Below are 253,565 nucleotides of genomic sequence, written 5' to 3' on the forward strand. Positions count from 1 at the left end.
AACTGCCAGGCATCTGGGAGACTTCAGGGGCGAGGAGCCAAGTTCCAGGGAGATGGGGGACATTTTCGAAGAAACAATAGCAACCCCGACACAAGGCCAGACTATAAATTCGAGGGTCACAAAGCTGGTCCACTGCCAAGAGAAGCAGTGTTTTTTTCACCTTCTCTTTGCCTTTTTCCATTACTACCAAGGCTGTTTTGAAGCTCGGCAGTCGCCGCAGTGCCTAGTCCACTGGCTCCACAAGGCCGAGAAATCTAATTTTTTATTCTACACCCTTAGCCCCCTACGCCTGTACGTCTCTTTTCACCTTCTCTCTCACATGTTTTTCACTCCATCTTCACCCCGGCGGATAATCTATACATGAGCGTTTTCGTTTTATTCTATCGCCATATGGACTAGGTTGCTTTATGGCGACCTTGACAAACATCTAGGTGGGAGGCTCGCGGGAGGAGGGGAAACCCGTCAGCGTTGAGGGCGAAACCTTCTGATAGCCGTTGGGAGGCGCCACGAGGGGGCGGTGACCACCGTGCTCCACTCAGCGGTGAGTTTTCTAGAAGATTGACAGGAAACGTACCAACTGTCTTTGCGCTAGCAACTTGCGCGATCTCGCGAGATGTGGACGCCAATCTGGAGGGGGGAGTCAAAAGCGCCTCTCTGAGTGGGGGATGGGAATATCCGTGGCGCAATTATTGCGCGAGATTAGGCCACGGTCGCTGGGCCCTATGCCTAGATCTCGCGATATTTCCACTGCTCCGGACTGAAACTAAGAGCAGCTTCTCGCGAGAGCCCGTGCTGAGGGCTCTGTGAGGCCCCGTGTGTTTGTGTGTGTGTATGTGTGTTGGTGAATGTGAGTACGGGGAAGTCGCGGCCGCCATTTCAGAGAGCTTGCCGACGCTGCCGCAGGGGTGGATCCTCCGCTGCCGAAGCCGCCGTCCTGAACTCCCGCGCGGGCTCCTCTAATCCCATTGTTTCTTTTAGATTCGCTTGGGCCTATCCGCCCTCGGAGCTCGAAATTCGGGCTGGGGGGTACTGCGGCCTGGGCCTAGCGGCTTAACAGTAGCAACAGCGGCGGCAGTAGCAACCCCCCTTATTCCGAATACGAGCACCGCAGGGGCCCCGAAAGCCCGCACAGGTAAGGAGGCGTCACGGACCCCCGTATTTGCAGGGCTTTTCTGAGGTGTGGTTCTTTTCTGGGTTGAGGGGCACTCGTTAGGCGGTCTTAAGCGACGGGGTTGGGGGGGCAGGTTTTCGAGAAATGGGCTTCATTTCGAAGACCGCGCCCTTCTTTTCCGGTTGGGTAGATTTCAGGGTTTTCGGGTGGCATGGGCTCCAGAGAGGCCTCGGGCAGATGGCTACCTGTCCCTTCGAGGCCTGGGCAGACCGCGACCTCCCAACATGGCGCCAGCCGAACGCTGCCTTGGCACCGAACTCCTCCCAACCGAGGGAGTTTCCCTTTGCCCCTAAAATGGCAGCGCGGGTTTTTGCGCGGAAAGAGGCGCTTTCGTTAGATGCTCTCGGGTGGTTTTTTGAGGCATTACAGGCTTTTTTAAAATCGGATACTTAATTTGTTTTAGTGTGTTCGGTCTTGGGGACATTTCAGGTTTAATTGTCAAGCCTACTAAAGTGCGTCGTCCCACCTTAGTCGTTTTGTGGGGCGTCTCGGAAGTTTTGGAGTATGTCCGGTAAGAAGGAAATTTAGCAAAATTTAAAATTGTTTACTCACTGAATTTTTCATTCTTATTCTTTACCTAGGCGTTCAGAGAAAATGGCAGACGATATTGATATTGAAGCAATGCTTGAGGCTCCTTACAAGAAGGTGAGAAAAAACAAGTCGGTGAGGTTTATCTGTTTCTTAATTTAGCATTATTCACGAAACTACTGCTGAAATGTAAACTAACCTCCCCGGAGCCCTCTTGATTTATCTTATCAGAGATGCATTAAGTGTAACTTACAAAAGTAAATATATGCTATTGATGTAATAATATTGTGCAGTAGTTTCACTTCAGCGTGATGAATAAATGCCCATCTATCTCTCTTTGTAGACTTGCCTAACGATATCTCACCTCTACTCCCATGAATTCACCTTTGATTCCAGTGTGAACTGTCAATCATAAGGTAGTAATTGAGTGACTTATCGCTGTACCGTGGTCCCCTAGGTAAAATGACTCAACTAAGAATTACCAGCTCCAGTTTGGTATAGCAAAAAGGTGAATGTAGTGGTTTGGGAAAGCAGCAGGGGTCCAAGAATAACACAGCATAACCAGTCTGTGGCAAGCAAATCTTTAAATAAGACAAGTCTTACAAGAAGAAATGGGTGAGATTTAAAAATTTATCCTATACATAAGACTGGTAATAGTCAATATTAAAACAGGCAGGTGATGATCTGCTCAGTTAAAAATTACTAAAATTCTTGGATCCCTGAATAAAAAAAAATTCTTAAATCAAAAGAGGCAATATCACAACTTGAGTCACTTGATGACTGTTTAACTGTTCTCCATATTGTTTTATTTTTAATTAGTCCCTGCCATAATATTTCACACAAAAAACTACAAAGGAGTTATTTTGACTAATAATACAGTCTTTGACCCATTTCAGTATCACAGTAAAAGTGTCTTTTCATTCTTTCACCAGTTGGTGGTGAAAATAGCAGTATGCATGCGTTATCACTGATGTCACGAACTGTAAGCTTTGTAAGTTAGCACTTATACTCCTATAACTGATGTGATCAAACTTTAAAATAAACATTGCGCTAAACCTTTTAAAAATAATACATTTGTTTTGGAGTGTATAGCTCGACCATGTGGTACCAATTTGGATGAATTCTTTAAAGCTTTAATAGTGTATGTAGTTTTGTAATGCTTAGACTCTTGAAGCGCTACTTTCTATTTTAATGTTAAGATTCTGTCTTAGTTTAACATGGATGTAATTCCATGTAAACAGGTATGGAAGTAGGACTGGTCGATTATTAATTGACTTTCTTGGGTTCTTGGGAGTCAACATTACTAAAGCAGTGTGAATCCCTGTTTGCTTCAGGGCGAGATGTGTGACAGAGGTGGCATCAAGCTCTTACAGTCCCAACCCTCCAACGGAAATGGGCGAAGATCTCAGGAATGGCATCGGTCACAGGAAATCGATAGTGGCTGGCTGCTAGCATGGCCACATGGGGCTTAGGCAGAAATAGAGCCATGGTACTGACCAAAGGGGCCATAGCACATGGAATAAAACTCAAAACAGGACTTCATTCATGTTATACAGAAATTCTATTTAACCACTTCAACACTGTAAATCTGGATAACTTACTATCTAACTATGTAAGAAAATAAAATTTAACGTGTTAATAATGCATTTTTATTTTTGTATCTTGATGACTTAATTTGTAAGCAACAAAGTGGTTAAACACATACCCATCTAAATTTTTTTATAGCCTTCCATGTTAAACTATAAATAAGTAATTAGTTTTAAAATTGTTTTGTATTTTCTTATTCCTATTCCCTTTACCCTTTGACAACTTGAAATGTTACCACTTCGTCCTCATGATGTTCTTCTATCAACCCTGCTTAGGATGAGAACAAGTTGAGCAGTGCCAACGGCCATGAAGAACGTAGCAAAAAGTAAGTTTTAAGAAGGGACCTGGGTTGGGGGGAGCTATATGTGGTTGAGATTTTAAGTTGTATTCCTGTGGCTAAAGCATCAAACCCAAGGTTCTCTCCTGAAGGGTTTCTTTGCCTTTTTTAGAAAAGTAGGTTCTTTACCTTTTGGGATGAGACACTATTTGAGGATGTAAAACTATGGACTCTTTCCTTAATTTCAGGAATTGGTGTCAGGGACATTTTGGACACCTTCCCCTCCAGGTCCATCCATGACAATCTGGATAAGAGTTCTGGTGTTAGAGCTTGTCTTTTGTCTTAAATTTATTAACTTTGGCTTAATATTTATTATGTGATGTTATCAATAAAACTATTATATCCACTGAAGATGGTTAGAAAGAAGAAGGTAATAACCAGGCTGTGGAAAAGTTTTGTTTGCCCTAAATTACTGAAAGAGTCAGAGCTGTAAATTATCTATGCTCCTTGATGCTCCTAAAGGTTCTTTTTGTAGTAATGTTATAGCACACTTAAGTACTTCTTAATGTTCCTCTTACATGACTTTCGTCTTCTTAAGCTTTTTAAACTCTGATAGACTTAATAGTGAGAATGGAGTTTAAAAAAACTGAATATTTATGCGTGTCATTTGGGTTAAAGAAGTAATCTTTAATAGGAACTCTGATACAGACTGGTACAGAGTATAGTATGCAAGAAGTCTAAATAGATGCACTTTATAAAATTTGATCCTGTTCTTGGGGTTTTCCTTCAGCTCTAAAATCATTGAGTCTTAACATCACATGGTCTGTATTATAAGCATTAGGACATTTTATTAGCCTTCGTGATGTCATATTCAAACGTTCTGTCATGTTCATGACCCCATAATACATAATGAAAAATGATGTAGAATAAGCCACTTATTTGGTTCTTTTTGGCGCTTCCTTCTAAGAGTTCCTAAGTGCTTCATAATATACTACCTCAATATCCTCACAAGTTTGTAAGGTAGGTTAATATAATTTCATAAAATAGATTAGGACGTAGACTGGATTGTCCAGGTTTTGCTACACCGATATTCTTACCCCTAGAATCTTATAGTGATGGATCAAAATGATACAATTTGTAGGACATGTCCTATATTTTTTCTGTTTGGGTGGGAGTCTGTTATAGTTCCTCACTAATCACGTTAAGGGTATTGGGTTGGGTTTAGTCTTGAATTGTTATGATTTGAGGCGGTCAACCAATCTTTGGGTGGTATCATGTCCTCTGATTTTAGACCTTTTACCAAAGTAAGTTTCCTAATTAATCGTTGTGATTTGCAATTATGTAATCAAAACCCAGGAAGTGGTAACCATATAAATTGAAATTATCCAATCTCTAGATATCAGACCAAGTGGATGGATAAAGATCTCACTCTAAGTGCCAAAAGAATGAGGACCTACACGATAGGGCACATGCCTTCTTTGTTGTACCATTCTTACATGTCATTCCTTGCTACTAATACCATCTCCAGTTTATATTTGTTAACCATCCTACAACTAAGCTCATTAAGACTACCAGTCTTTTACAAGGAAATTTAGCATCAAGCTCTCAATGACTGGTGCTTACTTAGTGGTGTTTATAATGTAAAGAGTCCAGTGGGACTAAATGGAAGAACGGACAGCTTAATTGGCCATAGGATTCTTTGTTTAAGGGAAGAACCTTTTCAAAACTTAAGCGATCATCTAGTTTCTTTTTAAATGTACAAATTATTTCTCTGTCAGACTTCTCATTCTTCTCATTCTCAGTGAAAGCTGATTAAATAAATGACTCCCTTGGTCAGCCAGTAACTGTTCACCCGTTTTTTTTCTGAAGGGAATTAATCTTTCGAATTAATGTGAAAGTTATCTAGAAAAAAATTTTTGTATTTAGGGATAAATTACAAAACAAGCAGAATGTTCTTGTGTATTAGTTTTTAGTATAAATTAGGTCTCTTAACCAAAGGAATGTGCCATGTGCATTTCTCATCCTAAAACTTCATTGTTTTTTAAAAACCATTGAGTATTGGGGATGTAGTTTTAAGGTAGTAAGAAAATGCACATTATGAGAAATTGAGAGTTGACTGACTAGTAAATGTTTTCTTTTAAAAGTAATTCTCAGTACATACACTCAATTGATTTCAGGTAATAGTAAAAGGAACTAAGTTTAATATTAACGCAAATTGGTTATCTATTAGCCTTCTTTCTGAAAAGCTATACCCCTGAGCTTGGCAAGACCTCAAAGTATGCCTTTTTAAGTACCTGAGCTTGCCTTCATGGGAGTATTATTTGTTAGTATAACCAGTTTTGCAAAGTCTCAACCAGCATCCATTCAGTTAAGCTCTTTTGGAATTTCTCAAAAAGGATAAAAAACAATAAATGACACAGTTAAAATATATTGGCTACTGTGGTGTGGATTATCTATAAATTTTGGAATAAATGACTTTTCTATTTTTTTTCTTATTTTCCAGAGTACTTTGCATTTAAAATTTAGATCTTCTTACATGGAAGAGGTCAAATCCAGTTATAGCAAAACACCTTTACAGCAGAGGCCATATAACCAAAAAGTCCAAAGGCCCAGCCCAGTGGACCATTTACTTCAATGATGTTCAGTACAAAATTCCACTGCCACTAAAGACTTTGGAAAGTCCCTTTTAAGTTGTAACAGGATTTGACTATTAGTGTGGACTTTGATAACCCTTCTTTAGTTAACTTAATAAATGTTCTTTGAAGCTTCATTTTGTTATAAAGAAGTACACTGCTTTCTTGCACCCTTAAATTTTTGTCTGGGCTTTATAAAGAGGATTATATTTCTGAATCTCTTAGTATGTTGCTGTCTTTTTACCTGTCTGGGGTTGCCTTCAGATGTGGGTGGGGACTCATTTATAAAAAGTCCTAGGAAGACCTTAAGTTGAAATTAGCTCTCCAATTTTCGAGTCCTTTCCTTTGGCGCAATAAATTTTGGGCCTAAAAAGAGGTAATTTGGGAGGTTGGCTGCCTCTCTGCAATGGACCATTTATGAGCAGAGCAAAACTTTATTTGTCCTTTTTGTGGGGGATGGAGTTTTTACTTTACCCTAATTGATAATATTTAGGATTTTTGATTATAGCTATCTCAGAGAATTCTTTAGTCTAAGAGATAGTTTCAGGTTTTTAGGCAGCAAAGTTGGAATGTTATCTGTTGCCCTTCTGGGCATTGCTTTGATGACGTCTGTATAAGTAATGAGTGTAGCCTAATTTTCTGTCATGTGCTGCCTAGCATATACATTTCTGACAGTCAGGTGGATTATCTTGAAATTTTAGACAAAGTTTCTGCCTCCTTGGAAAGCTCTACATCTCCTTGTGATTGGAGTGTGGGTTTCAAGATTCCAGAAGGTGGGTGTCTTCATTTTCTATTTTCAATGCACTCTAAGATGACCTGCTTACAGGTTGTCTGAGGCAGACTTCAATTGCTCTTGTGCTAACTTTGCTTTGATAAGGACTAAACGGTTAATTCAATTTCCAAATGATGTGGTTGTCAAAATGTTTCATAATCTTCTAGCCACTAGAAAATGACATTTAAGTGGATAAGTTTAATTTGAAATGTCTGTCAATTTATATTGAAATATCTGAAGGCACCTCTAAAATTTGGGTGATGACAGAGGTACAGATTATAAAAATTATGGAATGAGTGGGTGTATGCTGTGAGGAATACAGAAATGAACAGGAAGATACACGACTGACTGGCTTTTTTACCTTTCAGAGCTTGAGAATTTATAAAGATTTATAAAGGTGTTGATTCTTCCTTTTGGTTGTACCCCACAGGCTTGTATAAACTGGCATAAAAATGGCATATTTCAATATCTGGTGTACTCATTGTAACTTGAAAAAGAAAGTATCTGAAGTGGTCACATTGAAGTCTAGGAGTGTCAGATTGCATTTTACTGCATTCGTTTTATTGTCCTTTGTCATTATTTGTAATAATTTTGCCCATAAAAACTGAATTAGTGAGGCCTGTATGGCCCTTTGAAAGTATATAATCATATGTGCAAATTGGGTCAAAATTGGCTTAAGAGAAATAAGTGTATTTAATGGCAATTTTTATATATGATCCAACACTAATACTTAAAGTATTGTAACTTTGATTTTATTACTGTATGTTTTGGATTACAGTTATACTTAGTTGGCCAGATATGATAGACTTTATTTAAAAGTTCACGGGACTTCCCTGGTACTCCAGTGGTTGGGACTCTGTGCTCCCACTGCAGGGGGCATGGGGTTCGATCCCTGGTCAGGGTAAGATATATCCTGCATGCTGTGCAGCATGGCCAAAGGAAAAAAAAAACATTTCAAAGTTCAGGTTTTGATTTATACCTACCAATAAGTCCTCTCCTTGTTAAAGCTCTAGCTGACTCTCAAGAAAGATCATTATAGTCCCTCTCACTCAAATGATTCATTGTCAACGGGCTGCTGATTTTCCGTAGTAGAAGGCAAAGGTGGGGTGTTGTTTGCCTTACCTAGGAATTATTTTTCCATAAGTGATTATTATGTATCATTGTATGATAGTAAAAATAGCAAAATATATCTGACCATAAAAGGAAGTAAATTTTTGCAGATTCTTATATCAGCAAGATAATGGTGACTTTTTTCTTCTCAGGAGGAAAAAAAGCAAGAGCAGAAGTCGTAGTCATGAACGAAAAAGAAGCAAAAGTAAGGAACGGAAGCGAAGTAGAGATAGAGAAAGGAAAAAGAGCAAAAGCCGTGAAAGGAAGCGAAGTAGAAGCAAAGAAAGGAGACGGAGCCGTTCAAGAAGTCGAGATCGCAGATTCAGAGGCCGCTACAGAAGTCCTTAGTATGTAACTATAATTATGATGATATTGGTTTGAGAGATTTTTCTGGGTATCCAGATAGCGTAACTGGAGTGACTTGAATTGTGGAATTTTATTTTTCAATATGATCAGTTAAAAAGTATTAAATAAGGATTTTGGCATTGAAAAGTCCAGTAGAAATGCAGTGTGTGGACAGATACATAATGTTTGTTTTACTAGGCATGCAGAACATTTTCTGTTACTCCATCTAGAAATATTATTACTGTGTGCCAATTAAAACTAAAGCACTAAAGTGCTTTTTTAAAAAAGGTTTGATATTGTAGTGCCAAATACGTGAAAGCTTAAAGGTTTGTGAGCTATCACAGTATCCTTTACTGAACGTAAAGTTATTTAAAATTTTAAAGCTCAAATGGATACATATTGCAAATATGTATAGTTAGTCAAATACATAGTTAACAGTCTTGTCTGTGTGGCTGTTTTCAGCTGAAATGACAGACCAGTTGTGAATTTAGTGCATGCTTCTTGATAATGATTATTTAGGGGGCTCATCACACATCTTTGTATTTAAGGTCTTTTAATAGTAAGAACGCACTAAAACTGCTTTTGAAGGTTGAATCACTATGGAAATTCTGATGTGGTTAAACAAATTGGAAATGGTTCGTTAATAGTAATTTTTAAAAAGCTAAAATATATTAATGACTTTGGAAAGAGCCTTCTTGCAACTCTTTAAGCAGTTCAGTCTAACAGTTCCTAGTGATTTATGATGTTCTTTCCTGTTAGTAAATACACTTGTAAACTGGGGGATATGTTAAAATTAACAGTTTTAACGTTAAAACTTGAATGGTTTAAGATTGAATTCAAAGACAACAGTCCTGAATTCAGAGCCTTGGCTCTTTAAATTGGTTAAACACTCTAAGAAACATTCTTAAGCTTTAGTTTTCTCATCTCTTAAGTAGGAGGTAACCACTGACAGGCTATTTAGTCTTGAATGAGAAGAGAATGTAAATTAGAGCACCCACAATACTGCTTTTGATGAAATGTTTTGGTATTATTTGAACCCAGTAAAGCTGGTAATACTTGGAGTTCTGATTCAGGTTTTTCAATAAAAAGGATTCCACTCCTTGTTCTCTAAGGTCCTCTTAGCTGATTATTTTATAAACTTTTTAACAGCTTAAAAAGGACCACAATGTTATTTTAATTCTGAGTGCTTTATTAGAAAATACTTTGCTTTTTGTCCAATTTATCAAAATTTACTGCATTCTTTTTTACCAGAATGAACTTAATAGGGGGGAAGGATTACTTTAATAAATTCTGAATACTATTATCTCTGATCAGTGATGAATACTTGAAGTCAGCCTGTGATTCTGGTCTGACTTAAACTCACTTGGTTCTTATGTTTGGTTTCAGGTGATTTTTAACTACCAAGGCAGTAAACTGAAACTTTTATAATTGAAGGGGAAAGAAAATAGCTTATAGACTCTTATTTATCCAGTAAATATATATTCTTTATGATCACTTTTAGTGTGCTTTGCAAAGGACCCATTTAATACAATTTTATTTGGAACTGCTTGGGTGTTATACGTGCATGTAGAGTCCATGAAAACAAATCCAAATGTGGATTGAAGACCACCATATATTTTCATTTTGCTACCCATCTGGTAAAGGATAGCAGGATGAGCACTAAGGGACATCTGATCTGACCTTTTAACTTAGTTTGGTCTTTCAAAATAAAAGGGCCATAAACTACTGGGCCTTTTTAGAATATTCTAGACTACAGAATAAAGCTTTTTTAAAAAGTTACTTTTGTGATCTTTTTTGAAAACACTCCTTTAATATGTCAAGTCCCGAAAAAAGAATTTTCCTGAGGGATTGATGAACTTCCTTCACATCTTTACTACGGACTATTTTGTCAAAAAGAACTGAAGTGTATGACATACTACATATGCTTATATGCGGTCTTGGAGACTTACTGTTAAATGAAAAAGTTGGAGTTTCATGATTATGGAAAGAATTAGTTCCTTTATTTTTTAAAAGAAACTCCTCAAGGGAATTCCCTGGCGGTCCAGTGGTTAGGACTCTGCGCTTTCACTGCCTGGGGCCTGGGTTCGATCCCTGGTTGAGGAACTAAGATCCCACAAGCCATGCGGTGTGGCCTCAAAAAAAAAAAAAAAAAAAGAGTTCCTCAAACAAGAAGACATACCTGAATATTGTATATGTATGTATATATGAGCACATGTGTATTCCTTAGGAAGGATCTGCAAAGATGCACACCAAATTATTAACTATAGTTAGTCCTGGTGTGAGGGAAGTTCAGGGTAATTTTCACTTTGTATCTTTTTTTTTTCCCCCCTAAATTCAGGAATGTATTCACAAATATGTAGTTAAAGAGAACTAGACTGAAAATTGAGCATTTTCAGAATATTAAAAATTTTGAGGCTGTAACCTTTGGTCTTGGCACCTCTCAGTGGTCCAGGATGGATAACTGTAAGAGCAGTTTGCCTGGGATAGAGTTAAGAGAAGAAAAAGTCTCTTTATTTCCTCTTCATAATTGAGGTGGAAAACAAGCAGCCTAAACAATGTTAAACTTGCTGGAGAGCACATGAACGCGATCTTAGCAAGACCCTAACCCTGTAACTAGTGTAATTTTGTGTTTCCTTTTTAGCTCCGGACCAAAATTTAACAGTGCCATCCGAGGAAAGATTGGGTTGCCTCATAGCATCAAATTAAGGTTTTTAAACATACTTCTGAATTGTTTAAATTGTTTTTCAAGGAACTAATGTGGTGTACTTGTTTGGGTAACTTTTGAAACTTTTTAACTTTGCAGCAGACGACGCTCCCGAAGCAAAAGTCCATTCAGAAAAGACAAGAGCCCAGTGAGGTAACTGTTGTCCCTATTTCCTTTGTTTTGTACTTCTAGCTTTTATAAAGTGTTTACAACTTAGGTTACTGCTAAATTTAATGACATATAGTAATTTGGATCATATTAAATCTTGATTCATTTTGCAATTCTAGTATTAATTTTTAAAAGATTTATTTATTTATGGCTGAGTTGGGTCTTTTTTGCTGCACGCGGGCTTTCTCTAGTCGCGGCGAGCGGGGGCTACTCTTCGTTGTGGTGCGCGGGCTTCTCATCATGGTGGCCTCTCGTTGCAGAGCACGGCCTCTAGGCGCGAGGGCTTCAGTAGTTGTGGCTCACGGGCTCTAGAGCGCAGGCTCAGTAGTTGTGATGCACGAGCTTAGTTGCTCTGCGGCATGTGGGATCTTCCCAGACCAGGGCTGGAACCCATGTCCCCTGCATTGGCAGGCAGATTCTTAACCACTGCGCCACGAGGGAAGTCCAATTCTACTATTATTAATGTGAATTTCTAAGTTTTCAATAACTTGCATGTGAGAAGAACGGAGCAGAAATTACCACTTTAATGTGTAGATGTTACATGTGCTTTTATTTCCCTTTTATAGTAGCTAAAATTTTTTAATGGTAGCTGTAGAAAACTTTAGACGTGACTCACTTTTGGAGTTAATAAATTTTAAGTTATTGAAATAACTTCTTGTGGGAAAGTAGTTGAAATAGTCATGAGTTTATCATTTGGCTCCCTTACTTGAGAAGAGTATTTAATTTCCAAAATCGTAACCGAATTGACTTGTTTTCAAGTAGTAATATTATGATTTTGAGTGATTCTGTGAGATATTTTCCTCTTAAAAGAAGGTAAGACTTATCTATCCAGTCTACCATTTTGGTTCAAGGAACGTTTTGTTAACTTGAGAGCATTGTTTTTTACTGATGTTCTGGCTTCCCTTAAAAGGGTACCTTTTAACTTTTGAGTCTATCTTCTTGTTTGACGTATTCTAATCCTAGGATTTAGTGATTGCCTTAATGTTCTTAAAGGCGCTCTTTGTAACAGATACTGAGTTTTTATTTAATATTTAGTTCTCTTTCATGGGAAAACTCCCGTTTAGTTCTCATTCTTTGGATATATAGTCAGCTTTGTACCTCTGTTCTACGGTAATAGGTTTAAAATTACTTGCAGATTTCTCAAGGGGATGTAACGTGAGTTTTGTAAAGTTCTTCCAGAGAATGTCCAGAACATGGTTAAGAAAGAGCATGTTTATGCTTACATTTTTAAGGATTTACTTAGAACCTTAATCTTAGTAGAATTATTTATAATAATGTCAGTAGACATTGTTATTTTTCCTTGACATTCATTAAGTTAAATTTATCTATTGTGCTCTTTTACTTTTCTCACATATTTGGGCACTTTTAGTTTCCTCTGTAAATTTAGAAGTGTACACCATCTATTTGTAAGCATGAGTAAATTAAATCCCGCTATTGTTATTTGTCTAGATAATCTCATTTCATTTTTGACTTGCTAATTGTTACTGTCTCTCTATTCTATAACCATCAAGAAGTATTTTTTCGGGTATTGAATTTGTAGAGTCTTAGTAAGACTGATCTAATTCTGATAAACAGCTGCCTCACTATTCCGTATACCTATCTCAGTTTGTGAAAAAAAATTCTTAGAGTCAAATAGTTCTCATCATTTGGGGTTTTACTCTCAAGTTTGTTATTTGTGATTATGAAACTTAATTTTACTTTATGATTTCCTTTTGGGGAAACATCCTTTCTACTAATTTGGACCAGTCCAACATTACTGTGGACTCAGGGGTTATTACTTGTGACTATCATTAAACTCTCAGGCTTCTGATTGGCCCTTTATTATCCTGGAGAGAGTACCATTTGTAAGATTGAGAGGCCAGTGGACTTTGGTTCTGATAATGTAAGATACTATCAGAAGAAACATTTAGAGGTTATCATTATATTGAAGGCATTGAGTCACATTGAATTATTTTACGGACATTTTATATACATCATAGTTAAAATGGGCTTGGGAGTAGTGACAAACTGGTTTCAGGAAAGTTTATTCTGTTTACTGAAAATGTGCATTAAAAGTTATTTTAAAAGAATAAGTTATAAAGTTAATTCTATATTCTTTACCCCTGTTAGGGAGCCTATTGATAATCTGACTCCTGAGGAAAGAGATGCAAGGACCGTTTTCTGCATGCAGCTGGCAGCAAGAATTCGGCCAAGGGATTTGGAAGAGTTTTTCTCCACAGTAGGAAAGGTAATCTAAGCCTACTTACAGAGCTAATTTAAGTAGAAACTGCAAACAACATTTTAGTGATTGTCAGTGTGACAGATAAAATGAGAAAACATCTAAATACATTTTGTTTGGTGGAATTTAGTTAGGGAATTTTTTTTTTTTTTTTAATATTTATTTATTTGGCTGCATCGGGTCTTAATTGCGGCAAGCAAACTCTTAGTTGTGGCATGTGGGATCTAGTTCCCTGACCAGGGATCGAACCCGGCCCCGTGCATTGGGAGTGGAGAATCTTAGCCACTGGACGAAGTCCAGGGAATTTATTTTTGATACCATTTCTTTTTGCCTCACTTGGAAGTTAATAGTGTTGGAATTGATGTATGTTGATAAATGAATTGGGCCTACAAATTTACCTATTTAAAAAAATCTTTTTAGTGGCTTGCTTTGCAATATCATTAATATGCCTCTTGTCTCTTGAAATTATTATACTTATGTGAATGGTTGCACAAACAGAACCTAAAGTGTGTGTTTTCTTTTTAGGTTCGAGATGTGAGGATGATTTCTGATAGAAATTCAAGACGTTCCAAAGGAATTGCTTATGTGGAATTTGTCGATGTTAGCTCAGTGCCTCTAGCAATAGGATTAACTGGCCAGCGGGTTTTAGGAGTGCCAATCATAGTACAGGCGTCACAGGTAACTTTTTTCTTGGTTAAGAATTTGATCATTGGTAGTGTTAGAAACCTGCTGTTGCTTAGTGTTGTGTTGTAATGCCTTGAGCCTTACACAATCACCACTTCCTACCATAAGTCAGATGTTCTCAGGGTAGCTTTTTAAAAAAAAATTTGCCTTGATTTCTTTGATAATTGTGTATTCTTAATAACATCCTTTTCCATTTTAATGTAAGTTGTAAATACCTATTTCATGGAAGAGACTTGAGAACTTGTTCTAGAATTTTACTGATTTGTGATGACTTCTTACTTGGGGATAGAAGCATCTAAGAACATGTTTTCCCCTTCCTATCTTTTAAATGGAATGGTTTTGACATTTTTAGTAAATTTAATATTTTCACTGTTTTAAAATACATACTTGTGAAAGATTTTATATAATGTTAAGAATAGTTTGAACAGCTAACTATTCTAGCATTTTTTTTTTTTTTTTTTTTTTTTATTTACTTTTGGCTGCCTTGGGTCTTTCTTGCTGCACGCAGCCCTTCTCTAGTTGCGGCGAGCAGGGGCTACTCTTTGTTGTGGTGCACGGGCTTCTCATTGCGGTGGCCTCTCCCGTTGCAGAGCGGGCTCTAGGCACGCGGGCCTCAGTAGTTGCAGCTCGCGGGCTCAGTAGTTGTGGCTCGCGGGCTCCAGAGCACAGGCTCGGCAGTTGTGGCACACGGGCTTAGTTTCTCCGTGGCATGTGGGATCCTCCCGGACCAGGGCTCGAACCCATGTCCTCTGCATTGGCAGGCGTATTCCCAACCACTGCGCCACCAGGGAAGTCTCTCTAGCATTTCTTGAAAGTAAGATGTTTCAGACTAATTTGGAGAATGTTTTTTGTTTAAGATAATCCAAATTATGATTTAATTCCTCTTTGCTGATGCTACACAATAAATGAGTGTTGCCTTTGTAAAAATGAAATTAGTGTTAATATTTTAGTTCATTTAGGTGTAGAAAAATTGGGATATATCATTCTCTTGGAGTATATTAATGTGAAAGTATTTTTTTGATTTTTCATCAGTACCTTTTTGTACTAAGAAACAAGTTGATTTCTGTGACTACCTGATAACTTAGATTTTTAAATTGGAGAATATAGGATTTAAAGAATTTTTTTTTGGCCTTGCCGAGCGGCTTGTGGGATCTTAGTTCCCCCACGAGGGGTTGAACCGGGCCGTGGCAGTGGCAAAAGTGCCGAGTTCTAACCACTGGACCGCCAGGGAATTCCTAAGGATTTAAAGAACATTTTTTGAGCGATACAAAATAACAGTAGTTATGTTCGTTCCTTTTCATACCCCTGAAACAAATACTCCTCATAACTCCTGAAAAATCTGGTTACTCATCAAGCTTTTACATCATTTTATAGTTAGGCACAAAATTTGTAACCAGATCTTAAGTGAAATTCCAGTTTCACTGTTAAGCTGTAACTGTGGTCAGATTACTACCTTCTATCTCTAAAAGATGATGGTAGGTCCTACATAGTGTTTTAGCAGTATGTAATATTGGGTATTTATCATTTGATTATACGTCACAATAAGAAAATAATTGTTAGGAAGCAGGCTGGGGAGCATCATTGCTCAATTCATTTCCCGTGATGGAGGGCAAACCTAATAGTGTGTATCTTGGCCTGGCAAAGGGCTCAGAAGAATCACATTGATAAATGAGATTGTGAATTCATTTAACTTTAATCTCCTGTTATGCCCCAGTTTGTTAAAATAAAGGAGTTTGTGTTAGAATATAAATTGAGAACTATTTCCTTTGAGAAGTACTTGGTATGGGAAAAAATGACTGCTGAACTGAATGGTTTACTTGGTTTGATTTATATTGACCTAAGTCCTTTTACGATGGACAGCCAGTTGTTGTACTGTACATTGAGTAACAGTGATATTGAGAGCACATGAATAATGAGTGTATTTAACACTTCCAGGAGATAATCTTATATTTCCACATTTGGCATATCTGTTACCAGGATGCTGCTTTAGATTGGCATAATGTAGGGTTTTTTTTAATTTTAAAAAAATTTTAATTTATTTTTGGCTGCATTGGGTCTTTGTTGCTGTGTGCGGGCTTTCTCTAGTGCGGTGAGCAGAGGCTACTCTTGGTTGTGGTGCGCAGGCTTCTCATTGCGGTGGGTTCTCTTGTTGCGGCATGGGCTCTAGGTGCTCCAGCTTCAGTAGTTGTGGCACATGGGCTCAGTAGTTATGGCTCTCAGGCTCTAGAGCCCAGGCTAAGTAGTTGTGGTGCACGGGCTTAGTTGCTCCGCGGCATGTGGCATCCTGCCAGACCGGGGCTCAAACCCGTGTCCCCTGCGTTGGCAGGCGGGTTCTCAACCACTGTGCCACCAGGGATAGTAATGTAGTTTTGATTGATCACATTTTATATATGAAATACCTTGCATAGTTGCTTTATATGAGTTTTGTATATGCTCTTAAAACTTAATCTAAAATTTTTTTATTGTGGTAAAATGTCATAGTAAAATCTAAAATTTTTGTTTAAGAATTTGGCATTGTAACCATTTTAAGTGTACTGTTCAGTGCCATTAATTAGTCACATGTAAGTGGAATCGTACAATATTCTTTTTTTAAATATATATGTATCTTAATTTATTTTTATTTTTTGACTGCATTGGGTCTTCGTTGTGGTGCGTGGGCTTCTCATTGTGGTGGCTTCTCTTGTTGTGGAGCACAGGCTCTAGGCACGTGGGCTTCAGCAGTTGTGGGTCACGGGCTCTAGAGCGCAGGCTCAGTAGTTGTGGCTCATGGGCTTAGCTGCTCTGTGGCACGTGGGATCTTCCTGGACCAGGGCTCAAACCCGTGTCCCCTGCATTGGCAGGCGTATTCTTAACCACTGCGCCACCAGGGAAGTCCCCCAATATTCTTTTATGTATGACTTAACACTTAGCATAGTTTGATGTCGGTTGTCATTAAGCAAAGCTAAGGTATGAGTGGGATTTACTACTCTGCTCAAAATGGTATTTATTCATTCTAAATGGATGTGTGTGATGTGCCTTATGTGTTGTCTTAACTAACTTGTAGGCAGAAAAAAACAGAGCTGCAGCGATGGCAAACAATCTACAAAAGGGAAGTGCTGGACCTATGAGGCTCTATGTGGGCTCGTTACACTTTAACATAACTGAAGATATGCTTCGGGGGATCTTTGAACCTTTTGGAAGGGTAAGTCCCAAGTTTTTCAGTGGATCCTAAATCTTGAAACAAGTGTAACTGCACAATAATTTATTTGCTTTGTCATGTTTCTAAGAGATTAGTGTTAGGATTGGAGTGGTTCTATAAAGTTTTTGAGACCACTTAGATCAAGATAGTTTCCCTGAAGATAGCATTTGAAGACAGAATCGATCAACATTTGTAATGCTACAGTGAAATGCATGGTATTAGCTTCAAATCAACCTGAATGATAAAATGTACTGTGCATTGGAGCAAGAGATTTTTTTTTCTTGGTTTGTTTCTTGGGATAGTTTTTCTTACTGAAAATTTAGGGGTATATAAGCGTCTCTGTACTTAATGTGTAAGGAATTAGACTGTTTATGCCCATTTAGTCCTCATTTTTTTTCTTTTTTTATTGAGATAAAATTGACACAGCACTGTCTAAGCTTAAGGTGTACAACATAGTGAGTTAACTTACATACATCATGAAATTATTACAGTAGGTTTAGTGAACATCTGTCATCTCATACAGATGCAACATTAAAGAATAGGTAACAAATTTTTTTTCCTTGTGACGAGAATGTTTAGGATTTACTCTTGAGTCTTAATTTATGGTATACAGCAGTGTTAATAATACATTACATTCCTAGTACTGATTTATCGTATAACTGGAAGTTTGTATCTTTAGACTACTTTCATCTAACTCTTCCCTCTGCCCTCCACCCCTCACCCCTCTGGTAGCCACAAATCTGATCTTTTTTTCCATGAGTCTGTTTTTGAAGTACAGTTGAATTGCAACACTAACAGTTTCTGGTACACAACATAGTAATTTGATATTTTTATGCATTTTTTTCAAAAGAATCACCAGGGTAAGTCTAGTTCTCATCATTTTAGAGGAGATGGTTAGAATAAATGTTACTAGTAGGCTGTGCTCTGGTTTAAAAAATTCATTGTGTGGCCATGAATAAAAATCTTGGTTCCTGTCATACCTTGTCCACTACTTAATCTTTATGGCCCTTGGATATACATTTCGTTGTTTTCTTTCACTACCCCACTCAACCCCTTTGTTAAACTGTTTTATGTGTCAATAATGATAAAGTTGGGGTGTTTAATTTTGTGGGTGCTTTATATTTATTGGAAATATACACATATTAATGGTGCACAAATCATAATTGTATGAGTTGGTCAGTCATTACAAAATGAATACGTTCCTGAAACAACCAGAACATGAAATATAATATGTGGGTGCTGTATTTTAATTTTTCATGCTTCCTTTGTATGGCCGAGTTTGTTGGGATATTGTGATGTAGTAAATACAGTTCCCTCATTTAAGGTGAACACTCATTGCTTTGTAGCATATTCATAGTGTTGTGCAACCATCAACCACATCCAATTGTTATTTTTAGTTATTCCAACATTTCAGGCAATTTATTGTGTCTGGCATAATTGATAATTAACATTTGGTGTATTTTAGCAAAGGGGAAGAAAAAAGGTTGATTTCGTTTTTAACATTGTATTCTGCAAAGGATTTCAGATTTTTAGTGGTTTTTGATGCAGAAGACTCCCCAGTGCATAACTTCCTGTTTAGGAAGTTCCTCGGCCTCTAGAAAGAAGATTTTTTGGGCATGAGGGATTGTGATATGTTTTCTATGTTTTAGGGGGAGCCATTTTAAAATAGTGTTTCAAGGGGTAAAATATTTTTGCCCCTCCCTTTTTCACTTATATAAATAATAATTGTGGTTTTCATTTTTAGATTGAAAGTATCCAGCTCATGATGGATAGTGAAACAGGTCGATCCAAGGGGTACGGATTTATTACGGTAAGCAATTGACCATGATTAACATTATGACTTAAAAGGTTTTGATTTTGAGTAGCGTAGTGTAAAGCTTTATTGGTTATTGATAGTGGGGAAGGAGGTAAGGTTAATATTTTCAAGTGGTTTAACTTATTTTGCTGTTAGTAGCCAATTCTTAGTAGCTAAAGGTGTCCACCAAATGTGAAACTTAAAGCAGTTTGCTATCATTCTGTTTATGGTCAATTTGCTTAGCCAACTCTTCATGTAATTGAAGTCATTCACTCCTTTAGGATTTCTTCAGTCTGACTCTTTTTGTGACACAAGATGTTAGTTGCATAAAGGTCTCTTGGAATTCTCTTACTTTTTATATGGACACGTCGGACAACCATGACCAGGATTGCCTTATTAAAAGTGTTTGTAGCTGACCATTGAAGCCCAGTGCCTGAATAGGGTATGACGTGGCAGCTTGGAATAATTGTGAATGGAGGTGCCCTTTTAAAAATAAACTCTTTATGTATTAATGTTCATGATGCAATCCAGTTACATGAGAACAGTTTTTCAAATTATTTTTTAGCCTTGGAAAGTGCTGGAAACACATTTTTAGTTTAAAATACAGATAGTTGTCACCACTGCTGCTATTGTACACACAAAATTTTTAAAATACAGAGATCCCAGATTTTATCAAGAAATTACAATTGTGTCATAACCAAATTTAAATAAAATTGAAACCTATTCTGTAGTGATGAGAATATGTTCCACTGTTCAGTGGGATTTTATCTACCTCATTGTGTGTTGGTGAAAAGGAAAAAGTTATAAAACACCAACATGCTATTTTGTTACTAGTAACATTAGCATGATCTCCCCCCTCCCAAAAAAAAAGGTGTTCAAGGGATTTTACATGCAACTTACAAATATTTCATTCTATTATTATTTAAAGTATTTAGTGTTCTATGTGCTAGATTTAGTGCTTGAATATTTGCTCACTGGCCAGATTTTCACTAGAACACTACTAAACGTCATGTAAACAATGAAGACATTTTGCAAAGCATTTTAATTTTTTAACATAAATCAAGTATGAACTATTTCCTATGACTTACTGATCTGTATGCAAAGCTAGATTATGTAGGGACTTTCCTGGTGGTCCAGTGGCTAAGACTCCGAGCTCCCAATGCAGGGGCCCCGGGGTTCGATCCCTGGTCAGGGAACTAGATCCCACATGCCACAACTAAGAGTTTGCATACCACAACGAAGCTCCTGCATGTGGCAACGAAGATCCCGCCTACCACAACTAAGGCTTGGTGTAGTCAAATAAATAAATATTTTTTTTAAAGCAAGATTATGTAAATCTACATGGTTCTGTTGTGTGTGTAAATGTGTTTATATTTTGTAACTACTATCTGTAATTGTTCCCATCTCAATAATGGAAAAAAATTATTTTTAAACAATTCAACATTCTGATGAAAGATGAAGCTGTGGAATTAGAATATAGCCCGTTCTTCCATTATATTAAAACCAGATTGTGTGAATTAAAGTTTTATTATGTCTGCATCCTGAAATTAAGACTAATAGTTAACTGGCAATAAAACAATGACCCAGAATTTTGTATTAAAAATTAAGTTTTGTATTAAAAACCTGAGTTGAACTTTTAATTTTCCTGAATAGTGTACTTTTATGAGAGAAAAGATGCAACATTTTAATTTATTCCAGCATATTAAAAAGGGTTTTGATGTTTGAAAAACTACTTTTCACATTTTGTTACTGAGATTCTTTATTCCCAAAGACAGGTGTCATTACTTGATAATGTCTTGCCATTTAAACCACCACATTAATAAATCTAATATGCGTAAACTTTGGTGGTCTGATAATTTAGGTTATACTACTTATAGCTTGAACTTGTTACTTTATCATCCTTGCATATGTAATTATTGAATATACTAGCTTTAATAAGTAAGGGTTTCTTTACCTTGCGTATATGAGTAATTACTGGACTTTTTATCCCCCTCTCAATTGTATAGTTTTCTGATTCAGAATGTGCCAAGAAAGCTTTGGAACAACTTAATGGATTTGAGCTAGCAGGAAGGCCAATGAAAGTTGGTCATGTTACTGAACGTACTGATGCTTCCAGTGCTAGCTCATTTTTGGACAGTGATGAACTGGAAAGGACTGGAATTGACTTGGGAACAACTGGTCGTCTCCAGTTAATGGCTAGACTCGCAGAGGGTAAGTTTATCCTAGTGTTGTGAATGATGTGTTGATACCGTAATGAGAAAGGTAACCATGCAGACAAATAAACAGAAAATTATTTTTTCTTACTTTGGTGTTGACTGTTATCCTTGGGCAGCACATGTGGTTTCATAAGTGAAATTCATTGCCTTAATTGTAATAGAATCTACTTTATGATGGTGCTTTTTGAGTACCACAGCATATGTTATACGATTTCTTTTGCTTTCTATAATAATTATATCCTCATACTTCAGAGTAAATTTAGTTGCAGTGCTTAATACTATGTCCTCCTGCCTGTACAGTTGGCCTCCCATATCTGTGAGTTCTACATCTGTGAGTACGGAGGGCAGACTGTATCACGCCACTTTATATGAGGGACTTGAGCATTTGTGGATTTTGATATCCAAGGAGATCCTGGAAATAATCTCACCTGCCCTGCTACCAAAGACCACTGTAATTTGTTTTAATGAAGTGACTTTGGTATTACGCAACCAGAAAATGAGGATATTCCCGCTCTTAACAAAGCAGGGACGTTAAGACCTATTCTTTTACAGGTACAGGCTTGCAGATCCCACCAGCAGCACAGCAGGCTTTGCAAATGAGTGGCTCTCTGGCATTTGGTGCTGTGGCAGGTAGGAATTGAATCTTTTCTATTTGAAATCATTGTTTTTTCACCTAATTCGAAAATTTGCCAAATTTTTGCATTTAAAAGGACTTACTGAGAATTCAATTCATCAAGTACTTTTAACTTACAAATTTCAAGAGTTCATGTAAGGAAGTGGTGATATAGGACATAATTATCCACTCATAATAAACTGTCAGGGTATTTTTGAACCCTGCATACCAATTTTTAGTTGAAATTGCTGTTGTTTTTTGTTTTTGTTTTGATTTATTTTTTTATTATTTTTGGCTGCATCCAAGTCTTAGTTGCGACATACGGGATCTTTTGTTGCAGCGCACGGGCTCCTCTCTAGTTGTGGCATGCGGGTTTTCTCTCTAGTTGTGGTGCGCAGGTGTCAGGGTGTGTGGGCTCTGTAGGTTGCAGCACGCGAGCTCGGTAGTTGAGGCGCATGCGCTTAGTTGCCACGTGGCATGTGGGATCTTAGTTCCCTGACTAGGGAATCGAACCTGCGTCCCCTGCACTCTAAGGCGGATTCTTTTATCATTGGACCACCAGGGAAGTTCCTGTAAGTTGTTAAATCTTTTTAAATGTGTCACTTTTATTGAAGACCAAAAAGTTTATATTGTTTCAAAGGAAAAATGGTTTTTGTAATGTTTTTGTTTGGAAAGCTACCAGAGGCCTTTGAATCAAGCTTTATTTAAAATAATTACAGTATTAAGAGTGCAGAGAAAACTGCTTTCCTAATTAGAACATACAGCAGTTGATCCTTGAACAACATGGGTTTGAACTGCAAGGGTTTACTTAACACATGGATTTTTTTTTCAGTTGTAAATACCACACAATTCATGGTTCGTTAAATCCATGAATTTGGAAGGACTAAGGATATGGAGGGTCTACTATAAGTTACATACGGGTTTTCAGCTGCTGAGATGGTTGGTGTACCTAATCCCCAACTTATTCAAAGGTCAGCTGTATTTTGAGATTTAGAGTTGTAGAATGAAGTGCCTGGAGAGGTGAGGAAAAGAGGGAGAGAACTGATAGTTTCTTACAATTATGTAACAGTGGGTTTAGTTTATGAATCACATTGTTTTCTTCTCTTTTGTGGCTCAGGTACTTGAAATTAACCCAAATCTATGAGCTAGGATAGCATTAAATTTTGAGATGTTGAAGCCTTGCTTTTAGAATATCTGAGAAGAACCGTTTGTAGTTTGTACTTTAGATGACAAGAAACACTAACCCAAGAAAGTATGGCAATATAAGATCATGGTACTGCATCTGGATATATAAAAAGTTCTGTGTGGTTGCTTGATGATTTCCTTTTCAATTGAAAAGCCATTAACAGAGAGGATCATTTCTGCATCTGCATTAGTCTTTATAGGGGGCGCTTCTGTGTTTTCCTCTTTTTAGTGAATATTCGAAAGTTTGTGAGTACTTCTAGGGTCTTGTGCTTCCTTTCAAACTGTGATAGATTTTGAAATCTGATAGGTAGTTCTTTAAAATTACTGACAATCATGTTAGTATATTCATATGAGAAGAACAGTTATAACGATTAATCATTTCTGTATTTATGAATCATTTAATGACTCCAGGTTTCTCTAAATTATTGTTTTGTTTGTTTTGACTTTCTAAACAAGTATTACACATTTAATTTCTTTGCAGTGAACACGTAGTCATAGAATGTCACGTACTGTAATTGAAGATACTAAAGGAAACCCATCACTTCAGAAATATATCCTAGCCTCTGGTTTGACAGTTACTATTTTACCTGAAAACTGTATCTGTGTATTGATTCCCATTGTTCAGGTCATTCTTTCAACAATTTAGAAAAATGCTAGTGTTTACCATATTCTAGGTATTTCACTAGAGGCTGGTGCCTTTAGGGATTTAATAGAAATACATACGATTCATTTCTAAACAGTCTTCTGTTACATCCTGGCTGCTGTATCAAATATGTTGATTTGGTTTATAAACAATATCTTCGCCTAATTATAGTTTTTCAGTGTTAGACGTTATTATTTCCCTAAGCCATTATTTCTCTTATGATGAATGAAGAATGTGACTATACTTCCCTGGGCACACTTACTGGGTAGTTTATATTAAGGCTGAAAATTCTAAATGTCCATGTGGATTGCTTAAAATAGCCATTTAGTTAACTATTTGTTATATTCCCCCTTTTTAGTGTTGATAGATGATTTTAAAGTTTCGTTCTGTTTTCTTAATACTTCTGGTAAATTGCTATTACTACTGGATTAATAACCAACACTCTATTTTAAGGTAAATATTTACATAACTGGGTATTTTTCTCCTGTCGTTAAAACCTTACACATTCCTTGTTAAAATTAGATAAATTGCTGAGTGTTGATGTCAATATTTGAGGCCCTTGTTGCCTAAGTTCTTAAAAGTTGTTTTTTGAAACCAAGAGTGGCCTATCACTATATCCACGTGTCTTTATTCTGGAAGTTTAATGGGTCTTTTCTAAGATAAGTTAGTTCTTATCTTTATGAAACCCATGCTTTGTTTCCTAACTTGTTACAAATGACCTGAAGAACCATTTTTGAGATTTTGATTTATATACACTTAATGTAGCATGGATTTCTGATACCTAAACATTTTTTCCCATTTTAGGGAAAAAAAAGACAAATTGTTTTATAATTCAAAGTTTAGTGACAGTGTTCCTATGGTCATATCTTCAAGTTCCTTCAGTATACACCAGTTACATTTCTTCAACTCCCTGGGATGCCAATTTTGAGCACCCAGGTATTCTTACATCCCCATGTGACTTGGGCTGCAGATCCCTTTTCATTTTTGCCCATGTTTTATGATCATTTTGTATACTCAACAAGAAGCCCAAATGATAATAAAATATTGCAGTTGCATCACATGTTACTGAAAATTAGGTTACTGAATTCAAACAATTTCTATGTTGTATATTTCTAGAATTTTTAAACTTCAAGATACCTTTGGATACTGTGACATTTTCTTTACTTTTCGCACTTGCTGCTTTCACTTGATGGCAGCTTTCTCTTAATTGGCCTTCTCATGTAGAATTTTAATGATTATATGAGAAAATATATTGGTAGAAATCACCATTCTGTTTATTTTTAATACAGACTAGATGTTTAGATTTTTCTTGTACTACATATATTATAGTAAATCTGATTAGATTTCATTCCTGCCTCATTAAATTTCCAGAATAGGCCAGGAAATCAGACCTAATAAAACTACCACCTTCTGGGCTGGACAGGACAACTTAAAACTTAAAAGAACTTAATATATACATGTGGTTAGAATGGGGTCTCTCACTACTTAATCGGTTAGTTATTAAAAGTGTTTGACGTGTACTGCTGCAGTATTTACTCTTTCACCATAAACTTCTAAAGTTTAAAATGCTTACTGACACTGATAGAAAAATAAATAGTTGATATCCCAAGTACTTGGAATTGAATTCTCAAGATCAGGGTTTTCATGCATTTTCTGACCGGTGTGCTTCCCTTTCCCCATTTCCCATTATTCCCATGTGAAGAGTAGTATTGTGGAATGCCTTTGAGATGTGGAAGAGTTCTAGGAATAGGAATAGAGAGGCATAAGTTTCCTAGGATAGGAGGAAAGAAAAAGGCCCCAAAGCCTTGTCAATGAGGAATGGGGAAGGAGGTTTGGCTGCCAGGTTTTACTATAAGTTCATTTTGATAAACCCTGCTACCATAGTCCTCTTTTATTAATGCTTTCCTGACATTTACCCTGTTAGTTGAGGCTCTTCATTGTTCCTGCACTGAGCTGTAGAATTCTCTTTTGTTATAGATTTGCAAACAAGACTTTCCCAACAGACTGAAGGTGAGTTGAGTTTTTTATTTGTTTTTGAAGTGGATGTTAATGTAGCAGGACATAGTTGTGTATATATATTATATCATAATTATTACTGTAGTTTGTATTTTGGGCCCAGTTTTGTCAGAATGACATACAGTGTCATTAACAGTAAGCCAGAAGGCCTAATCCAAGTCATTACAATTACATGAATAAAGATGATAAATGTCCATGCTTTTTCTTGCTATAGCTAGCTTAGAATTATTTTCAGCTTTGTATGCCTATCTTTGTGTTCTGATTGTACGTTTTTATATAGATGTCAGAAAATGAAACTTGTCATTTTAGTAGACAAATCTTTCAGAACATGGAGTCTGTGAACTTAATATAAGGGTAGGAAAAACTAACTCCAGTGATTTGTGTAAGCAGTACCAAGCAATGAGATTATCCAGAACTAAATTGCATGCAGATTTCAGAGATTGTGAAACAATTTATAAAATAGGCTATTGTTTTCTTAGTTTTCAATTATCAAGTAAATCTCTGCCATTTAATATAGCATTTTGTTGCGGTAATTTGGTATCTTACAGGATATACTTAAAGTCGTTTAGGTAAATGATTCTGTATGAAAAAGGTCTTTCCTTGTTCCTTGATAGTCAGGAATTAAATGTGTATCTTAATTTTTTCAGCAAAAGAGACAATTGTACTCAATCTTTTTTTTTTTTCCTAACAGATTTTTAAAAGTAGAACTGGTGGATTTTCCTCTTAGTTATATTTCTATGCTGAATTCATTGTGTTCTGCATTCATCTAGGTTGAGCTGGAATATTTCCATCATACACTGTCTAATATTTTTCAGTATTCATAGCATACAGTGACCTTCTAGTGTTTTTTCCAAGCATACTTCCATTTGTTTATGATAAAGGTACACAGTGGGCTTCGTTTTCTTATTGTAATATAAGCACACTTGGCATCTTTAACTTTCTTCAGTAGAATTTGACTTTAGTTATCTTAGCATTTTTACTTTCATACAAAGTTTTATGAAAGACAAATACTTGTTTATTGAAGTAAACTATAAAGAAGCAAAAAGCACTTGTTACTCTCTCAGAAACTATCTTTTTCATGATGTATTTCATGCACAGCCCTAGTTTTTATTCAGTGGAATGTTTCTTATACTTCCTCAGGTTATTGTTCATTTTAATTACCATAATTTCTAATGCACTGTTTTATCCATAGCTTTGTTTATTATTGTTATGTTTTGGAATGAAATTTGGTCAAATATTATGATTACGGTGAGTTCTGTAACAGCTACTGGTAATGTTTTCTAAGTCACGTAAAAGCAGTGGAGCAACTGTCTTGGAAAATGCACTTCAAACTTAAAACCAACATTGGTTTAAATTTGCTCCTAAGTATTAGTGTCCAGTAGTTTTTTATTTTTAACAATGACTATTATAGATACATATTACTCTTTTTAGTGTTTCTCCTGCTGGAACAGACCTAATCATTTTAAAAATATTAATTTGATGTTGTAGTAGGTTTTATAGTCCTGAGATGTTAAATCTTAAATACTTGGATGGTTTTATGTATATTATTTTTAAAACTTCATCCTTTTATAATGTTTATATATTTAAAAGAAAATATGTAACTATATATTCATGGGCAGAAACATAAGAAATAAAACATGGTATAGATTTAGTTGGCATTTTAAGATTGTATTTGCATCATCCCCTGCTTCTCAGGGTATAAACTCCAGCAGTCCTGCGAAATCAGTCTTGTTTTTATTTTCTTGTTTGTATTATTGATATTTGTCTAATTGAATGAATTTTCACTACACTTAAGGTTTAATTTCCCTTCTAAAAACAAAAGTCCCACCTTAGGATCAGCTGTCTCACATACTAAGTTGCCTTAGCTTTCCGGCAGCTAAAATGGGGTATTGTTATATACACTGATGTTTGAAAGCATTATTGAATATGGTGAATTAGTGAAGTGACTGACTTTACCCTAGTTTCACCCTGTGGGTCCAGTGGTTATATTGGGCTTTGTTTTATTCATAGGGATATTCTGATGCATTTTCCATGAAACTGATTTCTCCCTTTTTTTTTTTTTTTTTTTTTAGCTTCAGCATTAGCTGCAGCTGCCTCTGTTCAACCTCTTGCAACACAGTGTTTCCAACTCTCTAACATGTTTAACCCTCAAACGTAAGTAATATACTTTGGTCAAGTTCAAAAGGGTATGCTGTGAAATCTTTAATGTTTAACTTGTCTAAGTTAACATTTAGCATGTTTTCAACATATTTCATAGTTCAAACACTGCCACAATTTTGATCCTTTTAGTATAATTATTTTTATGCACATTATGAATGGTTTCCCTTGAATGTGTTTGTAAGATTGGAATTCATTTGAAAGCTTTGTAGATTTTATGTTTTCCCTTTATATCTAGTAGTTTTCTGTGAAGTTAGTATCAGTATTTATTTGTATCACCAGTATACTCTTTTCCTAGTCCTATGAAATGGGGATAAACTTGGTATAAGTATCTTTGAAAGATGTCAATTAACCACTTAAATGTTAAACAGAAATGATTTTTAAAATAAAAGAACACACTTAAGATTTTTTATACAGATTGGAGTATGTGTCTATCATAAGTTTGAGTAGTGTCTCATAGATTTAATACTTTGTTACAGAGAAGAAGAAGTTGGATGGGATACAGAGATTAAAGATGATGTGATTGAAGAATGTAATAAACATGGAGGAGTTATTCATATTTATGTTGACAAAAATTCAGCTCAGGTATTTTGATTGTTACTTTCTTGTGTCTTAATTTTCATACATACTTGGGGCATATTATGATCACTGGTTTTCCTTAGAGCGTATTGGGGTTTTTTGTTTTTTCCTGAGAGAAGCTTTAGCATACTGACTAAATACACCCCCTACAAAATAAAGACACTTTTAAAATAGTTCAGGTCATCATGTAGCATTATTGTTGCTGTTTAGTGTTCAGAGGTTGCCATGAAATTCTGGCACCTTGATTTCATTCTTCGGCAGCTTTCACATCATGGAAGATAGTAACAAGGCCAGTTTTGGGGATGATGAACTATTTTCAATAAATTTCTAGGTTATATATATTAGCTAGTGAAACAATTATGCAGTTATAGAGCAGTTTTTCTATAGGTAACTTGAATAAACCTGTTGGAATCCATGTTGTATATCACACCTTTAACCTTTTTTGTTGTATTTTAGGGCAATGTGTATGTGAAGTGCCCATCAATTGCTGCAGCCATTGCTGCTGTCAATGCATTGCACGGCAGGTGGTTTGCTGGTGAGTTTGACTTTTTTTCTGAGTGATTGTTTTTAACGGTCTAATCTAAGTGAAGAAGCTAAACGACCATATGTGTTTCTTTCAACAGGTAAAATGATAACAGCAGCGTATGTACCTCTTCCAACTTACCACAACCTCTTTCCTGATTCCATGACAGCAACACAACTACTGGTTCCAAGTAGACGATGAAGGAAAATATAGTCCCTTATGTACATAGCTTTTTTTTCTTTCTTGAGAATTCATCTTGAGTTATCTTTTATTTAGATAAAAATAAAGAGGCAAGGGTCTACTGTCATTTGTATACAGTTCCTGTTACCTTGAAAAAATAAAAATGTTAACAGGAATGCAGTGTGCTCATTCTCCCTAACTAGCAAATCCCACTGTATACAAAGCTGTTCTCTTGTTCTGCCTTTTAAATGTACATGTAGAAAATTACATTAAGGATCTATAGGAATAGCTCTAGGGGAACAAATGTGCTTAACATAAAAAGGCAGACAGGGATGTAATGATGTTTTTAATGTTTCAGAAGCCTAACTTTTTACACAGCAGTTACATTTCACTAATGTTGATATTTGGTTAATGGTTTAGCAGAGGTTTCTGGAATACATAGTTTATGGAAATTCAAGACAGCTAAAAGGGCTGTTTGATTAACATCTCATCTTGCATTCTGATCAACTGGCAAGAAAAGGAGATTTCAAAATTACATTTCTGGATGGTATCTTTTCAATTAATGTATCTGTAAAAGTTTCTTTGTAAATATTATGTGTTCTGGTGTGTCTAAGATTCCAAACAAAATGATCCCTGCATTTCCTCAAGATGTTTAGTGACAGTCTGGTAAGCAAAGCAGTCTGAGCAAGAAATAGGAAATGCAGAAATAGGTTTTGTCTGGTTGCATATAATCTTTGCTCTTTTTAAGCTCTGTGAGCTCTGAAATATATTTTTGGGTTACTTCAGTGTGTTTGACAAGACAGCTTGATATTTCTATCAAACAAATGACTTTCATATTGCAACAATCTTTGTAAGAACCACTCAAATAAAATTCTCTTAAAAAGGCCACAAGAAATCTTCATTTTTGAAATGTTTTAAAGTCACAGAAACTTGGAAATAGAATATTAGTTTCTTTGACTTTTTAGTTGCCTCTTTGGGAAAATTCTTAAACTGTTGCCCTCAAGTTGTCCCTCTACATTCCTCTGTATCAGTCTTAGTACCGTACTACTTATTTAGGGTATTATATCAAAACTGAGGAATTTACCAAAAAGAAAACCAAACTGATTTGACCAGGCCTCAAACCTGGGCATACTTAAGTCTCTCTTAGGTTTTCTGGACATCTTTGTGGGGAGGAAAAATGCCTCGTTATTTAAAAGTAAATACTGGAGAAAATGGTGGAAGTTCAAACTGGTTTCCCAAATTGATTTAACTGCATTTTTGAGCTTTAACTTTACTTGGGCAGCAACCCTTCGTGATTTATACTCTGAACTCTGCTTCAAGTTTTTGTGTCTAGGTTGAATCTTGAGTAGGGGATGTTGCTCCTAATTGCTCCTTCCAATACTGATTTCCTCACCTGCCTGAATTTCTTTTACTACTGTATTGATTTGTTAGGGCTGAATCATAAGTGTTACAGGTTTATTCAGATATCAGGATAACTCAGTTTGAATTTGGAGGCGTCACAGTTTTCTACCAACACTTTTGAGGGATGTTTGTAATTCCCTTACTTGCTTCAGTTATTAACCTAAAGAAAAATTTCAAGATTCAAGTTAACTTTATTTTTGAACACCAGGCAGCAGTGTTACTGGGTGGCAGAGACGTACATAATGCCAACTTTTTTCTTTCCAAATTATCTCCTAGTGATTAAAAATTTCTTCTTGGATCAAGTACTATCAGGTTTGTTCTGTCATTCCTTTCTAGGGAACTGGGCCAGCAAAGGTGCCTTCAGGTGTTTATTTAATCTCATCTGTTAAGAGGTGGCAAAAATTTGCCCACTACCAAAGAATGAAATTTGGGCTGTAGGGCTTCCCTGGTGCGCAGTGGGTGGTTAAGAATCCGCCTGCCAATGCAGGGGACACAGGTTTGAGCCCTGGTCCGGGAAGATCCCACATGCCTCAGAGCAGCTAAGCCCGTGTGCCACAACTACTGAAGCCTGTGCCCCTAGAGCCCGTGCTCCACCAGAGAAGCCACAATGAGAAGCCCGCACACTACAAGGAAGAGTATCCCTTGTTCACCGCAACTAGAGAAAGCCCGTGCACAGCAACGAAGACCCAACACAGCCAAAGAAAAGAAATTTGGGTTGTAAATGATGTTCAAAGCAAATTTGTTAAAAAAGAGTTTAGTCAAATGGAAAATAGCTCAAACGGCTATTCTGAGTGAGATCCTTCAGGATCTGAGACAACATACAATTTGGTTGTGAATTTTTTAGGTGCTGTAACTTATGGGAGTGTCCTTGACTGCAGTTAGATCTGAGTGTCTTTATGCCCCCCAAATATTCCAGTGTAGTTTATTATAACATTTATTATCTTCTTCTTAGTTAATGATTGAGAAATTTTTTTTTGAGGGGGTTTTTTTGGTTTTTTAAATTTTTATTTATTGATGGCTGTGTTGGGTCTTCGTTTCTGTGCGAGGGCTTTCTCTAGTTGTGGCAAGCGGGGGCCACTCTTCATCGCAGTGCACGGGCCTCTCACTATCACGGCCTCTCTTGTTGCGGAGCACAGGCTCCAGATGCGCAAGCTCAGTAATTGTGGCTCATGGGCCCAGCTGCTCCGCGGCATGTGGGATCTTCCCAGACCAGGGCTCGAACCCGTGTCCCCTGTATTGGCAGGCAGATTCTCAACCACTGTGCCACCAGGGAAGCCTGAGAAATATTTGAGGGGAACTCAGTTTAGAGCAATATCAAGGAATATGTTGCTTGTACAGGTGAGGGAAACTACCTTAAGCCAATTAATAGAATGGGGGGAGGTCAGTTGGTAAAGTTTACATCTTCACTGATGGCTGGTTAGAAAATCATTTGGGATTCATGAAGCTGAGAGGCTACAAAATTGGTTTGAATTTGTTCTTTTTCTGATCAAGTCATATCTGAAGGACAATTTTTGGGTGAAAAATGTAATAGCTAACCTTGTGACCTTGAGGAAAATCTAGACTTAACATTTTAAAGGTGAAAAACTAATAGCATCAACCTTAAAGTGTTGAATAATAAGGATTTACTAGAATCTATGAGAAGTCCCAGGCATGCAGAATCATTCTAAACTTTTTTAAAGTACTTATTTGGCTGCGCTGGGTCTTCGTTGTGGCATGTGGGATCTAGTTCCCTGAGCAGGGATCAAACCCGGGTCCCCTGCATTGGGAGCACCTAGTCTTCGCCGCTGCACCGTCAGGGAAGTCCCTCCAACTTTGGATTAACAGAGAAAGGTCTTGTGAAACGACACCAAACCTCATTAGCTCACCTCCAAAGATCTCTAACCAAGCTGGGTAACAGGCTGAGAGAAAAAATGCTTCTAACAGAAACTCGGAATACTCAGACTTGTTTTATTATAGTACATGGGCTGGGAATGATGGGAGGGGGTGGATGTTGTGGGCAACCACTGCCCTGATTAGCACCGGATGCCCATCCCAATGGCCATGAATGTGCCAAAGGTGCCGCCACTCTGCATCATGGTTTTCCCGATGCCGCCCATCAGCTCCCGACCCCGCATTCCGATCCTGAGAGGAGGAAACCAAGATGGGGCCAATTGGGAACAAAAATACAGGGAGGAACATTAACTGCCCTTTTCCAATTTGTGTTGATAATGGGCACTGCTGAAGTCTGGCAGGACATTATCTCTTCCCACATGGGTTGTGTAATGCCAAGGAAAAGGGTCCATTAGGGTCTCTAGGTGGATTCTGATGAATGTATCAACTGACTTCTGTTTGTGGGAGGCAGCAGAAGCAGTATAAAGTACGTGGACAGGGAAACCATTTTTTTGTGCTGGTTTATGATCCAATAAAACATCTGTCTTTTAGACGGTTTCCTAGTGTTAAAACAATGATAGGGGTGTCAGACCTGGGTTCAAGAACTAAGAATGCAATTTACAGGCTGTGTCAAGTGTAAAATGAGGATCACAGCATTCATGGCACTGTTGTGATAACGGCATTTAGCACCGTGACTGACAGTAAGTGCTCAGTAAATGATAATTTACAATCTGGAAAAATGGGAATAGTCTCTTTTACGTGTGAAAATGACAGGATGTAGAGTTTATCTGCTTAGTTTCTACATCCTGTTCCCAGTAAATTTAATCAAGTTTGTTTCACTATGCGCAATTGGAAATAAATGTAACAGCAGTAAGACAGTAAGAATAGCCTTTTATTGAGCACTTAATATGTGCCAGATTGTGTGCTAAGTGTGGTCTGATTTGAGCCTTATAACTCTATATGATGTAGAGGTTACTGACCTCATTTTACACTTGAAACCCAGGCTCCAACTTGCCTAAGGTTACAAAATGAGTAAGGGGCCAGAGAGCGGTTTGAGTCAGAGCTCATATTCTCAACCATTTAGGCTTCCAACCTGTCCTCCCAGACTTAAGGTGGTTAGGAAATCAGTCTCGCTTGTTAGAGGGCAGCGAGGGAATTGGAAAGAAGTAGGCTCTATTCCAGCGGCAGGCCGAGTGGTGTGGGGAGGGAAAGTCCGGTAGTCCCGCCCAGAGATCACGGCCCGCGCCCCTCACCTGAGACAGGAAAAGGTGCCGAAGAGCGCCCCAGCTGCCATGCCCACGGCGCAACCCATCACAAAGCCCATCTTCACGCGGTCGAAGCAGCTTGGCTGTGACTGTCCATAGGGGCCCACGGCCACCGGCATCTGCGGGGTTCGAAGGTTTGCGGAGTGCGGGCCTAGTCGCCAGCCCGAGTCGGGCAGGGGGCGTAGGAGGTGGGGTAGGGAGCGGGCCCAGGGGTTCGGAGAAATCCGGGCCCAGGGGTTCGGAGAAATCCGGGAAGGAAAAGAAGGGCGTAGCCCGGCTCCATCACCCTCTGAGCGTTCGAGTCCCCGCGCCGCGGTGCCCCCACCTTACCTTGCTCGCGGCCTCGGTCGCTCAGCTCTACGTCTCACACGGAACGCGAGGCGGAGCGCACTCGCGGCCAGAGGAACCGCTTCCGGGGCGCGGAGTAGTACTTCCGGGAGCCTGTGGCAGGGGACAGCAGCCATTTCGGGCGCAGGGCTGCCACCGAGATGATGCTACTGAGAACCTCTTGGAGGCTGGTGGCCGCGGCCGCCCCCGCCGCTCCGTGGCCGAGGGCGAAGGCACCCACTCGGGGGCTGCGCCTGCGCGGTACGCTCCGGGGCCCGCTCGCTGCCACCTCCGCGGAAGCGAGGATCTTTCCCTTGGGCGCGGGGACGCACCTGCATATTCAGGAGCCTCCCTCTTCCGCCCGCTGCCCAGACCCTCTGACCCTTCCTCTTGGCTGCACCCCTCAAACTTTCTCATGCCTGCCCTCCGAACGGTTGACTTCGCCGCGCGCCCCGCTGCCGCACTTCAGATCCTTCCCCGCAGGCCCTCAGAGCCCTTGATGCTCGGCCTTTGGACCTCTCCTGGCCAAATTTTAGAGATGCCAGTCGTCCAGCCAGTAACCTTTGAAGGAGATCTTACATACCGTCTCCACATTCCTTCTCAGTGGCTTTGCCCTTTCAGAGGTCTCCTCACTCCCAATGATGCAATTTGAATGTTGTCTCCGCAACCCCCTCCAAGAACCCTGTCTCTCTCCCTTACCTCTTTTTACAGTTGGCTCAAGTTTTCTGATGTTTAATTTCCTTTTCCACTGAAATTCGACCTCAGTATCCCTTAAATTTATCTCACCTCCATCCAGCTTTTACCTGCTGCTGTCTTGGATGCCCTGTGTGCAGAGTTGCATCCTCTCACGTGGCCACTCCGTTCTATTTTTTGTCAGTTGTAGACCATGCTCCCCAGTCTGCTGTTCCCTCAGATGCAGCCACTGCTCCGGAGGCGGAATCAGTGCTGCGACCTCTGTATATGGATGTGCAAGCTACAACTCCTCTGGTAAGGATCGAGGGGCAGCTTTCCCCAAGCTGTTTTTAGGAATTATATTGTAGAAGTGGCAATGCACAGAAATGCCTGAATCCCTGTAGAAGTAAGAGCCATTGAGAACTGTGTGTTGGGAAAAGCAATGAGCCAGGAGTCAGGAGGCTTAAGTTGTAATCCTCTAGAAATGGCTTTACTACTTACTAGCTATTGATCTTGGACACATCACTCAGTGCAGGCACTCTGGTAGTAGTTAAAAGCATAGGCTCTGGAATTAGCCGGACTGCTACTTACTACGTGAATTTGGGCAAGAATTAAATAGGTTAAAAGACATAAAGCAGCCCTTAGGACAGCGCCTGGCGCATGATAAACACTTGAATATTAATGCACGTTTTCATCAACATGTGGACTCTGTCATGTCCTGTGCTCTCGTAGATCACATTTCTTGGCAGGAGTGGAAACACCTGCAGACACAGCTCTCAGGACAGGGCAATATTTGTAAATTATCTGAGCAGATGGTAGGATAATCTGATTTAAGATGGGTTGGTAGGGGAGTATATTAGGCTAACATTTGGTTAGTACCTGAGGGGATGGAAGAATGTTTGAGGCCTAATCTAGGCAGGGTCTGAAGGGTTGGGAGTGTGCTGAGGCAGGTTGGGCAGGTCTCGGGATGGAGTGGGGCCCGAGTTAACTATGGGCTCAAGGAGACTGATCTATTCTGTTATGCTCAGGACCCTCGGGTGCTTGATGCCATGCTCCCTTACCTAGTCAACTACTATGGGAACCCACACTCCCGGACACATGCTTATGGCTGGGAGAGTGAGGCAGCCATGGAACGTGCTCGCCAGGTTAGTACAGAGTACTCTAGGAGGTTCTGATGTCAGAGGGTCAGTGGCCTGTGGGAGGCATTTCTTTTTTTGTAGCTGTGGGTGGAGGTGGAAATGGCTTGGGGCTCTCTCAGGAAGAGGTTCAAAGAACAAGCCTTTGGAGTCCCTCTGAAGGCATTTGATTAGTTCCCACATTTCCTAGCTAAATGACCTTTGGCAAGTTATCTGATTTCTCGAAGCCTCAGTTTCCTCACATTGAAAATGGAGATTGGGAAGGGCCTGGGTTCGATCCCTGGTTGGGGAACTAAGATCCTGCAAGCCGCCCAACATGGCCAAAAAAAGAAAGAAAGAAAGAAAAAGAAAATAGAGATTGTAGTAGTTCCTACTTCTTAGGGTTATTGGGTGTATTAAATCAGACAATTCTGGTAATGTGTTTATTAACATGATGCCTATACATACTAGGAACTCAGTAAGTGCTTTTTCAAAAACACCAAAGTTATTATTTTGTATTGGGCTGGAAAAGAGCCTGGGATCTGGGATGTAGCTGAATATATCCCCTTGTCTGATTCTAGTGGGTACAGAGCTGCTTCTTGAGCAGTTGATAGAATGCAGTGGAGCTCTTCTTGCTCCAGACCTTTGTCTTAGTTGTCTCTGCAGCTGCATTCCTGCCTAGGGAACTGATGCTACTTATTTTTGTTTCTTGGCTTGCAGCAAGTAGCATCTCTGATTGGGGCTGATCCTCGTGAGATTATCTTCACTAGTGGCGCTACTGAATCCAACAACATAGCAATTAAGGTAAGAGAAGGGAACCAAAGGGCATATCTGGGCTTTCCTGACCTGGGAGGTGGTGTCCTGCCATCATTTAGGCTCATATATATTTCCCAGCCACCCACTTTCACCCTGTTGTGAAGAAAAGACAGACACATACTCTTTCTGATTTGTTGCTTCCTTCAGCCCTTTGCAGTCTACTCTATCTTAAGTCTTTGCTCCTGTTGAACTGAGTTCAGTGAGCTAGTTGGATAGGAAAGGAGGTGGCTCTTGGACCATCAACCATGTGGTGTTTTGGATGGCAGCTACTTCAAAGAGTAAATAATGGTGACTCAACCCTTTTCCCCATCCTTTTGATCTAGTCACAGTGAAGTCCAGAATACACTTGTAATTGGATATATTTCTCTGCTTCTTGTTACCAGCTTCACACTTATATCTGTGATTTCAGGGCTGCCTTCCTCTCAGCCTTCCCTTTCTTTCTGATGAGATCTGTTTGCAGCAAGTTCCTCCTGTTTTGTTTAGATGTCCCCGTTTTGTACTGGTTGCTGTGGTGCCTTCTGCAGACATTCACTTGATCACCCATTCTGAGATTAGTCACTCTATCCTTAGGACCTACAGATCTTCGGTGCTATCAAAAGTAAAATTCCAGTCTCAGTAGTCATGTCGGTGTTTCACAGAACATAATCACGTCTGACTGGGTCTGGTTGCCAGGGTCACTTGTTTAAATACCAAGGCTCTGGTAAATTGTGGGCTGCTGTAAGTTCAACTCTGGCTCTACCCCCTCCCACCACTGTCTGTCACCTGTGTTGCTAGTATTGCTTTTTCTGACCTTGGACTGAGTGAAGGAGGCCTAGACCTGGGCCAGGTTCCAGAGTCGTCAGTACTCTGCCCGATCCCTTTAGAAGGAAGGTATCCTTCCTTGGGACTGCAGAGGCCACAGAGCCAGGGGTGTGGTCTCTCCAAAGATGAGAATGGTTTCTGGAATGGGGAGCATTTTCAGAACTTTGAAAATGTTTGCTTTGAAGGTTTCCGCAGATTCCCAAACCTAGAGGCCAACGATTGCTAGAGTAGTTGCGACAGCTTTCCCCTAGTCTCCTGGACGGGTAGAGTAAATATCTGTCTGCTATTAGAGGATTCAACACTTTGGGTGAGATAGGAGGTGGGGAGGGAACTTCTAATGTTTTCGTTTTTGTGTTCCTTGTCCTCAAGAACATACAGTTTTTATGTAGTTATAATTTTGGTATTATAATTTTGTAGTTATAATTAGTTTCATGTTCTGCTTTTAAAGTAGTATTCTTATAAGCTCTGGGATGGACTGGGTTGCACATTTTTTTTATTTTAATTTTTTTAAAGGAATTCATGCATATGTGGTGAGATTTTTTTTTTAACCCTGTGGAAAGGTTTAAAATAAAGTGTAGGTCTTCCACTTCTTCCTCCCCTATTCTGACCTCAAGTCTGTTTAGTATTGTCCTAGAAAACAAATTATACATACATATGAATTTGCTTTTAATATTTTCACATATTGTAGCATGCCACATTTATTCTTCTTAACCGTTAATAACATATCCTATGTTTTTCCATTTCAAACTCCATAGTTTTTAATATAACTATATTCTTTTTCATGGAGTTGTGTTACTGCAGTTTACTGTTCATTTCTCTGTTGTTGGATGTGTTTAATCTTTCTATTTTTTTAAGGATTGTAAATATAACTAAAGCATATTTTGTCTCTAAAGCTTCATCTATCCTTTGAAATATTTCCCTAAGGCAGGGGTCCCCAACCCCCGGGCCATGGACCGCTACCAGTCTATGAACCAGGCCGCACAGCAGGAGGTGAGCGGCAGACGGGCGAGCGAGTGAAGCTTCATCTGCCGCTCCCCATCGCTCGCATTACTGCCTGAACCCCGCCCCCCACCCCCTCCATTCATGGAAGAACTGTCTTCCATGAAACCGGTCCCTGGTGCCAAAAAGGTTGGGGACCGCTGCCCTAAGGTAAATTCCCAAAAGAGGAATCACAGTAAAGAGTGTGAATTCAGCTTTTAAAACATCTTTATAAATGATTTCTGAAGAGATTATAGTGTAAATAATGCCATCAGCAAGGAATGCGTCTATGGGTTTCACTTCTGCACTGCCAGCTTTGGGTATCACCATATTTGCATGTTTTGTATTTAAATAGAAATAAAAGAGACAGACTTTTCCTGGGATGCAAGGATAGCAATGTTCCCCATTTTCCACCTATGGTACAATAAAAAATATATTTGGTCTTTGTCCTGTGTTCCTGGCACAGGGCTTCTAAAACCTTGCAGTTTCCTGAATGCTAGGAATGTGTTTTGTTATTCATAACAAGCCCCTTTGTACCATACCTGACTTTCTGGTGATGAAGTGATTCATGGTGGGCCCTTAGATAGTTTCAAGGGACATGCTGGCCACTCCAGAAGGACCAAGAATGGGATTAGAGAGTTGTAACTTTCATCTGGGGAAGAGAGGGGGGCTGGAGATTGAGTCCAGTCATATGACCAGTGATTTAATCAGTTGTGCCTGTGTTATGAAAACCCCATAAAAACTCTGGAAAACAAAACTCAGAGGAGCTTCCAGGTTGGCAAACTCATAGATGTACTGGAAGGTGGCATTCTTAGATTCACAGGGAGAGGGCATGGAAACTCTGTGCCCCTCCCTGCCCCAGAACTCACCCTGTGCATCTCTTCCATTTGGCTGTTCCTGGGTTGTTTCCTTTGTGATAAAGCTATGATAGTAATATAGTGTTTTCATTGAGTTCTGTGAATCATAGAGAATTATTGAACTTTAGGGGACTGTGGGAAGCCCGGTATTTGTAGCCAGCTGGGGAAGTATGGGTGGGTGACTTGTGACACCTAGGCTAAGGCCTAGGCTGGCATCTGAAGTGGAGGCAGTCTTGTGGGACTGAGGCCCTTAACCTGTGGGATTTGCGCTAATTTGGGATAGTTAGTGTCAGAATTAAATTGAATTATAGGACATGCAGTTGGTGTCAGAGAATTGATATTGGAGCATACTGCCTTTGTCCACTTACTCCTTACAACTAGGATGGAACTCATTGCTGTCTCTCTGAGTATATTCTTCTTCCTTTCACCACTACCAATTTCTAGGGGGTGACCAGGTTCTACAGATCACGGAAAAAGCACTTGATCACCACGCAGACAGAACACAAATGTGTCTTGGACTCCTGCCGTTCACTGGAAGCTGAGGGCTTTCAGGTCACCTACCTCCCAGTGAAGAAGAGTGGGATCATCGACCTGAAGGTAAGAGGGACAAAATAGGAGGAGCCTGGCTTCAGCCTATAAATCTATCTCTTCAGCCTCAGCTGGAGCTTGAAGGACTAGATCTAATGGTGAGGGAGGAGTTTAGAGAAATAAGCCTTGCAGTGTGACTCAGAGTATGTTCCCCTTGAGTGTGTACCATCCTCCTTTTCTGTGGAAGATTTGTTTCTCAGCTTTGTTGGTGCTTCCTGGTCTGCGTGAGAGCCACCATGGGAAAGCTCTGGCCTCCTTCTCCCTGCACTGATGTTTCTCATCCTTCAAAAGAGTAGGTGTAGTTTTTGTGAAGAATATTTCCCTTTTTGGCCCATATCTTTATATGTCAATTATGGGTCCAAGTATCTTCTCCACCAAATTTTGGATATCAGCATCCCTAGACAAATCCTAATATATAATTTGTGGACAGATCCCTGTGATGTGCAAATAGAGATAATTTTACTATTTTCTTTGCAACCTGGAGGGCTTTTATTTCTTTTTCTTGCCCAGTTGCCCAGGCAAGAACTTCTAGTACAAAGTTGAATAAAAGTGGTGAGAGCAGATACCCTTGTTTTCTTCCTGATCTTAGATGAAAGCTTTCACCATTAAGTAGGATGTTAGTCCCTGCCTTCAAGGAGCTTATATTCTAGTGAAGGGGACAGTTAACATGTAAACAAACACATAAATGAAATAATTATGAATTGGGATATATGCAATAAAGGAAGTAAACAAGAAGCTGAGAGAAACATAACATTGAGAACCTACATTAGACCAGTGTCAGGGAAAGCATAATAGATGTTGGGAGGTTGATTACTAGTTTCTTTAAGATAAATATTTTAGTCAAATGTGGTCCCTACCTCAGTGTTGAAAATAGTAGCCTTGTTTTTTACTACTTACTTTGTTCTTTGCTGCTTTTTACTCTGACAATCTTATGTAGGAAAGGCTCCCCCTCTTTTTTTTATTAAACTTTTAATTTTTAAATAATTATAGATTCTCATGCAGTTGTCAGAAGTAATACAGAGAGATCTCATATCCCCTCTATCAGTTTCCCTTAATGATAACATCTTACAGAAGTATAGTATAATATTACAACCAGAATATTGATGTTGATAGAATCTATCCATCTTGCTCTGATTTCCCCAGTTTTACTTGTACTCACTTGTGTGTGTGTTTAGCTCTATGCAGTTTCATCACATGTGTAGTTTCATGTAACTATCACCACAATGATGCTTCATGGTCTTTTTTTTTTAAGATTTATTTATTATTTTTTTATTTATTTAATTTTATTTTGGGCTGCGTCGGGCCTTAGTTGTGGCACGCAGGATCTTTGTTGAGGCATGCAGGATCTTTTGTTGCAGTGCGCAGGCTGTTCATTGTGGTGCGCGGGCTTCTCTTTAGTTGCGGCCTGCGGGTTTTCTCTTCTCTAGTTGTGGCATGCAGGCTCCAGGGTGCACGAGCTCAGTAGTTGTGGCACATGGGCTTAGTTGCCCTGCGGCATGTGGGATCTTAGTTCCCTGACCAGGGATCAAACCCAGATCAGATCCGCCTGCATTGTAAGGTGGATTCTTTACCACTGGACCACCAGGGAAGTCCCATGGTCTTCTTTTAAAACCACTAATTTGATCTCCATTTCTTTAATTTTGTCTTTTCAATAATGTTATGTAAATGGAATAATATAGTATGTAACCTTTTGGGATTGGCTCTTTTAATTTAGCATAAGTCTTTGGCAAGTCATTTAAGTTGTTGCACGTCTCAGTAGTCTGTACCTTTTTATTAATGAATAGTATTCCATGTAATGGAAGTACACAGTTTCTTTAACCATTTACCTGTTGAGGGACATCTGGGTTGTTTTTAGGTTTTCGCTATTATGAATAAAGCTACCATGAACATTTATGTATCGGTTTTTTGGTGTGAATTTAAGTTTACATTTCCCTGAGGTAATGCCCAAGAGTGCAATTACTGGGTCATATAGTAATTTCATGTTTAGTTTTATAAGAAACAAAAACTACCAAACTGTTTTTCAGTGTGGTTGTACCATTTTAGGTTCCCACCAGTAGTATATGAGTGATCCAGTTTCTTTGCATCCTCGCCAGCATTTTGTGTTGTCACTATTTTAATTTTACCCACTCCGGTAGGTGTGTAGTGAAAGGCCCCTTTTCAAGACTAAGCTTGCGTACATTCTGAGTTAGGGAGGACTTTGTTGGTACTATATAGTTTCCTTACTCCTGATATTCTTAGGAACTAGAGGCTGCCATCCAGCCGGATACCAGTCTGGTCTCAGTCATGACTGTGAACAATGAGATTGGAGTGAAGCAGCCCATTGCAGAAATAGGTGAGTATCGTGGGTGGACCCTGACGCTTGCCCACCCCTGGGATCCATCTAAGGAGCAGGACTGGACTAGGAGCTGTAACACTTTATAAAATTAGGTAAGGAAACTAAGAGAAAGAGAGCTTCAGTTCCTTGTTCAAGGACATATTGTAAATGGCATAGCTAGTATTTGAATCCAGGTGTAGTACCCTTTATGTTGTTTTCATTTCACTGCACTTGGTGCAGAAAACAAAACAAAAAACCTCCACCTTTTTTCTCTTCCTCTTTTACCTTTTTTGTTTTAGAACATCTCTTTACTATGCTCATAGAGCCAGAGACACTCACCCTGTAACTTCTTAGCTACATTAGCAAATAGATCTGTTAATCTTTGCTTCTTTTAAATCAAAAGGATCTAAAAGTTAATCTGATATATTGAAAGGCCAGTGTTAATGAGGTAGGAAGAGTCTTATGAATCAGAATATCGGGAGTGTTTTGATTGGGTGTTTTGCACTTGCTCTTGTTTATTCTAGTCAAGGACACTAGAGCTGAGAATGAGAGAGAGACAGAGACAGAAAGAGAGAAGGACAGAGAAGTGATTTACTATGTGGCTAGTGGCCAATGCCATGTATAATTTTGCCTTAGAACTCATGGTACATTGTGGGACCACTGCCAGGTTACTTCCTAACATTGTGCTGTGGTTCTTCCCCTTTGTTGTTTTCTCAGGGCACATTTGCAGTTCCAGAAAAGTGTATTTTCATACTGATGCAGCCCAGGCTGTTGGAAAAATCCCACTCGACGTCAACGACATGAAAATTGATCTCATGAGCATCAGTGGTCACAAAATCTATGGTCCGAAAGGTACTAGCCCCTCCTAGAGTTCCTCCTCTCTGGACCTCCTGGCAAATTCTTTGACAGGTGTTCCTGGGACTCATTTGGGACTATCACTGCTTTCAGAGGAAATTGTATATTCAGAGTGCCCTGCAGAATGCAAGTGTCATTTAGCAACAGCTAGGAACATGTGCTTATTAATAGATTCTAGGAGTTACTATATAGCAGACCATTCTTCACTGGTCTCTTTAGAAAATACTTTCATGTAGATGTTAATTTGGTTGAGGAACAAAGGTTTTGTCATATCAAATTAGCTGGATAAGTCCAGTTATCTTGTCTACCCCATTGTGATTTGCAGATCAATATTCTTTGAGTTCTTCATTCCCTCGTGTCTTGCTTTAGCCTTAGGGGAAGATTGTATGGGCTTTTATGGTTCTTGGTGTTTGTTCCTAGTTTTAGTAGTCTTTGCTCCTATTAATCTCTCAAGGATACTTGTCTGTTTCCTATGGTCCTATTGGCCTAGGAATGTTTTCTAGCTTGAATTCTGTCTCTGCACCCCAATCTTTGGGAAGAGACTATTGTCCTCTATTTTATGGAGGTAGCCATCCAAAATGAACAACTCCTCCTCTGTCTCTTGGGTGAGGGCCTGTGGTGGTTGGTTATGCCAGTACGCTTGCTGTGTCTGCGGGGTGTGTCGTCTGGATGTACACCCTGTGGAAAAAGGTGTGATAACTCCTGGAAGTATATAAGAGGGGCTTCTTCTAAAGGCTCCCAGAGGTTGTAAAGAGTGTTTTTGGGGGCTTCCCTGGTGGCGCAGTGGTTGAGAATCTGCCTGCTAATGCAGGGGACACGGGTTCGAGCCCTGGTCTGGGAGGATCCCACATGCCACGGAGCGGCTGGGCCCGTGAGCCACAACTACTGAGCCTGCGTGTCTGGAGCCTGTGCCCCGCAACGGGAGGGGCCGCGATGGTGAAACGCCCGCGCACCTTGATGAAGAGCGGTCCCCGCACCGCGATGAAGAGTGGCCCCCACTTGCCGCAGCTGGAGAAAGCCCTCGCACGAACCGAAGACCCAGCACAGCCCAAAAAAAAAAAAAAAAAAAAAAAAGTCTTTAAAAAAAAAAAGAGTGTTTTTGTAAGCCCAACAGGTGTTCTATCTTTAACTAAAATTGGCTTATTGGCTTTTTTTGTAGATAAATCTGTTTTGATAAAATTAACTCATATTGAGCAGAAGCTCTGATCAGCACTTAAATGTGTACAGGTATCCCTCACTATCCAAACTCTTGCTTTTTGAACTCAGGATCTAAATAGATTTAGATAACATGGTATCCTTCACTATCCAGATGTAGTATCTGAGCACTGACTCTCTGAACTTGGGAACTGCAGAGATTCAGACAGTGTAGGATACTTGAATTTGATTTTATTTTAATGGGGAAATGAAATATTTCTTTTTTTTTAAAATAAATTTATTTATTTATTATTTATTTTTGGCTGCGTTGGGTCTTCCTTGTTGGCACGTGGGCTTTCTCTAGTTGAGGCGAGCGGGGGCTGCTCTTCATTGCAGCGCATGGGTTTCTCATTGCAGTGGCTTCTCTTGTTGCGGAGCACGGGCTCCAGGCGCGCAGGCTTCAGTAGTTGTGGCGCAGGGGCTAGTCGGTCCGCGGCATGTGGGATCTTCCCGGACCAGGGCTCGAACCTGTGTCCCCTGCCTTGGCAGGCGGATTCTTAACCACTGTGCCACCAGGGAAGCCCTGAAATATTTCTTAATAAATGCAGTGTGGCACATAAATATTTTAAAACTAGGGTCCTTCATAATAAATTTGGGAGCCATTGCCTCACTTGCTATGGTATCTGTAGTCTCTGCCTCAATAGTCAGTAGTTGTTCTGTGAGGGAGAAGGTGACCTTCAGCAAGTGCTCACTCTATTCAAAACCCTTGGCTACTTAGTGAATATCTTTGTACATTCATGCTCATATTTTGGTATGAAATTCCTATAAACAGATGTGCTGAGTCACAAGTTGTATACATTTTTAAGTTTTGATAGACCCTAGGAGATTATGCTAATTTTTACTTCCATTCTGACTTCTCCCCTTTTTTTCCCTCAAGGTTTTAATTTTTTTAAAAATTAAAAATTTTCATTCTATTTAGACAAGGTAATATGGTTCAAAATTCAAAAGCTGCAAAAAAGTACACTGTGGAAAGTCTCTCACCTCTGTCTCTAAGCCATGCAGTTCCCCCTAGGGAGACAGTTTCTTGAGTATTTTTCTAGAACTATTTTATGCATTTATAATCACATATATGGGACTTCCCTGGTGGCACAGTGTTTAGGAATCTGCCTGCCAGTGCAGGGGACACAGGTTCGAGCCCTGGTCTGGGAAGATCCCACATGCCGCGGAGCAACTAAGCCCGTGCACTGCAACTACTGAGCCTGCACTCTAGAGCCCACGAACCACAACTGCTGAGCCCACGTGCCACAACTACTGAAGCCTGCGCCGCCTAGAGCCTGTGCTCCGCAACAAGAGAAGCCACCGCAATGAGAAGCCCGTGCACCACAACGAAGAGTAGGCCCCACTCACCGCAACTAGAGAAAGCCCATGCGCAGCAACCAAGACCCAACGTATCCAAAAATAAATAAATAAATACATTTATAATCACATATATACTTCCCCCCCTTCCCCTTTTTTACTCAAACAGTAGCATACTACACTCATTGCATCTTCACCTAGCAATGCATCTTTTATTTTTTTTAACTAAAGTACAGACATTATTCACATTTCACCAGTGTTCTAACAATGTATCTTGGAGATTTTATAGTGGTAGTACAGAAGGAGCTTCCTCATTCTTTTATACATCTCCTTTGAATTTCAGGCATGGATGTACCATAATTTATTTGCCCATTTTCCTGATTGTGGACATCTAAGTTGTTTCCAATTTTTTGCTATTATGAATAATGCTGCGTTGCATGATGTCATTTTATACATGCATAGGGAGCTACTTTAAACCATTTTGGCTATCACTCCTTCTAGTATAAAATAATTTTGATAAATATTATGCTTTTGCTGCTGTTTCTTCTTTTCCCCCAATCTTTTTTTTTTGAAAGATGTCAAGCTTACAGAAAAGTTGAAAGAATATTTTGACCCCTTTGAAAAGTGATATTTTGTTTCATCTGCATTTTCCTTTTTCTCTTTTTTTTGTAACAAACTTTGTTTCCCAGGGGTTGGTGCCATCTACATTCGCCGCCGGCCCCGTGTGCGTGTGGAGGCCCTGCAGAGTGGAGGGGGGCAGGAGCGGGGTATGCGGTCTGGGACCGTCCCCACACCCTTGGTGGTGGGGCTGGGGGCTGCGTGTGAGGTGGCACAGCAAGAGATGGAGGTATGGGGAGAGCAGTTCCCTCCCACAAATTCTTCCCCTGTGCTGGGTCTCCTGTGTTGAGGCTTCTTGGCATGACTGGGTCAGATCTTTGCCAGAAGAGGTGGTTTAAGAAAACCATCTTTGTCCCAGTGCTGCTGGCATCTTATTGAGGGAGGTGTTATGGGCTCCAAAATCCAGGCCCTTCAGTAGTTATCAGCTCATTTATTCTGGGTTATTGAAACCATCTGTCCAGTTATTGAGCACCTCTGTGCTCAGTGCTGGGGATACAGTGGTCTCCATGAGCAACACAGGGCAATAGGTGGGTCAGATGCACAGTCACTTCTGGGCACCGGGCAGGGCTCCTCGTCCTGTGTGTTTCTGAGCTGTTAATGGTCACTATGCTTAGTCCTCCCTTGCCTGCTCCTCAGTATGACCACAAGCGGATCTCCAAGTTAGCAGAACGACTGACACGGAAGATAATGAAGAGCCTTCCAGACGTGGTGATGAATGGGGACCCTGAGCACCATTACCCAGGTACAGACGTGCCCATTCTGTCCCCATCTGGAAGAGCTGGACACTCTGAGCCTTCTCTCATAGTAATTCACTCTTCCAGGCTGTATCAACCTCTCCTTTGCATATGTGGAAGGGGAGAGTCTGCTCATGGCACTCAAGGATGTTGCCTTATCCTCGGGGAGGTGAGTTGGATTGGATAGACAGGGACTGTGGCAGGACCAATTAGTGTGGCTTTAAGTGTTAGGTTAATAAGCTTCCCATTTTGGAGACGACAGGCACAAGAGCTCTTATTTGAGGGTAAAAGTCATTTTTGTAAGCACCTATTTTTAGCTGGCTGGGCACAGGCTAACGTTTGCCACCCTAGGAGGGCCTCCTGTGGTAGAGTTTTGTGCCTTTTGTGGTCCCAGGAGATGCATGTATCTGTTCTAGTGTTATTCTGGTAGTTCTATTACAGGCCTCCAGAATTCAAGGATGCTTCAGAGGCCACCAAGGGTTTAGTTGCTGTCCAGGCCTGTATAGATAATGCATTCGGTTGTAGGGGAGTGGGCACCTGGTGCTCTGTTGCCTCTTGGTGTCACACCTAGCTCACGTGGTATCATGCTTTGGCAGTGTCCTTCTCAAGGAGGTTATCCTCCACAGGGGCCAGAGCAGCTAGCAGCATCTGGCCCTTTTGCTCTGTCAGATTAGAATGTCTCTTTTATCTCCATGGTATGACTTCAGGGGTCTGGGGGTGGGAAGACTGGAAGTTTGTGGTCAAAAGCAGATTTAATGCTGAACTGAGCAAGGCTCTGTGTCTTTCTCCTCAGTGCCTGCACCTCTGCATCCCTGGAGCCCTCTTACGTCCTTCGAGCAATTGGCACTGATGAGGATTTAGCTCACTCTTCTATCAGGTCAGTCATTTGAGCTGCAGCATTTATGAAAGGCATCCTCTTTTGTATTATTCTTCTCCTGTTAGAGTCTTCCTCAATTTAGTTTAACTTATCCCTTCTTCATTCTTCATGAAAGTTTCTCGAGCAGTGGTTCGCAGACCTCATCAACTGTCACCTGGGAAGTTTGTGAAAGATGAAGAGGTCTGAGTGCCACACTAGAGATTCTGATGCATTAGGTTTGGATGAGGAGTAGGAAACTTCCTTCTAGAGTGATTCTCAGGTGGCGCACAGACCATGTTCGGAGAAACTCTGCCTTCTAGGGGAAGGACCATGTTCTCTCCATGTCTTTTGTGCAGTAGATCCTCATTGAGTATTTGCTGAATGAATTTACCCTGGTGCCACAGGTATGATGCAGAGCTCCTCTGTGTGTCTTTTTCAGGTTTGGCATCGGCCGTTTCACTACAGAGGAGGAAGTGGACTACACAGTGGAGAAGTGCATTTACCATGTGAAGCGTCTTCGAGAAATGAGGTATGCACCATCGTACCAGAGACCCTTTGGAAGAAATTGCTGTGCTGGCTTCTCTCTTATCCTTAGGCTGTGTATTCACACTGCCAGAAACCAAAGTTTGAGAATCCTTGAATTTTAGGATTTAGAGATACCACAAAGCAGGAAAGTGGATCCTCTTGGCTACTTGTTTTCAGAGTATGAAAAGGTGTTTTTAAAAACTAAAGAACTGGGGGCTTCCCTGGTGGCGCAGTGGTTGAGAATCTGCCTGCCAATGCAGGGGACACGGGTTCGAGCCCTGGTCTGGGAGGATCCCACATGCCGCGGAGCAACTGGGCCCGTGAGCCACAATTACTGAGCCTGCGCGTCTGGAGCCTGTGCTCCGCAACAAGAGAGGCCGCGATAGTGAGAGGCCCGCGCACCGCGATGAAGAGAGGAGTGGCCCCCACTTGCCGCAACTAGAGAAAGCCCTCGCAGAGAAATGAAGACCCAACACAGCCATAGATAAATAAATAAATTAATTAATAAATTAAAAAAAAAAAAAAAAGTATTTCTGGCTTTAAAAAAAAAACAAAAACTAAAGAACTGGACTTTCCTGGTGGCGCAGTGGTTAAGAATCCGCCTGCCAATGCAGGGGACACGGGTTCGAGCCCTGGTCTGGGAAGATCCCACATGCCGCGGAGCAACTAAGCCCGAGCGCCACAACTACTGAGCCTGTGCTCTAGAGCCCGCGAGCAACAACTACTGAAGCCCGTGCACCTAGAGCCTGTGCTCTGCAACAAGAGGAGCCACCGCAATGAGAAGCCTGTGCACCGCAACGAAGAGTAGCCCCTGCTCGCCGCTGCTAGAGAAAGCCCACACGCAGCAAAGAAGACCCCACGCGGCCAAAAAAAAAAAAAAAACTAAAGAACTGAATAAATTCAGATGTTTTTCATTATTTAATTAAATTTTATTTATTTGGCTACATGGCTTGTAGGATCTTAGTTCCCTGACCAGGGATTGAACCCGTGCCCCCTGCAGTGGAAGTGCAGAGTCTTGACCACTGGACTGTCAGGAAATTCCCCGTTATTTTATTTTATTTATTTATTTAAAATTTTTAAAATTTATTTTTATTTTTGGCTGTGTTGGGTCTTCGTTGCTGCATGAGGGCTTTCTCTAGTTGTGGCGAGTGGGGCTCTGTTGTGGTGCGCGGGCTTCTCACTGCGGTGGCTTCTCTTGTTGCAGAGCACAGGCTCTAGGCGCTCAGGCTTCAGTAGTTGTGGCTCGCGGGCTCTAGAGCGCAGGCTCAGTAGTTGTGGTGCATGGGCTTAGTTGCTCCGCGGCATGTGGGATCTTCCCGGACCAGGGCTTGAACCCGTGTCCCCTGCACTGGCAGGCGGATTCTTAACCACTGCGCCACCAGGGAAGCCCCCCCATTATTTTATTGATAGTATTAATAGTTGTCATTGCAGCAATATCAATACAAAATTCGTGATTTGTAGACTAAGTTTAGGAAAACTCTCTTTAAGATAGGGATTCTTTTTTTTTAAGATAGGGAACTTAATTTGCGTTCTATGGCTGGACTTCAGGAGGTACATGATAGCCCTGAAATTGTATGCTAAGTGTTTTACAGTTGTGCATTTTCTTTGGAAGACAGTCCATAGTTTTCATAAGATACTCAAAAGGTTAAGAACCATTACTAAGGACTTCCCTGGTGGCACAGTGGTTAAGAATCCGCCTGCCAATGCAGGAGACACGGGTTCAAGCCCTGGTCCGGGAAAATTCCACATGCCGCGGAGCAGCTAAGCCCGTGCGCCACAACTTCTGAGCCTGCGCTCTAGAGCCCGTGCTCCGCAACAAGAGAAGCCACCGCAATGAGAAGCCCATGCACCGCAACAAAGAGAAGCCCCCACTCGGTGCAACTAGAGAAAAAGCCCGCACGCAGCAACAGACCCAATGCAGCCAAAAAAATTAAAAATAAATAAATAAATTTATTTAAAAAAAAAAAAAAAAGAACCATTACTCAGAGCTTTCTTTGTAAAGATGCTTATAAAGGTCAAGAGATGCTTTACCAGCCAGCTGCTACCAGGGGTTCCCCTAGTAGCCATAGAGCTCTGCTTCCTTATGGGAACATCAAGGCCTCTGGACTTTTTCAGAGCTCTGTTTTGGCTCAATTTGACTTTCAAGATTCTCTTGGTCTAGTTGGTGAGCGTGAGGAAGTTCAGGTATATATATATATACCTGCTTCCCTTTGTGAGCTCTCCCAGGCCTTTCTGGGCTCTGGATTTTCCTTTGCAGGGTCTAATTGTATTGCTTAAATATCTATAGCTTGCTTAGATTCTTCCTTGGCTTGGCTTTCTGGTACTCTCTGGCACACTCAGAGCGCATTTCTACTGACTATGCTGCCAGGAAAGACTTATTCTTCCTATCTGTGTGGTTTCAGCATTTTCACCCTATTCCTTCTGATCCTTTAGAAACTGAATTCAACCTGGTCTCATTACCCCCAGCCAGAGTTTTATTTTGTGAGCCTATGATATTAACTGACCTTCCCTAAAAAGAAGGGACAGGAAGGAGATGGCTAACTTTAAGGAGACTTGGAAAATGTCAAATAGAAAGGTGTGCTGGGGGACTTCCCTGACGGTCCAGTGGTTAAGACTCTGCGCTTCCACTGCAGGGGGAACGGGTTCGATCCCTAGTCGGGGAACTAAGATCCCTGCATGCCATGGGGCACGGCCAAATATAAATTAAAAAGAAAAAGAAAGAAAGGCATGCTGGGAATGCATAGTGTAATGGAGAGAGAGAAACCAAGAATAGAATGAAATTGGGTAGAAGAAAGTTAACTGGAGAAATCCAAACCAAAATCCCATGGTCATAACACATTGAAGTAATATCTGGTCTGGGAACATTATCTAAGGCATTCAAGCTGAAGGGGATCAGAGCTTAGCAGAGATATCTCAGCAGCAGTTCCTGTATGAGATGGGATGCCCAGGTCTAAGATCCAAAAGATCCTTTTGAATTGGAGCCAGGGATGTTGGAAGCATAGTGAACTCTGGGGAGATGAATCTGGTGAGAACTGGATAAGGGTGCTACATATTCAGGTGATTTAGGGCTAAGTTCTATCTCTGAGAACTAGAGCAAAACCAAGAAACAAGGGGACTTACCTGGTGGTCCAGTGGTTGAGACTCCACTCTCCCAATGCAGGGGGCCCCGGTTTGATCCCTGGTCAGGGAACTAGGGTCCCGCGTGCCACAACTAAAGATCCTGCATGCAGCAATGAAGATCCCACATGCCACAACTAAGACCCAGCGCAGCCAAATAAATAAATTTAAAAAAAACCCCAAACAAACCGAGAAACAAGTGCTGAAAAGTCCATTTGTGTGTGTGGGGTGGGGGTGGGGGTTAGTAGAGAGGCTGAAACTCGCTGCTTACACACCTTCCAAGGGTCTTGATTCCGCCAGGGAAACTGTCCATAGCGCCTCATGACTGGGATGAGAGCTTCATGAACATAACCACACTTGACGCTGTTGGCTTGGCCCCATTGGAGCTGAGCCTGGGGTACCTAGTTATTAATGTTGGCAGCTGGGGAGAGGCTAGAGCTGACAAGCACTTACATATAGCTGAGAAAGACTTGATAACCTCTTGTGTTGGGGTCTTTCAGGGCAAGGAGGTAGAGGAGAGACAAGAGCAGATGGAGGCAAGTCAAGGCTTACAGCCCAGGAGCCAGTGCTGGCTGCTTCCTAAGCCTTCACTCATCCAAATACCTCTTCTCTTTGGCAGCCCTCTCTGGGAGATGGTGCAGGATGGCATTGACCTCAAGAGCATCAAGTGGACCCAACACTAGAAGAGTGGGCCTCTGACTTTGTGCTGGCCTGGCTTCTCCTGCCTCATCAACCCATGCACAGCCAGGTATTTTGTTACCCCCAGTGGCTGCTCCATGTTCAAACCAGAATTGGTATAGCCCAGTTGACTTCAGCATTGGCCTGCTTCCAAGACAGAAACATGAGAAAACTATCTTTCTCCAGCCTCAGCTCCTTTGGTGGGGACCACTACCCATTTCTCTCCAGGAGTCCTTCTGTGGTCTTACAGTGAGTGGATGTTCTCATCCTGAAACAGGAGGGACATTTGCTATGAATGATATTGCTACTGCGTGGGGAGCCCATACCCTTGGTGGGGGGAGCCCGAGGAACCAGAAGAACCAGGCTCTTTGTTCAGGGACCCTGATGCTCTACTTGGACATTTGAGTTGTTGCTTACTGCTGCTCAGAGAGATTGACTCCTTCAGAATCAAGCATAATCATCTACGATTTCATCTTTTTTGTGGCTCCAAAGGCTACCTTTTCATATTGACTATAGACTGAACAGCAAGTTTCTTAGAAGGCTTGTCTCCTTTGTGTTCTTGTCCTTCTTTTCTTTTGACCTAATGGAGCCAGAAATATGTGTATGACTCTACCTATTATTGTACTAATTTATGTTTCTTTTTAAAAAATTGTTAATTTGCAAATTAGAGAAATAAAATCACCTTCCTCTATTTATTCTGTGACTTTATGAGAGGCTCAGGGAGAATTCCAAGCTGTACTTGGGAATCGTGTAGTAAGACTACCACTTCAGTTGATTTCCATAGCTGAGTCTGCTTGCCTATCTCTTCAGTCAACAATTATTTGCATGCCTCTCAGGTGCCTGACATTATTCTGGATATTGGGGATAAACTGGTTAACAGGACCAAAAAGGACCCTCATTGAGCTTTCATTCTAGTAGACAGAAAGTAAGAATTAAACAAAAAGGCTATTATAGATTGTGATGAGTGCTATGGCAGAAATAGAGTGGTAAGGGGAAGTAATGGAGAAAACCTACCATGCTGGGTGTACTAGGAAAGTTTTTTTGAGCAGGTGTTAATTAAGCAAAAACATGATTTCTAGCCATCGAAAGAGCTAGGGATGAGTGAGGAATAAGAAGGAACAGCAAGAGCAAAGGGCCTGAGGCATGAAAAAACATGGTGTGTTTGAGAAATTGAGAGAAGGCCAAAATAGCCAGAGTAGAGTTTTTCCATTTGTGGGTCTGAAACCACAGGTGGGATGTTACCAGCACTAAAAAGGGTGAGAGAAAAAATTTTAGAGTACATCACACAGATATTTTTAAAAATTTTATTGAAGTATAGTTGATTTACAATGTTGTGTTAATTTCTGCTGTACCGCAAAGTTACTCAGTTAAACATATATATACTCTTTCTCATATTCTTTTCCATTATGGTTTATCACAGGCTATTGAATATAGTTCCCTGTGCTATACAGTAGGACCTTGTTGTTTATCCATCCTATACATACTAGTTTGCATCTGCTAATCCCAAACTCCCAGTCCTCGCCCCCCAACCCTTGGCAACCACAAGTCTGTTCTCTATGTCTGTAAGTCTGTTTCTGTTTCGTAGATATGTTCATTTGTGTCATATTTTAGATTCCACATATAAGTAATATCATATGGTATTTGTCTTTCTCTTTCTGACTTACTTTGCTTAGTATGATAATCTCTAGGTCCATCCTTGTTGCTGCTGATGGCATTATTGCCGTGGAGTGCGGCGATGGTGCTGGCAACGCGGGTGATAAAAGAATTTACTGGGTCAGAAGTGAGGGTAGGACTTCCCTGCTGGCGCAGTTGTTAAGAACCCGCCTGTTAATGCAGGGGATACAGGTTCAAGCCCTTGTCCGGGAAGATCCCATATGCCGCGGAGCAACTAAGCCCGTGTGCCACAACTACTGAGCCTGCGCTCTAGAGCCCACAAGCCACAACTACTGAAGCCCGCGTGCCTAGAGCCAGTGCTCTGCAACGAGAGAAGCCACCGCGATGAGAAGGCCGTGCACCGCAACGACGAGTCGCCCCTGCTCACCGCAACTAGAGAAAGCCTGTGTGCCGCAACAAAAGACCCAATGCAGTCAAAAATAAATAAATTTATTAAAAAAAACAAAAGTGAGGGTAGAAAGCGAGATTTATTGAATACACTGCAAGGGAGCAGCAGGCGAGACCAAGAGGGGGTCTGCTGGGGGAGAGAAACTGGGCTTCTTTTATGGTCTCTTCTGGTCACCCTTGGGCGTCAAGGGCATTTGTCCCTGGGAAGGGGCTCTGGGGGCTTGGGGTCCTCCCTGTGGCACATGGGGCCTTTGAGTGGGGGATGGCCCTCCCCCTTGAGGGAGAGAGGGACAGTCCCGTTTCCAGTGGCCACGTTGCTTGAATTTGAGACAAGGCCCTGGAGGCTTGGAACATTCCCAACTGAAGAGCCCTGGTTGGCTGCAGTGGAAGCAGGAATGGGCCAGGGCGGCTGTCCCCTTTGGTTGGCTGGGACAAGCCATGGGGGTGCCCGAAATGGACAGCAAGCTAACAATTGCGGTTGCCATATATTGGGCCTGCCGTTTGTTTACCTCTTTCATCTTCCCGTTCAGCCCTCTGGGCTCTCGAGGCGTCCTCCCGGTTATTAAAGACCTTGAAGGCCGTATCTAATAGGACAGCAAAGGGAATTTGGGGTCCCTGTTCAAGTTTTTGGAGTTGTGTCTGATATCAGGTGAAGCTTGGCTGGTAAGGTGAACAGCCAGAATAGCTAGTCCCTCTGGACTCTTAGGTATGCATAGCATAGTTTCGGCTAAGCGGGCTTGAAATAAGGTAGGGTTTTCAGAGAAGTCCTGGGTTATTTCATGAAGTTTGTTGTAAGTTACTGGCTTGATGACAGCCTTTTTCATCCCCTCAATTAGGCAGGTAATCATGTAATCAGCGGCCTCGTCCTCTTGTAGGCCCTGTGTCGGTGGCCTGATATGTCCAATTTGGTTCTGTGTCAGGGACAGCCCCAGGTAGATGGGCATTGTCAGGGGTGCAGGCATGTGCTTCATCTGCCCAAGCCCACCCTAGGGACCAAATATGGGACTTTTCCTCTAGGGTACAACAGGTGGTCAAGACGACATAGATGTCCTGTCAGGTCAGATCGAAAGCCACCGTGAGTTCCTCTGAATTCCCGAATAAAATTGGTGGGGTCCTGACTAAAAGATCCCAATTTAGTTTTGATTTGTGACAAGTCAGACATAGGCAAGGGGACGTGAACTTGAATAGTGCCCTTTTCTCCATTGGCCACCTCATGGAGAGGCAAAAGATTTTCAGGGGGTTGAGGGTGTTCAGATATGAGGCACCTGAACGGGGGTGGGACGGTGAGAGGGTGTCGGGATAGGGAGGAGGAGCGGTAGGAGGGGGAGCGGGTTAAGAGGAGTGCGTGGGAGATTAAAGGAGGGATGTTGGAGAATATCGGTGTCAGGCTTGGAGGGCAGAATTTGGAGAGGCATATGCGACAGGTTTGTTGTAATTTGGGGTTTTGTGACAGGGCCATGAAGGCCTGAATGTAGGGGACCTCAGAGTCCTTCCCAAGTTTTGACAAAAGAGATCAAGCTGCAGGATGGTGTTATAGTTTAGGGACCTGTTGAGAGGCCAGACCTCCTGATCCGGAACCAAATGTTGGAGAGAGTTTGGAAATCAAATTTAGTCCAATTTTTTTTTTTTTTTTGGCCACACTGTGCGGCTTGTGGGAGGCTTTGGGATCTTTGTTCCCAGACCAGGGATTGAACCCGGGGCCACAGCAGTGAAAGTGCGAAGTCCTAACCACTGGACTGCCAGGGAACTTCCAAGTCCAGTTTTTAAGAATACATCCCAAAGGTGAGTCAGCAAGAATAGAGGGTGTTAGACCCATATTGGACCTTAACCAGGCACAGCGTCTACCGAAAAGTCATCTCTAGAGACTTCCCGGTAGGGCAGTGGATAAGACTCCGTGCTCCCAGTGCCGGGGACCCAGGTTCCAGCGGCAACTAAGGAGCCCACGTGCTACAACTAAGGAGCCAGCGAGCCGCAACTAAGGAGCCTGCCTGCTGCAACTAAGACCCGGCACAACCAAATAAATAAATAAATATTAACAAAACAAAACCAAACAAACAACAAAAGGCATCCCTAGAGGGAAACAGGCCTCTGCCCTGTCCGCGAGGGACCTGAGGTTGCGCTCTAGACTGGGGCATCCCCCGAATAGAGGACCTCTTGAGGCGCGCTCTGTCTGACAGAGGCCTCCTGATGCCCGGCCGATCACCCCAAGACCAGGAAGGGAAGCGGGTCTCGGGCCAACCCAGAGGGGGAAACTCACTGGTTTTGTGGCGACTCGTTTGAAGTACCTGGAGATGTTGGCGGATCAGGATGGACGGTCGTCAAGGGAGGATGGAAAGAGAAAGGGGATCTCACAGCGTGCCTGGATTCGCCCCAACAAGCTGCCGCTGCCGACTGCGCCAGCCGTTGGAAGTGAGGAGTCCCAAGGCTAGGGCCAAAGGACACTGCCACCCCATCGGGCAGGAATGGTCGCTCAGTATGGGATCGGGTTTTAGGTCTTCGGAAGAGTCGCCTCGGCCAGGACGCTTTAATCCCCGGTCTCCAGGGACCTCAGATCATAGGCAGTGTTGAAGAGGCGAAAAGACCGTTTCCAGAACGTACCACTTAGGTCGACAGCGAGTCGGAGTCCCGTCCCGCAGGCCTTCACCTCCCGCCGAGGAGTAGCCCCGGCGGGGGACCTTCAGTTGCCTGGAGTTAGTAGGCTGATCGCTACGTGGTGGAAGATGGATCGGAAAGGGCAGAGAGAGCACCCTACCCGCCACCAAAATGCCGCGGAGTGTGGCGATGGGGATGGCAACGCGGGCAGTAAAAGAATTTACTGAGCCAGGGACTTCCCTGGCAGTCCAGTGTTTAGGACTCCGCGCTTCCACTGCAGGGTGCAGGGGTTCGATCCCTGGTGGGGGAACTAAGACCCTGCATGCCGTGGTGTAGCAAAAAAAAAAAAAAAGGAATTTACTGAGCCAGAAGTGAGGGTACAAAGTAGTTGTGGCACACAGGCTTAGTTGCTCCTCAGCATGTGGGATCTTCCCGGACCAGGGATCGAACCCGTGTCCCCTGAATTGGCGGGCGGATTCTTAACCAATGCCCCACCAGGGAAGTCCTGGATTGAAATTTTTTAATGGGAAAAAAAGAATCAGATTTTGGTTCTTCTGTCAGGGCATCATCAGTAGAACTAGGCACCATTTTGTGGTCCATTTAATCCTCAATACAATTCTGCGAGGTAGGCAGTATTTCCCTCCTTTCGCAGAGGCTCGAAGAAGTGAAGCAATTGCACGGAGCCCAGCGCCAGATACTGTTCGGATCCCAACAGCAGCTTCACTCCCTTAAGGCGGAGCTACCAAGCAAAAGTCGCCGAGCTCCTCTGCCACAAACACGGGCAACTTCCGGGAGCTACCCGAGAACCTCCGCGCGCTTGCACCGCCCCACCCCGCCCTGTGACGTCAACCATTCCATCCCGCCCTTTCTGGAACGCGGAGCTGCTGAGCGGGCTGGCGGCCATCTTGTGAAGCGGCGAAAGAGGTGGTGGCTACTCTGGGCTCCGGGAAGCCGTTCGGGCTGGGGCTACCGACCGCGGGGCGGAGGCACTCGCGCGGGGGGTAACTCGGGTCTGGGTTCGGGTGCCGCGCAGCTCTCCCCGGTAAGACTCCCGCAGCCCCGGAACGGGCGGGGCTGTGCGGGGCTCGAGCCGCCCCTTGATGGCCCGGGGCGGGGCCTTCGGAGGCCTCGGAGCCCGCCGCAGCGAGCGCCCTACGCTGAAGGGTCGGGGCATGACTGCGGGGTGCCTGGGGCGCCGCTTGTGCCTCTCGGTCCGGAGAGGTTGCAAGTAGGACACAAGAGAGGAGGAGCCTGCCTACGGAAGAGGGGACGAGGCCGTAGCGAGGACGCCCCCATGGTCTGAGAGGGAGGAGGCCAGAACTGGGTGGCCCAGCGGCCTGCGAACGAACGGGAACTGCAGTGAAAACACACTACATCCAGAATGAGCAAGATTCTCTATGCCCCCACGTGGGGCAGAGGTTATAACTGTGTCCCGAAGTGAGGAGATAATCGTAGTGAGGACACTCCCTCCACCGGAAGTGGAAAGGAGGCCCCGGTGGCCTACCAGAAAAAGGGGACTACAATCTGGACACACCTGGGGGGAGGGAGCTGTGGTCGGTGCTCTCCCGTGAGTGTAGGAAGGAAGTCGGAATTGGCCGCCTTCTTGGCCTGAAGGTGGAGGCGGTTGCAGTGAAAAGCTTCCAAAGCCCAGCGTTGGGGCGGGGCTTACCCTCCGGGGTGTCGTTAATTTGAGAAGTCGGCCCCGGTAGCGTGGGGTGAGTTCGCCTCCGGGCCTCTTGGTCCCCGAGTAGGGAGGGGGCTGCTAAGAGCATCACCTTTATGCGTCCCTTGGGAGAGAGCCTCCAGCATGGAAGAAGGAGGAGGTCCAATGGGACGTGGAGGCTGGGTGATTTTGATGGAGAGTGAACTGAGTTTCTCTTTTGAAGGCTGGAGGTGGTAGTTTGCGGCCACGTGAAGTGGGTGCGAGGGGCTTTGAGAATCTGCAGGTTAATGACGGGGATGGTCACTAGTGCAGGAGGCTTAGCTGGTAGATTGTAAGTGCATGGACTGTATGTGTGCTTCCAATGTGTGCTTTATAGTGAAAAATTTGAGCTCCGGTGAGGGTTACTCTAGGTTATTCAGCCGTGAACCTGCCGAGAGTTGTATACTGAAAATAGCAGGCTCCGTAAGAGAGGTTTCTGGACCCTAAAACCCTCCTTGACTCCGGATTCCCAGAGATGACCTAATGTAAATTGGGATAGTTGGCAGGAACCATTTTATATTATTCAAGACTAGGGTGATGCCAGTCAATATAAGCTACTAACAAAAATGATTGTAACTGAAGGTTTTGTTGAAGGAGAGACTTGTGACGAGTATTTCTTAGAGCTTCTTGCTTGAATGGTTGTAAATGATATAATTTTTGTAAAATGCAGTACTAGCAACATGAATTGCCTTGGAGTTTGTTATCTAGTTTACATTGTTAATGCGTTTCAGAGCCTTTGCAGTTGAAAAAAAAAATCCTAGAAGTCTGGACGTATAGGCCGTTCCTGCTGGATTTTGTTTTTTAATTATAGAAATATAATACAAGACTGGTTGTATTTGTTTTTGAAATTTGGTAGTTTTGGTAGCGTGGAGGATTCTGGATTTAGTGGAAGGAAATTGTGCTCAGGCATTTTCCAAGAATATTAAAACAATTGGGAAGAACTGTTACAGGTGGTTAAAAAAATTTATGGTAATTAATATTTGAAGAAAAATGTTTGGCGTGTTTATATAAAAGTTGAGGATGTGCTTAGTATTATTACTGGAAAAATAATGATGCAGGGAATGCATTTTTATATCATTTATATGCTTGATTATATATTGATTATTTTATGGATTGTGATGCATAATTTCAATTTTTCTTATGTTCATATCTGTTAGGTGAAAAATGTGAAGCTTTAGAAACCATCGTGGTAGTTACTTGGAACATACTGTTATGTGCTAATACCAGAAAACTTCAGGCTTCTTTCACTTTCTTTGACATACCAAATGACTTGATTTTTGCATGAGTTTGGGGGTTGTTGGTACAATTTGTAGATGTGAAACTTGATTTTGTGGGCCAGTGTGTGTCACTTTCTTTGACATACCAAATGACTTGATTTTTGCATGAGTTTGGGGGTTGTTGGTACAATTTGTAGATGTGAAACTTGATTTTGTGGGCCAGTGTGTTCCAGGTGCTGAAATCCACTGACAACGTTCATACTGTTTTTATTCCATTTTGTAGATAGTCACTCCATCATTTCAGTTGAATATTTTCTTCTGTAGATGAGGTAGGAAGAACTTCTGTCAGTAAGCGTTGCACAAAAGATGTTTTTAGATATCCCTCCCTAAAATGCAGGGACTGTCATCCATTTCTGTAATCTTCTGCCTGGCCCATAAGTGCTTGATAAATATTTGTGAATAAGTGAATATTGTTAAGTGTTTTAGGTCAACTAAGAAAAATCACTCAATCTTTAGTTTTATCAGATTTTACTACCACCACACATATACATTTTGGTTTGCATAGAGTTTAGTTCATTAAGTTTAAAGCCTTAAAACCAGTAGTGAGGGTGAATGTGGTTGGCTAGGTTAGAAGAAATATTGTTTCTTTGAAGTTTAAAGCAAGTAAGATAATGAACATTTTTGTTGGCATTTGGGGGGATTGAAAAATAACTTAATATTGTAGTGTTTTTGGCAAGAGAATAAATATCTTATTTAGAAATGTCTTTTGATCTGCTGCCTTTGAGTACTGACTGGAGGTTAATGGGAAAGTTGAGTAACATGCTATCAAAGGTTTATATCTCCCTCAGTGTCAGAAGAATTGTTTTATTAAGAATGGTCCCAGAACCTGAAATGTGATCCATTTGGGGATGGGGACAAAATCAAGTTGATGAAGCTGTGTTTTTTTCCATAATGCATACCATAATGTGATTATGCTGCTTGTAGCATTGTGCCCATTATGATTGGTTCTCTGTTGCTCATCTCTGTGGTGAACATTTGAAGGGTGATTTTTGTTTCTTTTGAATCTGAAGAACTTAGGTCTGCTGTACCCTGGTTCTTGTTGATCAAAGACTTACTATTGAACAAAGTTAAAATTCACTTTTGGATGTTTATTACCAAATGAAGAGTGGAAATGGTCAAGTTCTGATTTTTGCCTTGGCTTCCTGGTAAAGAGGATTGTTGTCAGACATTTTATCCTGAAATTCCAAGTTTTTGGAATGGCTAGTATTTAAGAAAATCTGTCTTGTCATAATAATATGCTAAACTTTTGTAGTAGATATTTGTAATTGTGCATATATCTGGAATTTGTAAGAAAGCCACTGTGGCTTAATTCTCAAGATAAAGTGCAAAAGTATACTAAAGCTTCTTGTCTTAGATCTTCTGAAATACATCAATGGATTTAATGGCAAATCAAGCCCATTTTCCCTTTCCATTATGCTCTCTGAATAGGTAAAACATGTATTTTAGGTGTTTTGTTGCTTAGAATTGTTTCAGTCTTTCTAAAATTCACCGAAGTTTAAAGGTGACTGGAGTGAATTTTTAAAGGTCACTGGAGTGACTGGAGTGACTGGTATCCTACATTCAGTTGCTGGCTGACATTTAGAACGCAGGAATAAGTAGGTTCCTGGAAAATAGTGATACTTCTATTTTAATTATTGTGCCCCTTTCAGAGTGAGGTGTTGAAAACAAAAGTATTTGAGTTCTCAATTTCTATTGGAAGGAAGAGCTATAACACCAAGAGTTGTGAAGTTCTGGCTGCTAGCCTGAGCTTTCTGTGTACTTTCCTTTGGCATGGGGTGAGATGTAGCTTCCCTTGTGCTGAAATAGAAAAGATTAACACATTTATGACTAGATTGATTTTGTACTTTAAATTGAATGAGTTGAACTAGGGATTTGCTGAATTCAGCTGGGCCTTTCAGCTTTTCTCCTTGTTTAGTAATTTCTGGCAACCCTGTAAACATTTTTGGGAGTAGACCTAGAATGTTCTCTTTGGGCTTAACTGGCTGACCCCGAACTTGTTCCTCTCCAGTGGACATATGGTACCTTCTTGGATCTGGAAGGAAAGGGACTGAGGAACCTGTTTCCCTTACCTTCAGGCCATGTGTCCTGGCCCCACACCAGACCTTTTGAATTGGAATCTTCAGTAGGAGTCATCACAAGTGCTTAACTAAAAAATTACCCTGATTCTGAGGCTCATAGAGTCAAACTTGTACATTTAGAAAAAAAAATATTGCAATAATTCGTGCTCTTCCTTGTTGAGTGTAAACTTTATGTAAAGCAAGCTTTTTTCTGTTTTACGTTTCCCTTTGTGACCCGTTAGATAAACTACTAGATGTGGCTTGTTTTTAAATGAAGACTTAAAATTCTAGATTTAATTAGGATCGATTGTACAACATTTAAAAGATTAACACAATGCTCTGGGCTTCTGAAGGTGTTGCTTATGACATACAGCATAGCTTTTTGTGGCAAAACAATCTCCCTGTTCTTTAGTAATTTGAGTGGTTGTCTAGGTGATGTTTAGCTTGTTCTTCAGAAAAAGTTTGGAGTAATGGTAAAACATTTGAATATGTCTTTCTGGTGATGAATATTAAGCTCAATGGTGGTATCTTGATCTTGAAAGATAGTTAAAAATAAGCATCATCATTCAAAGTAGGCGTCTATGGGTAATCTTGTACCTAACAGTGACAGTTTTCTTCTACTCTTTTGAATATAGTTGTCTAATCATTTGGTCATATAAATTGCTTGTGAATTGTTCATAACTTCACTAGTTTGGGAGAAATTCCAGTGAAAGATGAGTGACCTGTTTTTACTTTGGAAGGACTCTTAATATGCCGGACTTTTTTTTTTTTTTTTAACAAGTTTCTTGGAACCATTTTGGTGTTAGAAGAAAAAGCACTCTTCCTTAATATATTGAACTCTTGTGGTTTTAACCAGGAATTAGTCCTTATAGGCCAGACCTTTCACTTCACTTATGTTTTTTTTGTTGTTCGATTGCTATTTTGGTGCAAAGGAAAATATGTTGAAAGAGTAATTGCAGTAATTTCCATGAATATCCTTGATTGATGACTTAATTTGTCCAGGAACTGTTGCTATTGAACTTGTGCTTTTTCATCAAAAATTTGGTGGGAACCTGAGGAAATAGGTCGCCGTTGGACTTGTGTTATGGAATTTTCTGGACTGGTTTAATCATCAAGTGATGAAAGCAATTACCAGCTGTGAAGCTGATCTTTATGACTGTTTTAGTTTTCGATTGATTCTTTCTTGGGCTAATTTGTGACACATTCTTGATGTATGTAAATATATAATGCTTTGAGAGAAAGCAATTTGAAAGCAATACCAAATAATAAACGTGTGGGATTTTGGTACATGTCTTTTTTTTTTTTTTTTTTTTCCTAATACATTGTAATGATGTACTCCGGTGGTTTCAGACTCGCCCTTTAATATACAGTTCAGTGTGGCCTGTGCGTGTTTTGTGTTTCCTGCATTGATTTTTGCCTCCATTTATTCTCTATTGCAGTCTAAAAGTTGGTTTTAATTGGTTGCCCACAGGATTGACTTGGCCTCTACTTCTTGTTAAGAAAATACATCTCTTGTTTTATCAGGTAAGAGATTTTGAATAGAGGGTTTATTTTTATACAAAATAAATTGAGATAGCTTATTAAATAACATGAAAATATGTGTAATAACTAAATTGTGGTTTTTTGTTTGTAATAAGCTTATTTGAGGGATGGGAGAGGGGTGGACTGGGTGTCTTGAACAGTTGTTGCTTCCTTTGGGAGTCAGTTTTCTGTGGATGCATTTCTCCTTCTGAGTTCCTGATGATTAGGCAGTAAGTAGCTGTTTTTTTTCCTCAGTAGCATTCTAGACTAACTACAAATATGGGTGCTTGTTATTGGTATGGTTTTTTAATATTCCTTTGTGGAATAGGTATAGAAAATGGGTCATGTTTTAGAGTACAAATTGACTTTAGGTGGAACCTTAGTGATTGGAATCTAACTTCTTGTTAAATAACTAAGATAGGCTCAAGCAAGATAGGTTGAAATGACTCATCTGTCAAACAGGTACTTTGTAGCAGAATAGCAGATCTTACTTCAGGTTTTTGAGAACCTAAAAACTTTTCCTGTTTAGATGACTTTATGAATAAATCTTGTGCACTGCTTTGGTTTACTCAGCCCTTTTCTAGATGGTAATCTGGGCAGACTTTCAATATCATGTTTTCACATGTACCTTGTACAGACTTTCACTAAATCCCTTCCCTCAGCTGCAGATGGTTTGAAGACTTAATTGTGTATGTCACTTTAGCCCTGTGCTTAATTCTTGGGACCATATCAAATTTCCATTTTATTGTCCTAATGCAAACTAACATCTCTCTCTCTCTCTTTCTCAAGTTTTGGGGATCTAGATTACCCATGATGTTTCCCCCAATTAGCGATTAAGTGATTTTTGAAGTTGAACGGAATGCTATCTCATCTTTGCGTACAGCCAATATTCTAGAGTTAGTAAGGAGTGAGAATTTGATTTAATGAATCGGAACCTTCTTGATGAACTTCTTAAAGACTGCTAAATAGTAAATAAGGGCAAAAGAGTCTGTTGGTGTGACGTTTTTAGTATTAATTTTTCTTGTTGACGCTTGCAGACCAAAAATGAAAAGCTTCCCCCTGCCCCTTCCCAAATTTCTAATGTTTTATATGGTCTCGTTTTCTGTTTGCCAGTCCATCTTTCTGGATTAAGTTTGAAGGTGGCTTTTGTTTTTGTGTATGTGTGTGTGAGAAAAGTGTAAAAGCCAAACAGTATATTTCTCTTTTGTGTGCAGCAATTGTAATATTGAGATATAATTGCAGATTTTGTTGCCTTAAATTAGTATTCATGTAATATTTGACATTGAAAAACTGCTTTCATGGAGTTATAGAATTCTTAGCGCTTGGAGCAGGAAACTTTGCTCTTCTAGTGTTCTCATTTGAGAAGTGATGAAACCAAAGCTCAAATAATTTATAATTTTCCTAAGATCACAGAGCCAGTTTAATATAGGTTTATATTTAAAAGTTGATTTTAAAAATGGCTTGGAAAACACCCTTTGTTGTTGACCATATAAATTTCAAATTAATATTTTTTTCAGTCACAAGAGTTTGTTTTGGATTACTTTATACATGGCTGCCCTTCCATTTACTCTTAGAAACCATATGAATTGAAATACTGAAATTTTATTTAAGTCCGGGAGAAACTTTTCGTTTTTGATTATATCAAAATGGACATTATCTACAGAGATTAGTGAGTACCCAGAAATTCCACAGGAGTTATGTTGAGTCACAACCACTGAATAAAGTTCGTACACTAGTTCAAAAATAAAAAATCCCTCTTTTTCATTATCAGCCCTCCCCTGTGGGATAAACAAGACTTTTTATTAAATGGAGGGCTTGAGAATGAGTCCTTGGACCTGGGTTTTAATTAAAATAGCCATGGTGAATGGCACTGTAACCAGGTTCTACTTTTTGGAGTGATGCTACAGGTAACTAATATTTTGGCTGTCTTACTCAGTATTTCTTCTGGATACTTAGTACGTATTAACCTTATATGTAATACGTAATTCCATATGTCATTTTCTTTAATAAATAAAGCTATTTCTTTAATAAATAAAGTGGTTTCATCCTAGGATGAAATATGAAATCAGTTCTCATTTGAGACTTGAATCTGCTTTAGTGTTAAGTATTACTTGAAATTCATTATTATTCCCGCTTTGTTTCTGTTGTTTTGAGATTAAGCCATATAAAATGATACCAGTAATTCTACAGTTGTCAAAAGTTTTTAAGGAAGATGCTGAGCCAGTTTTAAATATTAACTTTGATTCATCCTTTGTATCTTTTCCCCTGTAGATTGTTAAACTTTGTTTCCTGATTTGACTTACACATTTCTTTTAAATCTTATTGAATAATTAGTGGTCTGAATGATGATATAATTGGTGATTTTCTTGTCCTATGGTTGTTTTTTTCCTGAAATTTTTGAGTCTTGGGGCTGAACTTCTGTTTTCAGAATTAATGCCTTTTGGATGTTGAAATTGGGTTTTACATTGTAAATGGCATATAACATTCAGTTTTTAGAATATCCAAATTTAAAAAATGACATTGCTTGTGATAGTTTGAGGGAATACTTGAGGGCCTAATACGGTAGATGGTCATTCTTGTAGCTGAAAACTTGGTGTGATAAACAGGAGTCTGACCTGGCCGTTGCCTTTTCTCATCTGCAGGTGTGTGTGGTTTCAGCGCAGCATGGCTGTGGTCATCCGTTTGCAAGGTCTCCCAATTGTGGCGGGGACCATGGACATTCGCCACTTCTTCTCTGGATTGACCATCCCTGATGGGGGCGTGCATATTGTAGGGGGTGAACTGGGTGAGGCTTTCATCGTTTTTGCCACTGATGAAGATGCAAGGCTTGGTATGATGCGCACTGGTGGTACAATTAAAGGGTCAAAAGTAACACTATTGTTGAGTAGTAAAACGGAAATGCAGAATATGATTGAACTGAGTCGTAGGCGTTTTGAAACTGCCAACTTAGATATACCACCAGCAAATGCTAGTAGATCAGGACCTCCACCTAGTTCAGGAATGAGTGGCAGGGTAAACTTGCCTACGACAGTACCCAACTTTAATAATCCCTCACCCAGTGTAGTTACTGCCGCCACTTCTGTTCATGAAAGCAACAAAAACGTACAGACATTTTCCACAGCCAGCATAGGAACGGCTCCTCCGAATATGGGGGCCTCCTTTGGGAGCCCAACGTTTAGCTCAACCATTCCGAGCACAGCCTCTCCAATGAACACAGTCCCACCTCCACCAATTCCTCCAATCCCAGCGATGCCATCTTTGCCACCAATGCCGTCCATTCCTCCAATACCAGTTCCTCCCCCGGTACCTACATTGCCTCCTGTGCCTCCTGTGCCCCCAATACCCCCAGTCCCTTCTGTGCCACCCATGACCCCACTGCCACCCATGTCAGGCATGCCACCCTTGAACCCGCCTCCTGTGGCACCTCTACCTGCTGGAATGAATGGCTCTGGAGCACCTATGAATCTGAACAATAACCTGAACCCTGTGTTTCTGGGTCCATTGAATCCTGTTAACCCTATCCAGATGAACTCTCAAAGCAGTGTGAAACCACTTCCCATCAACCCTGATGATCTGTATGTCAGTGTGCATGGAATGCCCTTTTCTGCAATGGAAAATGATGTCAGAGATTTTTTCCATGGGCTCCGTGTTGATGCAGTGCATTTGTTGAAAGATCATGTAGGTCGAAATAATGGGAATGGATTGGTTAAGTTTCTCTCCCCTCAAGATACATTTGAAGCTTTGAAGCGAAACAGAATGCTGATGATTCAACGCTATGTGGAAGTTAGTCCTGCCACAGAGAGACAGTGGGTAGCTGCTGGAGGCCATATCACTTTTAAGCAAAGTATAGGACCTTCTGGACAAACCCATCCCCCTCCTCAGGCACTTCCCAGGTCAAAATCGCCCAGTGGGCAGAAAAGGTCAAGGTCAAGATCACCACACGAGGCTGGTTTTTGTGTTTACTTGAAAGGGCTACCATTTGAAGCAGAAAACAAACATGTCATTGATTTTTTTAAAAAGTTGGATATTGTGGAAGATAGTATTTATATTGCTTATGGACCCAATGGGAAAGCAACGGGTGAAGGCTTCGTAGAGTTCAGGAATGAGGCTGACTATAAGGCTGCTCTGTGTCGTCATAAACAATACATGGGCAATCGCTTTATTCAAGTTCATCCAATTACCAAGAAAGGTATGCTAGAAAAGATAGATATGATTCGAAAAAGATTGCAGAACTTCAGCTATGACCAGAGGGAAATGATGTTAAATCCGGAGGGGGATGTCACCTCTGCCAAAGTCTGTGCGCATATAACAAATATTCCCTTCAGCATTACCAAGATGGATGTTCTCCAATTCCTAGAAGGAATCCCAGTGGATGAAAATGCTGTACATGTTCTTGTTGATAACAATGGGCAAGGTCTAGGACAGGCATTGGTTCAGTTTAAAAATGAAGATGATGCACGTAAGTCTGAACGCTTACACCGTAAAAAACTTAATGGGAGAGAAGCTTTTGTTCATGTAGTTACTCTAGAAGATATGAGAGAGATTGAGAAAAATCCTCCTGCCCAAGGAAAAAAGGGGTTAAAGATGCCTGTGCCAGGTAATCCCGCAGTTCCAGGAATTCCCAGTGTGGGAATGCCCAGTGCGGGACTGCCCAATGCGGGAATGCACAATGCGGGAATGCACAATGCGGGAATGCACAATGCAGGAATGCCCAATGCAGGAATACCTGCTGCAGGAATGCCCGGTGCTGGAATGCCCGGTGTGGGAATACCCAGTGCAGGAATGCCTAGTGCAGGAGGTGAAGAGCATGCCTTCTTGACTGTAGGATCTAAGGAGGCCAACAATGGGCCTCCATTTAACTTTCCTGGTAATTTTGGTGGGTCAAATGCCTTTGGACCACCACTCCCTCCTCCAGGATTAGGAGGGGCCTTTGGTGATGCTAGGCCTGGAATGCCTTCAGTTGGAAATAGTGGTTTGCCTGGTCTAGGACTGGATGTTCCAGGTTTTGGAGGTGGACCAAATAATTTAAGTGGACCAGGATTTGGAGGGGGCCCTCAGAATTTTGGAAATGGCCCTGGTAGCTTAGGTGGCCCCCCTGGCTTTGGAAGCGGCCCTCCTGGCCTTGGAAGTGCCCCTGGGCATTTGAGTGGGCCTCCAGCCTTTGGCCCTGGCCCTGGCCCAGGCCCTGGCCCAGGCCCAGTCCATGTTGGTGGTCCTCCTGGCTTTGGATCTAGTTCTGGAAAACCAGGACCAACAGTAATTAAAGTACAGAACATGCCCTTCACTGTGTCTATTGATGAGATTTTAGATTTCTTTTATGGCTATCAAGTGATCCCAGGCTCAGTGTGTTTAAAATACAATGAAAAAGGTATGCCCACAGGTGAAGCTATGGTGGCTTTCGAATCTCGGGATGAAGCCACAGCTGCTGTCATTGACTTAAATGACAGACCTATTGGCTCTAGGAAAGTAAAACTCGTATTAGGGTAGCTGTTCACATCAATTCTTCATAGGGTAGATATAGTCTTCATAGTGCTGTGATTAATGCATTCAGATTGTTTTCCTAGTGTTTCCAGGTTAGAGCCTGTGGATTGTTTCAATTGCATATAGATTGGTTTCCATAACATAGAGCATTGGTTGACTGTTTACAGAAGACTCACTACCAGGATAAACATTGCTGTATGTTACAGTAAAGCTGTCCGGAGAGAACGCAAAAATGATTTTGGCATACTATTAGAGAAACCATTTGTAAAACTCAAATGACCACATAAAGCTTATCCAGGAGTCTAGATTGGTTTTGTTTTATACCATATGGAATGAAGTAAATAGAAATGTCAATAGAGCTCATTGAGGGTGCTCTTGCCAGCTGCTGAAAAATAGAAGCTGGCTACTCTTGGAATTTGGTTTAAAGCTGGACAGATTTGCTTTGTTATAGGGTCAAAGCTTTGTCTAAAGTCCTCATTTTCTTTTAAAATTGAATAAAATCTCTGTATACAGATTCACTGTATGTACCTTTATTGCTTCTTGAGGGTTCTTGCTGTATAGACAGTCCTTCTGAAGTTGCTGCTTTATTTGCCTAATTGACTCATTTGTAAATGAGCAGAATTGTTTTGTTGATGTTTTTCTAATATAAAATTCCACACTTGGTTTGTGCTATAACCTTGAACTTTGATTTCTGATGTCAGTCACACTTAAAACTGTGTGGAATAAGACGTTTGCCACAAAAATAAAATATGGAGTCCTCTACCTACCAGAGCCTTTTTGGTTTGACCGCCAAGTTTTAGTTTAGTCAGTTTAAAAATTGTTCATGTTGTTTGGATGGCATCGAAAACCAGAAACCACTTTTAATGGTCATTGTTTAAGATGCCTGATTTGAAGTCTTGCCCAAGATGTACTAATGTTCTGGCAATTTCCTTCTGTCCCAAATTTATGTGAAATTTTGACCTGTAACTAAACAAAAAGGGTCCATTCATAAGAAAGCATTATTATATACAGGTCTTTAAAATTGTAGTTGAAATTGTTAGCTTTGTTAGCAGTAGTGTTAACAGAATAAAAGATCCATAAGCTGGTCCATAGGTCGATATATATTTAATCCTGTTAATTGGAGGCTTTTTGGTCTAGTTGTTTGATCAGGAGCCTGGTTACAAAAATTCCTTATACAGAGTACAAGTGCAGCTGCCAGAGGGGAGGGAATTGAGGCTCCTTGCCCTTTCATACTCTGGCATTCAGGACTAAGGCAGGAGGACCACGTGGGTTCTGGTTGGTGAGTGTCCTTGTCACGAAAACATTTGCCTTACAACGTCCTGCTCACTGCCACAAAAGGCTCTACTTATGGTTACTTTTCTTCTTAGTTAAAATGCTCTAAAGACGTGTCACATTATGTTATAAACATGGAATGGGAGGTTGGTGAGATAATCATGAAAAACAAATTTTGTCTTTTACATGGGCCTCTGTCTTGGTTTGAAACATCCCCAACATTTCCTACAAATCAATTTACTTACAAAGGGGTCAGCCTTTTAAAAGAAATATTTTCTATTTAAGAAAAATAGTGCCTTTTGGGTGTTGCAATTCAGTGGAACACTGAAATACAGCGTCGTGTAATTTAGAGTTAAGAGTGGCAACAGTTTCATTTGTGTGCTAAGATTTGGAAAGCTTTTTCTTCACTACAATCTTAGAGGATTGACAGTACAGGATATTTTGTTTAGGGAAAGGATTATTTAGACTTTCAAAGAAGAAATGGCTGTGTTGTGGGTCTTTTGCTAATTCACGAATACAAATTTGCTTTGACAGATCACTAGATATTGCCTCCTCAACTAAAAAAGCAATATGATGTTTGTATATGCTGTTCAATTTAAGTTTTCTGTTAAGTAATCATTTCTCATTCCAAAGACAGAGTGCAAAAAACTTCAGCGCTGCTTGGGAGTCTTATTTCAACTGCAGATTATTTTCCCCATTGGAAAGCTGACTATTTTTATTTTAGAAAAATGGGTTGTTTGAAGATGAAAGTCTTTTTATCTTTTTTCACAGTTTATTTTGGTTATGTGTTCGTACGTTCTTATTAAATATTTCATATACTTTATTGCAACTACTTTGTTATTTCTACGTTTTAGATTAATGCTGAAAAGGAAAACTTGATTTCATTGTTCATCAAATTAAATAAATTAAGAAAATAGTGGTTTGTGTAGAAATTGGAGAGAATTGTGTTTCATATTTGGTTGAATCACAACAGTGCTTCTCTTGTTGTGAAATGTAATTAAATGCTTTGCCCTCTGGTACTTGATTTTTGTGTATCTGAGACTTATTAACATAGTGCTAACTGCTAAGCATACTGTTCATCTTGTTCTGGGCACTGGAGTTTGACTTTTTAAAAAATTCTTGAAAATATGTTCTGTGCAACTATTCATACCTCTCTTACCTGCAAATTTTCTCGTAAGAACTAGGTTTGGGGTGAAAATTTACATTATTTTCTCATTTGCTTTGTATGGTATGAAGGATTTGTAAAGCTTCGCTCAAAGTGGTGTGTATTTGTAAACACTATCATGATATTTTCAATCTTATGTGTAAATTTTATTGCCTGTTTTTGGTGACTCTGACATTAATAGAAGAGAAACTTTTCCATTAGGTTTAAACCTTCCCCCCCCCCCCCCACTTTTTTGTTTGCTTGGTTTTTTTTTTTAGCTTAAAGGGTTAGAGAAATCTACAAAATGTATTTTATAAATAAGCAAACTTGTAAACTTTTCCTGAACTTTAGTGAAACAGTTCGTAAGCAAAATTTGGAGGTGTGTTCTGTGTTTCCACTGTAGTTTGGATGTATAATTATTAGTGGCTTTTTTTTTAATGCAACACTGTTAAGTGAAATGTAGTTTCTAGCTTTGTGCTCCAAGTTGTCAAAGCATTGATAGTGGAAATTCCATTAGGAAACTTTATTCAGAATTTCAGAGAGGTAACAGTGTAATTAGGTCAGTCTTAACCCACTGGATGAAAATCTAGGGCTGTGTATGGAAGTAAGCAAACATACATTTTGGGTGGAAATACCTTAGATAAAAATAAGGATGCACGAAAGCCTTAAACTCAAAGTCCCTTTTATTGGATTCCGTCATTGTGTACAGGTGTGGGTCGAGTGTTTAAAAATAAATCCACTCATCAGTTGAAGAACACTTTAAAAATGAGTAAAGAAAATGTAAAATTGCTGCTAGTCAAATCTTCTGGAAAGAATTTCTGGCAGTGGTCACTTTTAAAAATTATTTCCCACTCTTGCAAACATTTAAATTGTTTTACTGGCAGTTCTGTAGTAGTCCAAACTTTAGAAACCAAACACAATAAAATAACTCATTGCCAATATGGCCACAACAGTGCCAGCAAATACTGCCTTGGCTTCATTCGGCAGAGATTTTTGTTTATATAGATGAAGTCTTGAATACTGTTCAATAAACTTGTCACGAAATAAAACAGGCTGATGCTTTTAATGCTTTAACTGTACACGAGTACTCTACTGAGCTATACCATCAGGTATTTTGGGGTTTTTTAAAAACTCCTGAAAATATTTTGTGCCTTTGGAAAGGTGGCTTTGGTGATCTTGGAGGTAACAATTGTTGCTTATCCTTGTCTGCTAATGCTGAAGTGTGGAAAGAAGAGGATACCTGGAACTGCAGGGAGGAATCTTGACTCTAGGTCAGATCTGTGGTATCCACCTTTTCAGACTTACGTGAGTTTTGCTAGCAAGTCACTTTGTTATGTGGACTCAGAAAGAACTGGAAACCAGATGCTCCTTTTCACAAAAGGAGTTTTAAAGGGGGCTGTGAATTGTTTTTTAAAAACTGATTAGGAAATGGGAAAACAAATTTTCAGAATACATTGTCAGTTGCACATACCTCTAAAGCTTTCTTTTTCTTTTTTGTTATTTGTTTTTGCATTAGTATGTGAGGTATTTGAGGTGGGGAAGAGGGGAGAGGAATCAAAAATTTTGCTGCTTTCCGACATTGATGCTCTGGTTTTGTCCCTTCCACATTGGTTCAACTTCTACTGAAAAAATTAGCAAATAAAAAGTTTCCGTAAACTCCGCAGAGTCTCTTAAAAAAAAAAAAAAAAAAAATCTGGATTGGACTTGCAGAGAAATTAGTGCGCTGTTCCTTTTAACCAAAACTCTTGAAAAATGTTTGTAACTTTTATCTTTATCATGAAAGTTTTAGCCTGTATTTGAGTTTGAATACCCAACTTGTTTTAGAGAGGTTTAGACTAGACATAATTAATTCCAGGTAGTTGCTGATCTGTTTTTAAAATTACGACAGTTTGACTAAGCATTTGAAAAATCACAGAGTGAAATCGGCTGCCTAAGGATATCCAGAATGGCGTTTACCATCTTAAAGGGGTGGACTGTGTGCCAATATGTCTCCGTTTCTTGCTCAGGAGCGATCACTCAACTTCTGTAATTCATTGTTGTCTGCTTTCCATTGTTTTACAGCAAGTAATAGTCTATCAATTTTGTGCATCGCCACCGTTCTCCTTACCCCCCAAAAGTAGAGCTTTTATGGGATATGGTAGAATCCAAACTTATGGCTATCCTTTTTAATTAAAAAAATTGCTTGATATCAGTATTGTCTTTTTAGCATAAAATCTTTAGATCACACTGACTTACTGTAAAATGTTCTGGAAAGAGTGTACTCTCGTGGTGGCACAGTTCTCTGATGCTGTAGTGACTTTTCTGGGAAAACTCTTCTGTTCAACAAATAAGCAAGCTCATCTCTTATTGGTGCCTGCTCATGTAAATCTTAATTCTTTACTGTGCTATTCCTTGGTGCCTTGAGCTATTTTGTGCCAGAGGATCTCACAAGCATCCTAGAGTATGGCTCCTTTTCTGGATCAACATAACTAGCAACAAGCAACTAAGGTGGCAACTGCTTTTCTACATATTGCTCTACTACTGAAGGGGCAAAAAGCCACCTGATGCAAACATTCCAGCCCCAGGGACAGAGGGCAGCACTCTAAAACTCTGAGGACAGGGAAGTAGTGCTCATTAACCATATTCCTTGAATTCTGTCAAGAGTCCCAGGAACCTCTCCCCAGCAAAAATGTTGACCATTAGGTCACAGAGACTAAGCAAACACCAGCTGTAGAGAAGTGGTTAAATAGCACAGCAGAGCATTGGATTTGGCACCCTAGCTGTTCCGGACATCTGGACTCTGATTTCAGTGACTTAATAGTTTCATGTCATTTTTCCTAGTCAACTGATGGCCTGCCATTTCATGTTGAGAGAAGGAGGAGGTGACTATTTGGGGAAAATAGAGCTATGACCGGCAAGAGAACATAATTAAATATGGACAGAGTTAAAGATGTTGAATAAGCATAACACATCCCAATATTACAAAGTAGCAAGCTATGCTATGTTCAAACAGACTGCTCCTTGGTGTTTGATTCCCTCTCTATTTTGATGCTCTCAGTTTTCCCCTTTTACCTGCTTGTATAGTAAGCCTGCTGGTAACCAGCACTATGAGTTTTACTTAGACTGAAGCCCCCTCACTGCTGTCTCTGTAGCCCTAACCTCCTAATTGGGGTGGGGGGTGGGTGTGAGTTCACTCACAGCTCTTGATTAGTGAAATAAGATTCGTCACTTATGCATTTGTGCTACACATCAAATTTAACAGCCACATTGTACTGCAAATCACTTGTTAGTCCTCAAAGAGTGGGAAAGTCTTAAGGGTAAAGAAGTACAGCTACTTAAGGGCTCTTAAATTGTACTAACAGGTGCTGTTGCTAATTTCCTCATTTTTCTTTTGTTCCACACTTCCCCACATGTTGGGTTGCAGTACAGAAAGCGTCATGTCCTTTATACATAATTCCTTTCTGTGGTGTGGGCCCAGCAGGATCCCTTGGCTATAAATCTGGCTTAAGTGGTGGAAAGACAAATGCACCTCTTACTGAAGTAGATGATGCTAATTACCTTTGCTTCTGTGACCACTGAATTGACAGGTTGGAATTGGAAACATCTGTTGCCTCCAAACTTTTAAGAGAATTTCACATGGTTATACAGCTTAGCGATAGCTGTAACCCATGCTAATTAAATGTTTTGAGCGGTGTTGTGCACCTAGCACTTAACACATTGTGTTGGAAAAGGAAGTTAAAAAAAAAAAAGCCTGTTCTTCAAGACTTTAAAGTCCTAAATGATACAAGTAAGTGCTCAGTTGTACTTATACATGTTCAGGGTATACTTATGACCCACAGGAACCAGATAAAGGGTTTCCTGGCCAGCTGATGAATGGCCAGACAGAAATAAGTGTAATGGAATCAGGTGTAAGCTGAGGGAAGGTGCGATCTCTAGCCAGGGTTCTTGGGGACACAATACTGTTAGTTTAGTAAAATGAAATGATTGTGTGAGGGAGCACAGTAGCAGTATCTAAAGTTGTGCCTGTCCTGAAAGCTCTTAAAGTTGTCCCATGACAGCATAGCTTGAGGTTCTGGCAGCCTAACTGGTATGACTGAGCTGAATGGTCTACAGAGCAGGTAGGCAGGCAAGGCAAAGGTTGGTTCTAGGGATGTCCTGGCCTAGCAGAGGGATAGAACCTTTTATCTTTTTAATAATCTTTTGACTAGCTGCCAGATAACAAATGCTCTAATACGTTCATAAACAACTCAGAATTAAGTGAATTTCCCCATCAATTTAACCACGTATATGCATAGTTGTCTACCTGAAATTCATTCCTTTGTGGTTTTAGATCAATTTGATACAGAGTTTTAGCTTTTCTGTATGAAATGTCCACCTTTTGGTTCTTGTTCTTCTAGGCCAACACTGTCGAATAGAATTTTCTCCAATGGAAATGTTCTCATGTGCACTAATATGGTAATTAAATTTGAATAGCTGTGTGTGGCTAGTGGCTACTGTATTGAACAGCACAACTGTAAATTCACAATGCAGCAGCAGATTTCCTCTCCCAGGTCTGATCTTTGGAGATCTTGTTAGGCAGCACTATCCAATAGAAATAAGAATCACTTGACGTCATTTAAAATTTTCTAGTAGCCACATTTATAAAAGGTTAAAAGGAACAAATGAAATTTAAGAATACACTTAATACAACATTGTAAAGCAACTACACTCCAATAAAAATTAAAATATATATATATTTTATTTAACCCAGTAGATCTTAAATGTTACAGTTTCAGCTTATACTCAATATAAGATTATTGAGCTATTTTACATTTTTTTTTTGTACTAAGTTTTCAAAATTCAGTGTATATTTTACAGCACATTGTGATTCGAACTAAGCGTTATTTCAAGTGCTCAGTAGCTGCATGTGGTTAGGGGCTACCCTTTAGGACAGCACAGATTTAGAATATTAGAAAAGTTATTCCCTGCCATTTCTCTCCTAGTTCTGCTGCCTCTTTCAGCTGTTTCTTCACTTTTGGGTATTCAAATTTTGTTGCATTCCTCCTAACCTTTACCCCTCCTGTTGTGTTTGCAGGTTAGTTTTGTTTTGTTTTTGAGAGCTTGCCTCAGTTACCTTTCTTATGGGCAACACTGGAGGTTAACTAGGTGACAGTTTTATATTGTAAAATTACTAATCCTGCACTAGAAGCAGCCACAGAACTAGAATCTCTCCCCTCCACCCTGTACCCCATCCACAGTGGCAAGTGGGCAAATCATTGTGTGTCTGTAACGTAGTGTCTTTATTTTTGAAATCCTCTGTCTTTAATTTCTGAACTTCCCTAACAATGAATTCTGAAGATCAACCCATCTTAAGATCTCCCATGTATCCCAAGTAAATTTATTCCAGTGAGGGGGCTTGCATTATCAGCAGTAGGTTGGTTTCTTTTCCAGGGGCTCTGGTCTGCTGCTTTTGTTCATTAACTCAACACCTTTTGTGCCATTGGTCACACTGCACACTGGAGATGCACAAGTTCTTGTTGATGCCCTTGCCCTGGAGATGGTAAGGAAGGTGGTCCAGTACTGTTGTCTTAGACACTCTGCAGGCAATAGAGAGGCAGGTGTCTCATTTAAAGAACATAGATTAAATATATAGATTCCACCAGGGCAGGATGAGGGCAAAGGTGGCTGCCCAGTAGGTGTTCTTTGAAAATTTTGGTATAGTCACATTTTCTACTTTATTTGCTATATTTGTGCTTGTTATTTGAAGTTTATTCCTTTGATTCCTTTGCCTTGGCAGACGAGTAGGGAGAATGTGTGGTGGGTGCAGAATTATTTTTGATCTGTGTGCAAGATTAGTGTAGATCATGGGAAGAGGCCACATGAGCCTCACTGCTCTTTTAGTGGCCAAGTGGACTTCAGATTGAACTGGATTACAAGGTGTGAGCTGTTGGTAAAATGGATGGAAATCACATCCTTAGGGAAGTGAGTTGTGGTTCACCCAAGTTACTGTGTGTCTCAGGGCTAGTTATTTCGTTTCTCTGTCTTGGTTGTAATAATGGGATTAATTAACAAAATGGGGTTAAATTAGATAATCTCATTATATTCAGTTTTAAATTTCTGTGATTCTGTGAACCCAGCTATTTCATTTCTTTCTGGAAATCTGTAGTTAATTTGAACCTTAAAAGAGAGGCCAATGGAACTAAAAGTTTTGGTCTGGCTACTGCTCGTGATAGCAGTTCCACACTTAAGCTTGAGAATTTCATTAGGAGAGAAAAGAGGGAAGGGTCTTCATTTCCCTTTTGGGAGGCTGTTCCTTTCCTGCCATTTAGGTCCTCTGGAGCAGGTAGACCGAGGCATTCCTCCTGGGTGTCTTGTCAGCCAACAAGTAGATGATGATACCATACAGTAAAAGGATCCGTTTATGAGCACTGAAGAGAGGAGCAGCTAACACATGTAGGGCACTTATACTGGGTCAGGCAGGGGGCACTTTCCATGGTTAGCCCCATTTAATTCTCAAAATAACCCTCTAAAGTTGGCATTATTATTATCCCCACTTTACAGATGGAGAAATCGAGGCAAAGAGAAGCAAAATAACTTGCCCAAAGTCTCATTGATAAGGGGTGAACAGAGATTATTCAATCATCATCTGTCTGCATGACTCCAGAGGCAGAGCCCCTCCTTTCCTCAGTTGTTTCCTTCCTCTCCCTGACTTTTGGGGGGGAGATATGGGAGGCCAGTGGCAGCACTCTTCTGTCATGGGTCCCGAACTGGCTGGGGAAGGGGCTCCAGCCTTGTGCCGATGCTCCGAATGCTTATTTTGAAGTAAGAAGGTGGCGGCTTTGTTTAAGCACATTCAAAGTCATGAGGGGAAAAATGTCCACTCAGATACAGTTCTGTCTTGGTGGAAGGCCATGTGTTCCTTCTTGGTTTGCTTCCTTTCCCATATCTGATTCTCCCCTCAAGCTAGTTTCCCTTTGGAGAGTTGGACACAGGTTGGATTTGTCCATTTTTGGATAAGTCTTTTTGGGATGTTGGAGTTGGATCAGTGGCTTCCAAACTTTTTTGACCATTGTAGAATACAGCGGGATGGGAAACCCTGTGACCATTTACTATACCGTTATTTTCCCACTTTTCACTTTTTGTGTGAACATGCACATTTTAAGCTTTCTAATATTGCCAAATGCTGCATGGCAGCCAGACTTCGTAGTATTATATGGATCTAAATCAAATTATTGCTTAAGATTTTCGCTTATAAACACAATTTTAGTAGCTCTTAGTCAGATGTATGAATAAAGAATGTGTAATTTTGTAGTAAGGATTTGCATATTTGATTCAGTTTGTGACCTAAGAGGACTGTCCTTGAGGCTGCTGATTTAAATTTGGGGAATTCCTGAGTTATAGAGGGAGAGGCAGGGGTAGAAATACTTCGTCTACCTTCATCATGTTCCTTGAGGCAGAGAGGGAAAAGAAGAGTGGTGGTGATGGGCGTAGTTTGTCTTTTTCAATCTTATGAGAAAAGAGTACTCCGTTGGGTGGTGTTCTCCCCATTGGGAGCTTATGGAGAATTTCCTGATGGGTTTTCAAGATTTGATTCAGCATCTCAGCTGCTCCAGTGTGCCAAGGTAGGCAACAGGAGTGAGAGCGTGGCTTTGGTTTGTGAATGAGTGATCCTGCCGTACAGATGGGTGCTCTGTTCCTCCTCACAGTCTGGAAATGGGGTTGAAGTCTGGTGCCTTGCCTTGTTAGGCTTTTGGGAATGGAGGAAGGCAGTGAAACTCCTGAGCGTGAAGGACTGAAGAGTTTCAGCTCAGTTGGCACTGAATTGGATCCAGCTAGATCCAGGAGGAAAGATCTGTTCTTGGATTTATGAAGAGCCAAGATAGAATCTCCCGAGGCAGGAGAGGGGAAGCCAAAGAAAATGAAGGGCGAGTTACTGCCTATTGGCAGAGAGTGAGATTCCCTATCAACAGTCGTGTGCTAGTAAACTGGCTAGCTGGGCGAAAGGAAGCCCTGATTTTTAGCATTCGCCCAATTTCTGTGGTTTAAAACTTAACAAGGCCACCTGCTTACGAAATTCCTTTACAATTCTCTCTTGCAAACTGTACAAGCCTGCTCCGGCACTCTGCTGCAAGCCTCCCTCGGGTGTTTTGAATTCCCATTATGTGCTCAGGTCTGTGCTGTGTGACATAGGAGATACTGAAGCAGCATCTTTTCTAAAGAAGCTTGTTATTTCATTGACAGGAGCTGGAAACATTGACAGGGTACAATTGTGGTGTGGCTTGAGTATAGCAGTCCAGAATGAGAAGTTGTTGAGTGCTGGAAAGATCATGAAAAGGGGAGCATATGAGAGCTAGGCTTGAAGGATAATAATAGCTAACACTTACTGGTAATAATAGTATCAGACTCTGTACTAAGCATCTTGCATACATTATTTATGTCAATCCTTAGAAATAGATAATATCCCCTACTTTACACCTGAGTAAAAAGTTTGCCCAAATTACAGAGATAGGACATCATTCTGGTGGGTGTGTAATAGTATCTCATTGTGGCTAGAAAGGAGTAAAGCCAGTACTTGGAGCCTGGTTACTTCACTGCAGAACTCATACTCTTGCCCACTATATCAGATTGCTATTAAATATAAGAAGGGAGGTTCTTTCAGTAGAGAAGGGTGTTAACTACAGTCCAAAGTCTTAAGACTAGGTGGGAGTCGGAATAAGAGTTCTGGTCCTCATTTTACTTAACGATGTATGTCTCCTTAGCCAAATCACTTCTTCCCTCTGTGCCTTGAATTGAGGAACTTGGATAAGATGATCACTCAGTTCCTTTTAATTTCTGACATTTTGTGAATTTTAAGTTATAAAAATGAGGGTGTGTATAGCTTCTTTAAGGAATACTGGAGAAAGTGCCCTGCCAGGGTACGAGGCTTGGGAAGCACTAAGGTTGGCTGGCGATGGGGGTAAGCAGAGGAAAGCCGTCTACAAGGGCTAGTGAAGGGAATGAGACTCCAAGTGGTAGAAAGCAAAAGCAGGAAAGGTTGGTGCTGAATACTCAGTTGTTTCCATTTGCAGTTTCCCAAATGGAAAGGTGTGGATTGTGGGTGCAAACAGAGATAACAAGCTAGTCTTTTGTATTGAATGTTCCTGGAAAGCTCACTTCTTGATGGCTTCTGCAGCAGGCCAGGGCTAGATTTGGGTTATTTCTGAGAATCCTTGGATTATCACTCCTTTCTTTTAGCATTAATTCAGCAGTTATTTATAAAGCACCTGCTATGTATGAGTCACTGGAATGGAAATAAGACAGATCTGGTCCATCCCCTATTGAATTTATATAATCTGGTAGGGGAAATAGATAATAAGCAAGTAAGTTACATTTTGATAGGTTTATGAGAAGCTGGGTTTTGTTGGTTTGGAGTCAGGGAAGATCTCTGACTTCAACATAGAAAGGAGATCAGAAGGGACTGAAGAGTGGAAATGGGGAGACCAGAAGGAGACTATTACAGACATCCAGGCAAGATACACTGATTCAGAAGAGAGTGCACAAAGACCTGGCGAGTATTAGCCAGATCTCTCTTATAAAAATAAATGAAAAAAATTTCTGAGACTCCTTTTATTGAGTCACTTAAATGTAATATTTAATAAACTTTTGTAAAGCTCCAATCCTATAAAGGATGCTGAAAATCCCATGAGATTAATGACACTAGATGAAAGGTAAATGAGGCTGGTGTAAAGTATGTAGCTGTTAAAGGGATAGGGGACAGAAGAGTGACATGAACTAGTTTTAATTACAGAAGATTTCCAAACAGGTAGGTTTGGAGGTAAATTTTAAAGGAGATAAATAGGATTTAGGAGATATTAATAATCCCATGCATTAGATGATTTAAAGGGAATATGACTCAAAGGATAGAAAACTGCACATTATAAAGATTTGCTTATAAGAGTCACTAATTCCAATGAGAAAGTAAAAGTCAGATTTGTGAAAAAACAAAACTGTAGTTATCCAGGAAGCTCTGACCTCTCAGAATGAAATCTAGCCCCATGTGCTCCTGAGGCATATGTGGGCCCACAGCATTCTGGTTGGGGTTTTAGTCTGGGCAGAGAAGAAACTGAAAAAAGATAGAATAGGACCAGCTGTGGAGAAAGTGGTAGAAATGGTAACAGACTAGAAAAGAATAGTCTATCAGACATAGAGGCCTAGCACAGGAGGAAGCTCCTGACCCTCTGCATATATCTGGCCCCTACCAAAAGCATCTCTTTCTGGGATATTTCAGAAGTTATGGAGTGAGGGGAAGGGTAGCAGCTCCAGTTGTTGCCTGTAATCTTACCACCACAGTTAATTACTGCTAATGCTCTCATAGGTCACAACTTTTTTTTTTCTTTTTGGCCGTGCTGCGCAGTATGTGGGATCAGGGATCAAACCCGTGCCCCCTGCAGTGGAAGCTCGGAGTCTTAACCACTGGACCACCAGGGAAGGCCCACAACAAAGTCTTTATCAGGGATAAACCTGTAGTTCTCCACTTAAATTTTTCCCCAACATTTTATTATGAAAACTTTCAACATACAGAAAAGTTGAAAAAATGATACAGTGAATTCCCATATATCCACCATTTAGATTCTACAGTTTATATTTTCCTATATTTGTTTTACCACATCTATCCATTCAGCAAACCATTTTAATTTTTGGTGCATTTCAAAGAAGTTGCGAGCATCAGCACACTTCACCCATAAACATTTCAGTATGCCTTATCCTGAGCTGAATGTTTGTTTATGGGTTTGGGGAAGGGGTTGATAAAATTTACATGCAGTAGGATGTATATACCTTAAGTGTACCATTGGATGAAAATGACAAATTCACCTGTGACTCACATTCCTACCTAGGTAAAGGACTTTCACATTCTCCCTAGAGTTCTCTTCTGCCTCTTCGCAGTTAATACCTCCCCCTCCCCTGGGGAACAGGGGAAGAACAACCACTATTCTGAATTTTTTCACCATAGATTAGTTTTGCCTGTCATAAAACTTTATAAAGTGTAACTATGCATTTTATGCTTCAGGTTCATCCATGTTGCAGATAGTAATAGTTTGTTTCTTCTTTTGCTGAGTAGTTTTCTATTACATATACAAACATATTATGGTTTGTTTATCCATTCTCATATTGATGGACAACTGGGCTGTTTCAGATTTTTGGCTATTATGAATAAAGCTGCCATGAACATTCATGTACAAATCTTTTTGTGAACATAATGTTTTTATTTATTTTGGATAAAAATCTAGAGTGTAATTGCTCTCGGGCTAGGTATACGTTTGGTTTTCTAATAAGCTGCCAGACCGTCAAAATGGTACACTTAGTGCCTTCACTAACAACGTATGAGAATTCCACATCCTTGCCAACATTTGATGGTGTCAGTTTTTTACTTTTAGCCATTGTGATGGGTATGTAGTAGTATCTCATTGTGGTTTTAATTTGTATTTCCTTGATAACTAGTGCTATTGATCACTTCCTTTGATTATTTCCAATTCATATGTTTTCCTTTATGAAGTATCAGATCAGTTTTTTGCCCATTTTTCAATTGACTATCATTTAGCATTGAATTCTAGGAGTCCTGCATTTAAATTTTAAAGCTTAGTTGTAGGAGAGTACAACTTCTGCATTACTGCTGGACATTAGTTCAAATGGAAAAGGCATGAAGGTTTGAGTTGAGCAGAAGCACATTTACCATTTATTCAGTAAATGGTTATGAGTACCAACTAAGCACTAGTATTAGGGATACAGAAATAATACCTAGCCCTAGTTCCAAGGAGCCAAGATTATGAGGGTAGACAGACAAGAGTAAAAATTCTGATGTAGTGGTTTCACCATTAAGTCACTAAATATTTACTGAGTACCTACTATAGGATAGGTACTGTTGTAGGTATTGTACATGTAGAGGTAGGCGAACCAGACATAGTTCCTACTCTAATACAGCTTATTTGTTTTCTGGAGTGTATGTGGGGGAAGGCAGTGCAGAGCCCCTGAGATGGGGAATGAGATTGATGTTGAGTGTATGTGGATCAGAAATGAAACCTGGCTGGAACGTACTTGCATGACTAGATGATTAGTTAGGTGAGGGTCAGGTCTTGCAGGGCTTTGTAGACCATGGTAAGAACTTTGGATTTTATTTTGAGTGTTTTTGGAAGCCATTCCAGAGTTTTAAGCAGAGAAGCGGCATGAGCTGGTTTCTGTTTGGCTAATAAACGCTGTGAGTGTGTGTGTGTGTGTCCGTGCGCATGCACGTGCATGTGCACACACACACATACAGAAAAACTGGTGAAGAAACCACTGCAGTCATCCAGAGGAGAGATAAATCCAACCTGGGGAAGGTGGGCAAGACTTCATATAAGAATAATGTCACAGCATAACCATGGATGACAAGGCATTTGCTAGGCAGAAAAGTCAGAGGTATCAGCGTGTGTTGTGTGTGTGTGTTTGAGAAACGAGAAATAGCTTTGGATGACTAGTTGGGTGGATGGTGGAACAACAGGAGGTAGAACAGTCTAAGAAGGGCTTTGAAGGTTGAATTACAGATGCAGGGTCATCGTATTAGACAATTACTTAGTTCTCTATAGATGGGCCTTCTGGAGTTGTGCCACAAGGTGGCCATGCTAGGGAGTTAGGCTTTGAACCTAAGGGCCATGAGCAGCTATACAGGGCTTCTAGTTAGAGTAGAGATTTTCTGGAAGCTGGCGTCAAGGATGACTAGGTAAGGCATTGGTAAGGATGAAAAACCAGGGAGGAGGCAAGAAACAATGGGGCCTGAAGTTAGGTAGAAGTTGTTGACGTGAAGGTATAGAGGCTTTGGGGTTAGAATGAATTGTCATGAGGACATGAGGTGTGGATTAGGGCAAAAAGCTAATGAGTCCCTTTAAAAAATACAAAACAAACAGTATAAAATATTGAAACAATACAGAAGTGTGTAAGAGTGTGTAAAATTCTCACCTTTATTCCATTCCTCTGAGGTGTACCTAAAAGTTGCATTTATTTGGTGTGTCTTCCATTTTTTGTGTGTATTTATTTTGTATATGTATTTAAATCTATTGTATATACACATACAATTGAAGTTTAAAATGGGGTTATACTCTTCTTACCATTTTTTTGCAACTTTATTTTTTCATATGATACCAATATACTTCTGCCTTAATTGTTTATTTACCCGCTACTTGGCATGCCATTGACTAAGTACCGTAATTTACTTAGTCACCACCTAATTGATAGACCTTTAAGTGGTCTCAGGTTTTTTACTGTTCTGAGCAATGGTGAAATGATCATTCTTCTTTATTTGTCTCTGTACTTTGCAAACACTGCCTGAGAGAATGTGTGAGGTGAGAAGCATGGAGTCAGATTATGACGGGGGAAGTTGTGGTTCTGTTCCCTCAGGAGTATGTATTGTGCTCTGGATCTGTCCTTGGGGAACCTCCAAAGCAGTGATCAGGCTGGTCAGAAGTCTAAAAGCCACATTCTAGTGGCAATATTCAAAAGAACTGGGGCTATTTCTCCAGATTTTAGCTTGCGGTTCACTGCTTCCAGGTATCAGATGGTTCTCAGAGGGAGACGGAATAAGGCTTTCTTGTCGAATTTTAGATGGGAAGAAATAGGAATAATGTGTAGAAGTGAGAATTCAACAGACTTGGGTTAGTTTGGGTAGGACTTTATGGAGCAGGACTTTCTGATGATTGGATTATAAGAGTGGTGGGTTTTCCATCATTAGATGCATTCAAGTAGAGACTGAGGTGCTATGGAGGGGGCAGTATGTGAAGCAAGTTGAACTCTAAGAATCATTCCAATTTTGGTTGATAACAGCATTCAAGACAGAGACCATGAGGCACTAAGATGGGAATAGCACTAACTGGGCTGGGTTGGGAGAGGGATTGACTGAGGGTCAGTTTAGGGGAGGCTGAGGCTGGAGGCGTCCTGGGGTATAGTGCTGGGAAACCTGGAATGCTGAGTGAAGCCGGGTGAGAGATCTGACCTCGTCTGCACTCTTGGTACAGATGGTCTGCAGGCGTATCGGTCGGGGGGACATAGGGTTAGTGAGGAGTCTCAGGATAACTGTTATGGTGACTTAGGAGGTGGGGTTTATATGGGAGTCATGGTGATCCATGCAAGAAGATAGTGTTTCTAGCAAAGGGAATGGATGAATTGGAGAAGCTTGGTGCTGTTTGATTGCCAGTCAGTTTGGAGATGGCTAAGCTGGGAGCAGAGGCTGGAGATGGCCTTTTGGATTTCATGCAGCAAATATTTATTAGGTGCTTGAGACAGAGCAGTGAATAGAACAGACAGATACCCCTTCCCTCATGGAGTTTACATTCTAGTGGGGAAGACAAATTACATAAATATATATAGTATATTAGACAGTGATAAATGCTAAAGAGAAAAAACAGGAAATGGGTATGTGATGTATCAGTGGTAGTAGGGTTGAAATTTTAGAGTGTCCAGAAAAGGAGAACCTTTTCCTTCAACTGGAGAAGATGATTTTGAATAGAGACCTAGAGAGAATGTGAGGGAACAGCAAGCCGTGTGGGTTATATGAGGGAAGAAAATTCTAGGCATTGAGGTAGAAACAAGCATACTTGAGGAATGACAAGCAGACCTGTGTTGCCAGAATGGAGTGAGCAAGAAGGTGTTAGGAGATCAAGTTAGAGAGATCTAGATCTTTCAAAACCTTGTAGGCCAATGCAGAGTTTGGATTTTTTTCTAAGCAATGGGAAATCATTATTGGGTTTGGGTAGAGGTATGACATGACCTGTGTTTTAACAGGATCACCCTGGTTGCTGTATTGAGAGTAGCCTGTTGGTGTGAGGATGAGGGAGTAGAGGTGAGGATGGCATAGGATAAGGGAGACCTGTTAAAAGAAGGTAATGCAATAAGCCTGGTGAGAGATGATGATGGCTTGGGACTAGGTAGTGCAAATAGTGAGGAGTTGGACCTGAACAGCTGATTATAGGCTAGGAGAATCAGTGTGGGGATCATAACTCTGCCTCAAGATGTAGGGCCCCAGGGTTAGTGGGAAATCATTGGAGGAAGAGACTTTGGGGAGCAGAATCTGGATCATGGTTGTATTTGGGGCAATATTGGGCTTGGAACTTGGATTAGGGTCTGGTCTGGGGCCAGTAAAGGCATCAGAGTGAGATTCATTGGTCTGTGAGAAGATCAGGGTTAGAGTCTGGGTCTGGGGAGCATTATTAGGATTGGGACCAATTTTGGGCTGAGGACTAGTTTGGGGTCAAAGTTGTTGATGGAGGCCAGTACACTTTTTCTGCATCTTCCCGTCATATTCTTGGACCAGGGTTGGTTGTAACCACCATCTCCCATCCCATTGAGCTTACCCAGGGGGATTGGAGGAGTATGGAAGCTATAGGGCCTTCTCTTCCTTGGGTGTCATGGGAGTAGACACAGGCTCAGCCCTGCCTGGTTGAAGCCAGCTGACTTTACAAGTTGGGACCTACAGTCAGGGAAGGGTGAGGAAGGTGCTTGATTCAGGTCTTTTTCCCCCCAGATGGCCCACTGCGTGACCTTGGTTCAGCTGTCCATTTCATGTGACCACCTCATTGACAAGGATATCAGCTCCAAGTCTGACCCACTCTGCGTCCTTTTACAGGATGTGGGAGGGGGCAAATGGGCTGAGGTGAGAAGGACTATGGGGGATAAAGTTGTGGAGGGAGGCTAGGACTGTTTTGGGTTGGAAGGTGCATGACTGTGATGCTTATTGGCTTCTGCCCACAGCTTGGCCGGACTGAGCGAGTACGGAACTGCTCAAACCCTGAGTTCTCCAAGACTCTGCAGCTTGAGTACCACTTTGAAACAGTCCAAAAGCTCCGATTTGGCATCTATGACATAGACAACAAGACACCTGAGCTGGGGGATGATGACTTCCTAGGAGGGGCTGAGTGTTCCCTAGGACAGGTATGCAGAGCCAGGGATTAGAATCCTTCAGACACAGGTTAAGTAAGAGCGCTGTCAGATAAACCAGACTGCTTGGAACTTGGAGGTTGGGGTCAAACAGAACCTAGCCTTGTCTGAGACCTTGGTACCCCACCCACCCCTGCTCTGCCCCAGGTTGTGTCCAGTCGGATACTAACTCTACCCTTGATGCTGAAGCCTGGAAAACCTGCTGGGCGAGGGACCATCACGGTAAGGAGGAACTCTGCTGGGGTTTGTGGGTGGTTGTGTACTTACATCCATGAGGAATTCATGAGATGATACAGTCTCTGCTTCTTCCCCTACCTAGGTCTCAGCTCAGGAGCTGAAGGATAGTCGTGTAGTGACCATGGAGGTGGAGGCCAGAAACCTAGATAAGAAGGTGTGTGTGGAAGGAGGCCCTGGAGGTTTAAGAATTAAGCGGACAGGGATGGTGTGTTGGAGGGGGAAGGGTGGGAAGGTCTTTCATAGTGGTTGTCAGGTGCCTGAGTCTTAACTGTGGTCTCTGTGATATTGACAGGACTTCCTGGGAAAATCGGATCCGTTCTTGGAGTTTTTCCATCAGGGTGATGGGAAATGGCACCTGGCATACAGATCTGAGGTGTGAGACCCCTGGGATTGGGTATGATGGGGTAGGAGAGAATCTCCTGGGGCTTGTGATTACCAGGGTTTGGAGCACAGGGCTAAAGAGTCTGCATATGGGTAGGAAGAATGGCAGCTCCCCACATGCCAACGCAGAGCTCACTAGAGGCCTTGCCCTCCACCTTCAGGTCATCAAGAACAACCTGAACCCTACTTGGAAGCGCTTCTCTGTTCCCCTTCAACATTTCTGTGGGGGAGACCCCAGCACACCCATCCAGGTGAGGAGCTTGCCTCCTGAGTGGACTGAGCAGGGGCAGAGAGCCTGGGGAGGGATTTATTCTCACCTGCCACCTGCCTCCTGGTCTTTATATACATACACACACCTTCCCTCCTAGGTGCGATGCTCAGATTATGACAGTGATGGTTCACATGACCTCATTGGTACCTTCCACACCAGCTTGGCCCAGCTGCAAGCAGTCCCCGTGAGTGCTGGCTCAGGGGTATTGAGGTGGGCCTAGGGGCTGCAGCTCCAGGAAGAGAGGGAGGGCAGGGCAGCTCCAATCCTGGCTAATGCTCTAGAAGTTTCCTACTCTAATTTTTCTTTCCTTACCAGGCTGAGTTTGAATGCATCCACCTCGAGAAACAGCAGAAAAAGAAAAGCTACAAGAACTCTGGAACTATCTGTGTCAAGATTTGTCAGGTGAGACAATAGGCCATGTGACCCAGTCTCTAACTTCTAAGCTCCATGACCCCAACCCCTTCACTCCAGCTATGACCCTGGTTTCATCTACAGGTAGAAACAGAATATTCATTCTTGGACTATGTGATGGGAGGCTGTCAAATCAACTTCACTGTAAGTTGCTTCATCAGGGGCAAGAGAACAGATCTGGGGCTCAAGGTGGCCTTCAGCTCCCCTCCTCCCCTCCTCCCAGGTGGGCGTGGACTTCACGGGCTCCAATGGAGACCCTTCCTCACCTGATTCCCTGCACTACCTGAGCCCAACAGGGGTCAACGAGTACCTGACAGCACTGTGGAGTGTGGGCAGCGTGGTTCAGGACTATGATTCGTAAGTAACTTTGTCTCTTGCCCGTCCCCACTCCCTGCAGATGCTTTAGCCTCTGGGCTCATGGTCCTCTCACTGCTTCTTCCCCCATGCACTGTCTTCCCACAGGGACAAGCTGTTCCCAGCATTTGGATTTGGGGCCCAGGTACCCCCTGACTGGCAGGTGAGTGTTTTCTTCCCCTCCCCTACTCCTGTTTTTAGTTTCAGAGTCCTGATTTTGAGGGATGTGGTAAACTTGCTGCTTGGCACCCAGCTTTATGAGGAGTTGCAGGGATGTATCCTTACAGGCGTGTATATAACAAATGCTCAGGACTAAATACCTCCTGTATGTTGCTTGGTACATACCATAATGCCCTTTTTCTTAGCACAAAAGTGGTCATGGGGAAAGAACCTCATTTTTTTTTTCTTGCCCTCAGGTCTCCCATGAATTTGCCTTGAACTTCAACCCTAATAACCCCTACTGTGCAGGTAAGTCCCCGATCCTCCAGTGTAAGGTATATCTGTCCATATCTAGAGAGGCAAGGGAGAATGGGGGTGGGGAGATAGACACCTGACTCCATTGGCCAGAGGAGTGGATTTTAGAGCTAGGCCTCTGGAGTCAAATCTTCATCCTGCTACTTGCTAATCATATGACTTGGGGCCAGTTGCTTAGCTTCTGTGTGCTTTGGCTTCATAATAAGACTAAATATTATAGGATATTGAATATTTAAGAAGATGCATATAAAGTTTGAAGCAGTAAGCCTGGCACATACTAAGTGTTCTCTATTCAGGGTACTTTTTGCCCCACACTCTTTTGTCTAGAGAGGGCCAAACCCAGTGTTTCCCTAGCACCCACACAAGAGCAACAAGCTAAAGTGGAAAACTTGACCTGACCTGATCTGACCTGGGTTTTTATTTTTGACATGGGTTCAGACTTAGAGAAAAGTTGCAAGAATAGTTACAGGGATTCAGGTCACTGGGGATCAGGGGTCAGGGCCTGGGTCACAGGGGCTGTTGTTTACCTTCATCCAGATTCCTCAGACATGGACATTTTACCACATTTGCTGTGTCATTCTCTCTGTCACTCAGATTTTCTCTCTTCCTCCTCTTTCTCTCTCTCTCTCTCTATTTTTTTTCCAGAAATGTTTGAGAACTGTGGTGAATAATCCCTGCCCCAAGTTTGCCTCCATGGCCCCATCAACTTTGCACTCATCATCATCCTCATGGCCCTTTATCCCTGAATACTTCAGTGTTCCCTAAAATCAAAGACATTCTCTTACATAACCACAGTGTAACTCTCAAAATCAGGAAATTAACATCAATACAATACTATTACCCAATCTATAAAATTTATTCAAAATTTTCCAGTTGTCCTCTCTTTTATAGCAAAAGAAAATCTTGGATCACACATTTCATTCAGTTGTCTTCCAGAGTTCTTCATGTCTTTCATGATATTGACATTTTTTAAGATGAAAGGCCAGATCATTTGTAGAATGTCCTTCAGTTTGGGTTTACCTGATATTTCCTCATAATTAGATTCAAATTATGCATTTTTGGCAGAATACCACAGAAGCCGTGCTGTGTGTTCAAGAGGCACATGATGTTGATTTATCCTCTTACCAGTCATATTAACTTTGATCACTTGGTTAAGGTAGAGTCTACCAGGTTTCTCTACTATACAAGTACTGTTTTTTTCTTTATATGTAATTAAAAAAAATTCTTTTTATGAAGTATAGTCGATTTACAATGTTGTGTTAGTTTCCGGTGTACAGCAAAGTGATTCAGTTTATATATATGTATAAATACAGTTTATATACACACACACACATATATATCTTTCTCATATTTTCCATTATGGTTTATTACAGGATATTGAATATAGTTCCCTGTGTTACACAGTAGGACCTTGTTGTTTATCTATTTTATGTATAGTAATTTGTATCTACTAATCCCAAACTCCTAATTGATCCCTCCCCTATCCCCTTTCCCCTTTGTTAACCATAAATTTGTTTTCTATGTCTGTGAGTCTGTTTCTGTTTTGTACATAAGTTCATTTGTATCATATTTTAAAATATTTCACTTTTTATTTATTTATTTGGTTGCGCTGGGTCTTAGTTGCGGCAGGTGGGCTCCTTAGTTGCAGCTCGCGGGCTCCTTAATTGTGGCCACCAGGCTCCTTAGTTGTGGCATGCGAACTCTTAGTTGTGGCATGCATGTGGGATCTAGTTCCCTGACCAGAAATCGAACCCAGGCCCCCTGCATTGGGAGCTCAGAGTCTTAACCACTGTGCCACCAGGGAAGTCCCTGTATCATATTCCACATATGAGTGGTATCATATGGTATTTGTCTTTCTCTTTCTGACTGACTTAGTGTGATAATCTCTAGGTCCATCCATGTTGCTACAAATGGCAATATTTCACTCCTTTTTATGGCTGAGTAGTATTCCACTGTATATGCATGTATGTGTGTGTGTATCACGTCTTTTTTTAAATTCTAATTTTTAATTTTTTAATTTATTTTTATTTTTTGGCCGTGCTGCGTGGCATGCGGGATCTTAGTTCCCCGACCAGGCATCAAACCCATGCCCCCTGCAGTGGAAGCACAGAGTCCTAACCACTGGACCACCAGGGAATTCCGTGCATTTCTCTAATAATTAGCAATGTTGAGCATCTTTTCATGTGCCTATTGGCCATCTGTATGTCTTCTTTTTTTTTTTTTTTTTTTAAATAAATGTATCTTTTTATTTTTGGCTGCATTGGGTCTTCGTTGCTGCATGTGGGCTTTCTCTAGTTGTGGCAAGCGGGGCTACTCTTCGTTGCGGTGCGCGGGCTTCTCATTGCGGTGGCTTCTCTTGTTGTGGAGCACGGGCTCTAGGCGTGCAGGCTTCAGTAGTTGTGGCTCGTGGGCTCTAGAGCACAGGCTCAGTAGTTGTGGTGCATGGGCTTAGTTGCTTCACGGCATGTGGGATCTTCCCGGACCAGGGCTCGAACCAGTATCCCCTGCATTGGTAGGCGGATTCTTAACCACTGTGCCACCAGGGAAGTCCCTGTATGTCTTCTTTAAAGAAGTGTCTGTTTAGGTCTTTTGCCCATTTTTCGATTGGGTTGTATATGCTGTTTGATTGGGTTGTATATGCTGTTCGATTGGGTTGTATATGCTGTTCGATTGGGTTGTATATGCTGTTTGTATATTTTAGAGATTAATCCCTTGTCGGTCGCATCATTTCCAAATATTTTCTCGGAGTCTTTTCGTTTTGTTTATGGTTTCCTTTGCTGTACAGAAGCTTGTAAGTTTGATTAGGTCCCATTTGTTTATTTTTGCTTTTATTTCTATTTCCTTGGGAGACTGACCTAAGAAAACATTGGTACAATTTATGTCAGAGAATGTTTTGCCTATGTTCTTTTAGGAGTTTTATGATGTCATGTCTTATATTTAAGTCTTTAAGCTGTTTTGAGTTTATTTTTGTGTATGGTGTGAGAGAGTGTTCTAACTTCATTGGTTTGCACGCGGCCGTCCAGCTTTCCCAACAGCACTTACTGAAGAGACTGTCTTTTCTCCATTGTATATTCTTGCCTCCTTTATCAAAGGTAATTGACCATAGGTGTGTGGGTCTGTTTATTTTCCTTTTAATTAATAATTAATAAGTATTTTTTGGGAGGATACTTTGAGGCTGTATAAATATCCAATCACTCATCAATTTTTACCCTCTAGTTTTAGAATCCATTGATGATCCTTGCCTGAATCAATTATCTCTGATTGTCAAATGATTCTATAATTTCTCCTTCTACATTTATTAAGGAAGAACTTTTCCTTCTCTCCCATTATTTAATATCTCTGTGGATTCTTATTTTATTAAGTGGGTTATAATCTGATGCTCTCAGCACTCCTAGATTTGTTCAGGGGATTCCCCCTAATCTGGGTTTTAATTCAAGCTGTGATTTAGGGCATGTGCCTTTCCTCTCTTTGGCCTTAATTTTCTCATCTGTAGGAGAGGGTTAAGAGCTGTGGGTTCCTAGAGGGGTGGGATAGGGAGGGTGGGAGGGAGGGAGATGCAAGAGGGAAGAGATATGGGAACATACGTATATGTATAACTGATTCACTTTGTTATAAAGCAGAAACTAACACACACACACACACACACACACACACACACACACACACACACACACACACACACACACACACACACACACACACACACACACACGCGAGAACTGTGGGTTACAGGGCTGATTGAATGAAATGCACCCAGGTTCCTAAATCTCCTTGGCCAGTATAGAGTAATGTCAGGACTGGGTGAACCAGTTTATGGTATTCTTTGCCTTTCTTCTCTAGGCATCCAGGGCATTGTGGATGCTTACCGCCAGGCCCTGCCCCAAGTTCGGCTCTATGGCCCCACCAACTTTGCACCCATCATCAACCATGTGGCTAGGTTTGCAGCCCAGGCTGCACATCAGAGGACGGCCTCGGTGAGGGTCATGGGAGGTAGTGGGGGGGAGGGGGGACTTGGTCAGGGGCTCCCTTGAGGGCTATGTAACAGGAGACTTCTTGTCACTGTGGGAATATGTGGCTGGGATGTTTAGAGGGTCTGCCTCAGTATATGAATGGACTTGCCCTTAGCAATACTTCGTGCTGTTGCTGCTGACCGATGGTGCTGTGACAGATGTGGAGGCCACACGTGAGGCTGTGGTTCGTGCCTCCTACCTGCCCATGTCAGTGATCATCGTGGGTGTGGGTGGTGCTGACTTCGAGGCCATGGAGCAGCTGGACGCTGATGGTGGACCCCTGCGTACACGCGCTGGGGAGGCAGCTGCTCGTGACATAGTGCAGTTTGTGCCCTACCGCCGCTTCCAGAATGTGAGTAGGGACAAGCTCGGGGACAGAATAGATCTGGGAGTTCAACCTTCCACCTCTCCCTGATGTGAGTGGGGACACTTACCCTTTCATCTGAGCCTGGGGCAGGGTTGGATGTTGGATTTTGTATCCTTTCTGGGGTATGAAATGTAGACCTGGGGAAGCTGTCATGGGTCATCACTGAACTTGCCCCTCTTCTCCTTGGCAGGCCCCTCGAGAGGCACTGGCGCAGACTGTACTTGCAGAAGTACCCACGCAACTGGTGTCCTACTTCAAGGCCCAAGGTTGGGCCCCATTCAAACCACTTCCACCTGCAGCCAAGGGCCCTGCACAGGTCCCTCAGGCCTAGATTCCCTTGGAGTGGTAGACTGTGGCCAGTCCTCAGTCCTGTGTTCCTAAGGTCCCCCAACCCTGAACACACATTCCCTAGTGCTAGCATTTTATGTTTATGTTTTATATTTTTATGCTTACTTTTATACTTGCTATAGCCACTCTTGATCTCACCTGCTTGTCTCTGGAGCCTCTCATTCCATAAAGATCAATGAAGACCACACTTTGCTACCACTCCGTGTTTCTGGGTGGGAATCTGCTATTAGCCACGTTTACTTCTCCTCTCTGAGCTCATTTGTTGACCTTAGAGATTGTTGAGTGAAGGATTCATCTGATATAATAGCCCCACTCAAAGAAATTGGGTATTCCTGGCCACATACCTAGAGACACTGACTCTGTTTTTGAAAATGCAAAGACTGAATGTAAGCCAAACACCTAGCCTGCCCTGCCTCAGAGCAGAGCTGAGCTGTGAACACAGACAAGGTGGAAAGTGCTAGGGGAGGGGTGAGTTTTAGGATGGAGCAGGGGCTATGTTAGACTTCCTGGAGGATGGAGCAGTGGTGGTTCTAGTCCTAAAAATAGGCTATAAGCCTGAATTTTTTAATAGCTAATTTTTTTTCTTATTAGAAAATAAATATATATTCATTATAGGAAAAAATAAATATCACCCAAACTCCCATGTCCCAATAAAATATTTGGTGCATATTTTTTAATAGTTTATGCATATTTTTAGTGATACATGTTTTTTGTTTTACAAAATTGGGATCATACCATATATACTATTTTAGTATGCTTTTATATGCTTTACATGTTTTTAAAATGTGTGCTAGTTAGTACAAAATTATTTCAAATATAAATATTGTATAAAATAGATTGTGGAGCAGGGTGTATTTTCTAGGGCTGACAGATTTTTCCCTAAATAGATATTATACTGTTTGCACTTTGTTTTTATTATATTTTGGGTATTTTATACATTAGAACTTATTGCTGATCTCATTTTTTCTAATGCTTATATATTACTCTGTGTATGAGTGTACTACAGCTTATTTAGCCAATCCCTAATTTATCAAGATTTGGGTCCCTTCTAGTTTTCTTCTGTTACAACAAACAGTGCTGTAAGGAATATCCTTCTACATTTATCTGTACATTTATAGGAATGTTTCTGAAGGATTTATTCCTACAAGTGATTGAGCAATCAAAAGATAGGAATATTTAACATTTTAATAGATATTGTAACCCATTTTGTTAATCTGACAGGCAAAAAAAATCTCATTTTTAGTTTGAATTTACTTATGAAGGCTAGGTATCATTTTATACGTTTATTTGTCGATTGTATTTCTTCTGAACAGCCTTTTTATAGATTGTTGTTGTCTTTACAGCCCTTATTCTGTTACAGTTATTCAGTTATTAATACATGTTGAAAATATTTCCTCCCAGGCTATTGTCTTTTCAGTTATAGTATCTTTTGGTCTATGTAACTCTTTTGATATGGAAATTAAAAATTTTTATGTATACCAACCTAGCTTGCTTTTTAAGAAATTATCCATGTATCATTATTTACTTTTTATGACATTAAACATTCCCTTATATTACCATTTCTATTGTCTCCATATTATTTTTGTAGTATACTTTTATACTACAGTATGATGGACATCCTCAAAGTATTAACTTACATTATATCTAGGTATCCTTTGGATCCATGCTTAGAAGTGGAATTGCAGTGATTAAAAAGTATAAAAAAATTTAAGGCTTTTGTTACTTACTATGAAGCTGCCCTCTAGAAAAGCTGTATTAGTTCATTAGTTAGAAAACCTTAGGCTTTAAGAGTAATAACCCCAAAATTTAAACAGATGGATGCATGTTCCACTCCCCCCCTCCCCCCCGCCCCCCCCCCCCCCCCCCCCCCCCCCCCCCGCATACTCATGCATTCCACTTTCTAATGGTTACACCATTGTTCCCCTTTTCTCCTCTCGGCCTGGGTAGAACTCATTAACCCTTTAATGTCCGTCTCCTCCCTCTTTTTCCCTCCAATTCTACTTTTTTTTTTTTTTTTTTAAATTCAGATTCTAATTCAGTAGGTTTGGGGTGGGGCCCAAGGCTCTGCTTTTTTTTTTTTTTTAATTTAATTTTATTTATTTATTTATTTTTGGCTGTGTTGGGTCTTCGTTTCTGTGCAAGGGCTTTCTCTAGTTGCGGCAAGCGGGGGCCACTCCTCATCGCGGTGCACGGGCCTCTCACTGTCGCGGCCTCTCTTGTTGTGGAGCACAGGCTCCAGATGCGCAGGCTCAGTAGTTGTGGCTCACGGGCCTAGTTGCTCTGTGGCATGTGGGATCTTCCCAAACCAGGGCTCGAACCTGTGTCCCCTGCATTAGCAGGCAGATTCTCAACCACTGCACCACCTGGGAAGCCCCAATTCTACTTTTGACCCTTAGAGTGAAGAGTTCTTGGATCAGTCAATGAATTCTCCCATTTTCTGGAGCATCGTCTCTCCCCTATCAGGCTCCTTGAGGGCAGGGACTGGTAAATACTAGACCGCCTGTACTGTGCCTAGCATAGTCGGGCACTCAGGTCCCAGTAAAGACAACATGAGTAAAGGCGACCAGGCCCGCATCAACTCTGACTCAGATGCTTCCTAGAGGTTCTCAAGTCTCCCTAGTTTTTACCTGAAGGGGTAGTTCCTCCTCCACCTGCACCAAGCAAGAGTTGGGGTGAGAATTGAGGTGCACAAGCATGGCTTCATGCTGACTGGCAGCTCTGCAAGAGGGTGGTAGGCTTGGGGTCCTGCTGTGGTTCAGCTCTTCGTTAGCTGTGTGACCTTGAGCAACTTTCCTGACCTGAGTGGCTTCCGCCTCTGTGGTTGTGAAGATTAGTTAGGGTAAGGCATATAACGTCCAGAGTACTGTCTTGTGCACGTGGTAAACATCATAACATAACATAAACATCATCTACTGCTGCTACTATATCGACCTGGACTTCTCAAAGAGGGCGTTTTGGTAGACCCCCCAACCATGTTTATATACCAAAGGCAACTAGAGCGCCGCACACCCCCCTTCCCGCAAGAGACCTCCCAGCACTGATCCAGCTTCTTTCAGCACAGACCTCCACTCTACTCCAACAATCATCATGTTTAATGGGCCCCAGACCTCCACTCTACTCCAACAATCATCATGTTTAATGGGCCCCCCCTGTGGCACTGTCCCCTGCCGCCTCTGAGGTTTGAATGCCATGGGCTCGGACTCGATACAAGCATGTGAAATGGGGGTGGCCCCAGTTGCTTAGAATCTGGATCTTCACCTTGGGAAAGGCAGCTGGGGGGTCATTCTGGGGAGACAAATGGATCATGCCAAGGCCTGGTCTCCCAAGGGCTGCCTTCCTCCCCAATCTTCCTTCACTGTGAGACAAACATACCTCTAGGTGGAAAGTCTGAATCTCAGATTTCTCCACATCGAAGGTGAATTTCCCCAAGAAAACTTCAGTCTCATCATCAACCTGGAGGCCCTAGTAAGTGAAGAATGAGTGGAGGAACAGTGAGGCACAGGTGGAGCAGGGAGAGAGTAACTTTGTTTAGCACCTACTCTGTGTTCAGTATCTGTATGCATACTCTCATTTTTTGGTGTTAGGATAGTATAGTGTGGAATGTGGGCTCAAAGAAATCAAGTTGCAAATTTTAGTTCGGCCACTTGCACTTCATAGGTTGTGTGGATGCAAGGATATATAATCCATGTAAAGTACTCCACACAGAGTAAGCACTCAATAAACCGTAACTAATATTTGAATATGGTTATAATTATTTATAACCTACAGCAGCCTTGAGAGGCAAGTGGTAGTATCTCCATTTTATGGATGAGCGAGCAAAGACTCAGTAGTCTCAGTTTTCATGACTGCCTTGTTGTGCTCTCTAGGCAAAAATTCCCCACCTCCTTGGCCTCAGCCCCACTTACATAGACTGCGAAGTCACGCGGGGCGCTCTTGGCTCCCCGGGTGTGTGCCACGCTGGGCGGTGGATGCTGCAGAGTGATGTCGCTCAGCTGCACACGACCCGGCAACTGGATCACCACCTGGCCCTGGTCGCCCTCAAAAGCCCAGCAATTCCCAGGGAACACATCTGGCTGCAGGCGGGCGGACAGACACACAGCCCATCAGAACCACAGGACAGGTTGACCCCATCATGGGCCCCGCCCAGTCCTCCACCCCTAGCCCGGTGTCCGCCCAGGGCCCCAGTACCTAGCAGGGCCAGGTCTCTCCAGTATCACGTTGTCCTCGGCCTCACCCAGAGCCTCACCCCAGACAAGCCAGGCCCCGCCTCCAGGACTTCTGCCCAGCAGGCCCCCGCCTGGCGCCACGCCCTCAGTTCAGTCAGGTCCCACCCCAGGGGAGCTGCCGGGGGTCCTTTCCCCAGAGTCCCGCCCCAGGTCCCGTTCCGGGATCTAGGTTCCAGGCCCACCTCCAGGATAACCGTGGGCGGTCGCACATAGTTCCAGAAGCTGAAGCGATTCCAGAAGTAGGCAGTGTTCGCATCCTCGTAGTCGGGGGACGTCTTCTCTAGGTCGATGGAGGCTCCTGGAGCAGGGAGAAGCAACCACTCAGAGGCTCCTAGGCCTGACCAACAGCTGGGGCAGGGTCTGTCTGAGGTCGGTCTCCTGGAGCCGGTCATGTGCATAGTTCTGTCTGTGTCTCTGAGTCTCAGTCTCTCAGTGTCTCTGGGTCTTACCCACAGAGCTCAGCGCATAGTCGGGTTTCCGCACAAAGTCCTCACTCAGCCTCTGGAATACGAGTTTGGCCACTCTCTGAAAAGAGAGAGGGTGGGGCCTGGAGGGGCGGGGCTTGCGGGCAGATTTTATAGTGGGGCAGAGTTCTCTGGGGATAGACTCTGTGGGCCCCGGGAGAAATTCCGAAGTCGGGGCTCTAGGCAGGGCCTTAAGGCTCAGGACCCAGGGAGCGGAGCTGCAAGGTGGGCCAGGACTGTACAATGGGCGGAGCCACGGGGCCAGGCTCCCGGGGCCCGAACTCCTGGACCCGGTTCTGAGAACAGGATGAGTCTGCGGGTCTCACCTCGCTGTTGGCTGCGCGAACGCTGGACACCTCCTTGTGGAGTTTAACCAGCTCAGCCCGGAGCTGCTGCAGCTGCTGCCCCTGGGAGCGCACGCGCTCGTGGTATTCGCTGCAGGCAGAAGGTTGGCACGGTGCAGTTGGCTCCCTGTTCCCCCTGGACACTTCAGCACCTTTGAGGCCCCCAACTCCCCACTCCAGGTGCCCTCTCTCACCTTAGAGTCAGCATCTCCTTAGGTTCCTGTTGGAGGGAGGAGGGAGGGACAAAATACAGTGCTGCTGAGCTCCCACCCACCTCTATTCCCATCTCAGTGTGGGAGGCCAGACTCAAAGGGCCTTGCTTCTGAGGACTGCCAACCCCTGCCCCCCTGCCCTGACCTTCCAGGACCTCTCAGAGACAGACCCTCAAGCACCTCTGGGCACAATCCCTCAGAAATCTCCTCTTTATATCCAGCCTTTCCTTAGGGTTATAGCTTCCAGCACTGCCCCGCTCCCAGCGGCCCCGGGGACTCCACACAACCCCCAGGTTCACAGCCTGCCAACCACCCACCCCGGGACAGTCTCCCCAACTCACATTCTCCAAAGGAGGGGCCAGGCACAGGATCCCCCACCAGAGTGCTGGAGAAAGAGGGGGCTGGTCTCAGGGGAAGGGAAGGGAGAGGGTTTCCCTGGCATAAAGGGGACAGTGGGGAGAGAAGAGGCTTGAAGGGGCTGAGTCTGAGGGGGGACTAGAAGGCTCTGAAGGGGACTGTGAGGAGCTGTGAGCCTCTGAAGAGACTGAGTGCGCTGAAGGATACAGGAGAAAAGGTACCAGGTTTGCCTCCAAAGCATCCAGGGCTGGGGCCCTAGGGAATTCACCACCCTCTCACCTGACAGAAAGAGGCTCAGCAGTGACACAGCCGTGAGCAGGAAGCGGATGGAACAGACCTCCCTGAAGAACCGGAGGGAGGCTGAGGCCCCGATACCCTCGCGAACCCCACGGACCCCACCCCAGTGTCCTAGACCCAGCTCCTGTGAACACAGGTGTGAATCGGCTCAAGCCTCAGCCGGGTCTGGCCCTGCTCCCCACCCCCTCAAGGAGCAGCCCCTGGGGCTCCCCTTTCCCTCCCTCTGACCTGTACACACTGACCAGCACACCTCCTACCAGGGATAACAACACGCTCAGCACCTGGAAGAGTAGGCCTGAGGAGAAGAGAGGGGGCTCAGAGAAGGGACTAGGCTTAGGGAGGGGGGAGAGATGAGGGGCTCACAGAGCGTGGTGTTCAAGGTTCAAAAGGGGCTTGGGGAAAGGGGCTCAGGAACAGCGGTGTGGGCTAGGAGAATTAGATGCGGGCAAGGAGAATGAGTTGGATTCTCATTCTTAGGGAAGATGGATCGGGCTCAGAGAAAGGGCTGGAGAATCAGACACGGGCCGGGGGCTCAGAACTGAAAATAGGGCCCCAGAGGTGAGAAATGGAATTCGGAGAGGGAAGCCAGAGGGTCAGAGGGGATCTGGGCTGGCCTGGCCCGTACTCCGGAAGCTCTTGGACACTCGCGGGGGAGGTATCTCCTGCCTCAGATCCAGAGTCGAGAGAAGGTCGAGCTGCTCCTCAGGGACACCGGGAGAGCCAGCCGGTTCTGCGGGAGCCCAAGGGGCTCCACTGGGGCCTTGCGCACCGCAGGCCCGCTGTTTCCCCGGCACCTGGCCGCAGGTTCCCCAGCCCAGAAGCAGAGCAGCCTCAGAGGCTTTGGTTCCACCGCAGCCCCATCCAGGCTCTCTCGCAGCGCTCTGAGGCCCCGCGCCCGGAAAGCTCAGTCCAGCCGTGGTCCCACCTCCCAAACGGTGGCCCCGCCCCCAGGCTTAGGTCTTGATACGGTCCCATTTCCCTGGTAGCCACTCATGCTAACACCGAGGCCGCGCCTCCTCAGTGGTGCCCAATCACAGGACTTTCCCCGCCCCTCCCCAGGACCGTCCACCACACCGAGGCCCCCCCCACCTTGGGGCATCTTATCTAGTGCCTCCTCTTTTCACCCTACAGGTCCCGCCCCTTAGGAGGTGCCCAGATAGTTTTATCCCGCTTCCGCGCCAAGCCCCACCCCTTAGGCCCCACCTACTCCCTCCTCTCACCGGGTTCGACCCCGCCCGCACCCGAGGCCCCGCCCCTCACGGTTGCTGCGCCACAGGCGGTAGGCCCGTTGTGGCTCCGAGGCGCCGGCTTCAGCCGAGAGCTTCCAGCCCTTGTGGTTCTTCCGGGCACTCCAGCGCTCAAGGCGGGCTCACCGCAGCTAGAGCCCCGGGCTCTTCTGCCCTCGGGCTCCCCGGGCTCCGGCCCTGCTGACCGGTGCCCGCAGCTGTCCCCCGAGGTGACGCTCACAGAGCTGTTGCTGTTGTCGCTGTAGAAGTTGGGCGTGTGCTTGTGCGGGAACACGGCAGAGCCCGGGCGGGGGCTTCGCCGCATCCTGACCCCGGGCTGCCCCCCTCACGGACGCCAAAGTCACCGCCTCAGCCGCCAAGGCCCTCGGCCCTCCCTCACCAGGTGCGCGCCGCCGGGACCCCAAGGACTTTGCCTGCAGCCGGCGGGCCCCGCGGCCTGACCCAACCCTCTCCCCTATATCTGGGCCTGCCTGCTGACTTCATAGAGGAGACCACGGTCTCCGCCGAACGCTCTGGTGCGGCGTCACAGAGCTAGTCGTGACGTCACTGGGGAGCCTTGGCAGTCTCTCTTATTCTTTCCCAGGTTAAAGCAAGGCAAGGACATCACAGCACTAACCAGAACACCCCGTCCAAAACTACACTCTGCGTAAAAGAATTTCTATCCCCCTTCCTGCTTTGTTTTTCTCCTTAGCACTTATTACTGACATGCTATGTGTTTTCTTTTTCCTCTTTCTTTCTTTCTTTCTTTCTTTCTTTCTTTCTTTCTTTCTTTCTTTCTTTCTTTCTTTCTTTCTTTCTTTCTTCCTTCCTTCCTTCCTTCCTTCCTTCCTTTCTCTTTTCTTTCCTTTCTCTCTTTCTTCATAACCTGTTACTCTCAGTACAGCAGTAAACTTTATGAAGGCAGGGATTTTTGTTCTGTTCACTACTGTATCCTCCAGCGCCTAGATAGGCCTAGCATGTGGTAGGTGCTCAAATATCTGTGAACGAATAAATGTTAAGGAGCAAGGGATCACCCACAGCGCTTCTCAATAAAGTCTTTTTAGTTTCTTAGTCTCTTTTGCTCTACAACCCTTCAGGCCCCTCCTCTCATCCTAGTCATTAGGCCAGAGAACTCTGACCTCAGGGATCTGTGGGTTCCTCTCCCAGACCCATATTCACCAGGGGTCTGTGGGGTGAGAATTCAGTACCCACCAATCTCCATACCCACACTCAGACCATCTGAGTCACCTAGAAGGGAATGAGGAATCACACATGATCACAGCCAAGAGACCAGATGTTCCCAAACTCCTGCTGTGCAACAGGATAGTACCAGTGCAGCTTATAGAAATTCAGGTTCCTAGGCACACCTTGAGATATTACTTTAGCATTTCTAGAGTGGGCGCAGGAATGTTCATGTATATTTTTTAAAAGATTTATTTATTATTTATATATTTTATTTATTTTTGGATGTGTCGGGTCTCAGTTGTGGCACGCAGGCTCTTCCTTGCGGTGCGCAGGCTCCCCTCTAGTTGTGGCACGAGGGTTTTCTCTTCTCCAGTTGAGGCGCGCGAGCTCAGTTGTTGTGGCATGCGGGCTTAATTGCCTGGAGGCATGTGGGATCTTAGTTCCCCGACCAGGCATCGAACCCACGTCCCCTGAATTGTAAGGCGGATTCTTTACCACCGGACCACCAGGGAAGTCCCAGAATGTGCATTATTTATTTGTTTATTTATTTATTTTTGGCTGCGTTGGGTCTTTGTTGCTGCACGCGGGCTTTCTTTTTTCTAGTTGCAGTGAGCGGGGGCTACTCTTCGTTGCGGTGCACAGGCCTCTCATTGCAGTGGCTTCTTTTGTTGTGGAGCACGGGCTCTAGGTGCACGGGCTTCAGTAGTTATGGCTCAGGGGCTCTAGAGCACAGGCTCAGTAGTTGTGGCGCACGGGCTTAGTTGCTCTGCGGCAATGTGATCTTCCCAGACCAGGGCTCGAACCCGTGTCCCCTGCATTGGCAGGAGGATTCTTAACCACTACGCCACCAGGGAAGCCCAGAATGTGCATTTTTAACAACCACATGTGTGATCCTGATTAGGGACCATACTTTGAAAAGCAGTGCAGTTCATCCTGTGCATATCACACAGCTAGGCAAATAGGTCCAGAAAGGGGAAAGGATTTTCCTGAGACCAAAGATTAGAATTCCAAAATCCTGCCCTGGAGTTCAGTACTCACCAGTAAACCACCAGTAAACCCCAAGTGAAGGACCTCTAGCTTTTGGATTAGAAGTGTTTTGAACACCTGCTATGTACAAGCTAGGGACACACATTCAATCACTCACTAATTCAGTAAATGTGTTGAGTGCCTACATGCTAATACTGGGAGCTCGGGGATTCATTTATTAATACATCCATTCGGGCAGTGTTTTGAGGGTTTGCAATGTACCAGACCCTGAGCTGGGCATTGAGGACAGTGAGGAGAACAAGGAACAACATGAGGTCTCATGTCCTCGAGTCCTCACAGGCTAGCAGAGACCAGCCTGGGGTCTGGCCCTCTCCCCTTGCCTCCATCCCCACCCTGTCGCAGCTCCCACCCTACAAGGAGGAGGCAGGAAGGAGGCTGAAGCTGGTGCAGGCAGGGAGGACTGAGCTGACCACAGGGACCTTACCCCTATCTCTCTGTCCTCCCACTTCCTCCCTACCCGTGACCCCCAGGCCTGCTGATTTTGTGTTTGACTAAAGGGCAGGGATTGATGAACCTGCTGGGTGAGTCCAGTGAGTCAGAGGCGATTCAGGTGGGTGGGCAGGTGGGCAGGAGGGCAAGCAGGCAGAGGCAGAGCCAGTGGCCCTGGGACAATGGCTCTGACTGTGTGTGTGCGGTGACTGACACCCATGACCGACAAGTGACGCTCAGCTTTCGAGGTGAGGTTTGCAGGGGTGCTCTGAGAATTTTTGGAACTGGGGCGCTCCAGTTCCTCCATTCCCCAGGCCCCCCACCCCATCCCTAGGCATCTCTACAGCCTGTCCCCTTTCTCCCCAAGCCCAATGTCTCCAACTCTCTGCTTCCCTCCCTCCCTATCTTCTATGTCTCTTTAAGGGTGAGTCCAGGGGGATTAGACCCTGGGCCAAGGGTGAATGGAGGGATGATTTTTGTGTGCGTGGGGAGGAGCTGATAAATGACTAGGTTCAATTCTGAGCAGGTTTTATCCAGAAAACAAGGAGAATTCACTGTGGTCAAGAAGCAGATATTGGTGAGGTCAGTGGGGTTGGATTCTGGATGGGGAGAAGCTGATCTGTGCCCCATCTGAGTCCATCCTGGGTTTGGGAGGTTTATTCCTGGCTTTGGGAGGTATAGTCTCAGGAGGTGGGCTTGGTTTCTGACTAGAGAGGTTAGACTCAGTTTGGGCAAGTCAGAATCAAGACTGGGGTGGATTAGTTCTTGATTGGTAGTTAGCCCCAGATCAGCCCTAGTTTGGGAGGGTTGGTTCCAGGTTTAGGAGATCAGTCATAGAGTTAGCTCTCAGTTTTTAGGGTTGGCTCCTATTTTAGGGTTGGGAATAGGCTCTGGATTAGGGGTCAGTGTCAGCCGAGCATTGGGTGTCACAAGGTCCCTCCTATTCCCAGCTGTTCCGTTGGCCACACTATGGGGCTCCACTGGCTGGGGAGTGACTGTCTGTACAGGTGGTCAACTGCAGCCGTGTGTTCAGCCCCAGGTGAGCAGGCCTGGGGAGCCAAGGATGCAAGTAGGGGTAGAGGGAAGCTTGCGACCATTCTCCGGGGTCATTCTTCTGCTTCATGCCACACCCCCAGGTCTCTGGGGACGCTGGTGATCTCCCTGCAGCAGCTACAGACTGCAGGGCATTTGGTGCTTCAGGAGGCCCTAGTGGATGAGAATCTGCGTGTGTCCTCGGTGAGTTCCGTCAGCCCCCAGCCTGCCACCCCCAAGCCTGAGAGTCCCTCTAGATAGAGGGTTCCATTTCTCCAAGGGGAAAACCCAGACCCAGACAGGAGTGGTAACAAGGCCCCTGAGCCAGGGCGCCTTTCATTACAGCCCCCAGGCCAAGAATCGGGTTCAGCTCTGAGGGCCAGGGTTGTGTGGCAAGGGGAGAAGATAAGGAGCTCCGTGCTGCTCCCTGACCCTGTACCAGGCGCAGCTCCTGTTGGGGACGAAGATGAACCTGGCTGGATTTTCCTGGTGTTTCATGGAGGGGCAGTACAGCCTGGTAGAAATGAACCTGGGTTCAAATCTCGAGTCCACCACTTCCCAGCTGAGAACTTGGACAAATTATTCAGCTTCTCTAGGCTGTTTCCTCACTTACCTTATGTGGAGTTGTACAAAATATCCAGCTTTTCATTCAGTCTGTTGTCATTCGTTGAGCTCTGATTATAAGCCAAGTGCAGTGCTGAGCAATGATGATTGAGTGGTGAACAAAACCAGATAAGGACTTGCCCTCTTAGAGCTCCGTATCTGAAGAGAGAGACAAACATTAAACAAATATTCACACAAATAAATGTAAAATTGCCACTGATGGGTGTTACAAAAGAGCTGGGAGAATGTATAACAGAGGGAGGTGACTTATTTGGGGTTCAGAAAAGGTTCCCTGAGGAAGTAATGTTTGAGCTTAGAATTGAAGGATACGATAGTAGATAAATAAGTGGGAGGAGAGAATGTTCCAAGCGGAAGAACCAGCATATGCAAAAGCCCAGCGCCCTGAGAGAGCATAACCAGGGTGCAGGGCAGGAGCAAACCCCATAAGGGATGGGGCTGGAAATGTTGGCAGGGGCCAGACCATGCAGAGCTGTGAAGGCCACATTATTGGGTTTCCAAGAGCGATGAGAGAATTTTGGAATTGTGTTGGCCCCCTTAAAGAGGTTACTTGCACCAGGTAAGCTCTTGATAGCTTATGAGTACTCACTATTATTAATGATCATAGAGGAACCACAAGTCATCAGAGATGCAGGCCAGGAGGGTCTCTGTTTATAGGTGGAGTAAAAGGCATTGTCTTTGGGCTTTTCTTAGCATCAGGGTAGTTTGAGGGGCCCAAGGCCTACTGTGTATCTGGTTTTAGATCCAGGTGGAGATTGACCTGAAGTACCAGCCCCCAGAGGGTGAAACTGGAGCCTGGGCAGAAGAGGACTTTGGAGCACCCATTCGGGACAGGTAACCCTCCCACCCACCCAAGGCCCAGGCAGGCCTTGGTAAGGGAGAAGTGGTACCCAATTCCACTGTGGATCTGCTGGATATGGTGACCCTTGGACCCGTGCTGCCCAGGTTGTAGCTCTGTAGTCAGGCCTGGCCCTCTCCTGTCATTTCTCCTTCTTCCAGCTTGGAGCTGATCATTCCCAATGTGGGCTTCCAGGAGCTGGAGTAAGTATGTGGGGATGACCTGGGATTACAGGGTCAGTCTTGGGATTGGGAGCCAGTGATGTGGGGTCAGTCCCTGGGTCTGAGATAAGTACTGGACCAATTCCAGGGTGAGAAGTCAGTCCTAGAATCAGGGGACAATTCTGGAACTAGAGGTTTCCCAGGTTAGGGGTCAGACCAAGGGGCAGGGGTGGGTCCTAGAGTCAGGGAAGTCAGAGATGGGTGCCCAGAGATGGGTGATAAGTCAAAGACATGTTCCTTGACAGCCTTTCCTGTCAGGCCTGGGGAGGCCCCGCTGGAGCGGTGGGCAGCGGCGTTGGGCCGCAGGCTAGCTCGAGGAGTAGGTCAGCAGGACGATGAGGACAATGAGCTGGAGCTGGAGCTGGAGGATGAGCCTGATGTGGAGCTTTCTGGCGTCGTGTTCAGCCCCCTCAAGAGGTAACTTGTACCCACTGAACACCTGCTCCCATAGCCTACCAGTGTGTCAACCTCACTCGCTCATACATGCAGGCCCATGCCTGTCCACCCTCACAAACACATGGTCTCAGGGTATGGGTGGGGAGTGGATATCCTGGGGTCAAGGGTCATTCACTCCTAGGCATAGACACTGCTACATTCACACACAGTTACACTGGCTCACACATGGCTTCTGGAACCCATGAAAGTGATGAAATCCTGATGAGGGCAAGGAATTTTGCCTCCTTTGTTCACTGCAGTGTTCCAGTGCCTAGAACAGTGTTGGTACATAGAAGGTGCTCAATCAATCTTTGCTGAATGAATGAATGGTTTTAGGGCTCCAGGAATGAGTCAAATTCTGAGTGTAGGGCTGAGATGGAGGCAAGATAAGGCCAGAGGGACTCAATCCAAAAGTTCAGAGGGAGAGGAGATCTTATCGCCAGCACCAAGCAAGGGTGTGTGTGGAGGGCGGGGTGGGGGGGAGGAAGTGAAGTGAGAGCTGACTGTAAGCCTCTCCGAAGCCAAGCTCGGGGCCTGGCCCGCGGGGATCCCTTCCAGGTATCCAGGGCCCAGGACTTCCAGGTACCACTCCCCCTCCAGGCCTGAACCCTTGGGGAATACCACCCGCCCTCCACACCCGTTCTTCCCTCGTACGGAGGCAGGCTTGGCTTCCTTTTCTCCCCCTTCCCCACGCTTTAGATGGGGGTCACGGTGCTCGAGGCCCGGAAGCTGGTGGGAGTCAACATTAATCCCTATGTGGCCGTGCGCGTTGGGGAGCAACGCCGAGTGACCGCCACGCAGCGCAGGACAAATTGCCCCTTCTTCAACGAAGTGGGTGCAACCAAGGAAGGGGGAGCCTGAGGGAATGGGCGGGACCCAGGATAAGAACGGTGGGGGGCGTGGCCTAGGTGGAAGCGAGCCTATTGGCGGGCCTGAAGCTAAGGGCTCTGCGGGGAAAGGGTGCAAAGAGGTGTGGTCTCCGAGTTGGGGGCGGTGGTGGTGAGGAAGGGTGGGGAAGGAGGGTGTTCTCTTTGCCAGAGGCAGGGGCCACCTGGCGTGAACCCTTCACGTATAACCTCTCACTTCTCTCGCTTCCCCACTTCAACCCAGTACTTCTTGTTTGAATTTCATGAGACACGGCTTCACCTCCAGGACTTGCTGCTGGAGATCGCGGTGAGGGGGGTAGGGGTGAGAGGTTTCCGTCAGAGAAGGGGAGATGCCGAAGCTCCAGGACTAACGCCACCTTTCCCCAGGCTTTCCATTCGCAGACCCTCCCCTTTATGGCCACCCGGATAGGCACCTTCAGGATGGACCTGGGCATTATCTTCGACCAGCCAGGTACTGAACCCTCCCCTCACTGAGACTCCTCTGCTCGGACAAGGGAAGCTGAACCTCTGGGCCCTGAGTCCAGTGTACTAACTTGTGAGACAGCAATCTCTTCCGACGTCTGACCTCCGCGCACTCCCGCTCCTCCCTCCTGAGCTGGACTTGAACCCCGGCCGTTGTCCAACACTCGGATCGCAGCCCCACGACCACCCTGCGCATCCCGCCGGTCTCCCCTGACCCCTGGTCCGCTCCTCCGTCCCCAGATGGCCACTTCTATCAGAAATGGGCTTCTCTGCACGACCCCCGGGATACACGCGCCGGGACCAAAGGCTTCGTCAAGGTCACTTTGTCCGTGAGGGCGCGCGGAGACCTGCCCCCTCCGCTGCCACCCCCGGGCCCAGGCCACAGTTCGGACATTGAGAAGTGAGCTGGGGTGAGATGGGGAGGGGAGACTAGGACGGGGCGTGGCCTCCGGGATGCGGAGACGGGGAGGGGCCGAGCCTCGGGCTTCTGGGCCCCTCAGCGCCCGGCTCCCCTAGGAACCTGCTGCTGCCGCGTCGGCTGCCAGCGGAGAGGCCGTGGGCGCGGCTGCGAGTGCGCGTGTACCGCGCCGAGGGGCTTCCGGCGCTGCGCCCCGGCCTGCCGGGCAACCTGGCCCGCGCCCTGCACGACCAGCGCGTCCTCATGGACCCCTATGTGCGGGTGTCTTTCCTGGGGCAGCAGGTAAGTCCCTCCCGTCCCCACTCGGCGGATGCCGAGGCCCTGATCCGCGCTGACCCCTCTCCGCCTGTCTTCGCCGCCGCGCTCAGGGCGAGACGTTGGTGCGCGGCGAGGCGACGGCGCCCGAGTGGAACGAGCTGCTGAGCTTCGTGGAGCTCTTGCCGCCGCTGACGCGCGGCCTTCGTCTGCAGCTACGGGACGACGCGCCCCTGGTCGATGTGGCCCTCGCCACGCACGTGCTGGACCTGAGGCAGATCTCGCATCTGGGCCGGGCGGGTGAGCGCATCTGGCCGACGCGTGCCGCCTCCGCCTGGGCCCTGTCTGCCCTGGGTCCCGCCCCCGACTACAAACCCCATCCTCGCGACCTAGCTCCGCTTAGAAAGTCAGGTCCACGCCACATAACAACCTTGCTCCAAGCCGGCTCCTTCCTTCGGAACCTCACCTGTCGCCCGCAGACTTCAAACCCTAACCCTCGGTTTGGCTCCGTTGACAAAATCCTAATTACAGCTGAATATCCAGTAATCACTCCAGCCCTGTTCTCCCTACAGATTTACACGCACGAAAACAAGCCCTGTCCACATTAACCTTTTACTCCGGACCCTTAGGGCGTCACCTGTAGCTCCACCCGAGTCCTGATTCCACCTCCAGGACTCTGGCTCCGCCCCTAGGGCATTTCTCCTGTCCGCAGCGCCTTTAGGAACAGAACAGGTTTAGAAGTGCTCCCAGGTCTTGGTCCACAGCTGTTGGTCCGCAGCTGTTCGCAGACTTCCCTTCCAGAGCAGCCGAGGCCCAATCTGACACCCCTCCCCCTTTGACCTTGCAGGAAATAATTACGGGTGTGGTGCATACACTGACCCAGTACCCACCTGCTCCATGCTTCCCTCCAAAACACTGTTTTTGTGTCCCCCACAGCGGGGTTTAACCCTACCTTCGGCCTGGCCTGGGTCCTTCTCTATGGCTTAACCCCCAGCAGGGGGCTCCGGGATGGTCCTCAAAGTCTCAATGAAGGGTTGGCCAAGGCATTTGGTTCTGCGGCCGCCTGCTGGTGCCTGTGTCCATCGAAGTGTTGGAAGGGAGAGCTGAACCTGAGCCTCCCCGGGCCCCACAGGGGTCCAGGTTGTCCCGGCTCATGGGAAAGAAGAAGAAAGCCAGGAGCAGCCAGACTCCAGCGGGGATTCAGCAGCACCCGGATGCCAGCTCCAGTGCTGATGCGCCTGAGATTCCTAGAGCAATGGAGGTGGAGGTGGAGGTGGAGGAGTTGCTGCCGCTGCCAGAGGTGGGGGCTGGAGTTTCGTAAAGGGGCAGGGTCACTCTCAGCTCTGGAGTGTGTAACCAGCTCCCAACCATGAAAAACACAGGGGTAGGGATTGTCTCAACTTGGGGGCCTGGGTGAAGACTGCAGTGTGTGTACACGTGTGCTCTTGTGTACAAGAGCTCATGTGGAAGGAGGAGGGCTGACAAATCAGAGGTGAGCCAGAGAGGACTAAACCCCGGGTCCAATGGGTTGGGACAACAAGGGGCAGAGGAAGGGAGATCACCAGCAGAGAATCTTCTAGGACTTGGTTGCAATGTCTTTCTGTGGGCTCTGTGGCCAAGCATAGCCTGGGCTGCAAACTGGGAGGGTGGAGGCTGACTCCAGCCTGACCCGCCTTTTCCAGAACGCCCTGGCGCCCTGAGAAGATGACTTGCTCTTCACTGTGCTCCTCAAGGCCACCATGATGGACCCCGCCATGGCCTCCCAGCCCATCAGCTTCGAGATCTCCACGGGTGCGTGGCCTAGCCAAAACCCCAAGGGCCATGGGTTTGAGGGTGGTCACTCTTGTTCCAGACTTAGGCCCCTGGAAGGAACAGTTGACCTTCAGTAAGGGGTGGGCTCTGACTTCTATTGAGGCAGAGGAGGTTGAGGGAGGGGACCCTCAGACTCTCAGCCTGGCACTCACTGACCCTTGCTGCTCCTGACAGGTCACGCAGGTCTCCGGAAGGAGCAGTTGAGCCGAGGGTCCAGGGCCGGGGAGGGAGCAGAGGGTGTGGAAGGGGAGGCACAGCCTCTGCTGGAATTGGAAGTGGGAGTCGGGCCAGTGGAGGAGGAGGAGCTGGGGACCCCTGCTCAGCGGCCTGAGCCCATGGAAGGCAGCGGGTGAGTGCTTCTTGTGGCTGCAAGAAAGGCACTGGGGGATTCCCAGCGGCCAGGACTGCCCCTCACAGACTCTTCTCCTCTCCATCCCGCCCAGGCCGTACTTCTGCTTGCCCCCGCGTCACCACAAGCCCTGCGTGCACGTGTGGAGCCGCTGGGAGGACCACTCGTGGAGCCTGCAGAGCACTAACTGCGTGCGAAAAGTGGCTGAGAGGCTGGTGAGAGCGAGGCGGGTACCCACAGGGGGAGTCCGGGATACAGGGGCTTTTGGGAACCTTGGCCTGTGAAGGGAGTGCTGGAGGGGGGCTAATGGGTAAAGCACCAGGGTTACTCACCACCTCGTTGGTGCAAGGCCCGAAGGCCAAAGAGCACAGCTTCTGGGAGAACTGAAGAGGCCAGAAATTGTGGGAGGCCGGAATTCAGAATTGTTGGACCCAGGAAGAACAAGAGTAGAGCTGCTGGGGGCCTGGCCTCACAGGTACGGAGCCAGTAGAGAGCTTGAAAAACTGAACAGAGAACTAGTTGGAGTCAAAGGGTGGGGCCAAGAGGTGCAGTTGTGAGTGGGCGGGGCCTCGGGATGAGGGTGTGGTGTAAAAGAGGTCGGAGTCTGACCTTCTCACCTGGTGCCGCAGAACCGGGGGCTGCAGGAGGTTGAGAGTCTGCAGCGCAGGCCCACTTCCGGGGCCTGCACACAGCTGAAGCAGGCACTGGAAGAGCTGGTGGCTGGGAGCTGAGAGCCTCCCCCTCCTTGCTGCTAACTCCAGGGTGCAGGAAACTCATGATGGCTCTCTGGACCCAAGGGCTCTGGAAACTGCGTTTGCTCAGCACTGTACAGAAGAATGAGGAGATAATTGTTGAGGGAACTTGATAGAAATTATTGGGGGTTAGGCCACTCCCCTCCAATAAACTCCCTTTTCCAAGCTCCTATAAGCTTATGCATTTCCCCCTCTCCTCAAATCTCCCCTGCTCTGTTCCTCCACACTCCTTCCAGCTAGTGACTTCCTTTCCTACTTCATGGAGAAAATAGAAGCCTCACCTTCCTCCATCCAGTCTACTGCCTTGCCAGCTTCTGCAACCATCTGCTCTCCTCTTCCTGCTACAGCAGAGGAGGTGACCTGCTCCCAAAGCCACAGCTGTGATCCTGATTTCATCTCCTCTCACCTACTGGAAGAATTAGCTCTGCAGTTGTCCACTTTCTCTCCTGCAGCATCAACTGGTCCCTAGTTACCAGGTCATTACTGTAACCACATGTATTTGTTCTAGTCACTTCCATCTTTGACCTTCACTACCCTGGATTCCATAACCTGTTCCAGGTACTTCAGTGTTTTTCTGATCCTCTTCTCAAAAGAGTTGTTTATCCATTTATTCCGTAATGTTTATGAGACTGACTATGCCAGACACTGTTTTAGGCACAAGAATAACAGTAAATAAGCATTCTTGTCTGCAAAGATTTCTGGAACTTACATTCTGTTGGGGGTGGAGGTTAAATGGAGACACAGATAATAAACATGTAAACAACAAGGCAGAAATATAAGAAGTACGATAAGGATAGTGTTAGGGAGAAAATAAAGCAAGGAAGTATTTCAGAGAGGCGTTGCAATTTTAGAAAAGGTGGCAAGAGGAGGCCATGGTGATGTTGATATTAAGAAGATGAAGGAGCAAGCCATGTCTGTAAGGGTGTTCCAGGCAGCAAAGAGAGCATGTGCAAAGGCCCTGAGGTGAAGCATGCCTGGTGTGTTTGAGGAAGACCAAGGGACCAGTGTGAGTGCAGCAGAGTGAACAGAGTAGCTGAGGCTGGAGGGTGTGGGGGAAAAGGAGGGTGATAGTGGGGAGAGGCATGTAGGAGTCATATAGGCCACTGTAGCGGCCTTGGCTTCTTCTTTGAGTGAAATGAGGAGCCACTGAAGGTTTTGAAAAGAGAAGGGATATGCTCTAATTTATCCTTAAAAAGGATCAGTGTGAGAGGGATGATATGAGAGGAAGCAGAGAGATTACTAAAGAGGGCATTGTAATAATTCAGGTGACCAATAATGATGAAATGAATCTAGGGTGGTTGCAGTGGATACAGGGTGATGGGAATGGATTCAAGAGTAGTTGAGACTTTGGAGGTGACACCTCAGGACTGGCTAATGAATAGGCTTAGGGGAGGAGGAAAATGTGCAGAGGAGAGTCATGAATGACTCCCAAGATTTTGACTTGCACAGCTATGTAGATGGTGCTATTTACTGAGCTATGGAAAACAAGAGAAGGAGAAGTTCTGATGGGAGTGGAGGGGATATCAGAAGCCCCTTTTTGGACATGTTAACTTTTTTAAAAATTTCTTTATATATTTTTATTTTTGGCTGCCTTGGGTCTTTGTTACTGCGCGTGGGCTTTTCTCTAGTTGTGGCAAGCGGGGGCTACTCTTTGTTGCGGTTCCCGGGCTTCTCATTGGGTGGCTTCCCTTGCTGCAGAGCACGGGCTCTAGGTGCGCGGGCTTCAGTAGTTGTGACACTTAGGCTCAGTATTTGTGGCTCACGGGCTCTAGAGCGTAGGCTCAGTAGTTGTGGTGCATGGGCTTAGTTCCTCCGCGGCATGTGGGATCTTCCTGGACCAGGGCTCGAACCCGTGTCCACTGCACTGGCAGGAGGATTCTTAACCACTGCGCCACCAGGGACGTCTCTGGACATGTTAACTTTGAGATAGATGCCTGTTAGTCTTCTAAATGGATATGTCTGCCAGGCTGTTAGCTATAGGAATTGAGCTCTGGAGAGAGTTCAGGGTTAGAAATGTAAAATTGGGGGGTGTTAATATGTAGATGGGATTGGATAAGATCACCTAGGGAACAAAAAAAAAAAAAGAAGGAAAAATCTGGACTTCCTTCCTTGGTGGTCCAATGATTAAGATTCTGCACTTCCAAGGCAGGGGGCCTGGATTCGATCCCTGGTCCACATGCTGCGCGGTGAGGCCAAAAAAACCCCAAACAAACAAATCTAAGGACCTGGCAAGCTCCAGCATTTAGAGGGAGGGTCGAGGAGGAGGACTCAGCCAAGGACTTGGTTGTTGGTCACTTTTCTGTCCTCATCTTACTCAACCTTTCAGCATCAGTGGACACAGTTGACCCCACCCTCCTTCTTTAAAGAATCTCGTGTTGATTTCCATACCGCTCGTTTTCCTTCGGCTTTCCTGGCCATTCCTTCTCATCTTTTTTGCTCGCTCTCTATCTTCTTTACCTCTGAATGTTCCAGAGGTTCATATGGGTATGTCTTAGGGCTTCACTGTAAGGCTCTCTTCTCTGTCTACATTCTCTATGTCTCCAAAAGAGCAACCAACTTTAATCCAATTTAATTCCTTGCTTGATTTTCTATAAGGTGCAATTAAACTCTTTCCATTTTCACTTTACTGAAATTATTTTATTACTAAAATTATTCTTTGACAGGGAAATTTCAATGAAAGATTTGTCCAAATCATATTTCATTTTTTTAAAAAACAGAATTATTATTTATTTATTAAAAATTTTTTTTTTCTCTTTTGGTTGCATTGCATGCGGGATCTTAGCTCCCCAACCAGGGATTGAACCCGTGCCCCCTGCAGTGGAAGCGCAGAGTCTTAACCACTGGATCACCAGGGAATTCCCTGTATTTCACTTCTTGTAGCTTTATCCAGTGTGATCTGTGTGTGGGTGTGTGTGTGTGGGGGGGGGGGTGCTATTATTTCTACTGGATCTAATTTCCCTGAATCCAATTTTGTGGATCTAAATCTTGTCAAGAAGATTTTTTTCTTCTGTCAATTTTTAATCAATAGCAAATGTTAATAAGTGCAGTTTTTATTTTTTATTTATTTATGTATCTGGCTGAGCTGGGTCTTAGTTGTGGCATGCGGGATCTTTAGTTGCAGCATGAGGGATCTAGTTCCCTGACCAGGGATCAAACCCGGGCGCTCTGTATTGGGAGCGCAGAGTCTTAACCACTGGACTACCAGGGAAGTCCCAATAAGTGCAGTTTTGTTTTTTTTAAATTGAGGTATAACTGACATTTAAATAGGTGCAGTTTTGACTCTTGTCAGTTTTATTTTGTGTTATTTTATGTCAGATTATTTCTGCCAATAGAAGTCTTGGAGCAAAGAGCATTAGTAAGTTAAAAAGATAAGCTCTGGGAGCAGTATTAGGTGAAAAATCCTTGGAGTCACTTATTTTATATATTTTTGAAAATTTCCATAATAAAAAGTTAAGACATCATTAGGGGTCAAAAAGGGACCAAAATATCATGTTTCAAAAAATCATTTTACTTTACCTGGCAAATATTCTTTGAGGATCTATTAGGTGCCAGGCCCTGAGGTTACAGTGGTAATCAAAATGAAGTCCCCGCCATGCCTTACTTTTTTTTTTTTTTAACGTATTTTTTGAAATAAATGTATTTATTTTTATTTTTGGCTGCATTGGGTCTTCGTTGCTGCGTGCAGACTTTCTCTAGTTGTGGCGAGTGGGGGCTACTCTTTGTTGCAGTGTGCGGCCTTCTTATTGTGTGGAGCACGGGCTCTAGGCTCGTGGGCTCAGTAGTTGTGGCTCACGGGCTCTTGAGTGCATGCTCAGCAGTTGTAGCACATGGGCTTAGTTGCTCTGCGGCATGTGGGATCTTCCTAGACTAGGACTCGAACCCGTGTCCCCTGCATTGGCAGGCGGATTCTTAACCACTGCACCACCAGGGAAGCCTCATGCCTTACTTTCTATTTGGAGAGATGGATAAAGTAGAGTATGAGGGTGGAGAAGGTAGCAGGGACTGTTTAGAGGGAATGACCTGGGAAGATCTGTGAAGAGAGAACATTTGAGCAAAGACCTGAATGAAGAAGGGGAGAGTGAGCCATGGAAAGATCTAGGGCCCTGACATTCCAGCAGAGGGAGCAGCTAATACAAAGGCGCTGAGGTAGTAATGGGCTTGGCATATTCAGGGAGCAGCAAAAAGGCCAGTGTGACTGTAGGGCTCTGTGTGAGGGGAGAGTAATATTTGGTGAAGACAGGGAGATAAAGAGAAACAGAGCATGTAGGGCCTTCTAGGCCATTTAAAGAATTTTATTCTGGGGGTTCCCTGGTGGCACAGTGGTTAAGAATCCGCTTGCCAATGCAGGGGACACAGGTTCAAGCCCTGGTCCGGGAAGATCCCACATGCCGCGGAGCAAGTAAGCCCGTGAGCCACAACTACTAAGCCTGTGCTCTACAGCCTGTGAGCCACAACTACTAAAGCCCGCGCACGTAGAGCCCGTGCTCCGCAACAAGGGAAGCCACCGCAAAAAGAAGCCCACGCACCGCAACAAAGAGTAGCCCCTGCTCCCCGCAACTACAGAAAGCCCGCGTGCAGCAATGAAGACTCAACGCAGCCAAAAATAAAATAAATAAACTTTTTTAAAAAAGGAATTTTATTTTTAACTCTGAGATGAGAAACTTCTGGAGAGGAGTGAAATGGTCTGGAAAGCATTGAAAAGCTCATTCTGGATGCTATATTGAGAACATTCTGTAGGAGAGAGGGTAAGAGTGGACGTGGTGAGAACAGCTAGGAGGGTGTTGCAATAATCCTGGTGAGAAGTGATGGTGGCTTGGACTAGGGTGGTCCTGGAAAAGGGGGAAAGTGGTCAGATTTCGAATATATTTTGAAAGTAGACCCTAAATGATAGGCTGATGGGATCGATGTGGAATGTGAGTGAAAGAAAGAGCAGTGAAGGATGACTCGGAAGTTTTGAAGTGAAGCAGGGGTCGTTTTCAGGGTGGGGGCCTGGGGCGGTCATTGGAACTCACGCACTTGGTTTGAGCATGTAATGTTTGAACTATCTTTGGTCAATGTTGGAACTGTCAAGTACAGCCCATGTGAGCCTTTAACATGCATTTGAATCCTCCAGGGTATAAAAATGCAGATTTCTGACGCAGCAGGTCTGGGGTGGGGCTGAGATTCTGCGTTTCTAAGTAGGTAATACCAATGCTGTTGGGCCTGGGCCACACTTTGAGTAGCCAGGGCAGTGAATAGTTAAATCCTAGTACATTCTGGGTCTCCAAAGTGAGGCTGGCCTTGATGAGTTGGGGAGTGGTTCAAATATAGAATCCATCCTTGGCTGAGGAAGGATGCCTCCTTGAGAACAAGACTGAGAGGAGCTGTGACGGAGGCTGGGCATGGGAGGCCTGCTCTGAGGGAGGTGGCCCCTAAGGGTCAGTGTTCCCTCCTTTGACTCCCACCTGCCACGCCCACTCCTGCTCTTGCAGACAGTTTTGCCACGGTGCTGAGCACAGGACAATGACTCGGCCCAATGCGCTGGATCGATGCAGATGCCGAGGGAAACAGCTGGTGTATAGCCTGGCACAGTCTGAAGAAGGGGGATCAGGGGCACCCAGCAGGGACCCTCTACTCATGTTCTCTTCCTGCCCTTTCAGAACCTGTTGGCAAAGCAAGGACTGCGGCTCCTTCGGGGCCTGAGACAGGGCAACGTGCAAGAGAAGGTGGCACTGGCCAAGAAGCTCCTGGTGAAACTGCGCTTCGTAGCCCAGGAGGTAATGCCTCGCCCACCCATTTCCCCACCCTGAATACCCTTTCTCCTAAGCCTACCAGAGGTCTTTGGGCAGGGGTGACCTAACATTTGTCCTGTGGATTGATACCAGGCCATGGGACCTGTTGCTCTGAGCATAGGACTAAGCTCCATTTGGAGCTGCTAAGGGTGACGACGTACATTCTAGGGCCCAGCAGGGATACAGGGAACATGTAAGATCTCTTTGGAAGAAGGTTTGAGAGTACATTTCCTTGGCATGATTTTCCTGGTCTGAAGCTCTGAACACAACACATGGGAAGGGTAAAGGAAGTTCACATTTATAGAAAGCTTCCTTTGCTAAGCATCTGCATGTGTTACCTAGTGTGACTCAACAACCTTGGGAAGATGTTACCCCATTTGACAGGTGCAGAAACTGAGGCTTAGAGAGGGAAAGTGACTGATCCACCATGTCATAGCTGGTTAAGTGGCAGAGCTAGAATTCAAAGCCAGTTCTGCCCCACTCTGAAGCTCAGTCATTCCCAAAGGCACAGAAAGTTTTGACTGCTGGGGCCAATGTGTCCTCAGGGTCAAACAGTGAGGAGTTTGGATATTGGTCTCAGATCTCGAAGGGCATGTTGGAGTTTGGCAAGTATGAAAGAATGGAGAGCACGTGCAAAGGTGCAGCTGGAAGGCAGAGTAGTGGAAGGAGATACAGAATAGAGACCTTATTAAAGTGAATTTTAGTGCAAAATTATTTTTTTTTTAATTTTTTAAAAAATTAATTAATTTGTTTATTTTTGTCTGCATTGGGTCTTCGTTGCGGTGTGCGGGCTTCTTACTGCGGTGGCTTCTCTTGTTGCGGAGCACGGGCTCTAGGCACACGGGCTCAGTAGTTGTGGCTCGTGGGCTCCAGAGGGCAGGCTCAGTAGTTTTGGCACACGGGTTTAGTTGCTCCACAGCATGTGAGATCTTCCCGGACCAGGGATTGAACCCGTGTCCCCTGCATTGGCAGGAGGATTCTTAACCACTTCTCCACCAGGGAGGTCCCAAAATTACTTTATTTATTTGGAATGAAAACCTTCTATTCTCAGCTGACATTTAAAAACATTTTCTGATTTAAATATGCCTCCTGAAATAATATAGGTTAGTTTTGCTATTTTTCAAACTTTGTATAATACTGTTTATATTATTTTGCTTTTTTTTTAACTTAATATTATGTTTGTTGTATGTAGCTGTAATTTGTCCGTTTTCATTGCTGTATAATATTCCACCGTATGACTATACTATAATTCACTTATCCATCCCACTACTGATGGATATGTGTGTTGATTCCAATGGATGGTGATTAGAAACAATGTTTCCAAGACTATTTTTATACATGTCCTGGGTGTAAGTGGAAGAGTTTCTCTAGGGCAGTGATTCTCAAACTTTTTTGGTCTTAGGACTCCTTTACAGCCTTAGTAATTACTGGGGACCCAAATGAGCTTTTGTTTATATAGATGTATCTACTGATATTTCCTATTATATAAATTAAAACTTAAAAAATTTTAAACCTGAGAAATAAAAAATTATTTATTAATTCATTTAAAATAACAATAGTAAACCTATTGCATGTTTTTTTGTATATTTATGTAGGGAAACATAAATATATTTTTAGAAAAATAAGTATATTCTCCAAAACAAAAAATGTAGTGAGAACAATGGCATTGCTTTACATTTTTTGCAAATATCTGGCAAAGAATTTTTATACTCTGTTATATTAAAATCCATTGGTCTGTCTTGCCCTTTGAATGGATCTATTATCCTTGAATGACTTTGAATCATCATACATAGGTCATTTGGAAATTTGATTCCCTGAATTATGCATACTTTCCAAATGTTCATGCATTTCATTATAAAGTATTAAGAAATCACCTTCATTAATATCATTACCAATCTCATTAGAAAAATCTTTAAGTGTTGGCAAGCTGTCAAGCTTACAATGGCTGATACAAGAGATACAGTTTTTCCAAAATTGTAATTTTCCATTTTGTTTTGTTCTTAATCCTGGAGGAAAAGCTTTCATTCTTTCACTATTAAGTATGATGTTGGCTGTGGGTTTTTCATAAATGCCTTTTATCAGGTTGAGGACGTTAACTTCTGTTCTTAGTTTTCTGAGTGAGTATGGTTTTTTTTTTTATCATGAAAGGATGTTGAATTTTGTCAGATGCCTTTTCTGCATTAGTTGAGATACTCATTTGTGTTTTTTCCCTTTGTTCTATTATTGTGGTAAATTACATTGATTGATTTTCTTAGGTTGAACCACTCTAGCATTCCTGAGATAAATCCCACTTGGTCATGGTATATAATCCTTTTTACATGCTGTTGGATTCAGTTTACCAATATTTTGTTCAGAACTTGTTCCTAAGGAATATATCTATATTCATAAAGGATACTATTCTGTAATTTCCTTTTCTTATGGTGTCTTTGTGTGTTTTTCATATCAGGGTAACGCTGGCCTCACAGAATGAAATAGGAAGTGTTCCTTCCTTTTCTGTTTTTGGGAAGAGCTTGAGAAGTATTGGTGTTAATTCTCCTTTAAAAGTTTGGTAGAATTCATCAGTGAAGCCATTTGGTCCTGAGCTTTTCTTTGTTGGGAGGTTTTTGATTACTAATTCAATCTTTTTACTTGTTTTGTCTGTTGAGATTTCTATTTCTCCTTGAGTCAGTTTAGATACATTGTATGTTTCTAGGAATGTTCTCATGTTCATTTCTTTTTTTAAAAAAATTAATTAATTTTTTTTGGGCTGTGTTGGGTCTTCCTTGCTGTGCGCGGGCTTTCTTTTTAGTTGCTGGGAGCGGGGCTACTCTTCGTTGTGGTGTGCAGGCTTCTCATTGTGGTGGCTTCTCTTGTTGCTGAGCACGGGGTCTAGGTGTGTGTGTTTCAGTAGCTGTGGCACACGGGCTCAGTAGTTGTGGCTCGTGGGCTCTAGAACACAGGCTCAGTAGTTGTGGCACACGGGCTTAGTTGCTCTGTGGTATGTGGGATCTTCCCGGATCAGGGCTCGAACCAGTGTACCCTGAGTTGGCAGGCGGATTCTTAACCACTGCGCCACCAGGGAAGCCCCTCATGTTTATTTCTGATTTTAGGTACTTATATCTTGTCTTTTTTATTCTTTGTCAATCTAGCTAAAGGCTCATCAATTTTGTTGATTTTTCCAAAGAAACAACTTCTGGTTTCATTGATTCTTTTGTTTTTCTATTCTCTAGTTTATTTTTCTCCACTCTAATCTTTATTTACTTCCTTCTGCTAGCTTTGGGTTTAGTTTTCTCTTCTTTTTCTAATTCCTCAGGGTATATAGTTTGGTTATTGACTTGAGATCTTTTTTTAAATAAATTTATTTATTTATTTGTTTTTATTTTTGGCTGTGTTGGGTCTTTGTTGCTGCGCATGGGCTTTCTCTAGTTGAGGCAAGCGGGGGCTACTCTTTGTTGCAGTAGGCGGGCTTCTCTTTGTCGTGGCTTCTCTTGTTGCAGGGCATGGGCTCTAGAGCGCAGGCTCAGTAGTTGTGGCGCATGGGCTTAGTTGCTCTGTGACATGTGGGATCTTCCTGGGCTAGGGATCGAACCCCTGTCCCCTGTATTGGCAGGCGGATTCTTAACCAGTGTGCTACCAGGGAAGATCCTCTTTCTTCTTCTTATGTAGGCATTTATAGCTATAAATTTTCCTCTGAGCCCTATCTTTGCTGCATATCATAAGTTTTGCTATGTTACGTTTTCATTTTTGTTCATCTATAAGTATTTTCTAATTTCCTTTGTGATTTCTTCTTTGATGCAGTGTTTAAGAGTGTGTTGTTTAATTTCCACACATTTGTGAACTTCCTAGTTTTCTTTCTATTATTGATCTGTAGTTTCATTCCACTTTGGTCAAAAAAAGATACTTTGTATGATTTCAATCTTATGTATTATACTTGTTCTGTGACCTATATGGTCTATCCTGGAGAATGTTCTATGTGCATTTGAGAAGAATGTGTATTCTGCTGTTGTTGGATGCAGTGTTTATATATCTCTGTTAGGTCTAGTTGGTTTATAATGTTGTTCAAGTCCTCTGGTTCCTTAATGATCTTCTGTACAGGTGTTCTATCCACTATTGAAAGTGGTATATTGCAGCCTCCAATCACATTTTTTAATTCAATTATTTCCATCTGGCTCCAGTTTTCTTATGTTTGTTGAAATTATCCATTTTAAACTCTGTACTTTTCCCACTAGATCCTTTAGAATTTTTATCACAGTTATTTTAATATTGCTGTCTAATAATTCCAACATTTCGGTTATCTGTGGGTCTACTTCTATGGATTATTCCTGTCTTGACCATGGGTCACATTTTTTGCTTTTCCTATTCTTATAATTTTTCATTATGTGTCTGGAGTTTTGTATAAAAGAACAGTAGAGGCTAAAATAAAAAATATCTCCAGAGAGTTTTGATGAAGTCTACTTTAACTAATTTTTCTTTTACGTTTATTGTTTTCTGTTACCTGTGTAAGAAAATTTTACTACCTCCAAGCCACAAAGATATTCTCCTATGCTTTTAGGAGAATAAAGATAGTCCCCTAAAAGTTTTATGGTTTTAGATTTTACATTTGGGTCTCTGACTGTTCTCAAGTTAGTCTTTGCATGTGGTGTAACATATGGGTCAAAATTCTATTTTTAAAATATGGACATTGAGATAGTCTAGCACCATATGTTGAAAAGATTTCTTTTTCCTGTTGAGTTGCTTTGGCTTTTTAATTGAAAATCAGGAGGCTGTATAAGTTCCTCTGTTGAATTTTTCATTTCAATCATTGTACTTTTTTTTTGCTTTGTTTTGTTTTTCTTTTTTTAAAATTAATTAATTAATTATTTTTGACTGCGTTGGGTCTTCGTTGCTGCACATGGGCTTTCTCCAGTTGTGGTGAGCAGGTGCTACACTTCATTGCGGTGTGCGGACTTCTCATTGTGGCGGCTTCTCTTATTGATGAGCACGGACTCTAGGCATGCGGGCTTCAGTAGTTGTGGCACGCAGGCTCAGTAGTTGTGGCTCGCGGGATCTAGAGCGCAGGCTCAGTAGCTGTGGTGCACGGGCTTAGTTGCTCTGCAGCATGTGGGATCTTCCTGGACCAGGGCTCGAACCCCTGTTCCCTGCATTGGCAGGCGGATTCTTAACCACTGCACCACCACGGAAGTCCCTGCACATTTTTTTTTAATTAATATATTTTTAATTGAAGTATTGTTGATTTGCAATGTTGTGTTAACTTCTGCTACACAGCAAAGTGATTCAGTTATACATATATATATCCCTGCACTTTTTATTTCTGTAAATTCTATTTTTTTCAAATCCACTGTGTTATTTTTCACCGTTTATTATTCCCAGTAAGTATTTATCAGGTTTGTCTTTTGTTTCATTTAAGAATAGTAAGCGGAGCTGTTTTTATAATGTCAGATGATTACAATAGTCAGTTTGGGGGGGTTTGTTTTCACTCTCTGTTTCTGCTGATACTTCCTCATGGTTGTTTCCTTCTGTGCTTAGTTGCTTTAAACTGTGAGCTATTCATTGTAGTTTCCTCAAAAAATTATTTGTGGGACTTCTTTGAGTCCTGGAATAAAGGTACATTCTTCCAGAAGACATATGACTTTGCTTCTGCCCTTGATCACCTTAAACTGAAATTTGATGTTTAGCAACACCCAGGCACAGTGAAAAAAATTGGCTTGTGGTTATTCTTTTCAGGGACAATTTCCAACTTCCACTACACTCAGCCAGACAACTCTCTTTGTTGATCACTGGATGTGAGAGAGTGGGGCAGGTTCAGTTATGGTTTATCTTTATCCTGAAGGCGTGATTCTCTGGGGTTCTAGTTTTTAGGGAGGGGAGATATCTCCTATGAGACTCCTGTTCTGAATGGTATCTGAGCTCTTTATATTGTTTTTACTCACTGCCAGGTCATGAAAAGCTCAGGGTTGCCAGGTTTGGCAAATGCCCTTGTGGCAAAAGTTGCTGAAATGCTCTGTTAACTTCTCTGGATTCCTATCTTCATTCAGCGCTTGGTATGATAATTCTTCATTCTTATTATCTCACCACTGCCTTTAATAAATATTTAAAAATATTTTATCAAGTCATTTTAGTTGGTTTTAGTGAGAGGTAGGTCTTAATTCCTAGCTCATGATATTACTGGAGATGGAAGTCAGGCATGATGATTTTTTTTTGATAATTTTAAAAAATATTTATTTTATTGAAGTATAATTGATTTACAATGTTGTGTTAATTTCTGCTGTACAGCAAAGGGATTAAGATATATATATACATATATTCAGATGTGTGCATATATATATTCTTTTTCATATTCTTTTCCATTATGGTTTATCACAGGATACTGAATATAGTTCCCCATGCTATACAGTAGGACCTTGTTGTGTATCCATTCTATATATAATAGTTTGTATCTGCTAATCCCCAACTCCCAATCCATCTCTCCCCTACCCCCCCCATCCCCTTGGCAACCACAAGTCTGTTCTCTATGTCTGTGAGTCTGTTTATGTTTCATAAATAAGTTTATTTGTGCAGTATTTTAGATTCCACGTAAAGGTGATATCATATGGTATTTGTCTTTCTCTTTCTGACTTACTTCACTTAGTATGATAATCTCTAAGTCCATCCGTGTTGCTGCAAATGGCATTATTTCATTCTTTTTTATGGCTGAGTAGTATTCCATTGTATATGTATATAACATCTTCTTTATCCATTCATCTGTTGATGGACATTTAGGTTGCTTCCATGTCTTGGCTATTGTGAATAGTGCTGCTGTGAACATTGGGGTACATGTATCCTTTTGAATTAGAGTTTTGTCAGGATATATGCCCAGGAGTGGAATTGCTGGATCATATGGCAACTCTATTTTTAGTTTTTGAGGAACCTCCATACTGTTCTCCATAGTGGCTTCACCAATTTACATTCCCACCAACAGCATAGGAGGGTTCTCTTTTCTCCACACCCTCTCCAGCATCTGTTATTTGTAGATTTTTTTAATGATGGCCATTCTGACTGGTGTGAGGTGGTACCTCATTGTAATTTTGATTTGCATTTCTCTAATAATAGCGATGTTTGAGCATTTTTTCATGTGCCTGTTGGCCATCTGTATGTCTTTTTTGGAGAAATGTCTATTTAGGTCTTCTGCCCATTGGGTTGTTTGTTGTTTTTTGTTGTTGAGTTGTATGGTCTGTTTATATATTTTGGAAAGTAAGCCCTTGTTGGTCGCATCATTTGCAAATATTTTCTCCCAGTCTGTTGGTTGTCTTTTCATTTTGTTTATGGTTTCCTTTGCTGTACAAAAGCTTGTAAGTAAGTTTGATTAGGTCCCATTTGTTTATTTTTGCTTTTATTTCTATTTCCTTGGGAGACTGACCTAAGAAAACATTGGTACAATTTATGTCAGAGAATGTTTTGCCTATGTTCTCTTCTAGGAGTTTTATGGTGTCCTGTCTTATATTTAAGTCTTTAAGCCATTTTGAGTTTATTTTTGTGTATGGTGTAACTTCATTGATTTACAAGGCATGATGATTTTATTTTATTTTATTTTATTTATTATTATTATTTTTTAATACATTTATTTATTTAATTTATTTATTTTTTGCTTCATTGGGTCTTCATTGCTGCGCGTGGGCTTTCTCTAGTTGTGGCAAGCGGGGGCTACTCTTCATTGCGGTGCATGGGCTTCTCATTGAGTTGGCTTCTCACTGCAGTGGCTTCTCTTGTTGCGGAGCACAGGTTCTAGGTGCGCAGGCTCAGTAGTTGTGGTGCACGGGCTTTGTTACTCCACGGCATGTGGGATCTTCCCGGACCAGGGCTTGAACCCTTGTCCCCTGCATTGGCAGGCGGATTCTCAACCACTGGGCCACCAGGGAAGTCCGGCATGATGATTTTAAGTAGGGGAAGGAGAGGGTCAGCTTTGGAGTGATCAGTTCTAGCTACTGTTTGTTTGCTTACTCAATGATATTTGAAGTCCTATTTTATGCCAGGCTCTGTATGAGACCCTGGGGATCCACCCCTGTCATGTTTCTTTTTTTTTTTTTTCACACACACACACTGTATTTTATTTTTACAAGAGATAAATAGCCTGTCATGTTTCTTGCCCTTTTGGGGCTTATGTTCTGGCAAGGGAGATACACTATGCATCTCAAATGCATGAGAAAAATAATGATGATCTGTAGGTATTGCTAAAGAAGATGTTATAGAAGCTAAGGGGTCAGGGGAGAACCAGCTTACATAAGGTGGTCAGAGAAGACTTCTCTGCAGAGACAGCATTTAAACTGAGACCCAGAGGATGGGAGCAAGCCAGCCATTCATGAGAGAATGAGTTGGAAGGGAAGACTGAAGACAGGAAGACTGTCTCAGTTGTCTGGACAAGAGTGGACTGTCTTGATCTAATAGAGTGAGGAAGGGGGACATTGGCAGGACTTGGTGATTAGATGTTGGAGGAGAAGGTTGACACCAGCTCAGGTACTTAGCTGATGTGAATGGGCACACAGTGGGGATCACTGGGGAGAGATCAGGTTGAGAAGGAGGGAAAAGTAAGGAAATCAGGCTGACACAGGCTCCAACATGGTGAACCCTGAAGACCTTACGCTAAGTGAAAAAAAGCCAGTCACAAAAGGACAAATGATTTCACTCATATGAGGTACCCAGAGTAGTCAAATTCACAGAGAGAAAGTAGGGTGGTGATTGTCAGGGCTGGGAGAGGGAAATGGAAAGTTAGTGGGGTTTTTTTTTCATTTTCTTTTTTTCTTTTTTCATTTTTTTTTTTTTCAGGCAAGGCTTTATTGGGGCCCCTGCTGCAGCAGGGGGCAGTGAGAACAAATAACAGTTTCCCTTGCTGGCTCACTCCCCGAATGGGGGCGAGCTTGTTCCTTATATGGGGTGAGGGTAGGGGTGTGTCCAGGGGTTCGGGCCCGGAGGGGTGGCTTAGGTGTTTTGCCCACCCCTTAGATGGTGTGGTGTGCAGGGGGCATGCGCAGTACCCTGCTTTTGCTCCCGACACCCCTGCTTTTGCTCCAGGCTCTTCAAAAGTGGCAGTTGGGCTTTTTGGTCTCTTTGTGTTTAACGGATACAGAGTGTCAGTTTTGCTGTGAAGAAAGTTCTGGAGTGGGCGGTAGTGATGGTTGCACAACAATGTGAATGTCATACTGAACTGTACACTTAACAGTGGTTGAGATGGTAAATTTTACGTTATGTGTATTTTAACACAATTTAAAAAAAAGAGAGAGACCAGAAAATAAAAGTCAGGTTGGACTTTGAGTCTGATGTGGCCTGTGGGGCATCCACAGGGGAGAGATGTCCAGGAGGCAGGTGGCCAGATGGATCTGGGGTTGAGGGGGAGGTCAGGGCTAGAGATGGATGTTTGGTCCGTCCATCCAGTGGCAGCTGTGGGAGCAGGTGATCTCAACTCCAGATTCACCTCCATAACCCAGTTCTCTGCCTGCAGCCCCAGCAATCCCTCCTGGATGTGCTGGTCTGGATGCTCAGTGGGCGGCGCCATGTGGCCTGGGCCCGGATCCCCGCCCAGGATGTGCTGTTCTCTGTGGTGGAGGAGGAACGGGGCCGGGACTGTGGGAAGATCCAGAGTCTGCTGCTCACAGTGAGGGGTCCCGGGGGCGAGGGTGCTGGGACTAGAATGGGCTGAGGCTCATAGGGCAGCACAGACATTGGGGTGGAGCCATGTGGTGCACAACAGGGGTCCCCAGACTATTTATTTATTTGTTTATAATTTTTGGCCACGCCATGCTGCATGCGGGATCTTAGTTCCCTGACCAGGGATTGAACTCGTGCCCTCAGCAGTGAAAGTGCGGAGTCCTAACCACTGGACTGCCAGAGAATTCCCTCCAAACTATTTTCTTAAATTAAGTTTCTGGTCAAAAAGTTTTTAAATTTTAATTTTTTTCAATTAAAAAAATGTTTTAATTAAAAAAATTTTTAACTTTTAAAATTGTTTTAAAATTATTATTTTTTAAAGTATACCAAACTCTTTTTAATTATCCAAAGTGCCAAAAGGAGATTGTGCCTTTACCCAGATGAGCTTTGATGTGAGATAAACCCCAAATATTGTCACCTCTGGGCCTGAACTGGCCCTTTTGCTGACTAGGCTCTGACAGATGAGCAGGGTTATGAAAATGGGAGTGTGACTAATTAGTTCCTTGTAAGTGCAGCTGATCTGGAGGCAAAAGATTTGTAAATGAGGTGTCCCTGGGAGAGACACCAGCAGGGGTCCCTAGTGGTGAGAAGCTGTGACCACAGGGGTAAGGGACAGGGAATCTAAATGTGTTGGGGATGAGGGGACAGATGGGTGAGGGTGGGGTAGCGGAGAGCAAGCTCAGAGCATAGTTTTGGGGTCTGGGGTCTGGGCTATAGTACCTGGCAGTGTTGGGGCAGGAGGGATAGGGAATGGGAGGGAGTTTAAGGGTGATGGGGCATCGGATGGAGGGCATGAAGAGAGTGGGGTACAAGGAGTACTCTTTGGATTAGGGATCTGGTGATGCAGAGAGTAGGGGCCTGCCTTGGAGGAGCAAGATGGTTGGCCTAGCTGGGGTAATAAGAGGTGGGCCCTAACATGCTTCCTCCCCGCAGCAGGCACCTGGGGCAGCCAAGCTGGAACTCTTCCTGGGGCTGGAGCTGGGCAAGCAAGCGAAGGCCTGCACCTCAGAGCTCCCCCCGGACCTGCTGCCTGAGCCCTCGGCTGGGCTGCCCCTCAGCCTGGACCGGGACGGTGAGTGCGGGGCATGGGGCAGGCGGGCCCAGTTCTCCATTTGCCCGAGGTGTGGGGCTAGATGCTCAGCTGGGGGTTCGGATCGGAGGGGTCTGGGGTCAGGGACTCCAGTGGTCCCTGAGCTAATATGGCCCCTTCCTTCTCTCCACCCCAGACTTCAGCTACTTCCAGCTCCGGGCTCACTTGTACCAGGCCCAAGGTGTGCTGACAGCAGGTGACAGTGGGCTCTCGGACCTCTTTGCTCGAGTCCTCATCTCTACCCAGTGCCAGACCACACGGGCGAGGTCTGGGCTGGGATGTTGGTGGAGGGGCACTGGGAGACAAGGCGGGGTGGAGGCTGAGCTTTCTCCAAGGCCCTAAGTCTCTCTTCCTGCCTTGGATTTTCAGGACGGGATATTGGATCAGACTGCCCTGATTTAGGGGGTGGCGTAGAACCAGAGGGTCTTAGGGGTGAGGAGTTCTTCTGACAACTGCTGTTGCCTCCTTCCCTGCATGGCCCTCAAGGTCCTGGAGCAGACGCTGAGCTCCCTGTAGGATGAACTTGTGGTGTTTGATCAGTTAATCGTGGACGGGAAGAGGGAGCACCTGCAGGAGGAGCCCCCACTAGTGATTGTCAATGTCTTTGACCACGATAAGTTTGTGAGTGTGGCCTGGGCTCCACCTGGGTTCCCACCCCCAAGGACCCCCTCTTCTTGTCTTGATGTGCCCTCCCCTGGTTCCTGAGCCTCTTCTACTTTTGTCTTCACTGCCCTGCTCCCCGAAGGGCCCCTCTGTGTTCCCGGCAGGACGCTGGCTGCCCCAAGGGTAAAGCTGATGGAGGACCCTTACCAGCCTCCTGAGTTGCAGTTCTTCCCCCTGAGGAAGGGGCCCCGGGCAGCCGGGGAGCTCATCGCCACCTTTGAACTCATTGAACTGGACTACAGTAGCCAACTTGAGGTCAGAGTGCTGTGGTCTAGCTGGCACACACCGTGGATCGCTTCTGCTATTTGTTTAGGTCATCCAACTCCAGGGATGTGGGCATGTCCCAGGACTACCCCTCCAATTCCCTTACCCCCAGAGAATGCAGGCTGCAGGTCTGTCCTGGGGCCACCTCACTGGACCTCCTGACTCCAGGTAACACTTAAAGTAGACCTACCCTAGGTTCACCTTGCCAGGCCTCCAACCCCAGAGAACCCAAGCCCGGGGTGATCCTCATGCCTCAGACACCCATCCTCCTTCCTGCACATGGCTGTTTTCTGAGACACCCCCCTCCCATCAATCCAGCCTTGCCAGGTTCCTCTGGATTTATATTTCACCAGCAGTCCTCCATTTCTTTTCCCCGAACCCAGGCTTTCCCTCCTTTGGCCTGATTCCTCTTTGACCTCTGATCTCTTGCTCCCTGCAGCCCTCAGTGCCCAGTGATATGGAGCCCCAGGACCTGACCGCCCTGGTTGAGCCCCTCTCCAGATGCCTATCCCTGCCACCGCACGTGTGCCCGGTGCTTAGGGAGTTCCATGTTGAGGTAGCACCAGGCATTCTCATCCTCCTCCCTTCCCCACACCTGGGTGTCCTTCAATCAGGTACAGGGCCCTGAATCTCCCACTTCCCAACCCCAGGTACTGTTCTGGGGTCTGAGGGGCCTTGGCCATGTGCATCTGTTTGAGGTGGAGCAGCCCCAGGTTGTGCTGGAGGTAGCCGGTCGGCGAGTGGAGTCCGAGGTCCTGACCAGTTACTGTGAGAACTCCAATTTCACTGAGCTTGTCAGGCATCTGACAGTGGTGAGGACATGGGCTGGGGGCCAGAAGTGCTGGGCTGAGAAATGAAAGAGGGCAGTGGGATGGTGAATTCCCGGCTGGTTATATTACATTAACCCAGAGGTCACCAAACTTTCTATAAAGGGCCAAATAGTAAATATTTTAGGCTTTGTGGGCCATACAGTCTCAGTTGCAATTACTCAACTCTGCCATCGTAGCATGTAAACATCCATAGGCGACAAGGAAATGAATGAGTATGGCAGTTCCAATAAAACTTTATTTACAAAAACTGGCAGCAGGCCAGATTGGGTTTACAGGCAATAATTGGCTGATCCCTGGATTAATTCATGAACTGGTGGTGCTCTATTGGCTGTATTGATTGAGTGGATTAGCCAAAAGTCATGAAGTGTGAGTCCAAAGGAATCTGAGACACCAGGGGCTATGAAGACAAATACATTCTTTGTTTAATTTTTAATTACTGTACTCTAGTATGGGCTTTGGAGTCAAATTCTGGCAATGTCACTCAGGAGCTTGTCAAATCACTTGTCTGATTTGAGCTTTAGTTTTTCTGTTTGTTTGTTTGTTTGAAAAAGGGACGAAAAGGTGCTATAAGGAGCCAATGAGAGAAAGGATCTTGGTGAAAGGGCTTTGTAAACTGAAGAGTGCTGTGCCGGGGCAAGGGGGTGACTGGGACAAAGCACAGTGGTTCCCGACTGCAAGGGGGAGCACAGCAACAGCAATAACAAAAACCCAACACTATTTCATGACTCTGTTTCACATGCAGCAGTTTTCAGTTTGAAAACTTCATTGTGCTCTAAGATGATGAAACTGAAAGCACGTTGCTCACTGAACTTCTAGTGGGTGTTCCTCTCATTTCCCATTTCATAGTGCAAGTTGAGGAAAACACCCCTCTCTCCACTGTGCACCTGAAAAGAATGTGAATGCTTCTGTTGTTGGGTGGAGTGTTCTATATCAGATACCAATCAGGTCAAGTTGGTTTGATAGTATTATTCAAGCCTTCCTAAAAAAAACCTCCTTGGGAATTTTATGTCTATTTGTTCTATCCATTATTGAGAATATGGTATTGAAGTTTCCAACTTTTGTTGAATTGTTTGTTTCTCCCTTTATTTTTTTGTCTTTTTTTACTTGTATTTTCAGTTTTTGTTGTTAGGTGCATATATATTTATAATTGTTATAGCTTCCTATGAATCGATCTGTTTATCATTATAAAATGTCCTTGTTTGTCTCTAGTTTGTCTCTCTTTTTTGTCTTAAATTTGTCTGATAATTTGTCTGATAATATAGCTACTCCAGTTCTCTACGGTTAGTATTTGCATGGCATATGTTTCCCCATCCTTTTACTTTCAACCTATATGTATCTCACGAAAGAGCATCTCTTAAACAGCATGTAGTTGCATCTTTTTTTTTAATCCAGTTGACAATCTCTGTCTTTGAACTGTTTAATACAGTCACATTTGATGTTATTATTGATATGGTTGGATTTACATTTGCCACTTTGCTATTTGTTTTCTATAAGTCTCATATTTTTCGTTCTTCCTTTACTGCCTTCTTTTGTATTACATAGATATTTGTTAGTATACTGCTTTAGTTCCTTAGTTGATATTTACTTAGTAGTTGCTCTAAGGATTACAGTATGCATACTGATTTTTCACAATCTATTTCAGATTAATACTAATTTAGTTCCAGTAAAATAGAAGTACTTTTCTCCATTATAACTCCATTCATTCCTCCCCCCTTTTGTGCTGTAACTGTCACATATATGTAAAATAAAGCCAACAATACAGTATTATAACTGTTGTCCCCACCTCCCGCTTAGGATCCATTGATAGACATAGAATTTCTGGATTAAAGGGCATACATAGTTTTATGGTGCTAAATCTATATTAGCAAACTGAGCATTTGTCCTTTACATAATGATAATAACAACAACAACCTCATATTTCTGATGGTGCTTTGTAGGCTCCAAAGTACTTTTGTACTGTTATGTCATTTGATACAATAGTCTTTCCAGTCCAGGATTGTGTCCCCTTTTTAGCTGGGAAATGGCTTCAGAAGGCAATGACTCACCAGAGATGACTCAGTGAGGCTGTGGGCTTTGAATGCATATTTAGCTACACTGTTTTCTCATCTATCTCTGCTGCTGCCTCTCCTCCCCCCGAAGTCTGCAGAGACACAGGTCCTCTCTCCCTACCCCCAGGACTTGCCAGAGCAGCCTTATCTGCAGCCCCCCTCAGCATCCTGGTGATTGAGCGCCGGGCCTTTGGCCGCACAGTGCTCGTGGGTTCCCACATTGTCCCCCATATGCTGAGATTCACACTCCAGGGTCAGGAGGATCCCCTGAGGAGGAAGGAGAGGAGGAGACAGGGGACCTGGTGCCCAAGGCACCTCAAGGTAAGGGGCTTTCCCCTTAGGGGCCACCAGACAGAAGTCCATCTGGTTCCTGGCTGAGATGGCTCCAGGGGACCCTCCAGTGGAGCCTTGAGTCTGACTTCTACTTACCTGACCTTCTCCTGGTGTCTTTTACCCCCTCTCAGAACAGAGGTCCCGGGATCCCTTCTTGGCTGAAGTGGGGATACCCAGGCGGCTCCGAAAGGTGATGGAGTATGGGGGATGGGTGGAGAAGGGACTGGTGGGGCTTGGGGTGGTGCTAGGTTAGAGGCGCTGAGTTCTTGCTCCCTCAGGCTCCTCTGGAGAAGCTCCCTCTGGGAGGCCTCCTGAATCAAGGCCCAGAGCTGGAGGAGGACATCCCAGATCCTGAAGAGCTCGATTGGTGGTCCAAGTACTATGCACTGCTGCAGGAGCTCCAGGGGCAGGTGGGAGCAGAGCAGGGTTCTGGGGGTTGAGGGGCTGGAGACAGAGGATAAATGGTAAGAAGAAGGATCTCATCAAACATGGAGCTCTACAGTTTTTCAGAACTCTTTGTTACAGCCATCTTTTCTCATCTTCACAACAATTTGAGAAGCTGGGGATTATTAACTCCATTATCTAGAGCTGTGTTGTCCAACAGAAATATCGTGTGAGCCACATATGTAATTTTAACTTTTTTAGTAGCCACATTAAAAAAAAGTAAAAGGAAACAGATGAAAATGATTTTAATAATATATTTTATTTAACCTCGTATATCTACAGTATCATTTCAAGAAGTAACCATCATAAACAATTAATAGTGAGATTTTTTTTTAATTAATAGATTTATTTTATTTATTTATTTATTTATTTATTTATTTATTTATGGCTGTGTTGGGTCTTCGTTGCTGCGCGTGGGCTTTCTCTAGTTGCGGTGAGCGGGGGCTACTCTTTGTTGCGGTACGAGGGCTTCTCATTGCGGTGGCTTCTCTTGTTGCGCAGCACAGGCTCTAGGTGCGCAGGCTCAGTAGTTGTGGCGCACGGGCTTAGTTGCTCCACGGCACGTGGGGTCTTCCCAGACCAGGAATCGAACCTGTGTCCCCTGCATTGGCAGGTGGATTCTTAACCACTGCGCCACCAGGGAAGCTCAATAATGAGATATTTTATAGTCTTATTTTATACTAGTCTTTAAAATCTGGTGTGTAGTTTATATTTCCAGCACATCTCAGTTTGGACCAGATGCATTTCAAGTGCTCAATAGCCACATGTACCTGGTGGTTACATATCAGGGCTATGTGATAAACTAAGGCTTTGAAAATGCAAGTGGCTTACCCAGCTGGAACTTGAGCTAAAGTTTTCCAACTCCCTATCCTGGAAAAGAGGTAGATGAAGGAGGTAAAGGGTAGGGAAGAATCTTTGACCTGTGCTTTGATTTCAGACCAACTTTGATGAGGATGACATGGATGATGCTGGGGATTCAGGTAAGATATTGGGTTTCTTGTTTTTCCTCTTTCTGTCTCCTTCCTTCCCCCCACACCAGTATTTCTAATGGGGCATTTCTGCTGTTCCCAGATGGGGGCAACCTCCTTTCTGTGGATGGGGAAGCCCAAGACCAGGGTGAGGCTGAAGTCAAAGGCTCTGTGTCCCAGAAAAAAGCCATCGCCACTCTGAAGGTAACTGGGTGCTGGAAGAGGGGATTCTGCTCGGATTCTGGACATTGAGCTGTCACCCAGGCCCTCGCCTTTCAGGTTTACAACAGCTCCCTGGAAGAAGAGTTTAACCACTTTGAAGACTGGCTGAATGTGTTTCCCCTGTATCGAGGGCAAGGGGGTCAGGATGGAGATGGAGAGGAAGAAGGGTCTGGAAACCTTGTGGGCAAGTTCAAGGTATGTTTGGGGAAGGAATGGGGGACCAGGGAGCACAAGTGGGGATGCAGGAAGAAGACTGTCTTACCAGTGTTTTTTCTGCTCCATAACCCCGTCCCACCCAGGGCTCCTACCTCATTTACCCTGAATCAGAGGCAGTGTCCTTCTCTGAGCTCCAGATCTCCAGGGGAATCCCACAGAATCAGCCCATCAAGCTCCTAGTCAGAGTATATGTTGTAAAGGTGAGCATCCATTGGCCTGGCATGCCTCTAACTCCGGCAAAGGTAATGTACACAAAACCTGCAGACTGAAGGGATCAGAGTCCAGCTTTTTCATTTTGCAGATGGGAAATCTTAGGCACAAACTTAAGAGACTTCACAGGGTTACACATCTTGCTCACAGCAGAACCTGAATTTAGAGCTTAGATCCCCTAATTCCTTATTCATAGTTCTAGTCTCGTAGAATGGGGAGTATAATTCCAGGAAGAGCACAACTCTGTAAAGCTTTGTGATGGCCTGTCATCAAATACCTTTGTACCGGTCCTCCCATTGCTGCAGTTTTCATACAGCACTCAACAGGGCCCTGAAGTTTCCTTAAAGGCATCTCAGAGAGTGAGGGGAATGAGTGGGTTGCTACCCCTTCACTCCCGGCACAGAGCAGATGCTGTACTTTTATCTAGTTTAAATATAGGCATTCTGACTAAGATGTAATTTAAAGAAACATTCTGTGGCACTCTTCTACCATAATGTAAGCATCCTAGTGCATACATTAGATAGTAGACATCATCTGGACCTTCTACTTCTAGCAACATTGCAGACCAGATGGTCTGAAATAAATTCTTGATATAATAGATCTAGAAATGCTAGATAAACAATCTTTTAAACAAATGCTAAGCTCATAAGACAGGGAATTCCCAATGGGCCAAAATGAGGAAACAGCAGGAATCCCTGAACAAGCCCTGAAGTCAGATTCTCTTGAGAGGATTTGTCCATACCTGGACCCCAAGCCTTAGGTTCTAATATCTAATAGCCTATACAAGGTGGGAGACACAACCAAGACCCTTGCACGAAGCAGCACCCAGGAAGGGCTCTACTCTCAGTGAAAGGTGGGCAAGAGGAAGCCCACCCATGGGAAAGAAGCCTGTAAGGTAAATGGTCTATCTCAGCCTCTGTTCCAATTGGGGGAAATAGAAAAAATGTCTTCCCTGAGGATTTACTATTAGAGTTTTGCCCTCACATTGATTTAAGACTTGAATTTTTATTATCTGCTTAGTCCACAAAACTCAAAGTTGAGAGATTGGCTTAAAGTAGTCCCAAATCAGGCTTCACAGACTTCCCTAGATTTAGATAACCAAATTTGGGTTCACAATCCCAAATTATAAAATATATAAGAAAACAATCTCAGGAAAATTTGTCAGAAAGACACAACACAAAAGACAATTAGATCTCTAAGGGCTTTGGATGTTATAATTTTCAAATATTAGAAATATAAAACAGCTTAAAATTACTTCACAGTTTAAAACAGTTTAAAATGATTTCACACACAGAGAACAAAAGGCTATAAAAATTGGGCAGTTTTGAAAATAATAAAATAAAATTTCTAAAGATGGAAGACCATTAAAAATCAAATCTTATTAAATGCCCATACATAGCAGAAGGGTTGAATAAACTATGCTATGTCCGTACAACAGAGTACTATGCAGCTGTAAAATAAAATGAAGAAGATCTCTGTCAACTGGTACGAAGTGATTTCCAGGACACGGTATAAACTGAAAAAAATCAGAGTACAAAAGAATACCTACAGTGTGCTACTCTCCATGTAAGAAGGAAGAAGATCCAAGAAAATACACATTTGTTCCTTTGTGCCCCAGAAATACAGGAAGGATAAACTAGAAACTAAAGGGAATGGTTTACCTAAAAATTGTGGACAGTTAAGGGGTGGAAAGAAAGGGAGAATGGGATTCAAGCAGTATAGTGTCCACTATAAGCCAGGCACAAGGCTAAGGGTTGCTACCCTGTAATTAACAAGCTAATTCAAAAATTTCTATGGAAGAACGAAGCACCAAGAATAGTCAAGACAATTTTGAAGAACAATGTAGGAAGACAAGAATTATTATAGCTATGGTAATTAAGACAGTGTGGTTTTGGCATGGGAATAGATGATTAGGCCAGTGGAACAGGGTAGAAATTAAAAAAACAGACACAGATGGAAATTCCCTGGTGGTCCAGTGGTTTGGATTCCGTGCTTCCACTGCTGGGGGCCCGGGTTCGATTCCTGGTCGGGGAACTAAGATCCCACGAGCCACCTGGCACGGCCAAAAGAAAAAAAAAAAAACAGACATAGATAGAAACTTATACCAGAGTTGGCACTGCAGATCATTTTGGGGGGAAATGGGACTGTTCTATAAGTGGTCCCATGAAAATGGATTATCTATGTGGAAAAAAAAATAAAATGAAACTCTAACTTACAGCATCCACCAAAAAATCCAGCTAAATCAAATATTTGATTATGAAAAGGAAAACTACAAGGAAATATTAAAATATCTTTATGATCTTGTGTGGGGGTAAGTTTTCCTAAATTAGGAACAAAATGATACATGTAACTACCTTCAGACTAAACTTCTGAGCATCCATAAACACTTTAAATTAAATGATGGACTGGACACAGACTGGGCTCAGGTGTTTACTCTCTGCATAATCAGTAAAGGGCTAGTGTCTGCAGTATGTATAAGTAACTCCCACAAATCTGTAAGACATAGACAAAACAAAAAGAAAAGAAAAATTGAGAAAAAATATGACAAGGCAGTTGACTGAAGAAGAAACTCCAGTGGCCAATAAACATATAAAAAAACCCTACACCTTAATTGTAATCTGTCAGGCAAATAATTGAAACCATGAGAAACCAATTTCCCTCCCTTTGATTGGCAAGATTAGACAGGGGCTGGGGCAGCGGTGCTGGTGGGAAGATGTTCTCTATTGCTGCTGTGACCAGTTACCACAAACTTGGTGACCTAAAGAACATAAATCTATTATCTTACAGTTCTAAAGGGCAGAAGTCCAAAATAGGTCTTACTGGGCTGAAGTCAAGGTGTTGGCAGGGCTGCATTCCTTCCACAGGCTCTTGTGAAGAGTTATCATTTCTTTGTCTTTTTGACCTTCTAGAGGTGGCCTGTGTATCTTGGCTCACGGCCTCTTCCTGCATCTTCAAAGGCAGCAGCACCTTCAAATCACTCTCTCTGACTCTCCTGTCTGCCTCTTTCACTTATAAAAACATTTGTGATTATATTGGACTCACCTGGATAATCTAGGCTACTTCCTTCATCTTGTGATCCTTAATTTTTAAAAATTAATTAATTAATTAATTAATTTTTGGCTGCATTGGGTCTTCGTTGCTGTGCACGGGCTTTCTGTAGTTGCCGCGAGCGGGGGCTACTCTTTGTTGCTATGCGCGGGCTTCTCATTGCGGTGGCTTCTCTTGTTGCGGAGCACAGGCTCTAGGCGCGCAGGCTTCAGTAGTTGTGGCACATGGGCTCAGTAGTTGTGGCTCGCGGGCTCTAGAGCACAGGCTCAGTAGTTGTGGTGCATGGGCTGAGTTGCTCCATGGCATGTGGGATCTTCCCAGAGTAGGGATCAAACCCATGTTCCCTGCATCAGCAGGTGGATTCTCAACCACTGCGCCACAAGGGAAGTCCCTTGTGATCCTTAATTTAATCACATCTGGAAAGTCCCTTTTACCATGTAAAGTAACATATTCATAGGTTCAGGGGTACTTAGACATCTTGTGGGGGCGGATTATTCTGCCTGCCACAGAATATAAATTGCTGTAACAACTTTAGAGAACAATTTGGCAATATTTAGTTAAATGGAAGATTCTCATAACCAATAACCAGTAATTATACTTCTAGATATAATCTTAGAGAAATTCTCATATGTGTGTATAAGGAAACAGATAAGAATAGCTCATTCTAGTGTTATTTGTAATAATAAAAAATTTAGAAATAACCTAACGTGTTCTGAAGTAGGAGAGAGAGAGTGTGTGTGTATCGGTCATATAACAGATACTACAGTTAAATTGAACAAACTACAGTAACATGTATCCACAAGGATACATCTCCCAACAGAAATTTGGATGAAGTAAGCAAGTTCAATGATTCCCAGTTTGTGGAAAGTGGCACCAGTGGGGCGCTTCCCCTTCCTCTTCCTGAAAATCACCCCAAAACAAAGAGAACAACTAACAAAAAATCCAGCTTCCAATTATGGTGAAATCAGAGCATTAAAACTGCAAACCACCAGGAAGGCTGGAAGATCTTCCAAGAGCTGTGCAGGTGGAGTCATATGCATGAGGGAAAGGGGAGAGGACAGCACTCAGCGGAGTTCAGGCTCAGCAGAATCTGTGTCTCAAGGGGGAAGGGCACACCCCGACGATTAAAGCTTGCATCACTCACCAAAAGCTAAAAATGCTGGATAAAATTCTAAAAACATCTTTTAAAAATTTTTTTTAAAAATTTACTGAAGTGTAGTTGATTTACAATGTTGTGTTAATTTCTGCTGTATATCAAAGTGACTCAGTTATACATATATATATTCTTTTTCATATTCTTTTTCATTATAGTTTATCACAGGATATTGAATATAGTTCCCTGTGCTATAAAGTAGGACCTTGTTGTGTATCCATTCTGTATATAGTAGTTTGCATCTGCTAATCCCCAACTCCCAATCCATCCCTCCCCCAACCCCCCTCCCCCTTGGCAACCACAAGTCTGTTCTCTATGTCTGTGGGTCTGTTTTGTAAATAAGTTCATCTGTGTCATATTTTAGATGCCACATATAAGTGATATCATATGGTATTTGTCTTTCTCTTTCTGACTTATTTCACTTAGTATGATAATCTCTAGGTCCATCCATGTTGCTGCAAATAGCATTATTTCATTCTTTCTTATGGCTGAGTATTATTCCATTGTATATATGTACCACATCTTCTTTATCCATTCATCTGTCGATGGACATTTAGGTTGCTTCCATGTCTTGGCTATCATGAGTAGTGCTGCTATCAACATCGGGGTTCATGTATCTTTTTTTGGTTATATTTTATTTATTTATTTACTTGTTATTATTATTTTTTTGGCTGCGCTGTGTGGCATGCAGGATCTTATTTCCCTGACCAGGGATCGAACCTGTACCCCCTACAGTGGAAGGGCAGAGTCCTAACCACTGGACCACCAGGGAATTCCCTGTATCTTTTTTTTAATTAATTAATTTTATTTATTTTATTTTTGGCTGCGTTGGGTCTTCGTTGCTGCACGTGGGCTTTCTCTAGTTGTGGCGAGTGGGAGCTACTCTTCGTTGTAGTGCACAGGATTCTCATTGTGGTGGCTTCTCTTCTTGTGGAGCATGGGCTCTAGGTGCACAGGCTCAGTAGTTGTGGCACACGGGCTTAGTTGCTCCACAGCATGTGGGATCATCCCGGACCAGGGCTTGAACCCATGTCGCCTGCATTGGCAGGCGGATTCTTAACCACTGTGCCACCAGGGAAGCCCTCCCTGTATCTTTCTGAATTATAGTTTTTTCAGGATATATGCCCAGGAGTGGGATTGCTGGATCATATGGCAACTCTAGTTTTAGTTTTTTGAGGAATCTTCATACTGTTAAAAACACCTTTTAGGACTTCCGAGGTGGCTCAGTGGTTAAGAATCCACCTGCCAATGCAAGGGACACAGGTTTGAACCCTGGTCCGGGAAGAACCCACATGCTGCAGAGCAGCTAAGCCTGTGTGCCACAACTACTGAAGCCCACGTGCCTAGAGCCTGTGCTCTGCAACAAGAGAAGCCACCACAATGAGAAGCCCATGCACCACAACGAAGAGTAGCCCCTGCTCGCCGCAACTAGAGAAAGTCCGTGCACAGCAACGAAGACCCAATGCAGCCAAAAATAAAATATAAATAAGTAAATAAATTTATTTTAAAAAATCTTTTAAATACAATGCTGAGCTTCCAAGAAAGTAAGAGATTTTAGAGTGGAAAAAAAAAAACACCCAAAGTAAAAGCAGGAACTGCTTTAAAACGTACCCAGGATTTTGTTCTTATCCATGTTTGGTGAAGCCAACAGATCAGGAGATGGTTGCCATTGAAAAGATAGTCTGTTGTTTGTTTCAATTTTCTGTGGGGCAGGGGTGGGTGGTGGTGCATGCTGTACCCTGCAGGGCCACACGGGGAAGCATGAGGGCCAGTCCGGAGGCAGAAGGAGGAAGGGAAGTGTGAGGGCCAGAGCCTTTATTGTGGTTTCTGCAGGAAAGGCAGGGCAAGGCAGTGCAAGCAGGCTTTGGATTGGCTAGTTTGAATAATTCCTGCGAGCTCTGGGGTACAGGGGCTGTCTCACTATCTCTAGTTGTCTGGAACCTGGCCCTGAGGATGATTAGGGCAGAGGAATATTACTTCCTGCAGTATAAGAGCCAGATAGAGGAGGTGTTTGGACGTTGTATGGGCTCTGGATTGGTTGGTTTGTATATGAAAGGTGCTCTGGGAGGTGTGTTGTTTGCTAACTGTAGGAATTAGTAGCCCTGGCAGGTGCAGTTTCTCCCAGGTCAGTATGGCTCCAGATACCAGAGCATCAAGATTACAGAAAATAAGAAAATATAGTTAATAACAGGGACCTAGGTAAAGCTGGCTTTCACCCCACACTTACTGCTGACCTGGGAAACCTCATCTTCCTCGTGGATGGCTGACAGGCAGTGAGGACAGAAGATGAAGTCCTGGGGCTACCTAGGGGAGGAGTTTGACTGAGCGGCCTTATATAAAGTGGAGCCCCCAAAATTACACCCTCTGCATAAGGATGAACAAAAATAGGAACTTGCAAGGCAGAAGGAGACACCAAGGAAACTTGCCTGTCTTAAACTTGGCATTGGTTAGAGGGGAAAAAGTCTCCCCTAGCATCCATGACCACAAGGTGGCTCTAATACAGTTCAGGGCCTGAGTTCCCACCATCTGTGTGATCTCCAAAACCTCAAGTGCAGGATTTAATTTAAAGTGGCTGCAGGTTGGTAGTTTGCCCAGGAAACTGGCAGGAGTGAAAACAAGCTCTCTGCGGCAGAGAACACCCATAACAGCCCCTCAGCATGAGTTAAACCAAATATGAATCATAATTAAAAAGTACTGAAATACAAAGAAAAAAGCCACCATGGGAGGGTGGGAGGGAGACGCAAGAGGGAGGAGATATGGGGATATATGTATGTGTATAGCTGATTCACTTTGTTATAAAGCAGAAACGAACACACCACTGTAAAGCGATTATACACCAATAAAGATGTTTAAAAAAAAAAGCCACCATGAGTAAGAATTAGCAAAAATAACAACACATTCAGACCCCCAAGGTCGTTGATATTGGAATGACTAGATAGAGAATGTAAAATAAGTATATATGAAATGTTTAAAGAAATAAAAGAATGAATTTAAAATGAGCAAGGAACAAGAGACTATTAAAAATAAACAGCAAGTTTAAAGGCCCACTTAGAATGTTGAGAAATTAAAAGTGTAATATTTTAAAATTTAAAACTCAATAATGGAGCAAAAAATTTGAACAGTCACTTCACAAAAGCAAATATATATATAAGGCCAATAAGCACATGCAAAGATGCTCAACAGGCTTCATCAGCAGGGAAATGCAAATTAAAACCACAATGAGCTACAATTTCACGAGTGCTAGATTGACGAAAATAAAAAGACTTGACGATATCAAGTGTTGTGAAAGATGTGGAGCAACTGGAACTCTCATACATGGCAGGTAGGAGTGTAAAAAGACTAAAAATATATTGCTGTGTATAAATTATACTTCAGTAATTTATGCATAAGTTATGAATTTACTTAATTACACAGTTATCAAAAACCGAAAAAGTAAGTTTACTACATATAGTTTAAACCGTGCAATATAGTGCTATATATTGCTTAGGGACATATGTATATGTAGTAAAAGTATTTTTCCTTTTTTTTTCTGTGAGTGAGAAACCCCAAATAAAGGGTTCTGGCTACTTCAGGGATGAAAAGGGAATTAAGTCAGGTCAGGGGACTCAGGGGACTCAGGGGACTCAGGGGACATTTGTCGGTAGTGTTTAATTTATGAAGCTGGGCACACACATGCTCATTGTATTATTTTTTTATTTAGCTAAACTATTCTTAATTTAAAAAGTAAAAAAAAGGAATAAAAAGTAAAATATGCTCATTGTAAAAAAATGAAGGTCAAACAATATGGAAAGTTACAAATTGACTAGTAAGATGTATAAGGGTATACATCTTTCCACATATTTTCTGTTTCATTATATCTTTTGTTATACTTATTTGTATGTCTTAAGTATTTCAATAATTAATTTAAAAGTAGATAAAAGTCATCTTGTCCAACCTCTCAGCTAACTCCTTGAGGTGGAAGATCTCTCCCTGGTAACTTCCTGTTTACACTCAATCGGAGATTAGGTCCAGCAAGAGCCACCTTGGGTTATGACAATGACATTTCTTTCATTTCCACCCCATACTGTCTCCCTAGGCTACCAACCTGGCTCCTGCGGACGCCAACAGCAAAGCAGACCCCTATGTGGTGGTGAGCGCTGGCCAGGAGCAGCTGGACACCAAGGAGCGCTACATCCCCAAGCAGCTGAACCCCATCTTTGGAGAGTGAGGCTGGGCCCTGGGCTTGGGAATGGGGAGCAACTTTGCCATCCCGCCCTGTGGCTGTCACTCAGGCAGCTGGTGTGCTGTGGGGGAATGGACAGAAGCTGTTGAGTCCCCTCACACCCCTACCCCTCACAAGACCACCTCCTAGGGTGTGGAGGTGTTCTCATCATGCTCTCTCCTGGCCAGGGTCCTAGAGCTCAACATCTCTCTCCCTGCTGAGCCAGAGCTGACCGTGGCTGTGTTTGATCATGACCTCGTGGGTTCTGATGACCTCATCGGAGAGACCCACACTGATCTGGAAAACCGATTCTATAGCCACCGCAGGGCGAACTGTGGGCTGGCGTCCCAGTATGACGTGTGAGTCCAACAGGGCCCTCAGGAGTCATTCTAAGTCTGACCAAAGACATTCAAGTTCGCATCCCACCTGTCTGTCCAGATCCTTTGATTTCATAGAAGGGGACTCCCCTGCGACCAAGACATTATAGCTTAGTGGTCAAGAAATGGGCTTGGGAGTTGGGATCCTGTAACTAATAAGTCACTTGGCTTTCCTGAGCTTCAGTTTCCTCATCTGAAAGACAAGGGTAATATCAGCATCTCCTTCATAGGAGCACCTGGCATGCATATTTGATTTTCACCGTTACCGTAAGCGAGAACTAACCTGTCCCCCAGAGGAGTTACAAACCTGGATCCCAAGTCCTCAAGGGCACCCATCCCTGACCCTGTGCCCAAGTACGTTCATATGCTGGATCCAACTGAGGCACATTCCTTTTCTGCCACAGGGACGTGCCTGGCGTGACGCATTTCGGCCTTCGCAGATCCTGGCGGTGCTGTGCCTACCCTGTGGCCTCCCCCCACCTGAATACTGAGCCGGGGCTGTCAAGGTGGGCAGCAAACTCTTTCTGACACCGCCAGAGACCCTGCCCCCAGGTACCAGCCCCTCTCCGCTGCACAGTCCAGAGGGAGCAAGATGGAAGAACAAGGTACAGGGGGACCCTGGTGCCCAGCCTAGTGTGCCCCACAAAGAGCCCGCCTCCCTCTGCAAGCAGAGGAGGTGAGTTTTGGCTGAGTAAGGATGATAGTGGAGAGAAAATGGTCTTTGTTGGTGAGTGTGAGATCTCCAGGGAGCCCTAGTGAACCCCTCAGAGCCATAGCTAATTGGGGACACAGGGGTCCCATACAACATAAAATATGGATGCAGAATTTAGCTCATGCTTCATAAATGGCCAGTGGTCTGTTCTCTAAACAAGGTCTGCACAAAGGCCACAAACCCTCCAGTCCCACTGTCCCCATGACTGCTGGCTTTTCACTGGCAAAAGTTGTTAGAGCTTTCTGTGCATTATGGACTTGCCCTCCCAGCCCATGGGTTTGTCCAATGCAGCAGCTGCCTCAGCCTAGAGCGTCTATTGAGGGCAGGGGGAGGAAGGGAGGAGAGTTGGGAACTGTGTGGAACCCAAGCTCACACACCTCTTGTTGCAGGTAGTGGGGACTCCAAGGTGGCAAGTGAGGTCCCTGAGGAGGCCCAGGCATTGCTGGTGCTGCGGCGCTGGCAGGAGACGCCTGGGCTTGGGATCCAGCTGGTACCTGAGCACGTAGAAACACGGCCCCTCTACCATCGCCACAGCCCAGGGCTGCTGCAGTTGAAGGAGGGCTCAGCACCCAACCCCGGAACCCCAGGACTCCCACCTGGTCCTGGACCTGGGCCCCCAGGATGCCCTTTCTCCAAGACCTCCACCTGGGCACTGCCACTTCTGCCTTTGGCTCCTGATCCTGGTCCCCAAAATCCCCACTCCAGTCTTGGACTTCCTTCCTGGACCCCATACCCACACCCTGGACTCTGGTTCTGAAGGATCCCCACCCCTGGGCCACCAAGGCTCAGATCTGGCACTCCCAACCTGACCTCTACCCCAGATTCCTAGGATCTGGACCTGGGAACACTAGATCTTACTTTTGATCTCAACCTTCCACTTCTGGGGCCTCATCTCTGAACCCTCAGGCTAACCTCAACCCTGGAATTCCCAGTTCAGACTCCACCTTCATCCTCATACCCCAGGATCTGCCCCCTTGACCCCAGCTCTTCTCTCCACTGGGGCAAGGCACAGCCTCTGGCCACAGGGCCGTTAGGGGAGGTGGGACCCAGCAAGACCCTTTAGCCTCTTCCTGTGCCCCCAGGGATCCCTTCATGTGTGGATTGACATCTTCCCTGGAGATGTGCCTCCCCCACCTCCAGTTGACGTCAAGCCTCGGCAGCCAGTCAGGTAAGAGAGAGTCCTGGTCCGTCCCATGGGGTGGGCACATCTTGGACAGCCCACATCTTGGACAAGGGCGCTCTGAAAACCTGTGCAAAGGCCCCCATGAAGCAGGCAGAGCTGATCCAGGCTTCAGGTAGGTGAGCCATTAAATTCCCTTTTTTTTTTTCATAAGCCATTGTGAGCTGGGTGTCTGTCACTTGCAACTGAAAGAGTCCAAATACCAGTTAACCCCCTTTTGACCTGAGCTACTCTGAGTGGAGGGTGTGTGCACTTCAGATGTCAGCAATCTGTCACTTTCTACATCTGGGCTCTGCTTTCCTTGGTGTCATTCTCATGGAGACTTACGCAGTCTGGGGTCAAAGTGGCTTTTAACAGTGGAGGCTTACATCTTACCAACCGGACTACTTGAGCAGAAAAAAAAACCACGTCTTTCCCAGTTAGAGCAAAAGTCTCAAGCTGACTCTCATTGGACCAGCTTGGGTCAAATGCTGATTCCTGAACCAATCTTTGTGATCAGGGAGCTGTAATGCATTGACTGGCCAGTCCTGGGCGACGTCGTAGGTGATATACTCACCTCTGGAGCCAGAGAGGGGTTGGTCTGCCCCGCCAGGATCACACAGACTGACAGTAGTGGGGGTGGAGTGGGAGTCACCAAAAGAAAATCAGAGTGCTGTCAACAAGTGAGGGGAAATTGATACAGGGCAAAAGAAAACAATAGATATCCAGGAAACCTCATGACAGACAAGGACAGGGCTATTTGGGGTAGGATCAAGAATGTTGCAGCCTTTCCTTCTGTCCCCCAGGGTCTGTGTGTTGTCATCCCCACTTGGTGTCTCTCTGCAGACTGTCTCTCTCTGCTTGCACAGCACTTTGGCTTGTGGTGGCTCCAGCTCTGCATCTGATGCTTTTTGAGTCAACCTTTCAGGGTCTTGATTCCAAATTTATGGGAGGGAGAAGCCCATTGGCCCAGCTTGGGTCAGCAGACCATTCCTGGTGCCATCTGGGGGGTGGGGGTGGTCGGTGATACCTGGGGCTGTCCCTTCAACGGATCACAGACATCCTGATCACCCGCTGGGCACACATCAGGTGCTCAATGCGTGTCAGTGGCCCTGGCCCAGGTCCTTCCTGCAGCCCCTCCCAGGACCCCTCTCGAGAGTCTGAAAACCCTCCCCCAATACATCCCTCAGCTATGAGCTCAGAGTCATCATCTGGAACACGGAGGATGTAGTTCTGGATGATGCAAACCCACTCACTGGAGAGATGTCGAGTGACATCTATGTGAAAAGGTAGGCCTACAGGCCGAGCGGGCACATGGCTGTGTACTGAGGTGAGATTTCGAACAGGGGCTTGGGCCCTGGGCTGAGCCAGAGCCCTGTCCCCTAGGCCCTCGATGGCGCCCGGAGCGGGGTGGAGGGACCAGTCTGGTGGTGAGTGGAGGGGCAGGCTGGGTGAGGAGCCGGTTTCTGGGCTCCGTCCAGCACGGATGCCCATCCCCTCCGCCTGCACCTTTCCCCTGGCTCCAGCTGGGTGAAGGGGCTGGAGCACGACAAGCAGGAGACAGACGTTCACTTCAACTCTCTGACAGGGGAGGGGAACTTCAACGGGCGCTTCGTGTTCCGCTTTGGCTACCTGCCCACCGAGCGAGAGGTGAGCGTCCGTTGCCGGCCTGGACCCCTCGCCCTGGAGGAAGCTGAGTTCCGGCAGCCGTCTGTGCTGGTCCTGCAGGTCTGGGACTATGACTGCATCTCCGCCAACGACTTCCTTGGTACCGCTTAAATGCCCTCCTACCTCAACCCCTAGCCCCGATTTCTGCCCTCATTGCCCTGTCCCCTCTGCCCTGGGCTCCCTACTCTAACCCAATCCTCAATCCTGGATTTCAGACTCTAGGTCTGCTTTCTGGCCTAATTACTGAACTTATTCAGCTCTGAGCACCATAACCTCCATTTCCACCCAAATCTCCCACTCAGTCCTCTAATTTGACCTGAGCTCGGGTTACACTGGAGTCTGACTCCATGGCCTTTAGTCCCTGCTTTGGCAGTCTGGTCCCATCCTGGGCCCTGTATCATCAGGGTCTGACAACCTGCTGACATTTGGGCTGTGGTGTGTGGTCCATAGCTGTGGCCTGACCGCCACATTCTAACTTTGGATGCCCCGATTTACAATCCCGCTGTGCTGCCCCTCCCCCAAGATGCTCTCAGCCATCTTGTCACTTTCTACCTCTGGGCTCGGCTTTCCTTGGTGTCACTCTCAGGGAGGGGAGGTTGGCTCAGATAGACCTTGAGCTCCTGCCTAACCCAGAGAGCTCTGGACCTGCAGGATCCCTGGAGCTGCAGGTACCGGACATGGTGTGAGGGGCCCGGGGCCCCGAGCTCTGCTCCATGTGGCTGGTCCGGGACGGGGCCGGGCCGAGGTGTAATCTGTTTTGCTGCCGCCGCTTGCGGGGCTGGTGGCCTGTAGTGAAGCTGCGGGCGCCGGAGGACGAGGAGCGGGAGCAGCGGGAGGCTCAGGCTGGCAAGAAGAAGAGGAGGAAGAGGAGGAAGGGCCAGCCAGAAGACTTACGAGTTCTCGGGCTCAGGAGGCAACGTCTACATCCTCACGGTGGGTGCGGCCAGGCCAGGAACCGGGCCAGGCAGGGGCCAGGCCTGAGCCGGCCTGAGAACTTGGTTTCCGTTGCCCCTTTTCCAGGGGAAGGTGGAGGCAGAGTTTGAGCTGCTGACGGTGGAGGAGGCTGAGAAACGTCCAGTGGGAAAAAGGCGCAAGGAGCCGGAGGCCTTGGAGAAGCCCAAGGGTGTGGGCGGTGCGGTGCAGGAGGCGGGGCCAGAGCCTGCGGGAGGGGGCAGCCGGGGGGCTTCCTCATCATTCCGACACCACCTGCTTCCCCGCAGCCGCCCCAAAACCTCCTTCAACTGGTTTGTGAACCCGCTGAGGACCTCCGTCTTCTTCATCTGGCGCCGGTACTGGTGCATCCTGCAGCTGCTGGCGGCGCTGATCCCTGTCTTGCTCCTCGTCTTCTACACCAGGCCTGGCCTGATCAGCCAGGTCACCATCCGCCCCCTCCACCGCCCCTAACTGACCTTGGACACTCATCCCATAATGCCAGCTCCTCAACTCCTGCCCCTGGTGTCCTTCCCACCAACAGGAACCATCCTGGCGTTCCCTGCTTTCTCTGTGTAAACCTTACAGGGTATCCACTCTGTCCCCTGAACCCATGCTGCAGATAATAAATGACACTAGGCGCAGAGAACAGATGTGTTCTTGGGTGCCCTCGGGTGCTGAGATTCTCTGCACTAATGAATACACAGGATGGGAGGCTGCCCACGTGGCCCTGCTGCCAGGAAGAATAGGGCCCCGCGGGGGGTCACAGCCGAGGAGCCCTGGCCACTGAGGTGTCAGGCCCTCGAGCAGCCCACCTGCTGCCCCTGCTCCTGCCAGCGGCTGGGTCCCTCTCACCCGATCTGCTGTGGCTTCTGCTGTTCCATGACAGCTAAACCCTTTATGTGCTCCGTGAACTTGTACCAACCCTGAGAACAGGCAGATCACTTAGGACACTTGACTACAAGTGGTAGAAATCCCAACCCAAGCTGGCTTAAGCAAAAAGGGAATTTATTGGCTTACACAGCTGTAATTCCCAGGAGTTGGCTGGCTTCAGGTGCTGTTTGTCTCAGGGTTCAAACAAACTCACCAGGACTGGTTCTCTGCCTGAGCTTGGCGCTGCAGTCCTCAGGGGAAGCTCATTTGCAGACAGGTTCTCTCCTCGGAGGTGCGGGATGGCTGCAGCAACCCCACGTCTCCCCATACTCACGTCCAGAAGGAAAGAAAGCTTTCCTAGGCCTGACGGATCCTAGCTCGCTCTGGGTCACTGGGGTGGGGGTGTGGGATAGGATATTCTGATTGGGGCCCTCCCCTGGAGCTTAGGGTGGAAGATCGGCCCTCTTCCCAAATCACACAAGCTGACAGTGGGCAGGGAGATTCCCAGAGGAAACCCAGGATACCGTTAACAAGGGGGAATGGTTCCCAGGTGACCAAAAAAACAAGGCTCACTACAGCTGACAATATCACCCGCAATTCACAAATGAGACAAGGGCCCACCAATAACACGTCCAAGGTCACAGCTCGTAAGTGGCCACATCAGAGCTGGGTCTCATGTCCGGCTGCCTCCAGAAGTTTTGCTGTCATTGCCCTACTCTGCTTTCTGTCCTCCGCTTCTCCCCCCACTACTGTCTTACACTGAAACTCCCTGAGAAATGACTGGCTGAACTGACCAGCTACTAATGTCCCTGGTTCCCTGGGCTGTGCAGTGGTGAGGTCTCAGGGCCGGTTCCCCACACATCTTAAGGGCTGTAATGGGAAGGCCTGACTAGCTCCAGAGCCAGAGTCTGATGTGAGCTCTGCTCCAGAATGGCCACTGCTACCTTCCCTCCCCGTTTTTCAGTTCTGTGTCCACCCAGGAAATTGCAAAGGACCTGGCTGTACCCCTCTGGGCACCAGGAGCCAGCAGGTGCTTGGCACGTCGCAGGGTCAGTGAGCAGGAGGGGATCAGGTGACTGAGCCCAGGGTGGCAGGGAGGGGCCCCAGCTTTAGCCACCACTGAGGTGGCAATCCCCAGCCGGCAGCCAGGGCCTATTACCAGTGGGGTCGAAAACTCACAAGGCTGGGGGCCAGGATGACTCCAGGAAGCTCATCCTGGACAGGTCCATCTTAGCCCTGGGGCTGAACCCAAAAGGCCTGAAGGCCACAGTCCGAGGGACTGATGATGGGGCTGTGGAGTGAACATCAGTCTGGTTTGAATCAAGTCCTATTAAGTAGGGGATGTCCATGTGGGGCTCCCAGAGGCACCTGGCTCTGATCAGTCAGTCCTGACTGCCTTCGATAAGTGGCTGTGATGAGGGTTGTTCCCACGCTCCAGCCAGACCCAAGAACCACACAGAGACCAACGAATACTATCACAATCAATAGATTTACCAACCTGGGGCTGCGACTGACTCTTTGCAGAGGGGGTGTGCGGGGTGGGTGGGGTAAGAGGCTGGGAAAATGACCACAAGACCAAAGAAAAACAGGGACTTATTGGGGGGGAAGGAACGGACAACTATGTTGTCTTGCCTAGATCAATTTTCTTCTGGATGGCTCGAGCCGAGTGGTAGATGAGAGAGTCGATGAGTCCGGCCACTGGGGAGAGAGACGAGGGCTGGCACTGGCCCAGGTGGGCTCTTGGCTTGACCTCCGGGCCTTGTCACCTGACTGGCCAGGCCAGCATCCCCCCTTGGCCCTTGAAGTACCCCTCCTCCCTCGACCAAAACCTAGTGGGGGGAGTCAAGCTTTACACTCCCCACCACGCCCTGAACCCCAGACAGACACCCTCGAGCTTCTAACCTGTGAACATGCCCCCGATGATAGCGCACACGCCTGTCAGGAAGTGTGTGAAGGACCTGGAAGAGGGGTGGGGGAGGGTCAGCAGGCACCCCGCTCCCTGCCGGCCCAGGCCCCTCCCTTTCCCCGCCCTCACCTGTGCTTCTCCGTCAGCTTCACCATCATGGGCGAGAGCTCGTACAGCACGAAGACTCCAGGAAGCCCCTGATCGCCCATCAGCCCATTGGCGACCTTCTCATGTCTGGTCACAGAGAACTGATTTGTCCTCAGCACCTGGGACGGGAGGGGAGCCTGGGCCAGGGCCGGGTCTATGACCTGGCTCCCAACCCTGCCGCCCCACCCCTGCTCCTACCCCTGGTGTTGCAGTGCCTTGACTGTGTGGAGGAGAAAACGAGGCCCACGTTGGAAACAAACACTGCAAGGCCTAGGGACCACCTAGATGCCCTCTCCCAGCCTGACCATCCCAGCTTCCCCTCCAGTCACCAGCTCTTTACAGTTTCTCAATCCCAGCTACGTTTGGTGGACCCTCTCAGTGGGGGTCCAGGGGTGACAAGCAACTCTCCAAGGCTGCACCACAAGCTCCTGGCGAGGCTGGGCCTGACTTCCTCCCTGCTCAGGCCCAGGCAGTCTACCAGTCTGCGGAGATGCTGCTCCACGGGCCACAGCAGAGATGGGAGGAAGGGCACGGGAGGGTTGACCTTGCTAGCTCCAGGCTCAGGGCAGATAATGGGGGACAGTGAGGCAGACAGAGAGTGGACACGGGAGGAGCGGAGGGAGGCACTTTGGGCAAGTAGGAAAAGCGCTTTGAAATCTGACAGCCTGGGGCCTGAGCTCTGGCTGTGAGGGCAAATCACCTACCCTCCCTGAGCCTCAGCTTGTCACGCATCATATGGGGATAAGAGCAGGACTTTGCTTCCCAGCTTGAAGGAACTCAAGTGCTTGGCACCAAGAGGGTGCCCGGATGTCTGAGCTCCCTCAGACTCACCTCCCCATCTACCTTCATGTACACCGTGGGCACCACCTTCACAAAGTACTGGAACATCATGGAGGCTGCAGGGAGAAGAGGGCACTGGGCGTGGGTGCAGGCAGGGCTTGGGTGGCTGGGGGCTACCTCCCAGGCTGGTACCTTGGGGTGCAGTGACGTTGGTGTGGTCCAGGGGGTTCACGATGCCCGGGTAGTCCTCCCCGAATGACAGGTGCTGGATGTAGTGTGTCATGTTGATCTGCAAGCAACACCAGCTCCTGGGTCTCGGAGGACTCGAGGCCCCGACAGGCCCCTCCCTCTCAAAGGCTCTTCAGACAGGAGCAGACAGGGGCACCTGGGTCTGGGGAGTGGGTGTGTGGAGATGGGCCAAGGGCTGGGCCCTGCCTAGGAGAACCTGCTTGAGACAGGTACCCCCGACCCCCACCTAGGAACTCCTTCCTCAGGGTCTGGGGGCTCCTGGGGCTCCAGAGTTTGAGGTTCTGGGACTGCACCCACCCATTAGCCAAGCACAGACTGGACATGGGCCCTGGGTGGCAGGTGCTGGCTTTGCCTGGAGGCGGCCCAGATCTCCCAGCTCCGGCTCCTGTCCTGCTCCTGTCTAGATCAAACTTAGCCACTAGAGGGATCTTTTAAAAAAGTGCAAATCTGATTACGTCATAATCCTGCTTAAAGTAAGCCAACAGCTTCCCAACTGCCTGGGAGAAAGTCCAGACCCCCTGGCTGGCCTGCCAACCCTCCAGCCTCATCCTCATCCAACCACATGGCCCTGTTGTTCCTTAGAAGTGCCCCAACCCTCCTGACCTCACCCCAAGGCTCCCTCTTCCCGGATGCTCTTGTCCAAGCCCATCCCTTGTCTCCAGCCCACGCAGATCTCAGTTCAAAAGTCACCACCAGTACCCTCAGACCGCACCCCCTGTCAGAACATGGTTTATTTTTCTATATCTGCTCCCCACCCCAGGATGTCTCTACAGAGAATGAAGGCAGCAGCATGCTTCCACCTCCACCCGCCCTCCATGGTTGCTACCTGGTACGTACATTGTCGAGGCCGAAGCTCTGCAGGTCATGGACTAGGAGAGAAGGGAGAAGATGTCAGCAGGTGGAGCAGGCTCCCCACACCCTCGCTTGGGCCTCCTCACTCCTCCCTCTGGACTGTGCCCGCCTGGCTCGTCCTCCACCCCTCACTCACTCACCAGTCTGGCCCTGCTTGAGGGCAGCCAGAGGGCCCGCTGCAGGCCTGCGTGAGAGGCCGTGCCCTCCACAGGCCCCACTTCCTCCCTCACATACACAGGGAGCCCTTCACGGGCATCACTCCAGGCCTTTGCTCCCACCAAGGCCCTGCCTGCAGCTCAGGAAAGAGAACCCACTGACTCAGGTTTAACGAGAGCCGATGGCCAATCACTGAACCCCAGAGTGAGGTGGGACCTGAGAATGTGGTCCAAGCCCTTTCCCTGCCTCCTCTGCCCTCACCCTCAACCCACCAAAGGAAATCTCACAGGCAACCTGCACCCTCTGTTCCAGAACAAGCTCTTCCTGCCCTCTAACCCTGATCCCTCCTGCTACAAGGAACCCCACCTAAAAGATACATCCCACTGCTTTTTATAGTCACCCGGCAGCCATCCCACCCATCCACACCTCCGCCCATCCTGGGAGGGCAGGCTGCCCCAGAAATGGGGGCTTGGCCTCCCTGGGAGGGCAGGGCCACTTACTCTCCACAGCATGTACTGCAGCATGGGGAAGGGAAGAAGAGAGAAGGGAGGAAGAGAAAAAAGATTCAGAGCTTCACAACAAGAACTACGAGAATTACGGGCCAAGATATGTGGTAGAAGGGAAGACTGGATATTCCTGCCTCAGCAGCAGGGTCTGGACTCAGCTAACAAGCCTCCTCCTGGTCCCCTCCCCAAAGGAGCCCTTCCATGGCCAGAGAAGAGGGCAAGGGGGCTTGGGGGCAGAAGTATGGTGGCCTAGGAAGAACAAAAGACCTAGAGCCCAGAGTCACTTTCCTAGCTGTGTGACCTTGGGCAAATCACTTGTCCTCTCTGAGCCTTGGTGTTCCCCTCTGCACAGGGCTGTCCTGAGGACCAGGCAGGATCTAAGATGGGAAAGTACTTGGTAAACTTTACAGTCTTCTCCTTTTCTCCCCCATTCAACATAATGTCAGAAACTAGCTCCCAGGCCTCAATTCAGCCTCTGGCCTCGGGCAACTGTAGTTCTGTGTTTTGAACATCCTTCTAGGATATGGAGTGCCTTTTGCCCTGGGCTCCCTGACTATGACAACAGCCCAGACAGAGACGCACCACCTCTTACTGAGTGCCCGCAGGCCCTGCGCCCACAGCTCCACGCTGATCGTCTTCCTAATCCCAGTAAGACCACCCTTCCCCGGCCCCCTCCAGATCCACCTGCCTGCTCCTCTCCAACACTCAGCCTCATCCCCGACTGCCTTAAAGACCAGCAGGGCCATCTCCATCAGGCCTGTTACTCCTGCTGTCCTTCGTCACTGGGCAGCTCAGGACTGCCAGGTCATCTCTCATCCCCTGGACTCTTGTCACCATGTAGCTCTGTACATCCCCTTAGTATAATCCTGACTCCCATCCCTCCCAGACCCTTCCACGTGCCCTGTTACTCATCAGCAAAACCTCGACATCTTCAACCTCCAAACCTTCCCTCCACCTTGTGCTCTGGCGGCAGCCCAGCTCTCGCTTGAGGGCACTATTTCCCTTGCAGACCCCAAGCAGTGACTATTTCTCTCCCACACCCGTCCTCCTCCTTGGCCTTAAGAGAGGTTCTCCTTGCTCCTTAATGCCATTTCCAGATCACTGTCCCTTGATCTTCCCTAAAAGTCTCCAGGTCCGCAGCTCCTGGCACACTATACCACCTCCCATCCCCATCTGTTTGCTGGAGATCCACACAGAACTGCCGGTCAGTCCTCCCATGCCGGTTCTCAAGAGTTTTAGCCACTGTCACGCTCTCCCATATGATGGTCCTGTCACAATTCCTGGTGATTTCCACATCACTCAGCTGCCAACCTACCCATACCTGTGTAGATCTGCCCTTCCTCCTGTTACCAAGTTGGGGCTTCCTACAGCTCTAAGGCACTACATTCTGTCTTCCTTTTCCTTCTCAAGGACTTCACTCCAGTAAATGTCTCTGTCATCTCCGGAGCATCGCTTCTGCTCTCTTCAGCAGGTAACTTCCGACAGCATATTAACACACTGCTACATCACACATCTTACAGAACCCCCCTTGACTCCACATTTCCCTCCAGCCACAGCCCACTCTCTCCCTTCCCTTTAGAACAAACCCCACAAGAGCTGCCTCTGCTCACTGGCTCCAACTCCTCTCCCATTCTCTCCTGAACCGCTCAGTGGTGCTCCCTGGCACTCCACCCAAGCTGCTCTGTTACGGTCACAATGACCACTGCCACGTTATACACCCAATGGTCGTTCTCCTTGATGTCCAGAAGCATCTGATATGGTTTTGGAAACACTTTCGTCCCTTAGCTTTCAGGATGCCTGGTTCACACTCTCATCTCCTCGGGGTTTCTTAGCAGTCTCCTCTGCTGCGCCCTCCTGATGCCCTGTCCTCTAATGCTGGGCCCGGCGCTTAGGCTCCTGAGGTCTCCTCTTCTCCATCTACCCTCACCTCCACCCAGAAGGTGATTCATTCAGTCCCATGGTTTTAACACACTGATGACTCCAACATTTGTATCTCTAGGCCAGACCTCTCCCCTAAACTCCAGACTTGAATGGCCAACTTCTTACTTGACATCTGAGGTGTCTAAAAGGACACCCACATCCCATTGGTCCGAACACGTTGAAAGCGGCTTTATGCCCCCGACTCCAACCACCTAAACCTGCTCCTCTGAGTCATCCCCCATCACTAAATGGTAACTTCATCCTTCTCGCTACTCAAGTAGAAAACTTCGGAGTCATCTTGACTCCTCTTTCCCTCACCTTCGCATCCATCAGCAACTCCACCTTCAAAATACCCGCAGTCACTTCTCACCACATCTACCACCACTCTGGCCCCGCCCCCATCACCTGGTGCCTGAACCGATCGCCCTAACAGCCTCCTGATTGGCCTCTCTGCCTCTGTCCTCCTCCGCCACCCCCCAACCTGGGGCCCCCACCATCTTCTCCACAGAGCAGAGGGCTGCCTGCCTTTTCAAAGTTAAGTCAGATCACGCGCCACTTCTTCAGAGCCCCACGACAGCCTTCCATCTCACGCAAAGCAGCAGCCCGGGTCCCTGCGGTGCCCTCCTGGGCCCCATTACCTCCCGCACCTTACTGCTAATCAAGCAGCTCGGTTCACTGTGTCCGGCCACCCTCACTTCCTCACTGTACCCTGAGTTCACCAAGCACATTCCTGCCTTAGGGATTTGCATTTGCTATTCTCTCTGCTTGAAACACCTCGCCCCAGTCATCCACATGGCCGGTCCCTTCACTTTCTTCAGGTCTTCACTCAAATGTCATCCATCAGAGTCTTCCCCTGACCACCCGATATGGAATGGTACTCACACACCATCTCACCCAACCTCTCGGCCCCATCATCCTTAGCCTGCCTTTTTTGTGTTTGAGTTACTTAACAGCATCGGATATACCATATATTTTACATACTTGTTTATTGTCTGTTTCTTTACTAGAATGTTCTGAGGGCAGGGACTTTGTTTTTTTTTTAATTAAAAAAAATTTTTTTTGGCTGCGTTGGGTCTTCGTTGCTGCGTGTGGGCTTTCTCTAGTTGTGGTGAGCGGGGGCTACTCTTCATTGCGGTGCACGGGCTTCTCATTGAGGTGGCTTCTCTTGTTGCGCAGCACAGGCTCTAGGTGCATGGGCTTCAGTAGTTGTGGCTCACGGGCTCTAGAGCCCAGGCTCAGTATTTGTGGCACGTGGGCTTAGTTGCTCTGCGGCATGTGGGATCTCCCTGGACCAGGGATCGAACCCGTGTCCCCTGCATTGGCAGGTGGATTCTTAACCACTGTGCCACCAGGGAAGTCCCAGGGACTTTGTTTTGATCACTGCTGTATCCTTAGCACCTAGACTAGCACGTGGCGCACAACAGGTGATTACTAAATATCTAGTGAATGTACGAATGAATAAATGAATGAGAATAAATCTCATTTATTCATCCTTGTGAACAACCCTGTAAGGTAGGCACTATTTCAGGCCCATTTTATAGAAGAAGAAATTGAGTAGAGCTCAATACGTCCTAAATACGACACAGCTTGGGAGAGGCAGAACCTGGGTTCCAGACCAGCTCTGCTTCCCCCAAAGCCTCATACACAGGTCATCTGATACTGGGGGCTACCATTTAAACAAGTACCTACCACAAGCCAGGCTCTGTGCTATCATCTTTAACCTGCCCAAACAGCATAGGAGATGAGTACTATCATCCCCACTTTAAAAAGGAGGAAACTGAAGCTCAAAATGTTAAGGAAATTTCTCAAAGTTTCAGACAGCCTGTAAGGTCTAAAACTGAAATCTGAAGCCAGGCAGTCTGGCTCCTCAGACTGTGCTCTTAACTGTTTACCAAACTGCTGCCCTGGGTTGAGGGTCTGCTCTGGGCCAAAGACAAAAGAGCAGCAGGCAGCCGAAGGGGCACTCAAACTCACCAGGTGTCCAGAGGCTAAAGCTCCCAGCTGATGTCGGGTCACTTACCGTGCACGTGGGACTGCTGGAAGCTCTTCCCGGGGGCAAAGTGGAAGTTTCCCGCCACCTGTAGGGGAGACGCCCTCTCATTCTCCAGCTGTTTCCTCCTTTCCCTTTGTCCCCTCGATTCACAGTGGAGTGGGGCCAACCCACAGCCCAGCTGGACCTGTCCTGCCTCGGCTCCTCCTGTACCTTGTTGACTTCCAAGAAGCCGTACACCTGGCAGCCTTCATTCTTCTGCTCCTGCATCTTCTGGCTGAAGCCCTCTCGCCGGCACTGCTCAATAGTGTCTGGGTTCTTGAAGGCCCAGCCTCGACGGCGATATGCCTCCCGCACATCCTCACAGGAGTTACAGCACCTGTAGGAGAGGAGGTGCAGGGTGAGAATGTCAAAGAGGCACAGAAACAGTGCCGGCACCTTGGGAAATAAAGCAGTTCTGCCCACTAATGAAGCCTCTGCCAGCCTCATCCCTGACCATCCAGTGTTCTCAAAGTATGTTTCCTCAGCGGCAGCAGGACTGTTAAAAATACATATTCCCATTTTCTTTGGGGTGATGAAAAGTTTTAGACCAGATTGTGGTGATGGCTGCACAATGCTATGAATGTAGTTAATACCACTGGTTTGCACATATGAATATGGTTCAAATGGTAAATTTTATGTCATATATATTTTACCTAAAATTTTTTTAAAAAATACATATTCCCAGGCCCTGCCCTAGACCTGGTGAATCAGCCTCTCATGGGTCAGGGCCTGAGAAACAAACCAGCAGTTACCATATATGGAAGGCTTAATTAATAACCTGGGCTGGGCCCTCCATCTCACTGCTTTACATACATATTCCTTATGTGACTCTTATGAGAAAGGTGCCATTATGGTCCCCCTTCACAAGAGAGGGTTATGTAGCTTGGCCCAAGGACCCATGGGTAGAACCCAGGCAGCTGGACTCCAGACACTACCTCTGAACCAGAGCAAGGACCACTTCAACCTCGTCCCCAGCTCTGCAGCCCCCAGGTAGGGCCTGGCCACAGAACCTCAGTCACCTGCACCAGGATCAGGGACCAAGGCGTGCAGCCTGTCCCGTCCCGTCTATATTCTTGGTCTAACCCACAGAGTCCAACAAAGGCTGAGGATGACTGACAAAAAGCACCTGATGGGAGCCCTGCTCCCCACCCCCCCACCCCGACCGCCTGACCCTGGCTCACTTGATGTCTTCCGTCTCGGCACCATAGCAGCTCTCACAGCGATTAGGGTCCAGGGAATCAGGGTCAAACACCTTCATCTCAACTTTCCCGAGCTCTAAGGGGAGGGCAGAGGCAGGGGCATCAGCTGGGGGCAGGCACAGTGAAGTCTATACCCCTAACCCTTGCATGGGCCCTTTGGGTTAATAAACATTATAACAGCTAATATTTACATCATGTATACTATGTGTCAGGCACTAAGCATTTCTACACATATATTATTTCTTTTAATAATGGTAATAGTAATAAAACAATAACAGTGAATACTAAATATTAGCTGAGTACAGGTCGCTCGCTGTACTTTACATATATTGTCTCTTTTCAACCCCACAATGACTGTGAAGGTGGAGGTTATTATCCCCATAGTACTTGAGAAGGTGCTGAGGCTCAGAGATGAAAAGTGATTTTGCCCAATGCAACACAGTAAGTGGCAGATTTCAGCTCTAAATCCAAAGTGTAAGCCCTTAACCATGGTGCTTGTCCTCAGACTGCTCTCTCTGCACCTGGCTCCCTGCCTTTAACTACCTCAACATAACTGGCGATTTCAGTATTCAATACCCTGACCTCCTGTCCTCCAATAATCTTTCTATTTTTGTCATCCAACCTCAGCCATCCATTTCCATACTCAGTTATTACCAGTTACCACAAACCTTCCAAAATTCAACTTCAAGTATCCCAATCTTCAATCTTATCCTCATTTTCCCACATCACTCTCTCTGGTACCCAGAATCCACCAATTCTTTGACACCACTGACACTATCACCCCTTCACATCCTCACTTCCCTCCGTGTTTAAATTCTATGGTCCGAATGAGGAATGAACAGTCTCTTCAATAAATGGTGCCGGGAAAACAGGATATTCACATGCAAAAGATTGAAATTATACCCCTATTTTACACCACTCACAAAAATTAACTCAAAATGGATTAAAGAATTAAATGTAAGACTTGATACCATAAAACTCCTAGAAGAAAACATAGGGAAAGAACTCCTTGATATTGGTCTTGGCAATGCTTTTTTGGATATGACACCAAAAGCACAGGCAACAAAAGTAGAAATAAGTGCAACTACATCAAGATAAATAGCTTCTGCACAGCAAAGAAACAATTAACAAAATGAAAAGACAGCCTATGGAATGGGAGAAATATTTGCAAATGATATATCTGATAAGGGGTTAATATCTAAAACATGTAAGGAACTCATATAACTCAACAGCAAAAAAATCAATTTATTCAATTAAAAATGGGCAAAGGACTTGAATAGACATTTTTCAAAAGAAGACATACAGGTGGTCAACAGGAACATGAAAAGGTGCTTAACAACACTAATCATCAGAGAAATGCAAATGAAAACCACAAGATATCACCTCACACCTCTTAGAATATCTATTATTAGAAAAAACAAAAACAAAAATGAAGTAAGTATTGATGAGTAAGTGGAGAAAAGGGAACCCTTGTGCACTGTTGGTGGGAGTGTAAATTGGTACAGCCATTATGGAAAACAATATGGAGGTTCCTCAAAAAATTAAAAATAGAACTACCATTTGTTCCAGCACTCCCATTTCTGGGTATATATACAAAAAAAAAAAAAAAAAAAAGAAAAGAAATCAGTATCTTGAAGAGATATCTGTAGCCCCATGTTTATTACAGCATTATTCACAACAACCAAGACATGAAAACAATCTAAGTGCCCCTCAGCAGATGAATGGATAAGGAAAATGTGGTGTGTGTGTGTGTGTGTGTGTGTGTGTGTGTGTGTATGTGTATATGGTGTGTATATATATAATGATTATATATGTCATATATATTAGAATATTTTATATATATCATATACATATATTGGAATATTATTCAGCCATTAAAAAGAAGGAAATCCTACCATTTGCAACAACATGGATAAACCTTGTGGCCATTATATTAAGGGAAATAAGTTAGATAGAGAAAGACAAGTACTGTATGATCTCATTTATACGTAGAATCTAAAAAAAACAAATTCATAGAAACAGAGAGTAGACAGGTGGCTGCCAGGGGCTGGGGTGGGTAGGGGAAATGGGGAAATGTTGGTCAAAGGGTACAGACTTTCACTTATAAGATGAATAAGTTCTAGGGATCTAATGTACAGCATGGTGACTACAGTTAACAATATTGTACTGTACACTTGAAAGTTGCTGAGAGTACATCTTAAACGTTCTCACCACATACACAAAAAAGGTAACTGTGAGGTAATGGATGTGTTAGCGAACCCTATTGTGGTAATCATCTTACAACAAATATGTATGTTAAATCATCATGTCGTATACCTTAAATTTACAAGATGGTATAATTCAATTATATCTCTACAAGGCTGGAAAATAAATTCTCTGGTCCACTGCTGCAATTATTCTCTTGCACACAATCACGAGTCATTTGTTCCTCTCTCCCTTTGTCGTACAATTCTAGCAAAACTCAAATCCTAGTTGAGTTCAACTCCCTGTGCCTACTTCTTGCCTGTGCCTGCCTTAAGACTGCCTGGCAATCCTACTTCCTTTCAATAATCAGTTCACTATCCCATTCCCCACGATGACTAATTTATATCTTTTCCTCTTTCCTTGGGCTTCCAAAATCCCTTCCCCTTTCTCCACTCTTAGCTAATGACCTTGCTTTCAATTTCCACTAAAAAAAGAGAAGCAACAGAACCTCACTTAATCTCAACACCAAACCTACTAACCCGCACGCACTCTCTTCCAGCCTCCACCCCACTTCTCCGCTCTGTCTCACAGCAAGACTCCTGGAAGGGTCATCTATACTTGATGTCTCCACTTCCTTTTCTGCTCTTTGGTTAGATTTTCATCCCCAACAGTATCAAAACTATTCCTTTCAGTCTCCAGTGACCTCCGTGTTGCCAACTGCAATGGTCAGAACAACCCAACCAAGTCACTCCTGAATTCCTGACCCATAGAAACTGAAAAAAAAATGTTTGTTGTGTTAAGTCACTAACTTTGGGGGTTACTTGTTACACAGTAGTGGATATATATTTCCCCACCTCTCCCACCTACACACACAAATCCTCTTCCTCCTTTCTGGTCATCAAGTCATTCATTTCCTCAGACCAAAGCCTTGGAATCAATCTTGACCCCACATCCAATCCTACAGCCAATTCTATTGGTTTTACTGGTGTTCAACATATATTTGTTGAACAAATAAATGATAAAGCTCACCAACAGAGCAATCCCTAAGGTGTGGAAAATCATAGCTTTCAGGAAGGTTTTGTTATGGAGGGGAACTGACTTAATGGAGGCATTGGGAGGACACCTAGAGAGAAGAAAGGAAGCTAAAAGTGAACAGACACTCTGTACTAGGCATTGTACACATATTACTTCATTTGATCCTACAATTCCACGTGGTGGGTACAACTGTTTATCACCACTTAATAGCTGAGGTCACAGACGGCAAGAGACGAAGTTACATCCGAACGCAGGCAATCTAACTCAAGAACAGGCTCAACCTTAAGCCATCCTTCATTCCAAGAGGGAAGAGCATTCAGGGCTGAAGTCAGTCTATGGGACAGGGAAGCAACACCCAGAGAAGTGTGGGTCCACCTAGAGGAGTTCTGCCAAGGCAACAGCACATAGGACCCATCCCCAAACTTCTGTTACTCAGACCACAACAGGCAGGGATTGGGGACCTCTGAGAATGACAGACCTGAAGAGTACTCTTCTCAATATTTAGAGGCTAGAAAACTGGATTTCAGCCCACTCTGATTCTTAATAGCTGGGGGACCCTAGGCAAGCCACTTGACTTCTCTGGGTCCTAGATGTTTCATTTGTCACTGGGCCGGTCACAGCCCACTTGCCAGAAGGTAGTGCTTGGGCTTGTCCAGCTCTGGGATTTGAGATCTGTCTCTTCCCCCCAGTTACCATGACGCTCCGCCTCTGAGCTCACGGGAAAGCCATCCTTATCTAGCCGTTTTTTGAACAGGTTGTGTTCCACATCCAGCTGCTGCTCCCCAGCCACATCCATGGCATCGATGCTCAGATCTGGAAGCAGGAAATCAGGGTAATGTACTGGGAACCTAAGGGCAAGGGAATCTGGGTTTTGGAGGGTAATGGGGTGCTGGGCTTGTCTTGGGGCAGCAGTGGATTAGGGGAAGGAGGTTGTCCTGGAGTCCTGTCCAGAACCTAAGGCTGGAGGTGTGAACCTGGAAGCCGACCTGAGAACCCTGGGACTTGCAACTCCCACCCAGGGTGAGGTACTCACAGGCACACGGCATGTGTGGAAAAAGCACATTGATGTTGATCTTCAGTTTATCTCCCCGTGACTTGTCCACGTAGAGTTCAGGATGCACCTGGGGCAGGACGACCTCAGTAAGATTTGGCCCCAAGCCTCTTTTTCCCCATTCCCATCCCTAAAGCGCCTACCTCTAGAACGCCAAGACCCACCCACGTACTAGGCCCCGTCCCTTACCTCAGTGGTGAGGTAATACTGCAGCTCGGACAGGAACAGTAGCAGCATGAGAAGGCCACTGACAATGGTCACTGCAGGGCAGGGAGCGAGGGTCAGGATGGCTTCTGTTCCTCTCCCTCAGCCCCTGGCAGGCCGGGCATGTTCCAGGAGCCCCAGCCAACCTCTAGGACACCCCACTCCCCGCCACCCCGACCCCGCCACGGCCTACCCGTGGCGCCCCCGCAGGTCTTGACCCGGAAGTCCTCCAGAGTCTTGGGGTAGGCATCGAACTGCTTCAGCTTCCCCAGCGCCTCCATGGGGACCAGCCGGAAAGAAGACGCCAGCCTGCCCGCCCCTGCAGCCTCCCGCTTCCGGCCAAGGGCTTGAGCCACGCCCCCTCCTGCACGCAGGCGCAGCAATGCGTACGTTTGGCCCCACCCTTCGCCCGCGTTCTCATTCAGGCCGCCCCGCCCACCCGTGCTGTTCGCACTCTTGTCCAGCGGTTGAGGGCTCCAGCGGTAAGGGAGCGGGGGAAGGCGGGGTGGGGGGGTAGCTCTTCTGCGGAACAGGGTACCCGGAGGAGGACTCCGCCAGGTAGACACAGTAATAGCAGCATTCGCTTGCCTTGCGCCAGGAACTGCGCCTCGAGTTTCACATCAGACTCCTGGAACAACTTGGAAGCTCCTAGAACAGTGGTTTTCAGTCACCCCAAGCGGCAGCCCCATTATCACCTGGAATTGGTTAGAAATGCAAGTTATCGTGCCCCGACACAAACCTGATGAATCAGAAACTCTAGGAATGGCTCCCAGGTGATTCCCTGCAGTTACAGCTTGAGAATCACCTCTGTAAAGTAGGTGTGACTTTTATATCCATTTTCTAAAGGAGAAATTGTGGCCTGGAGAAGCTAAGGAACTTGCCCTAGATCACAGGAATTAATGGCGGGGCCTGATTCCAACACATTTCTTCTGGACCTCAAAGTACTCTGGGAGCCAGGGCCTCTGGGGTTGGTTTTACTGAAACAGCCTGAGCACGGCTAGTGGAGGTGCGCGGCTCAAATCATTTCAGTGGCATTAGACCAGAACTTTGATAAGAGGTGGTACAGGGGACTGTGGACAGAGTCCACAGAAGAAAATGACTGACACGTTGGGTCAGGGAAGGCTTCCAGGAAAAGGAGACGGGACACAAGCTGGGTGCATTCTGGCAATCTGACTCAGGAGAAGCTGAGTCCCTGCTTCTGCCCGCAGGCTGTAGTTTGCTAGGAAGGGGAGAAGGAAAGGACTAATACATGTTAACTGAAAACTGACAACATACCAACTGCTGTCATCCATTCTACATGAGAACAACCCTGGGAAGTTGGTGCTATTTCAAATCCCATTATAGATGAGGAAGCCAAGAGCTGGATTGACTTTGCCCAAGGCTGCAGGGGTAGTTAATGGGGCAAAGGTGGGGTTCAAGGCCTGGTTTTTCTGACTCCAGAGCCTGGGTCTTTTCCACACATTAGCTACCACCACCAAGTGCAGGAGAAGTCTATTCTCAGTTGGATGCCCAGGGACAATGTTGACAGAAATTGTCCTCTCCTCTCTGCCATATGTCTATGTCAATTCTGTGCCTATTTATGTTTAACTTCCAAGCCCTCCTTCCTCAGTGGGGCGCCATGCTAAGTGACTCACTCCTTCAACACATATTTATCAAGCTCTTCCTATTTCCCACGTCTCCCCTATGTTATGGAATACCATGGTGAATGAAACAGATATGGTTTATACCTACTCTCGAGGAGCTTTCAGTGGGGGTAGGGAGAGGTAAACGAAACAAAACAAACAAAAAAATATATATACCACTGAACTGTACACTTTAAAATGGTTAAAATGGCAAATTTTATGTGTATTTTACCACAATAAAAATATTTTGAAAAAAATAATAAAGTAATTAATTAATAAACTACCTAAATAAAGAAGAATGTGCCTTGTACTGTGAAGGAAAAAGAGAACTGTAATAGGGGCAACAAGGGTGGGAGACTTTCTGCTTTAGGAGTTCTAGAATTAGGTAGTCCTTCGCTTTATGGAGTTCTTTTAGTTGGCCATGACACAGAAGTCACAGGAGACCAAGGTACTGACCAGTTGGAAACTTTGCTCCTCACAATGTCAGGCTCCCCCCTAACGCTTCAGCTCTCTCCCTCAAGGTGGGATCCTTTGGCCTTGGGAGCAGCTGGGGGCTGCACAGGAGTGCCTCACTCTGCACACAGGGCTGCAGGAAGGGGGGGGGGGTCACTGGTCACCTGTAGCTGTAGCCTCCAAGCCTGACCAGAGAAGGGGAAGGTTTCTGGCCCTTTCATTATTTCATTCTTCCAGTCACAGCTTTCATTCACCTTGTTTGGGACACTGATAAATGAACTTTTCCTGAATCATTAAAGAAATAGGTATATTTGTAGGTGTTACATATTCTCCTTCTCTTGGGAGAGATAGAGATCTCAGTGTATCTGGGTTGAAAACAATAGTTGCAGTGTAGAAACCCCACTGCTTCCCCTGAGAAGGAAGAATCATGACACAGCTCTGTTAGGGGGTCTCAGGGCCTAATTAGGAACAGGGAACTATCTTCAATATCCTGTGATAAACCACAATGGAAAAGAATATGAAAAAATATATATATATGTATCACTTTGCTGTACAGCAGTAATTAACACAACATTGTAATTTAACTATATTCAATTAAAAAATAAAAAAAGAATATGAAAATACAAGCCACAGACTGGGGAAAAATTTGCAAATCATATATGATAACAGACATATCCAGAATATATAAAGAACTCTTAAAAATAATAAGATGATGAACAACTCAATTTAAAAATGGGCAAAAGATTTGAATAGATATATCACTAAAGAAGATATATGAATGGCTAGCTAATAAGCACATGAAAGGATGCTTAGAATCATCAGTTATTAGGGAAATGCAAATTAAAACCACAGTGAGATGCCACTTTATACTCACTAGAATGGCTGTAATCAAAAAGACAGACAAAAATAAATGTTAGTGAGAATGTGGAAAAATTGCAACCTTCATGCATTGCTGGTGACAGTGTAAAATGGTGCTGCCACTTTGGAAAATACTTTGAAATATTTTTTTTTAAAGTTAGATATAAATGTACAGGACTTCCCTGGTGGCGCAGTGGTTAAGAATCCACCTGCCAATGCAGGGGACACGGGTTAGAGCCCCGGTCCGGGAAGATCCCACATGCCGCGGAGCGACTAAGCCCGTGCACCACAACTACTGAGCCTGTGCTCTAGAGCTCGTGCGCCACAACAACTGAGCCCGTGTGCCACAACTACTGAAGCCTGCGTGCCTAGAGCCTGTGCTCTGCAACAAGAGAAGCCATCACAATGAGAAGCCCGCACACCGCAACAAAGAGTAGCCCCCGCTCACTGCAACTAGAGAAAGCTTGGGCGCAGCAACGAAGACCCAATGCAGCCAAACATAAATAAAATAAAATAAAATAAAATAAAATAAATGTACATATAAACCAGCAATTCCCAGCTGTCTATCCAAGAGAAATGAAAAAGCATGTTCCCACAAAGACTTGTAAACAAATGTTCATAGCAGCATTATTCATAATAGCCAAAAAGTGGAAATAATCCAAATGTCCATCAACTGGTGAGTGAATAAACAAAACGTGGTCTATCCACACGATGGAATACTACTCAGCAACAAAAAAGGAGTTAATGACCGGTGTGTGCTACAATGTAAAACTCCAAAATATTATGCTGAGGAAGAGAAGTCAGATATGAGAAACTACATACTGTATCATTCCATTTATATGAAATGACTAAACAAGGCAAATCTATAGTGAAAGTGGGTTAGTGGTTGCCTGGAATGAGGAGTGGAATTGACTGCAAATGTGAATGGGGATCTCTGATGGAAATGTTCTACAACTGGATTGTGGTGATACACAACTGTATATATTTATTGGCAATTATTGAATCATTCATTTAAAATGTGTGAATCTTATGGTATGTAGATTGTACCTCAAGAAAGTTGCCAAAAAATCAAAAGCAAAGCTAATATTTTGAGGTGTTTTTAAAAGACTGTATCTTGCCATGGGCTGGAGAAGAGAGGAATGGGGAACGATTCCTTAATGGGTGTGGGGTTTCCTTTTGGGCTGATGAGTATGCTCTGGAATTAGATAGTAGTGATGGTTGCATTACACTGTGAATGTCCTAAATGTCACTGAATTATTGTACACTTTAAAATGGTTAAAATGGTAAATTTTTGAGTGTTTTACAACAATAAAAAAATATTACATTTGTTGATATAAATGAAACACCAACAGAGCTTACTAGGCTTCTTTTTCTAGATGATTTTTTTTTAAGTTTTTATTTTTTTTAATTTTAATTTTTTTAAAATAAATTTATTTATTTTATTTATTCATTTTTGGCTGCGTTGGGTCTTCGCTGCTGCACACAGGCTTTCTCTAGTTGTGGCGAGCGTGGGCCACTCCTTGTTGCAGTGCGCGGGCCTCTCATTGCAGTGGCCTCTCTTATTGTGGAGCATGGGCTCTAGGCACACGGGCTTCAGTAGTTGTGGCACATGGGCTCTAGAGCACAGGCTCAGTAGTTGTGGCACACGGGCTTATTAGTTGCTCCGCGGCATGTGGGATCCTCCCGGACCAGGGCTCAAACCCGTGTCCCCTGCACTGGCAGGCAGACTCCCAACCACTGCGCCACCAGGGAAGCCCTAAAGTTTTTATTTTGAAATAGGAATAGGCACATAAGAAATTGCAAAAATAGTAAAGAGAGGTCCCATGTACCCATCACCAAGTTTCATCTTACCCTATAGTACTTACAGTACATTATCCAAACCAGGAAATTGATATTGAGACAATACAATTAGTCTACAGATATTATTCAGATTGTTTTTTCTTTTTTCTTTTTTTTTTGGCTACGGTGGTTCTTCGTTGCTGTGTGCAGGCTTTCTCTAGTTGCAGCGAGCGGGGGTTACTCTTTGTTGCAGTGCGCTGGCTTCTCATTACGGTGGCTTCTCTTGTTGCAGAGCACGGGCTGTAGGTGCCTGGGCTTCAGCAGTTGCAGCACGTGGGCCCTAGAGCACGTGGGCTTCAGTAGTTGCGGTGCGCGGGCTCAGTAGTTGCGGCACGTGGGCTCAGTAGGTGCTGCGCTCGGGCTCTAGGGCGCCCGGACTTCAGTAGTTGTGGCGCATGGGCTTAGTTGCTCCGCGGCATGTGGGATCTTCCCAGACCAGGGATCAAACCCATGTCCCCTGCATTGGCAGGCAGATTCTTAACCACTGCACCACCAAGGAAGTCCCTTACTCAGATTTTTTGGTGATTTTTTTTTTAATCTATAAAATACCCAGTGCAGATTTTCACTAGTTATGATAACTGTTTTACTGTTCTCCTCCTATGGAAGAAAACATTTTGATTTAAAAATAAAATTACATGATTTCTGACCCTCCTTGTCTTCTGAAACCTTAAAAACAACTCAAAGTTTTTCATTTTGTTTTTTAACATCTTCCACAGGCCATGATTGAATTAAGGGAGTGACACTGGAGATGAAGAAGGTGGTTTGAAGATAGAAACAAATAGATTAAAAATGATTTGGAGGGCTTCCCTGGTGCCGCAGTGGTTAAGAATCTGCCTCCGAATGCAGAGGACACGGGTTTGAGCCCTGGTCTGGGAAGATCCCACATGCTGCGGAGCAACTAAGCCCGTGCGCCACAACTACTGAGCCTGCACTCTAGACCCCATGAGCCACAACTACTGAAGCCTGCACGCCTAGAGCCTGTGCTCCGCAACAAGAGAAGCCACCGCAATGAGAAGCCCGTGCACCGCAACAAAGAGTAGCCTCCACTCACCACAACTAGAGAAAGCCCGCGCGCAGCAACGAAGACCCAATGCAGCCAAAAATAAATAAATAAAATAAATAAATTTAAAAAATGATTTGGAAATCATAGGAGAGGGAGGAGTCAAGGATAGCGCATGGGTTTCTGGCTTCCGCAACAGGCTGAATGGAGGAACATCTGTTGAGACAGAGAAGTCTTGGGAAGGGGTTGGTTTAAAGGGAGCATCATGAGTTCTGTCTCAGGCTTGCTCAGGGTGACAGGTCTCTGAGACATCTAAGTTGAGGTGCGACAGGCTGCTGGGTATGGGGTCTAGAGAAGAGAAGAGAGGCCTGAGCCGAAGATACACTATTGGAGAGGGGGCTTCACACGTAAATAGTATCTACGGTTCCCTCTCCACTCTGTTCCTGTTTCCTGTAAATATTTATTACATGATTCTCAGTCTTAGGGATTCGGAGGTAAAGAAGACAGTCAAGGTCAGTCTCTATCCGCGTGGATCTTGCACTCAGTGCAGGCAGCTTGTGTGTAACAGACAGGCTAGGGTGGTGGCTTTGTGCCTAAAGGAGGGAGGTCACAATGTTACTTTGTGATGAGAGCCATGATATACCCAGTGGCACTGAGGACCCCACTGAGAGCTCAGCCTTCCCCCTGCAGGAAGGATAGGGCACACACCATATGTTATCTCTCTGCCCTCACACCTTCCATCCTAGGCCCAGCCAGAGTCCCCTTTGGAGGTGAGCAAATGGATAGGGAAGTGGGAGATGAGGGGTTGGGAGGAGGTGTGGTGTGGAGGGCTGGGGAGCCGTGGAAGCCAACAAGACAGAGGGCTGGGGGGCTATCTGTGGCCTCAGTTCCTCACCCCTCCCAGTCCCAGGTAGAGGAGCCAGTCAGCTGCCTGCCACTGGAGCCTTTGCCTGGGCCAGACATGAAGCGCTGCTGGCAGATTTTTGTCCTGTGCATCTTCCTGATGCTCATCTTGTGGCTGATGGCCCCCTGCCTGGATCTGAAGGCGGAATCGGCACCCCAGGAAAAACGGATGAAGGTGGTACCACGGCGTTGCAGCTGCTCTCCGTTCAAATTCAGGAAACGTGGCTGCCCACCCGGGACCCTCAACGACTCTGTCTGCCACCACACGGCCGGAGGGAACTGGTTTGATGTAGGTTACGAGGAGACGATGGGGTACCTCATGGGAGCAGCAGAGCCCACCAGCCCTGACGCTGTGCTCTCGTGGTCGGTCAGTGGTCAACACTGGGCCAGCCCATCCCGTCCTTCCCAGGCCCAGCCCACCTCCCACTTCCTGGCCCAAACTCCTGCCCTCGGCCCTGGCTTCGTGTGCCTCCTATCCTCACAGCCTCAACCCCTGACCTCCGGATGGAGGTCTCACCCACCTGGCTCTGCTTTCCTTCCCCCGGGAGCCAATACCTGGATCTCAACCCCCAATCTCCTCCCTCCTGCTGTTTTCAGGGCATGAACTCAGCAAGCGAACTGGGCAGAGTGTGGGAGAAGCTGTTCAAGGGGATTCCCAGGCCCTCGGTGAGCCATTTAGATCTCTTCTGTGGAACTTGTGCATCGGTGGGGAACTCGAAGATCCTGTGGGCCGCCAGCCTCGGCAAGAGCGCCAATCACACCGCGGTCTCCAGGTGGGCACTGAGGAGGGGGCAGGGGACTGGACGTCCAGACCTGCCCCCAGAGTTTTGTCAGTTTCTGCTCTCCTTCCTAGGATGAACCGGATCTCTGTTCAGGGCTTCGAGATGCTGGGGAACCAAACCACGGGGCACTCCATCTCCCGCAGGAATGACAGGGACCAGGGCTCCTGGAGCCAGTTGTTGCTGCTGCTCCTGAAGCTCTTTGTTCTGGCTTGGACTTCAGATGCTCTGAGTGAAGAGGTGATGGTCTGGGAACCCAGACATTCTTAGTATGGGGGGTAAGGAGAGGTCACTGCAGGGGATGACAGAGGGGGCTCCAGGGAGACCCTCTGCTGGCTTATTGGGAGCACCTGCAGGACCTTCGCAAGTCTCAGGGGCTGCTGAAACTCCCCCACCTCCTACTTCTTCCTTAGATTTCGGAAGATGGTCCAGTTCCCTAGTCGAATGGAAGATAGAAAAGACCAGGTAAGGGGACGAGAGGTAGGAAGACGTAGCTTCGGGCTGCTGTGGGAAGGGCCCCAGGTTGGCCCTCTCCCCCTTCTTCCCCAGGTCCTGGTGATCAGCCCCACCTTCCTCAGGTACACCCAGGGCAACAGGCTGGATAAAAGGGTCAGTATCCATCCCAGGGGCTCGTGGCTCTGTTCTGTGCCTTGCACACCTGTGACCCAGTTAAAGATTCTTGTCCTTTCCTCACTTAAAACTTTTCCCTGCTATGCCTTCAGCATAGAGTTTAAAAGCTCCTGTCTGGCTTCCAAGACCTGGCATGGTCTGACCCCTCCCCCCACCCCTCCTCTCTCCCAGGCTCACACCATGGGCTTCTCAGCATTCCCCAAACACACCATCTGCTTCATGCCTTTTCAGATGCTGTTCCCTCTGCCTGGAATGCCCTCTTCTTGTCTCCCTAGGGAATCCTCTCTCTTCCTCCAATATGATGAGAATCAGCTAGTTGGTGCTGTCTTTTCTGGGCTCCGGGGTCCCTCTGTGTGTTCAGAGTCTGTCTCCCCTGGGGAAGGTGAGCTCCGTTCTCCTCCCAGCTCCGGGAGGCAGGCTGTCACCCTTGATGTTAAGTGAGTGTTTGCTGAAGGAATGGTCGGGGGGCATGGAAGCAGGGCAGGATCCAGCCTCCTGCCCCACAGCCCTCTCCTGTCTTACCCCATCTTCCAGGTATCCTTGTTTGGTTTTGGGACAGACTGGCTCAGGAGGTGGTCCCATTACTGGGATGAAGAATATTGGTTCAAGAGCAACATTCACAGTGTTAAAGAAGAGCAACAGGTCATCCATCCTTAAGCTGCAGTGTGAGGGGAAGGTTGTTATTTACAACTGAGATGGTCCCCAGCCTATTCATCCCACTGGAGGCCCCAGGAGGCTGACAGGTAGTCAAGGGGACCTTGGAGTGTCAGAGAGGGATCAGGGCTTCAAACACACCCTGGATGAAGGTCACTCTGCTACTGAATAAAACCCTACATTGTGGCATTAAACGGCTACATCCTCTTACAGATTCTCAACAGCGAACATTTCATTGTTACTCATATATGTGTTTACCTGACCAAAAAATAAAGTTAAATGAGAAAGAGGAAAAAGCAAACCCTAAAGTTGAAAACACATCAAATGGACCTAACTGTATATCAGATTGATAACATAACCACCAGGGAAAGAAGTAGTTCAAGTTCCTTTAGAATTCAATATACTGTATATTCTCTGTAGGATAGATTCTGTGGACAAAAAGAACCACAAAGAAATTTTAAACTTCACTCAGTAGATTTATTATAATATTATAATATTGTAATTTATTATAATATTTATAATATTATAATATTATAAACTATATAATAAATATCAGAATAAAGTAAATAAGTAATTATATTAATATTATTAGGAACCAAATACAAAATCAGACAGGTATAGTCAAAACCCTGTGACATTAAATTCAAACTGCAAATATCATTACGAACTCAATTTTTATGTTATTTTTATTGTGGTAAATTATGCATAAAATTTGCCATTTGAAGGTGTACATTTCAGTGGCATTAAGTATACTCACATTGTTGTGCAACCATCACCATCTTGAACTCACAATTTTCAAAACACATTTTCTGCTAGTCTAAAAACCGTAACATCCCAGAGGCAATGATCAATTCTGGAATGCAGATTTCATTTTCTAAATAGTTTTTCCCACTAAAAGATTCCAGGTCTGAAAAAGAAAAGTACAAGGAAAAACTGGACATCAAATTTGGGAGAATTTGAGCATCAAAAATAGCAACTGTCACAAATGAATCACAGTGAATATATAAAAATCCTTGGGTCCATATTGATACTTAAAGAGAAATAAAAACAATCGTTGGAGAAGACTATTACATCAAATGAGGGCAGGGAGAAAGCATTTATCTTGCCTTCTTGGTAGAAAGAATAGTTCAAGGTAAGCAAAGAGCCTTAGTTAATGAGGGTTTTCAGTTGCTGGGTATCCAAAACAAATCCACTACATTTTTACTCTGGCTGCCCGACAAACACACATAACCTAACAAAATGTAAATATCCCTGCTACAGCTGAGAGCACATTTACCCGCCTCCCTAAGGGCACTGAGATGCCGGGTGTCTGGCTCAGAACCAGAGTCCAAGAATCCCCAAAGGTGTGGGCAGTGCAGCTACCTATCACCATCTTGTTCCAGATGCTGGGCCCATATGGCATTATATAAACATTATTTAGAGGAACAAAGTTACCCTCTACGAAAATAGAGTTTAAAAAATTGGAAAGGGGTTAAAAAAGAATGGGGTGGTGGGACTTTTTTGGCTTTCTAGTGGTTAAGACTCCGCGCTTCCACTGCAGGGGGCGTGGGCTCGATCCCTGGTTGGGGAACTAAGACCCCTCATGCTGCGTGGAGTGGCCAAAAAATAAATAAATAAATAAATAAATAAAAGAATGGGGTGGGAAACTGCTGCCTTCTATTCTATTTAATTTTTAACCATGTGCATGCAATTGTTTCATTTTAAATAAATGAAAATCTAGGGAATTCCCTGGTGGTCTAGTGGTTTGGGACTCAGCGCTTTCACTGCGAGCCCTGGGTTCGATCCCTGGTCGGGGAACTAAGATCCCTGCAAGCCATGTGGCCTAAAAACAAAGCAAAACAAAAAAAAAACTAGCCCCCCCCAAGTTTGGTTGGATAGAAATTTGCTTTTAAGCACATCACAAAGTTTTCTCATAGGCTCTTTTCTCAAGAGGGGCCAAAAGGCTCTTCCTTTCGCCTGTCTGCCTCATGCTTAACAAGCCTGCATCGGGAATAGCTGGCATCCCTCTCAGAGATGCACCACACTAGCCTTGGCACGTAGTCTTGCCCTTTTCATTCCTGTCCCCATCATACCTTGGTTTCCAAGCCCTCCCTCACCAGCTGGACCCTGGGCTGAATGCCAAGGTGAAGGCGATCTTACCTACAAAGCCTACATTCAGGAACTCACAATGTGACTTGTGTGGTGGGGTCCCTGATACAAATGGGCTGGCAGGAAGGACCCCATTGGGCATCAACCCCTTCTCCTCCAGGGAGGCCACAGGACACACCAAAAGGCACTTCTCCCCTCCCTCCCCTCATCCTCCAGCACAGCACCCTGTAGGGCTTAGCAGGTGGCTGGGGAGGTGAGAGGTGAAGTGTTATAAGGAGGTGTGGTGAGGAGGGTTGAGGAAGCGATGGAGGCCACCAGGGCAGTGGGATGCTGGTGGAGGCTGTGACCACAGCTTCCTATTTTTTTCCGGAGCCTGCTGTCCAAGTCAGCCTGCCACTTGCCCTGTGGGTTGTCCCACAGGACAGGAATGAAGACTTAATGGTGGGTTTGAGGCTGGTGGGCTGCCTTGATGCTCACTTGTGGCCGATGCTTCTGTTCTTTGGTCAGAGCGGTCTCACCCGACCGGGCTAGCTGGTACACCTCCAAGAGCTGCCACTGCTCCCGGGACCCGCAGGTGCAGCCCTTGACGCCATGCACCCAGTGAAACCAATCGGCTCGACAAACACTTTGAAAGGGCCCTCAAGCCCTCTCTTCCTCCATGATGTTCTGTGACACTTTCCCTGGCCTCATTACAAGTGGCCAGTGAGTCTCTTCCCAGCACCCAGGTCATGCTGTGAGTGTTTCTCTACGTCAGGGGTCTGTCTCCCCTGGACACGAGCTCCTCCTTTCAGTGCGTGTCGTGGAGATTTGTGACACATAGATTTGACGAGTATTTGCCAGATGAACGAAAAGCTGGATTAGGAGCAGGGGGCAGAAACGAGTCCATCTGATCTCATCCACAGGGTTTCTCTATTTGTGGTCAGGTGGACAAGCTGAAGAGATGACCCCTATGCAGGGAAGAGAGTTATAGCTAAAGGCTCCAGCATGACTTGCCGAGCATCACGCAACAGCAGAAGGCAAGAGAATTAGCCAGCTCGGATGTGAGCCTATTCTCGGCCAGCAACAAGCCTTAGACTCTTGGTAGGATTGGAATATGCAGATACAGGAGAGGCAATGACAGGAAACCAAGACAGGAGGTGCAGGAGCAATGTATGGGTTATCAGGCACTGAAAAAAAGCCTTCCCTGATTCCCTCACCCAACAAGTAGTAGTAATTAAGGAAGAACTAAACTTGAATACTCATTCTTACCCCTTTCTGCCTCCACACAAATGACCGTGAGCTGAGAACAGTGAGCACCCACTCTCAGATGGCCGCCTCACAGCCTTTGCTCACGGCTCTCCTCTGACCCCTGACCCATTCAACTTCTTGCCTCCAAGCCCTTCCACCTGTGCCAAGCTTCAGGCCCTATGAAGGCATTTAAAGAGCTGGGGGCATTAATGGCAGAGGACTAAGAAGAAAGAGGTCATAATGTCCACTCCGTGACAGGCTACTGATGTGAGTCAGGTGAGAACAGCGGGGCCGGGAGCACAGTCCTTTCTTCTCTGGAGAAGCCTCACTCCTTGCCTTCACCTCCGTCAGGGTCTAGGCAAACCCTGGTCTCAGGAGAGCAGGGGAGTAAACTGCAGGGCCCCAGAACCTTGAGACCCCTTGTTCTTGTCCTTCCTTCTCCCTTGCCTCCTTTCTCGGTGTGGTGAGCGGAGCGAAGCCTGTACGCCAGGACTGCGGAGAGGGATCTCATGGCTCGGGGCACACTGGTGGCCCCTGCTCCTTGCTCCTCCCCGCCTCTGCTCACCACTCCCCCGGTTCTTCAGGGCTCAGCGTTTTCATATTGCTCAGCTGGTCCCTTCCTCAGCCCCGGGAGCAAGTGTGAGTAGGTGATTCGTGGGACAGGAGGCAGGAGGTGAAGTACTGCGGGGGGAACAGCTAAAGGCATCATCTGTCCTAAGATCGAACGACTGAACCAACTCACTGCCCAAGGGACCTGTCCCACGGGCTGAGATGAGGCCTGCATGTGAAGTCTCGGGCTGGAGGATGCCTTGCTGCTTCTGTGGGTGGGGTCTCCCCACCTCCACAGGTACTTCTGGAAGTTCTGCTGCTGGCCCCAGAGCATCTACATAGCCTGCCTGCACCAGCAGGGTGTCCACCTGGTTTGCCTAGCACTCCCGATGGGCCCTGCAGCTCCTGATGGAGTTAGAGACCACCCTGCTAGGCCCCTTGCAGGAAGCAGATGAGAAAAGGTAATTAGGTTGTAATGTGGTGATTGTCGCTCTAACATGCAAAGCATGGAGGCTTGTTGAGAGAACAGGGTGTCATACCCACCAGACCCAGCGCTCCCTGGGAACAAGAACATTGCCCAGACTCTGACTCAGCTCTTGCCCCCTTCTGTTCTCAGGACTTTGGGGCCTGTAGCAGCCTCTGTCGAAGCAGGAAAGAAGGCTGGAGGGAGGGGGAGGATTTGTGGATGGAGAAGACCTGCGTGCTCAGCTCTGACCTCCTTTCCCCCAGGTTCTGGAGATCAATCACACCACCCTCTACTGTATCCGTGAGAACTGGCTGGATGGTCAGAGACAGTGCCCATCTACTGGATTCACTGCTCTGGTTATGCCCTGTTGCATGCGACAAAGAGAAGGAAAGGGAGCTCTGGCCTGATGCCTTGGGGCAAGGCTGGGTCCTGCCTGGAAGACCCATATTCTTTCCTTCATGCTTCTCCAAGTCAGGTCTCTCTCTTTGGGTTTGGAGCTGATAAGAAGAGCAGTTGGCTCTGTTACTGGTGGGACCCTCCAAACAGATGATCCTACTATTGGTCAAAGAAAGTGTATTTTAGGAAGTTGGAGCAGAAAATCATCCACAAGCTAAGAATGTGAGAGCAAGATCATAGCCTACAGTTGAAGACTAACCCTGACCAAATATCTGGTGGGGAGGGGAGGCCCTAGCCTGAGGTCTAGAGTGGGGGTGAGGGGCTACTGAGGGTTGGATGGGGAGTGAGGAGCAGATATAGATTAGTTTATTACTGAATGAAAACCTTGCTTGGCTGCCTCTAAAACACCTTTCATCTGCTGAAAGCTCTCTCCCGGCTCCCAGAAGGTGTGTGGGGCTTAAGGCCTTGGCTTACAACCTACAGATAATGGAACTCAGAAGAAACTCCAAGGTAAACAACAGGGTCCCTCTGTCAGGCTCTAAGCTACGGAACCAGAGTTGGGGGACCAAAAACGGTAAGGAGCCCAGAGAAATCTCATTTGTCCCTGAGAACTCCTAGCATCAAAAAGGCCAGGTGAGGATTCTGAGCCACAGGGATGTGACTAGAGGCAGGGACCAGCTGGCATCTTGGGGGCCCCAGATTTAGCTCTGTTTAAACTGTTTTTTACTAAACATCTGTGTGGAGTCCCATGCATGGGCTTTGGAACCAAGCTCCAGCAGTTGTGAACAGCCCCTTTCCCACTCTGTGTGGTGTGACGGGATATAATGGGTCCTGAGCCCCGGGTAAGTAGGTCTGGGGGACCGTGGTGCTGCTCCTAAACTCCCACATTCTTAGCCGGCCTTAGCTCCATCCCCATGCCTAGGTAAGAGGAATCACAGATTATGGTTGGAGGGCTGGAAGAAGGTCATGCCTGCTTCTTTATTTTATTTTTTAAATTTTTATTATCATTATATTTTATTTTTTGGCTGTGTTGGGTCTTCGTTGTTGCACGTGGGCTTTGTCTAGTTGTGGTGCGTGGGCTTCTCATCGCGGTGGCTTCTCTTGTTGCGGAGCACGGGCTCTAGGCACGCAGGCTTCAGTAGTTGTGGCTCGCGGGCTTCGGTAGTTGTGGCTCACGGGCTCTAGGGCACAGGCTCAGTAGTTGTGGCACACGGGCTTAGCTGCTCCGTGGCATGTGGGATCTTCCCGGACCAGGCATTGGCAGGCAGATTCTTATCCACTGCACCACCAGGGAAGCCCTATATATATATTTTTAAATTAATTAATTAATTTAGGCTGCCCCAGGTCTTAGTTGCGGCATGCGGGATTTTTTTTTTGTTAGTTGCGGCATGTGGGCTCATAGTTGCAGCATGTGGGCTCATAGTTGCAGCAGACTTCTTAGGTGTGGCATGCATGCGGGATCTAGTTCCCTGACCAGGGATCGAACCTGGGCCCCCAGCATTGGGACTGCAGAGTCTTACCCACTGGACATCCAGGGAAGTCCCATGCCTGCTTCTTTAAAAAAAACTGTTCTCTCTTAGGCTTTGAGGAAGTTGCCAACAATAGGTCTTAAGCCTGTACACTGCCTAAACCAGGGCCAGGCCATAAGTGACAAGTCCTGCCACACTCCATCCTCCTTCCTGGCTTGACCTATGGCTGGACTACAGGGGGCCACAATCAGTTGCAGCTGATATGCCCAGAAAGGGACACCCCGAGGCCTTTCACCCAGTGCAGAAGGGGAATGAAGCCAGATAGAACTTCTGAACTCAAGAGGCTGACTTTAGCCAAAAGCCAACTCAGTGTTTTTGAAGTCCCCAGAACATGTTTTAAGTCAAGAACATATGATGGTTCCTCATTATCCATGAGTTCAAATCTAGATCCCAAGGCCCTCCCTCCTCTCCCTCCCGACTCATCCCTCAGCACAAACACACCCTGCTAAGGCAGACCAGTCTTCTCAGCAGTATGCTTAGTAACCCTCCCAACTCCTCTCCAGCCACCAAGGGCCAGTTCATGCCTTCCTGCCTCAGCCCCTGGAATTTCTACAGCACTTCCAGGCAGCACACACAACTGTCTCTGACTCATCTGCTTGTTATTGTCAATTGGGCTCAAGCTTCCTGTGGGCAGGGGCTTTGTCTTGTGTATCTTCTGTAGCCCTTCTCTATCAGAATGCAGGCAGATGACAAATGCATGCCACCTGACAGGAATCTTCAGTGAATTCTTCCTTAATAGATGCCCTTGATGTACGGTTGTTGCCCAGTAGAGATAGCAGCAGAGAACAAATGCAAAGACCCAGGGTTTATTGCTGAAGGGGGAGGTGTCCGAGAGGGTGAAGTGCTGGATAATGAGTTCTAGGCGAGAGGCAGCAGACATCCCTTGGCCAGGGCAAGGTGCTCTCTGGGTGACTGCGGGCCGGCAGCAAGTGTGATGTGCCTCATTCCCATGTGAGTCAGGGCCTTCCCCCAGCCTTGCAGCTTTCCCTCCCTCTTCCTGGGAATGCCAGCTGACCTGGGGCTCCCAGGCTGGGTAACGGAGTCAGAATTTTCTTTGGCAAACAGCAGCTGTGTGGAGGGGCCACGACCCGCTCTACGGCCATCTGTCTGTCTGTGTGCTCCCAGGCTGGCCCGTGTCCTGCCCTCGCTGCAGCTGCTACCTGGAGGCGCCTTGAGCAGCGCTGGGGCTGGGGCACAGCCGGACCGGCCCAGGGGATGTCAGGCTTTGAGTCAGGGACTCATCCAGCTTTCGGGTCTCGGCCTCCAGGACAGTGGCCTCGGGGGCCTGGGCCACGGCGAGGAGGGAGTGAGAGAGACTGTGGTGCAGGCCCGCCAGCTCGCGGCTCGTCTGCACCGAGCGGGCGATGTAGTCCTGCTTCTGCTTCCTCTCCAGGGCCAGCTGGGCTCGCAGCAGGGCCACCTGGGGGGCAGGAAAACCAAGAGGAAAACCAAGAGGGTGAGAGCAGTGGAGGGCCTCGAAGCTGCCCCAACCCTTCCTGCTTGGCTCCTGTGGCTCCTGTCAGACCAGCGTTTGAATGAACACCTCACCCACGAATCTCAGGATCAGGCTTTACAGCGTTTGGGGGAAGGGCTGCTGGGAATCAGAGAATCCAGTGATTGTCAACCCTGGCTGCACAGGAGACTCAGAGAGAGAGCTTAAAAAAAACCAACCAGGGCTTCCCGGGTGGCGCAGTGGTTAAGAATCCACCTGCCAATGAGGGGGACACGGGTTCGAGCCCTGGTCCGGGAAGATCCCACATGCTGGGGAGCAACTAAGCCCGTGTGCTACAACTGAGCCTGTGCTCTAGAGCCCGAGAGCCACAACTACTAAAGCCCTCGAGCCTAGAGCCCGTGCTCCGCAACAAGAGAAGCCACTGCAATGAGAAGCCCGCGCAACCCAACGAAGACCCAATGCAGCCAAAAGTAAATAAATAAATAAATTAAAAAAACAAAACAAAACAAAAACCAACCAGACTATTCACACGTTTACAAGTAATAAAATGCCCAGATTTTAAGTACATTTTGACCAATTTCATAACATACATACCCATATATAACCACTATCTCAATCAAGATACAGAATGCTTTAATCCCTGCAGAAAGCTCCATCGTGCCCCTTTTGTTTTTTGTTTTTTTTTTTCATCGTGCCCCTTTTGGAAGGTTTTAAGAAATTTTCTGACTTAGACAGGTGTGAGGCCTGAGCATCAGTATTTTTTTCAAAGCTCCCCAGGTGGTTCTAACGAGTGCAGCCAGGGTTGAGAATCATTGATTGATCCATTTCTCAAGATGAGTATACTGAGGCCCCCAGGGGGTGAAGTTATTGGGAGGTCAGGGCACATCCAGGACTAGGGTGGGGCAACAGATGCTCCTAGGACTAGGGTGCAAGATTTAAGGAGGAGCTCCAGGTCAACAGTGAGGCCTGTCTTGCCTCCCCCTAGTCCGGGCCCTGTCTCAGCGATTGCTTTGTATGAGTTTAAGAGAATTCAAAGTAATAGCTTAGGTCTAGCTGTATAGTCAGGCCCTGCCAGTAGTGACTACTGATTTCTGAAACAGGCTCAGAAATCAAAATTCCACAGTTCTAATTACTCCTGGGCCTTGAAAGACAGGGTGAACCTTTAGTGGAGGCCTAAGAGGCAAGAAGGCACTTTATACAGTTTCCCTGAGCTTGACCTGAGCTCTAAGGTATGGATCCTGGCGCTGGTGCCAGGCAACTCTGCCTGGTGTGCTGGGTGCACGTGAGGGCAGAGGAGGCCAGGATGCTTCTGCTTGCTTTAGTCTGTCCTCTTAGAATCTTCATCTGCTCCTCTGCCTTTTCCTTTTCTTTCCTAAGTAGGAGGTCTGGGGCCTGGAGTGTACTTTCTTCCCCAGTCCCACCCTAAGCACGTGGGAGGTTAAGTCCACTCAGTGTGGGAGGTGGAGTTGAGATGGGGCTCTGCTTGCCTCCCACGGGGACTGAAGTTCTGTAGGCAGGAACTATTTCCCCTCTCCCTGCTGGAGGTGCACAAAGGGCCAAGCACATAGCAGACACCAAAGCCTTGCTGCCTGAGTGCAAGGGAGGGAAAAGGGGCTTAGAAAACGGATCCTTCCAGAACGTACCTCTTTCTGCAGTTCAGCCATGTGCCTGGCATCTGAGGAGCCCTTCTGTCCTCCTCTTCCATCCTGTGGAAGACAAATGCCATTCCTGTTGGAACAGGCCTTCCACCAGGGTTTGTGCAGGCCTCCTCACAATCCTGGGGACCAGGGCAAGGGCTATGGGCCAGAAGTGCCTGAACTCAGATTGAACTCTCTGGGGCACCATGGCTCTGGGGCAAGGAGAAGCCCCAGAGGGCCCAAACCAACCCAATGGAGACCTGAGGCCAAATGTCCCAAAGGCTTGTATGGGACTGGCTTCTTTGAGGTACCTTTTCATTTAAAGTTCAGCACACACCTGCTTCGTGCTAGCCCTGGTCTGTGAGCTAAGGATGCAGAGGGGAAGTAAGACAAGGGGCCTGTCCCTTGGGAAGCTTTCCTTAAAGGAAGGGGGATGGAGGGTTAGGAGGTGCTCAGCCACCAGAAACAGTCCCTACCTGCCAGGCCCCAGGGCTGTCTACTGACGGGCGTAACTCAGCTAAAAGAGTGCTGGTTTGTGGTGTCTTCCCCCAGATCCTTCTGGCCCCAGGAAATACCCTGGACCCATATCTTGTAAATTCAGTACTGCAAAGGGCAAGGAAGTCTAAGAGGTCCACGAAGCTGCTATCAAGCTCCTAGGAACATCCAGGTCTGGCAAGCACCACCCAACACCTACATGCAGGGAGAGACCAGAAGCCCCATGAGGCCTGCTCCTGGGAGCCTGAAGCACTGGTCTGGGGGGCAGGTGGACTGCGTACCAGTGAAGGCTGGGTTCCTCAGAATGCAGGGCTGACTCCAGCCCCGCCCACTGATGTTGGGCCTCCCTCCTGGGTCAGGGACAGTGCTGGGTGGGGCAGAGCCCGGTCAGGAGGGGCCCTACGGACTGGCTGGAGTGGCTCCTCCCCTTGTAAGGGGAGCCTGGGACATGCACGGCAGAGGGCTGTTTCTAGTGGCTGGGCTTGGGCTCTCCTGAGGCTGCAGTCAATGAAATAGACAAACCTGCTGGGTGGGTGATGGTGCCGTGGCTTCACGGCTCTCCAGGACGCCCGCCCGCGATGCTCGCAGGGAATCCCTCTTCAGTTTCCTCCGCTCTCGCTCCACCTGCCAAGATGCGAGTGAGAAGTCAGGGCTGGGCTTGGCTCTGGGTCTGGAGCAGAGCCGCCTTTTTTGAGAGGAGGCCGGTGTGAGGGTGGGGCAAGTGTAAGGGGCCAGCAGCCATGGGAAGCTGAACTGGGCTGAGGAGAGCACTTGCTGGGGCAGCCCTGAGTGCAAAGTGCTGCTGTGGCAGAGGACGTGGGGCCGGCCTCCCGAGCCTTTGAAGCAGGGCCAGCAAACCTTTTCCGTATAATATTAGGCGCTGTGGGCCATTCGATCTCTGTCACAACTACTGCAGTGTCTCCAAACAGCTTTATTTTCAGAAACGGGCAGTAGGCCGAATTTGGCCCCTAGGCTATAGTTTACTAACCCCTGCTCTGGGGGCTGCATGAGAAGTGGAGGTGCATGCCCAGTGGACCGGGGAGGGAGCTGAGGACAGGAGTCACCCACCTGCTCCAGGGTGGTCCGCAGCTGGGCATTGTGGTGCTGCAGTCGGCTTCGGTCAACCTCCAGCCGCGCCACCGCTCGCTGCAGGTGTTCAAGCCTCTGCTCCCAGAGCTGCTTCTCCTCCACCTCAGCACTCGGCTCAGTCTTCGCCTCCGAGACCTGAAGGAGAGACCTGTCAGTCTCACCCGGGCAGCCCCTCAGACAGGTGGGGAACAGATAGAGGGCAAAGGACTAACCTGGCAGGTCTGGGCTTCAGGGACCCAATTCCCAGGGGAAGGGGACAAGCCCCTGGACAGGCGCTCCCTCCTGGGCCATCTGTTCCCACCAGGCCCCCAGCTCACCTCTCCCAGCTGGGCGCCGGGGTCTCCTCTGGGCCCCCGTTCTGCTCGGCTGGTCAGGCCTGGGTTGTGGAGTCGCTCCTTCTCCAAAGCTTGTCTGCTGAGCTCCAACTCATCCTGGGGTGAGTCACACCATGATGACCTCATATCAAGACCCGCTCCGCCCTCCGTCTTCAACAATTTTCTCATCAGGTTATAGTCTTACTTTTCCTGGCACCTCTGAGCTATTCTAGTGGATAACTTTCATTTTACAGGTGGATAAAACAAAGGAGCAGAGAGGGATCTTCCCAAGGACACATGGTGGACTAGGGCTAAAACCTGTCTCATTTTATTTATTTTATTTTTATTTTTATTTTTTGGCCGCGCCGCGTGGCTTGTGGGATCTTAGTTCCCCAACCAGGGATTGAACCAGGGCCATGGCAGTGAGACCCTAACCACTAGGCCACCGGGGAACTCCTGTTTTAGCTCTCCCCTAAGCTAAGCGACAATTGGGAGCACTAGGTGTTGTGGAAAGAGCATGGACTCAGGAATCACATACAGCCGGGTATTGTGTCACCATGTATTGGCTATATGACTTGGGTCAAGACATGAGCTCTCTCCAAACCCCAATTACCTCGTTTGTAAAATGACCACAATGAGGACTTCCCTGGTGGTCCAGTGGTTAAGACTCCGCACTCCCAATGCAGGAGGCGTGGGTTTTATCCCTGGTCAGGGAACTAAGATCCCACATGCCGGGAGCCGCAGCCACACACACACACACAAAAAGACCACGTGAAGCGTAGATAAAGCTTCTGGGATTAAACCCCTTTAGATAAATGGGAAGACTAGTGCTAGATATCTTCTAGGCACCCTAGGGTTCATAAGTGGTAAAGGTCAAGAGGACAGACAGAGAAGAGGAATGGAAGGTACACGTGTGGGTGGAGGCTGTCTGGGAGAGAGAAGGAGCCTTAGTTGTACGAGGCCAGCCTGCTTAGGTCTAACCCTAGTTCTGCCCTTTACTAGCTGGATGACCTTGGACAGGTTACTTAACCTCTCTTAACTGCCATTCCTCAACTATAAAATGAAGATAATAACCATTCCTACTTCTCAGGGTTGTTGTAGAAGAAAGTGAGAGTAACAGTTCCTGGCATGTAAATTGCTTAAAGTAAAAAATGATGCTACTATATAAATGTCCATTGACAGATGAATGGATAAAGAAGAGGCAGTAAATAACAATGGAATGCTACTCAGCCATAAAAAAGAATGAAATAATGCCATTTGCAGCAACATGGATGGACCTAGAGATTATCATACTAAGTGAAGTAAGCCAGACAAAGACAAATATCATATGATATCAGTTATATGTGGAATCTAAAAAAAAAATGATACCAATGAATTTATTTACAAAACAGAAATAGACTCATGGACGTAGAAAACAAACTTACGGTTACCAAAGGGAAAAGGGGGAGGAGGGATAAATTAGGAATTTGGGATTAACATACACACACTACTATATATAAAGTAGATAAACAACAAGGACCTTCTTTATAGCACAGGAAACTGTATTCAACATTTTGTAATAACCTATAAGGGAAAAGAATCTGAAAAAGAATATATCTCCTTATATATATATAACTGAATCAACTGTACTTCGATTTTAAAAAATGATGCTACTGTGATGAAGGGCTGTTTCTGAAAGGTGTGCCCTTGAGTGTTCTGGGAACGGGAGGACCCTGACCTGAGCTTCGTTACTGAGTAAATACTGCTCAGTAACTCAAAAGTATGGACAGGAAGTGCCTTCCCACCCACCGACGTATCTGACTTTTTCTGTGCCCGTAAGAACAGGCCTGGACACAGGAAAGGAGTCCCACTTACTGAATGCCTTTTTCCTGTGCACTTTATTCACATTATCGCTTTTTGGACTCAAAATGGCTCTATGGGGCTGGTACTATCATTCTGTATTTTATCAATGAGAAAACCAAGAGTCAGAGAAGTAAACGCACTTACTTCAGGTCACACAGCTAATAACCTGCAGAACTGTATTTCAAATCCAAGAACTCGACTCCAAAGCTCATAAATGTAACCCCTTGTCTGCATATTGCCTTTTAACCAGAGCAGAGCTTTTGGGGCTCCCAGAAGGCAAGTCCCTGCAGGGTCGTGTGTCTGAATTGAGGGAGGAGGTTCTCTAGGGCTCACCTCAGGTCAAGGGACCAGGATATAGAGTCAACTTCCCAGGAAAAATGGGCTGGGTTCCTCTTGGCAAAAGAGATAATACTATGTCCAGTAGTCAGCCCAGCTTTCCTGATTGCCCACTCTGCAGACCTTGCGCTCAGTGCAGGGTGCAAAGATGACTGAGACGTGGCCGTGACCTGAGGCTAAAGGTTAGACCCTAAGGTCACTTCCTCTGTCACTCAACATCCCACCTAGAGGAGCCCACTTCTCCTGACTGCTGACAACTCCAGAGGCTCTGCCCCTAGCCTCAACCTCACGCTTTAACTTCGGATCACGTCAGCAGATCTGCCCACTGACGTGTCCGCTTGCTTGGCCCCATAGGAACCTCGCTCCGTTTCCAAACTGAACTCACTATTCCACCCCGCTTCCCCAAACCTGCCTTCATCCCAGTGAGCAGAAACCTGGGTCCTGCCTTTGATTTCTTTCTGTCTTTTCTTTACTCCCTTCATCTCTTGGGCAATCACCTGCTGGAAATCCTGTGAACCTCTAGGCCCACCCACGTGTCTCCATCCACACTTCCTATCTCAGGTCACCACCTGTCCACCGACTCCCATTACAGCCTCCTAGTCAGTCTCCCCAGGTCTACAGTTGCTCCCCCGGCAGCCTGAGCCATCTTTCTGAACTATATATCTGATCATGTCACTCCCCTGCCTCAAACCCTTCATCCACTTCCCACTGGTCACCCAGGTCCTTAACATGCTGACAAGCCCTAAATGATGGCCCCCTGCTGTCCTCTCTTCTCTTGCCAGAGCCTCTTCTCTGCCCCAGGCAGCCTGAACTCCCTCACAGATACTCCACGCTCTCTCCCCTCCTTCTTCCTCTCCCTCCCCCAACCTGTGCTTGGCTATTTCCTTACTGGTCCCTTAGATCTAACCTTAAACACCACTTCTACCAGGAAAGGTGGGGTGGTCCCTCCGGTGTGCTCAGAGCACACAAAACTTCACGTGTCAGGCACCAATCCTAATTAGGCACTGCATTATAATTGCTTTTCCACTAGACCGTCAGCTCTAGGAGGGCAGGGACTGGGGATGCCACATCTTCCCCCACAGCAATAGCACAGTAACCTGGATTCCACTGTGTTGAGGTGCTCGTGACCTCAGCTTTCTCACACCCTGAGGTGCAGACAGCCCCAGAGCCCAGGCGGACCGGGCTCTGCCCCAGCCCTTACCACCCACGGGGTGACTCACCTGCAGCCTCTGCTGTTCCGAGTCCCGCTCCAGGACAGAGGCTTGCAGGAACAGGGCTACCTCCTGCAGACTGCTGACGCTGGCCTTGCTCTGGGCCAGGGACAGCGCCAGGTCCTGGGCCTTCTCCCTCCACTCGATCTCCCTGGCCTCCGTCTGCCTCAGGGCCACCTGTAGTCGCTCCAGCTCCCGCTGCAGCCTGGGCCCTGAGGAATCAAGTGTGGAAGACGGCTCCTCCCTTGGGGAGGCCGTGTGGCTGGGGGGCGAGTCCTCCAGACCCTTCCTTGGCTGGGCCTCCCTCAGCTCCAGGATCTCCTCTTCCTTTTGGGCTAGAGCCCACCGTAGCTCCCTCAGGCTCTCATGAAGGCCCCTCGTCTCTTCCTCTTCTCTCTCGTGCCTCGGCTCCTGCTTCTCTTGGGTCGCATCCTCTTGGCCCTGCTGGGCCAGAGGCTTCTCCAGCAGCTGTCCCTGCCTCCTCCGGTGTCTCAGCTCTTCATCCCTCTGGGCAAGTGCCTCCTGGAGCTGCCGCACGGCCTCCTGGGGTCGGAGGTCCTGGTCCTCGATCTCACCTTCCCGCTTCCTCAGGGCCTCCTCCAGCTGCCGGGCTCGTGCCTGGCAGGAGTCCAGGGCAGCCTGCAAGGTGGCCGTGCTGGCCTCCAGGCTGCGGCTTAGCTCCGCCTGCCCAAGGAGATGCTGCTCTTTCTCCTGCAGGGCGGCCTGAGCCTTGCTGAGGGCCTCCTGCAGAGCCTCAGCCTGGCCCCAGGCAGCCTCCTCCCGACACTGGGAGGACTGGCCATCTGCCCGTAGGGCCTCCAGCTCCCGGTCCCGTTCCTGGAGCATCACCTCTGCCTGCAGCCAGCTGTCCCGCAGGGTCCTGGCCTCCGCCGCATGCTCCTGGGCCCGCTCGGCGCACTGCTGCTGGAGGGCCAGCAGAGCCTTCTCCTGCTCCCGAGACTCAGCCCTTAGGTCACCCAGCACCTCCTCCAGGGCCTGGACCCGCTGTCCCTCCACCGCCAGCTCTTGCTGGAGCCTCCGCGCGTGTTCCTTGTGGTCCTCAAGCTCAGCCTGGCACTCCTTCAGTGTGGCGCGGGCCTGCTCCAGAGCTCGCTGCAGTGAGCCCGCCTGTTCCTTCGCGTTCCCCTCCTGGCCCTGGGCCTCCTGCTGCTGCTGCTGCAGGGCCTTGAGCTCCCGGGCACTCCGGGCCAGCGCCCTCTGGGCCTCGTCCAGCTGGCCCTGAAGTGCCTGCTCTTTCAGCTGCCCCTGCTCCCTGGCTTCCTGCAGGTGCCGCTGCAGGACCACTACCTCCTGCTCCCGCTGGGTCAGGAGTAGGCTGGTCTCACCCACCTTCCTGTGTAGGCCCTGCAGCTGCTGCTCCAGCTGGTCCTTGCGCTCCTGAAGTTCCTGGACACGCTCCTGCTGGCATTCCAACTCCTTCTCCTTATCACGCAGGATCAGCTTCATGTGCTCCAGGCTCCCTCGCTGAGCTTTACTCTGGCCCTTCCCTTCCTCTGCCCGCTCCTGCATCAGCTGCCTCTGAGAGGCCAGCTCCCGGCCTCGTTCTCTCAGGGACAGCTTGATCTGCTCCAGGTCCTCCTCCAGGATCTTGGTCTGCAGGGTCCTCTGATCTTCCAGGACCTGAATCCTTTCCTTCAGCAGCACCATCTCCTGCTCCCTCCTCTCCAGGTCCTGGGTCAGATGCTCTTTCTGCCTCTGCAGCTCCTTGACCTGGTCTTGCTGGGACACCACCTCCTGGTCCTTCTCCTGGAGCTCTCTTGCCAGGAGGGTGCTCTGGCTCTCCAGCTCCTGGATCTGGCTGCCCTGCACCTGCAGCTCCTGGCTCCTTTCCTCTAGGTCCAGTGTAAGGTGGGTCAGAGCCACCCTCTGCATTTCCCTCTGGCCCTCCAGCTCCTCGATCGCCTTTTGCTGGCATTCTACTTTGTGATGGTTTTCCTCTAGCTCCAGGGCCAGGCGTTCCATTGTAACCAGCTGCTTCTTCAGGTCCTGAATCTGTCCTTTCTGGGACTCAATCACTTGGGCCTTCTTCTCAAGTTCCAGAAGCTGATGCTCCAAGATGTTCCTCTGCGCCTCCTGGTCCTTCTCAAGCTCCTTGATCTGCTCCCTCTGCAGAGTCAGCTTCTGCTCTTGCTCCTGGACGGCCGTGGGCAGATGCTCTAGAACAGACCTACCCTCCTCCAGCTCCCGAAGCTGTTCTCGCTGCACATCCACCTCTTGGGTCCTCTTCTTCAGGTCCAGAGACAGCACTTCCAAAGCAGCCTTTTGCATTTCCCGTTGCTTCTCCAGCGCCTGGATTTTTCCCTGCAGAGTCTCCACCTCCTCTTCTCTTTCAGACAGGGTCTGGGCCAGGCGAGCCAGATTCTCCTGCAAAGCCTTCCCCTGGGCCACCTTCAGCTTGCCCTGCTCCTGCAGGGCCTGGGCTCGCTCGCGCTCACTCTCCACCTCCTCGTTTTTCAGTTTCAGTGCTGAGCGCGCAGTTCTCAGCTCTTCCTCCAGGACCCCAGCAGCGCTTGCCTGAGCCCTGGCTTCTGCCACAGATGCTTGGAGATGTTCCACCTGGGCAGTCAGGTTCTCCTTGGCTGCCTGCAGTAACTCTCGCTCATTCTGGAAAACAAGATGCAAAACCACCTTAAACTATACTTCCCTGAAACTGTCACTCCAACACCGGCCCTTCCTTTCCTTCCTCTGTGGCACCAGCATTGCCAAGGATTTGGGCAAAAGGAACTGGGTGTTCCACTTAGGCTGATCCTGTACAAGAACATCCCTACCACACCCCTGGGCTCTGCTATGCTCAGCGGGGAAAACCTGGTGCAAATGAGTCATCCCAGACGCTAGTCCTTCAGGGCAAGGGACGAAAATCTCAACCTCAGTTCAGAAAAAGTAATTAAAGGAGGATTCACTAGGGTCTTAACAATGGCCCTCAGGGATGTGGGGAGAGCCAGAGAAACAGAGACACTGCTGAAGGAAGCCGGGCACTACATATGGATGGGGTACGACCGTGGGCCAGGATGGGCTCGATCCTGGGCCCTGAGGGACTACTCCTGAAGCAACCCCTCCCCCAAACGAGAAACACCTTACCTGGGCTTCTATTCCCTGGAGCTCTGCTTGCCGTAGGCGACTCTGGAAGGATGTCACAGTTTCACGTAGCTCCGTCAGCTCAGACTCTAGGGAGTTCTGTTTTCCTTCCCACTTGGATTTCTCTTTGGGAAGAGAGGTAGTGGAGGAAGAACCATGATTGGAGGAAAAGAGGGATGCAGAGGCAGATGGAAGATGGGGAATACAATCAAAGGAGGAAAAGGCCGAGAAGGAGAGAATTACATCCAGTTTCATAGAGGCATCACCCATCTGCCAGCTGCTCCTGTCTGTCTAGGCTCCCTGCTGCTTCCAGACTCGTGTCTGCATCTGCTGCCCAGCTCCAGCAGTGCCTGACAATCATCCCAACACTTCCCATCCCGATCACACAGATTCTCAACCTTGGATTCAGACAGACAGGGTTGAGCTAGATGATGCTGGAGGTCCTTTCCAGTCCCTAATTCTATGATTTCGCAGAGGTTCCTAGAGACCAGGGTTGCTCTGCTGGGTGCCCTCCATTTCTGCAAAATGCACCGGAACCCAACTGTATGTGTGTGGCTCTCAGGGAGCCGTTCGGGATACTTTTAAGACCCAGACCCACTCCCCACGTTGTCTTCTTCCCTTCTACAGTTGAGCCTTGAGTCGCAAGACCCTCCCCTCTCCTTTCCTTTCCTAGTAGTCACCACCCTTCCTAGCCCTTGGCTGTGGCACAGATAGTTTCCCCCCAGATTCCCCCCTCTTCCTATCTCCCAAACAAGCCCATAATCCTTCTGCTGTCAAAGGTTAATCATTTGAGAACACAGTTGGAGATAAAATAAGTAACACTGATAAATGATGAAAGACATAGAATTTTACAGTGTTCTTATAGACCTGACCTTAGGTTGCCAGTTTTTAAATCTTCACAGAAAAAACAGAAGCCTAGCTAGCAACTTCCCTCAGTTCACCAAATCTGTTCCTCCAAATCCCTTCTTCCAGGACGGCTCTCAAAGGCCAAGCAAAGTACAAAAAATACTTCACGGGGGTCATCGCCCCTTTGGAGACGTCTCTAGGTAAATCTCACAGTTGTGGGTAAGCAGTAAGGAGTGGCTCCCAGGCCTGATCCCACCCCTCTGGGCTTCCTGCCTTTCCTCTTTCTTCTCCCCCAAACCCACCCCTGCCTTAAGCTTCTCACCTTCCTGGTTCTGGGAGAGCTGTCTCTGCAGAGCCTGCAACTCTGTGTGGATCTGGTTCTTCTCAGCCTCTGTATCAGTGAGACGCTGTTCCAGCTTCCGGGCCTGATCCCTCAGATCATCCTGGGAAAGAAAGGGTCCCTCAGCCTCTGTCAGGGTCTGCCATCATGGACCTACTCTCAGATTGCTGGGTTATTTACCTCTGAACTCATGTGCATTTGGCTCCTGGAAGGAATGACAGGCTCTGTCTGCTCCAACTGGCTGGAGCCTAGGTTCCCCTTCTGACTTGTCTGTCTTTTTTTTTTTTTTTTTTTAACTTTTTCTTTGGGGGGGGGTTATTTATTTATGGCTGTGTTGGGTCTTCGCTTCTGTGCGAGGGCTTTCTCCAGTTGTGGCAAGTGGGGGCCACTCTTCATCGCGGTGCGCGGGCCTCTCATTATCGCGGCCTCTCTTGTTGCGGAGCACAGGCTCCAGACGCGCAGGCTCAGCAATTGTGGCTCACGGGCCCAGTTGCTCCGCGGCATGTGGGATCTTCCCAGACCAGGGCCCGAACCCGGGTCCCCTGCATTGGCAGGCAGATTCTCAACCACTGCGCCACCGGGGAAGTCCTGACTTGTCTGTCTTTGAAACAGAACTCCTGCTGAAGTCTTAGCCCAGGGTCACCTCTCCTCTTCCCAAACTCCTACTTCAAAGCTTAGCTCAAAGGTCACTGCTTCCCTCCTTCTGACCTTCCCAATTGTCCCTTCCTCCTATTATTATCATGTACATCTGTTATTGATCCAATTATTTCTATCAGTTCTGCTTTATCTTAGGATGCAGTCTGGTTGCTCAGCCCTGTCACAAGCCTTCTTGAGGGCAGAGACCAGGTCTTTCTCCTTTTTGTATGCCCAGCTCAGAGTGGCTGGCATATAGGTGACACTCAATTTTTACTGACTGAGGGGTTCACTGTGAGGTGGAATTTGGGGGACATTTAGTTCAATCTTAGGCCTAGAATGTTCCTATAAACAGCAACCTCAAATCTCAGTGATCCCCAATTTGTCAGGTTTTTCTTGGAGGTCTTGGCACCAAGAACAATTCATGGCTGAGAGGAAAATGATGCAAAACAGTATCACAGATCTATACAGAGTATCACGGTTTACAGGGCTCACTCGAGTCCCTCACTCATTTATTCCTCACAGCCCTGTGAGGCAGGCACGATTTGCCTTACTTTACTAGTGAAACCAAGGCCCAGGAAGCCAAATGCTTCATTCACAGTTGCCGGGTAGTAAGTGATAGAGGTGGAACTCATCCCAACTTTACGTCATAAATAAAACAGGTCAAAGTGCTTCACAAGTCTTTTTCGGCGTAGGTGAAGAGCCTGAGGAAGGAGAACAGAGACACATACCCGGGCCCGCTGCGTCTTCCACAGGTCTTGGTGAAGCTTCTGGAGGGCAGATGCCACCGCCTCAGCTGAGAGAGCCGTCTGGAGGGGCCATCTCTTAAAGAGGATCCTAGCTCCATTCTGGTCTGAAAAAATGAGGAAAGACCTCCTGACCTGGCTGCACTATGAAAAGAAACAGCCATACCTCCCAGACCTGGCCTTGACCTTCCCACCCATCCCTCTTCTCCTCAAAGAACCCCTTCTCAGCAGTTTGTTCATCATGCCCTGTCTGCATACCTACGTGCCAGGCACTGTGATGTGCACTAGAAAATGCTAGCTATCATTTGTTAGGCATTTAATAAGTGCCAGGAACTGTGTGAACAATTTTATTTGTCATCTCATTAACTCCTTAAAAATATCCCAAGAGGTAAGTACTTTTTCTAAAAAAAATTAATTTATTCATTTTTGGCTGCGTTGGGTCTTCGTTGCTGCGCTCGGGCTTTCTCTAGTTGCGGATGGAGGGGGCTGCTCTTCGTTGCAGTGTGCGGGCTTCTCATTGTGGTGGCTTCTCTTGTTGCGGAGCACGGGCTCTAGGCGCGTGGGCTTCAGTAGTCGTGGCACACGGGCTCAGTAGTTGTGGCTCGCAGGCTCCAGAGCACAGGCTCAGTAGTTGTGGCACACGGGCTTAGTTGCTCCGCGGCATGTGGGATCTTCCTGGACCAGGGATCGAACCCGTGTCCCCTGCATTGGCAGGTGGATTCTTAACCACTGCGCCACCAGGGAAGTCCCGGTAAGTACTTTTAACACCCTCATTTTATAGTTGAGAAAATCAAATTCAAAGAGGAGAGGTGACTTGCCCAAGGACACACATCTAGCAAATGGCCAAGCTGGGGTTCAAACTCCGATTGAATTAATCCCAGAGTCTGTGGCCTTGGCCTTGATGAGTATTGCCTAAGGAACTGCATTCCCTTTCCTTCTCCCCTGGGAGCTAGGCCTGGCTTTGACCAAAGGGCTGAGTTCCTGGGTGGCTGCCTCACCTGGCTCAGGGCCCCAGAGGGAGGAAGCCGAGTCTCCCCCACCACTCAGCTCAAGCCCGCTCTCATAAGGAGACCCCAGGGCCTGCTGCAAGACAGAACAGAGGCTGGCCAGCTGGACCTGGGCCTGGTGCCCAGGCTGCTGTCCCACTGACAGGGCCTCCAGCTGGCTCTCCGTGTTGCGCAGTCGCAGCTGTAGTTGGGCTGCCTTGGTTTCCTGGGTCCACAAGGAAGCTTGTAGCTGCTGTTCTGTTACTCGAGCTGCCTCTAGCTCCTCCAGCAGCTGTGCTTCCTGGGACAGAAAGTCAGCCTCCTTTTCCTTCACCTCCTGCTTCAGTAATTCCACCTGCCAGAGGGGAAGTATGGTCACTCTGAGCAGGGAATTGATATCCTCTCCCCAGACCCTCCCGGGCCTGACCCCACTCAATCCCTGTGCAAACCTTGACTGGGGCTGGGAGGATTTCAGTAGGCTCAGCTCTCCAGCAGGAAGGGAGGGCTCCGGAATGAGTGTAACCCTAGGTCTGACCTACATGCCCACCTACAGACTCCTGACACATGGGCCTGGCCTATGCAAATGGGCTTTGGCCCTGGTCCCCCTGGCAACTATGCCAGCTCCCTGCCATGATTAGAAATCTGCCTGAAACGCTGACACTGAGCCTAAAAAGACCAGTCACAATAATAATGGCTACCATTTATTGAATGCTTACTGTGTTCCTGACACTTTATATATTCCTATAATGATTAAGAATTATCATCCTTGTTTTATGGTTGAATAAAGTGATGTTCACACAACCAGGAAGCTGTAGAGCTGGGAATCACACCCAGGACCGTCTAACAAGCAGACCTGGGTCCTCATCTGCCGCAGTCTACGTCTAGCTCTTACTCCCTCATTATTCTCCTCCCGGTTCCATCTTTCCTCTGTGCACAAGGTCTGGGGTCCTGCTGTGAGCAGACCGAGTCCCTGGAAGCAAGAGGCTGCCACTGACCCGATCTGGAGTAATACTTGTTCCCCCTGCTGTGTCTTGCCAGGCAGGCCAGGCACACTTGGCAGTGGCTGGGCTTGAACCAGGCCTGCGTGAGCTCTGCCCCTCTGGGCACTGTGTTCTGGGCCATCAGGTTCCCCACAGGGTCCGTTCTCAACTCTGGGTCAGGTTCCCAAGCCCCACCCAGCCCGGTCCTGGCTTCCCCCTCCTGCTGGGGCTGCTGAGGTCCCAGCGTGACTGAGCAATCACCTGCCGACTCCACAAGCAGGTTTCTACCAAGGAAGAGGGCTCTTAGTGGGGTGGAAAATACCTGGGCGCTGAGCTCTTTCTGCCCTGCCTGGGCCTCCTGCATGTCCTGGCGCAAGGAGCTCAGCTCTTGCTGTCGAACAGAGTCAGCCTCTTGTAAAACAAGGAGTCTCTGTTCCTTTTCCGCCAGCGACAGAGTCAGGCTAAAAAGAGAGGGTTCAGAGGGCTGAGCCATTCTCTCAGGGAATGAAGAACTACCTTCTCATCTGACTGCTCTAACACAGCATTAATAATTAATAGAAACAGTGATGATAATGATTCCAGTATAACAATAAAAGCCTCCATATACTGAGTACCTACTAAGTGCTCCTAGGTCCTTCATGCATATAATATTTCATTTCAACTTCACAGTTTATTCTTCTCTGGCAAATTCCAGAAATATCTATACAATACCTCAAATTCAACATGTCCAATTCTTCCCATCCCCTCTGCACCTCCCCTCACACCAGTCACCCCTACTATGTTCCCCAGCTCACTGAATGGCACCTCCATTCACCCTGAGAAGTCTTGACCACATCACAGCATCCTCCCCTCATCCCACCTGAGTCCACTCTAAGACTACAAATAACTGATTCCAACTCCCCTAACACCCCTTAAACCCCTTCCCTCCTCCCCTTCCCTCCGACCCTACCTCGGTTCAGCTTTGGTTCTCTTAATCTGGACAATTGTACCAGTCTCCTACCTTGTCTTCCTGCCTCTAGTTTCATCAACAAAAGGATTTCTCCCTCCTCAGACTCCAGGTAACATAATCTGCAATACTTTCCTTTGGGGGTTATTTGATTAACGTCTTCCCCACAAAACTATAAATTCTACTGAGGCAGAGACTCTACTGTCTTAATATATACCCAACCCCTGGCATAGTGTCTGGTGCGTGCTACGTGTTCTCTAAATATCTGCTAAATGAATGAAGCATGAACTTTGGAGACAAGGACCATGCCCTCTCCACACAGCTACCTGTACAACCCAGAGCTGGAGATGTGAGAGGTTAGGTGACCTGAGCAAACTGTCAACCTCACAGTGACCCCTGGATCCAGACAGGCAAAAGCCAACTCCATGGCCTGTCTAGCCTACCTGGCTTTCTCTCTCTCCAGCTCCTTCTGAATTCGGCTACACTCTTGAGCCTCTCTCAGCTTCTCCTGAACCTCCTGGTCCACCAGCCTCTGGGAGTCTTCCTTGGAAACCAGCTGAGACTTCAAGTCCTCCACCTGGAAAGTCAAGGGCATGAGGACCAAGGGCAGGAAGGTTGGTGGGAGGATGCGTCTCACCTAGGGCTTTAGGGTCCTTCAAGGTTTACCAGAGTTACCAGCCCATTTTCAAAGCTCTGGAGGTTCTGCCAACCCTTACATGCTGTTCTTAACCACCTCCCTCTGCCAGTACCATTCAGCCTAGTCCCCTGTCTCCCCAGCCTCACATATGCTGTATAGAGGCAGGCACAAACAAAAACCTTGGCTGAATGTAACTCTGTCCAAAGGCCAAGTGATGAGCAAGTGACTGTATTTTTTTTAAATAAACAATCCGAACATCATCTGATATAGGATTTTGAGAAGGAAAAGCAATCTGGTATAAAAATACTGGATCTATGGGGAGGCTGGGTCTGTGGGGCTGCCAAGAAAATATGAGGTCTGTGGTCCCCACTGAGAGAGGTTACTAACTACCCCAGGGATCTGGGAGGCACATGTGCAGCTCTGAGCACCCTTCACTTTTCCACTCAGTACTGGGGCTTCCCTCCCCCTCCCAGGCGCAGGCAGCCAAGGTTCCCCCGTCCTGCCATGGGGAGTGGGAGAGCCTGGCTGTGCTGGGGAAGGGTGCTGGGCTGGGAGAGAGGAGCAGGGACCTGCTTCTGCAGGTCTATCTTATCCTGCAGCAGGGTGCCGCCCTCTTCCTGGAGGGCAGCAAGGCTGTCTCTGTGCTGCTGGGCTGCCTGCTCCAGCTCCCGCTGAGCCTCCTGGAGCTGGGTCTGCAGCATCCCAGTGGTCTCCTGCAAAGGGAGAAGACAGCAGGGAGTAGAAGGAAGCTTCCTGGGTCTTGAAATCCATGTTACAGAAATCCGTGTTGTATAAATACTGGTTTTTTGCTTGTGTTGCCAAAAGCTGAGGCAGGGCCCAGCTATCCACATTTTTTCCATGATACCCTGTCACCTCAAGTCCTCACCTCCTATTCCCTCTCCTCCCTTCCCAAGTGCACTGCTCACCCAGGCTTTCTCGGCCAGGGTCCCTTACCCAGACCACTGCAGCAGCCTCCTGCTGGGTGTCCCTACTTCCACTTCATGCCACCATGCCCACATGCAAGCAGGCAAACACAAACACACACAAAATTCTCCCCTCAGCAGCTGAAGTATTTTTTAAATATATATGTAATAAGTCATGTCCCACTCTGCTTTTTAAATACCATCCAACATGTTCCCACTGCCCTTAGAACAAAGTCCAAGGTCCTACCACGGCTGACAAAGGGCTCCTGCCCCCAAGCTTATCATGCTGCCTCCTGTCTGTCCTGAACTGTCCCAGGCCCTTTCTGCCTGTCCCAGGCCCTTATGATAGCTATTTCCTCTGCCTAAACTGTTCTTCAAGTGGCTGGCTTCTTTTCTTTTCCTTTTAATGATTTTATTGAGATTCAGTTCACATACCCTACAATTTACTCATTTAAAGCATACAATTCAATGGTTTTAGTATATTCACAGAGTTGTGCAACTGTCACCATGATCATTTTTTACCATTTTCATCACCTCCATAAAGAAATCCTGTACCCTTCCCATCCCCCATCCTCACTCCCAACTACTCATCTACTTTCTGTCTGTGTAGATTTGCCTGTTTTGGATATTTCCTACAAGTGGAATCATACACTGTGTGGCTTCTTGTAACTGGCTTCTTTCACTTAGCATAATGCTTTCAAGGTTCATCCTTATTGTTCTATGGGTCTGGCTCTTCCACCTTAATGGCTCAGCTCAAATGTCATTTTCTCAGTGAGGCCCTCCATGACCACCTTGTCCAAAGAGGCCTCCTTTGAATCACTCTCAATTACATCATCTTATTTATTTCCTTTACAGCCCTTATCACAACCTGTAATTATCTCACTTATTTTGTGTCTGCTTTGCCACTAGAACTCCATGACTGTCATGTTCACCATTGTGCCACACCTTTCTGTGGGTCAAATGTCAGCACCTAGCCAGGACCCGGTGCAAAGAAGTGCCAAAGAGCAGGTCAATGTGAATGAATAAATCAATGCTGCCTCTTCTTCCTTGCCCAGAACCACCCTCCATACCTGCTCCTTTAACTTCTGAACCTTCATGTCCTGCCTCAGCCGCTCCAGTTGTTGGCTGGCATCTGCCAGCTCCTTCTGGGTCTGCAGCAGTGTCTCCAGGAGGGACACCCTCTCCTTCTCTGTTTCAAGCTGCATCTGTGGAGGGGCAGGAGGGCGAGGGCTTGTTGGGTTAGGGGTCACCATGCTCACCCACTAGGCCACAAGCACACGCCAGCTGCTCTAGGGCTCTTCTAGCAAATGGGGTGGGCGCTGAGGGCGAAAGAAGGTCTGGACCCACTGACTGAGAGCCAGGAAGTACGGAGATTGCTGCTAGTTTGCAAGCTGACAGGATGTGGTAAACGACAGCCCTCCCTCAGGAAGTAGGACATACCGCCGGCCGTGCAGCTAACGGTACCGATCACCTGCTCATGGGGAGCAGAGCGGGAAGCTACATCCTCTTCTGGAAGCCCCTGCAGCACCACCCTCGGGAGTGGGAAAGGAAGTGGTCCAAGGTAGGGGGATCACAGGGTGGACGTGCAGCCCAGCCTCCCAGCTGCCCACCTGGCACAGGGCGCTCTCGGCCTCGGCCTGTTCTTCTGCCCTCTGTGTCCGCATGGCCTCCGTTTCTGCCTGCTGTTCCCTCAGCCTCGTTTCCAGCTCCATTTTCTCCCTCTCCAGGCTCTCCAGAGCCTTGTCCAGTTCCTGCTGGTGCCAGGAGCGCTCTCTCTCCTGGTCGTACGAAGGAAGCACCGTTAAGAGCCGAGGGGGTGAGGAGAGGAGGCAGAAGGAGAACCGGGTTAGGGCAAGAAGCCTACTGCTCACCAGCTGTGTGACCTCGGTGCCTCACGTGACAAGCCTGCTTCCTCATCTGCGAGGTGAGGCTAATCATCCTGCCTTGCCCATCTCGCCAAATTTTATGAGGATCAAATGAGATTTATTACAAAAAAAAAATCAAATGATATAATACATGGAAAAGTGTTTTCTAAAGTGCAACTGTCCCTCATATAAGCTACAAATATCTGTTATTTTAAAGCAAGCACATCATGGTTGGTGGTTGTAACAGCGAACTGAGGTGGCGGACTTGCTCTCTGCTGTCCCCCCTCCCCTGCTCAGGGTGACAGGGTTAGCCTCCCAGAAAGCCAGGCCGAGCCTGTCTCCTATACGATACAAGAGCGTTAGGATGGGGCATCCCGGTCCTCCCAGAGGTCCATCAGTGACCGACACCTTCCCTGATCTCCTAGACGAATCCAGCCCCTCTATTAGGATCTCAGGGTGGTGGTGAAGGGCACTGGAGCCAGGCTGCCTAGGTTACAGTCTTTACCCCAGTACTACTAGTGTGACCTCAGTTCATTTCTATCGCATCTCTGTGCCTCAGTTTCCTCATCTATAAAAACGGGGACAGGGAATTCCCTGGCGATCCAGTGGTTAGAACTCTGCGTTTTCACTGCTGAGGGCACAGGTTTGGTCCCTGGTCCGAGAACTAAGATCCCGCAAACTGCATGGTGTGGCCTAAATAAAGAAATAAATCATGTGTAAAAAATAATAATAAAATTAAAAAAAAATTTTTTTAAAAATGAGGATAACAACAGGGTCCTCCTAGGGTTGTTCTCACGAGTGAAGTCGTGTAAAGAGCTTTAAGTGCTGCTGAGCACCCAGAAAGCATTCAGTAGACAATAGCTATCATCATCTTCATCACCTTTCCTTTAAAATGTTTGTAAGTCTGTAGTTATCCACATTTAGCGGGAAGGCCTCTAGTGTTTCACCCCTTTCCAACATCGTCTTGTGCACTCTCCCCTCACTCGCTACACTCTGGCCGCACTGGCCTCCTTTCAGGTCCTGGAGGACACCACACACCTCCATTCCTTAAGGCCTTGACTCATGCTTTCCTTCTACTTGGACTGCTCTTCCCACCCCACCGTCACTCATGGCTTAAATGACACTTCCTCATAGATGCCTTCCCAGACCATACGCTCAAAATGGTCCCCCTTTGTTCTTCTTCTTCTATCACCCAGTTCTTTTTCTTCATAGAACTTCCATCATCAGTTACTCATTTATGTATTAATTTATTTAATACCTATCTTCCCCCAAGACTTGAAGCTCCATCAGGAGAACCATGTCTACTTTGCTCTCTGCTGTATCCTCAACGCCCAGCATCGTGCCTGGCAGACAGTAAGAACTCAGCATTGTTTGAATGAATCACATTTCAGCTACTGGACTATTAAGATGCTTAAGAACAGTCATCTATAATACCACAGTTATAGACCAGCTATGAATATCAAATCATACACTCTGGTTCAAAAAGCCAACTGTAAGAATATGGGAAAGATGAATTTAATAGTAGTTAAGTGTTAAAAAAAACAAAACAAAACTGACCCATTTGCTCAATATGAGTTAGAAGTGTGTTATGGCTACCAGAAGAGCTAATTCTGTGATGTCCAGGAAGTAACAGTCAAGCGTTGCTGCCTAGTTTGTGGATCAGAATACTCTGCACACTGGTACATGAGTGACGTGTATCATGTCTAGAGGAAAGCAACCATGTTGGTGAGGTGTTTCAAGCAAGTCTAAGGCTGATTTGTTTCAGGTAATAGATTTTGGCTCAACTTAAGGAATAATTTTCTGATAACTAGATCTATCTAAAAATAAATGGGCATTCCAATGGATGGAATACAACAGAAGCTAAGCAACCCTTGGAAGGGATATTGTAGAAGTGGACATAGCAAAAATGCTAAGAAATGGTTAATCCCTGCTCTACCACTTCTCAGCCAGGTAACCCTGAGTGACTTCTCTAAGTCTCAGTTTCCTCACTAGGTGGTTGTGTAGGCTATCTGAAATAACGTGACTAGCATTCAGCATGGTACCTGGCATGGGAAAGTGCTCAGTAAGTAAGTATCCACTATCACTGCTATTAAAGGGGATTCAGACACTAGATGGAAGAATGGAGAATATAACCCCTAAGAGTTTTTCTAATTGGTAGGATTCCAGGACAAGGCAGGCACTGTTAAAACTAACAGACTCTCTGGGAATTCCCTGGCGGTCCAGTGGTTAGGACTCCACCAAGGGCCTGGGTTCAATCCCTGGTCAGGGAACTAGGATCCTGCATGCTGTGTGGCGTGGCCAAAAAACAAAAAACTAACAGAGTCTCAAGAGTTATGAGGGCTTTCAACCCTTTCAAACAGTAGGGAGATCATAAAGTCAGACAATCAGAAGTCAGAGGGATTATCTGACTGAGAAGAAAAGAAAAGATGGAGAGACTTTTCCATGAGTCAGGTGTGGCCATGAGATGGTTAGTCCTTCCACGGATACCAAGTCTACATCAGGTGGTAACACATCATTCAGAAGTTTTATAGCTTCTTTTACTTGTAGGGTTTTTGGTGGGTGGTATGCCTGATTCTTGCTGGGAAACTGAACTGCCTCTGGACACTGGTCATTCAATAAATATTTTGAAGTACCTACTATAATCTAGGCACATAATTCTAAAAAGAGGCAAACTTCTGGCTACCATCTTGCCAACAAGTCTGCCTTGTTATAACCATCAAATCACAAATACACACAAGGCACAAGTCAACTTCCATTTCCAGAAATCTGACAAACAAGCTCTCTGAACCCTCCACCTGTAAAAGGGCAAAACAGACTAACAAACAAAAAAAAAATGCCAATTTAACTATTAAGTATATATTTTAATGTATCACTGAGCCAGCAGAAAAATAATGAAAATTTCATTGGAGCCAAAATCAAAGCAAGACTTGTGACTTAAAGAGGTAAATGAGCACAGAACAGGCTTTCCACTGGAGGTATTTACTATACCTAATAACCTTGAAATTCATTTTCTGGCTATGTGGGTAAAGAAAACAGAAAACAAAGGGTGGGGAGCCTGACAGGCGATTCCCACATAAGGCTGGACCTCCAAAGGGCTATCTGGGGTCAGGAAACTATGGTATGTGGGCCAAACCTGGCCCCGTGATCTAAGAGTGGTTTTTATGTTTTTAATGGTTGATAAGAAGTCAAAAGAAGAATAAGACTTTGTAACATGTGAAAATTATAGGAAATTCAGTTTCAGTGTCCATACATAAAGTTTTATTGGAACACAGCCATGCTCATTTACATACATGTCATTTACAGCTGCTTTTGCACTAGAGGGGCAGAGAAGAGTGAGTGTGACAGAGACTGTATGGTCTGCAAGGCCCAGTGTGGCTCTTCAGAAAAACACCCACCCATCCCTGGGCTACAGTCCTCAGTAAATGGATAAACCTGAGAGAGGGAGAAAAGGGGAAGAAAAAGGGAGAGAGAAAAAGTGGGGGAGAGAGAAAACAAAACACTGTACAGAAGGGAATAGCAAGAAAATTTGTTTTAACCTTCACAAAGGGTTATATATGTATATATATATATCACTTGAGAATTCATAACCATAAGCTGGTCTTCATGCGGGTTCAGGGCCTGAATGTGGCCCAAAAATTTTAAACAGAAACTGTACTTTAAGGTGGTCCTGGGATGCTAGTCCTTCAGCTTCCTCAGAGAAGCAAAAGCAAATATCTGAGGAAAATCTCCTTTGCCTCAGGCCTAAAAGGATTCCCACAGAAAAATTTCCAGAGAACATGAGTTCAGAGTTAGGAATCACAAAACACACAGGGACCAAGGTCATCAGTGAGAGCCAAGGGAAACAATGTATAACAGAGATCCAAAAAGATTTTAGGTGTTGGAATTATTAGACAGCATAAAAGTATGTTTCACGTGTTTAAAGAATAAAAGAGGGGACTGCCAACTATAAATTAGGGAAAAGACACTAAAAAATGACCAAGAAGATTTGAAAAAATAACCAAACAGAATGTTGAGAAATAAAATATTTAATAAATAAAATTTAAAACTTGGTGAACAGACTATAAAGCAGATTAGACACAGTTGAAAAGGGAAATTAGTGAATAGAAGAGGGATCTGAAAAAACATCACCCAGAATACAGTGTAGAAAAAGTACACATGGAAAATGTAAGAGAGAAAGTTAAGATACCTGAAGGTTACACCAAGTTCTAACATACAACTAATTAGAGGCTTCTCAATACCAACAATGGAATAATCAGTGTGCTGACAGGAAATAACTGTTACCTTAGAATTTATACCTGAATTTTATACCCAGTGAAACTATCTTTCAAGAATAAAAGTGGGAGGGATAAATTAGGAGTTTGGGATTAACATATACACCTACTATATATAAAATAGATAACAAACAAAGACCTATTATATAGCACAGGGAACTATACTCAATAGTTTGTAACAACCTATAAGGGAAAAGAATCTTCAAAAACAATAGACATAATATATATGTATAACTGAATCACTTTGCTGTACACCTGAAACTAACACAACATTGTAAATCAACTATATTTCAATAAAAAAATAAAATTAAAAAAAGGAAAAAGCTATAAAAAAGAATAAAAGTAAAATAGACATTTTCAGACAATTAACTATCAACATACCCTCACCAAAGGAAATTCCACTTCAAGGAAAACAAATAGAAAGCCTGACACGCAAGGAGAAATGGTGAGCAAAAAAAACCTCATAAAATTTTCAGTGTATCTAAACAATTATTGACTGTATAAAATAATCAAAACATAATGTATGGAGTTAACAACTAGTAATAACTAAACACAATGACCAATACAGTTGATAGGTTGGGAGGAGTGAATGCAGGTAAAATGTTCTCTGGTCCTTGTGTCATTCAGGGAAAGGGTAAATATACTGATTAACTTGAGATTTTAATAAGTATGTATTTTAAAATATTAAAGAACTAAAAGAATAAAAAATAGAGTATGTATCATCCAAAGTAGTAGAGAGAAGAAAAGAGGTGAGAAAAGAATACAATTTAATAATCCGATATAACCCTCTAAAAGAAGTTAAGAAAGGTGAATTCCCCTCCCCAAAAGGTGTAAAAAGGCAAGACAAATAGCATAAGATGGTGGAAATAAATCCAAATATGCCTATAATCACAATAAAAGCAAATGGACTAAATTAAATAATTAAAAGACAAAAGAAACACAGTTCTGAATTGGGCAATAATAGGTCCAAGGCATTCCTCTGCTCCCTTTACACCCTGGGGCCAGTTTATCAATCCTAAATCCCAGGATCCACTCTTAAGTCTCTATACATACAGAAACAACAACAACAATAACACCTAACACAAACATAGAGCTTACTGTATACCAGGAACTATTATTAGTGTTTTCCATATATTAACTCATTTACTAGCTAGAAGCTGCATTTTGCACTATGGTGACCAACCAGGCTAGTCCTGTTCAGATTTCACTTTTATAAGCAGGAATGTCTGCTGCTGTCTGTCCCTCCCATCCCCCAGCCGCAGCTACCACCTACCCATTCCTCCTGGAGCCGGTTCACCTCCTCCTCATGGGCTGACTTCAGCTGCTGCAGGGCAGCCTGCTCCTCTTGCTCAGCCTGGGCCAGCTGTCTGGCTGCCGCATCCCGTGCCTGCTCTGCCCGGCTCCGTTCAGTGTCCAGTTCCAGCTGCAGGCACCTCACTTCCCCTAAGATGCCAGGGACAGGGTCTTGTCTCTGAGCCTCTGCCCTCCATCTTTCACCCCTCTCCCCAGACCTCATGAGGAACTCCCATCTCAGAGGCCCTGGGCCTGGCTCTAATAGCTTCCCACTGTCTTCCTAGCTTTCAACATCCCTGTGGAATGAAGTGTGCCCATCCCAGTTGGGTTCTCACCTTGGATTACTTCCTTGGCTTGAGTGACGGTTTGGATCTGGACCTCCAGCTGCCCCTTGGTGACCTCTATCAGAGAATTTTGTTGCTGGGCCTCAAACAGACTGCTCTCCAGTAGCTCCTTGGCTGAGCTGTCAGGTTCAGGAATCGGGAGAGTTCTTACCCATCAAGCCCCTTCCTTAAGAGGAACTGGGTTCTAACTACTGGTCACCGAGAGAATTTGGGGGCGGGGGGGCAATTACAAATTCATAACTCATTTAGGCCCCATATACTTTGGGCAAGGAACTTAGGTTGGCTCCCCCTTGCCTTGCAAAGCTCTCTCTGCCCTTGGCAGAACCAGGTCTGGACCCTACCTGAGCCCCAGCAGTTGTTCAGAGAGGTCCTGCCGGTCCCGCTCCACAGCCTGCAGCCGCACCTCGAGAGCCGCCTTTTCCCGCGCTAGAGCCTCCTTCTCCTGGACTTCCCGGGCAAGCGCCTCTTCCTGTCGCTTTGCCTCCTGATGCAGCTGCTCCACCTGAGCTAAGGCTGCCTCCTGCTGGTGATGTGCCTGAGGGGAAGAACTGATGGGACAAAGAGCGAGGCAGGATCCCCCCAGGGCTGCTATCACCAGATGAGGGCCATGGGCTCCTCAGATTCTGGACCCAGCTCTGTGAGCCTTGAGCACTGCCCACTCACACCAAGTACCATTTATCTATTCCCCTGATCAACCCACAGAGTCCCCAGCCCAGGAAACATGCTCTCCTTTGAGCAATACCCTGTGCTACGGCTGCAAGAGATCTACCTCTAAGGAGCTTTTAGTCTTAAGGAGAGGTAAGACACACACATAATACCAGGAAGAAAGTGATCAGTGCTGAGAAAAAGGCTCTGAGAAGGGAGATTATGTATAATTACTAGGGCAACGAGAAGCTTGGTAGAGAAGAAAGATGACCTTTGAGTTGGGGCACTGGTTCAGAAACAACTCACTGAGCCCCTTGCTATGTGTTACACACTGGACTAAAAGCTGGAGTTATAAAAACAAGTAAGACATAGTCTGGCCTTCAAGGAGCTTTTGGTCTAATGGTGGAGACACATAAAAACAGATAATTATAATATAGTATGAAGGGTGTGGTGGTTGAATAAACACGATGTATTATCAGAAAACACAGGAGAGGCATCTAATTCAAACTGATGGATGTGAAGCAATGGAGAATCAGTGAAGGATTCCTCTAGGAATTCTTTAAAAAAAACTGGAAGACATACTCTAAACCAGTAACACTGGTCATTTCTAGGAAGTGAGATTTTCCATTCCTGAATCATTTCTGTAGTGTTTTCATTTTTTACAGTGAGCATGTAAGTACAATGAGCATGTACAGTGAGCATCCTTAATGGGACGGTAGCAGTTTTATCTTCTCACCTCGCTTAGCTTCTCTTGAATTTCTTCCTTCTCGTCTTGCATTTCCCTGAGATCTGCCTGCAGCTCAGCCCTGGTCTCCTCCGCTTTCTGCAGCTGAGCCTCCAGGTGGGTGTTCTTTTCCCACAGGGCTTCCCTGTTCCTCTCGGCCTCTGTCAGGCCCACCTGCAAAGTGTTTCTTGCCTGCTCTGCTGCTTCCATCCTGCCGCACACAGACTGGTTCTCCTGTTCTAACTACTGGCCAAAAAAGGGAAGGACATCAAAGACAAAGGGTTACGGTTTAGAGATGAAGTGCTGAGACAGAAATCCAAGTGAGATATGAATCTGTTCTCCACAGATGAACACAGGAGTGCTTACGAGAGAGGAGAACTATGCACACATTTGGTCTGGGGTCTTTACTCCGGGTACTAGATGGGTTGATGCTGGGGACAGAGAGAAAAAAGGCAAAATCCTGCTCTTAAAGAGTTCAGAATAAGGGAACATACAACATTTCTGGGGCTCAAGGGAATGGGGTAGTGAAGAGATGTGTTAAATTTGTAACCTCTAGAGAAAATTCTGAGACTTGGGCTCTTCAACAGATCCTTTTCTGTGATTGCTGTTATCTCATACAACAGGATTAAAACCCAGTCTTCCTTCCACAGGACATGGGCCTAGCCCTGATGATTTTACCCTAAAGCCCAAAGGTAGTTCTGCTGTAGATGTGGGAGGCGTCTATTTTTTTTTAATTTAATTAATTAATTAATTAATTTATTTATTTATTTATGGCTGTGTTGGGTCTTCGTTTCTGTGCGAGGGCTTTCTCTAGTTGCGGCAAGTGGGGGCCACTCTTCATCGCGGTGCGCGGGCCTCTCACTGTCGCGGCCTCTCTTGCTGCGGAGCACAGGCTCCAGACGCGCAGGCTCAGCAATTGTGGCTCACGGGCCTAGTCGCTCCGCGGCATGTGGGATCTTCCCAGACCAGGGCTCGAACCCGTGTCCCCTGCATTGGCAGGCAGATTCTCAACCACTGCGCCACCAGGGAAGCCTGGAGGCGTCTATTTTTAATGGCTGAGCCCGGGCCTTGTCATCTTTGCTTTCCTTTGCACTATAAATGTTCCTTTTGCTCATTCCAGGACTACTTTTGGGAGCTGATCTGTCTTGTGCTGATCCATTTAAGAACTGTTCCTTGTTACAGGCATCAGCTTTGTCTGTCTCTCCCTTGCCCTCGGTCGGGGCCCAGCCCTACCCTGTGGATCAGAGAAATCTTTGCTCACCTGGAGAAGCTGCTGGTTCAGCCCAACTTTATCTAAGGCCAAAGCCTCATTTAAGGCACTGAGTTTGACAGCTGCAGCCCGAAGATCAGCTACCTCAGCCTTCAGGCTGTTCTCAGAACTCGACAGCTCCACAATAGACTGTTCTGCCTAAAAGCAGAGAGTTAAAGAGTTTCATTTTCCAGTTTTCCTGCAACAGTGAACAGCTCATATCCCCAACATCTGCTGCTTTCCTTGTACAGAGAGCAGTTAACACTTCATTCCTTCCCTTACATCCTGAACAACTTTTCCCTTCATTTATTCATTCACTTACCCATTCATTCGTTGAAGAGTAAGAGAGGAACTCACATTACAGAGGCACAGACATCAGGATGTATAAACAACTACAACTGTGATGACACCATAGCCAATGTAAGCACCAAGTGCTCTGGGAACTCAAAGAAAGCATTAATTCAATTTGAGAGAATCAAAAATGCTTGGTAGAAGAGTCGACAGTTAAGTTGGGTATTGAGAGATGAGGAACAGTTTGCGGTTAAAAGGGGAGGAAAGAAGCAGTCCAGGCAAAGGGAAAAGTACATACAAAGTATTAAAATCACAAAAGAACGGGTAAAACTGAGAATGCAATTAGTGCTATGTGGCAGGAATGAAGGTATATGAGACGTTAGGACAGGGATCTGGAGTGAAGAGGAGGCTAGAAACAGTTCGGGGCAGGTGGCAGAGGGCTTTGAATGTGGTACCAAGGAGCTGGGAAGCCAATGAATGGTTTTAGGAAGGAGACTGACATGACCAGATTTACACTTTAGAAAACCATTCTAATTCCAGTACAGAGAGTCTGTTTGGAGGGACAGAACCCAAAAGCAGAAACTAGGCATTGAGGCAAGAAACAGGAAGGGCCATGGCTTGCAGGATGAAGGAGGAGGCAGGCTGCGTGCCTTTTTCCTGGAGACACAACTTTCCAAGCCGCCCGCCCCACCCAGCCAGCGAGGGGGAGGCCCACGCACCCTCGCCAGTGCGGCGGTCACTTCTGTCTGCTCTTGTCTCAGCAACTCCCCTTCCAGGCGACTGGACTCCAGGGCTTCCCGAAGGGTGATCAGTTCACTGAGTGACTCTGACTGTTTGGCTTCCAGGCCTGCCAGCGTCTCCTGACTAAGATGGGAAACAGAAGGGGGCTAGAGGAAATCTCAGCGAGTGGCCACACCCCAAAAGATAACTGGAATGTAATTGCTTTTGCAATGCAAAAGAATGAAGGCGGTCTCTAAAAACTGGTAAGGAGAGGTCTCCAAGACACATAACATGAAAAAAGCAAGGCGCAGAACAGTATATGTGGCGCACTATCTTTTATGCAAGAAATTGGGGGAAATAAGGATATATGCATATATTGCTTAAAGCAGCACTAGACATATTAATAAGAAATTAATTTAAATGGTTACAAACAGGAGGAAGGAATATGGGATGAATGAAGCAGAGGGAAGTAGTACTTTCTCTTTGCATACCTTTTAAAATAGTTTTGACTTCTGAATCATGTAAATATTAATAAGTGTATTATCGAGTCACACAAATTAAATTTAAAAACATAAAACTATCTTTGTGGATTGTCTCTCCTTTTCCTTAGTAGAGGGGAGACCACTCCTTGTGCAAGTCATGATCCTTAGAGCAGTCATTCAAGATTCCATTATTCGTGCCTATTAGGCAGAAGGAGCTAGGGAACCGGTGAGGAGGGGATGCATCAAAGATGAAGAAGACACAGGGACTTTCCTGGTGGTCCAGTGGTAAAGAATCCACCTTCTAATGCAGGGGACACGGGTTCGATCCCCGGTCAGGGAACTAAGATCCCACATGCCGTGGGTCAACTAAGCCCGCGCGCCACAACTACTGAGCCTGCGTGCCTCAACTAGAGAGCCCGCGTGCCACAAACTATAGAGCCCACGTGCTCTGGAGCCTGTGCGCCACAACTGGAGGGAGAAAACCCGCACACCACAACTAGAGAGAAGCCCGGGCGCCACAACAAAAGATCCCGCATACTGCAATGAAGATCCCGCGTGCTGCAACTAAGACATGATGCAGCCAAAAATAAAATAAATTAATTAATTAAAAAAAAAAACACAAACCTCTGCTCATTAAAAAAAAAAAAAAAGAAGATACAGCCCCTGCTACCAGGTACTGAAGACCTACCATATGCCAGGCTCTGTGCTGGCATTTTGCAAAACACTGCTTTAATCTCCCCGAAGACCCTTCAAGGGAAATATTATCAGCCCCATTTTACAAATAATCTGTCCAAGTGGCAGAGCCATAATTTAAAGCAAGCTTCTGCCCAGCTCTAAAGTCCTTGCTTTTTCTATGACATCGTATCGGGGAATTTACAAATAAGCTCGGTCCCTTTACTCTGGAATTCCCTTCCTTGACCAGCTCATTTCCCATTACTTCCCAGGATCAGTCCTACCCTTTGGCCAGCCCGGCCTCCTCTGAACATGCCATGAACGTTCCTGACTCCTTTTCTTTGCTAATCTGTTCCTTTAGCCCTTGTCCCACTCTCTACCAATCAAAATATGTCAAGGCCCAGCTCAACGGCTACCCTCTCCTCCATGAAGCTTTCAATAATTAACTGTTACTCCTATTCTCCCAGAGGACCTAGCTTGAAGCTCTTTTTTAGCTCAGACTTCATCTGGCCACGGTTTACTTGTCTGACTTCCCCATTACACTGCAAACTGCTTGAGATCAGAGCCTGTGTCTTATTTATTTCTGTACCCCCCACGGGGCATCGGCCCTTCTGGGTGTTCAGCAATGCTTGGATGAACTCTCTGTTTTCATCCTTCTGCAAAGGACGGAGCAGTAAGCTAATCTGAACCCCCCCGAACACCAGGCTTCGATTTACTCCACTTTCTAAAAGGGGGGAGGGCGTGGGGTGGGGGGAGGGGCTGTCACAAGCACGCACAGGCGCTGCCGTTCCCGGAAGGCCAGGTGCAGCTCCTCCTGCTGCTCCTCCTTCTCGCCCTGAGCAGAGTCGCCCTGCAGCTGCAGCTCCATGTTTGTCCTCCGCAGTCGCCACGCCTCCTGCTCCAGCACCTCCAGCTGCTGCTGCAGCTCCCCCCTGGTCTTCTGCAGGAGCTCTCGCTCCCTGGAAGGAGACCAGACATGAGCAGAAACCCTGGAACCTAAAAGCCCTCCTGGAATCAGACAGTACAGGGTCAAAGGAGAGAGGTTTATGTTTCCTTTAAATATCTCATCTTCCCTTTTGAGCAGGAAACTGTTTTCTTATCATCACAAAGACCCAAAACTGAGTGAGCAGGAACCAGCAGAACACAAAGCAAGGCAGCCCTGAGCAGCTCTGGGTCTAGGGAAGAACAGGGTCAGCCAATCAAACACATGGGCTGGGCGGGGACTGAGCCTGGGAGGAAGAGGGGGATGAACAGCCCCCGCTCACCTGCTGAGAGAGTCCACCTCCCCCTGCAGGTCCACAGTCTGCCCTGCCAGGGTGTCCCGCTCCCCGGTGAGCTGCTGAAGCCGCTGTCTCAGGGCCTCGCCCTCTTCCTCCCACTGATGATGCTGGTGCTGCAAGGAGCTCACAGCTTCCCGGCAGCCTGACAGCTGCTGCCTTAGGTCCTGCGGAGGGAGAGTAGCAGAGGTGAGGTGGTGAACAAGAGCGCAGGGCAGAGGAGGGATGTCATAAGCCTGAAGGTAGGGCTGGGCAAGGGGGTTGGGGGCTGGTGCAACAAAGGGAAGCTAAGAAAAGAGATGAGACCAGTCGAGGAGACAGAGCATCAGAGATGACTAGGTTCTGTGGCTCCCAGAGTGTCAGAGTCCATCATCTTCAAATGTAAAATGGTGGGGGGTGGTAAGCGTGGCTGGGACCCTTAGAATTGGGGAACGCTTACCCACACTCCCCTGGGGCTCCACTTTGCACAGTGCTGTGTAAAGACTGCATCAAAGTGGAGCGTGCCAGTGGCACGGAGAGTGTGCCTGCTCCCCACGAGCACAACTGGGCAGACACACAGATTCTAATGGGCACTTCGGGGTGCTGACAAAACACCTTGTGACTGGTCAACGTAGCAAAAGGGGCAGTCTGGGCTAGGAGGGTACCTGGGGCCCAAGTCAGTTTAGACACCCATCCCTGTGGCTGAGGAGTGCTGGGGTTCTCACCTGCACAGCCTGGCGTCTCTGAGTCAGCACTGAACGCACCAGAGAAAGAGCCTTGTCTGGCTGCTGGGAATCGAACTGGGAGGAGAAGCCACTAGGGTCCAACTCCAAGGAGCTCTCATGACCAGAGCCTTGGGCCATATTGTCCTCTTCTTCTACCATGGCCTGAAATCCAACACAGCAGGGTCACCATCCTACTGACCGAGGCCTAGAATCCATGGAGAGGACTACCATGCCAGCCTGGACAAATCTGATGTTTCCTCTCTCAGGTCCTCTCCCTGGGGGCTGGGAGGAGGGTATCTTAAGAGCAAAAAAGGTTGGTTCCTTCAACTCCTCAAACCAACTCTTCCCCTTCGGTCACCCAAACCTAGAATGAGCAACAAGACTAGCACCCCTTGAACACTCAAGGAATAAATGAAGGAAGAAGAGGTTGCTGAGGTAGCAAAGGCCAGAATCCAGCCGCTGCCTGAGAACTGCAGCTAGCAGTAAGAAAGAGGGCGTTTCAGCAGGCAGTGCCAACACACGAAAGCTTAGCTACTCCTTAGGGTTCCAGTCTTCAAATATACTCAGACAATTCCTCCCCACAAGACCCTAAGTCCAGACTCCTCTAGGTGCACCTGAGAGGACGGGGAGGTCTGGGGAGGGTGAGGCTGGACCGGTTACTGTGAACCGGAGGCTTACCAGTACCTGGGTTATGTCCTTGATCATTTGCTGTAAAGACAGCTTCTCCTCTTGGGCATTCCTACTTAGAGATGCCTCGTGTTCCATTAATTCTGCGTGATTTGCCTCCTGGACAGGGAACCAAATAGAGCCTATGAGCCAAACTCTCAGAAGAGAATTTATCATTCCAGGCCCCAAATTAACCAGAGTCTCATTCTGTCTATTCTGTCAACCCCACTTTTCCCCTGACCACATGTGTATGCTAACACTGTCCCAGGATTCTGAAGACAATGTGATGTGGTGATTAAGAATTCAGATTAAGGGATTAAGAGCTCCAAATTAGACTGCCTAGATAAGAGTTCTTGCTCTATCACTTACTAGCTTGGTAACCTTAGGCAACTCCTTCTTTAAGCTTCCTTCTCTTTAAAATGGGAATAAGGGACTTCCCTGGTGGTGCAGTGGTTAAGAATCTGCCTGCCAATGCAGGGGACACGGGTTCGAGCCCTGGTCTGGAAAGATCCCACATGCCGCGGAGCAACTAAGTCCATGCGCCACAACTACTAAAGCCCACGCACCTAGACCCTGTGCTCCGCAACAAGAGAAGCCACCGCAATGAGAAGCCCGTGCACCGCAACGAAGAGTAGCCCCCACTCTCTGCAACTAGAGAAAGCCCTTGCGCAGCAACGAGGACCCAACGCAGCCAAAAATTTTTTTAAAAAAAGGAAAAACTTTAAAAATAAAATAAAATAGGAATAATTAACAGCAACTACTTCATAGATTTGTTTTGAGGCTTGAATGAAAAAACTGCATGTAAATTACTCAACACAGTGTCTGTCACAAAGCAAATGTTCATTAAATGTGAGCTATCATTGGATGAAGGATGGCTGCTGTCTCTGAACAGCAAATTGGCACTTGAGACTTAAGGCCAGAGGAACCTCTAGCCCCAAGGCCAGCAATAAATTTGAATTCTCAAAATGTCCCCTCCTCCTTCCTACCTTATTGTGCTAGTGAAGGCTTAAAGACGCAGATTTACAGCTATGTTTTTTTTTTTGGCCTATACAAAATTTGAACCAACATTTGTAAATTGAGAGATTTGTCTGAGCTGAGAAATTCATAAAAATTCATAAAAATCTGAATTTCTGCCTTCTCTCAAAAAGTTAACATATGGGCCACACCAGCCCCCATCCCTACATGGCAATAATTTACTGAAGTTGAATAGTGGATGCCTCCTCCAGATGGGACATATATTCTTCAGGATCCTGCAGTCCTCACTGCTCCTCATTGTTTCCTTACTACTGAGATCAAGTGTTCCCTGTTACACTGAAAACTAAATGTGACAGCACTGGAAAATCAGAATCCTTACAGCTGAACCCACTTCATTCATTTATATTACTTGGGCCCTGCGGACATATGAATTTGCAAATTCCTGAACAAAAAGAAACCAAAAAGGCATAAACATGTCTAGCTCCCAGCTGATCCTAGCTTGGATGAGAAGACTAGGGATATGTATGTGGATAGGGGTGCAGGATTTGCCTAAAATCAGAGATCTGAAAATTCCTAGAGATGAAAGGAAACGTGCAATCAAGCCAGAGGTTCTAACGTCCAACCTTAGAGAATCCCTTTGATAACATCCCTGGCAGATGTTAAGCCAGTGACACAAGCCTCACTCCTTCCCAAGACAGACTGTTCAACTACCGAGCAGCTCTAGCTGCTCTACCACCCTGTAACTTGCAGTCACTGGCAGTGATTGTGCCCCCCTGGCAAACATTAAACAAGCCAGCTCTCTTCCCTGGTGTCAGTCCTTCAGTTATGTGAAGGCAGCCATCATGTCTTCCTCAAGCCCTCCTTCTCCAGGCTAACCACATTCATGCTCCTCAGGCGTTTCCCTTATGACTAGGTTTTGAATCTCTCCAGACATCCCCCCTCCTACTTGGCTAGTGTGCCTCTTCATGTGTGTCCCACTCTCTTGGAGGAGGACACACTGCATGCATGCACTGCTATAGTTTCCCTAGGAATATAGAAGGGATAGTAGACAGGTAATGTTTATTAAATGGATAAATGAATGAGTTAATTAATTTTCAGATTCAACCAAAATTAATTTTTTAGCTTTAGGGGATTTCATCAAGGAACATTTAACTGGTATCCTGCACTCTCTATCCATAAAGGACAGGAATCTACAGGCCCACTCCCAACTCTCCCAGAACAAAGGATCACGTACCAGGATCTCCATCGTCTCTCTCAGAGCCTTTACCATCTTTTCATAATCTTCATTTTGCTTCTGAGACTGGGTCAGTAGAGCAGAGAGCTCGGTCACCCTGAAGAGAAGAGCATAGCACAGTTACCTGGGCACCCACTGATGTGGACAGAGCTATGCAGCACACCCCAACCCAGGCCAGACACCCCCACTGCCACCCCCCCAGAGTCCCTTGGGTGCCCCCAGCCCCTGAACTCCCTGAACACATGATGCTATAGCCTTGAACTCGGGGAGGGGGAGCCAAAAGCCACTCAGATGCATGCAGGGATTTACCACATCTCAAGACTGGAACACGTGTTTGGGGGCCCGAGAGCTGAAGGAAAGCCCTGGACCAGGCCCTTCCAGACCCCGCTTGATCTTGAAGTCAAGCACCCTGAAGCCAACAAGAACATCAGAATTGCCACATGGGATAGTCCCAAGGTCCCTCAAGCCCAAGGTTCTAACTCTGATAAGAGAAAAAGGAGGGGCGAATTGGGAAAGATTACGGTCAACCTCCCTGATACTAACCTCAAAGTTCAGGGAAATCACCAGGCATCTTTATCACCTAACACCATATCCTGGAGCTCAGTACCTGGTGTTATATAGGTAGCTAAATAAATATTTCTTGAATGAAGTTATCAAGGAGCTTAATTTTTTATTTCAAAGTCTTCCTAATTTTATTCTGTATCATCTTTAAGAGCTTTAACTCACTGTATGGTCATTCATTTAGTTATTGTATGATTCAACAAACATTTACTAAGTGTCTACTATATCGCAGGTGAAGTGGAAAGCACTAGAACACAAAAATTACTAAGACATGGTCTCTGTCCTTGTGCTTCCCAGTGCCTTCACAACCCAAACAAAACAAACTGTAATTTACACACTCCACCAATAGGTGGTGACACAACCCTAGCCATGGGGTATAAACTGAACTTTGCCCCAAGATTCAAATGGAGCTCTTTGCTTATGTCCCTGCCCTTCTTATCATTTTAAAAAAATCTATTTTATTATAATCCAAAAAATAAAAGAGCCTAACCAAAAAAACCCAAACAAGACTAAATAATCAACGAGATCAATGCTGTAAGCACGTCAAAAGACCATACGGGGGACTTCCCTGGTGGCGCAGTGGTTAAGAATCTGCCTGCCAATGCAGGGGACACGGGTTCAAGCCCTGGTCCAGGAAGATCCCACATGCCGCGGAGCAACTAAGCCCGTGCGCCACAACTACTGAGCCTGCGCTCTAGAGCCCAAGAGCCACAACCACTGAGCCCACATGCCACAACTACTGAAGCCCGCGCACCTAGGGCCCATGCTCTGCAACAAGAGAAGACACCACAATGAGAAGCCTGCGCTCTGCAATGAAGAGTAGCCCCGCTCGCCGCAACCTGATAAAGCCTGCGTGCAGCAATGAAGACCCAACGCAGCCAAAAATAAATAAATAAATAAAATAAAGCAAAAAACAAAAACCAAAACAAAACTAAATGTGAGAAGTAAAAACGTACTTCTTATGTAATCTTTTTAATTCCTGCTTCTGTCTTGAACTCTTTTTTATTCTTTAGTAGATTTGTCAAATTAAATTGAGACTTTGCGGTGATTGTCCCTCACCTTGCCCTTTGTTAGAGCTCCTTCCTCTCTTCTCAGATTTGTGTTCGTCTTCCTGGGTGGACTGGAGCTGCGACTGAGTTGGATTTCTGATTCCTGATTTCCAGCACAGTGCCTTACTGACAGGGCTCACTAATGGTTTGTTGAATGAATTAATGTGAAATTTAAAAACAAACTCTGCCATCCCCAGAGGAGTGGAGGGAAGATTTGGGCATGGGTCATAAAAGCCAGATTAGTCCTTAGTCTTGTTCTGTGTGATAACAGATAGTGAAGCTTCAAATAAGTGGCTCAGGGACTTCCCTGGTGGCGCAGTGGTTAAGAATCTGCCTGCCAATGCAGGGGATACAGGTTCGATCCCTGGTCTGGGAAGATCCCACATGCCACGGAGCAACTAAGCCCGTGCACCACAGCTACTGAGCCTGCACTCTGGAGCCAGCGTGCCACAACTACTGAGGCTGCGTGCTACAACTACTGAAGCCCGCGCGCCTAGAGCCCATGCTCTGCAGCAAGAGAAGCCACCGCAATGAGAAGCTCGTGCACCGCAACGAAGAGTAGCCCCCACTCGCCGCAACTAGAGAAAGCCCGCGCGTGGCAACAAAGACCCAACGCAGCCAAAAATAAATAAATAAATAAATTAATTAATTAAAAAAAAATGTATATAACAACAAAAAAAAGACCATATGGGGGCACAGTAATGTAACAGGCTATCAAGGTCATAGAAGAGGTGACATTTAATTATGCCTTAAAGGATAAGGCAGAGAGAGAAGGGAGAGAGGCATTCCAGGCTAAGGCCAGCATCTACAAAGGCAGGGAACATGGAAGAACTTGGCTGTTCTGGGAATGGCAAATAGTTTGGTGTTGATAGAGGAGAGTCACAGCCAGCTCTGTAAGTCAACAGGAGAGAAACTGAGCTGCAAGAGAGTCTGAGGGCAGAGGGCAGTGACACGGCCCCAGCTGTGGCACTGGGTTTCAAACTAGACTCCCTCTGGCACATCTCCTTCCCCTCTTGTGGGAGGAATGCTCTTCACATCTCCCCCACCTATCTTGACTCCCTAAAGGAGTCAACTTTCTCTTAGCGAACCCCTCCTAGGACCCAGGCCATCTCACCGATCCTGAAGCTCAGCCTTCTCCAGATGCCCTTGACTCTTCAGCTGTGTTAACTCCTGACTCCTTTCATGGGCTTCCTTCTCCAGCTCCTGGGTCCTGGCCAGTAGCAGCATCAACTGGGATGGCTCGCTCCCATTCAGTCTCCCAGATCCATCAGATTCCCGAGACTGTGGTGTTCCCACAGTCAGGCGCAGACAACAGGTCAACAGGGAACCTGAAAGCCTCACATGCTCAGCCTTGAGCTCCGTCAGGTCTCTGAGTACAAGCAAAGAAAGAGCAGACTCCAACAGGGACCAGGAACAGGAAAGGGAGCGTGGAGGTCAGGCCCAGGGAAGCCTGAGGAGCAGGTCTGGGAAAAGTCATCTCAATCCAACAATCCAACAATTCCATCCCTCCCCACCAACTCTTCCACCCCTGCCTTTCCCCCACAACCTGATTCCCTTCTATAGCAGCCCACTGTCATGCGAATAGAGTCGGTAGGGGCAAACCTCCTCCCGTCATACCTCCACACTGACCTGTCAGTGGCTGACTTCATTTCCAGGAAGTGGCGACGGAAGGTCACCACCTCCCGCCACAGACTGAGAAGGCGACCGTGCTCCCCTTTCAGGTAGCCCTTGAAGAACTGTGTGTTCAGAAACCCAGGTCATATCAAAGGGCAGAGGACATCTTTTGCCAACACGGGAGTCTTGGATTCCTCCTGACTACTGGGGGGAAGTGGAGGGACTTAAAGGAGATAGCTTATGAATGGGTGTCTATGTTCAGGCGATGCTGAAGTGTTTAATAAAGTTAGCAGTGGGATTCAAGAGGTCAAAGGGCCTAGGATGGTAAATGGCCTTCTTTGAGCTAAATTAGAAAAGGATAAACAGTAGCTGCTCAACAAATGGGGGCTATTACCATCACCACCACAGACTTATAATGAGGATTAAATGATATAACATATGTAAATCACCTAACATAATGCCTGACACAGAGCAACGGCCCAGGAAACATTAGTTTCCTTTAACTGGGATCTGAAAATTTCTTCCCCATTCAATTTCAATAGCTACCTCCTTAGCATCTAGATTGCAGACTTTCAGATGATGGGAGTCAGTAAACTTTAAGATCCATCTAAAACCTATGCAGGAACAGAGTTGCTTTGCGTGTCATGCTACCTGCCAGCAAAACCTCGACTGGGCAGGTAAGGACAGAACTAAGGTGACAGCCCAAGCAGGGCAGAGCTGCCAGCATGAGCGGTAAGGCCGGCCAGAGACTTTAACAACAGCTCAGTTTCCATCCAAGTCCTGAAGTTAACCCCTTCCAGCACTGACCAGGCAATGCCCAGACTGCAAGTCCTCCTCTCACCATTCCCATCCACTGTTTCTCTCACCTCCTGCTCCATCTGCCACTGGCTCTCCTTCCTCATTAGCTCATCGCGGGCCCGGCTCCAGTCTACTGTCAATTTTTCCATATCTTCCCGAAGGGCTTTATTCACCACGTCAGCTTTTTCCATGTGCAGCCGAAGCTGGGTGTTCACCTCCGCTAGACTCTCACACCTGCACTGGGGAGGGGTAGGAGCAAGTACTAAACAAAGGTCTGAGCCAACCCTTGGACCTCTTGGAGTAAGATGACAACCACTGGAACTTTCCATTGCCAGGAACTGGAGGGCTAAGGCTGAAGCCCTTGGTTCTAATCCATGTTAGCCCTCGAGACAGAGGTTTTCCATCAACCTTCTCTACCCGCCCACCAACCACCCAGGCCAGAAAGTTGGGGCCCATCACCTCTGTTGCTCCTCCTCCAATCGGGTTAGCAGCTGTTCCAGGTTTGGCTCCTCCACGCCTTCCCACCTCTGAGGGACCGGTCCCTTAGCCAGACAAAAGCAAGCTTTATTTATTTACCTTCAAAGAGAACATCCCGCAGACCAATTCCCTGACACCCCCTTCTACAGCAGCCTGCTTATTTTTTTTAAAGTTCATCCGTTTATTTTATTTTTATTTTTGGCCACGCCGAGCAGCTTGTGGGATCTTAGCCCCCCCAACCAGGGATAACCCCACCACCACCCCCCAGCAGTGAAAGCGCAGAGTCCTAACCACTGGACTGCCAGGGAATTCCCCAGCTTTCTTTTTATTCTTTCTCCCCTTTGTTAGCAATATGTCTCTTTTCTCAATCACTGCATTCTGCAAGTAAACCAACTGCATCCCTCTCTCCAAACGTAAACCAGTGACTTCTCCTGAAAGATGGCATTTGGTGGTGAAAAGAACTTTTGACCTAAGAAGCATAAAATACAGCTTTCACTAATGGTCTTGGCTTCTACTACACTAATTTTTGGACCTTGGGAAGTTATAACTTCTCTAAGCCACAAAGTCTTCAGCTCCAAAATGAAGGTGATATCATTCCCCTGAAAAAGTTGCTTTGCAGGTTAAGTGACGTAATTCTATGACAATGCCTAAGGGTGCCTGGCCTACATAGAACGGTACATAGTTAAGTCTTCGTCCTTTCCTTCCTCTGAGAGAACTCTTCCGAGGGTAATGTGAGAAGGTGCTGAGAGGGAGCTGGAAGAAAGGCACACAGGTCTTTGAAAGCCAGTTCTACCCAGCCCACAGCACAAAGAAATCTCTCTGCCACAAACACGGTTTTTTCAGGCCTGCAAAGGCACACATCTCTCCAAGACAGATAAACACTGACACCTTCTGGAGGAAAAATGCATCTCTTCTCTCGGATTCCACACCCCTTCCAATCTGGTAATATTAAGTCTCCTAAAGCTCATTTTGTCCTTAGAGAGCCAAGGGTTGGAGTCCGATGGGGCAGGAATAGCTAGGTCCTGTGAAGGTATCTGATGAAGCTCTCAGGGGCTGACGAAAGAGAGGCTTCTTCCAAACACCACCTTATCACACCCCAGCCTCCCTCAGTCAGCAAATGAGGCCTACCTATACTCCCTGAGGGATCAGGAGGAGCACAGCCTCCTGAGGAACAGCCTCACTCACCCCAGTGGCTTCCAGCCGCTTCTCCAGCTCTTGGCACCAGCTCCGGTACTGCAACACCTGAAGCAAACAGAGCAGGATGCGGCAATGGGCACGGCTGGTACCAACAGCCCAAAGCAAAGGTCCCCGAGGGTCGTGGGCAGACGCGCTGTGAATGAGGGACTGGGTGATGACGGTGAAGTGAGGCCATAACATCTCAGTTTCCATTTGGTCATTTAATCATATGTTCTCTACAGCTCTTGTATTGGAGAAGGAAGTTCATGGGCTTTGGAACCGGAAAACCTAGGATGAGGTCCTAGCTCTAGACTAGGAGAGCAAACCTAGACAACTAACTTAACCCTCGTGAAGGTCACCTTTGAAAGGGACATCGTAGATGGCTGGTGGAGAAGTTGTGGACATCAAAGGACAGCTGTTTAGGACATTTCCACCACGTGGCCCCATCTTCTGCAAACCTCATCCCGCTTCAGTCCCCAGCCCCAAGTGTTCTCCTCTTTCCCCTTCCTGAAAGGGCAGCTGCCTCACCTTGGCCTGCAGCTTCCTCACGAGGGTTGCTTGCCTCTGCTGAGCCTCCTGGGAGCTCTTCAGCTTCCGCCAGGAGGCTGCTTGGTTCTCTGCCATCTGCTGCTGTAGCGCCAGCACTTGCTCCTCCAGCACCAGCTGCAGTGACCGGGGCTTCATATTGTTCAACCCAGGGCCCCCTGTCTCCATGGGGGCACCAGACAGTAAGTCCACAGGTCCCTATGCAGCCAGAGGCTGTTCGCTCCCAGCAGGCTCTCTAATCATTGCTGTGTCCCTTGGACCTCCTCTTGAGCTGGGGACTAAAGCACACAGTGGAGTTGAAAGAACTCCCTAGATGACTCAAATTTATTCAGCAAACACTCATTAAGTCCGGTAAAATTGGGTTGGACAAAGTACAGTACTCCTCAGAGCTTTTCAAATACTAAGATGGACCTAATCTCTAAGGGGCGGGGGGACATGATGAGCATCATTTCCCAAATTTATTGGACCATGACACAAGCTCACAGGACTAGTGTTTCCTGGCATGACTTTTGTAACTCTGCACTCGACCAAGAGCTCCTAGTTTACCACTGCATCCCTAGTACCTGGCACAGTGCCTAATAAACATCTGCTGAATGAATCACTGAAGGTGATTTTAGGCTAGCAGGGGAGATGGACACAATTACAATACAATGTGGCCTGTGCAGTAATAACAGAGACATCACAGGATAGTATGGGAAGACAACAGAAGGACATTTAACCCAACCTGGGGGGCTGTGAACAGTGCAAATCATCATCATCATAATTAATACTTGTTAAGTGCTTCTATGGGTCAGTCACTTGAAGTGCTTTACACATACCATGTCATTTTGGCATCACAAGAATCTTGAAACCTTCCAGTGCTTTCGTATCATACTTCAGCATTGGTACTATTTTAACTCTTTATATATGGATGAGGAAACTGAGGCTTACAAAGGCTAAGCCTTAGTTGAAAAATCAGAAAGGTTAAACAATTTGTCCTAGTTCATACAGCTGGCATTTGGTTGACTAGGGATTTGAATACAAGCAATCTGACTCTCTGACAGAGAGTAGCAGGCATTTCAGGCAGGGGAACCAAAAAACAGAGGGAAGAAGGAACCAGCTTCAGCAGGATGGCAAACCCTCCTCATCCACCAGGAGATGGGCCAGAACAGGGCAATGGGGTCAGGTGAGGGAGGCCAGCCTCACCAGTGACTTCAGAGACACCCAGGGGACGGGGAGGCAAGATGATCAAGAGTTTGGGGTGCTAGTCCAAGTTCTGTCTCTAATGGGCTCTAGGACCTCGAGCACAGCACGCCACTTCCTCAGGCTGCTCATCCAAAAATGAGGGTGCCCAGCTCCATGACCTCTGAGCTTCTTTGGCCTCTAAAACACACGATAACCTGGGGGCAGAGGAGGGGGGCAGAGTTCTCTCATCTTATCAGCCCTGAGACACCCATCGGCAGGTGTGAGGAGTATCTGTATTTCCGGCTACCTATCAAGAAAATGGTCTATTAGAGCTGCCTTCTTGGCGGCATCAGTCTCATAACCTGAAGAAAATGGCATATACAGCAAATGCAAATGTAACATTTGCACATACAGGGGGAGTTTCAGGGGCCCCATGTCCCTTTAATGCACCAAACTGTTGATCTTCTACATCCTGGCTCAAATGCCACTTCCTATCAGGTCCTCCCAGATGTATCCAGGAATAATTTATCAGTTTTATAGCCATATATACAATATATATAAATTTATATTTAATGTATAGAGAGAATGTCTGTGTTACATCTTATCATTACTATTTGTCTATCTTCTCCACTCATCTGCGAGTTCCTCAAAGGCAGGAGCTAATTCATTTTGGTCATTAGTAGCTTGTCAACAATGCATAATGAAGAAATGCATGTGGGCCTCACTCCTGGCAGATCTAAACCCTTGGCCAGAGGTTACAAATGTAGCCTGCGGGTTCTTTTCAATCACTGTGTGGCCTATACAATGGTTTTTAAGAATTTAAGTTAGGTGCCAACATTTACCATTGGCAAAATACATATAAATTCATACTTCTGGCTCCTTTGGATAATCAGCATATCTAGTGACCCTTGACCCACATTCCCACAAGGCGACAACAGGCTGCAGTGAAAGTGTCTGCCCCCTTTAGATGAGGCATATGCTCTCCAGTTCACCTCAGTCTCAGGCCCCCGCCCTGGCCTAGCCTCTCCCTCACACTGATAGCAGATTTTAGTTGTCATGTCATTGCACTTGTGCTATTGCTTTTCTTATAACAGAGTTACAGAGGAAAACTCAGCTTACTAATCACCTCCTGGGCAACTGCAGATACCCGGGTTTGCTGAGCTTGTACTAGACAGTAAGCAAAGGGCATAAAGTAGGAAGAGTAGAGTGGCACCAATAAAGGCATTGTGGCACCAAGACCCCAGGCTGCCTCTTCCTAGCTAATCAACTGGGTTAGTACTTCCAGTGTCCTCCCTTTCTGCCCTTCCTTTCCACCACAGCTGTGAAATGCTGGCTCAATCTCTCTCTTCTGGCTGGAGGCACAAACCTGCTGGGAAGTAGCTCTTACTGCCAACACGACCAACAACGAGAGTAGCTCTGAGATGCTTCAAGGGATTTGAAGAGCCTTTTCTCTCCGAACACTGTGAGGGATGCGCCAGGCTTTTGCAGAGTCTCAGAGGCCCCAAAGGCTCCCTAACCCTCCTTTGAATCCCTACCCCCAAAGCATTCAGTTAAACCCCATGAAATTGCCAATGTTTGCCCTTTTTTTAACCTAATAAAATGATAATTTCATGTAATTCAACCTAATATAATAATATTATATATATTTATAATCATATATTTATATATATTATACAAACCTAATATATAAGCAGCCCTCCCATAGTTCCTGGAATTCTCCTATTAAATCCTCTTTTATTCTTTTTATTTATTTATTTTTGGCCACGCCTTGTGGCTTGCAACATCTTAGTTTGATCCGCGCCCCCTGCAGTGGAAGCTCAAGAGTCCTAACCACTGGACCGGCAGGGAATTCTCTAAATCCTCTTTTAGAATAAGGCTGTTGTTAATGTGTAGACATTATTTTAGAAAATGATAGTAACACTTCAGTAAAGAAATGGAATTATATTAGAATTATATGATTATTTTACTTTAGCAGATAATTTAAAAATTTTAGAGCTATTTAAAAATTTAGTCCAACCCTCTCATTTTACAGATAAGGAAACTGAGCCTTACAGAGATGAAGTAACTTCATTTTGTTCATATTTTATTGGTATGCCCCATTTACTTCAAAAATGATGTGAAATTGTAGCAAATGTACCATACTAATGTAAGATGTTACGAACAGGGGAAACTGGGTGCAGGGTATATAGGAACTTGCTGTACTATGCAAGTTCTGTAAATCTAAAATTGTTCTAAAAAATAAAGTTTATTTTAAAAATGATTTGAATTGTTTTATGATTAACGCCCCCCCCCCAAAAAAAAAACAGGAATAAAAAGATGGAGGGAAGAGAGAAAAGTTACATCAGGAATTTTTCTGAAATTGAGATTCAGTTCTGAGCTTCCTCAAGACATAGTTCAGCACCTTTCATTAACACACTGTCGGATCAGCCAGAGAATAAATAAACTAGCATAGCTCCAAAAGAAAGGTAGGTTTCAATGCCCCTCAGGAAAGGAAAAGGTCAGTAGTTGGCAAATGGTAACAGACTGAATTGCATTCAATGAGAATAATGGATGTCAGTGTGCTCTGTAAACTGTAAACCACTGAACAGATGTTATCATTACCACAGGAAAAGGAAAAAGATTCACTTCTTTTTTTTTTTTTTTTATTATCATTTAGAAACTTTATTTTTCTGCCTTCATATCTGGGTCTATAATACATCTAGAAATGATTTTTGCATATAAGATAGGGATCACTTTTTGTTTTTCCATATGGATATTCAAAGTTTCCAGCACAATTTATTAAAAAGACAATCCCTTTTACAAGGCCACTTTTTAAATAAATCAAGTATCTATCAATGCATGGTTCTGTTTCTGTGCTCTAATTTATCCTGTAAACACTCATTAATTCCAGCTTAGCATCAGGTAACTGGCCACAGTGATACAGAAATGAATAAGACTGACTTCCTACTTTTGCTAGGAATCAGACTGGGAAGGGCAGTGACCTCTGAGCCTAGGGTGAAGAGTGACAGAAGAGTGACATAAATTATATATTTTGTCTCCTCTCATCCAAATTCTTCCAAAACGAGTATTTAAATAAATTTAAAATAGCAGCAACACCACCTAAACTTGAAGTAGAGGTGTAAATGTTACAAGGACTAAGAGGAGAACTGGTATTATTAAACAGAATTTGTCACTTAAAGCAAAAAAGGTAAAACACTTGAGGGCACAGACATTTTATTTCCTGAGCAAAGAAACTATATATATATATATATATATATATATATATATATATATATATATATTTGTCTGCAGAGACAATTTGTTTCTTATTCCAGAAAAAAAGAAATTAGCACACAGCTCCTTATATAAATCTCATATGTGGGGCCTCTCTCTCCGTCCTCCTCCTACCTCTAAGGCCTCTCTCCCTTTAGTCTCCTCTGCTGGCTCCTCCTCACCTCCCCACCATCTCAAGGTTGGAGGCCCCAGGGCTCAGGCTTCAGACCTCTTCTCCACCTACATTCATTTTCTAGATAATCTCATCCAGTTTCATGGCTTAAAACTGTACCTATACACCCATGACTCCCAGTGTTACGTCTCCAGCCCATCTGGCACATCACACTCCTATACTAAATCCAAACATTTATTTAACTTCTCCATATAGATGTCTAACAGGCATCTCAAAGTTAACTCATCCAAAAGTGAACTCCTGTTCCTCCAACCTTCCCCATTTCGGTAAATGCTAATTCCATCCTTCTGGCTGCTCAAGCCCAACAGCCTTACAGTTATACTGACTCCATTCTCCCACAGCCTATAACCAATCCATCAGCAAATCCTGTTGGCTCTACCAGTTGCTATCGCTTCTGACCCACCCCCACCATCATCCTGAGCCAAGCCACTCTTGCCTGATGTGGTGGTTTTAAGGTATGCCCACAAATTCTTTGATACGCCTCCCTTCAAGAGGTGGAGCCTAAACTCTCTCCCCTTGAGCATGATCTGGAATAAAGTTAATGAAGCTGAATAAAGTAGAAATGACTTCCAAGACAAGGTCATAAAAGGCCTCCCCTCTCTCTAGCTCTTGCTCTCTCCCCACTCTCTCTGCTGTGTCCTGAGGACACCCAGGCAGCCCTGGGAAGAGGCCCAGTGGTAAGGAACCACATCTTGGGAGCAGACCAGCCATCAGTCTGACTGCAATCTCCTGAGAGATCCTAAACCAGAAGCAGCCAGCTGAGCTGCTCCCAGATTTCAGACCCACAACTATATGAGATGATAAATGACTGTTGTTTCAAGCTGCTAAATTTTGGGGTAATTTCTTGCATAGCAATAGATAACTAATACACCTGGATAACTGCAAAAGCTTCCTAGGTGGCAGCAATGCTTCTACCCTTGCTTTCAAAATTTGCTTTTTCTCAGCAGAATAGTCAGAGTGATCCTTTTAAAACAGTGACAGGGACTTCCTGGGTCGTCCAGTGGTTAAGACTCTGAGCTTCCACTGTAGGGGGCATGGGTTCGATCCGTGGTTGGGGAACTAAGATCCCACCTCCCACATGGTGTGGCATAAATAAATAAATAAAGCAATAAATAAATAAATAAATATTAAAACAGTGACAGATTCGGGCACTCAGAACCCTCCAGTGGCCAATCAAGAGTAAAAACCACAATCACTGTATTGGCTTACCTGGTCCTAATTATTTGATTCCAGCCTCCAGTTGTTTTAATTCCATTTCTTACTCCTCTCCCCTTTGCTCACATCCCTCCAGCCACACACCCCTCCTTGCTGTACATGCTTGGAACACACCAAGCCACACACTCATCCAGGGTCTCTTCTTCCAGTTATCCTCATGATTGGCTCCCTTGCCACCTTCTCTGTTCAAATGTCCCCTTCTCAGTAAGTTGTTCCCTAACCACCCAATATAAAATACCACCACCCCTCCACACAAACTGGTATTTTTCTTTTCTTTTCTTTCTTTTTTTTTTTTTGGCCGCACCACGCGGCACGCAGGATCTCTTAGTTCCCCAACCAGGCATTGAACCCGTGCCCCCTGCAGTGGAAGCGGGGAGTCTTAACTACAGGGCTGCCAGAGAAGTCCCTGGTATTTTTCTACTTACCTTACCATGCTTCATCTGTCCCTATCTGAGTATTATGTGTACTATATCTAACCCAATGTAAATTTCCCAAGTGCAAGAATATTGTTTTGTTGACTGCTGTATTCTCAGCTCCTAAAACAGTGCCTGGTATATAGCAGGTACTCATTAGATATTTGACTAAATGAATGGATATAAGAACATTAGGCAACATGATCCATATCAAAGGTCTTGCAAAATGCTGACAGTTCTATAACCTTCTAAAAGGTAAAAACAAACAAAAAACCCCAAAAGAAACAGATCATGTAGTTTGTACAGCACTTTACTCTCTCACAATTATTTGCAATCTTCATAAAAAACACTTTGAGAAGAAATTATTGCCTTCATTTTATGGACAAGAAAACTAAGGCTCAAAACACGGAAGGGGTATAACTGGTCAGCGGCAGAGCAAATACTGAACCCCAATCTGCTTCCAAACTCTATGCCCTTCCATTACAAAATGCTGCCCCCTAAATCATGAAATATGAAATCACAGCTCTGGGAGGGACACTTTCTAAAGGGTGTGAAATGATGAGGTCTAGGTCTTCGGCTCTCTGATGGAAAAGGACCAAAGAAAGGTAGAGTGTGACTGAAGGAACAGAGGGCTAGCACCAGGTTCTAGTTCCTCATGAACTCACTCTGTACATTTGGGAACATCAATTCTCCTTTCTAAGCTTTCTCATGTGCATCATAATCTTGGCCTCCATAACTCATGGACCTAATGTAAACACCAATTCAACAGACATTTACCAAACCCAAAGGCAATCTAGGATTTATTACATGCTCTGGGGACGGACAGCCTAGAATTCGTATCCCAGCTCCACTCACTTATTAGTTGCGGGACTCTAGGCAAATTGATCTAAGAGTGCCTTAGCTTCTTCACGCACAACATGTGAAGATATAGAACCCACCTTATGGAATTGCTCTGAGGATTAAATGGGCCTTTACAGGTAATGCATTTCGTAGCACCTTTGTGACTATTCAATAAATATTAGCTATTATTATGATCATCACGTGCTAGACCCTGGGATACAGATGAAAAAGGCAAGGCATAAGGCCCCAACAAGTGCACGGCTGTGAAAGAGAAGCAGGAAAGGTAACTCGGTGCAATGAGTGCAAAAACCCAGCAGCGAGCTAACTGCGCCTTCAGAAAGCGGTTGGAAAAGGTTTCCGAGGAAGTGCTATTTAAGGGGGGTCCCGAAGAATGAGCGTTCCAGAGTAGGGTGGCGAGTAGGACTGGACTTTCGGACAGATCACATGCAAAGCCCCAAGGGCAGAGGGAGCCGCAGAATTCTGGGAGCCAGGAGCGGGACGCTTAGGAGAGCGCAGCGCCTTATCGGACAACCCCGGGCTCGGGAAGATCCCTTTTTACGCGGACTGGAGCGCAGTGTTGGCGGCAGCAGCACGCGGACGCACCCCCCTAGGACAGGTCCCAGCCCCTCTGTGGGTCTCGGGTTCCTCCCGGGGAACTGGAGGCCGCTGCCCGAACGGAATTCCCTAAGGCGCTCTAAGAGGGCCGGCCTCTGGGCCTCAGACCGTCAACTCGGGCACCACCCGCCTGCCCTTGAGGCTCCACCTCACCACGCTCGGCTCCCGCAGATTCGTCGGGTGCTTCTCAGCGCCGCAGCGGCTTAAGCAGCAGCTAAGGCCCGGCCGGGGTCGGGGGCCCACCAAGGGGCTAGGGCGCAGGCCCCGCCCCTCAAACTCCCGCCCTTTCGGAGGGCCCCGCCCCTCCGTGCAGCACGCCTAAGGACGGACTGCGCCACCTAGGGGCCTCCGCCATGTTGAGTACTGGCAGCCGACTTAAAAGTGTGGCCCAGAAGGAAAAAGGGGATAATATTAAGAGATATTAAGATTCCCTCACCAGAAATGGGGACAGCCAGGCTTGCTGGATTCGAGCAGGGGGAGTTTTAGTAACAAAAAAAAAAACTTGCCCTCAATCATACCCCTTTTGGCTTCGGGATTACACATTGCGCATGCGTGTGGTCACCTGGTTCTAGGTGCGCCTGCGCGCTGTTCCACCCACAAACCGGAGTACAGTTAACAAGGGCGCTTCGTCGGGATACAATCATCTTCAGACCCCGAAGCCCCAAACAGCTTCAGGCAACACAACACTCACAGAATAGTTACTCAGTGTCATTTGAACACACATGGCTTTGAACAGGGTGTTTTCTTTGCCTGAATGTCCTGCATCCGTCCGGAGAACTGCAGTTTGTCCAATTTTATGCGTAAACCTGATTTTCTCTAGAGGACTCTAGAGGCGTTTCTTCCATAGTGTTTTGTGCATAAATTATCAATGCACTTTCATTCACCTGCCTCTCTTCTCCACTCAGTGGTTCTAAAGTTTTAGTTGGGATTAAAAACAAAACAAAACTGGAGAACTTCTTAAAATGCAGTCTCTCGGATTCCCCCACTAGAGAGTCAGTAAACCAGGCGTGGAGCCCGGGAATCTGCATTCAAGCAAATACCTTGGGTGATTCCTGATGCGTTGGGAACATATTTTGAGAAACACTGTATAAGATTGTGTATCTCTAGCACCCAGCACAAGGCTTGGTACAAAATAGGAGCTAAGTAAGTGCTGAGTGAATAGATGGATGGATGAATGGATAGCAGGAGTGAAACAGGCAATTCACAGCCAAAGGGAACCTGAGAAAAGAACACTTTGATAAGAGTATCTTTGTATTTTTCTCCTATAAGAACAAAACAAGTTCTTAATAGTTACCTTGAGAAAAAGAGAAAGTAAGTGAGGGGGTTGTGGGGGAGGACAGTGATTCTTAAAGGCAAACTATGCTGAGAGGGAAGAAGAAACATCCCAGACATTGGACAGACAAAATGATGCAAAGACTCAGTTGTGTGGGAGTCCACCCCAGGGAAATAGTCTCCCAACAGGTTGTGTGCAAGAATGTTCACTACAGTATTTGGAATGTTACACCAACCTCAGGGCATTTGCAACATCAGGGAGATGGCATACTTCGCCATCTCCTAAACCAGTTTACCCCAAACTCTTGGATTAGCTGACAACTTCCCCTCCTTCAGGTCTCAACTTAAATGGTACTTCCTCAGGTAGGTCTTCCCTGGTCATGCTATGTAAAGTAATACCCTATCATTTTCTATTGCAGTACTCTTTTCATAGTACTTTTTACTTACTTATTTTGGCTTACCTATTATCTTTCTCCCCCTTGAAAATTTAACCTTCATGAGAATAGGAGGCTATGTCTGACTTATTCTTAGCATTTAACACAGAGCCTGACACAGGGTAGGTGCTAAATAAGCATCCATGAAATGAATGAATGAAGTCAGCCTCAGTGTTACAAAGGTTAATGACATAAAATCCATCAACAAACTACATAATACAGTTTAAGACCACGAAGAATAAACAAAGAGGATTAAAACAAACAGTAATCTTTGATTTTTGTAAAAGGGAATTCGTTAATTCATTCCCTTATTCATTTACTCATTCATCCAACAAACGTTTATGGAATATTTGTTATGTGCTAGTATTGGATAATAATACAATGTATTAACAGCAAGTTGGAAATTGTATTAAAACATAATAAAGTAGTACAACTGGGTATTTTGTCTGGGCCAGAGGAGAAAGTGGAGTTAGCTGATGTGTGAGAGTGGATATCATCCCCCCTAGAGATTCTGTAGGCTTTGAGAGTACATCAGCCTTCAAACATCCTATGAAGCGCCGGGAATGTCCGGGACAAAAATAAAAGGTGTTCATATACAACACTTGAATTGCTTGGGACCCAAGAGCCCTGTAGGGAAAGACTTAATCCAGCCACAGTTAGAGTCTGGCCATGTTCAAACCTGTCTGATGAACTAGAGTGGGGAGAAGACCTCAAAGGAGGCTGGATTGGAGGGAGAGACAACGAATCATTTGAAAGAAAACCAACCCTGATCCCCTCCAAGTGAACTGGAGCTCTTTCTTTATGCCCTAAATTCCATCTCTGGGAACATGCTTTTTATCCCAACCCTTTTCCAGGACTGTAAAGTGGATCCCGCACCCCAGGCTTGCTCATTATTTATAGATATTCCCCCTGCCCCATACCAAGAGGCTGCCTGGACTGACTGACTTTCTTTCTTTTTAAACTTACATATGTGAAATTTCAAAGTGATGGGCTAAAAACCCATATATATCAATATATATATATATAGATAGATATATATATTTTCTAATAGCCTAAAATCTGTTTTAACGTTCTTAAATCCTTTACCTATGGTGTCAAGAGAATGGAGGATAGAAAATTTGTGTGGAGATATTTCTGGCTGTGAGTCCCCACCCTTCTTGGGGAAGATGTAACTGCTTCAGCCAAGTGATCGGAAGAGGGGAGTTCCAGGAGGGTTTGAGGTACCACATCCAACCCCATTACAGTTGGGGAGCATAATGACCAGATCTACCTCCTGCTCAGGAAATCTATCAACAAGAGACAAGCCTGCTAACTGCTTTGGTGGCAGACCCAGGAGAGTGCTGCTGTGTTGGGGTTGTCCTGCTCTCCCAGAATTTGTCAGGGAATGTTTTCTGTAGGCTGGGTGGGGACTAAGTAAAAGAAGGAGAGCTGCATAGGTCTCTCCTGGGTCCTGTTCGGTAGGGCCTCCTAGAGGGGTAAAGGGACTCCAGAAGTGAGAAGACAAATGACCATTGGCAATAGAGATGCCTTTGCTAAGAGGAGTGCAGGAGAGGGCTCCAGCAGGGAACCCCTGAAGAGCCCATAAAAGCCCTCCATGATGCTTTGTTGATGGACAGGAACAGCGATAAACATCTGCCAAACCCAGAAAGCACAAAGCCAGCTACGACACGAATTCAAAGAAGACTTTTCCCACCCCTTTCTCCATCTTCCTCTCCATGTCAACACTCTGAGTGACTAAGGTGAGCTGAGGATGACAGGGGAAAAATTGAGGAAAAAAAAAAACCCTCAATCATTCCCCTCTTTCTCACTGCAAGCTAACTGCCAGAAGCAGAGCTCGAGGCACCAAAAGAATATAGCATCTTGTAATAGATTGTGAACCACTGGCTGCTTTCCATCAGAGTCCATTTATTTATCATTAAACAAATATTGATTAAGAACCTACTATGTGCCAAATCCTGTGCTAGACACTGGGAGAAACCCAAAGAACAATAACACATGGACCCTGCCTAGAGCCTCAGTCCACAGACTCAAGTAGAGGCAGGTGGGTAATGTATATTTCACACACTTACAGGGTGGTAAATTCTATAAGGAGGGAGTGGCTGGCTTCATAGATGTGGTGACAATATAACCTAATTATGAAGGACTAATCTGCTGAGCAGACAAAGGCAGGAAGGGCATTCCAAGCAGTATTCATGGAACAGTGATGTGCAAAAGCATGGATGTTTGGGGAATGCCAGGGATTTCCTCTGGGCACTCCTCTGGCTGATTCTGCCACTTGGTTGTATCGTATGAGTCTCCTTGGATTTATAATTAGGTAATAATACAATCCCCTCCATCAGCTGGGTATTCCCCCCCTGGCGCTGACCCTGTCTCAGTGGGCAGGTCTCTTTCCAGTCCTTGCCCCTTCCCATTGACCAAGTCAAGCTCTAAATACCCACTCACCCAAGCTTGACATTTCTTTGAAGTGGGTGCCATTTGCTCACCACCGTTCAGGGCTTGGGCAGTAAAAAGATGTATAGGGACAGCTCCCATAGGACTGGGTCCTCTCTTTCCTCAAAAAAATGAGCCCTTAGACTTCCCTGGTGGTCCAGTGGTTAAGACTCCGGGCTTCCACTACAGGGGGCACAGGTTCAATCCCTGGTGGGGGAACTGAGATCCTGCATGCCATGCGGTGTGGCCAAAAAAAAAAAAAAAAAAAAAGTTAAAAAGAAAATAAGCCCTTAATTATATTCTAACCTGAGACTCTATCTGCTACCTCAGGTGACACAGAAACTAAACTCTAAGAATCTGGACAGGAACCAGGTGGAGGGACATGGCAGGAAGAACGTCGGGCTTGGAGGCAGACACACTCACCTGAGTTTGAACTCCTGGCTCTGCCTTGTGTTTTGAGCAACCCGCCTCCCCTCTCTGAGCCTCAAATTCCTCCGCTGCAAATGGGGATAATAATACTTACCTATTAGAGTTTTTACGTGCAAAGTGGGAGATAAAGTAGATGAATGGAGGGAGGAGTGGAAGGAGTCCAGCAGGAATCTGAGGTTTCTGAGCTCAAGAATGACAATAAGGTTTCCAGGTCCCTAACTATTAACAGTGGTTACCTCTAGGCGGAGAGATTGGGGAGCGGCTTCTTTTAATTTAACACCCTTTGTATTGTTTCAATTTTATTTTTTTTACAATGAAAATTATTTAAGTTTGTAATTTAAATATATTCAGTATAGAAATCATACTTCAATAAAAAGGTTTTTTTCAAAGCTTATATTGCATAGAAAGGCATCCAGGAGACTGACAGAAGTGGTTGTTTCTGAGAAGGTCTGGAAAACTGGGGGTCTGGGGTGGGAGGGCGACTTCCTGTGTATTCTCTTGTACTGTCTGAACTTTTTTTCATCATGAATTTATATTACCTTTCTTTCTAATATGCATTACTTTTTAAATATTTTAAAAACATTTTTTAAATATTAAGAAGTTTTAAAATAAAAATACTTTAAGTAAAGAATAAAAGTGAAAATGTGTGGTTGCTTTGTTTGTGCACCACACCTGCAACAGGCAGAAACACACATACACCCACATGCAGTTTCCAGATTATAGTATCTGCAGGGAGTGGGATGGACCGACCTTGCTGGAGCACCCACATGCTCTGATAAGGTGCAGTTCCCGAGGAGCTCAGCTGGGGGAACCATTGAGAGCTTGGTGGAGAAGATCCCAGAGGAGTGGCAGCTCCTGGGAAGTTTAAAACAACATAAACCGGAATGATGATGGGGATGGGGGGGAGGATTAGGCGGCTCTGCTCCTGCTGGGGCTCTCTGGGCTCCCTGGATGGGGATGGCCCATGCCCCACAGATTATAAAAAGCACAGATGGAGGTCCAGGGGCTGCAGGCCCTCCTCCCAGGCAATCCCTTTCATATAAGGTGATGCCAGGAAAGATCAATCTTTCCTTGCTGTGGGGAAGAGCACTGGATTCAGAGTCATGAGTTTGGGTTGAGTCCTACCGTGATCATTTCTGGTTGCGTGGCCTTGTGTCAATCACTTAACTCCTCTGAGACTCAATTTCCTCATTTGTGAACAAGGACAATATTAACAATTGACTTTTTTTTTTAAACCATAATTTATGGAGTACCTACTATATGATAGCTACTGAAAGAAAGGTGCTCTACATATGTAAATACATTTAGTTCTTATAAGCAGTCTGTGAAGAGGATATTTTTATTCTAATTTTACAGGTAAAGAAACAGGTTCAGAGAAGTGATTTTTTAAAAGATATCAATAATAGGTAACATTTATGTAGAGCTTACTTTGCATAAAACACTGTTCTAAGAACTTACAACAAAAATTTGTAACAACCTTGAGGCAGGTATATTATTATTAGCCTCACTTTGTATATGAGGAAACTGAGGCACAGAAAGTTTAAATAATTGGCTTGAGATTACACAGCTGGTAAATTAGGGAGCCAGGACTTGAAGGCAGGTAGTCCAGCTCTTAATCATTATGTTAGACAAATCTCCTGCTTAAAACTCTGCACTAAATTCCCACTGCACTAAACATAAAATCCAACTTCCTTTCTCTGGTTTCCGAGGCCATACTCAATGTGGTCCTGGCATGATCTGACCTCATCTATCACCTCCCCCATGCTCACTCTGCTTCAGTCATACCAGCTTCTCCCAGGTTCCTCAGATATGCCAAGCACATTCATGCCACAGGGCCTTTGCATTTGCTGTTCCCTCCACCAGGAATGATCTTCTCCCAGACCTTTGTACGGCTCATTCCCTCACTACATCTAGATCTCTGCTCAAACATCACCCCCTCAAAGAGACATTCCTATCTAAAATAGACATCCCTTTGACCCTGCTTAATTTTTCTTCACGGCACTTAGAATTCTCTGAAATTATACATTTGTTTGCTTGTTTGTCTGTCTTTTTCACCAGAATGTGAGCACAGACTTGGTAGTCCACTGTTAGATACAGTGCTTAGGCCCAGGATGTAACACACGGTAGACACCCAGTGTATAGTTGATGGATAATTAAGTACGTAAATGAATGAATACCCAAGGTCACCCAATTGGTTAGTGGCAGAGCCAGGACACGAACCAAGTTGTTTGATCCTGGAACTCATACTCTTAGCCAGCTCTCACCCATGCTGAACTGACTCCGAGAATTAGGAGATTCAGATAGCATAAAAAATGTGAAGCCACTTTGAAAATTGCTAAGTGCTTGAAAAATGATGTTGCTGCTGCTGCTGCTGATGATGATTCAGTTAAGTGCTCATCTGTGAAATGGGTATAAAAAATACTCTGGCCTGCCGAATTTAAGAGGATGTTTTGTGGAATGCCTGTGAGATGGATAAGGAAACATGTAAAAAAGTTAAAGGCTCTACACGGTAGAAAGGACTGTAAAGGTTGTTTCCATGCCAGTGGCTTCCCAAGACTCCCACCTTCTACCTCGAGTTTGACATTAATATTGCTGACAGGAGAGGGGGAGGTAGGGGGACATGGAGGGGGGGTGGGCAAGGGACTCTCCGTCCCAGTAATTAAACATGTTGGGACTGAAGTGCTGCCAGCGGCAGCATCTGGTTGCAATTACCAGAGGGGACCGAAGTGATTAGTCACCTTTATAGTGAGAGCCAAGCCAGTCCCCTGGGCTCCTCCCTGGAGAGGGCCTTCTAAGCAAGCCCGGAGTCCCCTTCCCCGACTCCCACCCCATTTCTGCAGTTCTCTGGTCCTCAAATAATAGCCCTCCATGTAGACTCCTCCATGTTCCCAAAGTCCCAGCCCATTGGATGAAACCTTGACTAAAAGCCAAGAATACCATAATTGCCCCCACCACTCTTTCACTTTTCGTGTTTCTAGAAGCTAGGTTAGGATTCTTTGGTATAAAATGTGTCAGAGCGGGAATTAGGCTTAAAAAGTAATTTAACCTTTCTGAACTTTAGTTTCTTCATCTGCAAAATCAGGGTACTGAGAGTACCTTCATCATAGGGTTCTTGTGAAGATAAATAAGATAAAAATGCAGTGCGATACAAAGGCCAGAGTCTAGTTTACTCCAGTATATGCTCAATAAATAGCAGCTCTTATTATTTGCCAGGTACCAGGCTAATCACTTATTTTTTTTAATGAATTTATTTATTTTATTTATTTATTTTTGGCTGCATGGGGTCTTTGTTGCTGTGTGTAGGCTTTCTCTAGTTGCAGCGAGAGGGGGCTACTTTTCGCTGCAGTGTGTGGGCTTCTCATTGCGGTGGCTTCTCTTGTTGCAGAGCACGGGCTCTGGGTGTGCAAGCTTCAGTAGTTGTAGCATGCGGGCTCAGTAGTTGCAGCGCACGGGCTTAGTTGCTCTGCGGCACGTGGGATCTTCCCAGACCAGGACTCGAACCTGTGTCCCCTGCATTGGCAGGCGGATTCTTAACCACTGTGCCACCAGGGAAGCCCAGGCTAATCACTTTTTATAATTTATTTAATTGAATCCCCACAAACACCCTGTGAGGTAGGTACTGTCATGATTCCTGTTCAGAGTTTCAAAGAGGTTTAGAGGCTTCCAAAGATCATATAATATACTAAACCATATAGCAGAACTAGAATTCAAAACCAGGCCTGTTTGTCTCCAAGAGTCCTTACTCTTTATCAAAACATGTTCAAGGACATCTTGATTGTTTGATTTATTTTTGTTCATTTGTTTGTTTGTTTATTTTGGCCACGCGGCTTGCAGGATTTTAGTTCCCCTGACCAGGGATTGAACCCGGGCCCCTGGCAGTGAGAGCGTTGAGTCCTAACCACTGGACCACCAGAGAATTCCTGATTTTTTTGATTTATTCATCCCTTCATTTATTCACTCACTCAGGCTTACAAAGTACCTAATTCGTGGCAAGGCGAGAATCTCTCCCTTTCAGGAACTCAGAGTCCAGCAGGGAAGGCACGACATGTCTGCAAGTAACTATACCTTAAAGTAGAAAATGATGGCTTTTGTATATAAGGGCCGGTTAGAGATTCATTCATCCATACGACACACTGAGAACCCGCTATGTGCTGGGCCCTGTGCCCAGCCCTGGGAATAATTGAAAGATAAATATGGTGCCGTCTAGTCATAATCTCATGGGGGAGACAGGTATGTAAATAAATTATTACTGCTATAAGGAATTACGTTATGATTTTTTAAATATGAAAAAAGTACACAGAGTAGAAGAAATGAACTGTGTCTGAGACAGGGGGGCAGAGGCAGAACTGGATAATCTTGGAGCTGCCAAAATGGAAAGGGGCGCAGAAAATGTGTGATGGCAAATCAGGAGTGTGTATTTTCTGGTGAATGAGGGAAGGCTTCATGGAGGAGAGGGAACATGAGTTGGCACTTTTCAATGGGCAGCTTTTAGAGAGAGGGAGGGTTGGAACAGAGAGATCCGGGAGGCCTAGAAGCCAGTTATAAGGGAATTATATTAGGACAGGCCGTGAGGAGGACTGAGACAGTGAGGCGGTGGGGATGGAGAGGATGAAGGAACCCCAGAGATGACTGCTTAAGTGGACAAGTCAAAAGGGAAGCCAAGTGTTGTGAATCTGGGCAACCGGAGGGATAGTAAGGAATTCAGCTCTTCCTTAAAGCTCCCCCTGAAGAGTGTCTGGTGGTGTATTGATCCTTTGAGATGGGGAGGTGGAGCTCTCCTGGGGTTTCTGACCTAGGAGCACCAGATGAAGCTTGAAATGGCCAAGTTATGCAGCTGTGCTCTGAAGATCAGCAAGGATCTGGACGTATCACCATGAAAAGGCTGGTCGAGCACCTGGACACCCAGCTGTGAGTTTCATCTTCTTTCATTCATCAGATGCTTACTGAGCTTCTACTCTGTGACAGGTTGTGCTGGGAAACCAATCTGGTGAACTTAGAGTACGAACAGATCTCTATCGGGCAGGCTCAAAGAATCTCGGATTAAGAAGGAAGCCTACCTGAGTGCTTCTACTACTGCTATACCTCTCACAGTGTGACAAGTGTTGTAGCAAAACGTTCAAGAAGGGGTAATTGGCTCTGTCTGGGGATCTGGGAAGGCTTCCTGGAGGAGGTGAAACTTTTTTTTTCGGCTGCTTTGGGTCTTCGTTGCTGCATGTGGGCTTTCTCAAGTTGCGGCGAGCGGGGCTACTCTTCGTTGCGGTGCGCGGGCTTCTCATTGCGGTGGCTTCTCTTGTTGCAGAGCACGGGCTCTAGGCGCGTGGGCTTCAGTAGTTGTGGCTCGCGGGCTCAGTAGTTGTGGCTCGCGGGCTCTAGAGCGCAGGCTCAGTAGCTGTGGCGCACGGACTTAGTTGCTCCGCGGCATGTGGGATCCTCCCGGACCAGGGCTCTAACCCGTGCCCCCTGGATTGGCAGGCGGATTCTTAACCAGGGAAGGAGGAGGTAAATTTTCAGCTGAAGCTCTCAGTATGAGGAGGACTTCCTCCTGTTGTGGGAGTGAAAGGAGGGTATTCCAGGTAAAGAGAACAGTTTTCCCCCATGAGTCCAGCTGGAATTGAGACTTCTTCCAGAACTACCAGAAAAGCACTGTGTGGGAAATCATTTTTCCAGCCTCCTGCAGGGGCCGCTGCTGCCCCAGGCTGGGGCTGCCCCCTCTGGACTCAGCCAGTCCCTCCCAACAAAACTGAGTTTGTCTTTGCTGGGGTGGCAGTGAGGTACACTCTGGACCTGCCTCCATCTAAGGAGTGGGCTCAGGGCGGCAGCGCCCCCAAAGCCTGAGGTAACAATCTGAGTTCAGTCAACGGCATTTGTGGGGAGGGGTGTAGTGGGTACTGATATTTTTCTGTCTCTGGGTCACCACAAGTTTAATAAAATAAAAGAAACTGTGGGTAAATGCTGCCATCTGTACTGCCCACCCCCCAACAAAAAATCAGGTCCCAGACTAGACGCAAAGGTTGCTTTAAAAACACCCCAAGGACTTAACTGAAAACCCACACTCCTCATGCTTCTGGGGCTTAAGATCCTTGAGTTCATTCCTCAGCATCTCTCCTCAGGAAGGTGGGGTGGGCTGCCCCGTGACGTGGAGGTAAAGACCCGTGAGTCTGCTCCGTGGGACTGAGAGGCACCCCCCCCAAGCCTAGAAGCCCCCCTCGGGGCTGTGTGCCAAGAGCCCCCGTGAGCCATGGCCTCAGAGGGCAGCGGTGATTTTTTTCACATAAATATATCGCACTTAAATGAGTTTAGACAGCATGACATCAGAGAGTAATTAAATTGGTTTGGGTTGGAATTCCGTTTCCAATTCCTGAGTTCAGGTTTGTAAAAGATTTTTCTGAGCACCTGCAGGCATGTGTGTGTGTGTGTGTGTGTGTGTGTGTGTATGTGTGTGTGTGTGTGTGTAAGTATTTTCACTGGAAAGGATTCAAAACTTAAAAAAAAAAAAAAAAGAACTGGAGCACACAGGCAGCATTACGCCATTCTTCCTTCTTGGAAAAATCCCTCAGCCTTATACAAGCCTCCTTCAAGCCCTCAGTCAGTTGTGCAGGAGAAAGGGGGCGGTCGGCTTTCTCCTTTCAAGAACGAGTTATTTTCAGCTGCTGACTGGAGACGGTGCACGTCTGGATACGAGAGCATTTCCACTATGGGACTGGATACAAACACACACCCGGCAGACTTCAAGAGCCTCAGACTGAGGAGAAAGCCTTTCCTTCTGCTGCTACTGCTGCTGCCGCTGCTTTTGAGGGTCCACTCTTTTCATGGTTTTTCCTGCCAAACCAGAGGCACCTCCGCTGCTGCCACTGTTCTCTTTGGTGTCATTCAGCGGCTGGCCAGAGGATGAGACTCCCCAAAGTCCTCACTTTCTTGCTTTGGCACCTGGCTTGGCTGGACCTGGAATTCATCTGCACTGTGTTGGGTGCCCCTGACTTGGGCCAGAGACCCCAGGGGGCCAGGCCAGGATTGGCCAAAGCAGAAGCCAAGGAGAGGCCCCCTCTGGCCCAGAACATCTTCAGGCCGGGGGGTCACAGCTACGGTGGGGGGGCCACCAATGCCAGGGCAAAGGGGGGCACCGGGCAGACAGGAGCCCTGACACAGCCCAAGAAGGATGAATCCAAAAAGCTGCCCCCCAGATCGGGTGGCCCTGAACCCAAGCCAGGACACCCTCCCCAGACAAGGCAGGCTGCAACGCGGACTGTGACCCCAAAAGGACACCTTCCTGGGGGTAAGGCACCACCAAAGGCAGGATCTGTCCCCAGCCCCTTCCTGCTGAAGAAGGCCAGGGAGCCTGGGTCCCCTCGAGAGCCCAAGGAGCCATTCCGCCCGCCCCCCATCACGCCCCACGAATACATGCTCTTGCTGTACAGGACGCTGTCCGAGGCTGACAGAAAGGGAGGCAACAGCAGCGTGAAGTTGGAGGCTGGCCTGGCCAACACCATCACCAGCTTTATTGACAAAGGGCAAGGTGAGGGGGCGGGGTGGCAGGGGCACGGCTCAGAGGGAGGGGCATCTGCATGCATGGAGGGGGCTCTCAGAGCCCCGCCACTGCACTGGTGGGAGACGGTGTGTGCATCGGCCTGGGTGGTGTCTGGGACTTGCCTCATACACTCCAGGTCCCAGGCTGCTGGCATGTCAGAGCTGGAGGGCACCTGGGGATCACCAAGCGCCATTCCTGCAAGGTGCAGAGGGGGTTACTGAAACCTGGGAAGGAGACAAGACCTGCCTGTTGGTGGCAGAGTTGGGGACCAGACTCTAAGACTCTTGATTACCAGGCCATGCTCTGTGCTTATGTGAATTGGCCAGACTTTCCAGGCTGCAGGGGGTTGTAGGTTTTCTCAGATGGCAGAGAGAGAAATTAATCTCAGATACCCATGGTTCTCCCACTTTGCCTTCGGGCTGGGGGTCAGAGGGGACAGGATAGGTGACGACAGTAAATGAAGCATACTGGAGTTCTGGAACAACCTCTAGATATACGAGGTGGGGCAGGGTGGACAACAGACCTAGGGTCTAACTCACCGTGTGACCTTGGGAAAGCCCCTTCTCCCTTTGGGGTCTCAGTTTCCCCATCAGTACAACCCTATGGAGGTTGGATTGGGTGATTTCTGAGAGCCCTTCAAATATGAAAACTTTTGCTCCAAAAAAAAAAAAGAAAAAAAAAATATGAAAACTTTTTGTCCTGTCCTAAACACGCATCATTTTTATCATGAACCCAGGAGACGATCTGCTCCCCTCACTTCTCCCTCTGCCCACCCACATCTCTGTCTTGGCTTTTCCTCTCAACTTGCTGTGTGATCTCAGCAAGTCCCTTCCCCTCTTAGGGCCTCAGTTTCTCCATAAGTGTGAAGAGGGAGGTGGACCTGATTGCTAGAGTTGCTGGCAGCTCATACGTTCTGGTTCTGGGAGTCTTGGGACTTTGGCTGGCAGGGTGGGGGAAGGGTCAGAGAGAGGAAGAGGTTCCTCATTAGAGCTGGCCAGTGGGGGAACGACAGAGGGCGGGGGGGAGGCGCAGAGGCAGCAGGTCTGGCTGAGGTTGGGGGAGGTGGCCTGGCTGCCTGCCCAGCCAGAGCAAGCTGTGACCCCTTGGGGAATCATAAAATAAGTCCCTGTGCCCCCCAGCTCTAAGGGAGCTTGGAGGGGGGAGATGGGGAGTTTAAAGGCCTAATTAGTCACCTTCTAGAGCAATATTATGAATGTTTCCCAATGGCAAATTGGTATTTAGGAAGGAGGGCGTGCTGATTCGGACATACTACTGAGCTTCTTATACACACACACAGCCTTATATTTATACGTACATGCTGAATCACACACACACGTACACACGTGCACACACACCTTACATATATACAAGGAATCTTCTTACATATATACAGACACATATACATACATATCCTTCAAATATTCACACAAGCCCAATCATACTTACATATAATATGTCACTCACATATGCATTACTTTTCATACTCACATGTGAACCAAATCATACATACACACACACACCAACTGTCATTCACACACACACACATACACACGTGCACACACACCTTACATATATACAAGGAATCTTCTTACATATATACAGACACATATACATACATATCCTTCAAATATTCACACAAGCCCAATCATACTTACATATAACATGTCACCCACATATGCATTACTTTTCATACTCACATGTGAACCGAATCATACATACACACACACACCAACTGTCATTCACACACACACACATTCACGTACCCAGCAGGGTAAGAAACATACACAACAAAATCATTAGACTGGGAAGCCAGGAAAATTGGATTATAGACCGGCTTTTTTGTTAACTTGCTGTGTGACTTTAGGCAAGTCACTCCCCGTCTCTGTCCCTCATCCGTAAAACAAGAACACTAAGATCTTCTTTAAGGCATGGTATAGTAGAAGCAGCTCAGGATCCGGTGTAAAAAGTTCTAGGCTGGATTTCCAGCTCTGCTTTTTCCCAGATGGGTGACCATGAGCAAGTTACTAACTTCTCTGAGCCTCAGGTTCCTCCCCTGGAAAAACAGGGGTCATTATAATGCCCGTTCCACCTATCTTACCAAAGAGAAATCATATTGGATAACAGATGGGAGAGGGGCAGGTAGAAGGCAGTTCTAAGGCTGATGGACCTCTGCTGCGCATCTCATTGACACAAACACCCAGAATCACTCAAATCAGCTACAGCCATATCTACAGATCAACAACCCTACTTGGTTGACTGTGTAGGAAGCTCCCTTATTTTGAAAAAGGCTCCCAGTGATTTGGGTCTTGGCCTCTGTCAGAGTGGGGAAGAGCTTAAATAATGTTCTCTCGAGGGAAGAAGAGCTGTGGTCCTTCCCTGAGGCCTTGAGGTGACCAGCTCCCCTGGTGAGGTTGCAGGGAATGACTTATGGGTGTTCTCTCTAGATGACCGAGGTCCTGCGGTCAGGAAGCAGAGGTACGTGTTTGACATTAGCGCCCTGGAGAAGGATGGGCTACTAGGGGCCGAGCTGCGGATCTTGTGGAAGAAGCCCTCGGACACAGCTAAGCCAGTGGCCCCCGGCAGTGGGCGAGCTGCCCAGCTGAAGCTGTCCAGCTGCCCCAGCGGCCGACAGCCGGCAGCCTTGCTGGATGTGCGTTCCGTGCCAGGCCTGGATGGATCTGGCTGGGAGGTGTTCGACATCTGGAAGCTCTTCCGAAACTTTAAGAACTCGGCCCAGCTGTGCCTGGAGCTGGAGGCCTGGGAACGGGGCCGGGCCGTGGACCTCCGTGGCCTGGGCTTTGACCGGGCTGCCCGGCAGGTCCATGAGAAGGCCCTGTTCCTGGTGTTTGGCCGCACCAAGAAACGGGACCTGTTCTTTAATGAGATTAAGGCCCGCTCTGGCCAAGATGATAAGACCGTGTACGAGTACCTGTTCAGTCAGCGGCGAAAGAGGCGGGCCCCACTGGCCACGCGTCAGGGCAAGCGGCCCAGCAAGAACCCCAAGGCCCGCTGCAGTCGGAAGGCGCTGCATGTCAACTTCAAGGACATGGGCTGGGACGACTGGATTATCGCGCCCCTGGAGTACGAGGCCTTCCACTGTGAGGGGCTATGCGAGTTCCCCCTGCGCTCCCACCTGGAGCCCACGAACCATGCAGTCATCCAGACCCTGATGAACTCCATGGACCCCGAGTCCACGCCACCCACCTGCTGTGTGCCCACGCGGCTGAGTCCCATCAGCATCCTCTTCATTGACTCCGCCAACAACGTGGTCTATAAGCAGTACGAGGACATGGTTGTGGAGTCTTGTGGCTGCAGGTAGCAGCACTGGCCTCTGTCTTCCTGGGTGGTACATCCCAGGATGCTGGTCACAAGAGCCCCTCCACACACTCCTGGAATCACAGAGGGGTCGGGAAGCTACAGCCAGGAGCATCTACACAGCCTGTGTGAAAGGGGATTTGAACAGCCTTGTTCGCTCTCGGAGTGGGAACTGGGCTGAAGGTCTCTTTCTATCCACAAGTCCCCCTGTCTGAGGATTTCTGCCCTTCTGCTGCTCTGACTGGCAGGGACAGGCCCGGGGAGACAGACTCTGAATGGGACTGAGACCCAGGAGGCCTTGTTTTCCATTGAGACTCAGCCCGCCACCTCTCCTTACCTGGACCTTCTCGACCTCTGGACTCTCCAGGGAGGGCTCTCCTTGGGTGAGGCACAGGTGCCACCTCCTCCTTGAATCACCATTGTGCTTGGTGACTTTCTGCCTCCGGGGCAGATGGATGCTGATTGGGCAGGGGTGGGAAAGAGGGGGAGTGGGTTTGGGCAGGGGTGAGGAGTGTGAGGCTCTTAGACTGTTAGATTAAAATGTACATTGATGAGATAAAAAACAAAACCATGCCTAAAACTGTGGCAGATTTCTTATTTACCCCAGGGGACCCAGTGACCCTTCAAAGAAAGACCGACCCAGAGAGGGGAGGCGGGCTGCCTGAAGCAGAATGGGACAGAGAGCACAGGCTGAGCAGGGCCAGTGCTACCTCTAACCCCATTCCTGGTTTTCTTCCAGAGCTCCATCTATTCCACTGAGGCCTAGCAACAGAGTTAGGTTTCCTTTTTGACATTCCTTAGTCAAGCTTGTTGTCTCCAAAATGGATCCCTTAAATGGGAGGGAAATTGGGGATTTCATTTCCTCTAAAGTCATCCCCACTTCATTCACCAGTGTCTGCTCTGTCCCCTCTCATCCCCATATCATATGCACAGAATCAACTGGTCACCATTTAAAGGGCCCTCCACCTCTCACTGGGGAACGTGGGCTGCCATGATCTCCTCTTCCCCTATTGGGGCATCTCTTTTCTGTCACTGACCACTGTTCCTCACATGATCTTACCTGTGATCTCATCTTACCTGCTACCCTCCAGTTCGGCACACATTCCACCCCTTCACCCCAGCTCTAGAAACAACTGGAGCTCCTCCCCTTTATAGTATACCATATATAAATACATAATTATACATTATACATTAGTAACCTCCCCACTGACCTTACTGACCTTAGACGGACCAATGTCAGACACATTCCTGCTTGGGGCTTGGCCCAGACTAAATGCCCACTTCCCTTTTCCACTAGAACCTATGGGGAAGAGCGAGGCATGAACTCTTGGGAGGGGAATACAGCCTTCTGGTAGGGAAATTTGGGCACCTGAGTCCTTGTTCCAAGGGCTCAGGACCAGGTTCTGCCTGGCTGAAGAAAGGGAGGACCAGCAGAAGAGAGCCTAGGCCTCAGCTTCCCACCCAGGGGGCCTCAAAATTTCCCCCATCTCTCTCCAGCTGGGTCTTCGATTCCCAGGGCTCCTAGCCAAAGCTGTTTCAACAGTAAGGATTCTTGCCCAGCTGTGGGCAGATCCTGTGTTTCTTCCCTCTAGGCCTGAAACCTGGGTTGTCAGGACCTGAAGCAAGAGCCCAGGGTGGGGGGCAGCATACCTTCAAGCTACCTCCCTGGCTTGGAGGCCATTCCCTGTCCCTGAGGGGCCAGCCTGAGCCTGGAGCCTAGCCCTCCCTGGCCGAGTTTCGTTGTGTTTGGCTGGGGGCAGGCCCACAAGCTCTGGAAGTAAACAAAGGAGCTGCATGGCAGACAGAGTTCTGGTGTATGTGAGAGGAGAGTGAGCCTGGAAGGGAGGTGCCCGGGGAGGCCAAGCAGTGGGCTGTGGACACACGGAGAGCAGTGTAGAAGCAGGGTGGATGGAGACCCAGGGGCAGAGAGGCAGGGGACCAAGGGGTCACAGGTGGGGTGGGCTCCTACACGCGCTGATTTCCTGGGCTGTATGTCCCTAGTTTCTTGGAAAGTCTGACAGATTGGAGCTCTCCCTGCCTTATCCCTATCAGAGAGCTTCAAGGACTCTCAGCCATGGTGCTCTTCCTGCTGAGGCCCAGGCATTGAATTGAATGTTGTGGCTCCAGCTTGCTATCCTAGGAGCTTCCTCTCCCCCCTCCACCTGTCCTAGAACACTCTTTCGCAAGAGAACCACTCAGACTCTGTACCTGCCCCCATTTCCCACCCAGACTATGGGGAGCCAATCAGATCATTGTGGGTGGGAACAGCCCTTCCATCCTAACCATCTGATCTGTTCAACTGCCTCCTTGGAAAATTATCCCCACCAGGCACCCACCTCCAGTCCCAATCATAACAGGCTGCATACCTGTACAGGGCATTCTCGCGCCAAAGGGTTCAAGGCTTATATCGTTCTTTAGAGTTCACAAACACTCTCTCAGCTGTGATCTCACAGCTCTGCTGGGCTCAAAAGGCAGCCCAGTTTCAAATTTCAAGATTTGTCACTTAGAGTTAGAGGCCTTGGGCAAGTCGCCTAATTCCATGAACCTTGATTTCCTCATTTGTGAAAAAAAAAGGGGGGGGGGAGGGTAAATGATGTATCTATTTCATAAGGCTATCTGTGAGGTTACGAAAGACACTCAGCACAGTAGCTTGCACAGAGGTGGCACTCAACAAATGTTAGCTGTTATCATTATTGTGCCTCAAACAGTCTTGTGAAGCAGGCAGGGCAAGGAATATTACCCTCTGCTCCCCTATTTTTACAGATGAGAAGCGAACAATCCAGAGAGGCAACTGCAGTTCTCCTGCAGGTCTCTGTATTCTTTGTACCACTCTTGCCACTTTTCTGGACCCCCAATTCCACTGACCCCAGTCTTGGCAAGTAGTAGAATTATCTTCCCGGGGCTTGGCGCCCTGGTCTTAAAGTATCTCCTTGGGGACACAGAATATTGTTAGTTCCTAGGGAGAGATAGCTAAGCATAGAATTTAGGGCAGGGAAAATGGGAGGCCCATAGCAGAGGAAAGAAGTGAGGCCCCCAAAGCTCTGATGCCACCTCTTGGCCTCTTCCACATCCCCGTGTCCCAGGGCCACAAGCTGGAGAATCAGCTTTTCTAGGGCTTGGAACACACAACCTTGGGAAGCCTCTGACTTCACAATTAGTTCTTTTGATCTGAATATAATGTGAGGAAGCAGAGTCAAGCGGAATAGTCATATACGCTTAGGAGTCAAGCAGATCTGGGTTCCAGTTCTAGTTCCACCACTTTCCAGCTGAGTGACTTTGAGCAAGTTATTTAAGCTCTCTAGTTTCTCTAACTGTAAAAGAGGGATAATAATATCAAATTTAATGGACCTGGGATGCAGGAAAGAGGATATTCATTCATTCCATCCATCTTTGATCCATCTATTCATTTATTAACCAGTAAATATTTATTGAGGGTCTTCTATGGCCCAATACTGTTCTGAATGTTGGGATGATAATAAAAACTACAGTGTTTTTTGAGGGCTTATTATGTACCAGGTACTGTGCTTAGCACTTTACATGAAGTCTCTTATCTTGCAATGATCATGCCTTCAAGTTCCATGCATGAATGAAAGAGAAAATAAAGATCCCAAAGGATGCTAAGATGGTAAGATAATAGACTGAATCAAAGGAAATGAAATAAAACAGGGGGGAAAGTCATCAGAATGCATGAAACCAACCATACAAGCACAAGATATGAAGTGTGATTTCACAACTTCAGATGGGAAAGAGATAGTGTTGTAGGTAGCTGTGAACTCAGTAGAATCAACTGAATATAATGTGGGTGCCTAAGTGCAAATACAAGTGTGGGCTTTATTAATAGACATGTACTGTACAAACCCAAAGAAACTGTGGTTCTGCTCTCTTAGCAGGACTTGGGGAGTGTTGGGATGGAGAGAATAAGGGAGAAGCAGAGTCAAGGGTGAATCCTGTGGTTTTTTGCTTGAGCAACTGGGCGGACGGTGTGCCATTCAACAACAATGAAAAGAGAGAACACAGAAGGAGGACAGATTTTGAGAGGAAGATGATGAGGTCAGTTTTGGACATGTCAAGTTTGAAGAACTCTTACAAGATTAGCTTTACCTAAGAAAAACGGCAATTCTTCCATTGAAATGATATAAAGAAGAAAGAATACATGCATGCTATACAAGCAGGTTTGTTAGTTTGGTGGTGGGAAGTTGAGTTTCCTTCTGATGGCTTCTAATTTCTTTTTCTCTGTGAAGCAGGAGGTGAGGCTATCTGTTCAGAGACAGTAAGAAGGGGTCAGAGTCAAGGAACGTGTAACAGGTTCCTGTTATGGGTTGAATTGTGTCCCTCAAAAAAATATGTTAAAGTCCAACCCCCCTGCCCCTAACCTATGAATATAACCTTATCTGGAAAAAGGATCTTCACAAATGTAATCAAGTTAAGATAAGGTCATCAGGGTGGGCTCTAATCCAGTATGAGTGGAGTCCTTATAAGATGAGAAGAGACACAGAGATAGGCACAAAAGGAGAAGTACATGTGATGACAGAGGCAGAGGTTGGAGTTAAAAAAACCAAGAAACAGCAAGGATTCCTGGCAAAGACCAGAAGCTAGGAAGAGACAAGGAAAGATCCTCCTCCCCTAGAGCCTTCAGATAGAGCGTAATCCTTGTCAACACCTTGATTTTGGACTTATCTCCAGAACTGGGAGACAATACATTTCGATTGTTTTATGCCACCTGGCTTGTTTTTTGTTGTTGTTGTTGTTATGGAAGTCCTAGGAATCTAATACAGTTATAAACAGTAGTTTTGGAGAAGGGGGGCAGAGTTGAGCATAATAAAGGTTGGTTTCCATATTTGATGGTACCAATATGTTCCTTGCATTATTTTCTCCAATAGTACTCAATAACCTAGATGCAGGCATGGTGTCTCTCCAGGTGGGGGGCCGGGATAGGAAGACATTTGAGCAAGGGAGTTATATTGCAAGAGATAAGCAATTAAAGTGACAGACTGTATGATCTGAGCTAGATAGAAGGAGAGAGATGAGAGGGTTGACAGACTACTGTGTAAAGAGAAGAGATAAAAAGCCTGGAGGTCTCAATGGGGTAGAAATGACAAGTGTACTAGGAATGAATGGACACTTAAAGAGTAGGATTGTGAGGGAACTTCCTGGCTGTCCAGTGGTTAGGGCTCCGTGCTTCCACTGCACGGGGCACAGGTTCGATCCCTGGTCGGGGAACTAAGATCCTGCAAGCCGCATGGTGTGGCCAAAAAAAAAAAAAAGGACGGTGAGAACCCAGAATGGCATAAATTAAAGTAATTAAAGCAATTCTCGTGATGAGGTTCAGGAATTGGCCATGGGAATGGGCGGCTGGGCTCTTCATAGAAATGGAATCATACTCATATAGTATGTAGCCTTTTGCGATTGACTTCCTTCGTTTAGCATAATGTTTTCAAGGGTCAGACATATTGTAGTGTATCAGTAGTTCATTCCTTGTTATTGCTGAGAAATAATCTATTTTCTGGATATATCACATTTTATTTATCCATTTCATCAGTTGAAGGATATTTAGGTTGTTTTTGGCTATTATGAATAATGTTGTGATGAACAATCATATACAATTTTTTGTGTGGGCATATGTTTTAATTTGTTTTAAATATATACCTAGGAATGGAATCACTGGGCCATATGGTAACTCTATGTTTATCATTTTTAGGAACAACCAACTGTTTTCCAAACATCATACATACATCAATGTATGAGGGATCCAGTTTTTCCACATCCTTGTCAGCACTTTGTATTGCATGTCTGCTTGATTATAGCCATCTAGTGGGCATGTGAAGTGGTATCTCATTGTGTGTATGTGTGTGTGTGTGTGTGTGTTTCCCTAATGACTAATAATGTTGATCATCTTTTCATTAGCTTCTTGACCATTTGTATATCTTCTTTGGAGAGATGTCTATTCAAATCCTTTGCCCATTTTTGACTGGGTGTTTATTTTTTTATTACTGAGTTGTAGACTTCTTTGGATATTCTGGATACAAGTCCCTTATCAGATATGTGATTTACAAATATTTTCTCCCATTCTATACCTTTTCACTTTCTTGATGGTATCTTTTGCAACATAAAAGTTTAAGTTTTTATGTAGTCCAATTTATCTGTTTTTTTCTTTTGTTATTTGTACTTTGGATGTTTTATCTAAGAGGGCTTTGCCTGAAACAAGGTCACAAAGATTTACTCTTATGTTTTCTTCTAAGAGCTTTATAGTTTAGCTCTTATATTTGGATCTATGATCCATTTTGAGTTAATTGTCCATATGGTGTGAAATAGGAGTCCAACTTCATTCTTTTGCATTGTCTTTTAAAATTTTTGTGAATATGTATTATACCTCCACAACTGTAATATGCCTGAGGGCAGGGACCAAGTTCTACTTCTTTGTATTTTCCATAAAACCAATGAGTAAATTTTTTTTTCAGAATAAGGTTTTGAGAATGATATGGATATTTTTCTTTCAATTTTATTTTATTTTATTATTATTATTTTTTCAGCCACACTGTGCTGCTTGCAAGATCTTAGTTCACTGACCAGGGATCAAACCCGGGTCCCTGGCAGTGGAAGCTCAGAGCCCTAACCATTGGACTACCAGGGAATTCCCTTTTCTTTCAATTTTAAAGGTAATTATATAGATACGGTACAAACTCCAAACAATGCAAAAGGATATATAGTGAAAAAAATGTCTCCTTTCCAGACTTAACCTCCTAGTCTCCCAGCCCTCTTCTTCAGAATCAACCACCATAACCACTATTACCAGTTTCTTGTGTTTCCTTCTAGTGATTTTCTACAGCTACACTATCACATACTTAGAATAGGATCCAAAGTCTTTACCATGGCCAACAAGCTCCCCCATGATCTGGTCTCTAGGGCCACCTTGTCAACCTCATCTCTTACCATACTCTTCCTTATTCATTTGGCTCCAGGCCATGATAACCTCCTTTCTCTTCCTTGGAATCACCAAGCATTCTCTCATGTTGGGACCTTTGCACTTGTGTTCTCTCTGCCCAGCATGCTCCTTTCCAAGATATTTACATGGGTCACTCTCTCATTTCATTCACATTTCTTTTTTTTTTTTTTTAAAGTATACACATATTCAAGGTAAATTTTTTGGTTGCAGTTTTTTTTTGTTTTGTTTTTTTTGTTTGGTTTTTAAATAATTCTTTATTTTTATTTATTTATTTTTGGCTGTGTTGGGTCTTCGTTTCTGTGCGAGGGCTTTCTCCAGTTGTGGCAAGCGGGGGCCACTCTTCATCGCGGTGCGCAGGCCTCTCACTATCGTGCCCTCTCTTGTTGCAGAGCACAGGCTCCAGACGCGCAGGCTCAGTAGTTATGGCTCACGGGCCTAGTTGCTCCGCGGCATGTGGGATCTTCCCAGACCAGGGCTTGAACCCGTGTCCCCTGCATTGGCAGGCAGATTCTCAACCACTGTGTCACCAGGGAAGCCCCCACATTTCTTTTTTTTTTTTTTGGCTGCGCCACACGGCTTGCAGAATCTTAGTTCCCCAACCAGGGATTGAACCCAGACCCCCGGCAGTGAAAGCACCGAGTCCTAACCACTGGACTGCCAGGGAATGCCCTTGAACCTTTTTCTTGACAATATCATCACCTTCTCTGCACTGATGACATCTATTCCACGGCCTGGAAAAACAATCCTTTATTGACTCCAACTATCAACTCTCTCCTCTGCCAATCCCAAGCTAGCTAATGATTTTGAAGAAAAATCACACAGAGATAGATTGATGCCATTAAAATTTTTGCTCTTAAGTGTATAAGAATATTCATGGAAACATTGGTCATAAGAACAACAACAAAAAGAAACAAACTGTATGCCATATATATCATATGATAGAACAGCTGTTAAAAGGAAATGAACTGGATCTATATAGAACAACATATATAGAATTTTAAAAAGAAACTAGTAAAAAGAAGGAAGCAGCAAAATAAAACAAAACTATGCTGTCAAGTAAGTTAAAAAAAAAAAAGGAAAAAAAAGAAAACCCACACCAACCAGAAAGACATATTTTCTAAGGGAAAATGTATATGTATGTGAAAGCATTAAAAAAGATCTGAAAGGAAATTCAATTTTAGAGAGGGTGGAAGGTTGGGATTCAAGGTGATGGTAAAAAGGGGCTTTAACTTTATCTGTAACATGCTTATTTTTAGAAAATACAGTGTAATCATAAATCACTTTTTAATTTAAAATTAATTAATAAATTAAAATTTATAAAGTGAAGAATTACCAGCTTCACCTAGATTCTCCATATTTCACTGGCCCCTTTTTCTTTCATTCTCTGTTAAACTTTAAACTTTCTCCTTCTTCTAAACTATAATCTCATACCATCTGCCTTCCTCTGAGTAGAAAAACTTTCCTGCCAAGTTAACAGAGAAAATAGAAGCCATCAGAAAGGAAAATAAATATCAATCTTTTCAATCTTTTCTCTTGTTCCCAACATCTTAGTTCATCATCTCTTGTGTGAATTATTTATTTGGTCTTAAATTTGCACAGTTTTTGTATCACATTTGCTTCTTGAATCTGATTAACAAGAATATTGCTCTTACCTCCCCCTTTTTTTTATAGATAGGTAGTTTTTTAAAAAAAATAATAAATTTATTTATTTATTTTTGGCTGCATTTTTTAAAATAATTAATTAATTAATTTATTTTTGGCTGTGTTGGGTCTTCGTTTCTGTCCGAGGGCTTTCTCTACTTGTGGCAAGCGGAGGCCACTCTTCATCGCAGTGCGCGGGCCTCTCACTATCGCGGCCTCTCTTGTTGCGGAGCACAGGCTCCAGATGCGCAGGCTCAGTAGTTGTGGCTCACAGGCCTAGTTGCTCCGCGGCATGTGGGATCTTCCCAGAACAGGGCTCGAACCCGTGTCCCCTGCATTGGCAGGCAGATCCTCAACCACTGCGCCACCAGGGAAGCCCTGTATTGGGTTTTCATTGCTGCCTGTGGGCTTTCTCCAGTTGTGGTGAGCGGGGGCTGCTTTTCGTTGTGGTGCGCGGGCTTCTTGTTGAGGTGGCTTCTCTTGTTGCGGAGCACGGGCTCTAGGCGCACGGGCTTCAGTAGTTGCGGCACGCAGGCTCAGTAGTTGTGGCTTGCGGGCTCTAGAGCACAGGCTCAGCAGCTGTAGGAAGGGAAGTGCCCCCCCCTTTTTAAAAATAAATTTATTTATTTATTTATTTTTGGTGGCATTGGGTCTTCGTTGCTGTGCGCGGGCTTTCTCTAGTTGTAGCGAGCGGGGACTACTCTTCGTTGCGGTGAGCGGGCTTCTCATTGCAGTGGCTTCTCTTGTTGCAGAGCATGGTCTCTAGGCGCGCAGGCTTCCGTAGTTGTCGCTCACGAGCTCTAGAGCGCAGGCTCAGTAGTTGTGGCGCACAGGCTTAGTTGCTCCGCGGCATGTGGGATCTTCCCGGACTAGGAATTGAACACGTGTCCCCTGCATTGGCAGGCGGATTCTTAACTACTGCGCCACCAGGGAAGCCGGGAAATCCCCCTTTTTAATATGTGATGCCACTTGTCCTAACTTATGTGTGGGATTGCTACACCACTGTTTTCTATACCAAACACATAAGCTGTCCACTTGAGTGCAAAGCACCTAAAGGGTAGTTTCTACAGGGTAGTTTCCTTCCCATGTTATTATTATTATTATTTTTAATCTGGTTGCGCTGGGTCTTAGTTGCTGCAGGCAGGCTCCTTAGTTGTGGCATGTGAACTCTTAGTTGCGGCATGCATGTGGGATCTAGTTCCCTGACCAGGGATCGAACCTGGGCCCCCTGCATTGGGAGGGCAGGGTCCTATCCACTGTGCCACCAGGGAAGTCCCCGCATGTTATTCTCTAGTTTAGCTCTTTGTTGTTCCCTTCATAGCACTTACCACAATTTTTAACTATTTTATTTTTTTCATCGGCTTACTAGACTTTTGTGACTCAGCACCTCCAGCCTCTCCCCCCCACCCCCAGGTCTATGAGCTCCAGGAAGCCAGTATCCACACCTGTCTTGTGTCCAGCACATAGTGACCATTCAGTGGGTCTATGTTGACTGAATGAAAGGGAAGGGAGTCCTTCAGCACCCTGCCCTTCTGCTCCCAGTCACCCAGGAGCACTGACACCTTCTCTCCTCTACTGTTCTTGGGATACAATGAATGCAAGAGGTCTTCTAGCCAAGGCCATTCTCTCCCAACCTCCTGTGGAAACTCTTTGCGTCTTTGATTCTTTCTTCTCTATCTTCATCTTTATAATAATTTCCTATCAATACTCAAAGATGCTCCCAGTCACAACCAACCAACCAGAAACCCCTAAAGTTCCTTCTTCAGGTCTCAGGTCAGCATGTGACCACCCTCTTCCCCTGAATTT

At 45.7% G+C, this 253,565-nt stretch overlaps 10 protein-coding genes across 34 annotated transcripts; 6 read left to right on the forward strand and 4 right to left on the reverse strand.

The window, feature by feature from the left end:
* The first annotated feature begins 829 nt into the window (after nt 1-829).
* Nucleotides 830-30,175, forward strand: RBM39 (RNA binding motif protein 39). Of its 5 annotated transcripts, none has more exons than XM_068524548.1 (17): nt 831-1,132; nt 1,753-1,816; nt 3,562-3,611; nt 8,231-8,425; nt 11,065-11,130; nt 11,227-11,280; nt 13,405-13,522; nt 14,039-14,191; nt 17,241-17,378; nt 19,120-19,185; nt 21,177-21,381; nt 21,939-22,016; nt 25,787-25,837; nt 27,916-27,997; nt 28,480-28,585; nt 29,036-29,114; nt 29,203-30,173. In XM_068524548.1, the coding sequence occupies exons 2-17, from the start codon at nt 1,766-1,768 to the stop codon at nt 29,301-29,303; spliced, it is 1,593 nt and encodes a 530-aa protein (XP_068380649.1). In that variant the 5' UTR covers nt 831-1,132; nt 1,753-1,765; the 3' UTR covers nt 29,304-30,173. The 5 variants fall into 5 exon arrangements, with proteins under 5 accessions (XP_068380652.1, XP_068380653.1, XP_068380649.1 ...); XM_068524550.1 differs by having other exon boundaries at nt 25,805-25,837; XM_068524551.1 differs by lacking the exon at nt 11,065-11,130 and having other exon boundaries at nt 830-1,132; nt 29,203-30,175.
* Nucleotides 30,176-32,610: 2,435 nt separating this feature from the next.
* On the reverse strand, nt 32,611-34,251 carry ROMO1 (reactive oxygen species modulator 1). The gene is made up of 3 exons (XM_068565427.1): nt 34,148-34,251; nt 33,806-33,936; nt 32,611-32,804 (listed from the first exon to the last, which is right to left on the reverse strand). The coding sequence occupies exons 2-3, from the start codon at nt 33,934-33,936 to the stop codon at nt 32,696-32,698; spliced, it is 240 nt and encodes a 79-aa protein (XP_068421528.1). The 5' UTR covers nt 34,148-34,251; the 3' UTR covers nt 32,611-32,695.
* NFS1 (NFS1 cysteine desulfurase) lies at nt 34,250-52,849 on the forward strand. The gene is made up of 13 exons (XM_068565426.1): nt 34,250-34,405; nt 35,022-35,131; nt 35,845-35,961; nt 36,652-36,735; nt 39,828-39,980; nt 42,210-42,303; nt 43,003-43,137; nt 46,320-46,477; nt 46,885-46,990; nt 47,070-47,151; nt 47,776-47,859; nt 48,278-48,367; nt 52,100-52,849. The coding sequence occupies exons 1-13, from the start codon at nt 34,306-34,308 to the stop codon at nt 52,161-52,163; spliced, it is 1,377 nt and encodes a 458-aa protein (XP_068421527.1). The 5' UTR covers nt 34,250-34,305; the 3' UTR covers nt 52,164-52,849.
* A 4,822-nt stretch (nt 52,850-57,671) lies between these two features.
* LOC137778347 (RNA-binding protein 12) lies at nt 57,672-95,476 on the forward strand. Of its 15 annotated transcripts, XM_068565340.1 has the most exons (18): nt 57,701-57,853; nt 63,287-63,371; nt 66,011-66,153; nt 86,750-86,878; nt 86,977-87,156; nt 87,310-87,384; nt 87,482-87,553; nt 87,692-87,772; nt 87,942-88,031; nt 88,149-88,235; nt 88,367-88,453; nt 88,547-88,606; nt 88,686-88,819; nt 88,925-88,979; nt 89,233-89,284; nt 93,131-93,264; nt 93,416-93,652; nt 93,858-95,476. In XM_068565340.1, the coding sequence occupies exons 4-18, from the start codon at nt 86,750-86,752 to the stop codon at nt 93,996-93,998; spliced, it is 1,614 nt and encodes a 537-aa protein (XP_068421441.1). In that variant the 5' UTR covers nt 57,701-57,853; nt 63,287-63,371; nt 66,011-66,153; the 3' UTR covers nt 93,999-95,476. The 15 variants fall into 15 exon arrangements, with proteins under 15 accessions (XP_068421447.1, XP_068421437.1, XP_068421445.1 ...); XM_068565344.1 differs by lacking the exon at nt 66,011-66,153 and having other exon boundaries at nt 57,687-57,735; XM_068565341.1 differs by lacking the exon at nt 66,011-66,153.
* Nucleotides 95,477-97,089: 1,613 nt separating this feature from the next.
* Nucleotides 97,090-101,480, reverse strand: SPAG4 (sperm associated antigen 4). The gene is made up of 12 exons (XM_068565350.1): nt 101,157-101,480; nt 100,541-100,645; nt 100,144-100,210; nt 99,898-99,959; nt 99,603-99,646; nt 99,244-99,269; nt 99,032-99,140; nt 98,691-98,766; nt 98,424-98,539; nt 97,921-98,088; nt 97,388-97,477; nt 97,090-97,300 (listed from the first exon to the last, which is right to left on the reverse strand). Exons 1-12 carry the CDS (start codon nt 101,464-101,466, stop codon nt 97,151-97,153), a joined length of 1,323 nt encoding a protein of 440 aa, XP_068421451.1. The 5' UTR covers nt 101,467-101,480; the 3' UTR covers nt 97,090-97,150.
* Nucleotides 101,481-101,486: 6 nt separating this feature from the next.
* LOC137750342 (fer-1-like protein 4) lies at nt 101,487-148,482 on the forward strand (the record flags this gene model as incomplete). Its single annotated transcript, XM_068524732.1, is given in 48 exon segments — nt 101,487-101,544; nt 104,329-104,384; nt 104,753-104,841; nt 104,939-105,038; nt 106,198-106,289; nt 106,455-106,496; nt 106,773-106,931; nt 107,471-107,531; nt 107,649-107,780; nt 108,060-108,192; nt 108,195-108,287; nt 108,539-108,698; nt 108,815-108,998; nt 109,085-109,271; nt 109,908-110,003; nt 110,006-110,271; nt 110,654-110,762; nt 110,958-111,132; nt 111,227-111,347; nt 117,524-117,640; nt 128,246-128,384; nt 128,539-128,663; nt 128,889-129,023; nt 129,148-129,160; nt 129,163-129,320; nt 129,769-129,885; nt 129,980-130,141; nt 132,314-132,365; nt 132,368-132,469; nt 132,472-132,528; nt 132,672-132,730; nt 132,819-132,950; nt 133,922-133,964; nt 134,056-134,156; nt 134,232-134,369; nt 134,474-134,590; nt 142,877-143,004; nt 143,191-143,395; nt 143,784-143,931; nt 144,051-144,055; nt 144,522-144,640; nt 145,155-145,259; nt 146,441-146,539; nt 146,777-147,018; nt 147,570-147,811; nt 147,813-147,851; nt 147,939-148,036; nt 148,136-148,482. Coding segments are annotated over 48 exon segments (5,697 nt in total), but the record flags the coding sequence as incomplete, so codon positions are not given.
* A 1,709-nt stretch (nt 148,483-150,191) lies between these two features.
* On the reverse strand, nt 150,192-163,288 carry ERGIC3 (ERGIC and golgi 3). Its single transcript, XM_068524206.1, has 13 exons — nt 163,136-163,288; nt 162,928-162,998; nt 162,721-162,808; nt 162,381-162,500; nt 158,451-158,544; nt 157,441-157,606; nt 157,258-157,315; nt 152,641-152,672; nt 151,747-151,843; nt 151,606-151,670; nt 150,757-150,893; nt 150,624-150,679; nt 150,192-150,419 (listed from the first exon to the last, which is right to left on the reverse strand). The coding sequence occupies exons 1-13, from the start codon at nt 163,221-163,223 to the stop codon at nt 150,340-150,342; spliced, it is 1,152 nt and encodes a 383-aa protein (XP_068380307.1). The 5' UTR covers nt 163,224-163,288; the 3' UTR covers nt 150,192-150,339.
* A 6,038-nt stretch (nt 163,289-169,326) lies between these two features.
* On the forward strand, nt 169,327-170,666 carry C16H20orf173 (chromosome 16 C20orf173 homolog). The gene is given in 4 exon segments (XM_068524733.1): nt 169,327-169,392; nt 169,394-169,984; nt 170,215-170,390; nt 170,471-170,666. Coding segments are annotated over 4 exon segments (1,029 nt in total).
* A 7,554-nt stretch (nt 170,667-178,220) lies between these two features.
* On the reverse strand, nt 178,221-228,273 carry CEP250 (centrosomal protein 250). Of its 7 annotated transcripts, none has more exons than XM_068565440.1 (33): nt 228,207-228,273; nt 220,061-220,356; nt 219,542-219,598; nt 218,339-218,421; nt 217,948-218,113; nt 217,097-217,203; nt 216,582-216,836; nt 213,858-213,954; nt 211,667-211,768; nt 210,983-211,144; nt 210,267-210,445; nt 209,778-209,960; nt 207,847-207,991; nt 206,849-206,995; nt 205,600-205,830; nt 204,560-204,753; nt 204,210-204,337; nt 203,855-204,024; nt 198,056-198,223; nt 197,516-197,650; nt 196,092-196,235; nt 195,329-195,462; nt 194,262-194,400; nt 192,972-193,314; nt 191,959-192,080; nt 190,577-190,697; nt 189,412-189,533; nt 186,322-188,937; nt 182,927-183,040; nt 182,589-182,744; nt 182,043-182,144; nt 181,032-181,094; nt 178,221-179,355 (listed from the first exon to the last, which is right to left on the reverse strand). In XM_068565440.1, the coding sequence occupies exons 2-33, from the start codon at nt 220,244-220,246 to the stop codon at nt 179,092-179,094; spliced, it is 7,335 nt and encodes a 2,444-aa protein (XP_068421541.1). In that variant the 5' UTR covers nt 220,247-220,356; nt 228,207-228,273; the 3' UTR covers nt 178,221-179,091. The 7 variants fall into 7 exon arrangements, with proteins under 7 accessions (XP_068421541.1, XP_068421539.1, XP_068421540.1 ...); XM_068565438.1 differs by lacking the exon at nt 228,207-228,273 and adding an exon at nt 227,924-228,048; XM_068565439.1 differs by lacking the exon at nt 228,207-228,273 and adding an exon at nt 227,919-228,048.
* A 10,950-nt stretch (nt 228,274-239,223) lies between these two features.
* Nucleotides 239,224-243,179, forward strand: GDF5 (growth differentiation factor 5). Its single transcript, XM_068524387.1, has 2 exons — nt 239,224-239,848; nt 242,305-243,179. Exons 1-2 carry the CDS (start codon nt 239,224-239,226, stop codon nt 243,177-243,179), a joined length of 1,500 nt encoding a protein of 499 aa, XP_068380488.1.
* The last annotated feature ends 10,386 nt before the right edge of the window (nt 243,180-253,565 follow it).

The sequence above is a fragment of the Eschrichtius robustus genome, chromosome 16 (genome assembly GCF_028021215.1).
Source record: "Eschrichtius robustus isolate mEscRob2 chromosome 16, mEscRob2.pri, whole genome shotgun sequence".
Classification (NCBI taxonomy): Eukaryota; Metazoa; Chordata; class Mammalia; order Artiodactyla; family Eschrichtiidae; genus Eschrichtius; species Eschrichtius robustus.

What these genes read in the sequence shown, in the direction of transcription:
- RBM39 (XM_068524548.1), top strand. Translation starts at nt 1,766, where the DNA reads ATGGCAGACGATATTGATATTGAAGCAATGCTTGAGGCTCCTTACAAG. An exon ending in CCTCATAGCATCAAATTAAG is followed by an intron (nt 11,131 to 11,226) that starts GTTTTTAAACAT and finishes TTAACTTTGCAG; the next exon opens with CAGACGACGCTCCCGAAGCA. An exon ending in GGCATTTGGTGCTGTGGCAG is followed by an intron (nt 22,017 to 25,786) that starts GTAGGAATTGAA and finishes ACTGAGCTGTAG; the next exon opens with AATTCTCTTTTGTTATAGAT.
- ROMO1 (XM_068565427.1), bottom strand. Translation starts at nt 33,936, where the DNA reads ATGCCGGTGGCCGTGGGCCCCTATGGACAGTCACAGCCAAGCTGCTTC. An exon ending in GGCACCTTTTCCTGTCTCAG is followed by an intron (nt 32,805 to 33,805) that starts GTGAGGGGCGCG and finishes TCCTCCTCTCAG; the next exon opens with GATCGGAATGCGGGGTCGGG.
- NFS1 (XM_068565426.1), top strand. Translation starts at nt 34,306, where the DNA reads ATGATGCTACTGAGAACCTCTTGGAGGCTGGTGGCCGCGGCCGCCCCC. An exon ending in TGCAAGCTACAACTCCTCTG is followed by an intron (nt 35,132 to 35,844) that starts GTAAGGATCGAG and finishes TGTTATGCTCAG; the next exon opens with GACCCTCGGGTGCTTGATGC. An exon ending in TGGCACAGCAAGAGATGGAG is followed by an intron (nt 46,478 to 46,884) that starts GTATGGGGAGAG and finishes CCTGCTCCTCAG; the next exon opens with TATGACCACAAGCGGATCTC.
- ERGIC3 (XM_068524206.1), bottom strand. Translation starts at nt 163,223, where the DNA reads ATGGAGGCGCTGGGGAAGCTGAAGCAGTTCGATGCCTACCCCAAGACT. An exon ending in AGAGCTTCGGCCTCGACAAT is followed by an intron (nt 151,844 to 152,640) that starts GTACGTACCAGG and finishes TGTTGCTTGCAG; the next exon opens with ATCAACATGACACACTACAT. An exon ending in AAGCTGACGGAGAAGCACAG is followed by an intron (nt 150,680 to 150,756) that starts GTGAGGGCGGGG and finishes CCCCTCTTCCAG; the next exon opens with GTCCTTCACACACTTCCTGA.
- SPAG4 (XM_068565350.1), bottom strand. Translation starts at nt 101,466, where the DNA reads ATGCGGCGAAGCCCCCGCCCGGGCTCTGCCGTGTTCCCGCACAAGCAC. An exon ending in GTGCTGGTCAGTGTGTACAG is followed by an intron (nt 99,960 to 100,143) that starts GTCAGAGGGAGG and finishes CCGGTTCTTCAG; the next exon opens with GGAGGTCTGTTCCATCCGCT. An exon ending in TGGCCCCTCCTTTGGAGAAT is followed by an intron (nt 99,270 to 99,602) that starts GTGAGTTGGGGA and finishes TCCCTCCAACAG; the next exon opens with GAACCTAAGGAGATGCTGAC.
- LOC137778347 (XM_068565336.1), top strand. Translation starts at nt 66,033, where the DNA reads ATGGCTGTGGTCATCCGTTTGCAAGGTCTCCCAATTGTGGCGGGGACC.
- CEP250 (XM_068565440.1), bottom strand. Translation starts at nt 220,246, where the DNA reads ATGGAGACAGGGGGCCCTGGGTTGAACAATATGAAGCCCCGGTCACTG. An exon ending in TTCAGAAGTTAAAGGAGCAG is followed by an intron (nt 196,236 to 197,515) that starts GTATGGAGGGTG and finishes CTCCCTTTGCAG; the next exon opens with GAGACCACTGGGATGCTGCA. An exon ending in CGGAACAGCAGAGGCTGCAG is followed by an intron (nt 183,041 to 186,321) that starts GTGAGTCACCCC and finishes GACTCACCCCAG; the next exon opens with GATGAGTTGGAGCTCAGCAG.
- GDF5 (XM_068524387.1), top strand. Translation starts at nt 239,224, where the DNA reads ATGAGACTCCCCAAAGTCCTCACTTTCTTGCTTTGGCACCTGGCTTGG. An exon ending in CTTTATTGACAAAGGGCAAG is followed by an intron (nt 239,849 to 242,304) that starts GTGAGGGGGCGG and finishes TGTTCTCTCTAG; the next exon opens with ATGACCGAGGTCCTGCGGTC.